The sequence below is a fragment of the Phocoena sinus genome, chromosome X (genome assembly GCF_008692025.1).
Source record: "Phocoena sinus isolate mPhoSin1 chromosome X, mPhoSin1.pri, whole genome shotgun sequence".
NCBI classification, from domain to species: domain Eukaryota; kingdom Metazoa; phylum Chordata; class Mammalia; order Artiodactyla; family Phocoenidae; genus Phocoena; species Phocoena sinus.
Window position 1 is genome coordinate 21,862,468 of NC_045784.1, and position 288,358 is coordinate 22,150,825.

Below are 288,358 nucleotides of genomic sequence, written 5' to 3' on the forward strand. Positions count from 1 at the left end.
TGTCATATGTACATCCTGAATTGCTCCTTGGAGTTTGTCCATCAATTGTAAGTTATGTTTTACCTGGTCTCATTACTGTGTTTCTGTATTTCTCAATTTTATTTTTTATCTTACTTTGTTGTACGGATTCTTGTATGTTACATCAAAATCTTTGTAGAGTGTGGTGCTGGTGGTAAGAATTTTAAAATCCTTAAATGAGGAAACAAATAATGAAAACAGTTGCAAAAATATCACAATAAACATCTAACACTTATTCAGATATTTATGTATTTAAATATGCAATTCTTCACAAGTTTCTGTCTCTAAAGACAGCAAATGAAAAGTCTAAACTGGAAGATGAATGGAAGGATGCTAGAGACAGGAAAACATGGCAGCAGCAAGAGGTGACCACTTATTTTTCATATCAGAGGGAGAAGAGAGACCCAAAAGGAGATAGAAAACTGCCTTGTGTTTTATAGCACCTCACCTAAGCTGATATTCAGAATGAAGACATCTCATGAAGACTAGATTAAATAGTTTTCATTAATGTTTTGCTTGGGAAGGCAGGGAAAAAGTACGTGTTTTGTTTGGGATTGAAATAGCCAGAAAGCTTTAATTACTTTTACTGTGCTATGAGTTCACTTCTCACCAAAATCATGGAAAATATGTTCTTTTGATTTGCTTGGCAGATGCATTTCTAATGCAATTGGAAGGGTATGATAACAGAAATGCCTTCAATGATCCACTGCTTTCAGGGTTCTACAAAGAATGTATTCTGACTTCACAGGCCCTGGAGGAAGGATTTTTCATACCAGCCTTCTTGATATTTGAGGTCTGATCTTCTCATCTGTTCTCTTGATGTGGCATGAGTGGGTTTTCTGCCCTTCAGCACAGCTCAGATATTTGATTGTGGCCCTTCTCTCTTCTTGGATTTGGTAGACGTTTATCAGGCTGGGACTGCGTTACCTTCCTGTTTGATGATTCTGCTCTCCCCGGTTTCCATAGCTCTGTGCTGTAATGTGCTAGATTAGAGACCCTCATCGTTGAGCGCAGATTATCATCGTCTGCATACCTAGAGACTCCATCAAGAGCTGAGTCTTTGGGTCACCTCTCAAAGTGACCCCTCTACCCTGAGGGCTTACTTGAGATGAGAGAGTCCTTTTGTTCCTAGAATGTCTTTGTTTTATTCTTGGTTCAAAGACACTGGCTTTAACACTTTATACAACTAAAGGTGACCTATGCTGTATTTCAGCCATAAGATTCCCTCAGCCTTGCTTAAGAGAAGGAGGGATACTCTCAGGATGGGAACTTCATCCTGGCCAAATCTTTATAAACATTAAAGTCCTTTTTAAAAAATTTAACTCTTAAACTCAATTTGCATTATTCTAATCTGAGTGCCTTATCTCTGGGCCCTTGACTGAAACAAAACCCAATAACAGTGGATTCGAATTTTCTTTGGATTTAACTTAATGAGTGTTTGGATTCTGAAATCTGTTTTAGATTCATTCTTCTGTATCTCAAACCTGAGTCCTTGGGTGATATTTCCTCTTTGCATTTATTAATCCTTAATGCGTGCCAGGAATAGTGAAATTATATTAATTTTGTTACAAGAAAAGAAATGATAAAACAACAAGCATTACCTTACATGTTCTGCCCAGGCAATGGTATCTTCTGGGTAACTAACTTCTGGTTTATGTATAATATTTAGCATATAGGTAATCTTTTACTTGAAAAATCAGAATATACGTTTCATAGCATAATTTAAATATTTCAAAATAAAGGTAAATCACGTTCATTGTTCTCGTATAATTTAGAAGGTACTTTAGGATATTTTTCATTAGCTAAGGATATTTTAAACATTATTTATCATGGTATTCTTGAAGTAGTTAAATGTTCTAGTTAAGAGATTGGGAGGAATATTATAATCTTTAAAAAATGAAATGTGTTCTGACAATGTTTTGGTTGAAATACCTTTCTGGGTTAGATATAGGAGAAACAGGGAGAAAAGAATGCACTCAGCTAGCATTTGGGGAGAAATCGTTTTCCTTTTCCTTTCTCTGTGGGCAAAAAACATGAGATAAAAATAATCAGAATAAGGTCCTTAGGTATCGAGAATTTATTAGAATCAGAACACTTACTACTTCAGAGCAAATGAGATCTATAGATCGTTAATTGCAGCTTGGTGTCTTTTATAAGAATGCCTCATGTAGTGAGCACATTGTCCCTTCACTAAATGGGTAGTGATTATCAGGGAGATTACTGTGATTTATAAGCTCATTTTCTTCATTTTACTTTACATGTGCCAGACACTGACTCATACAATAGGAAAACAAAACAAGGCTGATTTTTAGAAATGAAATGCTTTATTGATTATTGTTGTTCACACCAGAAAGTTATAATATATGAGATTGTTGAGTATATAGTAGATAAATTTTTAAAAATGACTTTACTGCAGGCTTTAGATGATAAACTCTAGTTTTGGTACAGTACATTCCTGCCAGAATCTAAAGAGGGTTACCCAGATGGAGTAATAAAACAGTATTCTTTATTGTTATGGAAGGAGAAATTATTTTCCTGGAAAAAGATTCTACTTTATCCTGAAATGTACCCTTTTCAGATAAGTGTGATTTCTACAGTAACATGAAGAATTTTATGTCTTCAACCTTTATGGAGAAAAAGAGTCAGATACTAAAGTGCGATGAATAATCAGGGAGTATGATCCACAAGCAACATGTTACTCCTTGTTTTTCAACGAATGGTTTTTGGTAGCTTCAGATATCAAAGGAGTGATTAGATCCTTAAGTTACTTTTACATGCAAAGTTAAGTGGAGAATCTACACAGTTATTCTGATTGTTGAGAGGCAGTAAAACATGATGATAAGAGCTTAGGCTCTGTAGCTAGGCTGCCTGGATTCTCATCATAGCTCTGTCAGTATGATCCTGGGCAATTCACTTAACCTCTCTGGGCATGTTTTCTTCAACTATAAAATAATGATGTTAATATTACCTAGCTCATAGGACTAAATGAGTTAATACACATAAATTGAGTGGTGGCAAACATAATACAAATGACGAATAAGTGCTAGCTGTTAGACAAAGAAATATGTATACAGATTCATGGGCTGATTTTTCTTGATCAAGAAGCAAATTACTCTGGCGACTTCAACATTTTAAAAACCGTTTTGAAGTAGTCTGTTAATTTATATGTAATGGTGTAGTAATGGGAAATGTGGTAGAGTGAGAAAGGAATCCACCATTTTTGAAGAACCCTTGTAGACTTTGAAATAAAACAAATAAGTGCTCATATTCCAGCTCTGTTCCTTGCTGGTTTCTGAACTTGAGAAGATTATTTAACCTTATAGAGCCTCAATTTCCCCACCTGTTAAAGGGGGGCGGTGCTACCTTGCAGTGTTGTGAGCATTTGCAATAACGAATATAGAGTTTTTAGCGTAATGCTGATAAATAATAGGAATCGGGCAATGATTTAGCGGCTCTCTTTCACCAGCTTGATAGTGGAATTCTGTCTCATCCAAATAGCTCTCTCAGGGTCAAAGTCAGGGAGGGGACCTGGGGGAAAGTCAAGCCACTACGTTTTACTTTTTCTTTTTTTTCTGCTTTGAAAGTGAAGAGCACTTGTGATATATGAGTTTCAGAAGGCATCCCATGGATAGACCCAGTGAACCGTCTCAGCAGGATTTTAGAGACGCTTCTCAGTCAAATCATCCAGTGAGTTGGGGCAGGCGCTGGGGTACAAATCCAAGTTCGCATGATACAGAGCTGTTGAGACAGGATGGAGCATGGTGTTCTGGAAGAACATCAGGAGAGAAGAAAATATCAGTCATGTGTCTCTCAAAAAGCAAGGGTCCCAAAGAGGTCAATGTTGGGCAAAGTCAGAAATGTGAGTACACAGATGTTGCTGACTTATTTCAGAGGCTTAGCTCAGGGGCCGGCATATAGATTTGGAAGAGCAGCAAGACCAATTCCCAGTTTCAGAGGTTCTGATAAATTGCTCAGTTATCAAAGAAAAATCAGCACAAAACATGTGAGTGGTAGGGATTAACATTTACCCAGCATCTACTTTGTGACATACACTGTGCTACATTTTCTGTATGGTAAGTACTGTTATTCTGCAGTTCTAAACTGGGGTTTGGAGAAACTAAGAAACTTGCCCAAAGTAAGAGCGCTGGCAAGTGGTAGAGCTGAGATCCACGCCAAGATCTGTCTTGTTTAGCCTCTGTAGATTCTCAGGGATTCTGGAACTAGAGAACAAGTCGTGGACTTAGCTGCTAGATCAGTGATACTGGGAGAAACCTTATCTTGTGAAAATGGAAGAAAACCCACAGATTATAATTAGGCACACTGTCAGACAGAGCCAGAGGTGTAGAATGACTTGATCCCGAGTCACGGTGATAAACTATAGCACCTTAAATTTCTGAAGACTAAGGCCAGGATTTGTCTCAAAGCCTGGGACTAGTTGAGCCTTTAGCGGAAAGGTGATCCCAGTGACAGGAGGAGGGCTACAGGCAAGTAACTTCACAATTCATTTGTCTCCCACCCCACCTTCCACAGTACTTTATTTTTTTAATTAATTTTCCTTGGAGTATAGTTGATTTACAATGTTGTGTTAGTTTCTGCCATACAGCAAAGTGAATCAGTTGTACATATATCCACTCTTTTCTAGATTCTTTTTCCATATAGGTCATTACAGAGTAATAAGTAGAGTTCCTTGTGCTATACAGTAGGTTCTTTTTAGTTATCTATTTTATATACAGTAGTCCTGCAGTACTTAAATGGTCCCCTGGAGTCTGCAAAGTGCGAAGCGTTAATGTAAAACTCTTAAGTGCTTTTGCTGTCTAATTTGTTATCATGGAGTGGCCAAGTCATATTTATGGCGAGCAACAAGGATCCCTAAGTTAAGGATATAGAGGTATGTTGGCAGTGTTTTATGTGGAAATTCTGTTCTCCGAATTTCATTAAAATAAATCATGGCCTGAATATCCTACGTCTAAAGGAAATAGAAAAATATTATCACCAAGTTGGAAACAGGATGAAAACAGAGATGTCTCTATTACTAAGTTATGCCAAAAAGTTTCATATTTAACTACTTATTTTTAGGACCACAGGACAGAAATTATATCTTAGATACTTAAATTACTGTATGAAGGTTGGATTTTTGAGGCTAGTTAAAGTCAGGATTTGATTCCATAAAACTGATTACTCTTTAAGGCAACCTCACAGGTGAAACATTTTATGTCACACTCAATTAGTTGAGTTCTAAATTTTTTATGTGTCAGAGGATTTGTTTACCATTAGGAGAAATGGGAAACAGTTTGGGACCATTTGCATATTCTGTTTAATCATGTAGTAAGTTAAGTTGCTTGTTTAGTTAACAGAAAGAATCCCTCTTATCTACTATGGGAAGGCTTGCTTTGGACCCAGTAATATTCTTACATCATCAGGTAAGTGTCTCATTGGATTGTCAAAATTTGTGAGTGAGGATATAGTTAAATTGAAATTTTAAATATTCCAGGGACATATTTATCTTTTTTCTAGGCTGTGAAACGGTGACACATTTTGGAATGGAAGGTTAGCTTGTTTGTCACTTTCTTCAAACTTTTGTTTCCAAAATCTTCTTGCGATGTTTGGTATTTGGTATGTATGTATGTATGTACGTATTTAAAATTCATTTATTTATTTATTTATTTTTGGCTGCATTGGATCTTTGTTTCTGAGCGGGCTTTTCTCTGGTTGCGGCGAGTGGGGACTACTCTTGGTTGCAGCATGCGGGCTTCTCATTGCAGTGGCTTCTCTTGTTGTGGAGCACAGGCTGTAGCTGTGTGGGCTTCAGTAGCTGTAGCACATGGGCTCAGTAGTTGCGGCTCGCGGGCTCTAGAGCGCAGGCTCAGTAGTTGTGGCACACGGGCTTAGTTGCTCTGTGGCATGTGAGATCTTCCTGGACCAGGGCTCAAACCCGTGTCCCCTGCATTGGCAGGTGGATTCTTAACCACTGTGCCACCAGAGAAGCCCATTTGGTAATATTTAAACCGTCTCATTGGGTTGGAGCAGTCATACAAACCCAGCTCCATATAAAAACATTAGAATATTTTTTTAAACGCTCAGGATCATACCACCTTAAATCAAACAAAAACAAGTGTACAATTGTTTCCATTTAAAATTTTTTCTTCCTTATTTTCAGGATCTTTCCATACACATATGTGATCTTTATATTTTAATTGGTTGATTTTAATTATACAATTGCATGAATACATTCTCATTGGAAAAATTCAAATACAGAAATATAAAGAGTAAAAAATGAAAGTCACCCTTCACTTTCTCCTCTCCCCTTAAACCTCATGATCCTTATTAGGTCATCCTTAACCATTACTAAAGGCTTAATATGCATCCACTTAATTCTTTCAATGTAGCTAAGTATACATATATACACATACAAACAGAAATACATTTTTAAACTATACCAATTGGGCAACACATTTTCTTCACTTAATATGTTTTATTTTTGAAATCATCCTTATAACTCTGCTCTTAATTGATGCCCCCTTTCCTGGACTCCTGTTACATCTTACTATGTATATATATGTATTTTTTTTACATCTTTATTAGAGTATAATTGCTTTACAATGGTGTGTTAGTTTCTGCTTTGTAACAAAGTGAATCAGTTATACATATACATATGTCCCCATATCTCTTCCCTCTTGCGTCTCACTCCCTCCCACCCTCCCTATCCCACCCCTCTAGGTGGTCACAAAGCACCGAGCTGATCTCCCTGTGCTATGCGGCTGCTTCCCACTAGCTATCTATTTTACGTTTGGTAGTGTATATATGTCCGTGCCACTCTCTCACTTTGTCCCAGCTTACCCTTCCCCCTCCCCGTATCCTCAAGTCCATTCTCTAGTAGGTCTGCGTCTTTATTCCTGTCTTGCTCCTAGGTTCTTCATGACCAAGAGAAAAACCAATACCGTATGCTAACACATATATATGGAATCTTAAAAAAAAAAAAAAAAAAGGTCACTTAATATGTTTTTGACATATCTTTCCTTTAAAATCAGTCTCATTTTTAAAACTGCTACATAGTATTTCAGAATAGACATGGAGCATAAGATAGTTAGCCACTCCTCTACTGATGGACATTTAGATTGTTCCTCATTTTCTACTCATAAATAATGTTGAAACGAGCATCCTTGAATATACATATTCTTTTCTAGAATAGATATTTAGAAGTGGAATTGTCAGGGTGAAAGATATCTTCAGTTTAGTTGAATTTAGATTGAAGCTGTCAGTTTCTCATTTAAAAAACTATAAAGTTTATGCTCCCAGTGGTATTGCAAGACAGTACCATTTCTACACATCCCTGTCAACATTGACTATAGTAAATCTTTTAATATTTTGCTAATCCGATAGGTCAAAAGGATAAAAATTATTTCCATTTTAATTGATCATAATAATATTATTTTAATCACAAATTTAATTTGCTAATCTTTACTTAGAAATATATATATATATATATATATATATATATATATATATATATATATATATAGGCTGCATTGGGTGTTAGTTGCAGCATGTGGGATCCGCGTTGCAGCACGTGGTATCCTCCGCTGTGGCGCATGAGCTCCTCCTTGTGGCGCGCGTGCTTCTCTTTAGTTGTGGTGCACAGGCTCAGTAGTTGCGGCGTGTGGGCTCTCTAGTTGTGGCGTGCGGGCTGCAGAGCTCGTGGGCTCTGTAGTTGTGGCACATGGGCTCCAGAGTGCGTGGGCTCTCTAGTTGTGGTGCGTGGGCTCTCTAGTTGTGGCCCACGTGCTCAGTAGTTGCAGTGCGTCGGCTTAGTTGCCCCGCAGCATGTGAGGTCTTAGTTCCCCGACCAGGGATTGAACCCCCATCCCCTGCATTGGAATGCATATTCTTAATCACTGGACCACCAGGGAAGTCCCTTACTTTTTTTTTTTTTTTAAATATTTATTTAATTTATTTTTGGCTGTGTTGGGTCTTAGTTGTGGCACTCAGGATCTTTTGTTGTAGCGCCTGGGCTTTTCTCTAGTTGTGGTGTGTGGGCTTCTCTCTAGTTGTGGCACACAGGCTCCAGAGCGCGTGGGCTCTGTAGTTGTGGCACATGGGCTCCAGAGCGTATGGACTCTGTAGTTGTGGCATGTGGGCTGTCTAGTTGTGGCACACGGGCTCAGTAGTTGCAGTGCACGGGCTTAGTTGCCCCGCGGCATGTGGGATCTTAGTTCCCTGACCAGGGATCGAACCCATGTCCCCTGCATTGGAAGGCAGATTCTTAACCACTGGCCCACCAGGAAGTCCCGAAGTCCCTTACTTAGAATCTACTTATTTATAGCAGAGTGTCATATGGTTTTCGTTTTTTTGTTTTGTTTTTCGGGTTTTTTTGGTCTGCTGTAGTAATGGTGTTAAATTAAGCTCATAGTATAATTTGAGAAGATTTTCTTACTTTCCTATGATCTGGAACTATTTATACACAATATAGGAACCTGTATTGAAACCTTCTCTTCCTGGTGACTTTTGTCCTGGTAGGTTTTTAAATTTCTTTCATGATCATCAGCTTCTTCGTGTATTTTACATCTTAAGTCTATTTTGGTAACTAACTTACATAGTTTAGAAAATCATTAAGGTCATCTGGCTTTCAAATTTATTAAGTGTGAAGTGATACATATTGTTTTCTTACAATTTTATTTAGTATTATCTCTGTCTCTAGTTATTCTCATTTCAGAATCCAAGTGTGTGTTTGTGTTCTCTTTTTCTTAGCTGTGTTTTTGTTACTTAATTAGCTTTTTCAAAAAACTGGGTTTTGGGCTTCCCTGGTGGCGCAGTGGTTGAGAGTCCGCCTGCCGATGCAGGGGACATGAGTTCATGCCCCGGTTCGGGAAGATCCCACATGCCGCAGAGCAGCTGGGCCCGTGAGCCATGGCCACTGAGCCTGCGCGTCTGGAGCCTGTGCTCCGCAACGGGAGAGGCCACAACAGTGAGAGGCCCGCGTACCGCAAAATAAATAAATAAATAAAAACAAAAAAAACAAACTGGGTTTGGTTTTTTCTTTTTGTGGTTATTTTCTACATTATTATTTTAGCTTTTATTTATTTTTAAAATTTGTTTTTTATTTTTGTCAAAGTCACATATGCAAATAGTTTAAAGAATCAAGCAGTTTTACAAGGCACGTTAAAAGAAACATGGAGTCCTCTTGCTCCTATTTCTTACTCTCAAGTGTTTTAGATGATTCATATGATATTATTTCCATATCTCTATATAGCATGCTTATATGGCTACTTCTTGATGTCTCAGTTTCAAGCATTATCAACTGACTTCCCATCATATATGATGGAGAATTAACTTTCTGTCCAGCTACTCCCCATCCTTATCATCCCCCCATTTTCTAACCATGCTCCCCAGGCTCCCAATTTGTTGTAGTTTTGCTTACATCAATATTGAGGATTTACATTATTATGAATAAGTCAGTGGTTTTCATATTGGCTGTCCATTTAAATCACTTGGGGAGCTTAAAAAATACTGATGCTTGGGGCTTCCCTGGTGACGCAGTGGATAAGAATCTGCCTGCCAATTCAGGGGACACAGGTTCGATCCCTGGTCCGGGAAGATCCCACATGCCGCAGAGCAACTAAGCCCGTGAGCCACAACTACTGAGTCTGCGCTCTAGAGCCTGCAAGCCACAACTACTGAAGCCCACATGCTTAGAGCCTGTGCTCCACAACAAGAGAAGCCACTGCAGTGAGAAGCCTGCGCACCACAACGAACAGCAGCCCCTGCTCACCACAACTAGAGAAAGCCCGTGTGCAGCAATGAAGACCCAGCGCAGCCAAAAACTAAATAAATGAAATGAAGATTAAAAAAAAATACTGATGCCTATTTCTGATTTAATTGATCCAGGTGTGGTTTGGGCATCTGAAGTTTTAAAAGCTCCTTAGATGATTCTAATGTTTGGCCAAGGTTGAGAACCAAGAAAAGGTTATTCACAGTTGATTACTCGGTTTAATTTTCCTTTCTGCAAAACCTTTTAATTTTCCTCAGAGGTATTATCTTCTTTTTACATTTGCTTCATTTTCTATGTTCTTATCCTTAATTCAACCCCACATTCCTCTCAATATGTTCATGTTCATCAAGTGTTCATTCAGTGTTATCTTCTGGAAGAAATCAGTCTGGGAGCCTTCAGAACAGTTCTTGCCTTACTTAGTTGCTCTCTAAGCTGTTCCAGGTAGTCATCTCAGTATCTTACTCCACCATCCTCCTGAGAGTTCCTTTCTCTTCTCTTGTTTTGGCTTCTGGTTTTCTGGATCCTATGTCTTCTTCTCCTCTTGGTTTACTACCTCATTATGATAGAGCACCTCTCTTACCTTCCATACAGAGAAGAGTTCATAGAAGGTGACTTTTTAGAAATTATCTTTGCAGTAATACTTTAGCTGCCTATATAAATTTTGGTTGGAGATCATTTTTCTTCAGAATTTTAAAAGAAAATGCCTCCTTTTAATTTCCAGTGATGCCACTGAGAAGTCTCATGTCATTCTGCTTTTTATGAGACCTATTTTTTTTCTCTCTCTGAAAGCTTTGAGGATCTTCTCTTTATTTAATGTTCTGAGATTTCCTGATGGTGTGACATGGAGAGGATCTATTTTTATCAATTGGTGGGTTCTTTCAATCTGGAAACTCAGGTCTTTCAGTTGTGGGACATATTTATGAATAATGTTTTTTGATGATTTCTTCCTCTCCATCTTCTCTCCTCTCTTTCTGGAACTTCTTTTATTGGGATGTTAGACCTCTTGGAAGTGTCCTGTGATTTCATTTTCTCTCTTCTTCTCCGTCTCTTTGTCCTTTTACTGTGACTTCTGGGAGATCCTGAATAATATTTTCCCTCCTCTTACAATTTTAAAAACAGCTATCATTTGATTTTCTTGTTAATTCTTGGAATATTCCTTTGTTTTAAAGCATCCTTCTCTTCTTTCCTAGAAGCAACATCTTCTCATTTCCTTACAGGGAAAATAACGATAGTTTTTCTTTAAGTTTTCTTTCCCTTTCTTTCTATTTCTTCCAACTTTTGCTTTGCTTTTTTATCTGTGTGTGTGTGTGTGTGATATTAGAGGTCTTCTAATAGTATTTAATTAATTAATTAATTCTTGGTTGTGTTGGGTCTTCGTTGCTGCGCAGGCTTTCTCTAGTTGCGGCGAGCAGGGGCTACTCTTTGTTGTGGTGTGTGGGCTTCTCACTGCAGTGGCTTCTCTTGTTGTGGAGCATGGGCTCTAGGTGCGCGGGCTTCAGTAGTTGTGGCACGCAGGCTTAGTTGCTCTGAGGCATGTGGGATCTTTCCCGGACCAGGGCTTGAACTCGTGTCCCCTGCATTGGCAGGCAGATTCTTAACCACTGTGCCACCAGGGAAGTCCCAGAGGCCTGCTAACGTCTAGGGATTTTTGAGTGTTCACTTGTGCATAACAGGTGACCACTAAATGCTCATCAGGGACTTCTTTGCAGATAGCTGAGACTTGTTGTCTGTAGCTTCTGGCTAGACCTTTCTGTAGACATACTCCATAATGTCATTTTTTAAGTATATTTCTTCTTGGCAGTCAGAGTTCCTAGAAAAGTACTCTTCCATTTCCCTGCTGGGTGGGGGTAGGGGGCGGTGGTGGTGTATAACACTGGCTGCCATATTTTGAGAGCCAAGTAGAGGAAGAAAGTTAGAAGTCTTAACATTCAGCATGCAAATCATACCACACTTCACATCATACCACGCTTTCAGTGTGGTACCCTTCTGTCAACTGTGCATGATATTCCACAGTCTACAGAACCTGTATTTTTTTGCCTCCAGAGAATAAACTACGGTCTTCTTCTGGGTAGTAGAGAGACCTTTCCTGACTGCATGGAGTGAGATGGGAGATCTTTTTTCCCTCACCAGATGGTGATTTTATCTTCTTGTCTTAGCCTCTTCATCACTGCACTTCAGAGGTAACTGGAACAACAAATTTTGATGCATTTTGGAGGATCTGTGGTATAAACCAAGTTCTTCCTTGGCTTTCATTGCTGGCATAGGATTCAGCTTTCTCAATTCTGGTACATAGGCAACCATTTGTTCATTTGCTTTGCAGGTACCAAAATTCTGTTTCTGTTTGTTCTTCTCCTGTTTGTGTCTTTGGAAATCTGTGACTATTTAAAAAAAAAAAAATTCCTTTACTGTCATTGAGTTTTTTTTTTAAGAAATAAGTAGGAGACATATGTGCTCTGTCATCTATAAAATGGTTTAATTCTATTATTTTCAGAGAATATATTTTGTATTATTTCAGTCCTTTGAAATTTGTTAAGATTTGTTTTATGGCCCAGAAGATAGCTTATCTTGGTAAACGGTCCATGTATATTTGAAAAAATTGTGTATTCTGCTGTTGTTTGGTGGAGTGTTCTATAAATGTCAATCAGATCAAGCTGGTTGACTGTGTTGTTCAGGTCAGCTACATCCTTATGATTTTCTTTTAATTTTCTTTCTTTTAAAAATATTTATTTATTTATTTGGTTGCATCAGGTCTTAGTTGTAGCACGCGGGATCTTCATTGTGGCATGCCTGGTCTTTCGTTGTGGTGTGTGGGCTCTTTGTTGTGGCACGTGGGCTCCTCTCTAGTTGTGGTGCATGGACTCAGTAGTTGCGGTATGCAGGCTCTCTAGTTGTGGTGCGCAGGCTCCAGAGCACACGGGCTCAGTAGTTGTGGCATGAGGAGGGCTCTCTAATTGTGGTGCATGAGCTCCAGTGTGCATGGGCTCAGTAGTTGTGGCATGCAGGCTTAGTTGCACCGCGGCATGTGGGAAATTAGTTCCCTGACCAGGGATCGAACCCATGTCCCCTGCATTGGAAGGCAGATTCTTAACCACTGGATCATGAGGGAACACCCTCTTTTGGTTTCCTATAAATGGAATTTTTGCTTTTGTTGTTATAATGATCTCATCTACTTTTTTTGCTGTTATTTTTTAGCATCTTGGAGTAATGTTATTTTCAAAGTTTTAGGTTTTCTAATAAATGCTTTTAGTGCAATAAATTTTCCTCTTGGTATCACTTGGCCTGCAGTGCAGTGTTTTGATATCTAGTCTTCTGATTATCAGTTATTTCTAGAGGATTTTAAAATATAGTTTTTCTATGTACCTTAACACAAGAAGATTATTTTTTCTATTAAACCTCTAGTAAAGTAGCATGCAGTAAAATTGCCTTTTTTGTTGTAAAGAATCTATAAATGTGCTGGAATTCATAGAAGGATACTCTTAAGTTGTTAAGAATTAAAAAGTTTTTCTTTCCACTGTTCTCAGAGAATTTGGTCCAAATGTTCTTCTTAAATTTTTTTGAAAATTTTCATATGGCTTACTTAACACAGTCATTTATAAATATTTTTATGGATATTTAAAAAGATGGTATGTAAGATGTCTAGTATATGCTACTAGTTCAGTTGTTAGTCATCTCACTCTTATGACTTAATTTATAAACTGAACTTCTGTAAAAAGTGGTTGGTGTGTTCCACTGCAATTCATGACTCATAATTTATCCTTTTTGTTTTTCGTTTGTTTGCTCTATAAGTAGTTATTTAAATATTATTAAAATCTTTTTCTTTTTTTAAGAATTTATATTATTTATTTATTTTTGTCTGCGTTGGGTCTTCATTGCTGCGTGCGGGCTTTCTCTAGTTGTGGTAAGCGGGGGCTGCTCTTCGTTGTGGTGTGCAGGCTTCTCATTGTGGTGGCTTCTCTTGTTGCCGAGCACAGGCTCTAGGCGCACGGGCTTCAGTAGTTGTGGCATGCGGGCTCAGTAGTTGTGGTGCACAGGCTTAGTTGCTCCGCAGCATGTGGGATCTTCCCGGACCAAGGCTCGAATCCGTGTCCCCTGCAATGGCAGGCAAATTCTTAACCACTGCACCACCAGGGAAGCCCTATTTAAATATTTTGAAGCTATCTTGTTACATGCACAAAAAGTTTTGATTATTGTATCTTCTTGTATTATATTATTCATCAATATAAAAAGAAATATAATTTCTTTTGTCCATTTTAATGTTCACCTTGAATTCTACTCCGCTTTTCTTTTAGCTAATTTTGGCTTGGGTATCATTTTAATCCCTATATATTTTTTAAATTATTTATTTATTTAATTGGTTGCACTCGGTCTTAGTTGCAGCAGGCGGGCTCCTTAGTTGTGGCTCGCTGGCTCCTTAGTTGCAGCTTGCTGGCTCTTTAGCTGTGACAGGTGGGCTCCTTAGTTGCAGCTTGCCAGCTCCTTAGTTTCGGCACGTGAGCTCTTTAGTTGCAGTAGGTGGACTCCTTAATTGTGGCGCGTGGGCTTCTTGGTTGCGGCTCTCCGGCTGCTTAGTTGCGGCATTGCAGGCTCCTTAGTTGTGGCATGCGAACTCTTAGTTGCAACATGCATGTGGGATCTAGTTCCCTGACCAGGGATCGAACCCGGGCCCCCTGCATTGGGAGCACAGAGTCTTAACCACTGCACTACCAGGGAAGTCCCAACCCCTATATTTAAAAGCATTATTTTTCATTTTAAGAATGTGTTTGAGGGGCTTCCCTGGTGGTGCAGTGGTTAAGAATCCGCCTGCCAATGCAGGGGACACAGCTTCGAGCCCTGGTCTGGGAAGATCCCACATGCTGCAAAGCAGCTAAGCCTGTGCACCACAACTACTGAGCCCGTGTGCCACAATTACTGAAGCCCGCGGGCCTAGAGCCCATGCTCTGCAACAGGAGAAGCCACCACAATGAGAAGCCCGCACACCACAAGAAAGAGTAGCCCCTGCTCGCCGCAACTAGAGAAAGCCCACGCACAGCAACAAAGACCCAACATAGCAAAAAATAAATAAATAAAATTTATTTTTAAAAAAGTGTCTTTGAGACAGTCTCTTCAGCAAGTGGTGCTGGAAAAGCTGGACAGCTGCATGTAAATCAATGAAGTTAGAATAAACTCTCACACCATACATAAAAATAAACTCAAAATGGCTTCAAGACTTAAATATAAGACATGATACCATAAAACTCCTAGAAGAGAACGTAGGCAAAATATTCTCTGACATAAATTGTACCAATGTTTTCTTAGGTCAGTCTCCCAAGGCAATAGAAATAAAAGCAAAAATAGACAAATTGGACCTAATCAAACTTTCAAACTTACAAGCTTCTGTACAGCAAAGGAAACCATAAATAAAATGAAAAGACCACCTACAGACTGAAAGAAAATATTTGCAAATGATGAGATCGACAAGGGCTTAATTTCCACAATATACAAACAGATCATACAATTCAACAGCAAAAAAACAACCCAATCAAAAAATGGGCAGAAGACCTAAATAGACATTTCTCCTAAGAAGACATACAGATGGCCAATAGGCACATGAAAAGATGCTCATCATCGCTGAATATTAGAGAAATGCAAATCAAAACTACAATGAGATACCACCTCACGCTAGTCAGAATGGCCATCATTTAAAAGTCTACAAATAATAAATGTTGGAGAGAATGTGGTGAAAAGGGAACCCTCTCGCACTGTTGGTGGGAATGTAAATTGGTGCGGCCATTATGGAAAACATTATGGAGGTTACTCAAAAAATTAAAAATAGAGTTGCCGTATGATCTAGCAATCCCACTCCTGGGTGTATACCCAGGCAAAACTATAATTCTAAAAGGTACATGCACCCCTGTGTACATAGCAGCGCTATGTACAATAGCCAAGACATGGAAACAACCTAAATGTCCATTGAGAGATGAATAGATGAAAAAGATGTGGTACATACACAGAGTGGAATACTATTCAGCCATAAAATAGAATGAAATAATGCCATTTGCAGCAACATGGATGGACCTAGATATTATCATACTAAGCAAAGTAAGTCAGAAAGAGACAAATACCTTATGATATCACTTATATGTGGAATCGAAAATATGACACAAATGAACATATCTATGAAACAGAAACAGACTCACAGATATAATGAACAGACTTGTGGTTGCCAAGGGGGAGGGGGGTTGCGAGAGGGAAGGATTGGGTGCTTGGGGTTAGTAGATGCACACTATTGTATATAAGATGGATAAACAACAAGGTCCAGGGAACTATATTCAATATCCTGTGATAAACCAGAATGGAAAAGAATAGGAAAAAGTATATATAGATGTATAACTGAGTCACTTTGCTGTACAGCAGAAATTAACACAACATTGTAAATCAATTGTACTTCAATGAAATTTGAAAAGAAAAGAATGTCCTTTATAAACAACATGTCTGGAATTTATTTTATTTGTGTGTTTGCCCTGAGACTCTCTGTCTTTAACATGGTTATTTAACCAATTTTACATTTATTGTTATTCCTGATATGTAGGATGCATTCTTGCCATCTGATTTATTTCATGTTTTCTCTTAACCACAATTTCTCTTTTCTTTTCCAGCCTTTTGTTTTACTTATTGAATTTCCTTTGTTTCAGTTTTTAGCTCAAGTAGTTTGATAACTGCGTATGCTACTTATGCTCTTCTGTTAGCTAGCTTTAAAATTTACCACACATTTAAACATATTTTTCTACCACTTCTAGAATCAATTAGTATTGCTCTTCTTACAATATTTTCTTAGCTATAATAAAATCGGAGAAACATTTTCATATCCATTTTTATTAATATTACATGTGCACGTTCATTTTTAAATCACCTTCTTAATTATTATTTTAATAGCTACTTAATATTATATTGAATTGTTATAATATGAAATATATATCATATCGGATTAAGGACACATCCTACTCTAGTATGACCTCATCTTAACTAATTACATCTGCAGTGACTATATGTATTTTTAAAAAATATATATATATATAACATTTAAATAAGCAAACAGATATCTGTTCCCCTACTGTGTGTGATTTTGGTTCTTTAAATGATTGATTATGATATCCATTGCTGTGGTTGAATATATTTGTGCCGGTAGAGTTTCTAATTCAGCTCATTAATTCTCTGGATTGAGTTTATGTGATGGCACAGTCTTCTCTTTATGAATATCAAAAGTTTTATCTCCATTGGATAACATTCTTTTTGGTATATAGTATAAAGGGATTGTAGAGACAACGTAGTGAGCTGGGTAAGGTGCTAAAGGAGAATGGTATAGATGATTGACTAGCCTACAGCAGAGGAGAGGGCCTCAGAGTGAGATCCAGGCAGCTAGATAGTGGAAAGTTCAGTTAGGATGTGCTTGGAAACATCAGGGGAATTAAATAGAAACAGATGTGAATAGGAAAGGTTAAAAGGTAAAATGATGTCTTTTCTCCATTTATTTGCAGAGGGCAGGTAATAACAGTCACAGGGGAGTAAAAACTCATGAATTCAGAAAAGAGGTTGCAACGACTGTCATCCCAGGTAGTAAATGAGTGTCTGGAGCCTGGATAAACTCAAAGATTGGGATGAATTCCTCACTATGTAAGTTGCAAGAGGACATTGTAACTGATTCTATGCATAAGATTATGGACTGGAATAAGTTAATAATAGTTCAGAAGGCTACTGCATAGTGCCTACATGCTTGCTTACTTTAAACGCTTATTTCAATTTATATAATTTTTAAAAGTTCAGTTATTGAAAGATGAGTTGTATAAAAGTATACTTTTGTACATTTCAGATAAACTACAACTTTGAAGAATGAACCTGTTATATGTTGACATGTGTCCCCGTCCCCCCCCCAAAAAAAGATATGTTGAATCCCTAACTCGCAGTACCTCAGAATGTGATCTTATTTGGAAATGGGGTCACTGCAGACGTAATTAGTTAAGATGAGGTCATACTAGAGTAGGATGGGTCCTTAATCTGATATGACTGGTATCCTTGTAAGAAGAGAAGAGACACAGGCACAGACACATGGGTAGAGATGCTATGTGACAGTGGAGGCAGATATTGAAGTGCTGCAGCTGAAAGTCAGGGATCGCCAAGGATTGACAGTGACTACCAGAAGCAAGGAAGAGGCAAGAAAGAGTTCTGTCCAGTCCCAGAGGAAGCCCGTCTCTGCTGACACCTTGATTTTGGACTTCTAGTCTCCAGAATGGTGCGGAAATAAGTTTCTGTTATACAGCAGCCAATAGGTAATCAACACAGAACCTATTAATTTTACCAGAGGGCTGTGACTGAAGCATCCTAGCTACAACAGGCCAGCCTATCCTAAGTGAAACAGGAAATAGTCTTTTCGGTGTGGAGATGCTAATGTGACTACCAAGTCAAAGGTATGATGAGTCCTGAAGGAATATCAAGCTGGAAAGAAACTGCTACCTCTGCACTAGCAGATTCTTATCTACCCACTTCCTTGCCCAGCTTACAAATGAGGGTGGTAAAGAAAGTTGGATCGAATAGAATTGAATATCCATTATGTGTGGCATATTCTAGGAACTCTGGAGCATAAAGATATAATGCTTATTATATAATGCTTATTATATTGAACCATATGAAATTGCTATTTTTGGGGTAAAAGATTAGTTAAATAGTGACAATTTCATATGGTTCAACCTAATAGGTTATACTGGAATTTAGAAGGTGATATTATACAGATTTCTAACGATAAACGGGACCACATAATAAACATCAAATGAGAATTATTGCATCTTAAAAGATGGGAAAGATTCAGGAAGACCCTGGAAAGTGATGGGTATTTGGGGGTGGGTAGTGAAGGGACCAGTTTCACCGGAGATGTAAGTCCACATGCAGGAGTCAGGAGGGAAAGTTCTAGAAAAGTATCTTGGGCGTATGTCAACGAAGATCTTCAATGCTAGACTAAGGAGTTCCAGTTTATTTTTATGAAATTAGTGAATAAGTTGTCAAAGATTGTCTGGAAAAGAAGATTGGAAGTGACAGCTTAGGAAATTAATTCAGCATATATTTATTTAACGAATATTTGTTGAGGCCAATTTGTTGTGCAGGCAGATTGGAGAGTTATAGGACTGAAGACCTGGAAACCAAGTAAGAGATTATTAATTGCTGACTTTGTTGTTACTACAGTGTAACTATGGTGTTATATGTACTTGAACTGGAGTGGTAGGGGTGGAAAGGAAAAATTAAGGTGGATTGGAGAACACCTGAGAGAGCTTGGTGATATATTGTGCAAGAAGGAGGTGGAGTCAAAGGAGATGACATCAGAGTTTTGCATTTGAGTGAATTTAAGAATGGCCTTGGGCTTCCCTGGTGGTGCAGTGGTTAAGAATCCGCCTGTCAATGGAGGGGACACAGATTCGAGCCCTGGTCGGGGAAGATCCCACATGCCGCGGAGCAACTAAGCCCGTGCACCACGACTACTGAGCCTGCACTCTAGAGCCCACGTGCCACAACTGCTGAAGCCCACGTGCCTAGAGCCTGTGCTCTGCAACAAGAGAAGCCACTGCAATGAGAATCCCGCGCACCGCAACAAAGAGTAGCCCCCACTCGCCACAACTAGAGAGAGCCCACGCGCAGCAACGAAGACTCAACACAGCCAAAAATAAAATAAATAAATTTATATATAAAAAAAAAGAATGGCCTTAATAACAAAAATGGAGGAAGCAAGAGAGGAGGCTGGTTCCGGGATTGAGGTGCTGGTTTTTTAAAAAACCTTAAATTTAAAGTAATAGTAAGATATCTTAGTAGAACTTTCCAGCATAGGACAGAGAATGAGGTTAACTCAGAGTTGCCAAGAGGGAGTTTATGGTTGAGGGTATGAACGTGGACCAGATCTCTGAGGGAGAAATCATATTAGAGAAAAGTAGAAGATTGGATCTTGCAGGATGACAGTGATTAAATTTAAATTATGCATATTATTCCCAATTTTATAGCTTTTAATTATAGCCCCTCTCTGACGTTGTCCTTCCAGACTGAAAAATCTTACTGATTTCTATCCTTGATCAAATAGTAGCTCTACTTCACAGCATTCTTGAAGTTCAGGGACTAATATAATCATTACATTTTTTTCTCTTATCACCAGATGATTTTGTAAAAGGGCAGACTGCTATTTGTGGTTTGATTTTTCAGCACCTTTATGTTTTGGAAATTAAGTCCCCTGAAGGAGGGAGTATGTCTTATTTAACTCTATCTCCAGCATTCAGCATTTAGAATTCACTACAAAGTAGGTAGTTAATACATGTTTCTCATACAAATGAATTTTGGAGATACTATTAAAAAACATGTCAATTTACTTAGAATGTTTCATAGAACAGTACAGTAAGTAGTTCATTCAAACTTCTAAAATACTCGGTTTACATCTTGTTGAACTATGGCTTTTATCAAGTGAAATCCAGAGGGTTAAAAGCACAAGTTTGGTTTAAAAAATGGATCTCTATTTTTAGAAACTAGCCGTTGTACAATATCAGCCTTCCTATCTATTAAACTCTAATAGCTAAAATCATGTGTCAAAATTCCACCTCAGTCTCTAAAATCCAGTGTATTAGGTTTGCTATGAAGTTGCCTTCAGCTTACATATTTTTTCTTTTTTTAAACAGAGTTAAAGAGATCATTTTTTCCCCTGGCACTTAAACTGTGAGAGAGACAAGGACAAATTGGGTCCTATTACAACCTTGCAGACTGCCCTGCTCCAGGTTGCAGCCGGAAGCGTCAGGTAGCCTGATTGAATTCATTTCTTCCATGTACCAGCTGGCGTCACATTCCAGATCTTGAAATTCCCAAGGTTCATTTATCTTCACAGTTTCTTACTTGACAGTGAAAAGAGGACTACCAAGCTGATTCTGCATTTAACGTCCCATAATGCCAATCTTGGTGCATTGTTTTATGAATTATATAGCTAAAAGAGCTTATACAGTATTTGACAAAAGGACCATTCTCCACTTGTTTGTGAAGCTAGTTAACCACAAGAGTTAGAGCAGTGCTGTTTCCTTTTCTAATTTAAATATGATATTTGGATCGAGTTACAGAGAATTGGAATGACAACTCAGGACAGAGGTATCAGCTGTTAATTAAAAATTAGTGGGAGAGTCCATTCTCTATGTCTGTGTCTTTATTCCTGTCCTGCCCCTAGGTTCTTCAGAACCTTTTTTTTCTTTTTCTTTTAGATTCCATATATATGTGTTAGCACACAGTATTTGTTTTTCTCTTTCTGACTTACTTCACTCTGTCCAACTAGAGAGGTGGGATAGGGAGGGTGGGAGGGAGACGCAAGAGGGAGGAGATATGGGGATATATGTATATGTATAGCTCATTCGCTTTGTTATACAGCAGAAACTAACACACCATTGTAAAGCAATTATACTCCAATAAAGACATTAAAAAGAAATTAGTGGGAGAAAGTGAAATTTGCCTTTTTTCATTATCACATGTAAGGAATAGTGGCAAAATGACATTATTAAATAAGCTTCCTTCAAGTATTTTCCTTATTGTAAATCCGTATTTTAGATTAAAGTCTATTTTTGGTGTTTGTAATTAAATTTGTGTCTATACTTGTAGCATTGTTAGTTTTCATCTCTGGATGAAATATATACTATTAAAAAAAGCACATCATGGCTGGTAGATCTGAACTGTTGTGATCGATCATCATCTTAATTATGTTTCATTCTGACTTAATGTCATTTGCCATTGTCTCTATTTCTGTGTGCTGACAACCCTTAGCTGAGAATGGAGAGACTGGCGTTAGGGCTACAGTTGCATCAGCAACTAGCTAATGTAGGGAAGGACATAGGAGGGCTTTGGCCAACGTGCTTTCTAAGGTGTCTTTCTGCACTCAGGTCTTATACCTTGTGGTGGAAGTATCTATATGGGCCCCTTACGGAGAATGAAGAGAGACAAGAAGAGAAGTGAAGCAAAGGGACAAAGGGAAGGAGGCAGAGCTCCCTTTCCAGGATTGCCCTGTCGTCCCACCCATTTTTATTCAAGCTGTGATGAATGAATGTTGGGTGAGTTCTGTAGACTTCAAAACTGTCATGATTTTATATTTCTAACATATTATCTCCTGTTAGTTCAAGAAAGCAGTTGTATCCATATATATGAAGGCAGCCCTTGAAGAATCTGTAGGAACAATCATGCAGATGTTTATCGTGACAGTCTTTGACGGTAGAAATTAAGTTTTCACATTCAAACTTTCCTTTGCTATTCATTGTGAGGTAGGACAATTGCTGTTAGGATGAAGAAGGAAGAACGTTTTTTTTCTCTGCCTTCTTCACATCACTGTACTTAAGGTATGTTCTCTTGGGGTGCCAAGCCCACCACAGATATTTAGGATGTACCAGATGATAATGTTTAATTCATCAGTATGGATCCCAAAGTGGTCACCAATTTTGGCAGCTAAAGGAGAAATCATTCCTTGGGTGGTAGAAGAGAATGGTAAGGTTTCCCAGAACGATAGTCATGGTCGAGGTTAGCAGTGGATGTTTAGTATGCTGGGGTGGCAGTACACTTGAAGCGAATAGAGGTCTGTGTAGCACAACATCATGGGTCCATTGCACTTTAATTCATGGCAGTCAGTAACTCTAGGAACTGAAATGTCTTATTAACTCACCTTGGACCCAAAGTATGGAACTTGAGAGGTGCAACGTATATGGTGAGCTCTCCATTTTAGCGGTTGAGTCCTGCAAGTGCTAAAATCTAGGAAATGCTCGGGCATCTCTCTAATGGTAGCTCAGCAAGTTTCTCTTTATAGCCCCAATATAGGTGGCGAGCCCTCATTTCAGTGGGCTCCTTCCTTCTCCTCACCTGTAATAACTTTGATATTCATTAATAACTACCCTATCACCTGGTTCTCCTCAACAGATTATGAACATCGCAACAAGTGAAAACTAACAAACCCAAGTTAGGGGAGAATACTGGGTGGTAAACTAGGTTTCCTCACTCACTAAGTGACTCACTTCTACGTACCAGCCTCATGGTGCATAAAGTCCAAATTTGTGCTTTGGGGCAATTGCGAATTATTACATGTCATAGGTATTTGGCATTACTTAGGGAGAGTTGAAACTGTTGATTTAAAATCTGAGAATGGGGCTTCCCTGGTGGCGCAGTGGTTGAGAGTCCACCTGCCGGTGCAGGGGACGCGGGTTCCTTCCCCGATCCGGGAAGATCCCACATGCCGCGGAGTGGCTGGGCCCGTGAGCCGTGGCCGCTGAGCCTGCGCTTCCGGAGCCTGTGCTCTGCAACGGGAGAGGCCACAACAGTGAGAGGCCCGCATACCGCGAAACAAAAACAAAAACAAAACCAATAAATAAATAAATAAAATCTGAGAATGGGGCTTCCCTGGTGGCGCAGTGGTTAAGAATCTGCCTGCCAGTGCAGGAGACACGGGTTTGAGCCCTGGTCCGGGAAGATCCCACATGCCGCGGAGCAACTAAGCCCTTGCGCCACACTCTCTGCAACTGGAGAAAGCCCGTGCGCGGCAATGAAGACCCAATGTAGCCAAAAATAATAAATAAATAAAATAAATAAGTTTATTAAAAAAAAAATCTGAGAATGCCAGTGGTTTACTAGGGTTTATACATCTTAGTTTGCGAAAAAGAGAAGAAAGGATATTTCTTTTTGTACTCATATCGTCACTGCAGATGCCAGGGTGTCATTTGGCTCATCCAGAAAACTAAAGATTTCTCACCTTCTGTTTGGGCAGTTTATTTATTTTTTTAACTTCACTGTATATGCCCTTGAGATCTGTACATGTTTATGGCCTTTAATCTCCCGGTTTACCAGTGGGTCTGATTTCAGAACAAGATGAATCTTAGTTTGGTCTCTTGGGCCTGCCACTTCTTAGCTGTTTGACTTTGGGCAAGGTACTAGACCTTTCTAAGCCTCCTCAGTTTTCTCATCTCACAATGCCTTTGTGACAAGGGTTATATAAAGATTTAATGAAATAAAGCAACATGCACCGTAGAGCATGGTGCAAATTAGGTGCTCAACAAATAGCAGTTTCCTTCTCCTTCCTCTTCATTTTATTAAGTAGGCTTATCATTCGCCAATATCGTAGATGTCTTGGAAAGGATTCTAAAGATTGCTAAATATGTTGCTAAATATGGATACCCTTCCCCAGAGTTCTGTTAAACAGGGCACAGTGTGTTTGTGTGTGTCCACAGTGAGGGTGTGAGTTTCTGTGCTTGTGATTGCATGTGTATGTGTGTACACTCGAAATTCCTATGAAATGATAAATCAGTATAGGTCCTAGCCCACTTAGAGTGATCCATGAGTTGCCTCTAAATCCATCGCCCCTGTTAACCCAGTTCTAGAAGGGTACTGAAGTGAAGAATTGGGATCGATATCTGATATTTGGATAATCCAGGCAAGAAATAATTTTATTTTCCTTCTAAGCCAAACTGTCAGGTAGCATCCTACTTATAAAGCATTCCTTCGCACCAGATATAAAGTGTAAAGCAGGAGCAAAGAAGGTATATTCCCTTTAAATTTACTGTAAATAGAAAGCTGTTATTGCAGCTCCACTGTTCCATCTATTGTAAAAATGGAGCCCAGAGAAGAAAACACATTTATGTCAATCATCAGGAAGCACGTTTTGAGGCGGAATTATCCAGATAATTGCCCTAATTTTTCATCCTGGCCTGTGATTATTTCCTTTTCTACTGCCTTACACAGTTTTGCCTTTTTCTTTGTCCTCATCATTTTGCACTTCCTGACATCCTATGTGTCAGCTGGCCACATTATTGACTTTTATTTTTGTGGAGGTCACTTCTGTAGGAGCATCTTTTCAGTTGCTGATTGCCCTTAGCGGAGAGGAATTTGAATAAAAATGTCTGACCGATGCTGTTGAGATGGGGGAAGGGTTCGCTGGTGGAGAGGTGAATCATAATGTGAAAGCTGTATAACTCAGTTCCCCAAACACCCACTCCAATTTTGGCTCTTTGACAATGCTGTCTCTTTGAGAAAGAAGAACAGTTTGATCTGAATTCTTATTAGGTTCTGAGCCACCAAATTAGAATCTAATAAGCTCATTTGGAAGGATTTTGAATTAGCTTAAAACAGACCCACGCTGAGCTCATAGAGGAGACCCTCCTACTCTTTCCAGGCAAACCTGTAGTTTGTAGACTTAATTTTCAAAGTCTCTCCTTTGTCTCTTTTCTCATCTTGTACTTGTGCTCTTTTCTCCTTTAGCATGGACCACCTCTAGCTATATCTTACACTTCTAGGGAGAACCGTAACATCTTATTTGTAAGATTCTTTAAGAAAATCATAAATTTGGAGAGAAAAAAGACACCTTGGCTTCTGGAATCTTCCCGTTTGGCATTCTCCAGTAGCACTGGTTATCTTTAAATGAGGACTATTTGGACATACATAAAAATACTCCCCCAATACTAAAATATATCATTACCTTGCTTGTAGGTGTACAGAAATGTAAAATCGTTTAGGAAAATACGAGTCTGGGTTGGGTAGGAGGGGAAGAAATAGTGTTGCAGTCAGCCCGTTGGACCTCTGAGGAAATCAAGGAAGTTAAAAAGGGAGAAGAATAGGCATGGTTATTGGGTGGAGAAGACAACTTGCTGAGGTGGGTTGGGGTCTACTCTAGGTAGCCCAGTCAGTATGCTTCTATGGATGTCATTTTGTACCTGTGCAAATTTACCTGTGGGATAGATTCCTAGGAATGCAGCTGCATGGTCAAAGCGTATGTGCGTTCTTAATTTCTCCATAGTTATTGCTGAGTTGCTCCCTATAAAGGTTGGATCAATTTACATTTCCATGAGCAATGTATTCCTAGAACTTAGACACCTTTTTTTTTCTCCTTTTCTTTTAGCATCCCCTGTTATGGACAAGAAATACGATGCCAGTCCAATTCTCATTTCTTGGTAACTTACTTGGTTTACCTCTCAGAAAGCTGTTACTGTTGTTCAGAAATTCTACCAGTACTTGTCTATGTTGATGTCCTTCAGTTATTACTGCAGGGCACTTGGTGGATTTCACAACCTGAAGAGTATCTTTGCTCAGGTCAGCGAACATTTTCTCTTATTTCTTGGATTATTCTCTCAACTCAACATTCTCTCTGTTCTCTCTCCCTGGAACCCCTGTTAATAGTGTAATGGAACCACTGAATCTACCCGCTAAGCCTTTTAGTTTTTCTCATACTCTTCAGCTTTAGTTTTCTGCATGGGCCTCTCACTGTTGTGGCCTCTCCCGTTGCGGAGCACAGGCTCCGGACGCGCAGGCTCAGCGGCCATGGCTCACGGGCCCAGCGGCTCCGCGGCATGTGGGATCCTCCCGGACCGGGGCACGAACCTGTGTCCCCTGCATTGGCAGGCGGACTCCCAACCACTCCGCCACCAGGGAAGCCCAAGAATCCCTCCTTATTTTCCTCCTTTTTTATTATGACCTCAGCCCATCCCATGAGCTTTTTAAAAGTGCCCGTGATATTTAAAATTTTCAAGTTCTCGGGGCTTCCCTGGTGGCACAGTGGTTGAGAGTCTGCCTGCCGATGCAGGGGACACGGGTTCATACCCCGGTCCGGGAGGATCCCACATGCCGTGGAGCGGCTGAGCCTGCGCGTCTGGAGCCTGTGCTCCGCAACGGGAGTGGTCCGCAACAGTCAGAGGCCTGCGTACAGCAAAAAAAAAAAAAAAAAAAAAAAAAATTCAAGTTCTTGGTTGCTTCTTGTTGGAAGAGGGCATGGGGAGGATGTGATCGCTGGTTGACTCAGGCTATCCGAAGCTCCTCCCCTCCTCCCCTCCCTCTCCTCCCCTGTCCTTGTAATATACATTCCACCCTCTGCTCTTGTAGCCTGAGCCATTTCAGGGACACATCCTTGAGAGAGTCAGGTGTGTTGAGACCATCTGGGCTGAATATGTGACTGAACCCTGTTAAGGCCTCTGTATAAACTTTTAAGATTCTGACGGGCCGGAGTGGAGACTGAGTCATCTTGCGGCGCCCAGACAAGCCTCCTGGGTAATTCCCTTGCTGCTTAAACCTGCCACCTACCACTCTGGAGTGGCTGTTTCTTTCTTATGTCTCTCCTTGCCCTCCCTGTACCAGGGCTGGTTTCAGATTTCACCCAGGGGACTCCTTTTTTAGAGAAGCCTGTTATTTCTAAATGGATATAAATCTCGCTGAAAAACTTACATTTTTTTCTTTTTTCTGTACTGACTGACACTGTTTCTTGTGAAGTTAATTTTTCTGGTTGTTGAGTTTGGTAGTTTTCCTTCATTTTGTTGATTTCCCTCTAATACATGAGGGTTCTTGGTGTTCTGTCCATATTTACACATGTTGCTCTAGATTGATCAGTATTGGTTAGTTCAAGCATAGTTCCTGCATCCTAGGAGAGAATCCCTGTTTCCTTGGCAATGAATAAATGTTTTGATGATAGGGCTTCTGAATCCAGCACTTAGTGGGGGAGGCAGAGCCTATATGGCTGCGTGCCCTTTCATTTAGGGTGTGTGGGTAGCTCGTTTCTTGGGTGCAGGGGCTTCCCTTCCCTCATAATGGCCTTACGTGACTCAAGGCACTGACCTCCTTCTCCCACCACGAGGGACATTCTGAGGGTACTTGTCAGAACTCCAGTATTACGTGTGGAGTTGTTGTGAATGCTTTTGAGTCTGTAGCAAATGCCACAGCCATGGTTCTGTGGTTAGGGGATCAGTCCAGCTCGTTTCTATTCCTTTAATCACCTGTTTACTTACTGTCTTTTCCTTTTCCTACCCCCCATGGCTCTGGTTTTGGGATTATTTCAGGCTTCTGAGAAAATTCACGTTTTCCTGCATCTTTCCCCCTTTTGTCTTGACAGGTTTACAAATTCTTCAGCATTGTTGAGACTTTCTGTCAATTTAACTTGCTTTATGTCTTTCAGGATTTCCTCACTGCTCTGGTCCTCTGATGATACCTTTCTCAGCTTTCTAGGACTAATATAGATTTATTTGCATTGTTCTCTTTCTCCTGTACTTTTAATAGGATTCCAAAACAGGTGGTTGTGTGTGTGTGTGTGTGTGTGTGTGTGTGTGTATTCTCTGTTACTAGTGAAATAATTTTGGTTTTCCATATTTTAAGAGAAATCTAACATTTTTCCTAGCTTTAATGAGGTATAATTGACAAATAAAAATTATATATATTTAAGGTTACAACATGATGTTTTGCTGTATGTATACACTGTGAAATGATCACCACAGTCAAGCTAATTAATATATCCACAACTCATAGTTACCGTTTTCTTGTGTGTGTTAAGAACACTTGAGATCTATTCTCTTAGCAAATTTCAAGTATGCAATACAATATTATTAACTATAGTCACTATACTGTACATTAGACCTCTAGAGTTTATTCATCCCGCATAACTGAAAGTTTGTACCCTTTGACCAACATCTCCCCATTTCCCAGCCCCCCACCCACCAGCCCCTGGCATCCACCATTCTACTTTCTGCTTTTATGAGTTCAACATTTTAGATCCCACATATGAGTGAGATCATGCAGTACTTGTCTTTCTGTCTGGCTTATTTCACTTAGCATAATGTCTTCTAGGTTCATCTGTGTTGTTGCAAATGGCATTATTTCCTTCTTTTTTAAGAATCAATAATATTCCATATATACACCACATTTTCTTTATCCATTCATCTGTCCATGGACACGAGTTGTTTCCATATCTTGGCTATTGTGAATGACGCTGCAGTGAACATGGGAGTGTAGCTGTCTCTTTGAGATAGAGATCAATCTAGTGTTTTAAAGGCCAGCCTGCCTCTCTTTGTAATTTATGAGGTAATATTTAAAATTCTTTTTTAGGTTACCCCTCAACATAAATTGAAGTCACTAATTGTGAAATTGATAATTATACAGAGAAGTGGCAGTGTCAGAATTTTACCAAGATTTCTTATTTTCACTTTTCATAATACAATTTTCATCACTTAGATTCTCATTTCACACTTGAAATGCCAAAAGTGGGGGAATATTGTCTACCGTAGTTTTTAAACATGATTTATGGAAAAAAACACCTACTTATTTGCTCTTCATTACTTTAACTTTCTTTAAGAACGTGTTATTTATCACCTACTTCAATTTAGACTGAGGAACAAAACAAGCTCGTGGACCCTCTGACTCATGTTGTTTTGTGTTAATATATTGGTCCCAGATTAGATTGCAGCTTTATGAAGAACCCCTATGCTCCTTTGAAGAATTGCCTCACTTTCTTTTTTTTTTTTTTTTTTTTTTTTTTTTTTGGTACGCGGGCCTCTCTCTGCTGTGGCCTCTCCCGTTGCGGAGCACAGGCTCCGGACGCGCAGGCCCAGCCGCTCCGCGGCATGTGGGATCTTCCCGGACCGGGGCGCGAACCCGAGTCCCCTGCATCGGCAGGCGGACTCTCAACCGCTGCGCCACCAGGGAAGCCCCCACTTTCTTTTTTTTAAAGCAGGCAAAGCCTTTTAAATCTATAAAAGATGCTAAAATTATGATTGATTCTTATGCTTTTAAAATCTCCAATCTTTTTTCTCATTTTGAACTGGAAAAACATATTGACTTTTCACGGGTAGAGATGTAGGAACATTCATATTTATTTAGCTGGAGAGAGAAGATTATGAATGAAATTTCAGAGCCATATTTTAGTCAACGGGTAATGGAATTTTAGAGCCGAAAGGCATCTCCAGATAGCTTTGTGGTGATGTGTGAAGAGCAGAGAACCGAAGTCAGAAAAGCTGAGGCCGTGTTCCTGCTTTCCACTTCCTCACTGTGTGACCCAACTCAACTGACATAAATTCTTTAAACATAAATTTCCTCATGTGTGAAAGCAAGATAATCCCTGCCCTGTTAATTGTATTGCTTTATTGTCAGGACCAAATAATACAGTATACAAAAAGTCTATTGGGAACTGTAAGCTCCTGTTCAAATGTATGATGATTTTTTTTTGAAGTAGAAAACAAACCCCTGTTCATGAAGGGATTTGCCTAAATTTACCAGCTGATTAGTGGTAGAACCAGGTCTCCTAAATCAGTCTGATAGTCTTTCCACTGGAGTATAACTTTTAAAACTTGCTCATCTGCTCATCTAGATACTCAGAGAACTTACCAAAACTCTAAAGTTATGCCACTCTCCATAAAGACATGAACTTCTGAATCTTACTAATGTCTTTTCCTGGATAAGAGGAAGCAGTTGGTTTATTTTGACGGATCTTGTTCTGTCTATAGTGGCAGGATAATCACCTAAAGCTGGTTCTGTTCTTTTTTTTTTTTTAAACTAGTTATGTTGTGATAAAAATCTCCAGTTTATACCTAGAGCAGTATTTCCCTGCCTTAAATCAGCTTCTTATCATAATTTTACAACATGCTTCTTCTATGGATCTTTTTAAAAATATATTAATTTGGGGGAATTCCCCAGTGGTCCAGGGGTTAAGACTCCCCACTTTCATTGCTGAGGGCAGGGGTTCGGTCTCTGGTCGGGAAACTAAGATCCCACAAGCTGCGTGGTGCAGCCAAAAAAAAAAAAAAAAAATCTGGAGCAAAGCACTGCAGACATGGCTTTTATTTTTTATTCTTATTTAATAAACTATATAGAATTCCCCACTCACATTGTACTTTGCCAAACGACTGTGAAATTCTTGATTGTTTTGTTTCCTTTTATAGCTGCTTTTACAAAGTAGCAAAAACAGCTGGAGGATGACTTTCCACCTCAGTCTAAGGTTAGCTGGAACAAAATGGTCCCAGTTCTCTTCCAGAGTTCTCAAGATAATTAGAGGGAAGCTGAGTGCCTCATGTTTAATAGAATCATTTAGGTTCATTAAAGAAACGGGTCCAGGATAAGGAACTGAATATACACATTCAAGATACAATTAATTGAAGCTTACAATATTGTTCACTTAAGCAGATGTGGGAAAACGAGCAGTAAGTCATTCCAATAGAAAAAAGTGAAGATTCATGTCCAGCTAAGGAGAAGAAATGGAGAAAAAAAATATGAAAAATTGACAGTCTTTTCATATTATATTTTTAGGACAAGAATGATGCAAATTAGGAAGTTTGGAAGCTGTTAAAACAATAAGATCTGCTTCCGAATTTGTAGAAAGAGCAACTTTTTTTTTTGGCTGAAACATGTATTTTCCCATGGATTTATTTTCATTATTAAGGTGAGACTTGGCATGCAGGTGGTTTGGATATCTCTCATTATCAGGAGGAAAGACTGAATTTTTAAAATAGACTTTAATTTTAGAATAGTTTTAGATATCAGAAAAATTGTTATGATAGTACAAAGGGTTCTCATATATTCCACATCAGTTTCCCCTTTTGTAACATCTTACGTTTGTGTGGTACATTGTTCACAATGGATGAACCAGTATTCATATATTAGTATTAAGTGAAGTCTATTCTTTATTCAGATTTCCTTAGGTTTTTTTTCTTTTATCTAATATCCTTTTCTGTACCACATTATGTGTTGTTGTCATGTCTCCTCTGCCACATTACATTTTGTTGTCAAGGAAAAACAGACTTTCCTTGTTTTTGATGACCTTGACAGTTTTGAGGAATATTGGTCGGGTGTTTTGTAGAATGTCCCTTAATTGGGATATGTTTGATGTTTTTCTTACAGATAGACTAAGGTTATGGATTCTTGGGAAGAAGAACACAGAGGTAAAGTACCATTTTCGTTTCTTCATTGTAAAGTTGCTCTTTCTACCCCTTTCCATACTGTGTTCTTTGGAAGGAAGTCACTATGTGCAGTCCACACTTACGGAGTAGGGAGGAAAGATTTAATTTTAACTATAATAAAAAATCATTATTGTTGGCAAACATTCTAATCTGAAAGTTATCAATATCATAAGTGCATTTGGCAGGCTCCTTTGACCGGTAAACCTAAGAGATGTGTATTTTGCAGCTAACATCCTTTTTTTTTTTTTTTTTTTTTTTTTTTGCGGTACGCGGGCCTCTCACTGCTGTGGCCCCTCCCGTTGCGGAGCACAGGCTCTGCACACGCGCAGGTTCAGTGGCCATGGCTCACGGGCCCAGCCGCTCCGCGGCACGTGGGATCCTCCCTGACCGGGGCACGAACCCGTGTCCCCTGCATCAGCAGGCGGACTGTCAACCACTGCGCCACCAGGGAAGCCCTGCAGCTAACATCTTGGTAGGCAAAATGAGTGGCCATATTTCTTAGAGGCAAAGCCTCCTTTAGGCAGTTTTCTTTGTCTTTGGGAGATGGCCAGAATTACAGGCTCTGCAAATTCAATTTACCACCGATACCCCTTCTCTGAGATATTTCAGGGCCTACCCACTCTTGAGTCACACCTGAGCAAACATCCAAATCACCTCGAGGGCTTGTTAAAACACTGATTTCAGGGCTCCACCCTCAAAGTTTCTGACTCAGTTAAATCTGGGGTGGGGCCATAGGATTTACATTTTTAAGAAGTTCTCAAGTGATGCTTATGCCGGCAGGCAGCATTTTGAGAACCACCACTATAGCACTCACCTGAGCCACATTACCTTAGCCCTGTGCTGAGCCGCTGCCTCAGAATTCCAGTTTATTGTTAGGCCTTTATCTCTCACTGAGGGCTGCTACAAGAAACAACTTTTGATATCTGTCTGCTTAAGACTTTTCTGTAAAGCTGATTTTATGGACCCTGCTATTAGACATAGTTTCCTCTACATAATGCCCCCTTTGAATTCCTCCACCCTGAAAACCCTGTCTTCACTAAGAAACTGACGTAGGATCTGTTCTGGGAGAAAGAGAGTGGTATGGTATGTTGCTTTGGGCTCTGGAAGGCTTATATCTCAATTAACACGACTGTATTGACTCCTCTTGTTCCTTTGTTTCTTTATTCCTTCCTATGATGGTGCCTGCTCCATTTTGTTAAATAATTTTTGTATTTGTACTATTATATAAACAACATATAATTCTTTTCGGAAATTAATAATATAATACTGACTGGCATATACTAAATGCTTACTCATTTAACCTTTGTATCCACCCTAAGATTTAAAAAAAAAATTTTTAATTGAAGTACAGTTGATTTACAATGTTGTGTTAGTTTCTGGTGTACAGCAAAGTGATTCATATATATATATATAGACACACACACACATATATATGTGTGTGTGTGTATGTATGTATTCTTTTTCATTCCACCCTAAGGTTTAGATTCATTATTTTCCCCATTTTACAGATGGGAAAATGAAGGGTCAGGTGACTTATCTTCCTAAAGGTCCCCCAGCTATGAAGTGGTAGACTGGGGGCTGAAACCCACATCTCTTACTCTCAGCTGGTGCTTCTGAGTTCTCCTAAACTTAGGAACAAGAGGCCGCCGTGGTTTAGAACAGAGAACGCATGTGGCCATTTGCTGCTTATATCCCTGGAACTTGGTGCTTCTTCCAGACTTGGCTTCCTCATTCCTACAATGGCGGATCCTAATGCTCTCCTCACGGAGCAGGGTTGAAGAAAATCATGGATATAAAGTACTTTTAGAATGCCATGTTCATGGTAAGTACTCAACAGATATGTTCTTTCGAAGCCAATTGCCTACATGAAATTATTATTTCATTTAATTGTGTAACTAATAGCACCTGAGTTAAGCATTCTGTTTGTAAAGGAATAAATTAAGAATGAATGAAGAAGATATTGCTAACTTTACTCATATTGGCACTGAAGTTTTTATCTGTACTTAAAATTCTTTTTTAAAGTTTTCTATTATATACAGATTTAAAAATAAAAAGTTTAAGAGGCCAATATGGCAACTTAGAAAAACCATGCAACTTAAATATAGGATTATTATTCTGTCTTTGAATAAAGTAATTCCAATGCTTGAGGAACCTAAATTGAGCCTGTTCCTAAGAAGCACAGGTCAGAGAACTGAGTATAGTACATCAGGCTGTGAAATTTTTGATTTGCTACCAATTTTTTTTTGCCGTACGCGGGCCTCTCACTGTTGTGGCCTCTCCCGTTGCGGAGCACAGGCTCCGGATGCGCAGGCTCAGCGGCCATGGCTCACGGGCCTAGCCGCTCTGCGGCATGGGGGATCTCCCCGGACCGGGGCACGAACCCGTGTCCCCTGTATCGGCAGGCGGACTCTCAACCACTGCGCCACCAGGGAAGCCCTGCTACCAATTTTTGTAGTCATATAGTCAAACCCTCAATTATCTGCTTTGTGGTTTCATGTAAAATTTTTCCCACGGAATTCTTTTTGTTTTTTTTTTTAAAGTTATTTTATTTATTTATTTTTGGCTGCATTGGGTATTCGCTGCTGCGCGCGGGCTTTCTCTAGTTGCAGCAAGTGGGGGGCTACTCTTTGTTGTGGTGTGCCGGCTTCTCATTGCTGTGGCTTCTCTTGTTGTGGAGCACAGGTTCTAGGCGTGCGGGCTTCAGTAGTTGTGGCATGCGGGCTCAGTAGTTGTGGCTCACGGACTCTAGAGCACAGGCTCAGTAGTTGCGGCGCACGGGCTTAGTTGCTCTGTGGCACGTGGGATCTTCCTGGACCAGGGCTCAAACTTGTGTCCCCTGCATTGGCAGGTGGATTCTTATCCACTGCGCCACCAGGGAAGTCCCCACATGGACTTCCTTGTCTTTACCTTTAATGTTTTGGTGTTTTTTTTTTTAAAACACAAACCGAATAGCAAATATATTAAATTTCATTACCTAGTAAGTCCATTCTTATTCATTATCTCGTCTGAGCTACACAACAACCCTTCCATTTCCTTCTGTTGATTTGTATTTTGCCCCTTCTTTATCTGGTTGTTACTTTGCTTATGTTCCAGCTTGACTTTTTTTCTTTGGAGCAGTGTTCTGTTTCTAAAATCACATTAGTTTTGAGATGTGAGGATTTTTGCTCTCACTGGTTTTTGACATCAGCCTGAGCATATGAATTGATTTTAGGAGAAACCAAGCAGAGGCTGGAGTGGAAAATGCAGGGCCCAATGCCTCTGAATCAGGTCTCTCCAGCATGGGATAAATTCTCCTTTACAAAATGTTTTGGAAGCTAATGTCTAGGAAATAAGATCTTACGATAATAAGGCAGTGATAATTTACTATTTATAATAATTCATAGGTGAAAAAATGCAGTCTGAAGTCAAATATAATTTATAAAAGGCCTCTATTCCCAGACTGTCTACACGTCCACTCTCTTCTGTTAGTATAAGCAATCCAGAATTGACTAATGACGTACAGTGTTCCTCTCTTTATAAATCGGACATTTGCGTTCATCATTCCTTACCATTCATTCTTGATTGGGAGAGCTGGCTCATTTCAATGCTAAAAATTCCCAGAGATGAAAATGCTGTCTCTTTTTTGCTTAGGCTCTTATCTGAAAACATTTTCTTGAAGTTTTGACAGCTGCAGACAAAGTAGCGAGCAGTACAGTAGGAAGAGCATAAGCTTTGGAGGCAGATAACGAGCTTTGAAACCCTGAGCAAGCTACTCACGCTTTCTGTGTCCACTTCCATGTATGTAAAAACACACACACATAATAGTACATACTTGTCAAGGCTGTGGTAAGGGTTGAATGAAATAACACATACACAGAGCCTGGGATGGTGTCAGGGATAATATGAGGTGCTCAAAAATGTTCATTTCCAAAAAAAAAAAAAAAGTTCATTTCCATTCCTTGGTTTTAATGTGCATTAAATGCCATTGGTTCTATGTGAATATGCCTCAAAGAAGGATGCCTTGCAGCCTTTTCTATCTGAAGGAAATGGGAGAAAACAAATAAGTGCTCTTATAAGAATCAAAACATCTCACCCCTTCCCGTCATTCATAAATGACAAATGTTGTTAAATGATAAACTGATAGGTACGTTTCCTTTCACAGAAATTATACTATCTAGGGGATTTCTAACAGCCTGAAGTCTAGTCGACACTCTATGACTAATATTTAAGATAAATAATAGACAACAAAATTAATAGCTGGCATTTTAAGTGCTGCAACTTGTCACCAAATACCATAGCTCCTTAAACCACTAGCTGCCACGTCGTGTAATTGGTAGAACAGTACTGTTCTATGCCCAGTATGGTTGAAACGTTCTATAACACTCAGACGATTCTCTGGCCTGTTTTCGGTGCTCCATTTAACGTTTTGCCAAATCTGAATTACTGGGGTTTGAACTATTCAAATGCTGCCTCATGCTAGCTTTCAGATTGATCCTAATTGCATTAATTGATAGTAATTTCCCCATCTAAAAATTGGGGGGAATAATTTAGTCTTGGTAAGACTTCTGAAGACACCAAGGTGCCACCACCTGAAGACTTAGTGCACTACAGTGACATAAAAAATGCACACTAGAACTCTGAATTTTAAAAAGAGGTTTACTTATAAACCATATCTTTTGTGACAACAGTTTTCTGAAGCTGTTGGGAAGTAATACTCCCATGAATAGATGGAAGATGTGAGAAATCAGGAAGAAAGCTTATGTTGAGTATGGAATTTTCCTAGATAGCCTATAGAGCCCACTCCCCTCTGTCATTTCTCCAGTGTTACCGCCTGCTAAATCAACACATTCTGGAAGGCTCCTATGGGTTAAACAGTCGGTCAGGCATTGTGTGTGTTTAGGGGAAAAGGATAGATAAGACAGGAAAGACAGTGTCCTTGCTCTTGTATGACTTTGCGTTTTAATTTGAGACAGCTTGTATCTCCCAAATAATAATTCACTGAGACTGTTAGCAAAGTGAAAGTGTAGTTATTCTCATAAGTGGTTGGAGAGTATGAGAGACGATACAAGCTGTTTATAGACCCATTTGGCAATATAGAGAAAATGTATTTTAAAAGTACATGACTTTTGACTGAGCGTTGCCGTTGCTAGGAATTTGTTGTGTGGATATATTTGCACACATAGGCAAAAATTTATGTGAAAGGTTGTTCTTTGTAGTATTATTTGTAATACAAGCAGAAGCAACCGGAATGTTCATTAATGCGGGACCGGTTAAACGAACCATGGTCCAGCTTGGAAACAGAATACTAGATTGGAAAGAATAAGGTAGCACTGTAGGTACTGACATGAAAGATGTCGGACAGAAGTTTTTAAGTGAAAAGAAAAGGTTGAAGAAAAGATGTATATTATGGATATATATATATATATATATATATATGTATGCATGCCATATACACTAATACAGAGAGAGAATTTATGGAAGGATAAGCTATAAAATTTTACTGCTATATTTTAGCAATATTATCTCAATAAAGTAGGATTATAGGGACAGAGAGGGGTGGGACCTTTTATCCTTATTTTAGTCCCTTTACTGTTAAGTCGTTTACATAAGTGTATGATTTTTGTGATTCTAAAAATACCAAAACAAGTGAATATGTTCTAAGAGAAAGTAATGAAATAATCAGAAGCAGATGGCATCAACGAAGAAATATTGTTCTTATTAATGATGATTTAATGGAAATATGCAGAGTGTTTACTATGCCAAAAGCCGAACATTGAACATATATTATCTCCTTTAATTTCTCATACCTGCATACTGATTTAAAAGTAGGGAACTAGGGCATTGCAAAGTTGAGTAACTTGCACCAGATGAAACAGCTCACACACAGCTAAGTGGCAGAACCTGGGTCCGACTCCAATGTCTATGCTGTTAGCTGCTAAGCTGTGCTTCTGTTCTACAGCTTTATCCATTCCTGTGATACCTGTTCAGGCAACTAAGGCTCCTGGAACATGATAACCATAATCACATTATGGGGCTGGGAAAGCAGAAGGAAGGGCTGTCTGACTTTCAGCGTTATTTTGGAGCAGAAAGGAAGGCTTAATTTCTGTAGGGTCTTCCCTCTGAAACCATCAGTTTTTAAATAAGGGGTGTGCAGGCCAGAACATTGATATTTTCAGCAATTTGTAGTAATTTCTCAGCTTTCCTAGGATTGGTCACTTTGCTACACATACATGCTTAGAACAGATCAAGAAGGCAGTGTGGGTGGAGGCTGAGCATCAGACTAATCCTGAATAGGTGTGTATTCACCCCCCGAGGCACTTGTAGCTTCACACAGATAAGACGAGTTAAGGTGGGAAAGCTGTTCTTTCGCTGCTGCTGCTTTTTTTTTTTAATTTTAGTTTATTTTTGTTGGCGTTGGATCTTCGTTACTGCACGTGGGCTTTCTCTAGTTGTGGTGAGCGGGGTCTACTCTTTGTTGTGCTGCCCAGGCTTCTCATTGTGGTGGCTTCTCTTGTGGAGCACGGGCTCTAGGCATGTGGGCTTCAGTAGTTGCAGCACACGGGCTCAGTAGTTGTGGCACACAGGCTTAGTTGCTCCGCAGCATGTGGGATCCTCCCGGACCAGGGCTCGAATCTGTGTCCCCTGCATTGGCAGGTGGATTCTTAACCACTGTGCCACCAGGGAAGGTTCTTTTGCTTCTAACTGACATTGTAACTGTAGTCTTGGATACTGCAGTGGGAAGATAGCGTCCCTCAGCTTCCAGCCACTTTTCATTGCAGAGTGCCCTCTGCTGAAGAGGCGGGGAGGCTGACGAATTTTGCACTTGAATAGCATAGTACGTTTTCCCTCGTTGTTTCTATTGTAGGGGAAGAAAAATAATTTTCCCTCTACCCTTCTGTGTTCTCGGCTGGGATATAAAGACTGGGATATAAAGACAGATTAACAGGTGAAAAACAAACAGAAGTTTAATAACATGTATACTTCCTCTATAGATGGGCGATACCCAGGGAAACTGAGTAACTCCCCAAAATGGCCTGAACCCCACCTTAAATAACATCTCCAGCCAAAGACAAAAGGAGATACTGGGGGAGAGGGGAGCCAATTATGGGAGGTTTTCAGGCAAAGCACAGTAAACAAGGGTAAGTTTGTAATGCAGATTTAAGTCCTTCCCTTCTCCTTTGATAAGAGTTTCCATTTATATATATATATATATATATATATACACACACACACACATACATACATACATACATACATACATACACACACAGGGAAATAATAGAACATGGTGAATGGAAGCAGACTTTGCTACCCCTATATATATATGTATGTATGTATGTATGTATGTGTGTGTATATATATATATATATATATATATATATATATATATATATATATATGAGAGTAATTAGACTCACTTACCTGTTACTAGCACAAACTTATATTTGACTTTAAAGTACACCATACAGGACACTCTGCAAACACAAAACCAAAACCAAACTAAACACAACAACTATGAATGAAATCACCTTGCTTCTTATATATTTTTATTCTAAAAACAGCATTTACACTTCTACTTGTCACGAATCAAAAGCCCATCGAAATGTCCACTTACTGCGATGTTCCATGGGGTTCACAGATGCTTCTAGTTTCTTTTTTACATGCTTTTCCAAATTCTTTGCAAACCGTTTGATCTGCCTTTTTTCTCACCCTGGCTCTGAGACCTATTTCACTTTACTGAAGAAGTTTTACAAGTAAACCTACTTTGCAGATTTATAAAATCCTTTATAGAGCGAATGATATGTTGCATGTCTGGTTTCTCACCCCAAACTACTACACATTTCCTTTAGTCTTTTGCATAACCTTTGTGAATTATGCATGCAGATACTGAATCTAAGCTGGTCTTAAAGTCAAGCCATGTTTTTAGCAAAATTTACCCAAATGCTTACAAACTTTACCATTAGTAGCAATTAAATAGAAATGGGACATTCTCCTTAGCCCTTCAACCTGGCTTAATGTGATAAAAATGAAACATCTGAAGTAGATATTTATTAACATGATTGCCTTTCTTTGGGCGAGCATCTTTTATAAAGCTGATTAATGCTATACACCACACCAAAATTTTCTAAAATGGATTAGAATACAGAATTATAAGACCGTGAATTGCAAGTTTTTCATATTTTATTTTTTACTTTATATTTTCATTAGTGTAGAACCTCATATAGTTAAAACACCACCAAGCACTCTCTATTTAAATCTCATGGCACGTCAGATATTCCAAGTAAAAGTTAGAACCCATTATCTGTTACCTCATTTGAAGATAGGGAATTTTAATTTTGGAATGTCCTGGAGCTTTGGGAAAGTGGGGTTGCATAACTATAGGTGCAGCTTTCTCAAGGTTTCTTTTCCTGGGGTGCTGGTTAATTGCATTAATTATCTTCAACTTCCATTATATTACCAGTGAATTAAAGGCTTGAAACATCATTTATGGCTGGTTTTCTTCTTTCTAAGGGCCTTTTTGAGTTTATTGAACATTTATAGCTATTATAATAAGGGCCAAACCCCATTATGTTCATGTTGCTTTTTGTTTCATTTTTTTTGATAGTTTCTTTTTTTTCCTTTTTTTTAAAAAATTTATTTTACTTTTGGCTGCATTGGGTCTTAGTTCCGTGGGACGTTCCTTGTGGAATGTGGGATCTTTCGTTGCATTGCACAGGCTTCTCTTTAGTTGTAGTGTGCAGGCTCTAGAGCCACTGGGCTCTGTAGTTGTGGCTCGAGTGCTCATTAGTTGCGATGCCACGGCCTTAGTTGCCTTGTGGCACGTGAGAATCTTAGTTCCCCGACCAGGGATCAAACCCACGTCCCCTGCATTGGAAGGCGGAATCTCAACCACTGGACCACCAGGGAAGTCCCCTCATTTTGTTTTGTTTTACTTATATTTAAGTCTTAGTGCTAATATTGGAAATGTGCTGCTTGGCATGATTTTAAAACAATTTATTCACGAAAATATTTTTGTTGTTTTCTCTTCTCAACTCATAAATATATTTGCTTTAGTTTACAAACTTACTAAAAGTGTATTGTTTGGGGGAACGTGTCAAAATATCTTCAGATATCTTCCATTATATTCTTTGTTGCTTAGTTGTCTTTGTTTCTGCTTTATTATTAAGAGGTTTTCTATTACTTTAAGAACTTGAGGGCTTCCCTGGTGGCGCAGTGGTTAAGAATCTGCCTGCCAATGCAAGGGACATGGGTTCAAGCCCTGGCCTGGGAAGATCCCACATGCCACGGAACTACTAAGCCCATGTGCCACAACTACTGAACTTGAGCTCTAGAGCCCGCAAGCCACAACTACTGAGTCCGTGTGCCACAACTACTGAAGCCTGCATGTCTAGAGCCTGTGCTCTGCAACAAGAGAAGCCACGACAATGAGAAGCCTGCGCACCGCAATGAAGAGTAACCCCCACTCACCACAACTAGAGAAAAGCCTGCTCACAGCAACGAAGACCCAACACAGCCAAAAATAAATAAATAAATTTATATTTAAAAAGGAATTTGAAGTCTGTCAAAACAGTGTATTAAATGATTCTGAATCATCATGATCCAGTGTTTTGTTTTCTTCTCGCAGAGATGGCCAGCCTGAAATGCATGGTTGTTGCACACTTGCGACCTGCCTGTAACCCCCTCCTTACATCCCGACTAGGAGAGATCTCAAGCCTCTCTTGGTCTAGGGTTAGGAAGTGAAGAAGTTGGTTGGTTAGTAAGGATGAGTAAGTTTTCTGGAAAGCTGGGTGCTTCTAATGTTTGTTTGGAAGTGTTGGGAAGGAAAAGTTTCCCTTTACCCTTTGAGGTTCTGGCTGGTGTAAGAATTAATTTGACATGAGACAGATTAACAGGAGAAAATCAAACAAAAGTTTAATAACATGTATACATGAGAAAAAAACAGGAGAACTGAGTAACTCCCCCAGATGGCTGAAGCCCTCACCTTAAATACCATCTTCAGCTAAAGGCAAAAGAGGATGTTGGGGTTAGCGGTTTGGGATTTCAAAGGGGAGGAAGACGCATGGACATGGAAAAGCAAATGTTTGGTAAACAAATGCTTGCTAGGCCCAGCAGAGACAGTGGACACAGAGTGGACTCTGATTTTTAGGTGCTGCCTTGTTCCCCCACCACATGTAGCAATATTCTTTGCAGATAGCTCTGGTGATAGCTCTATTCCAGGAACAGGACCTCTATCTAAATTCTTTCACGAAGTTAAGGGTGAGGTAGGAAGAAAAACTTCCTGAGTCTACTGTTTCTTAAAGATAATCCGCTTGAACTAATCTTCATGCCAGAGAGACACATTTTGGAGTGGCAAATTTTGCTCCCTTACAGTAGCGTGACATTTGATATCCCTGTATCTCTTCAGCTATGTATATACAGAACGTTAAATTCTTTTCGTCCCGGTTTTGTTAGTTTAGAACTTTACTGACAGAAAAAGAGCAAATGAAAAGTCTATTTATGCAACCTGTATTGATTTTTAATTCAAGTTGAAAGCATTTTAAACATATATAAAGCATAGCAGGGTTTCTTCACGTGAAGGTCTGTGCATCGCACCATTTTGGTTTTGGGAAAATATTTTGGGAGAAGTGTCATTTGGATTTTGGCAAATATAACTGGGTCAGCGACTGGGCCACCCAAGCTCTTTAGGTCTTCCCATTAGAAGACTGTTAGCCTACAATCAGCTTTTACTGCTAACATCCCATGGTGGCAAGCACCTTTCCCTTGAATTGTACTTACACAGCAGATGGTGTTGAATATATGCATCTATTTTTGTGATCAATGTCAAGTTGAAGTCTGAATTAGTACAGTAGAAAAGTGTGTAACGGCAGCATAGCTGTAAAGTGTTAAGAGTTGGGTGTTAGATTAATTCATTGCCATGTGTCTTTATTTTGCTAATCTACTTCTGTCGACACCACCCAAGCATTGTAAGTTCTTTTTCAAAATTCTGTGTGTGTGTGTGTGTGTGTGTGTGTATTCTAGCACAGAAAGTTCCAACAATAGCTACAATATCTTTCCCTTTCCCTAGGGATGAAAACAAAATGGTTCTTCTCATATTTCTATTGGCATATCTCATCTTTTCCTAGGTTTGATTTTACCCATAGTTTTCTGTAGCTAGTGAGAGGTTAAATCACTGTGTTGGAAAGGGTATAAGGATTTGATGCTGGAACCATAAAAAACAAATCTGATAACTTTTGTATTGCTGTTGTTCTCATTTGAGCTCTCAATATTCAACAACAAAATGTTAAGTGCGAAGTTTTTGTAAATATCAGTTCTTTGAAAGAAAAAATTTCTGAAGAAATTTAATCAATACATGAAATAGTGGTCCTCAAAACGCATTATGTGGGATCAGTTGATCGAATCTATATCATTAGCAAAAATGGTGGAATCTGCATATTCTGAAGGTAAGGAGTCATTTGCTTTGAAACGACATAAGGGAATGATTTCCAAAAGAGTTTATATATTTACTCTAATTCATGATGAAATGAGATTTTATTGCTTTTGGAAAAGGAGAATGATGAGTGGGCATTTACTTATTTAGATGTGAAGGGGAGCAGAATTTGCCACCCCAAAATATGTCCTTTGCCATAAAGATTATTTTAGGCTGATTATTTTTTAAGAAACTGCAGACACAGGAAAAGCTCTGAAAACCCAGTAGAAGTTACCCTTTTGTAAGAGACATTTACATTTATAAGGAAAATCTCCATTTATACTGGTTTCTCCCTCGCTATACCAGGAAAGAAGGATGACTCTAAACCTCTAGAAACTTATCACTGGACCTGGCAATGACTTAAATCTGCATAACAACCTCATCCTTGTTTACTGTGCTTTTCCGAGTGATAACTGGCTCCCCCTCCCTCAACAACTTCTTTTGTCTTTGGCTGGAGATGGTATTTAAGGGGTAGCTAGGGCCATTTCAGAGGACTACTCAGTTTTCTTGGGTATCTCCCATGTATACAGGAGGTATCCATGTAAGTAAACTTCTGTTTGTCTCCTATTAATCTGTCTTTTATTCTGGGGTCGGGGGTGTCTGCCAAAAAACCTAGACGGGTAGAGGAGAAAGTATTTCCCACTCCCAGAGTTGTTAAAACATATATAAAGTTATAATAATAAGACCAGAATGGGAAATAGCATTATTAAATGCATTTTATGTTTTTTAATCAATTATCAAGAGTTTGCTATTTATCATAGAGCTTATCAAAGAATTGTAAATACTGCAGTAACTAAAGCTAGTATTTTTATAGTAGGCAATAAGGTTATTTCATTACTTTTGCTAGGACCCTTGCTTGTATATTCTACTTCCACATTTTTGTGTTGATGTTTAATTCCTTTCTAGACTTTATAATCTTGAATGTTTAAATATTTTATTCTACGGGAATTCCCTGGCGATCCAGTGGTTAGGACTTGGCGCTTTCATTGCCAGGGCCCGGGTTGAATCCCTGGTTGTGATCTTGGGTGGCCTCGGCCTGCAGCAGCTTGAAGCACGGTTTTGGTCCTCGGCCAGTTATTGAGGTTGGGTTGCAGGGGTGAGATCACCGAATCCTAACCACTAGACCGGTGGTCAGTGACAAGGCCCTGGCCCTGCGGCTTTGCAGAAAAGATTCCCACAAAGATGGAAAGTAGCGAAACAAGTAAAATATTTATTAAGAGAAAAAAAGAGTACGTGTGGATAGACACACAGGCGGGCTCAGAGAGAGAATCACACCCTCGTGGCAGTTTAAATCACTTATATGGGGCATTTCTTCCGTGCTTCCTTTGCCCAATCATTTTGATTTGCCTGGTTTAAAGTCCATATTTGGTGTATCTCAGGATTTTCCCTTGTGTGTGCATGCCTTTCTTAGCCAAGATGGATTCTACTGAAGAGGCCTATGGGTAAGTGAGCATTAGTGGGCTTCACTCCCCTTTTGACCTCCAAGGAGCCTTTCTGGGCATGTGTAGTCGGGGAGGTCTCCTGACTTCAAGAATGCGCAAGGGAGGAACTCAGACCATTTGCCCCGGGGGCCCATCTGTCTCCTGCCTCAGTCGCATGGTGTGGCCAAAAAAAAAATTATTCTCAAGGCGACTGTGTGTGTGTGTGTGTGTGTGTGTGTGTGTGTGTGTGTGTGTGTGCGCGCGCGCGCTTTGGGGGATTTCCTATCAGGAATAGAACCAGAAATGAAGTCCTCTTTTACTTTGGCTTCAAGTATCCACAAATATCAAACCACCACCCCTGGGAAGATATTACGTTATATATGCTTTCCCTGAGTCCAAACCGTAGCTTTTGAGGTGTAAGCCCATTGCTGGTTGATGTGCTCTCAGTCCTTTTTGTTTGCCATACTGTGACATTCTAGGACCACCTGATTTTATCAGTTTAACATTATATATCTTGTTGTATAGATGGCTAGATCTAACTACAGATCCTGATTGACAGTATTTCAGTGTGACCAGATAACCCAGCTTTCTCGTTTTCTCCTTTGCAACTCTGACCCATCAGCGCTTGCTTCTTGGCACACGTGAATGTTGTTAGGAGCGGGTACTTCATGCCTGGAAGTTTCTTTGCATTCTTAGAATAAACGATGCCCTCTAAATACCAAGTTTTACATTATCGATTGCTTGCTGGAGTGTGCTTCGTCTGTCTCCTGCCTGCTGAGACTTCCTTTTCACTACTTTGTGTTGGCTTCTCTCCTCTCTCTGCCCATGCTGTGATAAAATCACTGTGGTTAAAGCTAAAGTCAAACCTTTTAAAAACCTAATTAAGTATTGTTTTTTTCCCTATCTATGATAAAATATCACTGAGCAGAAACCTAAAGAGCATCAGGGAAAAGAGAAACATAAATAACTCCCCCCAAACGTAAGGATGCCCATCAGAAGGAGAAAAGCAACTCCTTGAACCATGCTGCCATGCTGGGGTACTTTCATGAGACTTATGTAAAAAGTGATACTTTTGTAGCCACTGGTCAGAGATGTAATTGGAATAGCTGTTGCTCCTAGTACTGCTGTTATTGTTGGCATCTAAATGAGAATCACTTTTTATCTCTTTGCCATAAACAGATACCATAACAAAAGTGGATTTATTCATAAATTCCACAGATTGAGAAAGACCTCAAGGCTGAAAGCAGGTCAGCCTTAGCTTCATAGGCTATAAGTGCTGAGCGTTTCAGAAAAAAAGCTTTTCCAGAAGTTTAGACAATTTTGGTGAATTATGAAATCCTTGAACTATTATTGTTGGGTCTATAATTTTTCAGGAGGCTGGAAAATCGCCAAGAAAATGACTAAGACGACTTCTAATGCATTGCCGTATAATTGCTAAAGTTCAAGTGGTAAACAAATAAAGGATAGAAATGTCATTCTGGTTTCCAAATATACCATAATTTCTTTATGAGATTCCTCTTATCAGGGAACTTCCACCCCTAGGATTCTTTGACATCTAATTTGTTGAACTGTTTATAAAACATAGAAATGTGAAGATGCATTGAATGTTGTTTACAAGATATTCATGGACCAAACCAGGAAAAACTCCACCGTGAACTTCTAACTATTGAATATAGTCTGATTTTGGTACATTATCAGGGGGCTTGCTTTGATGTTTCTATTCCTAGGAAGAATTGAACATGAGACTACTCTTTGTGTGGTAGATTAGATTATTCAGCAAATAATCATCCTTTTCCTTTCCATCTTCATGGGAAGATTGCATACCACTCTATCCCACTGATACTGGGCTTGGCCATGTGACTTGCTGTGGCCAATGGGATGCAGGTGAATGCAATGTGAGTAGACGCTTGAAATGTACCAGTGCATTTGCCCTTGCCCTATTGTGTCTGTGCCTCTGCTGTGGAATATACATGCTCCAGCTAGCTCTCTGGTCCAAGGAAGATGCTACTCACGTGAAACAGACTTGAACCCGACATGCAGCTTAGAATTAAGCCTGAGTCCAGTCTATAACCCAATTAAAAAATTTTTTTTATTTACTTCTTTATCTTTGGCTGTGTTGGGTCTTTGTTGCTGCGTGCACGCTTTCTTTAGTTGTGGTGCACAGGCTTCTCATTGCGGTGGCTTCTCGTTGCAGAGCACAGGCTGTAGGGTGCACAGGCTTCAGTAGTTGTGACACACGGGCTCAGTAGTTGTGGCTCGCGGGCTGTAGAGCACAGGCTCAGTAGTTGTGGCGCACAGGCTTAGTTGCTCCGTGGCATGTGGGATCTTCTCAGACCAGTGATCGAACCCATGTCCCCTGAATTGGCAGGCGGATTCTTAACCACTGTGCCACCAGGGAAGTCCCCTGAGTCCAGTCTAGATCATCAGAATTCACAGCTGATCACACAAGTATATGAGCAAAAAATGAATGCCTGTTGTTATATCTCATGAGTTAGGAGTGATTTGTTATACAAGAAAAGCTAACGGAGACACTTGGCATTAGCAATTTTAACATTTACAATTTCAACCCTCCTCACACGTCCATGAAATAGAGAAACTTGAATTTTGCTACAGGATGAAATTGAGTTTTGAGCACTTATCTAGCAGGTGGGGCCAGTACTTCCTTTTCAGGGCAATTTTGTTTCCTCTTCATTGCATGCATATTTTATGGGGGGAAATAGTGTTCTAAGGTAGTATTTGAGAATTAAGCATTTGGTCTTAACTTCTATGAATATCTAAGGTTTACCATACATTTAACTTTAGGGTGGAGAATCTGCGATTTACATCACTTAGCTGTATACACTCCATTTGGCATAGCAGATTAGAAGGTCTCATGGCCTAATTTTTCTTCATTAATGTAAATGATGAAGTGCACATGTGTAAAACAGGGAGTCACGGTGGAGAGCTTCAAAGACCTGGTCATGCAGTAGAGGAACCTAAAGTTCCTGAAGTAGGTGGATCTGAAGTTTAGAAGAATGAGACTAGAGCATCTTTGAGCTTTTTATTTTAGTTAATTTCTCCTCAAAAGGTAAACACCTTTTCTTGTTTCCCTTTGAGAAGGCACAGAGGTAATATTGCAGACACTATCGATGCAGATACCCACAGCAGAAATCACTTATTAACACATCTTTTATTAGCTTTCCTCCTTTTGCTGTCTCTTTTCTACTCCCTCACAGTGATTTCTGGGATCACTTCCTAAACAAACTAATTGTACCCAAATCCTTGTCCTAGGGTCTGCTTTTGGGGGGACCCAAAATTCTAATTTGCCCCCTGATCTTTTTTTTTTCTGATTGATATAGGAATCCTATTGGATAGAGAAAAAAGTAGTCTTTGTTTTGTTATGGGAATTTATTATTTAAAAAATAAGCTGGGGACTTCCCTGGTGGCACAGTGGTTAAGAATCCGCCTGCCAATGCAGGGGACACGGGTTTGAGCCCTGGTCCGGGAAGATCCCACATGCTGCGGAGCAACTAAGTCCGTGCTCCACAACTACTGAGCCTGCGTCAAGAGCCCGTGAGCCACAGCTACTGAGCCCGCGCACCTAGAGCCCACGCTCTGCAGCAAGAGAGGCCACTGCAGTGTGAAGACCACGCACGGCAATGAAGAGTAGCCCCTGCTCGCCGCAACTATAGAGAAAGCCTGCACGCAGCAATGAAGACCCAATGCAGCCAAAAAAAAAAAAAACTGAATAGGAGAATCTCCTCCTAAATTTTAAGAAAGAATAGTCATATTATATTATAAAATACTACAGAAATAAGCAATTATTCAAGCAATGTTTATTGTTTACCACTTTGTTAAGTTTATATTCCCAGTACTCATTACATAATTAGGAAAAAGTTTTAGAATCAGTGAATGAAATGTTGAGGAGTGAAATTTTTTCCTCTACCCTTATTGGTTCTTTGGTCTAATAATCAAAGTGACCTTAGATTAACAGGAGAAAAACAAGTTTGATTACATATGTATGGGGGCCCCATAAGAACATGAGACCCAAGGGCCAGCTGGGCAGTTGAGGCTTATATGCCATTCTGAGCTAAGGAATGAGATGGGGGCCTGTGGCTTCAAAGGAGAAGAGGGTAATTCACAGGATGATAAGAAGCATAGATGTTTGGTAATTAGATGTTTGCCCTGCCACAAAGATAGGTCATTCAGATAAGAGTTATCTCTGTAATAGCTCTCTCTCTGAGCCAGGCCCTTATCTTAATTCTTTGAGGCAGTTGAGGGGGAGATAAAAAGCTTTTCCTGAGTCTTTTGGGTCTTGACTGTGTTCAGCTCAAAATAATCCATATGCCAAGGGGTACATTTTGGTGAGGCTTGTTCTAAACCCCTTCAGAAATAATGGATGGAACATAGTCCATTCATTTCAGGAGCTCGTAGTGTAAGTTATAGAGATAGACATGTAAACGTGCCACAACAATGTGATACGTACGTGCAGTAACAGAGAAATTGATTAGGTGCTGTAGGAGCACAGGGAAGGTGTAACTAACTCAGTCTTCCCGAAGAAGATGATGGGTAAACCGGGTCTGAGAGGAGTTAGCTTAACGGGCTAGTGGATGTGGAAAGAAGTTCCAGATGGGGCGAATGGAACGGTCACAGTCAGAGTTGTAAGACCACGGCGCATTTGGAGATAGCAACATTTTTGGTATGTTTGAAGTATAGGGTTTATATGGCTTGGACCATTTGGGGGAGTTACTCCATTTTCCTGGATATCTCCCATTTATACAGGAGGTATGTATGTTATAAAACTTCTGTTTGTTTTTCTCCTATTACTCTGTCATTTATTCCAGGGGGTCTCAGCCAAGAACCTGAAAGGGTAGAGGGAAAATTATTCTTCCTCCCCCAGAGTATATTTTATTTTCTTATTTTTTAACATCTTTATTGGAGTATAATTGCTTTACAATGGTGTGTTAGTTTCTGCTGTACAGTAAAGTGAATCAGCTATATGTATACATATATCCCCATATCCCCTCCCGTTTGCATCTCCCTCCCACCCTCCCTATCCCACCCCTCTAGGCGGTCACACAGCACCGAGCTCGAGCTCATCTCCCTGTGCTATGCGGCTGCTTCCCAGTAGCTATTTTACATTTGGTAGTGTATATCAGGGAAGGGGAAGGGTAAGCTGGGACAAAGTGAGAGAGTAGCATCGACATATATACACTCCCATAGTATATTTTAAGTGGAAAATTTCCCAGAGAAGTGAAGGTCTGGGGCGTGGTCTTAGGAGACAGTAGCTGAAGGAGAATGAGGTTGAAAAAATAGTGGATCTTTGTGGCTGTAAGTTACATGAGACATCCTAAAGGGTGATGAAGTTGCCAACACGAGAGTGGGTCTTAGGTTTGAAAGGAGGACGGACTGTAAGTTCTCATTGAATATGAGGGAGCTGCTCGAGATGCACATGTGACTCTAGGGAGGAGATGCAGAAGGAAGTAGAGCCAGGCGATACAATGTTGCAAACTGAAATGTTTCTACAGGAAGATGAGCAGAGCAGTGGTTTTCAACAGCAATAGGAAGCCAGAAGAATCTGCTGGATGTACACAGACTACTATAACATGGCTCCTGTCCTCAAATAGCTTTCAGCAAAGTGAGGAGGCAGATGCATAAAGAAATTTAATGTGATGAGGCAGCTGATTGCAGAAATATACACTGGATGCTGGAATGGTATAAAGAAAAAGTATTCCTTCAGTATAATGCTTTAAAGAGTTTCCCGAAGGAAATCTGTAGCAGGAATATGGTAAAATGACCTACTTCAACTTGAGAGGGTTTCAAGATAAATGGTGATATCTTGGGAGAACCAGATTTTAGCTGACTGATTAAAAAAACAGTAATGAAAAGAAAAAACTAATTTTGCGAGAGAGTAGGAGAATTTTTTATTTTTTGAAAATATAGCAATGGTGTGCTGGTAAATGTTTAAAAATTGGCTCATCATTTTGAAAAAGCCGTGATTTGTAGTGTTTGCTGATTTTCATAGTATAAATACTGTGATTTTGGCTGATTTCAGGCTACCAACATAACATTACTGAATATAGAGCTGGGAGGAGATGTGCCCAACTTGCCTAGCAGGCCCATATGAGCCAGCTTCAGTACACCATTGAATGAAAGCTCCAGAAATAAAAGTTTTGGAAGATTTTCAGGTGGAGAAAGAGTTGGTTGGGGGTGAGGAGATGGCGAGAGGTGAAACTAAGTAACGTTAGGTGACATAGAGGGTCTCCTTTTGTGGCAGCTATCAAGGATGTCAAGGACAAGAGGTTTGGTTGGATCAACTGTCCTCGAGGTACCAGGCAAGTGCAGCCTAAAACCTGCCTTTTCTCAGGATTGCTAATATAATGGTGAAATTTCATTTTGAGGTCTCTCGAGATTTTGCCTATTGTAAGTAGGAGATGATGTCTCAAAAGCATCAACAGTGATATGGAAGCTCTCAAGGAAATAAGAGCTGGATTTATTGACCATCAGCAGGCAACCTAGTATTACTGTACATGAATGTTGCAGGCCGTGGGGTCTGTTGAGGGCTGAAATTGAACCCAGAGCCATAGCCTTGCTCTAGGACAGCAGCATTCGCCCAACCAGGAACCTTTGCAATTCAAAAAAGGCATCATATATGGAAGCTGCAACCTGAGTACACTCCCCTTTCCAAGAATATTTGCTCTTTTAAGGAGACATCTGGAGACAAGGAGGACAAGAAATGATTTAATGCTGATAGAAATTCAGGCATTGAGGCAAGATGGCAAATAAGATGTTTCTAGTGGGAGTGTCTTTCCATAGCCTCTTAAATGATACGTGATATTTATTCAGGTGATTGACTCTGCTGATTGTCTCCCTGTGGCCCAGTAAAGGTGACCAACTGCAAACCCAAAGTGAGTCATCTTTTTTGTTTACTCACACAAGTAATTGTTAAGTTTTTCCAAATATGAGGGAAAAATAATCATAAAAATTTTCCCCAAATTTTTATAAGGTAGAAATCAGTATATGCAAGATCCATCCATTGCAGTGTGGAAACCCAGATCTCACAGATTTCTGTTTGTTGCCATTTTAGAATCGGATGGTTCTCTCTTATGACTCTGCCGGTATCTCTTCAATTGATCTTTGCTGAGGGAGTTTAATCAATGTTGCCTTGCTGGATGCTTGACCCTTAGGGTGTGCCAAATTAAATTTGGTGTTGTCTTGGATGGATTATTGAATGTTGTTTTCCTATTTGCTTTGAGCTTTTTGTTTCTATAGCAATAAAGTGAAACTCAGTTACCTTGCAGCATCTGGGCTCCAAGACTTTAAAAGTGTGTAATGATAATTATGGACTTTTAAAGTGTAGTTCAGTCTTTGAATAAAAGATTTGTCTCATTCACTAAATATGGTTTCAGGTTAAGTTCCAAGTAAGCTCTGTTTCTCCACACTAAACACTCAGAAATGCTCGTTGCTCTAAATAGCAGTTGTTGACTAGTGGTCTGCTCAGTGAGGCAGACCTGGCATGCACGGGGTCCAGGGGTCCAGGTGAATTAAAAAATATGATAGTCTTTAAGGTGGCACAGTTAAGCTGTCAATTCACTTTATTTCGGTATTTGAAGAGAACAAATTGCTTAGTTATTTAATAAGATTAATAGCTTGGGTTCTAAGAGCCAGGAAACACATTTTCTGCTTATGCCAATAGAAGAAATCTTAATGTTAAATATTTAATATCTAAAATTGGACATTATGGAACAGTGCCAGTGTAAACCAGAGGCTTGAAGCCTTGAAGATGAATTTAGCAGGATTTATTTATAATTTTTTTTTTAGTTATTTCTGAGATATACATTTTAAAGTAATAATTATTTATAATTTTGATTAGAAAAAGTCTGCATTTACAATGACAACTTACATTATTATGGAAATGTCCAAAGTAGGTGGCCACTTATATATTTACATAGTACTGCTTATGGTGGTTGTGGTTTTAAAAGCAGTGTGAATATAAAATTATAAAAATAATGCACTCAAAGTAGTTGCAGATAATGAATCACTGTAATCCATTTAATCAACAGTGCCAAGAAAATGATGATAAATTTCCTGGTGATGGGTTTTGAAAGGTGAGGTATCGGTGGATTGCAAGGGGGGTTGGAAGGCACAGTGAAAATGGCGGGCCTGAAACTTAGTTACTTGTGTATCTTTGGCTGGAAAATGTGTGTCTCTTATCAGAATCAGTTATACTTTTTGGTCAATTACAGAGCTTCAAGGGAAGTACACATGGAAGAATGAAATGCTTGCAAAGCAGCAGATTTACCAAATCAACCCTCTTGATCTATGGAATGGCTTCTAAGGCAGCCAGATTACTCCCAAATCCAGCTGGATGGTTTAGAGGCCCAGTCATGTTGGTTATGTGGACTAGAATTTATATGATTTTGTGCTATAAATGCTTTGTGGACAAATGAAAGACTTGTCCAGCTACTCATACATTCTCCTCAACTGCTCCTTTTTCCAGGTTTTGCAGAATTTTAAATGTAATATGCATTCTCTTTCCTTAAAAGTCTGATTTTTAAACGAGCCTCTTTTTATGTATCTCTTACTTGATGGCACTAGTCTTGGTTATGAAACAGCAGTATCTAAACCCAGGGAAAACACCTTCCTCGATGATCACCCCAAATCCAATCCCCACCCTAACAAAAACCTGGCCGACTCTAAGATGCTCTGAGGAAAAAAAAACCTGTTTAGTCTTAAAGGAATTGGAAAACCAAGCTATACTTGTACCTGGATTCCATAGGTAGCTCTCATTTGGTATATAGCTTGTGAATTGAAAATAAGTGCAGGAAGCTTTTTATTATGTGAATACTCTCACAGAACCTTCTTAATTCTAGAACTACACTACTATTAAGACAGGGTGATATGACCCCATGAAACATTGGCTGGGGGTAAAATACGGATTTTTATGTGTATAATAAAACTTGTGTAGGTTGATGGATGCTTTTCATTTCTAAGAAAGGCAGTTTCGTGTTGGATGGGGAAAAGGGAACTTAAAGGAGCAGTAAATAATTGAGTGGAATAAAACCCCGTCAGAAGAAACCAAAACCAAACGCCATCAGCTTAGGATAGCTCATCTGACTGTTGATCACTTTTTAACCTGTTGACAGGGAGGACATCTTCAACTCAAACCTCGTTCCCTGCTTAACTGAAAGGGGATAAATATACTAACTCCTAGGAAAATATGGCAAAGTAGGCATTTTAATTGCTGTTTTAGTTTCCTAGATATATGCAGTGTAGCCTTTTTTTTTTCTTTTCCTAACCACATCTGTCCTAACAGCATTACATTTTAAAGTATAATGTCCCCTTTCAATCACTGTGACTGCTAACTTTATCATCTGTGAAAGTTTCCCAGAGGTTGGTCTCTTCAGAAGCAGAGACTTTTCTTAACTGGTCTATCAAGATTCTCCCCCACCCCCCCCCACCCCATCAGGGGATTTGTCTAAAAACAGAGTTATTTTTACATTTTTTTTTTTCCTTAGACACTTTCTAAGCAGTGTGGATTTTGCCTTAGCACATTTCTTCCTTACCCTTGGGTGTTGTTAGAGTTTAGCCAGTAGAAATATGGAAGGCCCCGGAGGATTCCATGGCCTCAGGGTCATTGTAAGCCACTTTTGCTATTTACATTATAAAATGAGGTGATTAAAAGCCAGTTGAGAGAAAAATGCTTCCCTGATTGTGTTGCAGTTCGCCATTACCTTGCAGAAAAAGAGCACAGCTGGGGTGAGCTTTGATGCCTTCAGGCCTGATTTTTTGATAGATTAGAAGGAATCTGTCTGAAAGTTTTATTGATAAATTTACTTTTCTCCAGGTGTAAGTAGCACAATGGACAGCAGGTTTCTTCAGGTAGAGCAGCGGTGAAAAAAAAAGGACTCAAAGAGCATGTTGTAGAGAGAGTGGGGTAATCGTAAGTCAAAGGCAAGTATATTGATGTTACCATGGTACCCCTTTGGAAGTACTTAATGTCTGCAATGTTCAATAGTGGACAGTTAGATGAGTAAGATTTAAGAGCTACCGTTTCCCTCCCTCTAGGCTTGGGAACACCCTCTATAGCTACTATAGAGCGATAAAATGAGATTTTAAAGTATCCCACATGCATTATGTATGTAACTTCTATATTTTAACATGTAACGTTGAGGTTGGTTACTTCTTAGACCTACCTCATCCTCATTCTTCCCCAAGTTGTCATTCAATGTCACGATTCTTTCACTTTCATGCCCTTCATCAATAAATTAGAAATTCTTTTGAGCACAGGAACCAGGTTCTTTTCTGTTCCTACCACCTGACACATGCTTTGTACCTGTTAGGCATTCAACAGAGATTTTAAAAACGGCATATAAAGTGAGAATGCATTTACAATGTTGGGGAATTATACAGGGGATAACCTTTTATATTTAGCAATACCTGTATTATGTGAATGACTGAAAGTGTCACACTTGGTCATTAAATGTAGATCTTTGTTGTCTTCACAGTCCTGGCCGTTTGCTCTTCTCTTTCTATTTTTTTCTCCTGCACAGCTCATCATCTCCCACAACTTGAAGCAGTCATCTCTGTATTGATGACTCTAACCTAGAGTTTAAAGCTTGCCCTCTGGTCTGATTGTGAAACCGAGTGGGACCCTGGGGGGCCCTCCTGGGCACAAAAGCCTTTCAGTGTCCCTCATTTCTGGTTTGTAGGAAATAGACTGCAGCCTCTTAGACCTTCCCTGAGTTCCAAAGGGCAGATTCAAATAGTTGCTAGTCAGGGAAGGGAGGGAATGCAGAAACAATAGTGCAAAAGAAAAAAAAAAAAAAGGAAAGAAAGAAACAAACAATAGTGTAGCCTTGGGGCAGGATCCTGGTTCCTTCTCAAGTAATATACATAACAGTATATCTTTGAGGGCTTCCCTGGTGGCGCAGTGGTTAAGAATCTGCCTGCCAATGCAAGTGACATGGGTTCGAGCCCTGGTCCGGGAAGATCCCACATGCTGCGGAGCAGCTAAGCCCATGTGCCACAACTACTGAGCCTGAGCTCTAGAGCCCGCAAACCACAACTGCTGAGCCCATGTGCCACAACTGTTGAAGCCTGTGCGCCTAGAGCCCGTGCTCCGCAACAAGAGAAGCCACGACAATGAGAAGCCCGCGCACCGCAACAGATAGTAGCCCCGGCTCGCCGCAGCTAGAGAAAGCCTGCACACAGCACCAAAGACCCAACACAGCCAAAAATAATATAAACAAAAAAATAAATAAATTTATTTTAAAAAAATATATCTTTGAGTTCTTCTGCAGGAACTAAGGCCCCCAACCAGGTGGAGGATGGTAACTTCAGGCTGAACAGGAGATTCCTGGAGCACTGCCCTGTTACCTCACCACCAACCAATCAGAGGAAAGTCACACACCCTGCAGCCCTCACTCCAAATTTTGCCTATGAAAACTTCTCCCCCCCAAGCCATCCTGGAGGGATGAGCCACGTGTTCTTGCTTGACCCTGCAAAAAACCTTTCTCTGCTCCAAACTCTAGCGTTTTGGTTTGTTTGGCCTCCCTGTGCATCGGGCACACGAACTTTTGTTCGGTCAGTTTCTACTTATTTCTTGCTACCACCTCAAACTCAGTTGTGTCCAGAGCTCTTGCCAGAATAACCTTTCTCTTCCTAAATTCCCTGTTGGCCAATACTTTCCCCATTCATCAGTTTGGAAATGGTTTTATTTTTGTTCCTCATTACTGCCTCTCTGGCTTAATTTTGCTACATTTTGTACACTTGTTATCTCTTGGATTAATTTCTTTGGTATTCTTGTTGTCAACCACTCATTCTAGACATGACCTCAAACCATGCTTACTTTGCAGCATCCTGATTAGTCTTTTTGGCTCAACTCACTTTCCTCTCTAGATTAGGGGTTGACAGACCTTTTCTGCAAAGGTATCACAGACAGATTAGAAAGTTGCAAGTGTGTTCTACCCTTGCTTGAGGGAGGGAAACAGGAGTTGGGCCACTTCCTCCTGACTCTACTACACTGGGGAGGAGGGGGGACAGAGGCAAGTAAAAACATCACAAAATTTCAACTATGTTGATTAGGTATTTGGTTGGTTGCTGTAGATCTTTGACTCGTTCCTAGAACTCTTATAAAGTTATTTTAGCCAGTCTATAGTTATTTTAAAAATGTTTCCATGGAAGAATGAAGGCCAGGAGCTTCCTAGTCTGCCAACTCACTGATGTTACTCTCAGAATGTGTTTTGAAGCAGGGGAAAACAAATATGAATAAAGAAACAGTTTCATTTGGCAAGTTTGTACCATTTAGGCTCAAAGACTCAATGAGCTTGTTTTGTGAGATGTGCTAGTAATGTTTGTGGGCCTCTTTGCCTGGAATAGAAGCAAGGCCCAGAGACCCATTTGAGTATATCTGGCAGCTAGATGGAATGGGTCTGAAGGAGACCATTTACAAGAAGGAACGAGATGATCTTTGGGAGCTAACTCATTCAGGGCTCCAGATCATAAAAGCCACAAGGTGTTGGAAGTGGTATATATCCAGTGAGAAGTGGTGTGACCATGGTGACAGAGGAGGAGGCCAGGTACCTTCACATAGGCTCTATCACACATGGAGGCCTCAGCAGTCACCACTGAAGGGGGCAGGTTCAAGAGGTTAAAGAAATAGTGTCAAGTGTAAACTGATAGAACTTGTTCAGTAGTGCTCATGAAACACTCCTTGATGACCCCTAGAAGTAAATGGTTTTGTGGCATGTGTGGGGGATACCTATATGGGGCTAGAAATCTTAGAGGGGCGGTGAGATCCAAAGAAATTTGGTTCTCTAATGTTAATGGGATTCTCCAGACTGAGGTGAAGTCTGAGGATACTGTGTGATAATGAAATTAATTAAAAAATAAAGATCCTATGAAAATATTTTTTTCAAACCATTTTCTGTTGCATGGTGTGGGTATAATCCCAGAGTCAGTATATACGTTCTGTGACACATCGGATCATTTAGAGTTTCCTCAACAGCGTGGAGTTTCTGTGCGGCCTGTGCCTTGTTCCCATCTACCATTAGCCATTCTTGGACAGTAGTAATGCTTAACAATAGGAAGCATTTGGAGCTAGCATTCCATTTCATTTGCAGAGTGGAGATTACTGGGTCCTCTGAGTAGATGTTTATGAAGACTATTGATCTTAGTTCAGTGCTGCCAGGGAATTCAAGTAGGGGCTCACTTGAAATGGCTAAAGCCTATATCACTTGTAGGGGATCAAAATGTAAACTAATTATATTCTGAAAGATGGTTCTGAAAAATGGAAGGTGGTAGAAAACTGCTTTGTAGAAAATGAATGTTTTGAGTCTTGATGACAAATTTACAGTTTATAAAATCACCTATTTCTCGTAATATAGGCAAATATATTAAATTTAATTCCTACCAGGTGATAGAATCTTGACAAGTTTGCCAAGGAATACCCTGTAGATAAGATTTAAAAGAGGAAGGAAAAATATTTCTTCCTTTCACAACGCACACTTACTTTCTTGAATAGAGAAAAGATCAGGAAGATAGCTCTGAGTGCTAAAGAAATGCATTGTCTAATGTTTGTTCCCTTAAAAACAAACTTGTTTTTTGTCCATTAGAAGAAATTTATTTATGTATAGCTTTAAAAATAAAGTTGTATTCAAAATTCATCTTCTTTGTGCCCCTCACCATTCTACTTTCTTTTTCTAAGTTTTCTTTTTCCTATAATGGAAATTTATATTCTCCTTTTTTCATATAACTTAGACATGAACCTAGATGCCTGGGAGTGATTTTTTTTTTTTTTTAAAACATCTTTATTGGGGTATAATTGCTTTACAATGGTGTGTTAGTTTCTGCTTTATAACAAAGGGAATCAGTTATACATATGCATATGTTCCCATATGTCTTCCCTCTTGCGTCTCCCTCCCTCCTGGGAGTGATTTTTATCTCCTCTCTTTCCCTCTTTTGTCCCTATGTCAAAGTAGGGACTAAGTCCTGCCATTTATGCCTCCTACAATTTTCGTGATTCTCTTCTCCCCTCTGCAGCTTTATAGAGGCTCTCAGGATTTCAAACCCTTATAGTTAATCATGTGAACTCATTTCTTCTTAATTGAGCTTCCACATTGCACTTGCATCACCTCCACCATCCAATCCATCTCTACCATGGGAATCATCATTCTCAAAATGTAACTCTGTCCTATCCATTTCCTGTTTAAAAGTATCTGTTTGCTTTCCATTCACTGCTTTCAGTTCAAGCTGTTGCCCTGTGGCAGATTAAAGATGGCCACGTATTCTTTAATACTCTTCCCCTTGAGAAATGGAGTCTTTGCTAATTCCCACTGAATATGGATGGGCTCTGCGACTGTTTTGACTAAAAAAAAAATAACAGTCGAAGTAATGCTATTACAGTTTCCAGGCCCAGGAGTTAAGAGATTGGCTGTGGGTACTTCCTGTTTCTTGGACCACTCATTCTTGGGACATTCCCTCTTGTAGCCCAGCACCATCCCATGAGAAGTACAAACCTTGTGGAGAGGCCAAGTGTGGTGCTGCAGTTGACAACTCCATCTGAACTCTCAGCATCCATTGCCAACCGTGAGAGTGAGCTCTCGTGAGCCTCCAGCCCAACTGATTGAGCTTTCAGATAGACTGCACCCCCGCCCCCGCCAACATTTGACTACAAAAGTATAGACCTCAAAAAAGAACTACAGGCTAAGCTCGGTCAACCTAAAGAAATGGGAGAGATATTAATGGAGTGTTGTTTTAAATTGCTGACTTCTTTTTTTTTTTTTTTGGCTGTGTTGGGCCTTCGTTGATGCGTGTGGGCTTTCTCTAGTTGCGGCGAGTGGGGGCTACTCTTTGTTGCGGTGCACGGGCTTCTCATTGCGGTGGCTTCTCTTGTTGCGGAGCATGGGCTCTAGGCATGCAGGCTTCAGTAGTTGCAGCACTTGGGCTCAGTAGTTGTGGCTCACAGGCTCTAGAGCGCAGACTCAGTAGTTGTGGTGCGCGGGCTTCAGTAGTTGTGACGTGTGGGCTCAGTAGTTGTGGCTCGTGGGCTCTAGAGCACAGGCTCAGTAGTTGTGGTGCATAGGCTTAGTTGCTCCACGGCATGTGGGATCTTCCTGGACCAGAGCTCGAACCCGTGTCCCCTGCATTTGCAGGTAGATTCTTAACCACTGCGCCACCAGGGAAGCCCTACATTGCTGACTTTTGAAGTGGCTTATCTCATGCAGCAATAGATAACTGTAGGAGCTTGACTTAAAATGTGCTTTATGATGCTGTTTTGCTGTGCTCTTCTAAACTCACATCCCACAATCATCCTACAAGCATACTGTATTCCAGCAAGTCTATAAATACATGGTGAGCTCTTTTGCAACTCGATTGTTTGCATGTGCTGTGCCTTTCCCTGGAATACCTTTCTACTCCTTGCCCACCTAGAAAATTCTTATTCCCCTCATGCGTTACTTTGTGTCACCTTTTCTCTGGTGACACCTTCGCCTCCCTCTGGGTTGAATTGGTTTCTCCTTCCACTGAACTCCCACCATAGCCTAGATCACAAATTTTATTACACTCTACCATAATTATCTGTGTCATTTTTTCCCCCTTACTTCCTCCTGGAGGGTAGAGATCGTGTCTTATTAGGTCTCTATTCCTGGTGCTTAGCAGAGCTAGGGCATAGGGTGGACTGTGCACCAGTTTCTGTGATTCTGTGTGTTTGTGTGTGTGTGAAGAGGTAAGGTATATTTGTGGGCCTGGGGCAGGAAAAATAGATTGTCTTTGGTTTTTCCTTTTTTTTTTCATTTTCATGATTCAGTGATTCAGTGATTTTGATGTCTGATGCCAGAAATTCCTCAGGGTAATTGTAACCAGTAGGCACTCAAATTAAATTTCAGACAAGGTAAATATTAAACCAATATGATTGTAAATTAAGAAGGTTTTTTGGGATTAGGAATATCAAAATTCAGTTATTTGTATGTTAATATTAGATGTGCTATCAAATCAACTCAGTGATCTCTTGGTCTAATGATTAAATTTATGAAACCACCTCTAATATATTAAATATCTTCACTTTCAGAATGTACCTATCCTAGTTATGATAGGGTAGGTAATGGTACAGTAATAACCACCACCCATGGCTTAATTCTTACTTACATAAAGTCTGTTGCAGTTCTAGAGATTCTCCAGGGAAGCTTCCTTCCAAGCAGTAAGTGACTCAGAAATCCAGGTGGGTACCAACTGGTGATTTCACCTTCACGACACATGGCTCCACGTTTGCTGAAGACAGGCACAAGTGAAGAAGGGTGATGTGAGACTTTCTCATTGCCTCTGTGCGAAGGTGAGACATGTCTCTTCCACTCCCTTCCACTCAGTCCATTTGCCAGAATTAATCACAGTCTTGACTAATTGTGAGAGGGCCAGGTACACAGGGAGAAGAAAGGAGCCAGATTTGTTAAGAGCTAGTAATCTCTCCTCATCCTCGGAGCGTACTGAGAGGTTTACATTGTAATTGGTCTTTGATCTGTTAGTTTTGTAAGAACTTTGATCAGGTTGCAATTCTAGATAGACCAGAGTTCTTTTAAGATTTCCCAACCAAAATTCTGTGGTAGGTAGGAAATCAATTAAGAGCAATGGAAGAGATAGATTAAATTTCTGTACTGTGAAAGAGATGACTGACCAGTAAGAGTAGCTCAAAAATGGATGATATATGTATGTAGTTTCTTCTTTGCAGAGCCCTCAGCATGGATTATTTTCTATGACTGACTTTGTGATACACGAACTTGATATATTGCAGAGTATATCTTTTTCATCAAAATTTGATTTTGATATCAAACAATTACACATGTTCAATGTGTCTTCAACTTTTTCTCTATTCCCACGTTCAAGTATGCAGTATGGCTTTTTTTTCCCCCTTTTAGTATCTTTGTTATGGTATTATATAACTTATGGAATCTGAGCATAAGACAAAGTGTTATTCAAAGTTTAGACCCATACAATCTCAGTAGTTTGGGCTTGTGTCAGGTTTCCTAAATGCCATATTTGCGTTTTCTCTCTAGTAACTGCAGGAAAGAGGGTCAAGGAGAGGAAGCAGTAAGTATGGGAACATCTGGGTCCCGTTGTGTGGCTGCAATCAGTGCCATCATTAATCTTTGAGATCCTCATTGCCATTTAGCAATAAACAGCGAGTTCATCCAGAGTAACACAGCAGTCAAAGTTAAGTGGCAGAGTTAACTGGAACCCAGCAGCCTCCCATGTCCCCAGTCTGCCGCCATTCCTCTGTGTTCAGCACAGAAGTGCTCCATGAACCTGGTTGTCTTTCTGACTAAGAAGCAGGGAGATAGGAAGATGTGATGGAAAAGAAGATGATGGATTTCAGTTTTGGAGTTTTTTGTGTTTTCCTTTCAAGCTTCAGACTTCAGACACTGTGGCTTAAGGGACCAGGGATCACCTGATGCTGCTGTTCCCTCTTTCCGGTTTTGTGAAGTTGGAGGCACCATATTCAGCAGCCTCCTACGTGGGGGAGGAGAGGAGGGAGGAGAGGGAAGGGTAGGGGGAGAATGAAGGGGTGAAGCCTGATGGTCTCCCCAGTTTTCCCTTCATCCAATGCATATGTGATTTAACTCTCGGACTTCACCAGCTTGACTCATTTCTTATGGTGGCTGGTGTGCTTCTTGCCTGGGGTTTCTGTGAGGGCATGCTCCACACGGGGAAAGTAAAACTTGAGGTCTTTGCCCATCAGCTTGCCTTTACTTCCCACCCCGGCTTGTCTATTAGGAAAAGGGTCCATGCACATCCCATCTAGACCCCTTCCACATCTTATGAAGCTCTTAGGCTTAGGGGCGTTCATGATGTAGCCCTGCCAGCCCCCGGGAGAGTAGATTCAGGGAAGTGACTTTGGGAATTCCAGGTGTTCTGTATCCCAGGTCGGGGGAGGGAATGGGTTCCAAGTGGACCTGTCCCCTTGGACCTTCAGATTCCTCATACTGCACAGAGGATCATGGCCAGAGAAAGGCCAGAGCTGGTCCTTCTAAGGTGAGAACCCAGGGCAGGGATTCTGATTGGCTGCTCTAAGGGCAGTACTGATGACAGTATTATGTTTTGAAACCCCTCAAATGGAAAGAGCAGGTGTTAATTAAACTCGGCGAAAACAAAGGTGGTAGGGGAAAATGGTTGAACTTACTTCTGTTGATTTTATATAAGCTGCATTCCAAAGATAACTTAGGAAATTATCTACCCATTGGGCCACTCCTTTACCTCAAATAATGAAATTTGTTGATGTTCTGAAACTTCAAACTGCAAGGATTGACCTGTATTTTCTCACAATTTGGCGAAACTCCAGAATAATAGCCTTTACTCTGTTTTGCACATGGGGATTACGAATCAATCACCTAGAAGAACGACAGGCTTCGGTAGGTGGGAGTAGGTTATTGATTCTGTCCTCTGAGTAACTCTTCAAAAGGGTGACATGTTGCAGCCCTATAATTTTTTTCCCTCTTATTAAGACAAAAGCTGAATCAGGAGCGGAGGAATGTAAATGTCTGTCAGATCTTTAGCTTTCGCTGGGAGAGACCCTAAGTTGAAGGCATTTTAGAGACTTCTTCCTTAATGACTGTAATTAATGTTGCATGTGCTATGGCCCATGAGGGATACACAGAATGACCCTGAGTTGAGGTTGTTGGCTTTTCTGAGATGCTCCTTAAATGTGAAAACATTACAGTACATCAGTGATATAATGCTTTTTACTCCCCTTACACTGCTAATGAAACAATCGCCATCCCCCTTCACTCATTTCTGTCATTTAGCCATTCATTTTAATATGATGAAATAACATCTTTTCTTTTTGTCTGTGGTACGTACTTTTTTTTCTCATACTGCATTTCAAAACGACTCCTTTAGCATTGTGCATAAAATCATAGACTATTAGAGTTGGGAAGAACTTTGGATCTTACCTCACTTGACCCCCTGACTAGTACAGTTCTTATCAATAGTAGTGCTAAGAGATGGGTGCTTACCTTCCCTCCTTGCATACTGCCTTGGATGGACCTTCCTGACCCCAAAGGCAGTTGACTCAGGAAGAAGATCAGAATGTTTCTTTTTTCTGGGTTTTGTCTGAGAATTCAGAGCAGTGGGGGTGATGCATACCCACACATTCTGAAGAGAGGGGCACATCTATGCAGGACTTGCTAAGAGATGGTCAATCCAGTCTTTCCCACTTCCCACCTCCAGTAGGCTGGAGGATGCAGAATAGAGTAAGGGAGAGGAGAGAGCGGCACAGATACAGAACTACAGGGAATGTGCAGAGGGTTTCCGTTGAGTCTTCAGTTGACTACTGATCCAGTATACTTGTGAGGGAATTACTGGAAGCCATGGAAGGAGTCACTGGAAAAGATTAAAGAGAACAACCTTCAGCGCTCACACAGGGACAGGAATAGTTACTATTCCCACCATCTAGAGTGGAAAACCTCATAATTCACAGGACATTGGGTAGAGTACTCAGAAGTGGAGAAAAATTAAGCCTAGAGTAAAAGGTGCTCTGATCCCCAGGAATAAAGCTTAAAAGCAAGTGTGATTAGAAAACAGAGAATCATAGAAAGAGAGGAATAAATGAATCCAAACATAAGCAGAAGAAACAAATAAGGATTAGAGTAGAAATCAATGACAGAAAACAAAATGAAAGTAGAGAAAATCAATGGAACCAAAAGGTAATTTTTTTTTTTTTTTCAAAAGGTAATTTTTTGAGAAGATCAATAAAATTGACAAACCTCTAGCCAGACTCATGAGGAAAAAAGGAGAGAAAACACTAATCACAAGGAACCACTACAGATTCTACAGATATCAAAAGGATAAAGAATTTTATGAAAAATTATAGCAATAAATTGGATGACTTAAGAATCTACAAATATTCAAAGGCTCTACTCTCCCCATATACAATCACTAAGTCTTAAAGATTCTGGCCCCTAAATATTTCTAAAATATGTTGATGTCTCTCCATCTTCCTGCATGATATTCTAGCTTAGGGCACCATCTTATCTCGTTGTACGAAACTCTTAGCTGAACCCACTGACTCTCCCTGCCCCTGTCTATTTGCACCTCTATATAATAGCCAAGATGATTACTGAAATGTGGAAACCTGATGATATCACCCCTCTCACTCCTGTATAAATGGTTTTCCATTACCCTCAGGAGAAGTCTGAGCTTCTTAGCCCGATTCAGCTCTTCCAGTTGTTTCTTCCTCGCTCTCCACTTTCTATGCTTAACAAGCAGATGTGCTTTCTCTTGCCTCTGAGCACATGCCTTTCCCTTGTGCCTTTAACTCATTTTTTTCCCATATAAATTTGGCCAACTGTTACCCTCTTTCAGGTCTCAGCTTGATAAAAGTATATTCTTTCAGAAAGTTTTTTCGGATTTCTCATATTGGAAATGAATGTTCCTTATACACTGTCCAAGCTCTCTACATGCCTCCAGCCCAGCCCTCATCACACTGTGTAATCACTGCCCACTGCCTGTTTACTTTTCTGTTTACTTTTCTGTAACCTTCAATGGCCTGAAAGCTCTTCAAGATGGGAAATAATTATTTTGTTCCTTGTATTGACTCCTCCATATGACAGAGGCGCATGGTAGTCTGTTTGTAAATAATTGTTAGAGTGATTAATTAAATGTTACTCTATTCAAATCTCAAATTCAATGGCACTTCATTTTTGACACAGATTATTTTAAGCAGGGTACAAACAATAATTTCTTGATTCCAGCTTCTAATTGTCTGCTGATACATGCTCCATATTAAAAATATGATTTTCTCCCTTTAAAGTTACCCTGATTTTATATGTATTAATATTATCAAGCTATTATCCAAAAGTGAATACTGACACAGTAATTCAATTGTAGACTTTTGTGACTGTTCATAAACCATGAGATGGAAGTAGAGAGCTTTCAATTGGATTATAGCATTTTATTCAGTCTAAGAGTATATAATTGATTGAGCAGGATATTATACTTTATGAAATTGCTTTTGCTTTTAGCATTTTCCCAAGTTCTTTTCCTTTGGCTTTGTCCTTTTGACCAAAGCCCCTTCCAGAATCAGATACTAAGTAACACACGTTCCAGGAGAGAACCCTTTGCTATCACTTATACACTAATTCTTGGATCACCTGTCTTCTACTTTAAAAATCTGTGGTGAAATTTTAACCAAAAACAAACTTTCTCTGCTAATCAGAACCTTCTTGGCAGTTTATTTCTCTCATTTCTATCAATATTTTCCTTCTCCTTTCTTCTAATCACTTTTTTCCTGATTATTTTTTTCTAAGTCATTTTGTTTACTTCTGATTTTTTTTTTTTTTTTTTTTTTTTTTTTTTGCGTTACGCGGGCCTCTCACTGTTGCGGCCTCTACCGTTGCGGAGCACAGGCTCCAGACGCGCAGGCTCAGCGGCCATGGCCCACGGGCCCAGCCGCTCCGCGGCATGTGGGATCTTCCCGGACCGGGGCACGAACCCGTGTACCCTGCATCGGCAGGCAGACTCTCAACCACTGCGCCACCAGGGAAGCCCCTCTGAATTTTTTTAAAAATAAATTTATTTTATTTATTTAATTTTGGCTGCATTGGGTCTTTGTTGCTGTGCACGGGCTTGCTCTAGTTGCGGAGAGTGGGGGCTACTCTTTGTTGCCATGTGCGGGCTTCTCATTATGGTGGCTTCTCTTGTTGCAGAGCACAGACTCTAGGCACGCGGGCTTCAGGAGTTGTGGCTCGTGGGCTCTAGAGCACAGACTCAGTAGTTGTGGCGCACGGGCCTAGTTGCTCTGCAGCATGTGGGATCTTCCCAGACCAGGGCTCGAGCCCATGTCCCCTGCATTGGCAGGTGGATTCTTAACCACTGCGCCACCAGGGAAGCCTTACTTCTGAAATTTTAAAATATACTTAAAGTTGGAGGAGGGAAAGAAAAGCATGCAGAGGTGAAGCCCTGTTAACATTTGGGTGTTTTCATACCACCATACTGCCTATTGTTTGAGTCCCCATAGAGTAAGACTAGTAATCCTTTGCCATAGTTGCTTCAAAGATTTTTTCACTGATTTGCTTTTAATTTTTGCCTTTAAACTTTGGTTCTAGTATTTTAAATATAGAGACTTTTCCTTTTTGTGCAATCAAATCTATTGTTGTATTTATTTCCCTGCTTTTTGGCTTAGAAATGACTTTTTTACACAGAGTATATATATTTATTCATCTATTTTTTTGTTTATTTTTATTATTTTATTTATTTATTATTTTTGGCTGTGTTGGGTCTTCGTTTCGGTGTGAGGGCTTTCTCTAGTTGTGGCGAGCGGGGGCCACTCTTCATTGCAGTGCGCGGGCCTCTCCCTATCACAGCCTCTCTTGTTGTGGAGCACAGGCTCCAGATGTGCAGGCTCAGTAGTTGTGGCTCATGGGCCTAGTTGCTCCGTGGCATGTGGCATCTTCCCAGACCAGGGTTCGAACCCGTGTCCCCTGCATTGGCAGGCAGATTCTCAACCACTGTGCCACCAGGGAAGCCCCATCTATTTTTTAAGGTTTCAGTTTTTAGAGTTAACTGTAGTTCATATGTAATTTAGTTGTATGAGTATATTGATTATTTCCTAGTAGTCATTATTTTAAAATTATATTTAATTTTGTCCATCTTTTCCATTCACTTAACAATGTTTCTATAAACAAATATTAAAGTCTTTTATAGACTAGTATCTGTTCATAAGCTATTCTATGTTTATATGATTTATCCTGGTGCCAATACAATACTGTATTATTGTAACTTGTATGTCTAATGTTTAATATAGGTATTTCTGCATAACCTTTTCTTTCTCCCAAATTTTGTTAGCTATTTAAATTTCTTCTATAGTTGTTAATTTTGGACTAATTGTTATCAAGATTCAAATAATCATATTGGGATTCTGATATTGTTTTATTACTGTAAGTTAATTTGGAAAGAGTTGGCATATATGTGAAACATAATAATATTTGTATATATATTCACTGTTCGTATAAAAATATGCTGTCTCGGAGTTTTTTCATTATTCATTTATTCTATAGATCCCATATATTTGGGTGAAGATACTTCTAGATAAATTAGGTATTTTTTGTTGTTACTGTAGCAAAAATTAACTTTATTTTTCTGTTTTGTGTTTTAATTAACTACTGCCACTGGATTGAAAATATATTTGAAGACATACTTGGTTTATTTCAATATGTATATATGTAGTGCAAAACAAGTAATATAAGCAGTAGGCTTGATTCAGAGGAAGAAGTTAGTGTAGGCTGTCAGAGGTGACTAAAGTTATAAGGAAGAAGAAGGATTTTTAAAATGGAAAAAAAGATGAGGATGTGCCTGGCACTTCAGGGCAGAGTTGTGGAGATGAGCAAGGTGTATTCAGGCCTAGTGAGCAAGGCACCTAACTTTTGTTAGTGTTTGGAAATAAAGTTAGAAGTACTGAGATTATGGAAAGCCTTGTATGCTGGCTAAGGGCTATAATTCGGACAGCATTGTATTTACACGGGGATAGACAATCACATCAACAAAATGTATGTTCTTGAGGAGAAAGTGACAGGCCTAAAGTGCCACTTTTTTTTTTTTTTTTTTTTTTTTTTCCCCGCTATGCGGGCCTCTCACTGCTGTGGCCTCTCCCGCCGCGGAGCACAGGCTCCAGACGCGCAGGCTCAGCGGCCATGGCTCACGGGGCCCAGCCGCTCCATGGCATGTGGGATCTTCCCGGACCAGGGCACGAACTCGTGTCCCCTGCATCGGCAGGCGGACTCTCAACCACTGCGCCACCAGGGAAACCCAGTGCCACTTTTGAAAGGTGATCTCTAGGTGATGTTTAGGTTTGGTGTAGTATTAGTCTGCTCAGGCTACCGTAACAAAACATCACAGACTATGTGGCTTAAACAACAGAGATTTCTTTTTCTCACTCTTCTGTACGTCCAAGATGCTGGCTGATTTGCTTCCTCGTGAGGGCTCTCTTGCTGGCCTGCAGATGGTGATCTGTGTGCTTTGTTCTCATGTAACACTTTTGTGTGCACACTTGGCTGAGAGGGCATGCCTTGATCTCTCTTCCTCGTCTTATAAAGGACACCAATCCTAGGTCGCCACCCTTATGACCTCATAGAGCTTCAACATATGAATTTGGGGGGGACACAATCATTCAGTCCACGATATTTGGCTTGCAGAGGAGAGAGCCTGGAAGAATGCTGGCTAGATTGGCCACAGTGAGGAGATGGGGATGTGAGAGGAATTTTGAAGGGGGATATGGGAAAAAGGAACATGTCCTTCTTGGATGTTTTTTATTCATCCTATCATGGCACCTGTTTGCACTCATACCGTCCATGCCAGAGTATGAAGTTTTAGAGAATGGCCCTATGTCCTGTTTAAAGTGAATTTTATAGCTCACAGGAGAGTTCCTTCTACTTGTATGTACTTAATACTTGAAAATGACGAATGACTCTTGTGGCATCAGTAACTTAGAACAGTTTTGAAAAACCAAAGGAAGTTGTGAAAGAACAAGCAGCTATGAATCTGGCTTGACTGGGTTTTAATTTATTTGGGAAAAGATAATATTGATGTTTTAGTCATTATTTTGAATGTTATGAGTCACAGGGACAGTTTTTGATAAGGGTAGGAAAATTTTTTTATGAAATTGGGGCATCATTCTAAAGTCCTCTTATAATCCAGGGGTCAGAAAACTTTTTCGTAAAGGGACACATAATAAATATTTTAGCTTTGTAAATCATAAGGTTTCTGCCAGCAGCTACTCTACTCTGCTGTTGTAGTGTAAAAATAGCCATAGACAATAAGTAAATGATGAGGATGGCTGTGTTCCAGTAAAACTTTATTTACAAAAATAGGCTGCAGGCTGGATTTGGCTCATGGGCTGTAATTGCTGACTGCTGGTCTAATCTATTATGCAGAATATTTTATAAATGTAATCCTTTTGCGGGGAGCAGTACGTTGCAGTAGATGAATAACATATGTGGTTTCTATGCTCTGAAAGATGGAAGTCCTACAATTTTTAAAAGGCCTGAAAGAACTTAGCCAATGTATTTTCAGTAATTTAAGAACTTTCTTTTTTTTTTTTTTTTTTTGTGGTACGCGGGCCTCTCACTGTTGTGGCCTCTCCCGCCGCAGAGCACAGGCTCCGGACGTGCAGGCCCAGCGGCCATGGCCCACAGGCCCAGCCACTCCGCGGCACGTGGGATCCTCCCGGACTGGGGAGCGAACCCGTGTCCCCTGCATCGGCAGGCGGACTCCCAACCACTGCGCCACCAGGGAAGCCCAAGAACTTTCTTCTAATATACTGTTAGGCGTTTGGTACCTTGAAGGTGTAGATCGGGGTGATCTTTGAACTTAAAAAAAATGTCCAGCTATCATTTTAGTCACCCCTCTTTTTGACATTAGTTAGTTAAGGGTGACCAAGTGGACTGACTAAAATTCACTTTCTTTTTATTCATCTCAAATGATAGTGTCTCTCTGACACCTACTACAGTCTCTCAGTTGGAAAGAATGCCTCCATTCTTGGCATTATATCTTGTTTCATAGCTATTTATGATATTACAAGGAGCATTGTAGCGTCGAGGTTAAGAGCATGGATTGTAAAGCCAGACTCTATGAACTTGTGTGAACTATGTAAGTTAGTTAAACCTCTAGGGTTTCACTTTCCTCAACTATCAAATGGAGATAATAATAGCTCCCATCTCATAGGGTTTTTTATGAGGATGACATGAATTAATACACACAAGAAAAGTGTTTGGAACAGTGATTGACGTATAGAAACTGCTTAATAAATTATTATCATTAGAGTCTCCTAAGCTTTTTGAGAGTAAGGATAATGCTACATTTTGCTCTTCCTTAACTGTAAAGCAGTTTTCATGGAGCATACTAATATTCAATATGCGGTAGCTAATGTTGTTACTCCTATTATCATCACATGGTCTAAGCAGTCCTCAACTTTTTGTTAAATCGCATTGTTTCCATTCCTCTGTTCATCCTTTGGAAGAAGTGTCAGCATGCAGGAAAGTCCACAGGGTAAAGAGAACCAAGGTGAATAAAAAAATGTTGAAAGGAATCTTACAAATCGGCTAAATAACCCGTGAGCATTTGCCAAGAATAATTCATGAATCTGTGAGGACGTGGCAGTGTCAGCCTGAGCCATCTCAATGTCTTTATGAGTCAATGTATTTTTTGGTATTGCTGCTTTTAATTCCTCTCCCTCTAGTGTAGTGGGCAGGGTAATAGCTATTTATGCTATTATTATTTATGCTAACTTGAATCAAATTTTATGAGAACAGAAATTAATTAAATAGTCTCAGTATCCACCAACCCCCTTTCCCATCCAATAGAGCTGGTATCCCTGCTCCTGGCCTGTCCTCATTACTGTCCCTGGTACTTGTTAACTTTAGTTCTGGGCTGGGCTTCCACTGAATGCACCATGGTAATTTCTTCCTGAAACTACTGAGGATCTTTAGTTGTCCTTTTTCTCCTTCTTCTGTTCAGACTAATTTACTTTATTCCCAGTTTGTGCTCAGTTGTACTCTTTATCTTTGCGTTGGTTCCTCAAACTTCACCCAATATGGACATCTTTGTCAATCAAGGTTTAAAGATTATCCACAGTTTTTTATTTAGCCTCAAGTGTCAGCAATTTTATTTCTTTGTCCTTGGACCACTTCTGCATTAGAAAAACTTTCTCAGGTTATTCCTAAAAATTTTTAACAGCCCGACCAATTAGGAGAATCCAGAGTTTCTAAAAAGCTGGTTGGTCAAGAATCCTAGGAATTCTATAATAGACTTAACCTCAGTACTGATTTTTCTTAAAACATGTACATAACCCCTTGGGTTTATCATTCACTGGTTTTATAAAAAATAGATCTTCCTACTTTGAGCGCTAAACTTAGCAATGAGCTTTGAATAAACAGCGAGGTTCTGGGGCTCAGTTTATTTTCTTGTCAAGGTCTTTAATAGCTCTTCCTTTTTTGTGTGAGTACAGTTGACTGTTATGATAAAATCCATCTAATTAGCTATCAGTATTTGACAGTGTACTTTTCAGCAGTGCCATTCATTCAACTCAACAGAGCAGTCATTTCAGTCAAGGAAACCATACACACCAGCCATTCAAATGAGAGAATACTGCCAGAGCTGGATTTCATCTTAATGGGCTCGATAAAGAAAATAAAACTTCAGGGTTTCTATTAGCCAATATATCTCATTAATATTGTGACTGGGACTGTCAGTATCCATTCTCAAAGCCATCAATGTTTAGAACTCATCCTGAATAGATAAGACAAAAGGGAAAACAGGCTTTTATATGTATTATTTTTATCTAGCAACATGTAGATTTATCTTTTGTTGGCCTCAAACACATACCACACACAGCCTCACAAATGTTATTGACCTTTTTTTCTTTTACTTTTCAGATGGGCAATTATAGCTCTGTTATTTAATTTCTGGAAAATTCTGAGCACATTACTTCTCTGAGTCTTATTTTTTCCTTCTTTGCAAAAGTAGGAATAATAGCCTCAGGTTTATCAGTCAGCTCTCGTTGTGTAACAGAAAACCACAGTATTTCCAAGGTTTATGGCAGCACACATTTATTCTGGCTTACATGTCAACAGGTCAGCTGAGCTGAAGCTGATCTAGGCTGGGCTCCAGGCTCCATGTTGGTCCAGGTCTGCTCCACACACATGTCCTTCATTCTTCTGAGACCAGCTTCCTAGGACATGTTCTTCTCACAGTGATGGGAAAAGCCTAATTTTGCAAGCGTGTTTCAAGCCTTTGGTTTTGTCATGTCTGTTAATATCCCACCGACCAAAGCAAGTCACCAGCTCAGCATCAGCGGTGAGAGGAATTGCTCCTTCTGTGGTGTGGGAAGAGGTACGGAGTGAATTCTTGATGAACAGTAATCTAATCTACCACACTACCTCACATGATGATTGGGAAGAGGCTGTGAAATTATGTAGATAACAGCTCTTTGTTAATTGTAAGGCACTGTGTAACAATGACTTTTATAAATTCTCCGTCATTATAGATTCAAGCAAGTTTTCTTTTGATATTGACCTACTACCCATTCCATAACCTTCTACCAAGAAAAGCCATTTACAACCCTTGTTAACAACTGTTGACTTTGAATACTGAGGTATCATTGCACGTTATTGTAGTGGGAGGCTAAAAATCAGGAATATCTATTACAGTCTAGGATGTTTAAACTACTTCTTGGCTTACCATAAGACTTTAAATTCAAGGAGAAAGCAAGCCAAGGAAAGAGGATTACACTTGAACAGTCTTCATGATAAAATAGTAGTAATTAGTTTGAGCAAAATCCCATAATAGTTTTTTTTCCCCCGCATTTTGCAGGAAACCAAATGGCAGATAAAACAAATTACTTCACTCAGGGTAATTAGCAAGCGATTATAAGTTTCTGCCTATGTTCTCCCAAGAGTACAAAGATCATGCCCTGTTTTTTCGAAGAACTTTATGTTCCTTAATATCTAATCCATCAACACTCAACTGCAGAATCTGACAGCAACCTCGTCACAAACACTAAACTACCCAGAGTACGTGGGAGACAATAGCGATGCTAATTTAATGGTGAGAGGGAGAAGGGAAGAAGCACAGTCTTTTTCCTTTATTTTCTTTGAAGCTTGTTTGCCACCTTTGTTAGCCCCAGTCCACATTTCTCTTTATGTAGGTACCACACAATTCCCAAGAATTAAGTTCAACATGTTTACGTACCAGGGTCTAGGCTTGTAAATGAAAATATTATTGTGTCTTTAAGTCCAGAGTATTTCATTTGAGAACAATAACATCACTGAGAGAGAGAATTATCCTCTTGATAGAGGTCATAGAAAATTCAAATTAATTCCTAATCAAAGATGACTCAGGAAAACAGATAGTTCACATAATGTTTTGATTGAAGGACACTGAGACCTTCAGGATAAGCGTGCTGCCAACTGACAAAAATAAGGCCCTCTCTCTGTACTGAACGTGGGGAAAGATAACAGCAATGCAGGGTTCTGTTTGGACACAGAGGCTATGTGACTAAATAGGTCAAACATGGCAAACCTCTAAGACAGTAATATTTATTGATTGATATATAGTATTCAAAAATCTTCTCTAATTCACATCTTTACTGCAAAGGAAAATATACACGTAGAGTTCTATATTTTGATGGGATTAAATGTTCTCTCTTTAATGTATAAAATTCAGTTAAGAGAATAGATTGTGTCTTGACTGTATTTTACAATTCTTGGTTATGGAACTTCTTTTTTCAGTAGAGTGATATTTTTTTAATTCGGTCAAAACCCTCCTAAGTGTTCATCATGTTTTCATTTTTACAGACAGTTGTATTTGAGAAATATCTTGTAACTTATTTTTGGATATTTGCAGACACAAAGTTTGTTTCCATCCCATCCTGATTCTCAAATGCTCTTTATTATAGGCACACTGATTTGTTAAATTTAAAAATAAATTTATTTATTTATTTATTTTTAAAACAAATTTATTTATTTATTTTTGGCTGAGTTGGTTCTATGTTGCTGCACCCGGGCTTTCTTTAGTTGCGTCGAGCGGGGGCTACTCTTCATTGCGGTGCATGGGCTTCTCATTACGGTGGCTTCTCCTGTTGTGGAGCACGGGCTCTAGGTGCACTGGCTTCAGTAGTTGCAGCACGGGGGCTCAGTAGTTGTGGCATGCAGGCTTAGTTGCTCTACGGCATGTGGGATCTTCCTGGACCAGGGCTCAAACCTGTGTCGCCTTCGTTGGCAGGTGGATTCTTAACCACTGTGCCACCAGGGAAGCCCTGTTATTTTATTTAATAAGAATCAGAAGGGTTGGACTCCCAACATGTGGGAACCATTTGAGAAAGAAGAAACGCCTGATAGAATTGTCGAGCACTGAATATGCTTGACCTGACATTTCATGAAGTGAGTATATCCCTGCCAGGAAGACACAGTTTTTTGTTTTTTTTCATTTTTTATTATTTATTTATTTAGGCTGTGTTGGGTCTTCATTGCTGCGTGTGGGCTTTCTCTAGTTGCAGCGAGCGGGGGCTGCTCTTCTTTGAGGTATGCAGGCTTCTCATTGTGGTGGCTTCTCTTGTTGCGGAGCACGGGCTCTAGGTGCGCGGGCTTCAGTAGTTGTGGCACGCGGGCTCAGTAGTTGTGGCTCGCGGGCTCTAGAGCACAGGCTCAGTAGCTGTGGCGCACGGGCTTAGTTGCTCCGCGACATGTGGGATCTTCCCGGCCAGGACTCGAACCCGTGTCCCCTGCATTGGCAGGCGGATTCTTAACCACTGCGCCACCAGGGAAGCCCTAGACACAGTTTTGTTCAGGGGTTAAGACCTGAGTTCATCATCACCACCTGGCCATTGGACTTCCCGTGCCTCTCTTCCTTCTGCTTTTCATTCATTTGCCTTTATCTTCTGGACTTTGTTATTTTCTCATGTCTCTTTTCCGCATAGTTGGCTCCTTCTTAGCAGAATGTATTTTCCTTCTCATTGTTTTTATTTTGAAGTAGCTTTATTTATCATCTTCAATTCCTTTCCTCAGTTTTGTCAAATCACTTTTCATCTCCTGCTGCTTTATTATTTGAGATATTTTTTTCCCACAGTCCATATTCCTTTACTTTCTTTGAGATTATAAAGATGCTTATTTGAACTTTTCTTCGATTTCTTGGGGATAATGCATCTGAAGTACATCTTTCCTTCCTTTTGCTTGCTATGCTAATTTCCCCCTGTTTTTATAGTATCTATGTTATGGGTCCTGTTGGACTCTTTCTACTTCTTTCTTATCTCTGGGTGAGGTATGATTGCCAAATTTAGCAAATAAAAAATACAAAACATCCAATTAAAGTTGCATTTGAAATAGACAACGAATATATTTTTATTATTACAAGTATATGCCATGCACTCTTTGGGGCATACTTAAACTAGAATATTATTTTAGTATAGTTCTAAAGGGAACTTTTTCACTGTATCTGCTTGTCCTCTCAGAGAGCTCAGAAACCATGTAAGAGATCAACATGGACCAAAGTGGAGCCTCTGAGCTCACAAGTCTTTTAGTTTACTATTTAGTATTTATTCATCTTTGTTTATAAGAGTTTGCTGCAGAACCAATTGGTGTTCTTCCTTTTCTTCTCGTCTCGCTTCTGATTTGGACTTTGGGGCAGAGAATAATAGAGTGGAGTTGTGTGTTCCCTTCATCAACCCACCTCCCATGACTTTTTGTGACTCGGAACTGAACCCCCAGTTCCCTCGGGTCCCCAGTACCCTCGTAGCCTACACATATCCACAGTCTTCATTGGTCCAAGTATAGGAGTCTCAATTCAGCCTCTCAGGATCCTGTACCTTTGAGGATTTTTGCACACTGCTCAAGAACAGGAGAAGGGAGTTTTGGCTTTCAGCATCCTTCTTCATTTAAGTCCACAGTTCACTGAACTTTGGCAGATGTTGTTTACGAACTTTGGGTTGGGGTTTTTTGCTATTTCCTGGGTTCATGTAGATGGATATATTTCCATTCTGTGTGGAGGTTTTCAGAAGGAGGTGTAGAGTAAGCTTGCTTTTACTGTGCCATCTTCTAGCCGAAGTTTTGGGGATGGCTTCTTAAGTGGATTTTGCTCTCTCCAGTGATTGTCATCATCATCAAATCTTTATTGGGCATTTATCACATGACAGTCACTAAATTAAGTAGTTTATGTGGGTTTATACAAAACCACCCTATTATTATGCCCATCAGTATACAGATAAGGAAACAAAAGCTTGGTGAGTTTTGCTGACTTCTTCAAAATTGTACAGCTATTAAATGATACAGACACGGGTTTTGAATCTGATTCCAGAATCCACTCATACCTACTACATGACTCTACCTCCAGCATCAGATCAGGGCTTTTACTAAAGAGGAAAACTTTTTAGTTTCCAAAATAATCAATGTTCTGGCAGTCAGTTGGTTAAAATATAACAAGAGTGGAGATAAGGGCACTATAATCAGATAATGTGGTTATAGACTTGGTCAAGTGGTTGATGGAAACATGTTCTGGACAAGGCACTGGGGAGCCAGGAGAAGCACTGCACTTGACCGCCTTATATGTGTGTCCTGTCATTCACTCAAAGGCACAGGTCTTCGGAGGTCCCTAAAAAAATCTCTCTGCGTACATTTGCTGTGTTCTCTTTGATCAAAAGCATTTTTACAAGCAGTAGGGTGTCAGAAGCTCCAGCCTTGTGGGGATCCAGCTGAGGAATCCTGAAGGGACTTGGAAGTTCATTCTACAAATTCAGTATTTATGTAGCAACCTTGTGGAATTGACTCAAATATTGTATGAACTATGTCTTATTACTCTGAAATCCTCATGAATATTGGCGAGCTCTGCATACCATGTAAGGACATGCTGGAATCAAGACAAGTTAGGAAAAAATCAGATTGTCTGTGACCTACTTAGTCTGTACTTCACTGGGGAAAGGTTGAAAACTCTGTCCTGTGCCAATTTTGCACCCATCCTTTCTGCAAACCCTTTCAAAAGAGATTAGGTTCTTATTATTTTATTACTGCAGTAAAATGTACAGCCAGAATTCTGGAATGAAAGAGCTGCTGCTCCAAAAGCCATAATAGAAGAAGCCATAACTTAAGTGTAGGCTTGAAGAATTGCCATAGAGGCATTATTTTATAGAGAAAATACCTTCTAATTTCCCATAGTGGAATATGCACGGGCAGATATGTGTAGGCTTGAAGTGTAGGCTTGAAGTGTAGGCTTGAAGAATTGCCATAGAGGCATTCTTTTATAGAGAAAATACCTTCTAATTTCCCATAGTGGAATATGCACGGGCAGATATGAAACGCCATGGATGCTGCCTTCTTTCAAGAGTGACCCACGTGATATTTTTGTAGAAAAGCCATTCTGTGAATAATTTTTGTAACATAAAGCAGGACATCATTAATTGTGGTTAAAATGTTTCTTTGATCATTTAACTAAGTAGTTAACCAGTTAATACTAGGTAAATACAATGCTTCTGCAATAAGTGCTGTTTTTGAGCTTTGCTTTTGGACATCAAAACCATGTAAAATCCTATCCCTATGCTTCTCTTTTGCTTCTCTTCTGTGTCCTTGACTCATTCATTTCAGGGTAGACTCTCCCATCCCTAAGATCTGTTGTGATAGTAGAGGCGCATCCATTTTAGGGGTCATTTTTCCCCACAGGTTATAAACTGTATTTTTATAATTATAGTTACTCCAGTGCACAGATGCAGGCACTGGAGTTACTTCAGGGAAAGAAGGTCACAGTCAGGGTCGCCCTTCTGAATTTTCATAGTAGATCGGGGGAATTTTCGTGATGTGATGCACTGACATCTTCCAACAGACATTGCTTTCGCAAGCGAGAGAAGCTTGACTCACACATTTTAATATGCCTGAGTTGCCTTCAAAAGCTTCTATGAAGTAAATGATAGAAGATATTTTACAAAGTGTAGGAGACATTCTTTTAGTTGATGTGAAAGGATCTGTGAAACAATGCACAAAAGCCAATGTTATATTTTAACATAGTATTTCACATAGTAGTATTGGTACTGAAGCAGATTGGGGGAACCCATAGATTCGTGACATTTAAATCCTTTAGTATACTGTTAAATCATTTTATGGGATGAACACCAAAATTATGCATTTATGTTGCTAAGAATTTGAGGGAGATATTTTTACCTTGCCTTTCCCACCATCTCCATCCTCCTGAGCAGTATCTCTCACTTGAATGGCCTTTTATTCAGCTTATCTAGTGCTTTCATGGACATTATGTACTTTGTTCCTCACAGCAATTTTAGCAACATGGGAAGGGCAGGTGTGGCTATGGAATCTCAGAGAAGTTGGGTAATATAGAAAGTAAGGGTCAGAAACCAGAAACTCAGAGCTTCTGGATTACACACCAGAATAGACTAAAAGCTGAGGGTAGGTTGGCTCCGAGAATCTCAGCACCGAATGATGCTCTTGTTATGACGATCACCATGGGCAAGTAGCACATGGGTCTTTAGCTCATGCCACTACTTCCCTCTCTGAAGTGTGGTGTAACTGGGGCTTCTGTATTATGTAAAAGACATAAACTGTCCATTCAAACTGCAGAGATGTCTGATGTGATGAGAATTCAGAAAAAACTTTGATCAGAGGCTTTAAAAAACAAAACAAAACAATATAAGCCCCAGGACAAATTATTTTGCATCTCTTATTTGTTCTTTTGCGTAATATGGTAGCTGACAGCTGAACTCACTTGTCAGTGTCCGTGTCAGTGTTAGGAACTGCAGCTGGTCTCTTCATCCTCACTGGGGCGCCTTGATCCCTGTGGGTGGAATTCACCCGTACGTTGCCTGGTCCAGATTGGATAGTTTATGCCAGTATTTTAACCATAAATTTACCTCACCACTGGAGGTTTTGGAAACCATATGAACCAGTTAACTACCCAGTTAACTGTCCTCTCACATTCAATTATATAAGTATATATACGTATATACACACATATATATGTAATACTTGTACTTTTGCCAAAATCACTCTCCCACCAGAGATTCTTTATCCCTTCTGAGATATAATCCCTACTGAGATATAATTGACATATAATATTGTGCAAGTTGTAGGTTACAACATGATGATTTGATACATGTATATGTTGTGAAATCATTACCACAATAAAGTTACTTAACACATTCTCTGCCTTACATAATTAGCAATTTTTTTGTGGGGAGAGTATTTAAGATCTACTCTCTTTCTTCTGTCCATATATTCTCCTATCTCGCCACTCCACCTGAAGTTCCATCTTTTGTTGCAAATCTCCTGAGGTCCAGCTTTAGTCTTTCATTTCTCTTAATCCCAGTAACATTTTATGGAGACTTCATAGTTTAATATTTGATTTTGTCATTTTCTGGAGTCATTTGATTATCATTCTCTTAACAGATGATGCTTTTTCTTTCCTACCACATGGGAGACTCCTCAAAGACAGGCATTTGAACTTTGAAGGTCTCATGAGGAAGCCAATGGAAGCTCAAGTTGGGTCATTTTAGAAGAGTTTAATAAAGGATGATTTACAGGTGTGTGAAGAAGGTAGAAGGAAACCGTGAGGCAGTATCCTTAGTGTTAGTAACAGCATTCTCTCCTCTAGGCCCCAAATGGTGAGTGGAGTAGTCGCCAAAACCCAGAGGCAGAGGGAGCAGTGTGGAGAGGGCCACCCGCCAAGAGCTGTGCTGTGCACAGACAGCCTGCAGGAAATAAATACTCATCTCACTATCCTCTCAGCATTTCACCTCTTGCTGATACTTCTTATTGGCCAAACCGATCCAGAAGCCAGAGGACAAGTGAACCCATCGATGTGATTCATGCATATCACCTTTCCACGGTACAGAGAAAGATGAAAAATGGTGGAGAGTGCATCTGGAGGGATGATAACCAGCGATCGTGAGTGATGACCAGCACAAGCACCATACCATTCAGTACACTTGTTTGCATCCTCTCAGGTTCCTAACACATTGTCGAGCTGACTGGCAACTTGTAGAACCAAAATGGCGGGGCCATAAACACCAAATGTTGCAGTGTTGCTGTAGTCACTCACCAAAGAGAATCTTCATGGATTTTTCCACGCAGATCCTACTGAATAGTACTTTGATTATTCATCAAAATTTTTGGTTACAGCTAACCAAATATAGAACCATCATTAGAAACATCATCATTCAAGAATGCAAGGAGCAGAAACTTTTGAGGATGTAGCAGTGGGTTGATAAGTGGCTGGCACGTGGCGAGATCTGACTAGGATGATTCACTATTTCATCTAAAACCAGTTTTATAGCTTCTTGCATTTCAATTATTTCTTTGGAAAGGCATCCTATGGCTTGGAAATTTTGCTTGTCTCTAGAAAAATGTTGTCGTTTTATTTTCATATTCTGTGTCATTTAAATTTCAATTAGTGCTGCTAAACCCTCACAGAAAGATTCCTTCCAGCACTCTAGCTCTTTGCCTACTTGTGACAAAATGCATATCAGGGCAGATCTCAGGCACCTAAGGTAGCAAAACCAAGAAAACATTTTTAGTGAAGGTTCAGATGGAATTGATTTGAATTAGTCTGTTGACATGTATAATGGTAAAGAAAACAATTTTCTCTTGGTGAAAAACTTTGGGGTGGAAAGATATTACAACACTGTGGGTCATTGTCAGAAAGACGTCTGAACAAATGCCGTCGAACATCTAAGTCACTGAAGTGTCAGCTGCTTTGAGAGAATATAAAGAAAAGCTGATGAATTTCATCCTGGAGTTAAGTAAAAAAAAAAAAAAAAAGCTCTGCTAGAGATAAGGAAGGAAGACAAGAAGTTGCATGGTCCTGAGATACGTATACCCTTTGAACTCAGGAGTCTGGTGCTTATTTAAAAATCCCAAGGTTGGGCTTCCCTGGTGGCGCAGTGGTTGAGAGTCTGCCTGCCGATGCAGGGGACACGGGTTCGTGCCCCGGTCTGGGAGGATCCCACATGCCGCGGAGCGGCTGGGCCCGTGAGCCATGGCCGCTGGGCCTGCGCGTCCGGAGCCTGTCCTCCGCAACGGGAGGGGCCACAGCAGTGAGAGGCCCGCGTAACGCATAAAAAAAAAAAAAAAAAAAATCCCAAGGTTACTGAAGCTAAAGATGGTATTAAATTCAAGGTTGAGTAATGCACTGTAAATGTTACTTGCTTGCTCATAGACACATAAATGTTATTTATACTCTTGATCATTTTAGTTTAATGTATGAACTTGATCTTTCTTGGCAGGGAGTTGTCAAACATGAGTGAATTATACCAATATCGTAGAAGGACAAATGAGAGAAATGATAATTGACAAGGTAGACTAATTTAAATAGTTATTGATTTCATTTCAACAAATAATGATTATTTTGATATTACCCGCAGTCATTTGGTGCATGGCTGAGAAGACAGAGGAGGGGCCCAGTTTTTCTTAACAGCCTGCATTGCCGCCACTTCTTTTATCAAGCAAGTTCTATCCTCTGTCAACTCCGTGTAACTGGTTTCGCGTCTCTTTCTTCTAAGAACTTAGGGGTCCCGTAGGAAGTAGACGTGTAAATGAGAACTGATTTTAAGTTTCAAATGTTTATCCCATTTCTGAGTAAGGGAGTGCTCGCTTCTCAACTTTCAGTCTCTTCAAAATCCGTATCTGTAGCAAATATTTATCAAGTGTTTGCTGTGCACCACTTTATGAGTACTGGGAATGGAGGGGTGAACATTACAAAGAAGTTCCTTACCCCCAGAGAGCATGCACTCGAATGAGATATTTTCATTGTAATGAAAGAAAATGTGTACTGATATTTAAGTGTAATGAAGAAAACAGAGTAAGGTAATGTGAGAGAGAGAGTGAGTTTGAGCTGTTTAAATTGAGTGGTCTTGGAGTCCCTTTCTGAAGGGGAATATTTAAGCTGAGACCTGAATGAAAAGTAAGAGGCAGGTATGAATAGTTGAGAGGACAGAACGTTCTAGCTGAATTGAAAAGCAAGGGCAAAAGCCTTGAGGTGGGAGCACAGTTTATTATGTTCAAGGTAAGCAAAGAATGGTTGAATGCCTTTAGAGAAAAGCCCAAAATGGTATTTAATTTGACATTTAAAAAGTTGTATTGGTCTAAACTCATGCTTTTAAATGGTCCCAGTGTGCTTGGAAATCCAGAGTTCACTAATAACAATTCTGATCTGATTAGGACTTTTGAAATGTTCCACATATTTCAAATGATTAGGGAGAAAACTTACTGTTCACAAAATAGATAAGAATTTTAGTAACAAATCAAGTGACTTCTGTATATTGAACACCTAGTAAGTGCTGTGTGTGTTGTATACAGGCTCCATGAGAAAAATATAAAGTATTGATAACGTACGACAGAACTTTTTTCTTTATAATAAAAACATAAGTAATTTATTAAAATTTGAAGGCAAAAACATAATTTTAAAAGATTTAGACCTGTGTTAGGCGTGATAGAGTATGGATGCTTTCTTGAAGTTCAGAATCAGATCCAAGGGTATCACTTTCAGAATGTTCTAGTAGCTTGAGTTTACTTTTCGTTGTCTTTGATGAAACAGTCACTATTCTACTCTCTTTCTTAACGGAAATGTGTTTTTTCGAAGACTCACTTTTAATTGGTTTATTAACCGAAGAATTATTTGGCCGAGTTCCTTTGCTTTTCTGCTTTACAGACGAGTAAGAGCAGGAATGCTGGTCCTTCCCAGGTTGTTTCTTAGCAGAGTATTTTTTGGTATATTCACCTGCTTTGGTCATTTTCTCTGGAGGCGCTGCCTCCCACGCCGGCCATTGGCGCCAGCCTCATCAAGATAGAACTTTTTTTTTTTTTTTTTTTTGTGGTACGCGGGCCTCTCACTGCCGCGGCCTCTCCCGTTGCGGAGCACAGGCTCCCGACGCGCAGGCCCAGCGGCCATGGCCCACGGGCCCAGCCGCTCCGCGGCATGCGGGATCCTCCCAGACCGGGGCACGAAACCGCGTCCTCTGCATCGGCAGGCGGACTCCCAACCACTGCGCCACCAGGGAACCCCAAGATAGAACTTTTATCTTCAAGATGAGCAGAGTTGAGATACTGGGAAGAGGTACCATAAAAAGATAAGTAATGGCACAATGTCACACCAAGTCCAAATGAATCATGAAGTGATAATGAGGAAAGCAAGGTTACTTACAAAGCACAGTGCTCAGAGTGGCTTCTTGAAGGAAATGAGATTGGAATTGGTAGGAAGAATTAAGTGATCAGAGGCTGGTGGGGTTTATGGTAATGAGCAGGAGTGACAGGGAGCAGTGACATATCAAATACTTGGTATGGCCTTTCTTCCTTCTTCTTCATACCATGAAGCTGAGTAAAGTTTTCATAACTTGATTTTGTTTTTGGCACGATCCAAATACTTACCTACATCATTAAGAAATAGTGTGAGACTTTCTCCTTACAAGAATGATCTCTTTCTATGTTACTGACCAGAAGGCTTCCTATCCTACTAGATAGCACCTCTGTGAAGAAAACTCTAGTCCCCAAGGTATTACTTTTTAATTTTCATGATGCTTCACTTTTGCAAACAGATGAAACAAATATAGCTTCATTCAGTATTGAGAAATAAGAAGGATGTGATGTAACAATTCCCGTTGTTGATATCTACTCCATTTCTTCTACGATGAAGTAGATGACTTGGGATCGCTGGGCCCCATGTATCGTAGTTACACTTTACAGTGTCTCCTAAATGGTGTTCCTTGAAGGTGAATCAAGGTTGTTGGTGTATCCAAAGTTGCTAGACCCCTCTCTATGGGGCCTGCCTGGTCCTCAAAAAGGACTGAAAGCAAATAAAGTAATACAGCTCAGTGAGCTGTTAAATCAATGGTGTAAATGGACTCCTCTTGGCACCTCACTGACTTTCACTGGTCGTTGAGTCAGGTCCACACTGTTTGTTGAGGGTCAGTTCACTAACTTTTCCTTCCTTTTATCATCTGCTTGGTATTTCTCTCTGCTGGGGCCAAGGTACTACAGACTGTCTGAGATGTTACTTTGTGCGAGTGTGCATGCGTACCCATACACATGTCTATTTTCTTGAGGTCTTAGAATGGTTCTTAAACCTAGCTAATCATTACAATTACTTGGGGTCTTTTACAAAATACAGATGCTTGGGACTCACCCCAAATCATTTAGATAAAAATTTCTATGCCGGGGCCCTGATACCAGTATTTTTTTTTTTTTTTTTTTTGCGGTACGCGGGCCTCTCACCGCTGTGGCCTCTCCCGCTGCGGAGCACAGACTCTGGACATGCATGCTCAGCGGCCATGGTCCACAGGCCCAGCCTCCCCGTGGCATGTGGGATCCTCCCGGACCAGGGCACGAACCCGTGTCCCCTGCATCGGCAGGTGGACTCTCAACCGCTGCGCCACCAGGGAAGCCCCCAGTATATATTTTTAAAGTTCCTTCAGGGCCTCTAAAGTTCAGTGAGTCTTGAGATCCACCAACCTCATTTGTATGCGTGCATTTTTGTCAGATGCTTTAAATGAAGTTATTAACCAAAATGTATTTCCAGAGTTCGGGTCATTGAGTTTCAAATCAAGTGAAATACATTTCTGGGTGATAGAACAGTAAGGACATGAAGAGAACTAGGGTGATGTACACAGGTGTAGCTCCTGTCTCTGATGCAGCACAGATACTGACCAAAGAAAGCTAGTGCTCAGGTCACAGCTGCAGAGACACATTTAAGAACAGTCAGTGACTTCACAATGCCATTACACAAGGTGTGAGGTAGTCACTGGCATTCAACTTCCTGTTCCTTGATCGAGAGGAAGACTTTAGCTGGCCAACAAGTCACATCAGACTGTACTAGCCTGCTACACATGGGTACTGGGAGGTCCTGATGAGGCAGTATAGTCCTCACTTCTTTATGGAATAAAGTAAGAATAAGAAAGAAAGAAAGGGGCTTCCCTGGTGGCGCTAGTGGTTGAGAACCTGCCTGCCAATGCAGGGAACACGGGTTCGAGCCCTGGTCTGGGAAGATCCCACATGCCGCGGAGCAACTGGGCCCGTGAGCCACAACTACTGAGCCTGCGCGTCTGGAGCCTGTGCTCCGCAACAAGAGAGGCCGAGACAGTGAAAGGCCCGCGCACCGCGATGAAGAGTGGACCCCGCTCACCGCAACTAGAGAAAGCCCTCGCACAGAAACGACGACCCAACACTGCCAAAAATAAATAAATAAATTTATAAAAAAAAAAAAAAAAAAAAAGAAAGAAAGAAAGAAAGAACTCATAAGTGCAAGTCCCTTCTATCTGTAAAGAGCCATGTCAGTGGTAAAGATCCATCTTCCTTCTCAGGGCAGTGCAATCACTCTGTAGGGTGTGCAGTTTTTCAGGCCATTGTAAGTGGTAAAACAGTGGCAGAGATTATAGAATTTGGACTCATATCAGATTTTTTTTTTGTTTTGTTTTTGTTTTTTTTTGCGGTACGCGGGCCTCTCACTGTTGTGGCCTCTCCCGTTGTGGAGCACAGGCTCCGGACGCGCAGGCTCAGCGGCCATGGCTCACGGGCCCAGCCGCTCCGCGGCATGTGGGATCTTCCCGGACCGGGCCACGATCCCGTGTCCCCTGCATCGGCAGGCGGACTCTCAACCACTGCGCCACCAGGGAAGCCCTGGACTCATATCAGATTTAACTGTGGCTCCACCTCTTACTAGCTGATGCCCTTGGGCAAGTTCTTTGACTTGTTTAAACCTCTTTTTCTCTTAAATGTAGGCAATTACAAGACTGGTGTGAGAATTACAGATGATTTGCTCATAGATCATTTGGTGAGCATCTGTTACTTAACTACCATGGATCTGGTACTGTTCTGGGAACTGGGGATAAAGCAAAGAATAAAGCAGACAAACTCTCCAGCTTTCATGGAACTTACAGGGGTATAGCACACCAAGAACAAGAAACAGGCAAAGACGTACTATGCCAGGTGGTCGATAAGGGCTTTGGAGAAGAAGGAAGCAAGGCAGAGAGGGTAGGAATTCTAGGGGAATGCAGAGTTCATGGAGAATGTTGAGACTTTATATCAGGAGAGTCTCATTGATAATTGAGAAGAGTCCTGAAGGAGTTAGGATAGCTGAGCCAGGTGGATATGTATTGAAAGTTCACTACAGGCAGAAGACATAGCAAGTGCAAAGGCACTGAGGTGGCATTGTATGTGGAATTCTTGAGAAATACAAAGAGGCCAGTAGGGCTGGAGCAGAGTGAGAGGGAGGGAGATTGGTAGGAGATGAAGTCAGAGTTAGTAATGAGGCCCAGTCACAGAGACAACGCTTCTCAAGCTCTGGTATGCATAGGAATCCCCTGGGGATGTTGTTGAAGTGTGGTTTCAGATTCAGTAGGTCTGGAGTGGGGTCTGGGGTTCTGCATTTTGAACCTCTTTTGGGTCTGCAGACCACACTCTGAGTAGAAGCGGTGCAGGGCCATGTAAACTTATAAATAAGGATGTTCGCTTTGGCCCTGAGTGAGATGGGGAGCCACGGGGAGGTTTGGAGCAGACTGATGCCTCTGGCTGCTGTGATAACGAGGCGTGGTTAAAAGCCCTGGCTGAGTTTGTACATTGTCTGGGTTTCGGTCCTAGTGCCACCACTCACTCACTGCCTGTCTTTGACAAGTTGCTTAAACTCCCTTCTCTCTCAACTTTTTGTTTCAAAAAATGCTAAACCTAGAGGAAAGGTGAAAGAAAAGTACAATTAGCACCCTTATATCTTTCAGCTAGATTGGTCAACTGTTAATATTTTGCTACATTTGCTTTATCTCATACTCTAAGTACATATTATCTCTATTATTTTTAACCATTTAAGAGTCAGTTTTTGACATAATGACCCTTCAACCCTAACTATTTCATTATGTACCTTCTAAGAGTAAGAAAAATCTCCTATATAAATAGAATCAGCTATCAAATTCAGAACATTTGATATTGGTATAATTATCTAATATAAGATCTCAATTTAAATATAACCAATTTCCTCCCCAAATATCCTTAATAATAATTTTCTTCTTGTGTATAATCCAATCTAGAATATTATGTTGGATGTTATGTTGCTTTAGTTTTCATGTGTCATTAGTCTTCTGACTGAAAACTGAGCCGCTAGACCTCAGCCTTATAGAAAAAATTAAATATAATTTATTTGGTTCTACTAATTAACCCGTTTAATTTGGTTCCCATGTTCTTTTCAGGTTTTGAGTGCTTCCTTTTTTTTTTAAATTTTATTTATTTATTTATACAGCAGGTTCTTATTACTTATCTATTTTATACAATTAGTGTATATATGTCAATCCCAATCTCCCAATTTATCCCACCACCACCACCCCTGCTTCCCCCTTTTGTGTCCATACATTTGTTCTTACATCTGTGTCTCTATTTCTGCCTTGCACACCAGTTCATTTGTACCGTTTTTCTAGATTCCACATATATGCGTTAATATTGCAATGTTTGTTTTTCTCTTTCTGACTTACTTCACTCTCTATGACAGTCTCTAGGTCCATCCAAGTCTCTACAAATGACCCAATTTCGTTCCTTTTTATGGCTGAGTAATACTCCGTTGTATATGTCTACCATATCTTCTTTATCCATTCATCTGTCGATGGGCATTTAGGTTGCTTCCATGACCTGGCTATTGTAAGTAGTGCTGCAATGAACATTGGGGTGCATGTGTCTTTTTGAATTATGGTTTTCTCTGGGTATAGGCCCAGTAGTGGGATTGCTGTCTCATATGGTAATTCTATTTGTAGTTTTTTAAGGAACCTCCATACTGTTCTCCATAGTGGCTGTATGAATCTACATTCCCACCAACAGTGCAAGAGGGTTCCCTTTTCTCCACACCCTCTCCAGCATTAGTTGTTTGTAGATTTTCTGATGATGCCCATTCTGATAGATGTGAGGCGATGCCTCATTGTAGTTTTGATTTACATTTCTCTAATAATTAGTGATGTTGAGCATCTTTTCATGTGCCTCTTGGCCATCTGTATGTCTTCTTTGGAGAAATGTCTATTTAGGTCTTCTGCCATTTTTTGATTGGGTTTTTTTTTTTTTTTAATATTGAGCTACATGAGCTGTTTATATATTTTGGAGATTAATCCTTTGTCCGTTGATTTGTTTGCAAATATTTTCTCCCATTCTCAGGGTTGTCTTTTTGTCTTGTTTATGGTTTCCTTTGCTATGCAAAAGCTTTTAAGTTTCATTAGGTCTCATTTGTTTAGTTTTGTTTTTATTTCCATTACTCTGGGAGGTAGGTTGAAAAAGATCTTGCTGTAATTTACGTCAAAGAGAGTTCTTCCTATGTTTTCCTCTAAGAGTTTTACAGTGTCCGGTCTTACATTTAGGACTTTAATCCATTTTGGGTTTATTTTTGTATGTGGTGTTAGGGAGTGTTCTAATTTCATTCTTTTTCATGTAGCTGTCCAGTTTTCCCAGCACCACTTATTGAAGAGACTGTTTTTTCTCCATTGTATATCCTTGCCTCCTTTGTCATAGATTAGTTGACCGTTGGTGCGTGGGTTTATCTCTGGGCTTTCTGTCCTCTTCCATTGATCTATGTTTCTGTTTTTGTGCCAGTACCATATTGTCTTGATTACTGTAGCTTTGTAGTATAGTCTGAAGTCAGGGAGTCTGATTCCTCCAGCTCCGTTTTTTTCCCTCAAGATTGCTTTTGCGGGCTTCCCCGGTGGCGCAGTGGTTGGGAGTCTGCCTGCCGATGCAGGGGACACGGGTTCGTGCCCCGGTCTGGGAAGATCCCACATGCTGCAGAGCGGCTGGGCCCGTGAGCCATGGCCGCTGAGCCTGTGCATCCGGAGTCTGTGCTCTGCAATGGGAGAGGCCACAACAGTGAGAGGCCCGTGTACCCCAAAAAAAAAAAAAAAAAAAAAAAAAAAAAGATTGCTTTTGCTATTTGGGGTATTTTGTGTCTCCATACAGATTTTAAGATTTCTTTGTTCTAGTTCTGTAAAAAAATTGCCACTGGTAATTTGATAGGGATTGCATTGAATCTGTAGATTGCTTTGGGTAGTATAGTCATTTTCACAAGCTTGATTCTTCCAATCCGAGAACATGGTATGTCTCTCCATTTGTTTGTGTCATCTTTGATTTCTTTCATCAGTGTCATAGTTTTCTGAGTACAGGTCTTTTACCTCCTTAGGTAGGTTTATTCCTAGATATTTAATTCTTTTTGTTGCAGTGGTGAATGGGATTGTTTCCTTAGTTTCTCTTTCTGATCTTTCATTGTTAGTGTATAGGAATGCAAGAGATTTCTGTGCATTAATTTTGTATCCTGCAACTTTACCAAATTCATTGACTAGCTCTAGTAGTTTTCTGGTGGCATCTTTAGGATTTTCTATGTATAGTACCATATCAACTACAAACAGTGACAGTGTTACTTCTTCTTTTCCAATTTGTATTCCTTTTATTTCTTCTCTGATTGCCGTGGCTAGGACTTCCAAAACTATCTTGAATAATAGTGGTGAGAGTGGACATCCTTGTCTTGTTCCTGATCTTAGAGAAAATGCTTTCAGTTTTTCACCATTGAGAATGATGTTTGCTGTGCTTTTGTCATATATGGCCTTTATTATGTTCAGGTAGATCCCTCTATGCCCACATCCTGGAGAGTATTTATCATAAATGGGTGTTGAATTTTGTCAAAAGCTTTTTCTGCATCTATTGAGATAATCATATGGTTTTAATTCTTCAATTTGTTAGATATTTATATATTGAAGAATCCTTGCATCCCTGGGATAAATCCCACTTGATCATGGTGTATGATCCTTTTAATGTGCTGTTGGATTCTGTTTGCTAGTATTTTGTCTAGGATTTTTGCATCTATATTCATCAGAGATATTGGTCTCTAATTTTGTTTTTTTGTAGTATCTTTGTCTGGCTTTGGTATCAGGGTGATGGTGGCCTCATAGAATGAGTTTGGGAATGTTCCTTCCTCTGCAGTTTTTTTCGAAGAGTTTGAGAAGGATAGATGTTAGTTCTACTCTAAATGTTTGATAGAATTACCTGTGAAGCCATCTGGTCCTGGACTTTTGTTTCTTGGAAGATTTTTCATCACAGTTTCAGTTTCATTCCTTGTGATTAGACTGTTCATATTTCCTATTTCTTCCTGGTTCAGTCTTGGAAGGTTATACCTTTCTAAGAATTTATCCATTTCTTCCAGGCTGTCCATTTTATTGACATAGAGTTGCTTGTAAGTAGTCTCTTATGATGCTTTGTATTTCTGTAGTGTCTGTTGTCACTTCTTCTTTCTCATTTCTAATTTTATTGATTTGAGTCCTCTCCCTCTTTTTCTTGATGAGTCTGGCTAATGGTTTATCAATTTTGTTTATCTTCTCAAAGAACCAGCTTTTAGTTTTATTGATCTTTCCTATTGTTTTCTTTGTTTTTAGTTCATTTATTCCTGCTCTGATCTTTATGGTTTCTTCTGCTAACTTTGGGTTTTGTTTGTTCTTTTTTCTCTAGTTCCTTTAGGTGTAAGGTTAGATTGTTATTGAGATTTTTCTTATTTCTTGAGGTAGGATTATATTGCTATAAACTTCCTTCTTAGAACTGCTTTTGCTGCATCCCATAGGTGTTTTGGATCGTCATGTTTTCATTGTCATTTGTCTCTAGGAATTTTTTGATTTCCTCTTTGATTTCTTCAGTGATCTCTTGGTTATTTAGTAATGTATTGTTTAGCCTCCATTTGTTTGTGCTTTTTATGGTTTTTTTCCCCTGTAATTTATTTCTAATCTCATAGCGTTGTGGTCAGAAAAGATGCTTGATATGATTTCAGTTTTCTTAAATTTACCAAGGCTTGATTTGTGACCCAAAATGTGATCTGTCCTGGAGAACGTTCTGTGTGCACTTGCGAAAAAAATGTAATCTGCTGTTTTCGGTTGGAATGTCCTATACATATCAATTAAATCTCTGGTCTATTGTGTCATTTAAAGCTTGTATTTCCTTATTAATTTTCTGTCTGGATGACCTGTCCATTGGTGTAAGTGAGGTGATAAAGTCCCCCACTATTATTTTGTTACTTTTGATTTCCTGTTTTATAGCTGTTAGCATTTGCCTTATGTATTGAGGTGCTCCTGTGTTGGGTGCATATATATTTATAATTGTTATAGCTTCTTGGATTGATCCCTTGATCATTATGTAGTGTCCTTCCTTGTCTCTTGTAACATTCTTTATTTTAAAGTCTATTTTATCTAATACGAGTATTGCTACTCCAGCTTTCTTTTGATTTCCATTTGCATGGAATATCTTTTTCTTTCCCCTCACTTTCAGTCTGTACGTGTCCCTAGGTCTGCAGTGGGTCTCTTGTAGACAGCATATATATGGGTCTTGTTTTTCTATCCATTCAGCAAGCCTGTGTCTTTTGGTTGTAGCATTTAATCCATTCACATTTAAGATGATTATAAATATGTATGTTCCTATTACCATTTTATTAATTGTTATGGGTTTGTTTTTGTAGGTCCTTTTCTTCTCTTGTGTTTCCCACTTAGAGAAGTTCCTTTAGCATTTGTTGTAGAGCTGGTTTGGTGGTGCTGAATTCTCTTAGCTTTTGCTTGTCTGTAAAGCTTTTGATTTCTCCATTGAATCTGAATGGGATCCTTGCTGGGTAGAGTAATGTTGATTGTAGTTTCTTCCCTTTCATCACTTTAAATATATCGTGCCACTCCCTTCTGGCTTGTAGAGTTTCTGCTGAGAAATCAGCTGTTAACCTTATGAGAGTTCCCTTGTATATTATTTGTCATTTTTCCCTTGTTGCTTTCAGTAGTTTTTCTTTGTCTTTAATTTTTGTCCATTTGATTACTACGTGTCTTGGCGTGTTTCTCCTTGGGTTTATCCTGCCTGGGACTTTCTCTGCTTCCTGGACTTGGGTGGGTATTTCGTTTACCGTGTTAGGGAAGTTTTCGGCTATAGTCTCTTCAAATATTTTCTTGGGTCCTTTCTCCCTCTCTTCTCCTTCTGGGACCCCTATAATGCGAATGTTGTTGTGTTTAATGTTGTCCCAAAGGTCTCTTAGACTGTCTTCATTTCTTTTCATTCTCATTCTCTTTTCTTTATTCTGTTCCATGGCAGTGAATTCCACCATTCTGTCTTCCAGGTCACTTATCCGTTCTTCTGCAGCAGTTATTCTGCTATTGATTCCTTGTAGTTTATTTTTCATTTTGGTTATTGTATTCTTCATCTCTGTTTGTTTGTTCTTTAATTCTTCTAGGTCTTTGTTAAACATTTCTTTTGTCTTCTCGATCTTTGCCTCCATTCTTTTTCCGAGGTCCGGAACCATCTTCATATCATTATTCTGAATTCTTTTTCTGGAAGGTTGTCTATCTCCACTTCATTTAGTTGTTTTTGTGGCATTTTATCTTGTTCCTTGATGTGGTACACCGTCCCCTGCCTTTTCATTTTGTCTGTCTTTCTGTGAATGTGGTTTTCGTTCCATAGGCTGCAGGATTGTAGTTCTTCTTGTTTCTGTTGTCTTGCTTCCTTACTTTCTTGCCTCACAAAATATTCCAGGTACACGTTGTACTTTACCTTCCCCAAGTCCGGATCAACCGTTTCTTCCAAGAACACTGGTTCCTTTTAGTGGGGACCTAAACTGGTTTAACTACCAGTTAAAAAATTTTTTTTAATTTATGAGATGGCAATATAACATAAATTGTAGAGTTATTTTGAGGATTAAATGAGAAAATCTGTGTAAAAGAGTGTACATAATTCTTGGCTCATAGTATGTGCTCAATAAATTAATTTTTCCAGCTATTTCCAGTGAAGTGTAAATAATGGAATTATGGATGAGAATGACAGTTGATGAATTTACAAAATGTCAATTATAACGTTCTCTGAGAGAAAGCAATTGGTCAGTTGATTCAAAGATTAGATTACATTATCCTCCTTTCTGAGCTTTTCATTGTTTATTTCCATTCTCACTCAAGTTTCTCTCTTCAGAACTCATCCTTAGGATTTAGTTGAATTTAGTCTTGGGTTGTTGATGTTTCTTAATCTTCTCTTAAGTTAAATTTTAAGCAACTTAATATGGAAACCATATCTTATGTGTGTGTATGTTTTTTTGAGGTTTTATAATGTTATGTGACAGCTAGCAGTTAGTTCTCATCTACATTTTGTCTGTAGATTTTTGAGAGTAGTGACAGATACATATCTAACCAACATATAGAGTTTATTTGGTGAATCTTCATCCTCATTAAGTCTCCTGGACAAATTGCACATGGATACAGTGTGGGACATTGCTTATTCCTTTGGCCCAGATAGCTTTGCTAAGCCTGGTGTCATTGTGTACATCTGAAGTTCCCACCTCCTTCATGGAAAATTTCTGGATCCTTTTGAGTGCCCAAGGGGCAAGCTTCTTGAAGCCCACTCCCAGGATGCACTTGTGAACGTTGATAGTGTTTTCTGTGGTAGCTACCTCGTTGATGGCAGGATGGTCCTTCTGCTTCTCGCCCCTCTTCTTTGCAAGAGCTGTCTGCTGGGCCCAGGTTGGAAGTGCTTAGGTGTTTTTCATATTTCCTGCATGTCCTACAACAGTGGTGAGCACATATGCATATATTAGATACCAGTAAAAACCTAAGTAATGTATTTGTAGAAGTCACATAAGAAACATTTCCTAGCGAAAAAGGAATGTTATAATTGCTAAGATCTTAATCTAAGATTCTAATGAAAGGTAGACTTTAAGCATACAACACCTTCTTAAAGAATTTGGCATAAACTACACGGCCTAGACCTTTTTCAAATAAATACAAGTTGGAAAGCAGAAGGAGTTGTATGTTTCTGAGCTGCCTAGTGTTGTAATATTAACAGTTTCTGGTGTCGTGGCAGGCTGTCTCCTCTTTAATCAAAGGAAAGTGTACAGACTGACAATTCTTCCAACTATTCAAATGTCTCTTAAAAATAATGGTGGTAAGTAACAGGCATTTTGCATGTGCTGGTTATTTTGACCTGATGGGTCTGCAAATTTCTTACTAGCATAGAAAAGAAAAACTGCTGCTTATTTTTAAGTACAAATCTTGTGTGCAGCAAATGAAGTCACATTTTTTATTTATTCATTTATTTTTTTGTGCTGTTAGAAAACCACTTTGCAGTGAGTGTGAAAGAGAATACTTATTAGGCTAATAACAGCAGAATCATAGAAGTGAGGCCTGTAGACAAATCTCCCTCTAGAGAATAAAGTGTGGTTACAGAAGGTTAAGAATCTGTAAAGATCAATGGAGGCCAAGAGCTTAAAATAGAGATAAGCTGCCTGGAGAAAAAAAGTGAAAAGAAAAAGAAAACTTCAAGAAAACACTGAGTGTTTAGGATAGCTATTTTGTCTTTGTTCCCTGTTGAAAATTCCTAAAATTTCGTTTAGAGACAGTTATACATTCCTCCAAATACATCATTTTTATTTTTCACAATGTCTAAACTCCTGTGGGTGTCTTTTTCACTTCAGCAGGTGCAATCACACATACACATGGGCCTTTGACTTCTGTAGTGAAACACACTGTCAAGTCAAAAGTACAGCTAATTCAGTAAAATGTGTTAATATAAGTAGTAAAAAACGACACAGGTTGTAATGGGTAAAGCTGATTCTTAAGTATAATAAGATTCCTGTATCCAAATGCACAAGTTCTAACTGAACTTTGAAACATCCTCATATAATTTGGGAGATAATGCATTATGCTTTCTTTGACTGAAAGGCAGATACTTTGATGAGAGTTTTGTTACTTCCTCTCAGTTTTCAGTGGCTTATCAAGCACTACATTTGCTCTTTTTTAAAAATTTTATTTAAATACCTTTATGTTTATTTATTTACTTATTTTTGGCCACACGACTTGTGGGATCCTAGTTCCCCGACCAGGGATTGAACTCGGGCCCTCAGCACTGAAAGCCTGGAGTCCTAACCACTGGACCGCCAGGGAATTCCCGCTACATTTGCTCTTTATGAAGGCATCTATTCAATATGAAACAGGAAGGCCATGGCATAAGACCAGGCAGTTTTTTTTTTTTTGGTGGTACGTGGGCCTCTCACTGTTGTGGCCTCTCCCGTTGCGGAGCACAGGCTCCAGACGCGCAGACTCGGCGGCCATGGCTCACGGGGCCCAGCCACTCCGCGGCACGTGGGATCCTCCCAGACCGGGGCACGAACCCGTATCCCCTGCATCGGCAGGCAGACTCCCAACCACTGCGCCACCAGGGAAGCCCGACCAGGCAGTTTTATTTGCCTATGGACATCTCCATGTTTTGTCTTATCCTTCCTGTCCCCCAAATCCCAAAGGAATCCCAGAATTCATGTTCTGTGTTGTAGAAAAATACATGAAAATTACAAAAAGGCTATCCTTTCTGTCTTTCTAGGTCTCTAATGTTCGTAATATTATTGGCCCCAACCTGTAAGTCACAGCCCATTTTGAAAGTTGGTAAGGAATAGTAAAACATGGTATTTTTGCCTTAATTTACCCTTTTGCCCCATTTACCTATCATAATTTCAGAGTTCCCTTCATATCCTTACCATATCCATGGTTAAACAATTCCAGTCTCTGACTTTTGATCTTTGGGAACTTGGATGGAGATTCGGACTTGCATGGCACACTGTGCTAGTCGGTTCAGGCTGCCATATCAAAGTATCACAGTCTGGGTGGCTTAAACAACAGAAATGGGTTTTCCCACAGTTCTGGAGGCTAGAAGTTGCAGATCAAGATACTGGTAGGGTTCATTTCCGCTGAGGCCTCTCTCCTTGGTCTGTAGATGGCTGTCTGTCTTCTCACTGAGTCATCACTTGGTGTTCCTCAGTGCTTGTCTGTGTCCTAATTTCTTCTTATAAGTACACCAATCATATTAGCCATATCATTTTACCTTAATCACCTCTTTCAAGGCTCTGCCTCCGAATCCTGTCACATTCTGAGGTCCTAACTGGAGGTTAAGACTTCAGCATATGAATTTCGGGAGGACACAGATCAGTCCATAACACACACCATTCACCAACCTGGTGCAAGAATCTTTAGTCCACTTTATCTGTAGGGAGAAATCTCTGTTTCAAGTCATTTTTTTTCTGAATCACATTGATGTAAATATTTGTGGTTCAACATATGGTTGGCAAGCCAGAAGTGCCTCAGGGATTTAAAGAAGTGTTTTAGATACTCCAACACATTTGGTAGGTAATCCAATCCTATTGGACAGACAGCCTGAATTTCAAAACTACACCCACGTTAAATAAAGGCCAGATATGTTTTTTTTTTTACATCTTTATTGGAGTATAATTGCTTTACAATGGTGTGTTAGTTTCTGCTTTATAACAAAGTGAATCAGTTATACATATACATATGTTCCCATATCTCCTCCCTCTTGCGTCTCCCTCCCTCCCACCCTCCCTATCCCACCCATCCAGGTGGTCACAAAGCACCGAGCTGATCTCCCTGTGCTATGCAGCTGCTTCCCACTAGCTATCTACCTTACGTTCGGTAGTGTATATATGTCCATGCCACTCTCTCACTTTGTCACAGCTTACCCTTCCCCCTCCCCATATCCTCAAGTCCATTCTCTAGTAGGTCTGTGTCTTTATTCCCGTCTTACCCCTAGGTTCTTCATGACATTTTTTTTTCTTAGATTCCATATATATGTGTTAGCATACGGTATTTATCTTTCTCTTTCTGACTTGCTTCACTCTGTATGACAGATTCTAGGTCCATGCACCTCACTACAAATAACTCAATTTCGTTTCTTTTTATGACTGAGTAATATTCCATTGTATATATGTGCCACATCTTCTTTATCCATTCATCTGATGATGGACACTTAGGTTGTTTCCATCTCTGGGCTATTGTAAATAGAGCTGCAATGAGCATTGTGGTACATGACTCTTTGAATTATGGTTTTCTCAGGGTATATGCCCAGTAGTGGGATTGCTGGGTCATATGGTAGTTCTATTTGTAGTTTTTTAAGGAACATCCATACTGTTCTCCATAGTGGCTGTACCAATTCACATTCCCACCAGCAGTGCAAGAGTGTACCCTTTTCTCCACACCTTCTCCAGCATTTATTGTTTCTAGATTTTTTGATGATGGCCACTCTGACTGGTGTGAGATGATATCTCACTGTAGTTTTGATTTGCATTTCTCTAATGATTAATGATGTTGAGCATTCTTTCATGTGTTTGTTGGCAGTCTGTATATCTTCTTTGGAGAAATGTCTATTTAGGTCTTCTGCCCATTTTTGGATTGGGTTGTTTGATTTTTTGTTATTGAGCTGCATGAGCTGCTTGTAAATCTTGGAGATTAGTCCTTTGTCAGTTGCTTCATTTGCAGATATGTTCTCCCATTCTGAGGGTTGTCTTTTGGTCTTGTTTATGGTTTCCTTTGCTGTGCAAAAGCTTTGAAGTTTCATTAGGTCCCATTTGTTTATTTTTGTTTTTATTTCCATTTCTCTAGGAGGTGGGTCAAAAAGGATCTTGCTGTGATCTATGTCGTAGAGTGTTCCACCTATGTTTTCCTCTAAGAGTTTGATAGTTTCTGACCTTACACTTAGGTCTTTAATCCACTTTGAGCTTATTTTTGTGTATGGTGTTAGGCAGTGATCTAATCTCATACTTTTACATGTACCTGTCCAGTTTTCCCAGCACGACTTATTGAAGAGGCTCTCCTTTCTCCACTGTACATTCCTGCCTCCTTTATCAAAGATAAGGTGACCATATGTGCGTGGGTTTATCTCTGGGCTTTCGATCCTGTTCCATTGATCTATATTTCTGTTTTTGTGCCAGTACCATACTCTCTTGATTACTGTAGCTTTGTAGTATAGTCTGAAGTCAGGGAGCCTGATTCCTCCAGCTCCATTTTCCGTTCCCAAGATTGCTTTGGCTATTCGGGGTCTTTTTGATCCATACAGATAGTGAAATTTTTGTTCTAGTTCTGTGAAAAATGCCAGTGGTAGTTTGATAGGGATTGCATTGAATCTGTAGATTGCTTTGGGTAGTAGAGTCATTTTCACAATGTTGATTCTTCCAATCCAAGAACATGGTATATCTCTCCATCTATTTGTATCATCTTTAATTTCTTTCATCAGTGTCTTATAATTTTCTGCATACAGGTCTTTTGTCTCTTTACATAGGTTTATTCTTAGATATTTTATTCTTTTTGTTGCATTGGTAAATGGGAGTGTTTTCTTGATTTCATTTTCATATTTTTCATCATTAGTGTATAGGAATGTCAGAGATTTCTGTGCATTAATTTTTTATCCTGCTACTTTACCAAATATATTGATTAGCTTTAGTAGTTTTCTGGTAGCATCTTTAGGATTCTCTACGTATAGTATCATGTCATCTGCAAACAGTGACAGCTTTACTTCTTGTTTTCCGATTTGGATTCCTTTTATTTCCTTTTCTTCTCCGATTGCTGTGGCTAAACCTTCGAAAACTATGTTGAATAAGAGTGGTGAGAGTGAGCAACCTTGTCTTGTTCATGATCTTAGTGGAAATGCTTTCAGTTTTTCACCACTGAGGATGATGTTGGCTGTGGGTTTGTCATATATGGCCTTTATTATGTTTAGGAAAGTTCCCTCTGTGCCAACTTTCTGCAGGGTTTTTATCATGTATGGGTGTTGAATATTGTCGAAAGCTTTCTCTGCATCTATTGAGATGACCATATGGTTTTTCTCCTTCAGTTTGTTAATATGGTGTATCACGTTGATTGATTTGCACATATTGAAGAATCCTTGCATTCCTGGAATAAACCCCACTTGATCATGTTGTATGATCCTTTTAATGTGCTGTTGGATTCTGCTTGCTAGTATTGTGTTGAGAATTTTTGTACCTATGTTCATCAGTGATGTTGGCCTATAGTTTTGATTGTTTGTGACATCCTTGTGTGGTTTTGTTATCAGGGTGATGGTGGCCTCCTAGAATGAGTTTGGGAGTGTTCCTCCCTCTGCTATATTTTGGAAGAGTTTGAGAAGGATAGGTGTTAGCTCTTCTCTAAATGTTTGACAGAATTCACCTGTGAAGCCATCTGGTCCTGGGCTTTTGTTTGTGGGAAGGTTTTTAATCCCAGTTTCAATTTCAGTGCTTGTGATTGGTCTGTTCATATTTTCTATTTCTTCCTGATTCATTCTTGGCAGGTTGTGCATTTCCAAGAATTTGTCCATTTCTTCCAGGTTGTCCATTTTATTGGCATAGAGTTGCTTGTAGTAATCTCTCATGATCGTTTGTATTTCTGCAGTGTCAGTTGTTACTTCTCCTTTTTCATTTCTAATTCTATTGATTTGAGTCTTCTCCCTTTTTTTCTTAATGAGTCTGGCTAATGGTTTATCAATTTTGTTTATCTTCTCAAAGAACCAGCTTTTAGTTTTATTAATCTTTGCTATCATTTCCTTCATTTCTTTTTCATTTCTTTCTGATCTGATCTTTATGATTTCTTTCGTTCTGCTAACTTTGGGGTTTTTTTGTTCTTCTTTCTCTAATTGCTTTAGGTGCAAGGTTAGGTTGTTTATTCGAGATGTTTGCTGTTTCTTAAGGTATGATCGTATTGCTATAAACTTCCCTCTTAGAACTGCTTTTGCTGCATCCCATAGGTTTTGGGTCGTCGTGTCTCCATTGCCATTTCTTTCTAGGTATTTTTTAATTTCCTCTTTGATTTCTTCAGTGATCACTTCGTTATTAAGTAGTGTATTGTTTAGCCTCCATGTGTTTGTATTTTTTACAGATCTTTTCCTGAAATTGATATCTAGTCTCATAGTGTTGTGGTTGCAATAGATACTTGATACAATTTCAATTTTCTTAAATTTACCAAGGCGTGATTTGTGACCCAAGATATGATGATCTATCCTGGGGAGTGTTCCATGAGCACTTGAGAAAAATGTGTATTCTGTTGTTTTTGGATGGAATGTCCTATAAATATCAATTAAGTCCATCTTGTTCAATGTATCATTTAAAGTTTGTGTTTCTTTATTTATTTTCATTTTGGATGATCTGCCCTTTGGTGAAAGTGGGGTGTTAAAATCCCCTACTATGAATGTATTAGTGTCGATTTCCCCTTTTATGGCTGTTAGTATTTGCCTTATGTATTGAGGTGCTCCTATGTTGGGTGCATAAATATTTACAATTGTTATATCTTCTTCTTGGATCGATCACTTGATCATTATGTAGTGTCCTTCTTTGTCTCTTCTAATAGTCTTTATTTTGAAGTCTATTTTGTCTGATATGAGAATTGCTACTCAAGCTTTCTTTTGGTTTCCATTTGCATGGAATATCTTTTTCCATCCCCTTACTTTCAGTCTGTACGTGTCTCTAGGTCTGAAGTGGGTCTCTTGTAGACAGCATATATATGGGTCTTGTTTTTGTATCCATTCAGCCAGTCTGTGTCTTTTGGTGGGAGCATTTAATCCATTAACATTTTTTTGTTTTGTTTTTTTTGCAGTACGTGGGCCCCTCACTGCCACTGCCCCTCCCACCGCGGAGCACAGGCCCCGGACGCGCAGGCTCAGCGGCCATGGCTCACGGGCCCAGCCGCTCCATGGCATGCGGGATCCTCCCAGACTGGGGCATGAACCTGCGTCCCACGCATCGGCAGGCGGACCCTCAACCACTGCACCACCAGGGAAGCCCTAATCCATTTACATTTAAGGTAATTATTGATATGTATGTTCCTATTCCCATTTTCTTAATTGTTTTGGGTTTGTCATTGTAGGTCTTTTCCTTCTCTTGTGTTTCTTGCCTAGAGAAGATCCTTTAGCATTTGTTGTAAAGCTGGTTTGGTGGTTCTGAACTCTCTGAGCTTTTGCTTGTCTGTAAAGGTTTTAATTTCTTCATCAAATCTGAATGAGATCCTTGCTGGGTAGAGTAATCTTGGTTGTAGGTTCTTCTCCTTCATAACTTTAAAAATATCCTGGGGCTTCCCCGGTGGTGCAGTGGTTGAGAGTCCGCCTGCCGATGCAGGGGACACAGGTTCATGCCCCGGTCCGGGAAGATCCCACATGCCGCAGAGCGGCTGGGCCCGTGAGCCATGGCCGCTGAGCCTGCGCGTCCGGAGCCTGCGCGTCTGGAGCCTGTGCTCCACAACGGGAGAGGCCACAACAGTGAGAGGCCCGTGTACCGCAAAAAAAAAAAAAAAAAAAAAAAAAAAAAAAAATATCCTGCCAGTCCCTTCTGGCTTGCAGAGTTTCTGCTGAAAGATCAGCTGTTAACCTTATGGGGATTCCCTTGTGTGTTATTTGTTGTTTTTCCCTTGCTGCTTTTAATATGTTTTCTTTGTATTTAATTTTTGACAGTTTGATTAGTATGTGTCTTGGCGTGTTTCTCCTTGGATTTATTCTGTATGGGACTCTCTGTGCTTCCTGGACTTGATTAACTATTTCCTTTCCCATATTAGGGAAGTTTTCAACTATAATCTCTTCACATATTTTCTCAGTCCCTTTCTTTTTCTCTTCTTCTTCTGGGACCCCTATAATTCGAATGTTGGTGCATTTAATGTTACCCCAGAGGTCTCTGAGACTGTCCTCAGTTCTTTTCATTCTTTTTTCTTTATTCTGCTCTGCAGTAGTTATTTCCACTATTTTATCTTCCAGGTCACTTATCCATTCTTCTGCCTCAGCTATTCTGCTATTGATCCCATCTAGAGTATTTTTAATTTCATTTATTGTGTTGTTCATCGTTGCATGTTTCACCTTTAGTTCCTCTAGTTCCTTTTTAAATGTTTCTTGCATTTTCTCTATTTCCAAGATTTTGGATCATCTTTACTGTCATTCTGAATTCTTTTTCAGGTCGATTGCCTATTTCCTCTTCATTTGTTAGGTCTGGTGGGTTTTTATCTTGCTCCTTCATCTGCCGTGTGTTTTTCTGTCTTCTCATTCTGCTTATCTTACTGTGTTTGGGGTCTCCTTTTTGCAGGCTGCAGGTTCGTAGTTCCCATTGTTTTTGATGGCTGTTCCCAATGGCTAGGGTTGGTTCAGTGGGTTGTTCAGTGGGTTCCTGGTGGAGGGGACGAGTGACTGTGTTCTGGTGGATGAGGCTGGATCTTGTCTTTCTGGTGGGCAGGTCCACGTCTGGTGGTGTGTTTTGGGGTGTCTGTGGCCTTATTATGATTTTCGGCAGCCTCTGTGCTAATGGGCGGGGTTGTGTTCCTGTCCTGCTAGTTGTTTGGCATGGGGTGTCCAGCACTATAGCTTGCTGGTCGTTGAGTGAAGCTGGGTGCTGGTGTTGAGATGGAGATCTCTGGGAGATTTTTGCCATTTGATATTATGTGGAGCTGGGAGGTCTCTTGTGGACCAGTGTCCTAAAGTTGGCTCTCCCACCTCAGAGGCACAGCCCTGCCTCCTGGCTGCAGCAGCAAGAGCCTTTCATCCGCACAGCTCTGAAGAAAAGGGAGAAAAAGTAGAAAGAATGAAAGAAAGAAGATAAAATAAAATAAAGTTATTATAATAAAAAATAATTAAGAAAAAAAATTTTTTTAATGTTAAAAAAAACAGAAAAAAACAAACAACCAAAGAAAAAATGGACGGATAGAACCCTAGGACAAATGGTGAAAGCAAAGGTATACAGACAAAATCTCACACAGAATCAAACACATACACACTCACAAAAAGAGGAAAAGGGGAAAAAATAATAAATCTTGCTCTCAAAGTCCACCTCCTCAATTTGGGATGATTCGTTGTCTATTCAGGTATTCCACAGATGCAGGGTACATCAAGTTGATTGTGGAGCTTTAATCCACTGTTTCTGAGGCTGCTGGGAGAGATTTCCCTTTCTCTTTATTGTTGGCACAGCTCCCGGGGCTCAGCTTTGGATTTGGCCCCGTCTCTGCGTGTAGGTCACCAGAGGGCATCTGTTCTTTGCTCAGAGAGGACGGGGTTAAAGGAGCAGCTGACTCGGGGGCTCTGGCTCACTCAGGCCGGGGGGGAGGGAGGGGTGCGGATGCGGGGCGAGCCTGCGGCGGCAGAGGCTGGCGGGCCGTTGCACCAGCCTGAGGCGTGCGTGCGTTCTCCCGGGGAAGTTGTCCCTGGATCCCAGGACCCTGGCAGTGGCGGGCTGCACAGGCTCCCCAGAAGGGAGGTGTGGATAGTGACTTGTGCTCGCACACAGGCTTCTTGGTGGCGGCAGCAGTAGCCTTAGCGTCTCATGCCCGTCTCTGGGGTCCGTGCTGTTAGCCGCGGCTTGCACCCATCTCTGGAGCTCCTTTACGCAGCGCTCTTAATCCCCTCTCCTCGCGCACCAGGAAACAGAGGGAAGAAAAGGTCTCTTGCCCCTTCTGCAAGTCCAGACGTTTCCCCGGACTCCCTCCCAGCCAGCTGTGGTGCAGTAACCCTCTGCAGGCTGTGTTCATGCCACCAACCCCAATCCTTTCCCTGCTCTCTGACCTGAAGCCCGAGCCTCAGCTCCCAGCTCCCCCCGCCCTGGCGGGTGAACAGACAAGCCTCTCAGGTTGGTGAGTGCCGGTCGGCACCGATCCTCTGTGGGGGAATCTCTGTGCTTTGCCCTCCACACCCCTGTTGCTGTGCTCTCCTCCGGGGCATCGAAGCTTCCCCCTCCGCCACCCGCAGTCTCCGCTCGCGAAGGGGCTTCCTAGTGTGTGGAAAGCTTTCCTCCTCCACAGCTCCCTCCCACTGGTGCAGGTCCCGTCCCTATTCTTTTGTCTGTGTTTTTTCTTTTTTTTCTTTTGCCCTACCCAGCTACATGGGGAGTTTCTTGCCTTTTGGGTGGTCTGAGGTCTTCTGCCAGCATTCAGTAGCTGTTCTGTAGGAGTTGTTCCACGTGTAGATGTATTTGTGGTGTTTCTGTGGGGAGGAAGGTGATCCTCGCCTCTTACTCTTCTGCCATCTTCCCCCTCTCCCCAGATATGTTTTTTTTTTTTCCCCACTCTCCACCCTCCACCCTGTACCAACTGAAATGGAATTATTTGCGGAAAAAAATTATGAGTAGAAGAATCAAGGAGAAACTCCAGATTCTCTTCCTAAAACTCTTCCAGGCTTTCATCTAAAGCATTTTATATATGTGCGTGTGTGTGTGTGTGTGTGTGTGTCTCTGTGTTTGTACATATGTGTGTGTATATATATTTATATATATATATTTTTTATTTTCCAAAGATCTATTATCACGGTGAGAGTGGCATAACACATTTATCATATAACATCTCTTCTAAGTGCATTGCTACAAATATCTGAGATGTCACATTCCCTCCCCCTCCCTCCCTCCCTTTTCTCTCCTTCTCGCTCTCCCTATCCCCCCAACCTCCATTACCTTGACTCTATAATTCCCTAATTCACACCTATAAGGGGGCAGGGTCAGCCTCCAGTAAACTGATTGCTAATGCAATTCATCTACCAGTCATCCCTCTGTTATCACTCTGAGTCATCTGATGAAGACAGTGAAGTTAATGAGGACGCGAAAATGAAGAGAAGCAGGGAAGGATGATGATAAGGAAAAAAAGCACAGGACTGAGAAACGTGGGAAAAGAGGGCAGGCTGTGACCTCTGTCAGGGGCACTTGGAACCCAGAAGCAAGGGGAGAAGTGAAAGCTTCTCCCTGTGACCCTCAGTGTATTAGGATGCAGCCAATCACATCACCCAACTGGATTTTCTGACAAAAATCTCCGTTGAAGCAAAAATGTATTTTCAAGATAATATGTATATAGGAATGATTATATGGTTTTGGTATGTTATTTCCTTGCTATAAAGAATATTTATTTATAGAAATACCACAAGCCTCACACAGTTTCCACGGGTATGAGGGGTCATTTACAAACAAAATATTAGAATCTACCAATGTAGAAAACATCAAGGTTGTAATGAGGAAGATGCTTTTTATTTTTTATTTATTTATTTTTAAAGCAGAATGAATAGTGCCAGCATGCTGTCACTTGGGAGAACTGTGTAGTTGTTTGCAGGTCATGGTGCTTAGTAACTTGGTCCAGTGCTATTAAGAAGGAATTATAGAAAGCATGTTTGTTTTTCTGCTTGATGGCCAGCAGTAATTTTAATAGATTCCTGAATTCTGTCTCCAGGCAAACCGGGAACATATGGAAATCATATTCAGTTGTTAATAATTTTGTTGCTGATGGGAGTGGTAAAGAGGATTTATTTTAATCATTTTTGGACTTATTAAAGGGACGTAGCTGGGAGCTGAGAGGATTAAGCACTTCAGGTGAGTTCACTGGCAGGCCCACATGAAAGTGGGATTTTTGTCTGTCAGGAAAAAACGTACCCACTGCGAGTGTCCCAATGGCATAGGTGTTCAAGGCGCCTGGGACCCCTGCAAGGTCAGAAGTCAAAGCCTGGTGACTGATCAGTACTCTAAAACACCTCTCATCGTTCTGAATGTTTTCTCAGCAGCGTAAAGCACACTGTAGCAGTGAAGGTCCTGGGTGTGGCTCTGGCCGTTATTAATTCCATGGTCTTGGACAAATTACCTCACTTTTCTCTGCCTCAATGTCTTTATCTGCAGGAATGGCAATAACAATAGCAATTACGTACCTACAATAGCACTTTGAAGGTCAGATAAGGTGATTATGTCTTACAGCACCAAGCATGCTGCCAAGTGAATACTCAATAAGTTATAACTATTCTCATTAATGTTTTTATTGTTATGCTTAAAATCTGTATCTGCTTCATTATACACGTTAGAAAGAGATACCCAAACTTAAGGAGTATTGAGAAGAGAATGGGCCTAGGCCTTCAGTTTTGATGGTATATATTGCAAAGTAATAGGTCTGCAATTTGGAAAATAGAAATTTACAACATTTTCTGCATAGAAAAATGTGTGATGTTCTAATGCTCTCCAGTTGCTTGAACTATTTAGGTATCAACTCAAGATACATTGTCATACTTTGTTTTATTTTGCTTGTACCTTTGCTTGTACTCAAAAATATTGTCCCTATCCAAATAAAAGTTTGTGGTATTTTCCTTGGTTATTTTTAAAATGTAAGGTTTGTATGATCAGATTGAGCCTTTTTTACTTTTATCCAGCCTGTTTCCTGAAATTAAATATCTGTAACCTTTCCATCGAATATGCAGGGTTCATGGGGTGTAATTATAAAGCAACTTTATTTTTGTCTCCCGGTATCTCTTTAACGTTTTTCTGTGGGGCTGATTCTTTCGTTAGCCTTTGATAAAATTTAAGGGAAGTCCTGTGATTTTTTTTTTTTTTATTATTTTATGTATTTATTTTTGGCTGCGTTGGGTCTTCATTGCTGCGTGCGGGCTTTCTCTAGTTGTGGTGAGCGGAGGCTACTCTTTGTTGTGGTGTGCGGGCTTCTCGTTGCGGAGCACAGGCTCTAGGCACACGGGCTTCAGCAGTTGCGGCTCATGGGCTATAGAGCACAGGCTCAGTAGTTGTGGCACGCGGGCTCAGTAGTTGTGGCTCGTGGACTCTAGAGCGCAGGCTCAGTAGCGGTGGCGCACGGGCTTAGTTGCTCCATGTCATGTGGGATCTTCCCGGACCAGGGCTCGAACCCGTGTCCCCTGCATTGGCAGGCGGATTCTTAACCACTGCGCCACCAGGGAAGCCCAAGTCCCGTGATTTTGGTGTCCACTTTTAGGTAATAAAACAACCTATCGTCGGTGATTGTCCTGTCAAAATATTACATTCCATTGGAAGGTAAAGCTTCTCTTTTCTTCTGCTTTGCTTGCTGCAGGCTGGTTGCCAGTGGGTGGGTGGGTGGGGACTCTGGTTAGTTGGTTCTTTCTTTTTCTCTTGCGTGTTAATCCCTCTTCCTCCAAAGAAATTTCAGACCCCGCTCTAGGTTTAGAGCTAGAAGAGGCAGAGGGTAAAGAGGACAAGAATATTCGTGCTTGCCTGCCATTGTTTGGTGATCTAGCATCCACACTCTGTAGATCTGGCAGGTGTTTGAGGCTGAGTCTTTTAGGGGCACCTTTCGGGGTCCATCAGAGACCCTGGGGCCCTTTGCCTCTCTTCCTCGCATCGCTGGGGGTCTCTCACTCTCACTTTTAGTTCGTTTGAGAGGGCAAATGCATCTCTGATTGCCCTTGGCTGGCTGGCTGGCTGGTTACTAACTCCTTCCTTAACATCTAGTCATCTGCTGGCACTTTGGACAAGACAGGAGATGCAGCTACACTAACCTGCTCATGTGTAGACTACATGTTTCTCCCACGTTATTCTAGGAATGCACATGACCCCCAATGAAGTGACCTTTCTTTTATTGCTGTTTTAAAGCAGTGCACTAGCCAGGTGATGGACCCTGACATTACTTACGGAGGAGTCTGACTCTTTTCCGGTTGTTTCTGCACCTGTGAGACAAATAGGTGAAACTTTTCAGGTGGTGTCAATATACTTCTTTGCCCAGGTTTGGGAAAAGCCGTCACAGCAAATCCATTTATTTTTCCAAAATTCCTCTATCTAACTACTTTTAATCTTCTCAGATCCTCAATTTGGGTGTGGGGTTAAGAGTAGAATAACAGGTTATTTTATTTTGACTCTTTTTTTTTTTTTTTTTTTTTAATGCGTTACGCGGGCCTCTCACTGTTGTGGCCTCTCCCGTTGCGGAGGACAGGCTCCGGACGCGCAGGCTCAGCGGCCATGGCTCACGGGCCCAGCCGCTCCGCGGCATGTGGGATCCTCCCAGACCGGGGCACGAACCCGTGTCCCCTGCATCGGCAGGCGGACTCTCAACCACTGCGCCACCAGGGAAGCCCTATTTTGACTCTTAACTCAGGGGTAACATTCTATTATTCTGGAAGAATGCCACTATTATGTGAGTGTATCACATGACAAGGTGCTTTATTTTAAACTCTTTTATAACTGTGTACCAAGTCCCATTTTTTCCTTATTTTCTTTATATTATCTCATAGCGGTATATAAAAAATTGTGCTAAAAAGCACATGACAGAAGTTTACTTTTTTTTTTTTTTTTTTTGCGGTACGCGGGCCTCTCACTGTTGTGGCCTCTCCCGCCGTGGAGCACAGGCTCCGGACACACAGGCCCAGCGGCCATGGCTCACGGGCCCAGCCGCTCCGCGGCATGTGGGATCTTCCAGGACCGGGGCACAAACCCGTGTCCCCTGCATCGGCAGGCGGACTCTCAACCACTGCGCCACCAGGGAAGCCCAGAAGTTTACTGTTTTAACCATTTTTAAATATACAGTTCAGTAGTTAATTCACATTATTGTGCGTCTTGGACCACATTTTAAACATCTCATTGTATGTTGAAAACAATCCAGCCTTTTCTGTGATTGTTTCTTTAAAAAAGCATTTTGATTATAATATTGGTTGTTAGACATTAACTCAAGCTTCTTCCTGTAAAGGGAACTGGTATCAGGACAGACACGGCCAATAAGGAGACAGAATCTCATGAAAATTCAGTTCAGTAGCTGTAACAGTGCCAAGCCTCATGGAGATTGTTGTTGGAAGGAGAGGTAGGAGCAGAAACAACTCTTGAAAGAGCTTCATGAGCCTCCTCCATTCCATAGCTACCCTATTAATAAAACTTGAGTATTCCTAGTCTGCCAGCTTCTTTTGGAACTGATGCTATCTGCTTACTGTTTTCCTCTTCTTTGTGTATCATTTCTTCACCCATCATAAGTTTGCTTTTCTCATAGTTTCCGGTTCATAATAATTTCTGTTTACTGCCTTATGGCTCTGACAAACTGTTCATAACTCCAGCTCATCTTCACACAGTGAAATTCCTCATTCTCTTGGTATTGGTATTTCCTAATTTAAATTTTCAAGAGAGGAAACTGGATTGTCTTTGTTTATCTTTTCATACCATGTGGGCACTGCCAGCCAAAGGATTGGTTATACTTGGGTCAAAGTGTGGCTACAAATGGCTGCCCTTTGAGCAGAGGCTGGGGGGGGAGGTCGTTCCTGAGAAGGCACCTGGGTATAGGAGGCAACATGATTAATTGTATGTACTTAATAAAAATATTTTGTGTGCATGCTTAAACAAGAGTAAGTATTTCTTTATTCATTTTTTCAGCGTTTGGCAGAAAGCAGGAACTCTTATAGGAGAAAGATGGTAATAAAGGCTCTGAGAACAAAGAATTGAAAAAGGGCTTCTGAGTTTCTGATTGTAGTGGATTTTTTTGAGGGAAGGACTGTTTTCCTGGTTTGGGTTCCCCCAGAAGCGGACCCTGAGATAAGAATGCTATTGCAAATAGTTCATTTGGAAGACGATAACATGAAACACTGGTAAGGGAAGAGAAGAAATGACAGAGGGCAAGGAGGGCAACCAAAAAAAGTGCAGTGTGTTAAGTGGTTAGCACCGTGGCTTATTCCACTGGTTAATTCTGGGAAATGTACAGTGCATCTCAAAGTTATCTCAAATGGGTGCCCAGGAAGCTGGATATTTATCCATCAACTCCCTGTGGATCATTGGTTGAGGGCTCCTCCTGGGCCACTAATTCTGTGGCACATCTGGCCTGCCCTCTGTGTCGTTTATAGCTCCGTGTCCAGTAAAAAGCCCTCAAGTCAGGAGGCACAGGGGTTTGCCGTCAGCAACCTTTAATGTGTGAGGGCGAGAGCAGAGAGGCTGTGGGCTTACCCCCAAACCCCCTCCCCATTTTCTCCTTTCTTGAATGAAACCTGATTTTATCCAGGTATTCGTCCCTTAGGGAAGGTTGCCTTACCTAAAGCTCAAGGGTAAATTTAGATTAATCTTTTTTTTTTGCCTTTTAAGTTAGTTTTATTTCAATAAATTCTTTAATACATTTGTGTTGTACCATTCAACATTAATCTTCCAAGATCGATCACATTTGTTTTTCAGGAGGAATCAGTCTTAATCAAATAGAAAAACACACTGAGGCGCCCCTGTGTTCGTTGCTCATGACTCCTCCTCCCAATTTGTGAGCGGGCTCAAGCGGTCTTAGGCATTCAGGAGAGAAGCATTCTTATTTAAGCTTTTGGTGGTTCATTTTGCATATATATTTTTTTGATTGAAGTATAGTTGACTTACAATGGTGTGCCAATCTCTGCTGTACGGCAAAGTGACTCAGTTATACATGTATAGACATTCTTTTTTTAAAGTTTGGATTAATCTTAGCTATTTATGGAGATCCCATTCCTTGTATCTGCTATTTGGCGTAGGTATGGACACGCGGTGCAAGGTGGTATGAAATGAGAGATGAGGTCTGCTAGAGGGGCTCTGGGAAAGGTTTCTTCCTTATAAAGAGACTCATAGGAAAAGGCAGCATTGTATTATACACTGGACCTCGGGACTTCCCTGGTGGTCCAGTGGTTAAGACTTCGCCTTGGGCTTCCCTGGTGGCGCAGTGGTTGAGAATCTGCCTGCCAATGCAGGGGACACGGGTTCGAGCCCTGGTCTGGGAGGATCCCACATGCCGCGGAGCAACTGGGCCCGTGAGCCACAATTACTGAGCCTGCGCACCTGGAGCCTGTGCTCTGCAACAAGAGGGGCCGTGATAGTGAGAGGCCCATGCACCGTGATGAAGAGTGGCCCCCGCGTGCCGCAACTAGAGAAAGACCTCGCACACAAACGAAGACCCAACACAGCCATAAATAATAAATAAATAAAACAAAAAAAACCCTTGATATTTAAAAAAAAAAAAAAAAAAAAAAAACAAGACTTCGCCTTCCAATGCAGGGGGTGCAGGTTCAATTCCTGGTCGGGGAGCTAAGATCCCACATGCCTCCTGGCCAAAGAACCAAAACATAAACCAGAAACAATATTATAACAAATTCAATGAAGACTTTAAAAAAAATGGTCTGTACTGGACCTGTCACGTATTCATGAGTCACTTGGAAATGTTAGACGCATCTTGGGACCAAGAGCCCTGAATTAACCAACCCTAAAGATACCCTGCCTTGAAATTTCTCAGTTTGAGAGATGACAACTTTTCCTGATTATCTAAATCATTTTGAGTAAGGGTTATTTTTACCTGCAGTCAAAGACATCCTAATTGGTACAAGGATAAAGTGTAAGTACCAGATGACAAAGCTCATTTTTGAAGTTTACAGAAAGGTTCATAAAGAGATTATAGCATCATGTCAATATGTTATAACAATTCTAGCTCCCTTTGTTCAACCTTTACACCCCTTTTATAGTACTGATAACGTTCAGGGGGTTTTGCTGATGATGGATCATGAGTTCTAGGACAGCAGTGTATTCAGTCTCAACCTTTGATTGCATACGTATTCATTATACTGTGATTAAATGGGAAAAGTGCATAAAACACTTTTTCTACGTACCGAGGTACAATGGTTGGCTTGAAGAAAATCACGGGTGCAATTGGTTGAGCTGCCAGCTGAACCAACAACTTTTTTTCCCTGTAGACTGTTCTTACTTGAAAGAAAGACTGACAGAAAAAGTGATGGCTACCCAGACTTGGGTATTTGACCATTTCTCACAAATGAATGAACTGAACATGTTACTTCAAGGAAAATGACTGATAATATTTGTTGCCAATGATAAAATTTGAGCTTCCGAGTATGATTTTGATTTTCGGAAAACTTTTATCCACTAAGGTGATAGTTTCCCAACACTTAAAGACTCTTCAGATGAGTTTAGTGGTGATATTAACAAATGTAATTTTTAAATATTGTATAATAAAATGTGTCAACATTTGGAAAATCTGCATAACTCAGTGACACAGTGTTTTTCAAATGAGTGATACATGATATTATAGAATCCTGTGTGGGTAAAATATCCATTCAGGGCTTCCTTGGTGGCGCAGTGGTTGAGAGTCCGCCTGCCTGTACAGGGGACGCAGGTTCGTGCCCCGGTCTGGGAAGATCCCACATGCCGCGGAGCGGCTGGGCCCGTGAGCCATGGCCGCTGAGCCTGCGCGTCTGGAGCCTGTGCTCCGCAACAGGAGAGGCCACAGCAGTGAGAGGCCCGCGTACCGCAAAAAAAAAAAAAAAAAAAAAAAAAAAAAATCCATTCAAAGTGCAAGATAGACTAATGGATTTTAATGTAACTAAAAATAAATTTAGTAGTACGGTTTTTGGTTTCACATTGCAACTAACTGCTAAGAAACTACCATTTGTTGAGTTTTGATATAGTGTTAAAGAATAATATCCACGGTTATATGAAAAGATTCTCAAAATAATCCTCTTTTTTCTAACCACATATCTGGCTGAGGCCGTATTTTCTTCATATATTTCAACTGAAATAGCATGTCACAACAGATTGAAGGCAGGAGCAGATATAAGAATCCAGCTGTCTTCTGTTAAACCAGGCAGTAAAGAGATTTGCAAAAATGTAAAACAATGCTGCTCTTCTCACTACTTTTTTTCCTCATAAAAAATATGTAATATTTGTTAACATGTAATGAATGGACTTATTTTTAACTGAATTAATATTTTTTAAATGTCCTTTAATTTTGAATACAGCAAATATTAGTAAATGTAACCCACATAAACCAAAGCTCTTTGGAGGTCCTCAATTACGTTTAAGAGTTTACAGGGTCCTGTAACAAAAAAAGTTTGAAACTATCTTTAGAGGGCATAGTGGAAAGGGTTCAGAGCATTGAGTATAAACCAAGAGAGCTGGGTTGTTAACGGCCAGAAACAGAAGTAGAGGGTATATGGGATTAGTTAATGATCTTGAAATAAAGAATGATAGAGGGGTTAGGAAGGAGGAGGGGGAAATTTCTAGAAGCATGGAAGTTCTGCCCTCCCTCTTGACCCCTGTAGATGGAGGGATGGAGGTCAGTGGAAGGGAAGAATAGATCTGGGGCGATGTATTAATGCATCCTACGTTGTCATGGTTCTTGATGTTTATTAAACCAACAATAAACAGAAGTAAAACGTTTAACTTTAAAAGGGATTTCTTCATAAATGAGCACATTTAATGTTTTTAAATTTGGGGGATGCAGACTTGATGGATGGAATTTTTGCTCTTCAGGAGGTACATGACCTTTCCTAGGAAACCAGGGAACATATCGTCATGTGTGAATGAATGAATCTCAGATTGTTGGAGAGAACCCTTCCCAGTGTGCTAAATATTAGTGAATGTTCCAGGTGTGTTTCAGCTATCCAGACTGCACGTAAAAATTGAGTGATGGGGACTCTTAGAATGAATAACAGCATTTACTGAAACTGGAAATCTTGAGACTTCTGGATCCAGAATCCACAATGTCCAGCCTCAGCCTTGATGTTGCACCAGTTTTACTGTAGAATACATCATCCTTGCTCCTTAGCTGACAAGTCTTGCCTTTTTGACATTTAAGCTACAAAATGTAGGCTACTCCTTGGAAGAAATCTTGTAATTATTTGCCAGTAGAAAAAGAATGATGAGTTAAAGTAAATATATGCTGTCAAGCTGTCAATAATTATTTAATACCACTGTGTACAAGGAATGATCCATGTCAAAGTGCTCTAAATGAATTAGACAGACAAAGAAAGTACATTTGCAAAGTTTCTGGGGTAGTCACATAAATACATACTTACAATATATAATATAATATAAACTTGAGATAGGGAGGTGGGCAAAACCACTACCAAAACCAAAGCCAAAACAAAAACAAAAGATATGTCTGCATCAAATTTGAACAATAATTTTTATTTTAAAACCAGTTGGGAAATGGAAGAAAGGATATTCCCTTACTGGGAAGGGACGGAGGTTGCCAGAGACTCTCGCATTTATGGATGCCAGACCCTCTGTATCTTTCAAGAACTTTGGAAATACTTTTTGCCTCACGTTTCATAGATGAAGAAACCAAGACTCAAGAAAGTTGAGGAAATTTTTCCCTAATATTTAGAAGGTTGCACAATGGAGGTTCAAGCCCCAGCTATTTTTGTCTTTGAAGGCCATTCTTTTTATGATTCCTTAGAAATTCCCAAGTCAGAGCCTATAGAGAACATACCCATTAACTGTAGGGAGAAGACCACGTTGCTGGAACTATTGTTTCTATTTTATATCATCTAGTTTATAAGAAAAAAAGTTCTACTCTCTGTTTTTACTGTTCTTTGAAAAAGCTGGGGAGTAAGCAAGGAAGTATTTGTTAAGAAAACAAAGAAACACAGCTTTGGAGGATGTTAGGGGAAGACCCTCTAAATCAGCAATATGGCGGCTATCTGTGCCCTTGTCCATTGAGACAACACTTTTATCAAGATATCCTATTGGGTAAGAAGACCTCATTTTTGCTGCCTCAAAATAGATGCAATGATATAAAGTCTCTGTGCTTTGCATTTCTAACTGTTAAGCAAGCAGACACCACCAGTCTCAAAACAGACATCCGCAGGATACATAGCACTATAGTGTGGGCTTCAGAGAAAAGATTCCTTTTCAAGGACTTTGAGCTCTATGGAAGGAGACACATTCACATAAACCTAACTTTTCATGGTTAGTTTAATAGTTGCCATGATTATTACTCTTTAAAGTATTCTGAGGGTAGGTACCAATTCTTAACTACTTACCTAATTTGCTGTTATTTCAGCAGCCTTGTCCAGTGTTCTCAAAATGGCCCACTCCACTTTGAACTTATTTACTATTCTGTTCTTTTTTGTCCTTGTAAAGTTCTCACAGTGCCCTTAAGCAGGTTTTGCCCTGGGCGCTGCTTACCATAAGTTAGATCACTTCTTTATGTCTTAGTTCTCTTTTCTGAAAGCTAGAAATAAAAATAGGATCTATCACTGTCAGAAGGAAATAAGGCAATAGTTGTAAAGCCTTTAGTCCAATGCCTGACTCATTAAATGCCAGCTATTATTCTTGTTATTATTAATAATCATGTTATAAAACAATCCCAGTTTTAAGCTATCTAAAGTTTTATTTTCCTCAAGTGTTTATTCTTTTTTAAAGAAAAATTTACACCATACTTCCAAAAAGAACTTGAAAAGGTTTACCAGTAAAGGCATATTAAAAGTAAGGCTTAATAATGGGAATAAAAATAAAAAGCCTGGCAAAGTCAGCTGCCTCAGAAACATAATCAAGGCCACAGCTGACTCTCCCCATAGGTATTGGAATCACTCTTTCATCAGGAGAGCGCTGGGAATGACTGTTGGGGGATCTTGACAATGCTCCCAAACACTCCCTTTTGCTCTGCTCCATCCTTTCCTCTGTTCTAATTTCCACACTGCTGTCTTCTCCCTTGGCTCTTATCACTCCCATTCAGTCTAAACCTTCCCACTTGGCCCTCCGAACACCATTTCATGGCATCCTCAATCTCCTTCAAGAGGAAGAACGTTTCTTCTTGTTAGGAAAGGCATTCTCCCACGTGGGGTCTTTTGGCCCCAACTCGGCCGCATAAGAATGGGCATTGTAGGGGGTGGCACTTTCCTTACCAGGAGATAAAGCATCCTCACAGTTTGTGATGGGCTTATCACCTTGTGGGGGCGTATCTTCCTCTCTTTCAGACTCAGGTGTGCTCCTTTGTTGGTTTTAAGCGTCTGCATCGTGTGGTCCCTGGCCATCCCCACTACTGTATCTTTCTTCTTCGGCACAAGAAGGGTGCTTGCAAATCAGGAGGGATGTGCCGGCCGTGGGAGACTGACACCCACTACTGAAGCTGACCTTGCTGTCTCTTCTCTATGTGAATAAGACATGGTTGCATCCAGTGCTGGACTGGACTGTTTGCCTTGACAACTCCAATATCAAGATGCAGTGGGCAGAAGTATTGGGATCTCTACTCCCCATAATAGGCAACTGATGGCACTTGCTTGACACATCTATCTTGCCCTCCAGAGCTACTGCTTTTCCTGCAACTCTCCCTGGTGGATGCATCTTCTCAAACTACCTACTCACTCAGCGTTGGGTGTTGAGATTGGCTTCCTAAGTGGAGATTCTGATCTTCATTGCTGGGCTTTTGCATTCTTCTGTGCCTTTTCCTCTGGAGCTCATGTCATCTAGGTCCTCACCTGATGCTTTTCTTGTTGTTGTCCTTGGACTCATTGTCCATGGCATCATCCCTTGACAGTTTCACACCTGGCTCACACATTATTTTCTACCTTGTCATCATTGTATGAACAAGGAAGAGCTACACAAGTAGATCTCTTCCTATCTTGACCTGTACTTCACTGAACTTCATTTCCATCCCATTCAGCTACCTACTCTCATGAAAATAACCTGTCCCCACTTAACAATTGTTTCTCCTCTGAAATCTTAAAAATTTGCATATCTCAACTTTTCACTACACCCTATATAGTTCTTCCAGTTCTCTGCTTTCATTTTCCCGCCTCCCCTTTTCTTTGCTCTCATTGAGACCTTTGATTCCAAAACTCCTTCTAGTCCTCTTGTGATTGAGCTCCTTATCCATAAACCATCACTTCCTCCACTCTTGCCGGTGTTCTTGATCATCTTGCACCATTGCTCCATGGTATTCACCAAGGTGAAACAAACTCGTTAAGCAAAAGCCCAACAATCTTCTCTGTATGTCATTGGAACTTTAAATCTGGGCCTCCGTGTACCCGAAGAGGTACTTTCATTCCCTCAGCTTGGTGCTGCTACAGATTCATGATTTCCGTCCTTAGGCTGTCCGCATTCACTCTTTCCCATTCATTTCAGCATCTGTGTACATCTCCACTCTGCTCAAACTTACTGCTCCACCATCTCTTCACTCACTTTGCATACAATTCTGCCTACTGCTGTGCATCTCACAAGAGAAAATACAAACCAACTTCTTCAGCTTCTGCAACCACACCTAGTTGGATGAAAACTTTTGGCCTGAGTGGAAGGTACACCTTCTTGTGGCTAAAACTATGCTTTTCACCCATACTCCGGATGCCAGTAACTCCTGACTTCTTAGGCATTACATTTTCTAATATTTCTCTGCTCTCCTATGCTCCATGTTATAAACTCAACAAAACCCCCAAACCCTTTCTTGACAATTCGTTCCCTTTCAGTCACTGTATTCTTTCCTTCCTTTCATAGCCAGACTTCATGATGGTGTTGTTTACATTTAATCGCTTCACTTCCTTATATCCCATTAACTCTTCAGCCCACTGAGACATTTAAAGTTATTCCTAGAGTTGGTTCTGAGCTTCCATGCAATGAAGACAAGACAGTAGAAACAGGGACACTGTTTTCAATGACTGTTACAAGGAAATTTTTGTTCTACAGGAGAGAAAAAAGGTCCTGTACCTACATTTAAAAGGAAGTGATTGAAACATTAAAATGAGACAGTGATCAATGTTATAGGTATTACTTTATGGAATATGAAGAAATATTCTGCATTTATATCCACTGTTTCAACTAGCAGCTGGAGAACATTGGGTATAAGATTCAGCGCTCCGGTGAGAGCCCTCAAAACAGCCAGTGTGTGCTTTTTTTTTTTTTTTTTTTTTTTCAGTGTGTGCTTTTGAGAGCAAAGCTGTGCATAGCTACCGTTATCAGATCTGCAGGTGGGAAATTTTAATTTTGAAAACTGAAAAGTTTACTAAGTATGTAAAATCTCCCCCAACCTTGGTTGAAGAATCAGAGTACCAGTAGAAGGGAAACAAACTTCCTCAACAAAACAAGAAGTTTTGAATTTGTAAAAGTTCACAAAAACATGGAAAGGATAATGGAGAAAAATCAAGGACAGGGATTATCAGTTGCCTGCAGCTTAAATCCTGGTAACAGTTATTCATTTGTGTGTGTGTGTGTGTGTGTGTGTGTGAATAAAAATAAGAGTTTAATGAGGATCTTCAATATTTATTTTTTCAAAAATAATGAATAGTACACGATTCATTATTTAAAAGCTTGCACGTTGAAATTTGTAGGTGGAAGTGGCCAAATGTTTAGGAGGGAAGGTTGAATAGGGCTAGCCATGACCTTGCTCAGGAATATTTTTTGGGTAAATGTACAGAAAAATGGAGACAGGCACCAGGATGCCAGTTGATTAAGATCCCATGAGAAATAACTGTCAGAGCCCTGAAATATGCAATGTCTGCATCCGCACCTGTGGTCAGTTCAGTGAATGATCCCAAGTTTCCTTTGCTGAGTAGGAAATAAAGCCAAAGATGATGTCATGGAAAGTCTCTCAACTGAAATAGAGGAACGAATCTTCCTACTTGAGGAGTCGCTTTACTCCTGGGGTCAGGATATTGGCAAACACTCGCTTTGACAGAGCTGTGTACACATTGTTGATATTTCATATCTATCCATTACCTTTATTTATGCTTCATTATGATGTCCTGTAAATAGCCACTTTCTCTTGTGTGTCTTCAGCACTGGTACTATAGTCTGCATTGTAGTTTTGGCACGCTGACATATTCCTGGTTTGCCTGGGGCAGTGATTCTCAGTGCTGGCTGCACATTAGAATCACCTGGGGAGCTTTTAAATATATCAACTTAATCAATTAAATCAAAAGCCCTGGGATTGGGGCTCAGGCATTGGCAAGTTTCAAAAACTCCCCAGGTGATTCTAATGTGTAGCCAGGGTTGGAAACACTGGGCTAGTGCATTGGAGAAGGCTGCTTATTTAACCTTTTTAATCTGTTTTTTCCCCCCCAGGGTTGACTAAACCTCTCTGTAGCACCTTTCTGTGTTTATCTTCAGAAGGCAGTCTATTTCTGCATTTCCAAGTTCTTGGGATGTCTCTTTGTAGCCTCAAAGAAGTCAATAATAGACAAATGCTATACTTTAAAATGATTTAATTTTGCCAAGTTAGGGCTTTACATAATTCTTAACTTAAAAAAAAATACTGATGAAAAAGAAAAATACTGATGCCTGTGCCCTAGCCCTAGCAATTATGATATATTAGTATGCCTTATAGCCTGGATTTCAGGACTCTCGAAGGCTTTCCCAGAGATTCTGATATGCAGCAAAGATTGAGAACCACAATTTGGCCTTGCTTACCAAACACATGCCTGTTTGGTCAGTTTCAATAGTTTTACATCATATTAAAGTTTTTAAGCGTTCTGAGCCCATGTGCTGCAAGTACTGAAGCCTGTACATCTAGAGCTCATGCTCCACAACAAGGGAAGCCACTGCAATAAGAAGCCCGCAACTAGAGAAAGCCCGCATGCAGCAATGAAGACCGAACGCAACCAAAAATAAATAAGTTCATTTAAAAAAAAAAAGAATTAAAGGACTAAACTGTGAAAATTGAATAGGGGATGGAACTCTACAGTTCATTATTTTGAGTTACTTATTTTTCATACCTCTGTTACTGCATTTTTGCTTCCTTTGGTCTGATTTCTTTTATTGTGTTGAACGCAGGTTTCTAGAGGGCAAGCCCAACCTTTTCGACTTGTTTTGTTGACCATTTAACACACACATGTATATATATGTATCTTTTCATGTTTCAATTCAACTATTAATTATCTTTCCAAATTTCAGTTAGACTTACATAAAGAGCTGCTGATTAAATTCTCACTAAGGCCGACTCTCAGAAGCCACTGGCCACTGCACGGGTACAGGTCATAGGGGAGGAAAAATGTTTCCTCTACCCTTCTAGGTTCTTTGGCTGGTTTAATAATTCAGTTGACATAAGACAGATTAATGGGAGAAAAACAAATTTAATTACGGACATCTTTGGGAGCCTCAAAGATGAGACCCAAGAGTAAGTCAGGCAGTTGAGGCTTATATGCCATCCTGAGCTAAGGAATGGGATAGGGACCTGGGGCTTCAAAGAGGAAGAGGGTAATTCACAGGAAGATAAGAAGAGTGGATGTCGGTAATTAGATGTTTGCTGTGCCATAGAAATAGGTCATTCAGATAAAAAGTTCTCTCTGGTAGTACCTCTCTCTGAGCCCTCTATCTGCATTTGTTAGGTAGCTGAGGGGAGGTAAAAAGCTCTTCCTGAATTCTTTTGGGCCTCGATCGTCTTCAGCTCAAAATAATTCACATGGCACCTTGGCACACTGGGGGAGACTCTTTCTGAACTCCTTCAAGGTGAACCCAGGTTTGATTTAGGCCTCCTTTTTACCTCTCTCTAAAGTGCCATTATACCATTGCTGAGCAGGCTTTCCTGAGACTGTGCTTCTTACTTTACAAAGAGTCTCTTTTGAAAGGAAAACTCGTGTGTTTAACTAGTGACAGTAAAGTAGAGGAGAGGATATTGATTTTTTGGAACCAACATACAATTAGTTTTTATTACAGTTCCACAAAATTGCCAATATCCTTCTTAAAGAAAGTGTTTTGGGGGGACCTTGAAGATGGCGGAAGAGTAAGACGCGGAGATCGCCTTCCTCCCCACGGATACACCAGAAATACATCCACACGTGGAACAACTCCTACAGAACTCCTACTGAAGGCTGGCAGAAGACCTCAGACCTCCCAAAAGGCAAGAAACTCCCCACGTAACTGGGTAGGGCAAAAGAAAAAACAGAGACAAAAGAATAAGGACGGCACCTGCACCAGTGGGAGGGAGCTGTGAAGGAGGAAAAGTTTCCACACACTAGGAAGCCCCTCCGCGGGCGGAGACTGCGGGAGGCAGAGGGGGGAGTTTCGGGACCGCGGAGTAGTGCATAGCGACGGGTGCGGAGGGCAAAGCGGGGAGATTCCTGCACAGACGATCGGTGCCGACCAGCACTCACCAACCCGAGAGGCTTGCTGCTCACCCACCGGGGCGGGCGGGGCTGCGAGCTGAGGCTCGGGTTTTGGTTTTGGACGGAGCTCAGGGAGAAGACTGGGGTTGGCGGCTTGAACATAGCCTGAAGGGGTTGGTGCGCCACGACTGGCCGGGAGGGAGTTCGGGGAAAAGCCTGCACCGGCCGAAGAGGCAAGAGACTTTTTCTTCCCTCTGTGTTTCCTGGTGCGCGAGGAGAGGGGTCTAAGAGCGCTGCTTAAAGGAACTCCAGAGACGGGCGCGAGCCGCGGCTAAAAGCGCGAACCCCAGAGACTGGCGCGAGCCGCGGCTGAGGGCGCAAGCCCCCGAGACGGGCGCGAGCCGCGGCGGGAAGCGCGAGCCCCAGAGACGGGCGCGAGCCGCGGCTGAAAGCGCGAACCCCAGAGACGGGCGCGAGCCGCGGCTGAAAGCGCAAACCCCAGAGACGGGCGCGAGCCGCGGCTAAAACCGCGGACCCCAGAGACGGGCGGGAGACGCTAAGGCTGCTGCTGCCGCCACCAAGGGGCCTGTGTGCGAGCACAGGTCACTCTCCACACCCCTCTTCCGCGGAGCCTGTGCAGCCCGCCACTGCCAGGTTCCCGGGATCCAGGGACAACTTCCCCGGGAGTACGCACGGCGGGTCTCAGGCTGGTGCAACATCACGCCGGCCTCTGCCGCAACGTCACGCTGCCTCTGCAGCCGCAGGCCCGCCCCGCACGTAGTGCCCCTCCTACCCCCATCCCCCAACCCCCGGCCTGAGTGAGCCGGAGGCCCCGAATCAGCGGCTCCTTTAACCCCGTCCTGTCTGAGCGAAAAAACAGACGCCCTCCAGCGACCTACACGCAGAGACAGGGCCAAATCCAAAGCTGAGCTCCTGTGAGCTGTGAGAACAAAGAAGAGAAAGGGAAATCTCTCCCAGCAGCCACAGAAGCAGCGGATTAAAGCTCCACAATCAACTTGATATACCCTGCATCTGTGGAATACCTGAATAGACAAGGAATGATCCCAAATTGAAGAGGTGGAATTTAGGAGCGAGATCTATGATTTTTTTCCCTTTTCCTCTTTTTGTGAATGTGTACGTGTATGCTTCTGTGTGAGATCCTGTCTGTATACTCTTGCTTCCACCATTTGTCCTAGGGCTCTATCCGTCCATGACTTTTTTTTAAAAATTCTTTTTCTTAATAATTAAGTTTAATTGTAATAACTTTATTATACTTTACCTTCGTTCTTTCTTTCCTTCCTTCCTTCCCTCCTTTAGACAATGAATCACCCCAAATTGAGGAGGTGGTCTCAGGGAGCAGGATTTATGATTTTTCCCCCTTTACCTCTTTTTGTGAAGGTGTATGTGTATGCTTCTGTGTAAGATTTTCTCTGTATAGCTTTGCTTCCAACATTTGTCCTAAGGTTCTATCCGTCCCTTTTTTTTTTTTTTTTTTCTAAATATTTTTTAATTCAATAACTATATTATACTTTATTTTATTTTTACTGTATCATCTTTCTTTCTGTCTTTTTTCCTTCTTTCCCTCCTTCCTTCCTTCCTCCCTCCCTCCCTCCCTCCCTCCTTTCTTTCCTTCTTTGCTTCTTTCTTCCTTCCTTCCTTTCCTCCTTTTCTTCTTTCTTTACTCATACTTCTACTAATTCTCCCTACTTTTTCTCCCTTTTATTCTGAGCTGTGTGGATGAAAGGCTCTTGGTGCTCCAGCCAGGAGTCAGGGCTCTGCCTCTGAGGTAGGAGAGCCAACTTCAGGACACTGGTCAACAAGAGACCTCCCAGCTCCACATAATATTAAACGGTGGAAATATCCCAGAGACCTCCATCTTAACACCAGCACCCAGCTTCACTCAACGACCAGCAAGCCACAGTGCTGGACAACCTATGCCAAACAACTAGCAAAACAGGAACACAACCCCACCCATTAGCAGAGAGGCTGCCTAAAATCATAATAAGGCCACAGACACCCCAAAACACACCACCAGACGTGAACCTGCCCACTAGAGAGACAAGATCCAGCCTCATCCAGCACAACACAGGCACTAGTCCCCTCCACCAGGAAGCCTACACAACCCACTGAAACAACCTTAGCCACTGGAGACAGACATCAAAAACAACGGGAACTACGAAAGTGCAGCCTGCAAAAAGGAGACCCCAAACACAGTAAGATAAGCAAAATGAGAAGACAGAAAAACACACAGCAGATGAAGGAGCAAGATAAAAACCCACCAGACCTAACAAATGAAGAGGAAATAGGCAATCTACCTGAAAAAGAATTCAGAATAATGATAGTAAGGATGATCCGAAATCTTGGAAGTAGAATGGACAAAATGCAAGAAACAGTTAACAAGGACCTACAAGAACTAAAGATGAAACAAGCAACGATGAACAATGCAATAAATGAAATTAAAATCACTCTAGATAGGATCAATAGCAGAATAACTGAGGCAGAAGAACGGATAAGTGACCTGGAAGATAAAGTAGTGGAAATAACTACTGCAGAGCAGAATAAAGAAAAAAGAATGAAAAGAACTGAGGACAGTCTCAGAGACCTCTGGGACAACATGAAACGCACCAACATTCGAATTATAGGGGTTCCAGAAGAAGAAGAAAGAAAGAAAGGGACTGAGAAAATATTTGAAGAGATTATAGTTGAAAACTTCCCTAATATGGGAAAGGAAATAGTTAATCAAGTCCAGGAAGCACAGAGGGTCCCATACAGGATAAATACAAGGAGAAACACGCCAAGACACATATTAATCAAACTGTCAAAAATTAAATACAAAGAAAGCATATTAAAAGCAGCAAGGGAAAAACAACAAATAACACACAAGGGAATCCCCATAAGGTTAACAGCTGATCTCTCAGCAGAAACCCTACAAGCCAGAAGGGAGTGGCAGGACATACTGAAAGTGATGAAGGAGAATAGCCTGCAACCAAGACTACTCTACCCAGCAAGGATCTCATTCACATTTGATGGAGAAATTAAAACCTTTACAGACAAGCAAAAGCTGAGAGAGTTCAGCACCACCAAACCAGCTTTACAACAAATGCTAAAGGAACTTCTCTAGACACGAAACACAAGAGAAGGAAATGACCTATAGTAGCGAACCCAAAACAATATGTAAAATGGAAATAGGAACATACATATCGATAATTACCTTAAATGTAAATGGACTAAATGCTCCCACCAAAAGACACAGATTGGCTGAATGGATACAAAAACAAGACCCTTATATATGCTGTCTACAAGAGACCCACTTCAGAACTAGAGACACATACAGACTGAAAGTAAGGGGATGGAAAAAGATATTCCATGCAAATGGAAACCAAAAGAAAGCTGGAGTAGCAATTCTCATATCAGACAAAATAGACTTTAAAATAAGGACTATTAAAAGGGACAAAGAAGGACACTACATAATGATCAAGGGATCGATCCAAGAAGAAGATATAACAATTGTAAATATTTATGCACCCAACATAGGAGCACCTCAATACATAAGGCAAATACTAACAACCATAAAAGGGGAGATCAACAGTAACACATTCATAGTAGGGGACTTTAACACCCCACTTTCACCCATGGACAGATCATCCAAAATGAAAATAAATAAGGAAACACAAGCTTTAAATGATACATTAAACAAGATGGACTTAATTGATATTTATAGGACACTCCATCCAAAAACAACAGAATACACATTTTTCTCAAGTGCTCATGGAACATTCTCCAGGATAGATCATATCTTGGGTCACAAATCAAGCCTTGGTAAATTTAAGAAAACTGAAATTGTATCAAGTATCTTTTCCGACCACAACGCCATGAGACTAGATATCAATTACAGGAAAAGATCTTTAAAAAATACAAACACATGGAGGCTAAACAATACACTACTTAATAATGAAGTGATCACTGAAGAAATCAAAGAGGAAATCAAAAAATACCTAGAAACAAATGACAATGGAGACACAACGACCCAAAACCTATGGGATGCAGCAAAAGCAGTTCTAAGGGGGAAGTTTATAGCAATACAAGCCCACCTTAAGAAGCAGGAAACATCTCGAATAAACAACCTAACCTTGCACCTCAAGCAATTAGAGAAAGAAGAACAAAAAAACCCCAAAGCTAGCAGAAGGAAAGAAATCATAAAAATCAGATCAGAAATAAATGAAAAAGAAATGAAGGAAACAATAGCAAAGATCAATAAAACTAAAAGCTGGTTCTTTGAGAAGATAAACAAAATAGATAAACCACTAGCCAGACTCATCAAGAAAAAAAGGGAGAAGACTCAAATCAATAGAATTAGAAATGAAAAAGGAGAAGTAACAACTGACACTGCAGAAATAAAAAAAATCATGAGAGATTACTACAAGCAACTCTATGCCAATAAAATGGACAATCTGGAAGAAATGGACAAATTCTTAGAAATGCACAACCTGCCAAGACTGAATCAGGAAGAAATAGAAAATATGAACAGACCAATCACAAGCACTGAAATTGAAACTGTGATTAAAAACCTTCCAACAAACAAAAGCCCAGGACCAGATGGCTTCACAGGTGAATTCTATCAAACGTTTAGAGAAGAGCTAACACCTATCCTTCTCAAACTCTTCCAAAATATAGCAGAGGGAGGAACACTCCCAAATTCCTTCTACGAAGCCACCATCACCTTGATACCAAAACCAGACAAGGATGTCACAAAGAAAGAAAACTACAGGCCAATATCACTGATGAACATAGATGCAAAAATCCTCAACAAAATACTAGCAAACAGAATCCAACAGCACATTAAAAGGATCGTACACCATGATCAAGTGGGGTTTATTCCAGGAATGCAAGGATTCTTCAGTATACGCAAATCTATCAATGTGATAAACCATATTAACAAATTGAAGGAGAAAAACCATATGATCATCTCAATAGATGCAGAGAAAGCTTTCGACAAAATTCAACACCCATTTATGATAAAAACCCTCCAGAAAGTAGGCATAGAGGGAACTTTCCTAAACATAATAAAAGCCATATATGACAAGCCCACAGCAAACATCATCCTCAATGGTGAAAAACTGAAAGCATTTCCACTAAGATCAGGAACAAGACAAGGTTGCCCACTCTCACCACTCTTATTCAACATAGTTTTGGAAGTTTTAGCCACAGCAATCAGAGAAGAAAAGGAAATAAAAGGAATCCAAATCGGAAAAGAAGAAGTAAAGTTGTCACTGTTTGCAGATGACATGATACTATACATAGAGAATCCTAAAGATGCTACCAGAAAACTACTAGAGCTAATCAATGAATTTGGTAAAGTAGCAGGATACAAAATTAATGCACAGAAATCTCTGGCATTCCTATATACTAATGATGAAAAATCTGAAAGTGAAATCAAGAAAACACTCCCATTTACCATTGCAACAAAAAGAATAAAATATCTAGGAATAAACCTACCTAAGGATACGAAAGACCTGTATGCAGAAAATTATAAGACACTGATGAAAGAAATTAAAGATGATACAAATAGATGGAGAGATATACCATGTTCTTGGATGGGAAGAATCAACATTGTGAAAATGACTCTACTACCCAAAGCAATCTACAGATTCAATGCAATCCCTATCAAACTACCACTGGCATTTTTCACAGAACTAGAACAAAAAATTTCGCAATTTGTATGGAAACACAAAAGACCCCGAATAGCCAAAGCAATCTTGAGAACGAAAAAAGGAGCTGGAGGAATAAGGCTCCCTGACTTCAGACTATATTACAAAGCAACAGTAATCAAGACAGTATGGTACTGGCACAAAAACAGAAAGATAGATCAGTGGAACAGGATAGAAAGCCCAGAGATAAACCCACGCACATATGGACACCTTATCTTTGATAAAGGAGGCAGGAATGTACAGTGGAGAAAGGACAGCCTCTTCAATAAATGGTGCTGGGAAAACTGGACAGGTACATGTAAAAGTATGAGATTAGATCACTCCCTAACACCATACACAAAAATAAGCTCAAAATGGATTAAAGACCTAAATGTAAGGCCAGAAACTATCAAACTCTTAGAAGAAAACATAGGAAGAACACTCTATGACATAAATCACAGCAAGATCCTTTCTGACCCACCTCCTAGAGTAATGGAAATAAAAACAAAAATAAACAAATGGGACCTAATGAAACTTCAAAGCTTTTGCACAGCAAAGGAAACCATAACCAAGACCAAAAGACAACCCTCAGAATGGGAGAAAACATTTGCAAATGAAGCAACTGACAAAGGATTAATCTCCAAAATTTACAAGCAGCTCATGCAGCTCAATAACAAAAAAACAAACAACCCCATCCAAAAATGGGCAGAAGACCTAAATAGACATTTCTCCAAAGAAGATATACAGAATGCCAACAAACACATGAAAGAATGCTCAACATCATTAATCATTAGAGAAATGCAAATCAAAACTACAATGAGATATCATCTCACACCAGTCAGAATGGCCATCATCAAAAAATCTAGAAACAATAAATGCTGGAGAGGGTGTGGAGAAAAGGGGACACTCTTGCACTGCTGGTGGGAATGTGAATTGGTTCAGCCACTGTGGAGAACAGTATGGAGGTTCCTTAAAAAACTACAAATAGAATTACCATATGACCCAGCAATCCCACTACTTGGCATATACCCTGAGAAAACCAAAATTCAAAAAGAGTCATGTACCAAAATGTTCATTGCAGCTCTATTTACAATAGCCAGGACATGGAAACAACCTAAGCGCCCATCATCGGATGAATGGATAAAGAAGATGTGGCACATATACACAATGGAATATTACTCAGCCTTAAAAAGAAATGAAATTGAGCTATTTGTAATGAGATGGATAGACCTAGAGTCTGTCATACAGAGTGAAGTAAGTCAGAAAGAAAAAGACAAATACCGTATGCTAACACATATATATGGAATTTAAGGGAAAAAAATGTCATGAAGAACCTAGGGGTAAGATAGGAATAAAGACGCAGACCTACTGGAGAACGGACTTGAGGGTATGGGGAGGGGGAGGGGTGAGTTTTGACAGGGCGAGAGAGAGTCATGGACATATACACACTAACAAACGTAGTAAGGTAGATAGCTGGGGGGAAGCAGCCGCAAGGCACAGGGATATTAGCTCGGTGCTTTGTGACAGCCTGGAAGGGTGGGATGGGGAGAGTGGGAGGGAGGGAGACGCAAGAGGGAAGACATGGGAACATGTGTGTATGTATAGCTGATTCACTTTGTTATAAAGCAGAAACTAACACACCATTGTAAAGCAATTATACCCCAATAAAGATGTTTAAAAAAAAAAAAAAAAAAAAAAAAAAAGAAAGTGTTTTAATAAAATTGACATCCTTGGCAGAGAAACGGTGCCAGTTTTTCACTTGCGAACAGTTGCCACTGGGGGTCACCATTACAATAGCTAAGCTTTGCCGGCAGGTCCGGAGCTGTGACTGACTTGCCTAAAATGAGGGGGAGGATGGGGGAAGGACTAATATTTTTCAAGCAGCTTCTTTTCCTCAGTATCTCAGGGAGGCGTTGTTCAGATACAAAGATAAATATTTGTGTTGTGTGGTAGGATACTCACCTGTGGTAAGAAGGGATTCAATAAATTGTCTTGTCTGTCTAATAGATAAGACAGTTCTTCGTGGTTATAGCTCATCTCTGAGGTCTGTGCCATTCCTCAGAGAGGGTGATCAATATGTACTTTTCTGCCCTTCTTATTTTTCCAAAATTTAACTAGGATTTTTCTGCAGCATGTTTTAAATCACTCAGCCTTGTTTTCTTTATTTTATGAGTACCAACCCTTACTGTCTTATGTTATTAGTGAATATGTTGTTTCTGCCTAGAAATCCCTTCAGCTGTTTGCTTCTTACATATTAAGTCGCTACCACTGTCGTTACATAAGGACAATCTAATAAATAACCAAACCAAAGCCAGAGTCCCCTAGAGTGGGAGTTAACATAGGACCAACCAGACTTCTAGACCATAGGAGGATATGTACAGTATGAGCAAAGTGCAGTGTAGATGCTCCCGGTAGCAGCCCAGGCAGGACGGGGGCAGGTGACAGCCAGTGGCACTCCTGGTGTGTCTTAACTGTAAGGTGGACTCTATTCGTGTTAAACTTCTAAGTAAACCTCCCCTTTCCATATAACCCTCCTGACCTTCATTTATTTAAAAAAAAGAAAAAAAGGCGGTGGGGACTTAAAAGCCCTTTTTTTTAAAAAAAGCACTTAAAAATATATTTATTTATTTATTTATGCATGCATGCTGAGCCGGGTCTTAGTTTCATCATGCGGGATCTTCTTTGCGGCATGCGGGATCTTTTAGTTGTGGCATGCAGACTTCTTAGTTGAGGCATGCGTGAGGGATCTAGTTCCCCAACCAGGGATCAAACCCAGGTCCCCTGCATTCGGAGCACGGAGTCTTACCCACTGGACCACCTGGGAAGTCCCCCTGACCTTCATTGTTTACTTGATATATTTAATCAACATTTATCAAACATTCCCATTGTGGGAGTCATGGTGAAAACAACGCATAAGACAGAATTACTGCCACCAAGGCCAGTTTCTTGGGTTGTGAGCTGTGCACACAGGGCCCTCAACTCAGAAGTACCTCCTTACCCCCCTTCACTGTCTTGAAATTTCTAATCCTTTGGAAACAAGGGGCCCTGCATTTTCATTTCGCTTTGGCCTGGCAAATTATATAGCTGGTCCAGACTGCCTTGAAGGGATTTACACTGTGGGGGGGAGACAAAGGAATAAAGTCTAATCAGTAATAGAATGGTAAGATTTAAGAAGTGGTCTGTTAGCTATATGAACAAAATATTAAGGAAAGAGTATTAGTCTGTCTGCAGGGAAGAGGAGCGAATTTAGGAAGCCTTTATTCGTGATTCACATGTTAGCAAGTACTTACTATGTGCAAGGCACTGCTAAATGGTTCAGAGGATTCAAAAATGAATTGTCCGTGAGTCCTGCCATCCATCACAAGTTAACTCAGTGTATGAAAAACATACATAGGGCAGGATGAGTTTGATGTGATTGGGCGAGACATGGGACTGGGATGGGATATTTTTGTGAATCATCCATCTTTCCTACCTTCATGTTTTCTTTTTCTAATCTATCCCATGCAGGTCTGCTAAACTAATCTTTCCAGCACACTATTTTGATAACTCCCTTATTCAAAAATACTCATAGAATCCTCACCGCCTCTTCAGAAAAAGTCTAGACCCCCTTTGCCTGGCATTCAATACCCTGAAATACTGCTTCAGCCTTCGTTGTAAACCTAATGCTTTATTATTCTCTTAAGTGATTCCTTTCACCCTGACCAAATGGGGCCATCTGAAACCCTAATGCATTAGTTACATTTTGCTATATAACAAATTACCCCAAATTTAGCAGCTCAAAACAAACAAATAAAAATTTGTTGTCTCACAGTTTTCTGTGGGTTAGGAACCTGGAAAGAGCTTAGCTGGATGGTTCTGTACTTGATTTGGCAAAAGTAAAGAAAAGGAGAGAGAAGCTGACAGTGTAAAGGGAAGCTGATTGCAGAATCTCAGACACAAATGGGGTAGCATCTCTGGAGAAAGGAGCAAAGATGCTACCAAATTCTCAGACCTTTTGGTTGAGTTGAATCACCCTTCTTAGTAACCTCTCCCCACCCACCCCTGCCCACAATGCTGGGTGAAGGCATGAGGGTCAGTGAATGAGCTATGGAGAAATGAGGGCTTGGAGTTATTTTTCCCACTTACTGTTGGAATATTTGGATTTTAGTAGTTATTGCTAGCTTAATACTGTTCTGGGTTTTATTCACTCTTGTATATAGGGTTAAGTATATCATTTGGTCAACTAATATAGAATAATAAGAACTACTACCTGAATAGGATAGCAACAGAACTCAAGGAGAAATGGATATCCGCTGAGAATCATGGACTCTGAAACCAACAAAGAGCTTTCACATTGGTTCCCAAAGCCCCTCTCTTGGATGAGTGACTGTCATCTTACAGAGGAAAGCAAAGAATATGTTTGCACTTGTTCAGAGGACAGTTTGAATCTATTCGTTAGGGCTCCTATTTGCGCTTGCATGCCTAGGAACAACACTGTTTTGTCCCTGGCAGTAAGCAAAGGTTGAAATGTATTAGGTATATACTTCTGCCATTGTGAAAGATCTGATCAGATCCAGGAACCATAGGCCCCGTCACTGGGGACTTCATATGGCCAGGACCCATTAATCAACTACCCATTAATTCAACTTTGAACCCATCTAATATATCACTAAGCCTGAATTCTTCCATCTGAGCCATGAGGATATTATGATACTCGTCAAGAAAACCCAGAGGTAGAGTGAGAAGAAAAGTACAAAGGGGAGAGGCAGAGAAATGCTGTCTTCTCACACAAAGGGGCCTCTGGGATTGTGGGCTCTCTGTCCTTGACCTTGGGTCTCTGTCTCCCTTTGTTTATCTTGAATGGTTGTACTGGGAGACGCTTGTTACCATGGGACTAGAAGTGAAGGTACATTTTCTAAGGAGGAGGTGGCTTTCAAATAATGACCTGAAACTACCGCACAGTGTTCTGGGACAGATCTCCTGTGGCCCCGCCCTCGTCAGAACTCTGCAAATGAACTTAGGTGTGGATTAGGATGATGCACTTGCAAGGTTGGAAGGAATCCGAAAGGACATCTTATATAACCTGTGTCTGAATTCCCTTTAAAAAGCAGCCTCTGTCACAGAGATAAGTCTACCCTTGTACCAGATGCTTAGTGACGGGGAAGTTTTACTGCACGGAAGTCCTGCCATATATTGAACTGAACTCTCTCTTCCTGTAGCTTCTTTTAACGGGTCCTTTGGGGTCGTAATGAAACAACTGAATCTCTCACAAAACAGTTCTTTAAAATTTTCATACAGCATGATTCCTAAACACAAGTCACCCAGTGTGCCTGTGCTCTCGTGATGAAGCAGCGTAAAGATCTGAAGCTTTTAACTTTCAAACCTAACCCTGCTTAATAAGATGCGACTCTACTATCTATAACTTATATCCCCCTCCTTCTATTTATACCCCCTACAGACTGGTTTCAACCCATCAGCTAGAGTTAACTATTTTTTAAATTAATTAATTACATTTGTTTTAGAGTTAACTCTAATTTTGAAAAATTTTTTCTTGAGGTGTAGTTGACATATATAAGGGGGTCAAAAGGCACAGATTTCCAGTTATTCGAGTTAACTTTAAAAAACTGAAGTCAGATCGTGTCATTCCTCTGCTAAAAACCTGTCAGTGGCTCCGCATTTTACACAGAATGCAATACCAAGTCCTCATGATGGCCCATGAGTCCTACGTGATCTGTCCCCTATTACCGATCTGACCTTTTCTCCTCCTGTCCCCTTGCCAGCCCCCTGCTCCATCCATAATGACCACCTTGCTGTCTCTGGAACACGCCTCCACCTGACGGTCATTACTTGAGCTGTCTCTCTGCCTGTACTGTTCTTCTCCCAGGTGTTTCCTTGGTTTAACTCTCTCACTTTCCCTTAATCTCACCCTTTCGATGACGCCCACCCTTTCTATCCTATTTCATATCGTAAACTGCACCACTGCCCTGTTTCCTGTGCTTCAGTCCCCTCTGCCCCCACCCGCCATAGACTCATCCCTTTTAACTCTTTACTGTTTAATTTCTTATTCGTTATGTCTATTGTTTATTCCCCCCACCCCCAAGAACGTGAGCTCAGTGAGAGGGCAGGAATCCTCACCTGTTTCGTTCACTAATGTAGCCCAAGTAAGTACCTAGATTTGTGCCTGGCGGGCACATGATCAGTAAGCTTTGAATGAACTGAACTTAGAATTTTGTGATTCTTCTCAGCCCTTTCTTAACGGATACTGAAATCTTTATTCTGTAGGATTTTAGGAACTGATCCTCGTTTCCTTCTTGAAAATCCTAAGTGCGTCTTCAGGGGCATTTTTCCTTTTCTTCATGTTTCCCAGGAGTAACTATAACTGGGGGTGGGAGTGTTATATGTTTATATCTACACATTATTTATGGTAGAAAGCGTTATGTTCCAGAGTCTTGGTTGTACCATGAACTTGGGAAATGCCAGACTCCACAAGGGTTTGAATCCTAGTCTCATTATTTACTGACTCTGACACTAAGCAAATTACTTATTTGAGCTTGAGTTTCTTCATCTATGAGACGAATTAAAATCTGCCTCAAAGGTTTTTATAAAATTTAAATGATGGTATATATAAATCTCCCAACATGGTTTCCAGACCAGTATTTTAAAATCTAATGTACATGCAAAATCACCCGAGAGTCATGTTAAAATGCAGATCCTGATACAGCAGGTCTGAGATGGGGCCCAAAATTCCGTTTCTAAAAAGCTTCCAGGTGGTATTGATGCTACCGGTCCACGGACCACATTTAGAGTGGCGAGATCCTAGAATGAAGGAGATGCCTAGTAGATGTTTGTCCTCATTCTCATCCTTCTTTGCCATTGCCCCTATACTGCATTCAGCTATTTATGGCCTAGAGGCACATGTCCATTTACAGTGGTTCTCACTTCTTTACTCATTTGGCCTTCAAGTCCCTTTAAATGAAGTTTGTTCTACTCTTTCCAATTTGATGATCACTTTTACTGATGGAAAAGCTGGAAGTAACATAGGAATTGAGAAATTTTCCTTTCTCATTCTCATTTGAAGTGTGTCCTAAGGACTTAGCTTTTCTTTTCCTTGACATTTTTCTCCTGCCTTCGTCATTGCAGACTTGATTTTTCGGCCCTGATATTCATGAGTCCATTCTATTCCTGGCAATTCTCAATGACTGCATGCTTCTCTCTCAGTTCTAAGTGTATGAACTTTTAAAATCTGAATTAATCAGGGAATACCCTTTGCACAGTTAAATAACATATCCCCTATTAACCCAGATATCAGAAAGGAACATTTTAAGACAAATCACTAATGGGCATAGAATTCTGACTTATTTTAAGGGTTTATTAATCACAAAGTTTATCCCTTTTCTCATACACAAACACCTCATTCATTCATTCATTCATATTCTCTCTCTCTCTCTCTCTGAGAAACTTGTTCTAATAGAAAGAAAAGTGAGAGGGGTTGTAGTCTCTGTGGAACATCCCAGGAAGTCCTCTTCCCTAGGGTAGTTTATATAGCACCAAAGATGCTGCCCAAATTCCCTTCACCTGTGGAGATGTTCGGAGCTGCACTAGCATATCTGTTAGGTTTGTAGTTCTGAAGATCCGGAATTTGTGTCCACTATTATAATCAATTCAATTGTATTCTATTTCACAGACACTTATAGAGCTCCTACCTGTGCCAGTCACGGTGTAGGTAGCATTACAAAGATGTACATGAACCCCCCACTCGGGGGCCTCACAGTCTACTGGAGGGATACACATGTAAAAGAAACCAGTACACTGGAGTATAAGATGTGCACAAGGTCCAGAGGTTGCAGGCAGGGAGCAGGTATGGTGTAGGCTTTAGTGGGGAGGGGAGATGCTCAGGGAAGTCTTCACAAAGGAGGCCTCATTCTTTATTTGTAGAGAGTAAGGGTGAAACCTTGTTTCCATGAGATGGCATTGTAGCCAAGGAGACCGGGAAAACTAGAATTCTGCCTTCACTCATAATTGGATAAGTCCCTCCTCCCTGAGGTTCCTAAGGAAACTATGCTCAAGAGAACAAAAAAGAAGAATATCCAAAGATCATCTTTTTATTCATTGGCTGTATGTTTGCCACCCCAAAGCTGGCTTCCAGAAGCAGTGCAAGAGCATGTGCCTGTCATTTACCCGTTAAATCTCAGCTCTCCTGGCCGTCTAAATGGGTGGGACCTCTTGATTGAACAGGTGCTCCCGTGGGAGGAGGAGAAAGCCTCAATTCTCCCAACGGCTGCATTGTGGGAGGGGTTTCCTACGGGAGAGTGGCGGAGGGGAACGCGAGACAGGAAGGAACCTGGGATCAGAGCGTCTCAGCCGCTTTGACAGAAGTAGAAAAGAAGACCGCATTTAGATAAGTGAGGGGCTTCCCTAGTGGCGCAGCGGTTGAGAGTCCGCCTGCCAATGCAAGGGACACGCGTTCGTGCCGCGGTCCGGGAAGAGCCCACATGCCGCGGAGCTGCTGGGCCCGTGAGCCGTGGCCGCTGAGCCTGCGCGTCCGGAGCCTGTGCTCCGCAACGGGAGAGGCCACAACGGTGAGAGGCCTGCGTATCGCAAAAAAAAAAAAAAGAGTCCCTCCCTGTACAGCATGACTTTGCCACTCACTGCATCCAGAAGTGGAGTTTATTTCTCCAGCTCTTCCATCTGGCCTGACGCAACTCGCTTTGACCAATGCAATGTGGCAGAAGGGCGTTGTGCGCGCTCTGGAGCCAAGGCCTCGGCAGACTTTGTGGTTTCTTCTCCTTCCCTCTTGGAGCCCAGAAATGGTCACGTGAAGGAGTCAGGTGAACCTCCTTGTGGACGATAGGCCACGTCGAGGAGAGAGAGGCCCAGCTGCAGCCAGCAGGACCTGCCAGACAGGTGAGTGAAGCCATAATGGACCATCCTGTCCTTCCGAGCCAGAGCATCCTGAGTGGCATTTAGGCCACCATGTTTTGCGGTGGTTTGTTTTGCAGCAGTAGATAACAAACGTCTGATAATAGTGGGCTAATTAGTGGGCTGGAATCTGACCAATCAGATTTGAAACTCCTTTTCTTGGAAAGTCTGTAGGAAAAGGATTGGACGAAGGGGATTAAGAAGGGGATAAATCCTCCTCTATGTGCTTCCTAGGAGGCTTGTCATCCAAGCAACTTTGTAAAAGAGTACCTTTCAGCACGTAGGGCTTTATATATATATATATATATATATATATATAAATTTATTTATTCATTTTTATTTTTTGGTCTCCATTGCTGTGCCCGGGCTTTCTCTAGTTGCGGCGAGCAGGGGCTACTCTTCATTGTGGTTCACGGGTTTCTCATTGCAGTGGCTTCTCTTGTTGCGGAGCACGGGCTCTAGGCGCTCAGGCTTCAGTAGTTGTGGCACGCGGGCTCAGTAGTTGTGGTGCACAGGCTTAGTTGCTCCGAGGCATGTGGCATCTTCCCCGACCAGGGCTTGAACCTGTGTCCCCTGCAATGGCAGGCGGATTCTTCACCACTGCACCACCAGGGAAGTCCCAGTATGCAGGGCTTTTGAAATTCTTCTTTGGTAGGTTGGATTCTTTGATTGTTGGAAATAACTCAAAGCATTTAAGAGCCCTCTCCTCACCTCAGACTTGGCAGTATTAAAGGTCAAAGAACTCTGCAAAATGTTGCTTAAGGGGATCTTTTCTTGTCTCTTCTCTGTTTAAGTCCTGTTTTTTTGTTGCTTTTGACCTCTTTCGGGAACTCGATATTCCAGGTGTTCCCTGATTTCCAACCTGCTCTTTTCAGCAATTTAAACACCTTTCTCGTTAGCCTCTCATTCCCCACCTGGGGCTTAGACATGATTGCACTTAGTTGCACAGTGGGTCACTTCCCTTCTCAGCTCTGGGTTTCAGGAGGAACCACAGCCTATGCTGTCACCTCCCCTCACCAGGTAAGGGAGGTCGGGCACAGACTGTTCTCCACACCCACAACCATGACTCACAATTATCTTCTTTCCTCAGGAGTCTCTTGGATTGTTATTAAAATTATACAGTTATTTTAGATTGCTGGGATAGCATACAATCTTGGTTATATCCTATGTGATGTCGAAAGCTTAAAACGAGTAAATAAAGCTTTTAAAATTTGTTCATTTTGAGGCAGAATATGTTAAAATCTGGGGCAAGCCTCATTGCTATTTCACGGTCTTTGAAACTGTTCAGGTGTCACCTCCAGGCAGAACCCTTCCTGATCACCTACGTTTCCTGCCAATAGGTCTCCAATCTCTTAAGCAGATTAATTTTTTCCTAGATGTTTTTCTAACTTCGTGACCATATATGTAAAATACTTATTTTTTATTGGTTTATAACATTATATAACTTTCACATGTACAGTAATATATTTCAACTTCTGTATACACTACAACATGCTCACCACCAAAAGTTTAGTTTCCATCCATCACTATGCAGTTGACCCCCTTTATGCATTTTGCCCTCCCCCCCACCCACTCTGGTACCCACTGCTCTGTTCTCTGTATCTATGTGTTTGTTTTTGTTTGGTTTGACTTGTTCATTTATTTGGGGTATTTTGTTTGTTTTTTGTATTCCACATATGAGTGAAATCATAGGGTATTTGTCTTTCTCCATCTGACTTATTTCACTTAGCATAATACCCTCAAGCCCCCTCTATGTTATCACAAATGGCAAAATTTCATCTTTTTATGGCTGAGTAGTATTCCATTATAAATATGTATATATATGTGTGTGTGTGTGTATGTGGGTATATATATATATATATGTATATATGCCACATTGCCTTTATCCACGGATCATAGGGGTGCACATATCTTTTCAAGTTAGTGTTTTTGTATTCTCTGGATCAATACCCAGAAGTGGAATAGCCAGATCATATGGCAGTTCTATTCTTAATTTTTTGAAGAATCTCCATACTGTCTCTCATAGTGGCTGTACTGACTTAACATTCCTACCAACAGTATATCAGGTTTCCCTTTTTTCCACATTCTCACCAACACTTATCTCTTGCCTTTTGGATAATAGCCATTCTGACAGGTATGAGATGATATCTCATTGTGGTTTTGATTTGCATTTCCCTAATAATTAGTAATGCTGAGCATCTTTTCATGTGCCTCTTGGCCATCTGTATGTCTCCTTTGGAAAAATATCTATTCAGCTCCTCTGCCCTTTTTTTTTTTTTTTTTTTCTGGTACGCAGGCCTCTCACTGCTGTGGCCTCTCCCGTTGCGGAGCACGGGCTCTGGACACGCAGGCTCAGCGGCCATGGCTCACAGGCCCAGCCGCTCTGTGGCATGTGGGATCTTCCCAGACCAGGGCACGAACCTGTGTCCCCTGCATCCTGGCAGGCGGACTCTCAACCACTGCGCCACCAGGGAGGCCCCCTCTGCCCATTTTTTAATTGGGTTTACTTTTTTGTGGTTGAGTTGTATTCTTTATATATTTTGGATATTAACCCCTTATTGGATATATGATTTGCAAATATCTTCTCCCATTTGGTATATGGTCTTTCATTTTGATGGTAGTTTCCTTTGCTGTGCAGAAGCTTTTTACTTTGATGTAGTCTCATTTGTTTATTTTTGCTTTTGTTTCCTTGCCTGAAGAGACATATCCAGAAAGATATTGCTAAGACCAGTGTCAAAGAGCATACTGCCTATGTTTTATTGTAGAAGTTTTATGGTCTTAGGTCTTATATTGAAGTCTGTAATCCATTTTCAGTTGATTTTTGCGTATGGTGTGAGATAGTGGTCTAGTTTCATTCTTTTGCATGTGGCTGTCCAGTTTTCCCAACACCATTTAATGAAGAGACTGTCCTTTATCCATTGTATGTTCTTAGCTCCTTTGTCTTAAAACTGTCCGCATATGTGTGGATTTATTTCTGAGCTCTCAATTCTGTTCCATTGATCTGTGTGTCTGTTTTTCTGCCAGTACCATGCTGTTGTGATTACTATAGCTTTGTAATATAGTTTGAAATCAGCAAGTGTGATACCTCCAGCTTTGTTCTTTTTTTTCTCAGGATTGCTTTGATTATTCAGCTTCTTTGGTTCCATATTAAATTCTTTTTTTAAATCATATAAATGATTTTTTATTCTATCTCTCTGAAAAATGTGATTGGAATTTTGATAGGGATTGCACTGAAATTGTAGATTGCTTTACGTAATATGGATATTTTAACAATGTCAGTTCTTCCAATCCATGAACACAGAATATCTTTCCATTTCTTTGTGTCTTCTTCGATTTCTTCCAGCCGTGTTTTATAGTTTTCAGTGTATAGGTTTTTCACCTCCTTGGTTACATTTATTCGTAGGTATTTTATTCTTTTTGTTGCAATTGTAAATGGTATTGTTTTCTTAATTTCTTTTTCTGCTAGTTCATTCTTAGTATACAGAAACACAACAGATTTTTGTATATTTATTTTGTACCTGAAAATTTAGTGTATTTATTATTTCTTCTAATAGTTTTTTTGGTGGTGTCTTTAGGTTTTTCCATATATAAAATCATGCTACCTGCAAATAGTGACATTTTTACTTCTTCCTTTCCAATTTGGATGCTTTTTATTTCTTTTTCTTGCCTAATTGCTCTGGCTAGGACTTCCAGCACTTTGTTGGTAAGAGTGGTGAGAGAAGACATCCTTGTCTTGTTCTTGGTCTTAGAGGGATAGTTTTCAGTTTTTCACCATTGAGTATAGTATTCACTGTGGGTTTGTCATATGTGGCCTTATTGGGTTGAGGTATGTTCCTTCTATACTCATTTTATTGAGAGGTTTTTTTTTTTCTATCATACTTTGGTGTTGAATCTCATCATAAGCTTTTTCTGCATATATTGAGATGATCATACGATTTTTATCTTTCATTTTGCTACTGTGGTATATCACACTGATTAATGTGCAGATGTTGAACCATCCTTGCATCTCTGGAATAAATGCCACTTGGTCATGGCATATGATCCTTTTAATGTGTTGTTGTATTCAGTTTGCTAATATTTTATTAAGGATTTTTGCATCTATATTCATCAGAGATGTTGACCTGTAATTTTCTTTTTTTGTCTTGTTCTGTAATTTTTTTTTTTGTGGTATGTGGGCCTCTCACTGCTGTGGCCTCTCCTGTTGCGGAGCACAGGCTCTGGACGTGCAGGCTCAGCGGCCATGGCTCACGGGCCCAGCCGCTCTGCGGCATGTGGGATCTTCCCGGACCGGGGCATGAACCCGTGTCCCCTGCATTGCCAGGCAGACTCCCAACCACTGCGCCACCAGGGAAGCCCCTGTAATTTTATTTTTTTAACTGGTTTTGGTATCAGGGTAATGTTGGCCTTGTAAAATAAGTTAGGAATTGTTTCCTCCTTTTCAGTTTCTTGGAAGAGTTTGAGAAAGATAGGCATTAATCTTTGAATGTTTGGTAGAATTCACCTGTGAAACCATCTGGTCCTCGGCTTTTGATTTTTGGGAGATTTTTGATTACTGTTTCAGTCTCGTTGCTAATGATGGGTCTATTCAGATTTTCTATTTCTTCATGTTTCAGTCTTGGAAAATTGTATGATTCTAAGAATTTACCCATTCCTTTTATCCAATTTGTTGTGTATATCTGTTCATAGTATTCTCTTATAACCTTTTGTATTTCTGTGGTATCCATTGTTATTTCTCCTCTTTAGGTTCTGATTTTATTTATCAAACCCTTCTCTCTTTTTTTTCTTAGTCTAGCTAAAGGTTTGTCAAGAACCAGCTCTTAGTTTCATTGATCTTTTCTATTGTCTTTTTAATCTCTATTTTGTTTATTTCTGCTCTGATCTTTATTATTTCCTTCCTTCTCCTGACTTTGGGCTTTGTTTGTTCTTCTTCTTCTAGTTCCTTTAGGTGTAAGTTTAGATTATTTGAGATTTTTCTTGTTTCTTGAGGTAGGCCTGTATTGCTGTAAACCTCCCTCTTAATATGGCTTCTGCTGCATCCCATAGAATTTGGTATGTCATATTTTCATTTTCATTTGTCCTCAGGTTTTTTTTGATTTCTCCTTTAATTTCTTTGGTGACCCCATAGTTGTTCAGTAGTATGTTGTTTAGTCTCCACATATTTATGATTTTTCCAGATTTCTTTTTGTAGTTGACTTCTAGTTTTATACCATTGTGTTCAGAAAAGATGATTGTTATGATTTCAATCTTCTTGAATTTGTTGAGACTCGTTTTGTGCACCAACACATGGTCTATACTTGAGCATGTTCCATGTACACTTGAGAAGAATGTGTATTCTGCTGCAGTTGGATGGAGTGTTCTGTATAAATCTAGCAAGTCAGTCTAGTCTAATGTTTCATTTAAGGCTGCTGTTTCCTTGTTGACTTTCTGGATGATCTATCCATTGATATAAGTAAGGTGTTAAAGTCCCCTATTATTATGTTGCTTTCATATTTTCCATTTAGATCTGTTAATAATTGCTTTGGAATCAATCATTCTATTGTTTGTTTGTCATTATCACCTGTCAATTAAAGACACAGATCGTATGATTTTACATGTTTAAAAAAATTGCTTTATATATTTTGGTACTCCTTTGTTAGCTGCATATATATTAATAACTGTTATGTCTTCTTAATGAATTTTTCCCTTTATCATTATATAGTGTCTGTCTTTATCGCTTGTTACCTTTTTTGGCTTGAAGTCTACTTTGTCTGGTATGAGTACGGCTACACCCACTTTCTTTTGGCTGCCATTTGCTTAGAGTATTATCCCTTCACTTTGAGCCTATGTTTGTCTTTAGAGCTGAGATGAGTCTCCTGGAGGCAGACTCCAGTTGGATCTTGTGTTTTAATTCATCCAGCCTCTCTGTGTCTCTTGATGGGTGAATTCAATCCATTTACATTTGGGTGATTGTTGATAAATGAGGACTTAGTACTGCCATTTTATCTTTTTTTTTTTTTTGTCTCAAATTTCCCCTTTTTATGTTGTGACTTTGTTACCAATTTGAAGTAGCTATAGTTAATTTTTATTGTTTTTTTCCCTTTAACATTTATGCTGTAATTAAGTGTTTAACAATCTATTTTGATACAGACTTGGAATTTTCTGACTATTTATCAGTTTACTCAAAGTTTTGTGTACTTTTGCCTTTTTGTTTCACGTAGAAGAGCTCCTTTCCACGTTTCTTGTGAGAAAGGTCTAGTGTTGATAAACTCTCTTAGCTTTTGCTTGTCTAGGAAAGCCTTTATTTCTCCTTCATATCTTTTTTTTTCCTCCTTCGTATCTTAATGATAACTTTGCTGCATAGAATAGTCTTGGCTGAACATTTTTTAATCTTTCAATATTTTGAAAGTGTCATTACACTCTTTCCCGGCCTGTAGAGTTTCTGCTGCGAAATCTGCTGATAGTCTAATGGGGCTTTCCTTGTAGGTTACCATCCTTTCTTTCCCTGGCTGCCTTTAAAATTCTTTTTTTGTTGTTGTTTTTTGACAGTTTTAATATAATGTGTCTTGGAGCAGGTCTTTTTGTGTTGAGGTAGTTAGGTGTCCTTTTAGCTTTATGAACTTGTATATCCAGTTCTTTTCCCAGGTTGGGGAAGTTCTCAGCTATTATTCCCTTAAATAAACTCTCTGCTTCCTTCTCCCTCTCTTCTCCTTCTGGGATACCCATTATCTTAATGCTTCCCTTCCTAATAGAGTCAGATAGTCCTCATAGAATTTCTTCTTCTTCTCCTCCTCCTTCACTTCTTCCCTCACCTTTGCTGCTGCCTCGTTCTCCTCCTCCTCCTTCTTTAGACCTTAATTCTCTCTCCTCTTCTCTCTGTATCATTTCTAGGTTTCTGTCTTCAAGCTCACTAATTCTGTCTTCAATATGGTCTGCTTCATTTCCAGTGCTTTTAATGCATTCTTCATCTCATTTATTGAGTTCTTCAGCTCCAAAATTTTTGTTTGGTCCTTTTTTAGAGTTTCAGTCTCTTTGGTAAAGTATTCCTCCTGTTCATTAATTTTATTCCTGAGCTCATTGAACTGCCTTTCTGAGTTTTGTTGTAGCTCCTTCATGACAACTATTTTTAATTCTCTATCAGTTAGAATGCAATTTTCCCTGACTTTAAGTTTGGTTTCTGGAGAATTATCTTTTTCTTTCTGTGATACTGTGTTACCATGGTTCTTCATGGTGCTTGATGAATTGTTTCTGTACTGGTACATTTGAAGTAGTGAATACCCTTCTTCTTTAGATAAAGCTTGACTATCATGATTCAACAGGTTAATAATTAGAGGCCTTTCTTTTGTTTTCAAGTCTGCAGCATTATAGCACGAGTTTCGAATTCTCTTACCTGGGCTGTCTCTGGTTATATTTGAGAGTCAGTACTTTCTGCCCTCCACCACCTCTGTCCAGTGGTGTTACCCCGTGTCCTCATTGTCACTGCTTGTGCCTCTGGGGTCCACGGTACCTTGCTGCTGCTAGTGTTGCTGGTGTTGCCACCTGGGACACTGAGACTGTGGGCTCCACCATGTCTGGGGTGTTCTCGGTTGTAGGCTGTGCCACAGTGAAGGTTAGGAGGAGGTTAGGGAGAGAGCCGGGGTCACGGTGTCTCTGCTATGACCAGGATTGTTGGGTTTTCAGGCACTGCTGCTGAGTGGGGGGAGGGAGGTGGAGTCTCCGGTGCCCTTGCAGATGGACAGAGAAGGTCACAGGCCTTGCTGCTGCTGTCTGGTTCCCTGTGGCTGTGAGTGCTTCTGTGCCTGGGAGGCCAGTGCCATGTGTGCTACCTACCCTGATGCTACCGTGTTCTCTGGGACTACGAGCTTAGCTGCCATGGCTGAGGGACCAGGATCGCAGGTACTTTCTCCACTGTACCCCAGTTCTGCCTGCTCTATGTGCTCCATTTCACCTACCTTTAGATGTATAGATGTGTGGAGTTCTCTAGTGTCCTGGTGTGTTGGGCAGGGGCACCTTTACTGAGTTACAGATATTTTACTAGTTGTAGGTTGACGAGGAGAGACAAAGGGAGTGTGTCAAATCACCATGATGCTGACTTCACTCTCCTATTACATTTTTATTTGTCTACCACAAGGGTAGGATCCTTGTCCGTCTTGTTCTCTGCTGTATCTAGGATCTAGAAAAGGATCTAGAAAAGCATAGAGCATAATAGATGCTCAATAAACATTTATATAAATAAATGAATATTTACAGAATCACCCATGTTTACATCATCTGTTTTTTCTTTTTAATTAATTTATTTTTGGCTGCGTTGGGTCTTTGTTGCTGTGCGCGGGCTTTCTCTAGTTGTGGTGAGCGGGGGCTACTCTCCGTTGTAGTGCGCGGGCTTCTCATCGCGGTGGCTTCTCTTCTTGTGGGGCATGGGCTCTAGGCATGTGGGCTCAGTAGTTGTGGCTTGTGGGCTCTAGAGCGCAGGCTCAGTAGTTGTGGAGCACAGGCTTCGTTGCTCCGTGGCATGCATCATCTATTATTTTGATAAAAAATCGTTCTCTGACTTCATTCATGTCACAGATAATACTGTTCAGCAGCACGTAGTGAAGGAAAGAGCTCTATGGCATACCACTAGAGACAACCTTCCCCACTGAATGAGAGCAGATACTCAATACTTACAGGCTTTAATTATTTAAGTAACTATAAATTGCCCTAATAAGAGACTCCTCCGGGCCATGGTTGAGTACTTTATCCACAGGAGCGTCATAGTAGGGTGACCAACTTGCCTTGGTTTGCCTGGGACTTTCCTGGTTTTAAAAAAGAAAGCCCTGTGTCTGAGAACCCCCTCAGTCCTGAGCACACCAGGGCAGTTGATATCACCCTAACGTGGGATACTTTTCTGAACACTAGGGACATGATGTCCATGTCAATCCACGGAGTTATTACTTTGGTTTCCTATCAAAAACTCTGAAATTTGCTTGCCATGCTTTGTTAATGAAGTCATGTTGATACTTCATGATCTAATTGTTTATAATCCATCTTTACTAATCACTTCTAGTACTTTTTCAGGGATTAATATCAAGCTAGCTGTCCCGTCCTCCCCAAAGCCATGATACTCATTTTTGAATATTGGGATATTTGAACTTCAAGTACTCTAGCATATCTCTTTTTTTCCCAGAATTTTCAAGTACGAAAGACAGTGGCGCCAAGGTTTTGCACCCGCTTTGTCCTTAAGATGTCTGAAGGCAATGCAGGCCTGGAGGCATTTCTTGTCAAAGAATCCCAAGGTACTAGGAAGGTCTGAGGGCTCATCTTTTGGTATTTGTGGGTCTGTTCCTTAGCAAGATGCCAGGTGATGGTAAGACCAGGGAAGTATACATTCTATTAGTTAGCCTCTCAGTTTGACTCCTTAATGAGTTGGCTGCGAATTAGCTTTCATAAAGAACCTTCTGGAATTTTTTTGTTTTAAATCTCATAATACCCTATATATTTTTTATTTACAGGCTGATTCATGCTGGCCTAAATTTATAGATTATTAAAATCTAAGAAAGGGGGTTGTGTGCTTTGCTTTACTATGGGTAGAGTACTTAGAACTCAAAATGTTTCCTAAATGTTATTCTTTCTGGGTTCCATCATGTCCAAATGACCTCATACTTTCTACACTGCCCCTTAAATATTGATGTTCCCTTAGTCTCTGTTTCCTGTGCATTTATTATCTCATAGGATAGCTTCTTTTTCACCCATGGGTTCAACTACTTCCCATAAAGCAATGTCTCCCAAATCCAGTTCATACCTCTAGTCCTTATTTTTTTTCCTGAGCTTCTTACTTACATAGCCAACTGTCTTTGCTAAAAATTGCACCCAGTAACTCTCCACACCACCTGTGCCCTGCCTTGTTCCTCCTGTATTTCTTATCTAATATTATGTTAGGAATGTAATCAAGATACCTGGCCCCAGTTCCAGGTCACAAGAATGTGGCTACCAGGGGAACACCCTAAAATAAGCCCTATGCTAGAACCTGGCAGGCCACGTGGGGATCAAGGACAAACAAACCTAAGCAAGAAAAACCGTTTGGATTTCAAATGCAAAGAGGTAAGAAAGGGTTTTGGAGGAATGAAGAAGAAAATTGTTATAAGCCAGGAAGATGGAGGTCTAGGCAAGTCAAAGGACAGTTGGGGAAGGATTTGACCAAGACTTAATTCTAGCTCTAGCGTTCGTCTCTTGTGTAGTGTACTGGGTGTTGAGGTTCGTTTACTCAGTAGACAGACGATCACTGTCCTGGGAAAAATGGTGTATGGACCAACCTGGCTTCTGTATTCCATATCATTACCCAGTTTACCAGTTGCAGATGAACTAATTCATGCTACAGAAACACATGTAATGGAACAGTTGGTTGTTTATCTATTTTCTCATTAATCTTTATCCAGCCCAATGAAGCTTAGTCCATTTGGGCAGCTATAATGGAATACCATAGGCTGGGTGGCTTATATACAACAGAAATTTATTTCTCACAGTTCTGGATGCTGGATGTCCAAGATAAAAGTGCTAGCAGATTTGGAGTCTGGTAGGGACCCACTTCATGGTTCATAGATGACCTTCTTTTTACCATGTCCTCACGTGGCAGAAGAGGTAAGGGATTTCTCTGAGGTCTCTTTTTAAAAAACAATTTTTTTTTTAATTTATTTTATTTTTGGCTTTGTTGGGTCTTCGTTGCTGTACGTGGGCTTCCTCTAGTTGTGGTGAGCAGGGACTGCTCTTTGTTGTGGTGCGCGGGCTTCTCATTGCAGTGGTTTTTCTTGTTACAGAGCACGGGCTCTAGGTGTACGGGCTTCAGTAGTTGTGACATATGGGCTCAGTAGTTGTGGCTCGCGGGCTCTAGAGCACAGGCTCAGTAGTTGTGGTGCACGGGCTTAGTTGCTCCGCAGCATGTGGGATCTTCCCGGACCAGGGCTCGAACCCGTGTCCCCTGCATTAGCAGGCAGATTCTTAACCACCGCGCCACAAGGGAAGCCCCCTGGGGTCTCTTTTATAAGGGCACTAATCCTTATAATCTCCTCCCAAAGGCCCCATCTTCAAATACCCTCACAATGGGGATTAGATTTCAACATATGAATTTGAGGCAGATACATTCAGCCCATAGCAAGGTATCATTCCTGTTTTTCCGATGAGAAAACTGAAGACTAAAGAAGTTAAGTGTTCTTGTTCAAAGCCACATAATTAATGGACTTATTGATAGGATTATGTGGGAAGAATTAACCCTGAAACCTAAATGGTTTAACACAGCAAAGGTTTATTGTGCTTATTGTGTATTATCACTCATGTTACATATCTGATGTGGGTTAGTCTGGGCTCTACTTCATACAGTTACTAAGAGGACCAAGATGGGATTTCCCTGGTGGCGCAGTGGTTAAGAGTCCGCTTGTGAATGCAGGGGCCACGGGTTCAATCCCTGGTCTGGGAAGATCCCACGTGCCGCGGAGCAGCTAAGCCTGTGCGCCACAACTACTGAGCCTATGCTCTAGAGCCTGTGAGCCACAACTACCGAGCTGGCATGCCACAAGCACTGAAGCCCGTGTGCCTAGAGCCCGTGCTCTGCAACAAGAGAAGCCACCGCAATGAGAACCCCGCTCACCGCATCGAAGAGTAGCCCCTGCTCGCCGCAACTAGAGAAAGTGCATGCATAGCAACAAAGACCCAATGCAGGCATAAATAAATAAATAAATACATTTATTAAAAAAAAAAAAGAACCAAGATGATGGAGGCTCTGCCATCTTGTATCTCCATCACCTGGAACAGGTTTCCATGAAAGCAAAGGTGGAAGTAATGGACAAGTGCACTGTTCTTAACTGCTTCCCGTTGGTCAGAACTAGTCAACACCAACCTAACTGGAACGGAGGCTGGAAATATGAGGTTTCAGATAGACTATTTGGTGAGCACTGTCTTTATCACACTAGTGAGTGTGGGGTCAGAGGTGGAAACACAGTTCTGTGTAATCTCAAATCCTATATCACATTCACACCTAACCCTCTGCCACAAGTTTCCTGAAGGGCAGGGTCTCTGGAATCAAGGTCAGATGTCAGGGCGGGCCTTGGATACTGAATTTCACTCATCAGGACTGCTTGTTGAGGAAGACCACCAAGAGAGTCTAACAAGACCAAGTTGAATAGATGAAATGGGAGCAGTCATGCCTAGAACAAGCCTAGTACCATGGAATAGGAGGCAAGACAGGAGAGGAAAGAAGTGGGAAGGTTTAGAGGCAGGGAAAATGTAATTAATAGAGATGTCAAAGTATAAAGGCCAGAGTAAACAGGATTTGGAGACATCGTGATAGCAACAATCAATATAGAGCAAGCAAAGATGGATGAGGTAGTGGGTAGATAAAAAGAAGTTTAAGAACCAACCAGGGACATATCCCACTTACGCTGACAGCAGGCTGTAGAATCCTCTCAGTATGCCAATTGTCAAAACCCATGCTAGGCAGGAAATGTCCTTAAAGTATCAAGATATTCTGTAAAAATCCATCACTGGCTCCAAATTCTTTCACCAGCTGAACTAGGCCCAAATCTTTGCTGCATGCCAACCTTGTTACTGCCATAAAGTATTCACAGCTCTTCAAGTATGCTATAGTTTTTCACACCTTCACACCCTTTACCAGTGAGATCCCTTTCCTAGAATGCTTTTTTTGCCGCTTCTCCTTCTGGCTAAAATTTTCCCATTATTGTTGAAGCAGAGAAAGTGGTCCGAACAGACAAAAGATGCCTTTTGTTCCCATGGCAATCTGAGCCTATTTCTGTCACTGCATTTATCACATGGTTTTTTAACTATTAGTTTTCTTGTGGGTTAGAGCTTTGTATACTGTCACTTAGCATAGAGCTTGGCCCATAGAAGGTGCTCTGTAAATATTTGTTGAATGAACAGAGCTGTCGATTAATGTGTCTAGGTGCCATTACATGGAGTTCCAGATCAGGTCTGTGCATCAATTTAAGAGTGAATGTGAGGGGCTTCCCTGGTGGCCCATTGGTTAAGCGTCTGTGCTTCTAATGCAGGGGGCATGGGTTTAATCCCTGGTCAGGGAACTAAGAACCTGCATGCTGCACAGTGCAGCCAGAAAAAATTAAAAAAAAAAAAAGAGTGAATGTGAATACTAAAATCAACCTATAGAAGATCAAAAATTATTATTTATTTATCTGATATTATTTATCTGTCATAAGGCAAGACCATGTAAGGATCAGGGTTTTAATTTGTTTTCTCCAGGAAATAACAGCATTTTGGTTAAATATTTATTGTTTCTTCCAATTATTTTTCATGCATCAGCCTACTTAGTGAGAGTTGACGTGTTTTCCTTTTTTTCTCTTTTCTCTTTGAAAGACAGTAGAATACAATAGTAAAGAAAGGTTTACCCATTAAGGTCCAGTGAAAAGACCACCAGTTGTTTTGTGTGTGTGTGTGTGTGTGTGTGTGTGTGTGTGTGTGTTTGTTTTGTTTTGTTTTTTTGTGGTACGCGGGCCTCTCACTGTTGTGGCCTCTCCCGTTGCGGAGCACAGGCAGCGGACGCGCAGGCTCAGTGGCCATGGCTCACGGGCCCAGCCGCTCCGCGGCATGTGGGATCTTCCCGGACTGGGGCACGAACCCATGTCCCCTGCATCGGCAGGCAGACTCTCAACCACTGCGCCACCAGGGAAGTCCTATGATATTTCTTTTTTTTTTTTTAATTAAGGGTACTTTAATTAATTAATTTATTTATTTTTGGCTGTGTTGGGTCTTCGTTTCTGTGCAAGGGCTTTCTCTAGTTGTGGCATGTGGGGGCCACTCTTCATCGCGGTGCGTGGGCCTCTCACTGTCGTGGCCTCTCTTGTTGCGGAGCACAGGCTCCAGACGCGCAGGCTCAGTAGCTGTGGCTTACGGGCCTAGTTGCTCCGCGGCATGTGGGATCTTCCCAGACCAGGGTTCGAACCCATGTCGCCTGCATTAGCAGGCAGATTCTCAACCACTGCGCCACCAGGGAAGTCCTGTGATATTTCTTAATTGTAGATTTGGGAGTCAGGATGTCTGTGGTTTATGGTGGTCCATGGTTTAGGGGTCTCTGAGCTTATTTTACCCTAGAGGAACAGCCCATCTGACTCTGGTTGATGAGTGTTCAGTTAGCACAGGGTTGAGGTCAGAGGGGACAAGAAACGGATTAAAGTTTTGGATGGAGAGGTTAATCATAAACTTGGTAGGGGAACTCGGTTTGAGGGGGGACTCAGTTTCTTTAGCATAAGCGACTCTATTTTGTCCCTGTTGTTTTGTTTTGTTTTTTGTTTTTTTTAACACAGGACACTAAATCCTAACGTGGACAATGAATGCTCACTGTGAGGCATGTTTTCTAGCCACACTTCACAGTTTTAGAGGATTTAAGTAACTTGCCTCAGGTAATCCAATAATTCACTAGCAGGGTTGGAACTAGAATTAGGTCTTTTGACTCAGAGATGAGCACTCTTTTTTTTTTTTTTTAATCTTTATTGGAGTATAATTGCTTTACAATGGTATGTTAGTTTCTGCTGTACAACAAAGTGAACCAGCTATAGGTATACATATATCCCCATATCCCCTCCTTCTTGAGCCTCCCTCCCACCCTCCCTATCCCACCCCTCTAGGTAGTCAAAAAGCACCGAGCTGATCTCCCTGTGCTATGCGGCTGCTTCCCACTAGCTATCTGTTTTACATTTGGTAGTGTATATATGTCAGTGCTACACTCTCACTTCATCCCAGCTTACCCTTCCCCCACCCTCTTGTCTTCAAGTCTGTTCTCTACGTCTGCATCTTTACTCCTGCCCTGCCACTAGGTTCATCAGTACCGTTATTTTAGATTCCACATATGTGTGTTAGCATACGGTATTTGTTTTTCTTTCTGACTCACTTCACTCTGTATGACAGACTCTAGGTCCATGCACCTCATTACAAATAACTCAGTTCCGTTCCTTTCTATGACTAATATTCCATTGTATACATGTGCCACATCTTTATCCATTCATCTGTTGATGGACACTTAGGTTGCTTCCATGTCCTGGCTATTGTAAATAGTGCTGCAGTGAACATTGTGGTACATGACTCTTTTGGAATTATGGTTTTTCAGGGTATATGCCCAGTAGTGGGATTGCTGGGTCATATGGTAGCTCTATTTTTAGTTTTGTAAGGAACCTCCATACTGTTCTCCATAGTGGCTGTATCAATTTACATTCCCACCAACAGTGTAGGAGGGTTCCCTTTTCTCCACACCCTCCACAGCATTTATTGTTTGTAGATTTTTTGATCATGGCCATTCTGACCGGTGTGAGGTGGTACCTCATTGTGTGTTTTTTTTTAATATAAATGTATTTATTTATTTTTGGTTGCATTGGGTCTTCATTGCTGCACATGGGCTTTCTCTAGTTGTGGCGAACGGGGGCTACTCTTCATTGTGGTGCGCAGGCTTCTCATTGCGGTGGCTTCTCTTGTTGTGGAGCATGGGCTCTAGGTGGACAGGCTCAGTAGTTGTGGCTTGTGGGCTCTGGAGCGCAGGCTTAGTTGTTGTGGCGCATGGGCTTAGTTGCTCTGCGGCATGTGGGATCTTCCCAGACCAGGGATTGAACCCATGTCCGCTGCATTGGCAGGTGGATTCTTAACCACTGTGCCACCAGGGAAGTCCCCTCATTGTGGTTTTGATTTACATTTCTCTAATGATTAGTGATGTTGTGCATCTTTTCATGTGTTTGTTGGCAATCTGTATATCTTCTTTGGAGAAATGTCTATTTAGGTCTTCCACCCATTTTTGGATTGGGTTGTTTGTTTTTTTGATGTTGAGCTGCATGAGCTGCTTGTATATTTTGGAGATTAATCCTTTGTCAGTTGCTTCGCTTGCAAATATTTTCTCCCATTCTGAGGGTTGTCTTTTCATCTTGTTTATGGCTTCCTTTGCTGTGCAAAAGCTTTTAAGTTTCATTAGGTCCCATTTGTTTATTCAACATAGTTTTGGAAGCTTTAGCCACGGCAATCAGAGAAGAAAAAGAAATAAAAGGAATCCAAATTGGAAAAGAAGAAGTAAAACTGTCACTGTTTGCAGATGACATGATACTATACATAGAAAATCCTAAAGATGCCACCAGCAAACTACTAGAGCTAATCAACGAATTTGGTAAAGTAGTAGGATACAAAATTAATGCACAGAAATCTCTTGCATTCCTATACAGTAACAACAAAAAATCAGAAAGAGAAGTTAAGGAAACACTCCCATTTACCATTGCAACAAAAAGAATAAAATACCTAGGAATAAACTTACCTAAGGAGGCAAAAGACCTGTATGCAGAAAACTATGACACTGATGAAAGAAATCAAAGATGGTGAGAGAGTGGCGTGGACTTATATATACTACCAAATGGAAAATAGATAGCTAGTGGGAAGCAGCCGCATAACATAGGGAGATCAGCTCAGTGCTTTGTGACCACCTAGAGGGGTGGGATAGGGAGGGTGGGAGGGAGATGCAAGAGGGAGGAGGTATGGGGATATACGTATATGTATAGCTGATTCACTTTGTTATAAAGCAGAAACTAACACACCATTGTAAAGCAATTATACTCCAATGAAGATGTTAAAAAAATTGTTTCAGCAAATTAAAAAAAAAAGATGATACAAACAGATGGAAAGATATACCATGTTCTTGGATTGGAAGAAACAACATTGTGAAAATGACTATACTACCCAAAGCAATCTAGAGATTCAATGTGATCTCTATCAAACTACCAATGGCATTTTTCACAGAACTAGAACAAAAAATTTCACAATTTGTATCGAACACAAAAGATCCCAATAGCCAAAGCAATCTTGAGAAAGAAAATCGGATCTGGAGGAATCAGGCTCTCTGACTTCAGACTATACTACGAAGCTACAGTCATTAAGACAGTATGGTACTGGCACAAAAACAAATACAGATCAGTGGAACAGGATAGAAAGCCCAGAGATAAACCCACACACATTTGGTCACCTTATCTTTGACAAAGGAGGCAAGAATATACAGTGGAGAAAAGACAGCCTCTTCAGTAAGTGGAACTGGGAAAACTGGACAGCTACATGTAAAAGAATGAAATTAGAACACTCCCTGACACCATACACAAAAATAAACTTAAAATGGATTAGAGATCTAATTGTAAGGCCAGACCCTATAAAATTCTTAGAGGAAAGCATAGGCAGAACACTCTTTGACATAAATCACAGCAAGATCTTTTTTGACCCACCTCCTAGAGTAATGGAAATAAGAGCACTGTTTTTATTATAAAATTCTGTACCTTCCTATCCATCCCATTCTGTTTCTCACGGCATTAACTTGTCCTTCCGGGTTCATTCCTGCTGCGATTGTATGAGCTTTTCCACCTTGGCTGCTTAGACCCTGTGGCTGCTCTTCTCCTTTTTCCCTTCTATCTGCCCAGCTTTCCCTCACTCTCTGGCAAACTAAGGGCTCCTTTTGTGCTTGGTGAAGATCTCCATCATTGCATATATCTTATTTTCTTCTTGTTTATCTGTGTGTATGTCTCTCCACCAGGATATAAGTACTGTTAAGGGCCGAACTGAGCTTGCCCTACTTGTATACACAGGCAAGTCCAATGTGAATGACACAGTAAGATTGTAATGTATATCTGAATGGTTAAATAGTTTGAGATTTTTTTTTTTTTCACCACGCCGTGAGGCTTGCGGGATCTTAGCTCCCTGACCAGGGATTGAACCCGGGCCCTCGGCAGTGAAAGTACTGAGGTCTAACCACTGGATCACCAGGAAATTCCCGAGACTCTTCATTTAGTCATTTCCCAAATATCTATTGAAGAACTCTCCTGAAGTATACTGTGAGAAGATAATTGAAAATAAGAGACTCTGGCCTCAAGAAATTCACTGTCCTAACGGAAGAGATAAGTCATAGGTCATAAATAACTGTAATACCAGGTAGAAATTCAGACCTAGAGTAAAAAATAACGCTTTCTAGAGTGAAAACCTTCCCTATGCTCAGTGTCAGCAAAGGACTATAGCAAATGCAACTCAGGTCTGCCCCACTAAAATGGACTTCTGTTAAAGTGAATGAGACAGTATGGAAATGTCATTCAGTCTCCAGTACCAGTACTTAAATGTGCCTCCAATCACCAGGTTCTTGTTTTCCATTGCTAATGTTAGCGGATTTACCTTTGTAAGTAGACATTTGTACTAACCTAACAAATTCACTTTAGGAAAATAATATGATGTATCTTGCTGGGTTAATAGCACCTTATTGGATTGTGGTAAGAATTAAATGAAATATGACTTAACATATTTTAGATAATAAGTATCCAAAATGTTCTTCGCACTAGGGGTATTAAAATAAGCTTGGAGAACTCCACATCCAAAAAAGAGTGTCAGTAAAAACGTAGATTTGACAACTTGAATTGTTATTCTGTGTTAAAGAACATCTGTGATCAACTTCAAGCATGTACAGAATGGCCCCGGCCCCACTGGATTTGACCTCTCCATCCCAGACCTGTTTGAAACCAGACTTCCTTGTATCAGTGATGTGATATCTGAGAGTAACAACTCAAGCAATCTATCACAGTACACCTTGTAAGACAACCAGAGGACTAAATCCAGAATATTGCCTTATTTGGAATATGTTGTCCTGAAGAGGAGCAGAATTTGCCACCCCAATTATGCCTCTTTGGCCTAAGAATTATTTTGAGCCGATTATTTTTAAGAAACAGCAGGGGACCTCCCTGGTGGTTCAGTGGTTAAGACTCTGCACTTCCAAAGCAGGGAGCACGGGTTTGACCCCTGATTGGAGATCCAAGATCCCATATGCCATGTGGCATGGCCAAAAAATAAAAAGAAACAGCAGACGCAGGAGAAGCTCTGACAACCAAGCAGAAGCTGACCTTTTGTAAGACACGTTTAAGTTTAAAAAGGAACTCTCCACTTGTAAGGGTGTCTCCCTCGTGTACCAGGAAGAGAAGGATGACTACGTTTCTAGAAACTCTTACCAATGGCAAAGATGTGGACTTAAATCTGCATAATAACCTTACCCTTGTTTACTGTGCTTTGCCTGGTAACCTCCCATAAGTGGCTCCCCCTCCTCCAACATCTTCTTTTGTCTTTATCTGGAGATGGTATTGAAGGCGGTGGCTTGGACCATTTCAGAGAGTTACAGTTTTTCTGGGTCTCTCCCATGTATACAGGAGGTATCCATGCTATTAAACTTCTGCTTGTTTTTCCTCTTGCTAATCTGTCTTATTACGGGGGGCATCTCAGCCAAGAACCTAGAAGGGTAGAGGAAAAATTATTTTTCCTCCCCTGCAGTCCCTTTTCCCTAAATATTTAACTCTTTCAATTCTCAGAGAGTCCTGCCGAATGCATCCCTGAGGGACCTGGCTCCCCCTTGCAAGGCAAGCAAATAAATTCAGCTTTGTTTCTTACCATTGAACACCTGTGTTCTAGCTTCTTCTAACTGTGGAAGAGCTACAGGTCTGTGTTAGCTTCAAAGAAATTAACTTACTGGGGAAATCCATCATAGAATATAAAATACTCCCAGCCTAATAAAGTACTCGAAAGGATGATGATATTAAATCTTTATAGACTATAAAATCACAGTATTTGCTCTTAAAAGGATAGAACAGCCTTCAAATATTTTAGAAATGAGAAGAAAGGTGCCATTTATAAATGTGAAAATCATACCAACAATTTCTTTGCATTTTTAAAGCTATATTCTTCTTCTGTATGTTGTTTAGATTTTGTTGGCTTGCTTGCTTGTGCCTTTCTCTGCGTTGTCAATTTATTTACATATGTTGGAGCACCCTTAACGAAAGTTTGGGTAAACGCTACTATGGACTACTGTTTCTTCTTTTCTTATATCTAACTTTTTCTGGGTAAAATCATGTTGAAAAGAACATCAAGGGGGTTTGAAACAGAAAATAAGTCATAAAATATGCAACTTGAGGTGATTAGGGTAGCAGTACATATGGACAAAAGGAGACACATTCCCATTCATTTTGCTCTCTGTTATTCTGATTAGGTGGCAAGAGTTTTGTTGAAGAACTCATGGTAGGCATGTACAGCTTCCTTCAGAGCTGCATAATTGGCCATCTTCTTTCCAAGGGCCAAAATACATTAATGATATGATTGTAGGAAAGTAATGGAATTTTCATCCTATCTGCCTACCTGCCATCTATCAAATGAATCACTTTCATTGTCTTTCTCCTCTTCTTTACTTTTTCCTCCATCCCTTCCTTCTGCCCTCTCTCTCCTGTACGTCATCCTGTGTCACCCTTTAGCCTATGTCTTCCTTCCCAGCCCTCTCTCTTTAAAATCGCATATGGTGATATTGACTCAGAAAGCCCAACAACTTTCCACATATGGCTGGTGCCCTGTAAGTCTAGAGAGAATTGGATTAGCTGTTTTTCAGTTTGTCAAGAGGCGATGGGGCAAATTTGACCAAATGCTTAGAAGTTAGACTATGAAAAACGAAGAGGTGTCCCACGTTTGCTTTTAGTAGAGAAGATGACTACGCTGTGCTGGAGGCTGATGACTGTCTTTCCCCTGTAGGTATAGGCAGATACTCTGTCGTGTGGGTGATACAGACAGATATAATATGCGTGTAACTCTAAAGGAGATGGACTCTGTGGTGTACTGTTGTCTTTAAAAATTGCGGTGGTAATTCCCGTTTCGTACTGGCTTTCTCTCAAGGAAGTTTTGTGAACCTCAGCACTTTCAATGCCAAAATGTTAAAGGCTTCCTGGAAGACTGAGAGAAAAGGTTCTCAAACCTCCACCTTGCTTTCTGTCCTTGAGGGTGTTATGTGACATGCTGACGAAGAAAAGAAAGAGCCAGCAAAATTCTGCATAGGAAAATAATGACAAGTAGTGCCTGGCTTTTGTGGTTACAACCCAAACCATTCAGGCGTATCACAAACTTTCAGAAAGCCAGTAGTTGAAAAAATGTATTGATTGTTACCAAGACCCTTAGAGAATGGCCCAGAATTTTCCATTTGATCAAAGGTGACATTCTAAGAGCAACGAACTTTTCCAGACAGGAAATAGTCACCAGAGATGTTAAAATTATGTAAAAAATTTTGGTGCTTTTATTTGGAAAGGACTGGAAGCGTAATTGAAGTTAGCGTGTGTGCTAATGGCAACCACAGCACGATTCTCCCACTCCCCAAATTTCTTTAGTTACTACGAAACTTGATTTACTACAGGCAATCTAAGAGAAAGGCAGATTTGCAACTTCTAAAATGACATTTCATCTATTAATAAAGAGTTCTTGATTATGAGCATATTATAATGAAAAAAAAACTTTAAGAGTTTTGAGTTCAAAACTCCTTGGGCCAGTCATTATTAATATGTCCCTGGGAAATGCTGGTGGGAATGTAAATTGATACAGCCACTATGGAGAACAGTATGGAGGTTCCTTAAAAAACTACAAATAAAACTACCATATGAACCAGCAATCCCACTACTGGGCATATACCCTGAGAAAAGCATAATTCAAAAAGAGTCATGTACCACAATGTTCATTGCAGCTCTATTTACAATAGCCCAGAGATGGAAACAACCTAAGTGTCCATCATCGGATGAATGGATAAAGAAGATGTGGCACATATATGCAATGGAATATTACTCAGCCATAAAACAGAACGAAATTGAGTCATTTGTAATGAGGTGGATAGACCTAGAGTCTGCCATACAGAGTGAAGTAAGTCAGAAAGAGAGAGACAAATACCGTATGCTAACACATATATATGGAATTTAAGAAACAAAAATTGTCATGAAGAACCTAGGGGTAAAACAGGAATAAAGACACAGACCTACTGGAGAATGGACTTGAGGATATGGGGAGGGGGAAGGGTAAACTGTGACAAAGCGAGAGAGAGGCATGGTCATATATACACTACCAAACATAACGTAGACAGCTAGTGGGAAGCAGCCGCATAGCACAGGGAGATCAGCTCTGTGCTTTGTGACCACCTAGAGGGGTTGGATAGGGAGGGTGGGAGGGAGGGAGACGCAAGAGGGAAGAGATATGGGAACATATGTATAACTGATTCCCTTTGTTATACAGCAGAAACTAGCACACCATTGTAAAGCAATTATACTCCAATAAAGATGTAAAAAAAAAAGTAAACCTCTTTAAACCTCTTTTCTTCTCTGTGAAATGGAGATAACATCTGCCGGTATCTAGTGGGTGCTGAATAAAAGTTGTATTGTATTCCTTTACTTTCACTGAGTATTTGATGATTATTTGTTTGTTTGTTGTGTACAGCAAGCCCTAAAGGCATCTCACTTTTGAGAAAACATCTGCTATTATTAGTTTCTCTGGAATGTTCTGATGAGGTTCTGAATGGGAAGCAAAAGGACAGACTGGATAACTTCTCAGGGCTTCGTGGGACTAGAGTGACTTAGTCACTGCAAGCAACTTGAACATCGTTTTCTTCATAATGCCTCTGCAGAGCAATGCCACGCCTCTCCTCTCCACATAGCATTTCTGTTTTGGCCACTGCCTCATGGTCTGTCTTTGCTTTAACTGACCTGCCTCCTGGTTAATGTGTTCAGTGCATTTGCTGCTGTGCACTCCCGGGAGCTTGTTGATGCGCCACTTTGGATTACAGTAAGCTTCAGTGATATCTACAGTGCACATGTGGTAGGAACTTTCACTCTAATAACTGTTAGCAGTATCCCTGCACAGTCTGATCCCCAAGCAACTGACTTTCAGAAGCGCACAAGGGTTATTTACTCATGTTAAAGAGTGTCTGAGTTCTGGGTTTATGTATGACGTCATGGCAATTCTGATAGATGTATTCATTTAGCTCCCCTGGGTTGTAGGTTCTACATATATAAAATGGAAGTATTTGCCCTCTCCCAGTTTTGAATTCTAATGAGGACTGACCAAATATACTACAGATGAAAATCACCATTTATAAAATCAAGCTAGGGCTTTAAACTCTAATCTGAGGCTTTGTTAATCAGTTTCTATATCTTCACTTGGGCATCAAAACATCACAAAACTGTGACCTACACTGCCGCATGTTTTGAAACTACAAAATTTGCACTGTATCTTCATGACTTCTTACAACCCATCTATTTTGACAAAAATTAAATTTGAATGACAGGAAAAGGTTTTGGCCATATGAAGATTGTTGAAGGTAACATTCTTTGGGACTGGAGACCCATCTTTAATGAAATCATTTCATTAAATAAGGAGGGAGCCTTTCATCAGGCATCTGGAAACTGTGGGTTTGATTTTAGATTTATTTATAATTCCAGCAATTCTCATTAGAATGTGATACTGAAAGTATGTCCATGTTCTTTTGTGAAAGTCTTCTTTCTAAGGGGCAAAGTGTACATTAAAGATGTAATTCTAGGAAAGTCATTTGACCTGTCGTTTGTCCAAACAGGACTCACGTGGAGAAGGATGGAATCTGAAATGTTGAGTAGAAGTAAGAGCTAGTTCCTGCTGTGGAGAGTGGGAAATACTGCCTTCATTTAGGAGAGGGCTTTGGAAAGGATATAAGGGGACTAAAACTTACTGAGTTCTGCTCTGTTCAAGGCTCTGAATGTCCTTATTTACATATTTCACATTATTTAATTAGTTCAACGACCAGCAAATTCTGTCCCTGTAAGCAAGCTACACATGAAGCCCAATCACAGGGTTCTTTGGTGAACATGGAATCAGAAAAAAGAAGTTGATTGCATAATATGAATGTTTAATGTTTGTGACAACTTCTTGTTAACTATATGCCTGCACACACAGATCAGAGAGGTTCTGTCCTTGGGTGTGGTTCACCACACTTCTGGGCGGATATTGGCTAGGTCCATTTGCCTTGCAAGCTTTCTCTTTTCTGTGTTTCTGTGGCTGACCACCCCCATTCTGATAGACGTTGGTCTGGGAGAGATCGTTTCTTTAAGATGACTGTATTAGATTTTTTGTTTTTTTTGTTTTTTTGTTTGTGGTACGCGGGCCTCTCACTGTCGTGGCCTCTCCCGTTGCGGAGCACAGGCTCTGGACGCGCAGGCCCAGCGGCCATGGCTCACGGGCCCAGCCGCTCCGCGGCATGCGGGATCTTCCCGGACCGGGGCACGAACCCGTGTCCCCTGCACTGGCAGGCGGACTCTCAACCACTGTGCCACCAGGGAAACCCCAGACTGTATTAGTTTTTACTGCATAAAAACCAGCTGGGAAATCTCAGTGGTTACAGCATCAAACATTTATTTTCAAGCTCCTAGGTCTGTAGGTCAGCAATGATTTGTCTGATTAGGCTGAACTTGGCTGGGCCAGGATGGACACCAGACTTCTGTTCAGATTCAGGTCTTCTGGGACCAAGGCTGGAGGGGCCATGGCTGCCTGGAGTATGCTCTTCTAATGGCAGGTCATAGGAGCGCAAGAAGGCAAGCAGAAACGTGTGATGTTTCTTAAGGCCTCAGCTTGGAACTGTCACTTCCCCTACACTCTAGCAACTAAAGTCACGAGGCTGAGCCCAGCATCGATGGGGTGGGGAAGATACACTTCTCAAAGGGGGAGGTGAAATGAAAAGAGCATGGATGTAAAGTCTCGAAGAAAAGAGAGGGAGGAGTATAGAATTGGGAACAACGATCCCAGCCACCATAATAACTATGAAGATATGTACTCTAATCCGTTATGTGTTGATTTCATAGTTTAGTTCTCAGAGGACAAATTCCTTTAGATTCTTGGGGGTAGCAAAGGAGCATGGCATCTTATTTTTGCCTTCTGTTCTCACCTGCAAGGACAGGGCAAGATTGAATCTTCTGGCTTTGCCTTTAAGCATTTGCTCTGTAAGCCAAACTGACTCTTATGCCTGCCACCAGTTGTATTAATGATGTAACGAATTGTGCGAGAGGTCAAAAACCCGGGGGGATGTCTCCCCTCGCCTGATGTCAAGGTAGATGACAAATTCTATTAAATCAGAACCTTTTCCTTTCCTGATAAATCAGCCTCATCTATCTTTGCTAAAGTTAATTTATGAGCTATCCCAAGGCATTGGTGGTATTTGGGCATCTGTGTGTCTGCTATGTTGGTTGCTCCTGGAAATTAAATTGCTCACCTATTTCACCAAATATAAAGATGACTATTCTCATTCTGAAAAAATTATGAAATATTTCATACGTACAGGAGAGTATATACAATATATGTACAGATCCAGACATTCTGAAGCTGTAGCGTATTCTAAGTTATGAATATAGCACAACTGATTGATCTCTTCTTTTATTGATGAGCATCTGAGTTTTTCCAGTTTGGGACTATCATCAACAATGTTTCTATGAACATTTTTGTATACATCTCCTGGGGACATTTGTGTTTCTTCTGTGAGTTTCTCTAGGCTACAAAACTAGGAGTGGACTTTCTGAGTCAAAGGATATGAGCAGTGACTCAGTTATCTGTTTGTGTGTAACAAGCCGCCATAAATATAGTGACTTAGAACAACCACCATTTTACTTGCTCATAAATCCAGCAATTTAGGTTGTATTCAGCTAGGCAGTTCTCTTACTGGTCTGTCCTGGGCTCATTCATGTGGCTGCAGTCACCTGGCAGCTCAACTAGAGTGAGATGGTTCAAGATGGCCTCATTCATAAGTCTGACAATCAGTGCTGGCTGTCGACCAGACCCCTTTCTGCACGTAGTCTGTACTCTTCAAGGGCTACCTTGGTTTCTTCACTTAGCAGTCTCATGGCAGCAAGGTGGCCAGAGTGGAAGCTGCCAGGCTTCTTGAGGGCTAGATTCAATATTGCCACCTCACGACATCTACCTCATTCTACTAGCTAAAAGTATGCCATAAAGCCATCTTGGAATAAAGAGTGCGGAGAAATAGATTCTACCTATTGATGGCAGGAGCAGAAAAGTCACATTACCAAAGGGGCATGCCTACAGGAATAGAATTTGTGGCCATGTTTTGTACAAGACACATTTCTAAGTTTTTTAGGTAATGATGGACCACTTTTCAGTGTGGTCATACTTTAAAATTAATGTAACCATTGGTAGCGAAAGAGAGTTTCCACTGCTCCATTTCCTTCGCAACTCTTGGCAATGTTAGATTTCTAAATTTTGTTGGTCTGCTGAGTATTTAATAGCATCTCGTGGTTTTGATTTACATTTCCTAAATAGTAGTGAAGTTGAGCAGCTTTTCTTATATTTATTTGCCATTTAGATTTCCCATTTTATAAGGTGCCTGTGTCTTAGTATCATTTTACATTTTTTGTTTATTTTGTTTTAGTGACTCATAGAAGTTTTCTTTCCCTGTATATTCTGGATATCAGTCCTTCGTTGGTTAAGAAACTTGTGAGTGCTCTTTCTGCTCCTTTTATGGTGTCTTTTGATAAACAGAAGTTCTTAATTTTGTTTATTTTTATTGAAGTACAGCTGCTGTACAATATTATGTAAGTTACAGGTGTGCAACATAATGATTCACAATTTTTAAAGGTTACACTCCATTTATAAGAATTATAAAATATTGTCTATACTCCCTGTGTTGTACAATATATCCTCTTATTTTATATCTGATAGTCTGTACCTCTTATTCCTTACCACTCCTATATTGCCCCCCACCCTTCCCTCTCCCCACTGGTAACCACTGGTTTGTTCTCTATATCTGCGAGTCTGCTTCTTTTTTGTTACATTCACTAGTTTGTTGTATTCTTTTTAAACATCTCCAAAATTTTTAAAAATTATTTATTTATTTATATTTGGCTTTTTTGGGTCTTCGTTGCTGGGCACTGGCTTTCTCTAGTTGCGGCGAGCAGGAGCTACTCTTCATTGCAGTGCGCGGGCTTCTTACTGTGGTGGCTTCTCTTGTTGTGGAGCACAGGCTCTAGGCACGTGGGCTTCAGTAGTTGTGGCTTGCGGGCTTTAGAGCACAGGCTTAATAGTTGTGGATCACGGGCTACAGAGCGCAGGCTCAGTAGTTGTGGCGCATGGGCTTAGTTGCTCCATGGCGTATAGGATCTTCCTGGACCAAGGCTCGAACCCGTGTCCCCTGCATTGGCAGGCGGATTCTTAACCACTGCACCACCAGGGAAGCCCCAAGTTGTATTTTTAAGATTCCATATATAAGTGATATCACACAGTATTTGTCTTTCTCTGTCTGGCTTGTTTCACTTAGTGTAATGCCCTCCAAATCCATCCATGTTGCTGAAAATGGCAAAATTTCATTCTTTTTTATGGCTAATGTTCCTTTGTGTATATATACCACATCTTCCTTTTTTTCCATTCATTTGTGAATGGACACTTAAGTTGTTTCTGTATCTTGGCTATTGTAAATAATGGTGCTATCAACACTGGGGTGCATGTATCTTTTTGAATTAGTGTTTTGAATTTTTCAGATCTATACCCTGGAGTGGAATTGCTGGGTCATGTGGTAGTTCAGTTTTTAGATTTTTTGAGAAATCTCCATACTGTTTTCCACAGTGGCTGCACCAGTTTACATTCCCACCAACAGTGTACAAGGGTTTCCTTTTATCCACATCCTCGCCAACGTTTATTATTTGTGTTCTTTTTGATGATAGCCATTGTGACAGGTATGAAGTGATATCTCATTGTGGTTTTGATTTGCGTTTCCCTGATAATTAGCAATGTTGAATATCTTTTCATGTGCCTGTTGGCCATCTGCATTTCCTCTTTGGAAAAGTGCATATTTAGGTCTTCTGTCCATTTTTTCATTGTTGTTTTTTTGTTTTTGTTTTTGATGTTGAGTTGTATGACCTGTTTATATATTGTGGATATTAACCCCTTAATGATCATGTCGTTTGCAAATCTTTTCTCCCATTCAGTAGGTTGTCTTTTCATTTTGTCAGTGGTTTCCTTTACTGTGCAAAAGCTTTTAAGTTCAATTAGGTCCCATTTGTTTATTTTTGCTTTTTTCCCTTTACTTTAGGAGATGGATCCAAAAAAATATTGCTGCGATTTATGTCAAAGAGTCTTCTGCCTGTGTTTTCCTCTAGGAGTTTTTTTTTGTTTTTTTTTTAAACATCTTTATTGGGGTATAATTGCTTTATAATGGTGTGTTAGTTTCTGCTTTATAACAAAGTGAATCAGTTATACATATACATATGTTCCCATATGTCTTCCCTCTTGCGTCTCCCTCCCTCCCACTCTCCCTATCCCGCCCCTCCAGGCTGTCACAAAGCACCGAGCTAATATCCTGTGCCTTGCGGCTGCTTCCCCCTAGCTATCTACCTTACTACGTTTGTTAGTGTGTATATGTCCATGACTCTCTCTCGCCCTGTCAAAGCTCACCCTTCCCCCTCCCCATATCCTCAAGTCCGTTCTCCAGTAGGTCTGCGTCTTTATTCCTGTCTTACCCCTAGGTTCTTCTTGACATTTTTTTTTCCTTAAATTCCATATATATGTGTTAGCATACGGTATTTTTCTTTTTCCTTCTGACTTACTTCACTCTGAATGACAGACTCTAGGTCTATCCATCTCATTACAAATAGCTCAATTTCATTTCTTTTTAAGGCTGAGTAATATTCCATTGTATATAAGTGCCACATCTTCTTTGTCCATTCATCCAATGATGGGCGCTTAGGTTGTTTTCATCTCCGGGCTATTTGTAAATAGAGCTGCAATGAACATTTTGGTACATGACTCTTTTTGAATTTTGGTTTTCTCAGGGTATATGCCCAGTAGTGGGATTGCTGGGTCATATGGTAATTCTATTTGTAGTTTTTTAAGGAACCTCCATACTGTTCTCCATAGTGGCTGAACCAATTCGCATTCCCACCAGCAGTGCAAGAGGGTTCCCTTTTCTCCACACCCTTTCCAGCATTTATTGTTTCTAGATTTTTTGATGATGGCCATTCTGACTGGTGTGAGATGATATCTCATTGTAGTTTTGATTTGCATTTCTCTAATGATTAATGATGTTGAGCATTCTTTCATGTGTTTGTTGGCATTCTGTATATCTTTGGAGAAATGTCTATTTAGGTCTTCTGCCCATTTTTGGATTGGGTTGTTTGTTTTTTTGTTACTGAGCTGCATGAGCTGCTTGTAAATTTTGGAGATTAATCCTTTGTCAGTTGCTTCATCTGCAAATATTTTCTCCCATTCTGAGTGTTGTCTTTTGGTCTTGATTATGGTTTCCTTTGCTGTGCAAAAGCTTTGAAGTTTCATTAGGTCCCATTTGTTTATTTTTGTTTTTATTTCCATTACTCTAGGAGGTGGGTCAGAAAAGATCTTGCTGTGATTTATGTCATAGAGTGTTCTGCCTATGTTTTCCTCTAAGAGTTTGATAGTTTCTGGCCTTACATTTAGGTCTTTAATCCATTTTGAGCTTATTTTTGTGTATGGTGTTAGGGAGTGATCTAATCTCATACTTTTACATGTACCTGTCCAGTTTTCCCAGCACCATTTATTGAAGAGGCTGTCCTTTCTCCACTGTACATTCTTGCCACCTTTATCAAAGATAAGGTGCCCATATGTGAGTGGGTTTATCTCTGGGCTTTCTATCCTGTTCCATTGATCTGTCTTTCTGTTTTTGTGCCAGTACCATACTGTCTTGATTACTGTAGCTTTGTAGTATAGTCTGAAGTCAGGGACTCTGATTCCTCCAGCTCCTTTTTTCGTTCTCAAGATTGCTTTGGCTATTCGGGGTCTTTTGTGTTTCCATACAAATTGCGCAATTTTTTGTTCTAGTTCTGTGAAATATGCCAGTGGTAGTTTGATAGGGATTGCATTGAATCTGTAGATTGCTTTGGGTAGTAGAGTCATTTTCACAATGTTGATTCTTCCCATCCAAGAACATGGTATATCTCTCCATCTATTTGTATCATCTTTAATTTCTTTCATCAGTGTCTTATAATTTTCTGCATACAGATCTTTTGTCTCCTTAGTTAGGTTTATTCCTAGATATTTTATTCTTTTTGTTGTAGTGGTAAATGGGAGTGTTTTCTTGATTTCACTTTCAGATTTTTCATCATTAGTGTATAGGAATGCCAGAGATTTCTGTGCATTAATTTTGTATCCTGCTACTTTACCAAATTCATTGATTAGCTCTAGTAGTTTTCTGGTAGCATCTTTAGGATTCTCTATGTATAGTATCATGTCATCTGCAAACAGTGACAGCTTTACTTCTTCTTTTCCGATTTGGATTCCTTTTATTTCTTTTTCTTCTCTGATTGCTGTGGCTAAAACTTCCAAAACTATGTTGAATAAGAGTGGTGAGAATGGGCAACCTTGTCTTGTTCCTGATCTTAGTGGAAATGCTTTCAGTTTTTCACCATTGAGGATGATGTTTGCTGTGGGCTTGTCATATATGGCCTTTATTATGTTGAGGAAAGTTCCCTCTATGCCTACTTTCTGGAGGGTTTTTATCATAAATGGGTGTCCTCTAGGAGTTTTATAGTATTCAGTATTACATTTAGAAAAAGAATATATTACATTTAGGTCTTTAATCCATTTTGAGTTTATTTTTGTATATGGTGTTAGAGAATATTCTAATTTCATTCTTTTACATGTAGCTGTCCAGTTTTCCCAGCACTATTTATTGGAGAGACTGTCTTTTTCCATTGCATATTCTTGCCTTCTTTGTCATAGACTAATCGACCATAAGTGTGTGGGTTTATTTGTGGGCTCTCAGTCCTCTTCCATTGATCTGTGGGTCTTTCTGGGGCCAGTACCATACTGTTTTGATTACTGTAGCTTTGTAGTATAGTCTGAAGTCAGGGAGTGTGATTCGTCCAGCTCAGTTTTTGTTTCTCAAGATTGTTTTGGCTGTTTGGGGTCTTTTGTGTTTCCATATGAATTAAGATTATTTGTCCTAGTTCTGTGAAAAAAGCCATTGGTATTTTGATAAGGATTGCATTGAACCTGTAGATTGCCTTGGATAGTATGATACCAAAACAAGACAAAGATATCACAAAACAAAATTACAGGCCAATATTACCGATGAACATAGATTCAAAAATCCTCAACAAAATACTAGCAAACCAAATCCAACAATACATTAAAAGGATCATACACCGTGATCACGTGGGTTTTATCCCAGGGATGCAGGGGTTTTTCAGTATCTGCAAATTGATCAATGTGATACACCACATTAACAAACTGAAGAATAAAAACCATATGATCCTCTCATTAGATGCAGGAAAAGCTTTTGATAAAATTCAACATCTGTGTATGATAAAAACTCTCCAGAAAGTGGGCATAGAGGGAACATACCTCAAAATGATAAAGGCCATATATGACAAACCCACAGCTAACATCATACTCAATGGTGAAGAGCTGAAAACATTTCCTCTAAGATCAGGAACTAGGAAAGGATGCCCACTCTCATCACTTTTATTCAACATAGCTTTCAAAGTCCTAGCCATAGCAATCAGAGAAGGAAAAGAAATAAAGGGAATCCAAATTGGAAAGGAAGAAGTAAAACTTTCACTGTTTGCAGATGACATGATACTATACATAGTAAATCCTAAAGATGCCACCAGAAAACTACTAGAGTTTATCAGTGAATTCGATAAAGTTGCAGGATACAAAATTAATATACAGAAATCTTTTGCATTTCTCTACACTAACCGCAAACTATCAGAAGGAGAAACTAAAGATCCCGTTTACCATCACATCAAAAAGAATAGAATACCTAGGAATAAACCTACCTAAGGACACCAAAGACCTGTACTTGGAATACGGTAAGGCAGTGATGAAAGAGGAAGAAGCTGAGTGGATTCCTTCTTTTCTCTTTCTCATCATGGAGTAGAGTGAAAATTGTTTTCCCTCTGGAGAAATCTGGAGACTAGGGAATAATTTTCCCCCACTTCCCCCCACCTAAATTTCTCTTCATCACTAAAGGGATGAGTCAAACTGAGAAACTTTACCTAAGCCCATTTTACTCATATGAATGAGTTCCTTTTAAAACTCCTGAACCAGGCAAGACAGTAATGAATTACACTGATATTCTAGAGTACGTTGTAAAGTGAACTGATCTAGGTAAGAGTCAAGAGCCTTTCATTCTGGGTTCTGCTGCCATTGATGATGTCCAGGAAGAAGTCACCTTCATTTTCAGGGCTCCAGATTCATCACCTGCAAAATAAGGGAGTTTAACTAAATGATCTTTAAGGTCCCTTCCATCTCTAACAATCATTCCTTCCTTATAGTAGTGTTCAGTTGGGTCTGTTAAGAGGCAACATATTCAGAAGTCTTGTCTACAGTGGCCAATATGTAAAGCCTTACCTAGCGTGGGTGGTCCATGTAGCATGACTGACACACTGCTATGATCTTAAATTGATTTTTAATAGCAGCAACTTATACGGAATGCAATCATATTTTTTCTTACATGTACAAACAAAAACTTACAGAACAGTCCTCACAAAATGAAAAAAATGGGCCTTTTTGTATTATCATAATATCTTTTTTTAGATTCTAATAAAGTATCAACTTGATCTTATTGCTGTAAAATAAACAATGATTTTTTTTAAGTATGGAAATGTACATTATTGCTGATTCATTTTGCTGTATAGTAGAAACTAACACAACAACTATAAAGCAACTATACTCCGATAAAAATTAATTTTAAAAAAGTATGAAAATGACTATAAGACACTGCCTGCCTTATCTGTTTTCATGTGTTGGGAAGATGATTCACGAGATCTGGTTTGTGAGTAAGGCTTTTCTGGTGGATTTTCTGAGACCTTTGAGACTATCAAGTCTTTCCTCTAAGAGAGTGGCAAGACAATAGAACTTGATTAGTGGATACAGATTGCTTCCCTTCATCTAATAATTAGGGCAAGTGAGATTGTTATGCCCATTAAAAGCTCACTCGGCCTTTACCATTTACTCTGTGGAGTATTTGAAATGGAAACAAAGTCCTCATTTAGTATTTATTATTTTTAAGCTCTGGCATTATATCATTTTGATGCCAATTTGTGTATAGTAGCTATAAGACACAAGGTTTAGAATAGAGACTCAATTCCAATTTTCTTAGTCATTAGGTACTTCTGGCCTCCTTGAAATTCAAATTTACGTCAACAGAAGTAACATGAACTTCTTGTATTGTAATAATTTCTATAGCAACAGTCGTTTGGGGGAAGAGTTATGTTCTTTTTAAATCACCTTTTTTCATGAAAATTTTACTCTAGAGTCTTAAAATGGAAAATCAGTAGGATCCCTTCAGGCTTATCACTTTAGATGTTATGCAGAAGGACCTATTAACTAGACAAGGAAACGCTATGATGTACTATTAAGAGAATGGCTTTTGGTCTCAGACTAATTCTGTCACTAGCTAGTTCTCTAACTTTGGCTAATTAATTCAATCTCTAATTCGGTGATATAAAAGTTCATTAAGCATCAGAACCCCTTGGGGGACTTGTTAAAATACAGGCTGCTGGGCCCCACCCCCAGAGTTTCTCATTCAGTAGGTCTAGGGTGGGGCCCCCAAATCTGAATTTCCTACAAGCTCCGGGTTGATGCTGATGCTGCTGGTCCCAGGACCATTCTCTGAGAGTCACTACCCTAAGTTAGTTTCAACGGAGTATAATAATACCTCCTGGAATGGTTGTGTGTATTAATAAGTTGCTCTTTACGAAGCAAATCCCAAGGTGTCTGACAAATAGGAAAATTTTAATTAATATTTGTTTCCTTTCTTCTCTGTCTCCCCTCTTCTTCCAATAAATATTAACAAAATGCTCCATGAGATATGATGAATGAATAGGACAAGAACCCTATCTTCATGTATCTTTTAATTAAATAAGAAAAAACGTGAACACATATGTGACAATTAAGAAAAACAAAGAGATCCTTAAACAAATACTAAATTACTTGCTATGGCCTGAATGTGTCCCCCCAAATGCATGTGTTGAAACCTTACCCCTAAGGTGATGCTATTAGGAGGTGGGGCCTCTGGAGGGCTCTGCCTCGTGAATGGGATTAATGCCCTTATAGAAGAGGCCCCAGAGAGCTCCCTTGCCTCCTCCTGCCATGTAGAGACACAACCAGAAGTCTGAGACCAGGAAGACGGCCCTCACTTGACCATGCTGGTCCCTGATATCAGATTTCCAGTCTCCAGAACTTTGAGAAATAAGTTTCTATTGCTTATAAGCTATCCAGTCTGTGGGATTTTGTTACTCACAGGATGGTAACAGCTTATAAAGAAGCCCGAAAGCGAGGTGGAGGGATTTAGACTGGAAGTGGTTAACATTAGGATGGGAAAATATTTTAGGCTTTTGGGGAGAAAAGCCAAAAAGAAGTGTGCAGGCAGTCAGGTGTGAAAGATGTGATCGCATTGCCTCCTGTGAAGAGGCTATCCCAGTAGTGGACATACCAGCCTGGCTTGCACTGGGAGCAGTCGGAGTGAAGACCAAACCAGCCTTATAGAAAGGGTATTTCATGTCTCTTTCTCGTGTTACATGGCTGTTTGCATCTGCCACCCTACTGGAGGGTGGGCCTGTTCCTTTGGATTCCACAGTACCTCCTATTGTGCCTTTCACAGACAGGTGGGTGTGCAGTAAATGTGGGATGAATTAAAGGAGATTTGAAAAGTCTTGGTGGTGACTGGCTATGGGGGAGAAAGGAGAAATTGTATTCAAAGGTATCTCTATGACAAGGAGGATGATGGCTCTGAGAAGCAGGGTTTAATGTTAAGTATAAACAGGGAAGTTTGGAAAGGCAGGCATTTGGGGGTGTAATGACTTTACTTCGAGATGTGGCATTGATAGAATGTCTGGGCATCCAAATGGAAATATTCAGAGATTGCAACCCATGCAAAGTATCAGGATGGAGGATGTGAATGTCTTTGGAATTTAGAATCATAGCTTGGGAAGGACTTGCAGTTTTATTCCAATCTCTTACCTAATATAGGAACTGCCTCTATACCTTTACTAGTCAAAGTGTGGTTTCCAGACCAGCAGCATTGACGTCACGTGGGAGCCTGTTAGAAATGAAGAATCTCAGGTCCCATCTCAGACCCACTTAATTAGAATCTGCACTTGAACAAGAGCCCCAGGGGATCTGTGTGGACATCAAAGATTAAGGAGTACTGCCTATACACCATTCCTGATTTGCACACACTGTTTTCTTACTTCTATAGTGAAGGAGAGCTTATTAGCTCAGAAGGTAAACCTTTCTTTTTGGACACTTGTAATTGGAATTGTTTAGACCTAGACATGCTCTGGTTCTCAGCTGTGGCCATACACTGGAAATACCTGGGAAGCTTGAAAAACTACTCATGCCTGCATACACACCCACTAGAGCAACTAAAATCAAAAAGACTAACAACATCAAATGTTGGCAAAGATGTGGAGCAACAGGAACTCTCATAGATTGCCGATGAGACACTAAAAATGCTACCACCCACTTTGACAGTTTCTTATAAAGCTAAACAAATATACATTTACCATATGCCCCAGCAATTCAACTCTCAGGTATTTACTCAAGAAAAATGAAAGTACATAGATGTCCATGAAGAAAGACTTGTCTAAGAATGTTCACAGCCCCCTCATTCATAACTCCAAAGTGGAAACAACTCAGATGTCCATCAGCAAAATAAGGACTTATAGAAATCAGGATGTATTCACAGAAGGGATTACCACTCAACAGTTAAAGGGAGCAAACTGCTGATATATGCTACATCATAGGTGGGCCTCCTTGAAAACATTATGTTAAGTGAGGGAAGCCAGACACAAAAGTTGTGTACTCTATGGGTCTGTTCATAGGAACTTCTAGGATAGGGAAAACTAATCCGTGGTGGTAAAAATCAAAACAGTGGTTACCGTTGGGAGGCAGTGGGGTGAGGACTGATTGTACAGGAACTTGAGGGAACTTTCTGGGGCAGCAGAAATGTTTTATATTGTGTAACAACAGTAAAACAGTTGTTACTGTTGGGAGGCGGTGGGGTACACAGGTGTATTCATCTGCCAAGTGATATCAAAGATCTGTACATTTCGTGGTGTGTAATTTATAATGTAATGGAAAAAAATGAAAAGGAAAAATTTCCAATGCATGTGTCCCACCAGAGAGTGATTTAATTGGTCTGGGGTGCAGCATGGGCGTCAGAATTTTAAAATCTCACCACGTGATTCTAATTGGCAGCCAGGTTCAAAGCACTGGTCTGAGGACTGTGGAGTGGAACGTGCCTGGTCCTAGGGATCGGGCAAGAAAGCCAAGGGGGTAAGGGAGATGGCAGAGGAGTAGAAGGATGACGGGGAGCAGGAAAACCCCAAAAGGACAACCTCTAGAAAACCAAGGAAGGAGGATTCAAGGGAAGATTCAACAGAGGAAAAAGTACTCTAGAAGTCAATCAGAATGGAAATGAAGCAAAAAGTCCATTCTCAGAAGGTGATTTCAATTAAAAAAAAAAAATGTGGGAGAGAGAAAGCAGATTGCAGCATAAATGAGGAAATTTGTAGTAAGAAAAAGAAAATATCAGGCACACCATAAACTGGAGTGCCCTTAAATATTGGGGCCTGTAAGTACTCAATCTGACTTACTTTTATCCTCACGCTAGTGATGAAAGATTCCTATGGAATTCTGATGACGTGGCAACGTTCACTTGTCTGGCCCTGCTCCTAGAGGGGCAGTGTTTTGCCTAGGGTGAGCCTCAGCATAGAGCCTGCCTCTTTGGGTGGTCGCAGGGGAAGTTTTGAATGTCTCACTCATTTTGCTGCCATCATCCAAGCACTAAATGTCTTTGTTGTAAGGCAATTTCTGACTGTAAGCTGATCCCACAGCAAGGACCCTTGGAAGAGAGTTATTATAAGGTTTTGGAAGGTTTTATAACTAACTGTCCTATCATTTCTAAATAACATTGTAAATATTGGCTTCTGTCAACCTTTAACTGCACACTCCTGCATCATGTGTCAGAGTTAAGTGTTAGTTTCCCCATAGTCTTTTGGGAAACGACACAAAAATCTTGTCCTGGTTCTGTTCTTTAGTGAAAAACTCTCACATCAAGACAGGAGCTGGTGAATTGCATGGAGGAAGAGTATGTGTGGCAGGGAGAGCATGGAGCCTAATGCTTTGTGCTGTACTCGCCTCTTAACTAACGCAGCGTCCCTTGAATTAGATGCAGGTGAAAGAACCTGGAAACATCAAGAGGGATTTTCTACGGGGTCCTCTGACCCAGTCTCAAGGGAAATCTCTCTGGATGCTTCTGGAGAGAAATCCTCTGGGCTCGTACTTCAGTTCTCTCTGTGCACTGAGAGATCGATTTGGGTCCTCTAACAGGAAGAAGGATGAAGCATTTCTCATATAATGAATTAGTGTTTCAAACTCAACGTTCAGTGTCAGAGAAATAGATATCTGCTCATCAGTGCCCTCTCCTGAAGGCATCACGGCCAAGACCACGGACACATTTGGGCAGCCTGTGCCTATCGAATATCCTTACCTGAGTCACATCACTCTTGCTGGGACAGTTAACATGGCAGGCGGTTCAGAGTAATGGGCTCTGTCTGAGGTCCCTGAAGTTGATCTCCAGCATGCTTGTTGTATTAGCAGGCTGGTGTGTCCAGAGACGGCAGAATGGAGCAACAGTAAGCAGACCTTAAAGAAATTTGCCCGCTTGACAGTGACAAATTAAGGTATTGCCACCTCTGGCAGAATGATGGGCCTTGAAGCAATATTAGCTTGAAAGCTTCAGCTTTCAGAAGTTTGTAAAGTGCAGCTCTGCTCTCTGTCAGGAGTGGGATTGCCACACAGGGAGGAGACATTTTGGTTAATAAGACCCCAGATTTCCTTCTGTCTTTCTGTCCCTCTGCACCATGCTGTCCAGCCCACACCACCTGCCTTTCCCTGCCCCTATAGCCGTGAGAGGATGTTGGGAAATGTGCTTTAAAGCCTACTGCTTATTTACAGCACAACCGTAGCCTTTCTGTAATTAATAATAATATGCTCAAAAGGCAGAAATGTTCAGGGGAGGAGTCCTTAATATCAAAGATTAGATGTTTTGTATATGATAAGTAAGTAAGAAAGGAAAAGCTACTGGCTCACAGCTGTAACTATAAAAGTTTAGATTTTGCTTTATTCATTTTTTTAAAGGTGGAAAGGGAATTCCAGGTTATTTGGTGCCCAATGAAGTCTAATATTGGTATGAGGGTCAATTAATGGTTCCTGCTAGTTGGTATTCTCAGTTCATTTCTATGATTCTATTCCTTAAAGGCAAGAAATGTGTGCAGTCCTGATTTTCTGGAACCAGAGGTATGGCAGAGATAGATACTAGGAGAACAGGAAAAGAAAGAACAGAAATTAGTTGACCTTGGGAGAGTGTTGAATGCAAGTTTGCGTGCTGGACACACAGTGAGGCCAAACAAACGGAAGTTTGGGGTTTGGACCAGAGAAAGGTTTATTGCAGGGCCGAGCAAGGAGAATGGGTGGCTTGTACTCAGAAGACCCGAACTCCCCAATGGTTTTCAGGGGGAAGTTTTTATAGGCAAAATTTGGGCTGCAGGGTGTGAGTTTCTTCTGATTGGTTGGTGGTGAGGTAACAGGGCGGTGCTCCAGGGATCTTGTGCTCAGCCTGAAGTTACCATCCTCCACCTGGGTGGGGGCCTTAGTTCCTCTAGAAGAACTCAGAGATATACTGTTAGGTATATTCCTTGAGGAGGAACCAGGACCCTGCCCCAGGGCTGCACTATTGTTTTTTGACTGCTCCTCCTTTGTTCTGCATCCCCTCCCTTCCCTCATTAACAAGTTTGAATCTGTCCTTTGGAACTCGGGGAAGGTCTGGGAGGCTGAATGAAACCCATTTCCTACAAACAAGTAAGGGGGGAGGGGACACAGAAAGATTTGTACCCATGAGGGCCCCACAGGGTCCTGCTGGGTTTCAATAGTCATGTATCTCTTGTTTTGTTACTTTCTTTATTCCTTAAAATATTCTTAATCTTCACTTCTGATTCACAGGGCAATAAGTGTTTCATAATAGGAAGAAGTCCTTGGGATTCTACAATAAGAGACTATAAGTCATGCAAAGGGCATTTATCTTCGGATGCATGATTGGATTGAAATTAATATTTGTTCATGGTCTAAAAGGTATCATTCTAACAGTATAAGACTTTTCATTAGTCTTCATTTAATAACATTCATTTCTGTCATGTTTTCTTGTTTTTGTTGTTGGTTTTTGAATCAGTGTCTTCCTCTGGCTGGCCAGATAGCCCATCTATCTGAAGCCCAATATATGGACTGTTTCCCCGTGGAGCTTTTCTTAATCACTCTAGAAATTACCTTTTCTTCTTTCCAATTGCTATCTGATCTAGAATACCCCCAGCTTCCCCCCTGCCCCACCCCATCCATTCTACTCCTTGAATACTCAATCTCCCTGAATGATACAACTGGATTATATGCTTTTTGGTGAAAGCCATCAACTCTCTCTCTCTTTTGTAGTCTCCATTTCTAATACAGAGCTCACACAGGTGCGTCTGACCTGATCTGATTCTAGATATCTACCTGGATTCTTCTAATCCCATGGTGTAAACAGAAGTAGTAAAATAAAGGTTTTGTCCAGAAAGAATAGTTTCATTGATAAACAAAGGAAGAACCTCCGAATGTACTAGGCCTAAAAAATGGTTGAATTAATTTCTGAGACTGATGGTGTCCAGAATAATAAACCGATTTTGCCTCAAAGTGGAGTCCTTTTATTAGATTTTGCTTCTTCCACCTTATGAAAATGTTCACCAACTAATATATATTAAGTGCCATCAGCTTGATGGAATTGTGTTATGAATTTGATGGTAATTGTGGAGATATGGAAATATGGGCATAGTTGGTCTTTTTCCACTCCCTTTAGCTTATAAATCATCTTAATACTATTATCATGATCACACATCTTTATGGAAGATAAAGATATATTATTTTACAATATAAAGCGAAGAACCTTGTTAACTTAAAAAGATTTAATAAGGACAAAATGAAGACTGGTCTGTGGGGCATATTAATAACATAAGGGTACATGTGACTATGGATAGGCTCTTGAGCTTTGCCTAAGGACACTTGTTTTACTTCCCCTCATTAGCAATACTTATGTATTTCTGGCATTTCAGATGCTGAAATTGCTTTTGTGATGCTTTTCTTTATATGCACTGATGTTATTGCTGAAGAGTTTTCCCTTTAGCCCTTCAGTGTCATCTCTTCTACCTTTTTTAGTGTGCTCAAAGCGAAGACACTTCCTCAAGGTAGTTTTGAACATTGTACCACTGAGTTGTTGCTGTCACCCCAGAACTTAGTGCTTAAAATAAAAATCAATTATTATTTCGAATCTGTGGTTCAGATTGGAAGTCGGCTGATCTGAGCTGGGGTCAGCTGAGTGGTTCAGCTGGTGTCTGGAGAATCTAGACTGAGCTTGGCTGTGGGGGGCTCTGATCCACATGTGTCCAGTCCTCTTCCTGGGACCAGTGGTATAGCTGGCCATGTTCTTGAAGGGGTTCAGGGCAGGCTGCCCCAGGATGTGCCACATTGGCATGTGGATTATTTCAAGCTGAAGATAATTGGTGCCCAGCAGACTCAGGAAGAGCTTTTTACTTCCACCTTAGCTGCTGGAAAGAATTTAGATAGGGGACTTGTACCAGGAAGAGAGCTATTACCGGAGATAACTTTTTACATCTGGAAGACTTATCTGCATGGCGTGGCAAACATTTGTTTACCAAACATTTGCTTTTCTCATCTTCCTGTGAATTGTCTTCCTCCCCTCTGAAACCCCACACCCCTACCCCCTTCTCCTTAGCTCAGGATGGTATAGAAGCCTCAATTCCTTGACTGCCAGGGAGTCTCATGTCTTTCTGGGGCTCCCATACATACAAAATTTGTTTTTCTCCTGTTAATCTGTTATATTTCAATTTAATTATTAGACCAGCCAAAGACCCTAGACGGAAAGAAGGGAAGGTTTTTCCTCCCCAACATCCTTCTCTTGGCAATGCAGAAATTTGAGAGCAGACCTACTTCCCAGGCAATTTTACAAGTGTCTGCTTGTGTCACATCTGCAAACATCCTAACGTCAAAACAGTCAGATGGCTGAACCTAGCAATAAATGGCAGGGAAATATTCTCCACTTCCTAAAGGGAGGAACTGCCAAGTCACATGGCAGGCAAAGAGTGTGGACACAGGGAGGGCTGAAGAATTAGCATGGTTGATTAAACCTACTAGAGTCGCTTTCTGTTTTGACTTTACCCAAATATATTCTTCATTTGTTTTTCTTGAGATAAATTCAAAATCTTGTTCCTTGAGTGGTTTTTACGGAAATAATCTTCCTTAAGGTAGGGGTTAATTTATCCAACCTTTATGCCCTGCGAGTTGGCCTTCCACAAAAAGGGATGGTCTGCAAACATCTATGGAAAATAGTTATGACCCAGGTCAGTTGCGAAGCTGGCTTAGATTCCTGCCATCCCTTATCCCCACCCGTATAAGAAGAGTGACAGTTGCTTCCACAGCTGTGATGGTTGATATAGTGAATCCTGTTGCTGTTTGCTGTCATTTAACTGCAATCAGAGACTTAGATCCCAACACCCTGACCCAGCTAGTAAAGATCCTGGGGCTTCTTCCAATCGTTAATGTTGAGCTGACAGGATAGAGTTGGAGGCAAGGTTTTGGTAAGTCATATTGCTATTAAATCCTGGCCTCTGATTACTCTTAGCCAGGGGCTGGTGCTTCTGTAACCAGGCTCAGAATCTGACATCCAGCCCTGTTAGTTCTCTGTGGGCTGCCCTAGGATGAATGGGCAACGGGCCACCTGTACATCTGCTAATGATCCTTTCTCTAGGTTGTTCCCGAAGGACACTGCTTCAACTTCTCTGGTGTAGGTGGTGCTTGGCCATTTGCCCTTGTTTGCCCATCACTCTTAGTCTCCATTTTACTTTGTGATAAGGCAAAACTTGTGTCACTTTCTCTCTGTACTCTATTCTTGATGAATCCATTGGTCCCTGTGATATTGTGATTTATAAGAAGGAATATATATTTGATCTTCATCTCTGTTCCTGGCTCAAGGCTCCTAAATCCCTTGTGATTTCCTAAGCCATAAGAGCATTGGGAGAGTCTTTTGTTATAACATTTGGTCTTTTGTCCTCAAATAGCTCCAATTCCTGAAATAGTCTCAGAATGATAAAGGGGAAAAGGGTATCTTGTTATTTATAACGAGCCCCTTTCAGCCACACCTGAATTTATGTTAATGAGCTAACTTTGGGAAAGGGCGGGAGGCTGGTTGCGTGTGTGGTAGAGGGTTGGAACTTTCACCCCCACCCTCTGATCTCCTGGGAGGGGAGAGAGGCTGGAAGTTGAATCAATTATCAGTGACCAGTGATTTAATCAATCATGCCTATGTAATGAAGCCTCAGTAAAACCCAAAAGGGTGGGGTTCGGAGAGCTTCTAGGTTGGTGAACAAGAATGCACCCCTCTGCTGGGCGGGTGGTGCACCCCAGCGTCCATGGGGACAAAAAGAAGCTCCTGTTCTCCGGACCTTTCCAAACCTCACCCTATATATCTCTTCATCTGGCTGTTCGAATCCTTTGTAATAAACCAGTAAGCTAATACATAGACTATTTTTCTGAATTCTGACAGCCGCCGTAGCAGATTAACCTAACCCAAAGAGGGAGTCAGGGCTACCTCTGATTTATAGCCAGTTGGTCGGAAGTACAGGTGTAACAGGAAAGAGCCAGTTTTGACTCCATGTTGGATCTGTTTCTTTGACTTTAGCCTTTGCTTTTCATTGCTTTTGTTATTATAATCATACATAATGGCCTGCCTCAGGGAACCCTACCACCTGTGAATGGCTGCAAGAAAGAAGAAATGAACACATCCCCTTCACGAGGCTGGCCATTCCAGGAGATGTTTTGCAAGACTGTTGGCCCTTTTCACTTTACTTCCTCCCCGCCTCTCCCTCTCTATTCTGCCTTTTTACTTTACTTCCCTCTCTGATTCTATAAAAGAAACTGGCATCCGGACCCCAATAAGATGTTTTTATGGGGACCCTAGTCCGCCATCTTCTTGGTCTGCCGGCTTTGCAAATAAAGTCGTCTTCCTTGCCTCAGCACCTCGTCTCCAGTTTACTGGCCTGTGGTGCGGTGAGCAGAGCGAGCTTGGACTCGGTAACACAGATAACAATCAGGGCTTGAAATTGGCATCTGAAGCGGTGGTAGGTGGTCTTCTAGGACTGAACACTTAACCTGTGGTGTTTGTTGCTCTCTCCAGGTAGAATGTCAGAATTGAGTTAAATTGTTGGACAGCCAGCTGGTGTGGAAGAATTGCTTGATATGTGGAAAAACCCACGTGTGTCAGAAGTGAAGTAGTGTTATGCTAGAAGATTGAGAGTAGGGGAGACACACAGGAGTGTGTTTTCCCCTCACAGTCCCTAATCCGAACCCTAAAGTTTTCAGTTTTACCACCTAGAGTGCCACCTTCCTTCCATGATAACTGGAGTCTGGAGTCACTTCCATCAAACCTTTCCCCCCACTTCTCTCATTCTCAAAGACCTTTGAAATTTCAGGTTAAATACACAACCTATTAGTAGTGAGTTTCTAGGTGAGTCACACAACCAAAGAAATGACCTTTTGTGTTCTGCAATAAGTGACGCTTAACCTGTATCTAACGTCAACAGTTCTTACCTTGTATCCCCTCTATCGTGACGGTTAAACATTCATGCGTAATGTATTAAGTACATGTCAATATTAATATTCCTCATGTTACGAATGTAACCCTCTGGAGGAGATGGGTAGAGTTCCTGATACTCGGTTCTATCTTTGCCTAGTTAGATTGTCTGTCTGACTTATTTTTATTTTAATAGAAATGACTTGGAGTAGAACTAGAAAGTGAACACTGAGAAATTGCTCTTGAGAAACAAAGATTTTTTTCCCCAGAAACCATAAAATCTTATTAATTCTGACAAGACTGCCCTGGAACTGAAGCAGCCTTTTCCTGGCCACTTCACACTGGCACGCTCTACCTTTGCTGAATTCGTGCTCTCTGTGTTTTAGTCCTTGAGCACAAACTACTTCACTCTGCTCTATTGCTTTTGCATTTAAGTGTCTGGCTTTCTCAAGCAGGTTCCAAAATTGCTGAAGATGGGAACTCTTATATTGACATTCTCTTTGTCCCCTTCTTGTCATTGTCTAAGTGCTACCACACAGCAGGTCTTTTTAAAGACTTCGTTATGAGTGAAATGAATTAATGAGGAGAGGAGGTATAATGAAAAGAAGTACATGATATGAAGGAGTCCTCCCACCCTCATTCTGTTTCTTCCTTTAGATTTGAGAGTTTTCTTTTATCCCATCATCCCCTTTGAAATTTCACATGATCCATCTCTGTCTTTTCAAACACCCCTCTTAGAAATCTTTTATCACCTGCTCTAACTTTTCCACCCCATGCAGGCCATCACCCTGAAGGAAGCTGTGGCAAAGTTGATTTTGTATATGTAGTCCTTTCTTGGTAGCCAATTTCCTTAAAAGAAAAGAAATCAGTTTCACTAATCAGGACTGGCTTTAGTCTTGCTAAGAGGGGCCCCTAAACTGGGCCTGTAATCTAGAGGGCTCTACTCTGGTCCTCTTCCAGCTGTGCCCTGTCTATGGGAAGAGGAGTCTGTGGGCCCAGGGGAGCACGCCTACTCAGGACCTACACTCCGTGTTGCGTGCCTGTTTAAAGGGCCCCATGCTTACACTTGCACTGAGGGCCTGCATGGTCATTTTCCCCAAGTCTGTCCTCTTGAGGGCAGATGATGAAACCAGCATGAACACACAGACCCAGAGAGCAGCCAAAGGGTGGCTATGGGGACTTGGGGAAGACCTGGGATGCAGACTAGGGTGTCCACACACGCGTGTGCAAATTTGCCACAGGGAGTGGGGAGAGGTCGGGGGGGGGGGGAGAAGAGAAGGGGGCAGGCCACAGGCTTTCCATGGGGCCATGTTCTTGCTAAAGGGCACCTACAATTCTACATCAAATCTGGGTTTCCAGGTTGTTACAGAGACATGTGATAAGTGAACCTCCATGGATACTCTTGGCCCTGTCCTGCTAGTGTTAGGGAGGAATCTGTGAGCAATAATCCAAAAATTTTGGCGTTTTTTTCCCCTTTCTTTTATCTGCCTATGATTTTCTTCTTAAATGGTGGTCACAAACACTGCTCCTCGAAAGTAATGAGATGACATTGTCAGCCAGGCTTTTCTTCAACGAGCTGTCAGTGCCCCAGGAGTCTGTAAAGTCCATGTTTAGACAAATCATCTTTTGACTTCGCTCCAGGATCAGTTATGAGAATAATGAACACTTGCATGGCTTCCAGTGGTAATCTGATCATTTATGAACCATGACTGGGAAAAACAAATAATTTCTTCAGTGAAGCTCTTTTAGAATTTTAGGTGGTTGGAGTTAACTGGCATTTTGTATACATGTTAAAGAGTGAGATTTTAGCGATGTGTGAAAGGAACTTTACCCGTGATTCTTAAAAAGATGTAAGGAATGATAGCTCAGACAAACATAAGGAGAAAGCAAAATACAAAGCAGGAGGTGCCATTTAGTAAAAATGACTTAGAGATAAGTCATTGCACTCACCTTGAATGGAAAGCGCTATGAAAAATCTCCCAGTTCTAACATTAGGTCCAGCTATACATAAGCAATTACGTTGCTGACCTTCCTGTTTGGTAGTTGTTACAAAGTTAGTCTCACTCAGTTGAATTTTTATTATTATTTTGTCCCTGTCCTCGACTTTTAGAGAGAGGAATTTTTTCCCCTTCCTTCCATCTCATCAATTTTTCCCCTAGCACATTTTGTTCTAGGGAAATGTTTTATGGCATTATCACTGGGTTCTTTCACTCTCAGGTAGAAAGCATTGTAGTCGATTCATCTTCTTTGTCTTGTCAAGCACTTCACTCATCTTGATATTTGCAGAAGGCTTCAAAGGTGTGTCTTCTATTAGTAATATTAAATTGCAATTGCTCTCGTAATTTTCAATAGAGTTTGAATAGGTTGCAGAAAATTACTAGACTATCTGATTTTGGCATTTGTTAGCTAAATGATGCGTTGTCAACAACCTTGGCTTTTTGTTCTGTTACGTTCAGTGAAGAAAGGAAAGCACTCTGAAAATAATATCATTTTATTTCTTTAGAACAAACATGAATAGACAGTATAGGTGGTGTCGGCTTAGATTTCTATACAGCTCTGAGCTTTCCATGATAAGCCTGTATACCAAGTGGTTCAGGCTTTTCTTGACCCCTCCCTACAACTCAGCATGGCCACCTCATAAAATAGCATTTAAATTAGAACAGCAACCTAGAAAAATCTGTGTTACACATATAAAATATTCATAGCAGTACTGTTTGTTTGAACAGAAAACTGGAAATAACCTAAATGGAATAACCATCAGTAGAAAAAATAGATTATGATAGAGTCATTGTTGTACAATACCGGACAACGAGAATGGACTAACTTTGACCTACGTGTACTAACGTGGACAAATCTCAAAAGCACGTGGAGAAAAAAAGCAATTGGCAAAGGGGGGCTCACAGTACACGTGGCTGGCATTGCTTCTGTTCCCCAACATCTCATTCCCCTCTCCTGTGGGGAGCATGGCAGGATTCCATCTCTCGTAACCTTGAAGTTAGGTGTGGCCACATGACATGCTTTGGCTAATAAAACGTGAGCAGCAGGGATGTCCGTCACTTTGTGGGAGCGTTAAAGTGTTGCTTGTTGGCGCAGAACTCAACTACACCTGGGAAGGTATAGTTGGTGACTGTGGAGGCACGTGTTATGTGGAGGTGTGATGGAGGTCACTTCGTGGGGGACAGCTGCCCTGAGGAGTTGCCTGGACCTGCAGCTGACTTGGAGTAAGTGAGAAAAAAGAGATGGCTCTACTAGGTGTTGGGGAAGCTAGAAGGTTTATCCACCCTATTCCTCACTGGTTGAAGATGTTAAATCCCTGGTGCTGCCAGGCTGCCCAAGCTCCATCACTGGATAAGCCCTCAGGCATAGAAGTGGAGGAACTTGGGTGGTTCAAGTGAGAAGCTGTCACTTAATATGAATCCTTTGCTATGGATCAGGCAGTCAGATATGCACGTGTGCTAGTCATTGGTGCTACACATACATTTTGTTTTATTTTGTTAACACTTTCAGGGGGAGTAATTATTGTGTTTTGGAAACGTCAAGGAAAGAATGGCAGGTGACATAGAGGAACAAAACTGTGTAGGTGAAAGAGAAAGAAAACCGCAGAAAGAAACAGGACTATAGACAATGGTGATGGAAAGAGAGAGTAGAGAGCGGGAGGGTGTTGGTTCCTATTTCCAAGGTGTAGTTTTTTCAGCTACCAATTAGGAGATGAGTTGTTTCTTCTTGGACACTTTCCCTGCATTTGTGTGTTGATGTCTCCAGGAGAATTATAACAAGTTACGTATAGCCTCTAGCATCAGAAGAGTTTTCATAAACTCAATAGTAAAGCCAAACAGATGAGCATTCCTTTCTATTAAGTTAAACTTTATCCCAAACCATTGGAGCCAGATATCTTTTAGACTTCATAATTTTTTTAGAGTTTAGAAAAGTAATATGGTTCAGATATTTTATATTACCTAACACTCCAGGAGAGTTTGGGATCACACCACCTAAATCAAATGCATTTATACAGTAAAATGTAGAAATGTTTGCACCATGTGGGATAAGTAGAGACTGTAATTAGCCTCTTATCCGTTTACATGTGGTTTTGCTGGCAGATGAATGCAGGTGAGGTAAAGTTTGTCCGGCAATAGAGTTATGAGGAAAAAATTTGTTTTCAGGGCCTGATGGATTTTGCAATTGGGGATAAAGAAATATAGACCTATATTTAACTATTCTTTAAAGTTGCTATAAGGCATAAATGAACTGAGGACTACAGTATGGTGGCCAGCCTCTGAGATGGCCCTTAATGGATTCTTATCTCCACACTGAATTAGGTTGATCTGTGTGTATCCAAGAGAATATTGTAGAAATGGCCAAGTGTGACTTCTAAAGCTAGGTCATAGACAACATGTTAACTTCTGCCTTGCCCTTTCTCCTGGATCACTAGCTCTGGGGAAGCCAGCCCTCATATAATGAGGATACTTAAGCCATCAGGGGCGTGAATGAGGAACTTTGGAAGTACATCTTCCAGCCCTAGTCAAGTCTCCTGATGACAGCAGCCTTGGCCAACATCCTAATTGAAAGACCTTGAGCTAGAACCACCTAGCTAAGCTGCACCCAGATTTCTGACCCACAGAAACTGGTTAAGATAATAAAGTTTATTGTTTTAAACTCCTAAGTTTTTTACATAACAATAGATAAATAGTATAGATTTTGATATCTGGAAGTAGGGTGCTCCCATAACAAAAACTTAAACATGGGAATGGCTTTGGAACTAGGCAATGGGTGGAAACTGGCAGGACGCTGAGGGAGCGTTAGTGAAATCCAGGCACGTGAGTACAGTATAGGCACACCTCAAAGATACCGCAGGTTCGGTCCCGACCACCTGCAATAAAGCGAATATGGCAATAAAGTGAGTCACGCGAAATTTTGGTTTCCCAGTGCATATAAAAGTTATGTTTACACTAAACTGTAGTCTTTAAAGTGTGCAATAGCATTATGTCTAAAAAATATACATACCTTAATTTAAAAATACTTTATTGCTAAAAAATGCCAAGCATCATCTGGGCCTTCGTAATCTTTTTGCTGGTGGAGGGTGCTGCCTCGATGTTGATGGCTGATGACTGACCAAGGAAGTGGTTGCGGAAGGCTGGAGCGGCTGTGGCAATTTCTTTCTTTTTTTTTTTTTTTAATAAATTTATTTATTTATTTTTGGCTGTGTTGGGTGTTCGTTTCTGCGCATGGGCTTTTCTCTAGTTGCGCCAAACGGGGGCTACTCTTCGTTGCGGTGCGCGGGTTTCTCATTGCGGCGGCCTCTCTTGTTGCGGAGCACGGGCTCTAGGTGCGCAGGCTTCAGTAGTTGTGGCTCGTGGGCTCTAGAGCGCAGGCTCAGGAGTTGTGCACGGGCTTAGTTGCTCCGCTGCATGTGAGATCTTCCCGGACCAGGGCTCAAACCCGTGTCCCCTGCATTGGCAGGCAGATTCTTTTTTTTTTTTTTTTTTTTTTTTTTTATGCGTTACGCGGGCCTCTCCCGTTGCGGAGGACAGGCTCCGGACGCGCAGGCTCAGCGGCCATGGCTCACGGGCCCAGCCGCTCCGCGGCATGTGGGATCTTCCCAGACCGGGGCACGAACCCGTGTCCCCTGCATCGGCAGGCGGACTCTCAACCACTGCGCCACCAGGGAAGCCCGGCAGGCAGATTCTTAACCACTGCGCCACCAGGGAAGCCCTGAAACATTTTTTAAAGTGCAGAATTGCTATATTTCAACTTTTGTTTAAAATGGCAGAGTGAACATGTCTTTATTTTTTTGTCCCCCTGACATCCCTAAAAATGAGAGTAAAGAGCTAAAAGTAAGATGAAACCACAAGGACAAAGAGAATAGCCTAGAAGATGAATACAACAAAATGTTGGCAGCTGGAAAGCAGGATGCTTCGTAACTGACTTAGTTGGTCTGAGAGCTGAGTGGAATCCTTACTTGACAGAGGGGGAGGTTGAGAAACAGATTTACACCTGGGGACTCCAAAAGGTCTCCTGGAATGGTGCCATCTCTGAAAGTGAAGGGTGCAGGAGAGGTTGAAAATTGGAGGTTTGGATGCAGTTGTGTTTGAGAAGCAATTAGATTCCCACATTCCCTCTTCTAACCTGATATAATTTTGAGGATTTATTTTCAGGGGAGGTAAAACAGAGGGCCTGGGGGTGGGGGGTGTTGCTAAACTGTCTAGTGCACCATTACCAGAAGGGAAACTTAGAGTTTATTCTCAACAGAGCAACCAGACTGATCCTGAGAAAATGACTTCTCATATACCTGGGAGTAACAGTCCAAGTTCTTAGATCTACAGGGCTCTACACGATCTACCCAACTCGCCTGCTCCAGAATTTCCTCTCTAACCTTATCTGCCCCTCACTCATTCCACTCCATTCACACTGGAGTCCTTGCTCTTCCTCAGACATGGGGACCATTTCTTCCTTGTGGCATTGACTCTGTCTCTTTTCTCTCCTTGGAATGCCCCTCCGCCAGAGACGTGTAAGCCTTGTTCCCTCACTTTCTGAAGATACTTAACCAAATTTTACCTTTTCAGGGAGACCATTCCTGACCAACAGACCTAAAATTTCAACCTTTCCCAATCCTTATTTTCCTTTCTTCTTGCTTTATTATTTTTTATTATTTATTAAACTATAGTTGATTTACATTCTTGTGTTAGTTTCAGGTGTATAACTTCAGATTCTTAACCATTATAGGTTGTTACAACGACATATGGAATATACTTCCCTGTGCTATACAGTAGGTCCTTTTTGTTTATTTTATATATAGTAGTGTGTATATGTTAATCCCAAACTCCTAATTTATCCCTCCCCCTCCCCTTTCCCCTTTGGTAACCATAAATTTGTTTTCTATGTCTGTGAGTTTGTTTCTGTTCTGTAAATAAGTTGATTTGTATTATTTTTTTAGATTCCACATATAAGTGATACACAGTATCTGTCTTTCTCTGCCTGACTTCCTTCACTTAGTGTGATAATTTCTAGGCCCATCCATGTTGCTGCAAATGGCAATATTTCATTTTTTATGGCTGAGTAATATTCCATTTTATTTACACACACACACACACACACACACACACACACACACACACACACACACTCATACCACATCTTCTTTACCCATTCATCTATTGATGGACTATGTTGAATAATAGTGGTGAGAGTGGACAACCTTGTCTTGTTCCTGATCTTAGTGGAAATGGTTTCAGTTTTTCACCATTGAGGACGATGTTGCCTGTGGGTTTGTCATATATGGCCTTTATTATGTTGAGGTAGGTTCCCTGCAAGCCTACTTTCTGGAGAGTTTTTATCACAAATGAGCGTTGAATTTTGTTGAAATCTTTTTCTGCATCTATTGAGATTTTCAGATGTTTTTTATCCTTCAGTTTGTTAATATGGTGTATCACATTGATTGATTTACGTAAATTGAAGAATCCTTGCATTCCTGGGATAAACCCCACTTGACCATGGTGTATGATCCTTTTAATGTGCTGTTGGATTCTGTTTGCTAGTATTTTGTTGGGGATTTTTGCACCTATGTTCATCAGTGATATTGGCTTGTAGTTTTTTTGTGATATTTGTGTCTGGTTTTGATATCAGGGTGATGGTGGCCTCGTAGAACAAGTTTGGGAGTGTTCCTCCCTCTGCTGTATTTTGGAAGAGTTTGAGAAGGATAGGTGGTAGCTCTTCTCTAAATGTTTGATAGAATTCACCTGTGAAGCCATCTGGTCCTGGACTTCTGTTTGTTGGAAGATTTTTAATCACAGTTTCAATTTCAGTGCTTGTGATTGGTCTGTTCATATTTTCTATTTCTTCCTGGTTCAGTCTTGCAAGGTTGTGCATTTCTAAGAATTTGTCTATTTCTTCCAGGTTGTCCATTTTATTGGCATAGAGTTGCTTGTAGTAATCTCTCATGATCGTTTGTATTTCTGCAGTGTCAGTTGTTCTCCTTTTTCATTTCTAATTCTGTTGATTTGAGGCTTCTCCCTTTTTTCCTTGATGAGTCTGGCTAATGGTTTATAAATTTTGTTTATCTTCTCAAAGAACCAGCTTTTAGTTTTATTGATCTTTGCTATCGTTTCCTTCATTTCTTTTTCATTTATTTCTGATCTAATCTTTATGATTTCTTTCCTTCTGCTAACTTTGTGGTTTTTTTTTTTTTGTTGTTCTTCTTCTTTCTCTAATTGCTTTAGGTGTAAGATTAGGTTATTTATTTGAGATTTTTCTTGTTTCTTGAGGTTGGATTGTATTGCTATAAACTTCCCTCTTAGAACTGCTTTTGCTGCATCCCACAGGTTTTGGGTCATCGTGTTTTCATTGTCATTTGTTTCTAGGTATTTTTTGATTTCCTCTTTGATTTCTCCAGTGTTCTATTGGGTATTTAGTAGCATATTATTTATCCTCCATGTGTTTGTATTTTTTACACCTTTTTTTCCTGTAATTGGTATCTAGTCTCATAGCGTTGTGGTTAGAAAAGATACTTGATACGATTTCAATTTTCTTAAGTTTACCAAGGCTTGATTTGTGACCCAAGATATGATCTATCCTGGAGAATGTTCCATGAGCACTTGCCCTACCCCGGTCTCTGGGGATTTTCTTGCCTTTTGGGAAGTCTGAGGTCTTCTGCCAGTGTTCAGTAGGTTTTCTATAGGAGTTGTTCCACATGTAGATGGATTTGTAATGTATTTGTGGGGAGGAAGGTGATCTCCACGTCTTACTGCTCCGCCATCTTGAAGCAGGTTCCTGTGTCATGTCTTACATTTAGGTATTTAAGCCATTTTGAGTTTATTTTTGTATACGGTGTGTGGGAGTGTTCTAACTTCATTGATTTACATGTATCTGTCCAGCTTTCCCAACACCACTTGCTGAGGAGACTGTCTTTTCTCCATTGTATATTCTTGCCTCCTTGGTTGAAGATTAATTGACTGTAGGTGTGTGGATTTACTTCCAGGCTCTCTGTTCTGTTTCACTGATCTATATGTCTGGTTTTGTGCCATTTTCTTGCTTTATTCTTCAATTTAGCATCCTTTTTAATCTCCCTGTGCCTTAATTTCCTCACATGTAAAAGAGGGAAGAAAACAAAAGCTACTTTACTTATCTTGTTTATTGTTTGTCTAATATCCTGTACATCTTACTTATTCTGTTTGTCTAAGATAATAGAATATAAAAACAACAGATTGTCAGCTCCACAGGCAGGAATTTTTGCATCTGCTTTCTTCAACTACTGTATCTCTAGCAATTAGAATAGTGTCTGACACGTTGTAATTAAACAATAATTGTTGACATATAAATAGAAGGATTCCAAGATTAAAGTTGAGGAAATCTTTGGGAAAGGAGGCCAAAAAGATTAAGTGATGGAATTTGGGAGATGAAGAGATAAGAAAATTTCATGTCCAGTCTAGGATGTCCATTATCCAAGTAATAAAAGTTCAGAAAGAGAAAATGGAGAATAGCAGAGAAAATATTCGTTAGATAAGTAACTCAAAAATATGTCTCAGGGCATAAGTTCCTAATTTGAAAGAGCTCACGTAGTACTTAGGTCAATGGTTGAAATTAGATTCACATGGAAGAACGTTTCAGAACACGAGAGACAAAAGAGAATTCTAAAAGTAAAGAAAGAGATAAAAGCAAATTACTTACAAAGAATCAGTAACCATAATTTCCTCAGTTTTCAGCAGCAGTACTGGAAGGTAGAAGTCATACCTTCAAACTTTAGAGGTGTAAAAAAAATTAATAAACAGAAACATCAATTAAATAGAGATTGGAGACCAGAAGGGGGAGCTCTCAGGCCCTGCAAGTGTAGTAGAGCCCAGTGGAAAGAAGAAAGACTCCTTTCCTGGCAAGGACTCAGCCAATGAAAAGTCCTGGACTCTTTGTTTACTAGCGCCCTCCCAACTCCGTTTTCCTCTCCATAGAAGCATCCTCCTGCCTTTGCTATGTAGGGACTTGGGTGTGGCTCGCCTTAGTTGCAGACTCCAAATTGCTATTCTCTGCTGATGCCGAATAAACCCATCTTTGATGGAGAGATATCTGGCAATACCTGTTCCTTTTAGGTGTACAGAGGGAAACGGAGTGTAAGCCTAAAATACACCAAGCAGTCAATTAAATGTGAGTTCATTATAAAAGTATGTTCAGACAGCCTGGGCCTCGTATTTCCTTCTCATGCAGACTTTCTCAGAAAGTTGGGAGACAGGACTTCACAGTATAAGGGAATAGACATAGAATGTGGACTATATGTGAGATCCAACATGAGAGAGCTGAAGAGAACCCCAGGGACACAGACATGCAGTATGCCTAGAGAGAATCCAGTCCAGATTGGGGCGCTTAGAAGCTTCTAGAGCTATGTCTCCAAATAAAAGAAACTGATAGGTAGCTAAAGTGATTGACCATATTGAGAGGAATTTTACACAGCTAAGGGAGAGTTTTGGGGGTAAATTGATAATTAGTATGTAGAAAACTAAGAAAAGGAGCAATCCATTTAACTCCATGGAGAAACAAAGTTGTGCAAGAAAGGAAAAGTAACCGTAATGCAGTCTATAATTCAGCTATGAAAATCACTTACAAGTCATGCAAATACTGATTATTGTTACAACCAAAATTATGCTGTAGAAGTGTTAAGTGTGATTTACATCTTGGAGGAGGTAGGGTGCAAATCCTCAGTTTGCATAGGGGGATATCAGTAAATAACTTGTAAAATGAAGAAAGTATCTAGAAGTAGCAAAATAAGCATGTTATTTAGGCTTATGGAGTTAATTTTTTTTTTTTACAAAACCCAGCTACAGTTGTCGAAAGTGCTTGTTTCTATGGCCTGTGAAATGTAGTGGGAGGAGAGGACTATTGCTTCTTTGTAATGTGACTTAGAGAACTGTATGAGCCTTTGAACTATAAGAAGAGCAACTTCAGTAAATATAAAGACAATGTAAACAACTTCAATATACATTAAGAAAAATAGATCTACTCTTAAATGTCTCATTTAGTTTGGAAATAAAGGATATTTCTTTAATAATTTGACATGTCACAAGACCCCTTTGGACTCCAAACAAGCCTGTGCATTCCCATGACATCGTCACCTCTAGGAGAGGTGCACTTGAAAGGCTTAGCAGAGACCCCACTTCCCCCACTTTTCTTTTATTTTTTTAATTAATTAATGAATTAATTATTATTTTTGGCTAAGTTGGGTTTTCGTTGCTGCGTGCGGGCTTTCTCTAGTTGTGGCGAGCGGGGGCTACTCTTCGTTGCAGTGAGCGGGCTTCCCATTGCAGTGGCTTCTCTTGTTGTGGAGCACAGGCTCTAGGCACGTAGGCTTCAGTAGTTTTGGCACTCGGGCTCAGTAGTTGTGGCTCACGGGCTCTAGAGCGCAGGCTCAGTAGTTGTGGCACATGGGCTTAGTTGCTCCGTGGCATGTGTGATCTTCCTGGACCAGGGCTCGAACCCGTGTCCCCTGCATTGGCAGGAGGATTCTTAACTACTGCACCACCAGGGAAGCCCCTCCCCCACTTTTCTGAAGTGTTCTCTAGGGGTAACGCAGATAAAGCCAGCTATTCTAAAACTCTTGCATCTTGGTTCTGTTCCTATTTCACATGATTTAAGGGCAAGCTTAGACAGCTTGCTGTCCTTCTCTAGTCTTCTTTTTCTCCTTTAAAAAGATCACCTAGGGCTTCCCTGGTGGCGCAGTGGTTGGGAGTCCGCCTGCCGATGCAGGGGACACGGGTTCGTGCCCCGGTCTGGGAAGATCCCACATGCCGCGGAGCGGCTGGGCCCGTGAGCCATGGCCGCTGAGCCTGCGCGTCCGGAGCCTGTCCTCCGCAACGGGAGAGGCCACAACAGTGAGAGGCCCGCGTAACTCATAAAAAAAAAAAAAAAAAAAAAAAAAAAAAGATCACCTACTTTAAAACACTGATACGTCTAAAAGTAAACACTAAAGAAGAAATCGGGTCGCGTAGTGGGTGGTAAATATTTTGAAAGGTTGGGAAAGAATGCAGAAATTTAAGTGGCTGGGTTTGCTGAAACCATCTTCCCATCGTGAATTATATTTTACATGAAGCAGTGTATGAGTTCTGTCTTTCAAGTAGCTGCAAGTGTACTCACTATAGAAATAGCTAGCTTCTAATGATCATGACAATTTTTAGGCTTTGGATTGAAAGCATAATACAGATATCACCAGTGCTATTGACTGCAGAAAAGTGTCATGGTTAGTACTAAATTGTGCCTTGATTATTTTTTCTTTAAATTTATATGAATTTTCCATTTCTTTGTCTAGCTGAATTTAAAATGAAGCTAACACAAACTGTTTTAAAATTTGCTATTGAACTCATGCTGGTCTGAGTTATTTTTCAAGAGCCTCAGGAGTTTACGGAAGGCATTCTGATTGAGACATAATTGAAATTTTACGGAAACATTTTAAATGCATTTCTGACTACATTTATTCTGAATTACTCACCGTTAATTTTCCCCAAGGCAATTTCACTGTGACATGACACACACATTCTTTGTGGCCTATACATTCTTTTGTAATAGGCAGTTTGGGGTTGATGTTGCTTTCACATATTTAACTTTACCTCGGTCTCTTAATCTAGCTGCAATGATGAATCTGTAATTAAAATAACCTTTCAGTTTGTTAACCTTTCAGGTTAACATGATATCCTGAATTTAATATTTACACTCCATCTACTTGATGGAGTTTACAGATTTGAGCACCATGAAAGGTAGGACACGGAAGGTTAAAACAGAATCTGACTGAAGAAATCAGGAGAAGTAAATAATGTCAGGCACAAGAAATGAGCAGATTATAATGCATGGGAGAAAGTCTATTTCTAACGTTTCTCAAAGCGAAGGCTCCAGAGGAAACAATGTATTTGATAATATCTTTTTTTGACAGCCCAATGCCCACACATAATTCATGCGGATGAAATATTTCCCTAAGCAGAATTGGCTCTCCTGGCAGTTGGAACAAAAAGGAGCATGCAGAAACTTATTGTGTATAAATGACATTAATTCAACCTAGAACCAATATTTTGAATTATGTTTCTAGGACTAAGGCAGAAATTCTGTTTCACAGGATGATTTTCAATTTTCCTCCCAATAAAAGGTAGAAGGGGAGACATCCAATAAAAGTACTTTGAGGTGGGGGAATGGAAGGAAGGGGATTTAATTGAATGTGATGCGAGTATGATCACCGGGAGAGAGGTGATGAAGCTGTGGTTAGTAACAAGTGACTAACCATGAAGGCAGGTCTGGGTATTGGTTTTTGTACCGAGCTACAGAGTGATATAAGCCTGAGTCTCGGGCAGAATATGAGGTCTGAAAATTCTGTGTGTGTGTGTGTGTGCGTGCGCGTGTGTGTGCGCGCGCATACACATCTAGTAACAGAGGATAGAGAAGGCACAGGAGAACGGACCCATGAATATCATTGTTTAATTAGTCAAAGTTTCCAGGTCAAGGGCTCCTGGAATTTTGATGTTCAGGGCCAGGACTTTCAGGCACCGAGATGGGTTATTAAGCTTGCTTTTCACACCTTGATCCTGGCTTTCTTCCATTAAACAGAGACTTCTTTTGAGCATTTTAATGTCTGAAATCCAGATGAGATGAAGAGCTAGGAAAGCTGAGAGAGCAGACAGGAACAAATTTTTCTAGGAAGTGGGAACAAGGGTAGGAGTGCGGCCAACAGTGAGAACATCTTGATTTTGAATCAGTGGGGTCCTCAACTAGGCGCTCTTAGGTGCCCCCTGTCCTCCACATAGTGGGATTGGTTCCAGAGTCAGGCATGGGGGAGCTGACACAGGGTGGCCTTTGAGAGACTCAGTAATGAAGGTTAGATGTGGGGGTCAAGGTGAGGAAACATAACGTTCACTGTAATAGTCATCAACAGATATTACCCCCTGGGCCTTGTCTTTATGGCACTAACAGTTGGAATTTTTCCATGTTTTTTTTCCATATGCATATATAAACACTGTGTGTTTATATATCTGTGTGCATTTTGGCCGCATTACCCAAAAATTTGCTTTTTAGGGGAGAGGATCTACAGTACCTCTCATACCTCAGACAGTTATTCTTTCTCTTTCCTGTGCTTTCCTGACAATTGTGGAGATCTCTGATGGTTAATTTTATGTGTCAGCTTGATTCGGCTAACGGATGCCCAGATAGCCAGTAAAACATTATCTCTGCGTGTGTCCATGAGGGTGTTTCCAGAATATACTAGGATTTGGATTGGTAGAATGAGCAAAGAAGATTCCCTCACCAGTGCAAGTGGGCGTCATCCCATCCATTGAGGACCTAAATAGAACGAAAAGGTGGAGGAAGGGCGAATTTGACCTCTCTCCTCAAGCTGGGATATCATCTTCTCCTGCCCTTGGGTATCAGCCCTCCTGGTTGTCAGGCCTTCAAGTTTGGACTGGAAATATGCCTCCAGCTTTCCTGGGCCTCCAGCTTTCAGCCAGCAGATAGCTGTCTCAGCTCAGTGCTCTATAATCGCTTGAGACAATTCCTCATAGTAAATCTCCTTTGATATATCTCTGTGTATCCTCTTGGTCCTGTTTCTCTGAAGAACCCTAATACAAAGTCTTTTAAAAATATTTCGGTTTTCTTTTTTGGTGGGAAAGAATTGTGTGTGCATATGTGAGAAATATCACAACATAAAATGTAAAATTAACTAAATGAGCATTTCTGGGAACACAGTATTAATTTATTCCCCGAATAATATTCTGTCTTTATTATATGCTGGAGATAAATTAGTGACCAAGACAGGCAAGGTTTTTGCCCTCATGGAGGTTACATTCTTAGGAAATCTTTGGGTATAATAAGGGTCAAGGCTAGAGATGGAGATGAGAGGATGTTTATGTATACAGCAACATTATACACACTAAGGGCCAGCTTACAGAGCTTGAATAATTACAACAAGGAGGAAAAGGTGATTTCAGGTAGGAGAGCTGTGTGAACAAACACAGAATGTAATGAGGAATGGGCTTATTTGTCTGGGTCTTGTATATAGGAATAGTGGGAGACAACATTTAAGAAGTAGATAGAACATGGAAGTGACATGATAAAATTGGTGTTAGCACAGTTGATAGGGAAGTCAAATCAGGAAGTAGGAAGCTGAAAAAGACCAGGGCAGACTAAAGGTGATGCCAGTGGGAATGAAGAGTTAGTGAAACATATAAGATGTTTGAAAGGGAGATTCAGTAGGCTTCAGACTAGTGAACATGAGGCCAGAAGGAAAGAGAGGAATCAAAGAGTACTCCAGCGTGTCAGACCTCAATTGTAAGATAATGAGGTGACATTGGTACAAATGGAGAAATCCAGATGGGAGATAGTTTGGGAGGGTCGTTGATGAGGTATAATTTAGATAATGCAGTCACGGCATTTGGAAATAGAAGAGTTTAACTTTATTTCAGCTTCATTACCCCGCCCGCCCCCGCCCCAGTTTTCCTTATCAGCATTTTCATATATACAGAGAAGTTGAAAGACTAGTACAATTAGCACCTATATATCCCATACATCTAGATTCTAGATCCAACAATCTCCATTTTGCCTTATTAGTGTTATATCTATCTATCTATCTACCTACCTACCTACCTATCTACCTATGTTTTTGACTGAACCATTTGATAATAGCTTGAAGGTCCAATAAAACTTCATTCCTAAATACTTTTGCATGCATCCCCTAAGAACATAAATTTCAGTTTTGAAGGAGATTAAAACCTAGGGTGTTTCACTTAGTGGTAGAAGCTGTATCAGAGCATCAGGTTATCTGATGGTCAAATCCACTATTTTTTCCTACCACATAGCTTCTGTGTTTAAATAAGGTGTTCATTGCTTGGAGTGTTTAGGCATATAAACTGGATTTGGGCAAGTAAGAAACAATATAAGAGTATAAAAGAGATCTAGTAAGATTTTATGGATAGAAGACTTTGAGAGCTCAAAAAGGAGAGGATGAATGCAAAGAACAATGGAGCAGAGATTTTATTTTCAGGGGAGAAATTTAATGGTTATATCCAGGGGTCCTTGGTGATATCTGACCATATGGGTCATATGGCCTAGGGAATTGGGAAGGTAGGCCAAGACCACATCCTGAGGTAGGCGTTTTTCTTTTTCTTTCTTTTTTTAAAAAATTTAATTATTTGGCTGCGCCAGGTCTTATTTGCGGCATGCGGGATCTTTGTTGCCGCTTGTGGGATCTTCGTTGCCGCTTGCGGGATCTTCGTTGTGGCATGTGAGCTATTTTAGTTGCGGCATGCGGGATCTAGTTCCCTGACCAGGGATCGAACCCGGGCCCCCTGCATTGGGAGCATGGAGTCTTAACCACTGGACTACCAGGGAAGTCCCTGAGGTAAGCTTTATGGACCATCTCCTTTGTTTTTTGTAATAATCATAACTCCCACTGAAGAAAGCAGTATTTTAGATTGATATGGAGGTGTACCTAGTGGTGACATTATTTTACTACTGTATGTATATGTGTGTGTGTGTGTGTGTGTGTGTGTGTGTTTGTGTATATATATATATATATATACACAAACACACACACATATATATATATATATATATATAAAATTCTTTTTCAGATTATTTTCCATTGTGGGTTATTACGAGATATTGAATATAGTTTCCTGTGCTATACAGTAGGTCCTTGTCGTTTATCTGTTTTATATATAGTAGTGTGTATATGTTAATCCCAAATTCTAATTTATTCCTCCCTCCCCTTTCTCCATTGGCAATCATAAGTTTGTATTCTATGCCTGTGAGTCTAATTCTGTTCTGTAAATAAGTTCATTTGTATCATTTTTTTAGATTCCACATATAAATGATACCATATGATATTTGTCTTTCTCTGACTTATTTCTCTTAGTATGATAATCTCTACATCCATCCATGTTGTTGCACATGGCAATATTTCACTCTTTTTTATGGCTGAGTAATATTCCATTGTATGTATATGTGTGTGTGTATATATATATATATATATATATATATATATATATATATATAAAACATCTTCTTTATCCACTCATCTATCAATGGACAGTTGTGTTGCTTCCATGTTTTGACTATTATAAACAGTGCTGCAGTGAACATTGGGGTGCATGTGTCTTTTCAAGTTAGAGTTTTTGTCTTTTCCGGATATATACCCAGGAGTGGGATTGCAAGATCACATGATAACTCTATTTTTAGTTTTATAAGAAACCTCCATAATGTTCTCCATAGTGGCTGCACAAGTTTACATTCCCACCAACAGTGTAGAGAGGGGGTTCCCTTTTCTCCACACCCTCTCCAGAATTTATTATTTGTGACTTTTTGATGATGTCCATTCTGATTAGTGTGAGGTGATACCTCATTGTAGTTTTGATTTGCCTTTTTCTACTAATTAGTGATGTTGAGCATGTTTTCATGTACTTGTTGGCCATCTGTATGTCATCTTTGGAGAAATATCTATTTAGGTCTTCTGCCAATTTTTTGATTGGGTTGTTTGTTTTTTTGATATTGAGCTATATAAGCTTTTTGTATATTTTGGAAATTAATCCCTTGCTAGGATTAATCATTTGCAAATGTTTTCTCCCCATCCATAGGTTGTCTTTTCCTTTTGTTTATGGTTTCCTCTGCTCTGTAAAAGCTTGTAAGTGTGATTAGGTCCCATCTGTTTATTTTTGGTTTTATTTCCATTATTCTAGGAGACAGATCCAAAAAAATATTGCTGCGATTTATGTCAAAGAGTGTTCTGCCTATGTTTTCGTCTAGGAATTTTATAGTATCTGGTTTTACATTTAAGTCTTTAATCCATTTTGAGTTTATTTTTGTATATGGTATTAAAGAATGTTCTAATTTCATTCTTTTACATGTAGTTGTCCAGTTTTCTCAGCACCACTTATTGAAGAGACTGTCTTTTCTCCATTGTATATTCTTGCCTCCTTTGTCATAGATTAATTGACTGTACGTGCATGGGTTTATTACTGGGCTCTCTATTCTGTTCCATTGATCTATGTGTCTGTTTTTGTGCCAGTATCATACTCTTTTGATTACTGTAGCTTTTCAGTGTAGTCTGAAGTCAGGGAGCATGATTCCTCCAGCTCTGTTGTTCTTTCTTAAGATCGTTTTAGTTATTTGGGGTCTTTTGTGTTTCCATACAAATTAAAAAATTTTTTGTTCTAGTTCTGTGGAAAATGACGTTGGTAATTTGATAGGGATTGCACTGAATCTGTAGATTGCCTTGGGTAGTATAATAGTGACCCTGTGACCTCTCAGTGGGTTGCAGCTGTGTTGTTAAAGTCCTGGTGAACTTGAGAGAGCTATTGGGAGAATAAATCTTGTTATGAGGAATAATTGAAGCTCTTGGTTATTCTCTTAATGTTGTGACCCAGGAGAACTTGACTTTTGGGGAATGGGCTTCCAGAGACTGATGTATGATTTATATGCTTAAAATAGTGAAAAAGATCCATAAAGTATTTACAATTGCACGAAAAGCTGCTTTAGTTCAGACATTTTTAGTGCATTTACCTTTGTAATTGGTTTCACATCTTTTACTTGGTGTTCATTCAATACAGGCTAAGTGTTGGAAGACTAAAATTTGAATCATATAGAGAGTGCCCTCCAAAAGCTTACGGTCTAAGATTTGAGTGCTCCCCAAATTCATGTCCACTCAGAGCGTCAGAATATGACCCCATTTGGAAAGAGGGTTGTTTTTTTTTTTTTCCTGGCTGTGTCGTGTGGCTTGTGGGTTCTCAGTTCCCTGACCAGGGATTGAACCTGGGCCGCCACAGTGAAAGCCTGGAATCCTAACCATTAGGCAACCAGGGAGCTCCTGAAAATAGGGTCTTTATAGATGTAATTAGTTAGATTAAGTCTTACTGGATTAGGATGGGACCTCATCCAATGTGACTGATGTCCTTATAAGAAGAGAAGAAGACACACAGATTCACAGAGATATAGAGAGGATAATGCCATGTGAAGACAGAAGCAGAGATTGAAGTCATGTGTCTACAAGCCAAGGAACACCAAGGATTGCTGGTAACTACCAGAAACTAGGAAGATGCATGGCACACTTTCTCAGAGTCTCCAGAAGGAACCAACCCTGCCCACACCTTTATTTCAGACTTCTACCCTCCAGAGCTGTGAGAATAAATTTCTCTTGCTTTAAAAGACTCAGTTTGTGGTTACTTTTAATGGCAATCTTAGGAAACCAATACAGATTCTAAATCAAAAGATTCTTAACATTCAGGCCTTTTTTTGCTGTTATTGTTAATTTTTGATTAAAGTAGTCTGCAGTGGAATCTGAGATACCACACTAAAGAAGTATCTGTGGTCTAAAGCCAAATGAAATACTATTCCTGAGTAGGTATTGACTCTGAAAATTACGCAGAGATCAATTTCCCATTTGATTTGGTTATCAGGAAGAATTATTGAACAAAAATGTAACATACGTTTCTTTTAAATGAAAAAGTGCTGCTAATTGAAAAAAGAAGCAAAGTATTTTTAAACAGGGACAGAAATTTTTTCCCAAGAATCATTTTTATTCATTATTTAAACTTTTTTTGTATAGCATATTGGATGTTTTTTGGTGGGAATTTTCTACCATCTTTTAAGACAAAAGTCAGGGGTTATACATTCTTATGAAGACAATATAAATACCATATTTGGAGTACTGTAAAATGGAGTTTTATAAAAATAGACTTGTGAGTCATGTACCACAATGTTCATTGCAGCTCTATGTACATGGAAGCAACTTAAGTGTCCATTGACAGACGAATGGATAAAGAAGATGTGGCACATATATACAACGGAATATTACTCAGCCATAAAAAGAAATGAAATTGAGTTATTTATAGTGGGGTGGATGGACCTAGAGTCTGTCATACAGAGTGAAGTAAGTCAGAAAGAGAAAGGCAAATACCGTATGCTAACACGTATATATGGAATCTAAAAAAAAAAACCACAATGGTTCTGAAGAACCTAGGGGCAGGACAGGAATAAAGACGCAGATGTAGAGAATGGACTTGAGGACACGGGGAGGGGGAAGGGTAAGGTGGCACGAAGTGAGAGAGTGGCATGTACTTATATATACTACCAAATGTAAAATAGATAGCTAGTGGGGAGCAGCCACATAGCACAGGGAGCTCAGCTTGGTGCTTTGTGACCACCTAGAGGGGTGGGATAGGGAGGGTGAGAGGGAGATTCAAGAGGGAGGAGATATGGGGATATATGTATATGTATAACTGATTCCCTTTGTTATAAAGCAGAAACTAACACACCATTGTAAAGCAATTATACTCCAATAAAGATGTTAAAAAAATAGCAGCTAAAAAGAAAATATACTTGTGGAAATGATCACTTGAGAATTAGGGGAAAAAACCTAATATTTAAAAATAAATACTAGTCTCTTGGTCTATTTATTAAGCTCACTTTTACTCATCTATATAATGAGGGCCATGTCATTGTGACATGAGCTTCTTGGTCACTATAAAATCAAAGCAGCATTGATACATTTGACTGAGTTGTTAATGATATATTACAGGCACTTAAGTTTTCACTTCACCTCATATCCGCCTTTAATTTTACATTTTTTCACCTCTTGTTCAGAGGGTTTTAGGGCTTACACTTCCCTGTGTGATTCTGACTCTGGAATGATATTCCCAGCACCATCACAACTCACCTTTGATAAGCCTCTCCTCTCTGGTACCTCGTGTCTGCTCAACATTGCAGCAATCTCAGGAAGGCTTTTGGCTCAAGTCTCTAGACTCTAGGTTCATGATTTAATCAAAGATGCAGCTGAGTGCTGGCCTTAGTTCAGAAATCCTGACTGAGCCTTCAAATCTATGCTGTCTGTACATTTTGTGCCTTTGTTCAAGAGGACTGACATTGTTTGGTTTTGTGCCAACCCTGATGTAGAACTGGGTCCGTTCACTGGCTTCCACAACAAAGCCAGTCACACCAAGCATATCATAAAGATTTGCGGCTCATGAAGTAAGGTCACGTACAGCATAAGCATTTACTTTGAAAAGCAACCATCGCTACCCTTGCGTCTTAACTCAGAATTTTCCAGCCCCTACTGACAGCCGAGGCTTCTTTCTTTCTACGCTTCTTGTGTACGGTCTTTCTGGGTCCTTTACTTTTCTCCTGAGATTTACCCCTTGCCCCTTATCCTCCTCCTCTTTCCCTTTGAGTCTTCATATGCCTTTTTCGTCTTTATTACAGAGAGCAGTTCAATCCAAGCTTTTATTTCTAAACGTGGCCATGGCCAAGCAGCAAGCAAAGAACCTTCCAGATAAAAGACCTACTGCTTTTTAAAATTATTTATGAAAAATATTTTTTGCCTTTTAAGTTATAATCCATAGGCTCTGATCACTTTCAAAAGCAACTCCAACTGCAACAAACTCATTGAAAGAAATCACAGTGTATTAAGTTCTGTGTAAAGTGTCTGTTCTACTTTGGCAGTATGCAGTGTGGCTTTTACAATCTAGAGTGTCGGGCTTCCCTGGTGACACAATGGTTAAGAATCTGCCTGCCAATGCAGGGAACACAGGTTCGATCCCTGGTCCGGGAAGATCCCACATGCCGCAGAGCAACTAAGCCCGTGGGCCACAACTACTGAGCCTGCATGCCTAGAACCCATGCCACCACAACGAGAAGCCCTGCAACGAAGAGGAGCCCCTGCTCACTGCAACTAGTCCTGTCACATGAATTTGAACTATGATTTGAACCATCATCTATACTGCCAATCCACTAAAGGAGAATAAATTTAGTAGGATGTGACCCAAGTATATTCAAAATTAATTCATCTTTCTGACTTATCCTGCTAATTACTCTGAAATTGGTCTTCGATAATATAGATTAAAAAATCTAGATCACTGACTTCTCTTTCAACAGTATAACACATTCTGGCTTTTGTAAGAATTTGGCTTCTGAATAACAAATAGTCCTATGGTCCTTCATGCAACAAGGCGGTATTTCTCATTAAGATGGTCACTGACGGTCACCATCTGCAGATACGGCAGATATATGTGCTTTAAAAGCGTAGATTAATGTTAGTTATTGCCTTTTCCCTGGGGTACCCATTCCACTTAAATGCTTGCTTTGTGAATTGAGATGATGCTTGTTGGTTTTATAGGCTGACCAGACCACGCTTTACCAATATAAAGTATCTGTTATTTCTGTACACTCGGCTAATTTCTCTAGTTGCTGTAACCATGTGGCTTCACTCCAGAGTTTCCTACATTATGCTCTAGAAATGTCTCTTTTGCCTGCTATGGATGATATGAACTCAGCCAGATAACTGTAAAGGGGTTATTAGGGAGTTGTAAGGGATTACGATAATAATTCACTTTCTCATGGGCTTGCTGAGCTGAATGGGCTTCACATTGCTAGAGTTTTAATAAGAAGGTCGGATTATGATCGAAGATTTAAGGCAGGGAATCTTCTTGTGCCATTTTGTGCTGCTAGACTGCAGTATTATCTCTGTAATTGAGTGATTTTGCCAACAGTGGCCATTCCAGATACTCAGTCCTTGAAGACAATTGGGCAAAAGTGCAGTTTGGCCAATTTTCATTTTTTGTGGTCGTGCCAGTTTGCTCTGATGTCCTGCCAGGCATCCCAAAGGCTCTAAACTACCCACTTCCCCAATCTGAGGTTTAACCTCCTATCCATATGCTAGTTGATGGAGAATATTCGTCCGAGTGACCATGTAACCATTGTAAGTTGCCTGTAAAGTTTATTTTGCATGAGTTAAAACATCATTTTTTGCTTTATTCGGTTCAAGTGAGCATATACCTCTTGTACTGATGAAAAAAATTAATTAACAATTTTTTAGCGCCCAGGGCCCCTGACCCTGTTCTATACACTGGAGGATTATGGGGTGCTATTGTGTTACTTTCACTTAATAATTAGAAACGGTATTCGGGAAAACAACATTCTAACTGTGCGGGTGAAAAATGAATACAAGGGAAATAACCTGAGATGAACACGCAGATGATCCAATCAGCCTATAAAACCAATGAGGTGGAACTGCCCCAACTGTGACAATGAATCAGATGGACAACACACAGTTTCCTGAGGTACACACTCCCCCTCTGACATATTAACAAGCATAGACACACCTGCTCCAGTCTCCTCGGTACTATCTAAGCCACGATTCCCAGATGCCTCCAAAGACAGGCATACCATTCAGATATTCTTTGTTTGCCACCCTGGCTCACCGTAAAGGAAAGGGCACAGGCTTCAGAAGAGGAAAATTGGGGTTTGTATCTCAGTTCTACGGCTAGCTAGCTGCGGTACTTTTGTTACGAGACCTCTCTGGACCTCAGTTTCCTTACCTGTAAAATATGGAGAATAATGCCAATGTCCATGAAATAAAGAACACTGTGCCTAGCACACAATGGCCATACACAATTTTTAATTCCTTCTTCGTTCTTTCCTCTTTTTCCTTTTCCATAAAATCTAAATTTTCACCGTAAGACATTGAGATAAGAGCTCGTGCTCTTATCTCTCATCTGGCTTGGCCCACTCTTTGGCTTCAGTTGCCAAGGTGTGTTCACCCGTGCCTCATGCCCTCAGGAGGTCTTCGGTGGACTGGCACTCTCCTTCGTTAACCTGCTCCCTATGTGCCATGCCCTCCACATCGCAGTTGCTCCTTTAGATGTGCTCCTTGTTGTAGCCCCTTTGTCCTACTTGTACATTCTCATGAACCCAGAACATGCTTCAGGCACACTTAATAAGAATGGTAACAAATCTCATATGTTAGGGCCACTTTTCATTTCTCAGATGACTGGGTAAAAGGAAAAGAGAGTATAAAGTCTACTTCTAAGGTATGCGGTATGCTTGTGGCAGCAGTGGCTGGATTGCAGAGCCAGGCGAGGCCTGTTTACAGAATGAAAGACTTGGAACCAATGGAGGAGAAACTTAAGTGGGATCAGTATTTGCATATTTCACTAATCAAAGGTTAGAGGGAGCATCTGGCATTGAAAACACCGTAGGAGCTATGATTGGTATGTGGGGGGACAGGTGTGTGGGACAATACCGCATAATAAAGCGAAGTTCAAATCATGGCCTTCCTCATCCCTTGCTGTGTAAATTGGGGGAATTTATACCCTTCGATCTCCACATTTAAAGAAATGTGTTGAAAAGAGAGCATAATAATGATTTTAGTTTGGGGGATGTTAAATGAATTAATGGTCATAGAATGACTAGCACAGTGCCTGGAACTTAGTAAGTGTTCAGTAAAAGTGAGGTGTTGCTGTTATCCAAGGCATTCAAGGACCATAAGCAGAATCATGGAGAAATGCTGGGCAAACCAGAGTTCTGTACTCCTCATTGGATTCAGCTGACTTGGCCATCTTTCTTTGTTTTCAATATGGACTGAAATCTGTTAGCTTCATTTGTTGATTGTAAGTGCTAGTTTAAGACGATTAAATAATTTCCAAGCAAATAATTTTCAATGGTTTGATGGTGTTACATCACACAGGAGGAGTATGCCACATTCAGCTAATGTTCTCAACATTGAAACAGTTTATAACTATTAAAAATGTTAGGGCTTCCCTGGTGGCACAGTGGTTAAGAATCCGCCTGCCAATGCAGGGGACACGGGTTTGAGCCCTGGTCCGGGAAGATCCCACGTGCCGCGGAACAACTAAGCCTGTGCGTCACAACTACTGAGCCTGCGCTCTAGAGCCCGTGAGCCACAACTACTGAGCCCACGTGCCACAACTACTGAAGCCCGTGCGCCTAGAGCCCGTGCTCCTCAACAAGAGAAGCCACCGCAGTGAGAAGCTCGCGCACTGCAACGAAGAGTAAGCCCCCCCTCGCCGCAACTAGAGAAAGCCCGTGCACAGCAACGACGACCCAACACACCCAAGAATAAAAACAAATTAATTAATTTTAAAAAATATTATATTTAAAGCATTAAAATTAGAGGAATAAGCTGAAAGCATATTCCTTCCATTTGCTAAGGAGATGACTTTTGAAGAAAGTAATTAGCTAACCTGTGCCTAACTATATCTTCTTGGTTTTATGACTCAGGACCTTGTAAAATGAAGTAGGTGACACCTTCTAGCTGATTGCTTCAAAGATTTACGGGGCAATAACATTCTGTTTAGGTGTGTGAATTTCGTGTTGCTTGTTTTTAGATTTCTAAGTTTCCTTGTGTCTATGTCACAGTTAGCTGGCGTCCTTGCAGCCCAGACTAACCAGTGCTTTGTGAAAAAGAGAAAAGGGCTATTTATAAGCTTGCTAATAACTGCTTATGACATTAGGACTGGTTTGAATACAACTGTGCAAAACTGTCTTAACTCTGCTCAGGAAATTCACTGTAGTTAACGTCTCAAAGCTTGTCATTTTCTTGATATTGTGAGGTATTTCTGTGGATTTTAGGGGAACACAGGTCAGCAAGAGGGGCTGTCCAAGTCCCTGGGGACCATGGGCACGTCCTCAGAGTGGTGGGAATTAAGATATTACAAAGATGAATCCTTACCGTGAGAGGCTGGAACCCCTTAGCCTTGAGTTTGTGTATATTAAAGCAAACTTAGCACCAAACTTGTCCAGTCCTAAAGAAAATCCTCATGTTTTTTCAGACAGCCTGAGAACTTGGCCCAATTTTTAATTTTCTTTCTCTCCCCTCCCTCCCTCCCTCCCTCCCTCCCTCCCTCCCTCCCTCCCTCCCTCCCTCCCTCCCTCTCTCCCTCTCTCCCTCTCTCCCTCTCTCCCTCTCTCCCTCTCTCCCTCTCTTCCTTCCTTCCTTTCCTTTTAAAGTAGAGGTTTTCTGTAAAAACTTAGGTAAGAATCATCCTGTTCTGGCTTTTATTTCATGAAGTATAAAAACTTTTCATTAAGATCATTTAGAAAACAGTCATTAAATCAGCTGTGACCCTCTTGTACTTTTAATTAATTAATTTTATTTTACTATTTTTGCCTGCGTTTGGGTCTTCGTTGCTGTGTGTGGGCTTTCTCTAGTTGCATCGAGCAGGGGCTGCTCTTCATTGCGGTGCGTGGGCTTCTCATTGCGGTGGCCTCTCCTGTTGCGGAGCATGGGCTCTAGGCACGTGGGCTTCAGTAGTTGTGGCACATGGGCTCAGTAGTTGTGGCTCACGGGCTTTAGAGCACAGGCTCAGCAGTTGTGGTGCACAGGCTTAGTTGCTCCGCGGCATGTGGGATCTTCCTGGACCAGGGGTCATACCCGTGTCCCCTGTGTTGGCAGGTGGATTCTTAGCCACGGCACCACCAGGGAAGTCCCCCCTCTTGTACTTTTACTTGTAAGTGTCTGTGGTTTGGTTTCCTAGTATCCATGGAATCCTGATGGAAACTTTTGACGGCTGAATGTCCTTTTAAGCTGTGGTCTGGCTGCTACCCAAATTCTTTCTCATTCTCTTATCTCAAGAATCCTTTTTTCTTCTTTTTTTGGTGGGGAAAAAAGGGAGCCTTCAAAGGATATTCAGAGTGAGAATTTAAGAATCATGTCTCGATATATATAATATAGGGGAGACGGAGAAGATGGCGGAAGAGTAAGACACGGAGATCACCTTTCTCCCCACAGATACATCAGAAATACATCTACACGTGGAACAACTGCTACAGAATTCCTACTGAACGCTGGCAGAAGACCTCTGACCTCCCAAAAGGCAAGAAACCCCCCACGTACCGGGGTAGGGCAAAAGAAAAAAGAATAAACAGAGACAAAAGGATAGGGACGGGACCTGCCCCAGTGGGAGGGAGCCGTGAAGGAGGAAAGGTTTCCACACACTAGGAAGCCCCTTCGCGGGCGGAGACTGCGGGTGGCGGAGGGGGAAGCTTCGGAGCCATGGAGGAGAGCACAGCAACAGGGATGTGGGGGGCAAAGCGGAGAGATTCCCGCACAGAGGATCGGTGCCGACCGGCACTCACCAGCCCGAGAGGCTTGTCTGCTCACCTGCCAGGGCGGGCGGGGTTGGGAGCTGAGGCTCGGGCTTCGGTCTGAGCGCAGGGAGAGGACTGGGGTTGGCGGCGTGAACGTAGCCTGCAGGGGGTTAGTGAACCACGGCTAGCCGGGAGGGAGTCCGCGGAAAAGTCTGGACCTGCCGAAGAGGTAAGAGACTTTTTCTTCCCTCTTTGTTTCCTGGTGCGCGAGGAGAGGGGATTAAGAGAGCTGCTTAAAGGAGCTCCAGAGACGGGCATGAGATGATAAGGCTGCTGCTGCCGCCGCCAAGAAACCTGTGTGCGAGCACAGGTCACTCTCCACACCTCCCCTCCCGGGAGCCTGTGCAGCCCGCCACTGCCAGGATCCCGGGATCCAGGGACAACTTCCCCTGGAGAACACATAGGCAGTACACTGTATGACATAAATCACAGCAAGATCCTTTTTGACCCACCTCCTAGAGAAATGGAAATAAAATCAAAAATAAACAAATGGGACCTAATGAAACTTCAAAGCTTTTGCACAGCAAAGGAAACCATAAACAAGACCAAAAGACAACCCTCAGAATGGGAGAAAATATTTGCAAATGAAGCAACTGACAAAGGATTAATCTCCAAAAGTTACAAACAGCTCATGCAGCTCAATAACAAAAAAACAAACAACCCAATCCAAAAATGGGCAGAAGACCTAAATAGACATTTCTCCAAAGAAGATATACAGATTGCCAACAAACACATGAAAGAATGCTCAACATCATTAATCATTAGAGAAATGCAAATCAAAACTAAAATCAGGTATCACCTCACACTAGTCAGAATGGCCATCATCAAAAAGTCTAGAAACAATAAATGCTGGAGAGAGTGTGGAGAAAAGGGAACCCTCTTGCACTGCTGGTGGGAATGTAAATTGATACAGCCACTATGGAGAACAGTATGGAGGTTCCTTTAAAAACTCCAAATAGAACTACCATACGACCCAGCAATCCCACTACTGGGCATATACCCTGAGAAAACCATAATTCAAAAAGAGTCGTGCGGGCTTCCCTGGTGGCGCAGTGGTTGAGAGTCCGCCTGCCGATGCAGGGGACACGGGTTCGTGCCCCGGTCCGGGGGGATCCCACATGCCGCGGAGCGGCTGGGCCCGTGAGCCATGGCCGCTGAGCCTGTGCATCCGGAGCCTGTGCTCTGCAGCGGGAGAGGCCACAACAGTGAGAGGCCCGTGTACTGTAAAAAAAAAAAAAAAAAAAAAAAAAGAGTCATGTACCAAAATGTTCATTGCAGCTCTATTTACAATAGCCCGGAGATGGAAACAACCTAAGTGCCCATCTTCGGATGAATGGATAAAGAAGATGTGGCACATATATACAACGGAATATTACTCAGCCATAAAAAGAAATGAAATTGAGTTATTTGTAGTGAGGTGGATGGACCTAGAGTCTGTCATACAGAATGAAGTAAGTCAGAAAAAGAAAGACAAATACCATATGCTAACACATATGTATGGAATCTAAGGGAAAAAAATGTCATGAAGAACCTAGGGGTAAGACAGGAATAAAGACACAGACCTACTAGAGAATGGACTTGAGGACATGGGGAGGGGGAAGGGTAAGCTGTGACAAAGCGAGAGAGTGGCATGGACATATATACACTACCAAATGTAAAATAGATAGCTAGTGGGAAGCAGCCGCATAGCACAGGGAGATCAACTCGGTGCTTTGTGACCACCTAGAGGGGTTGGATAGGGAGGGTGGGAGGGAGGGAGACGCAAGAGGGAAGAGATATGGGAACATATGTATATGTATAACTGATTCCCTTTGTTATAAAGCAGAAACTAACACACCATTGTAAAGCAATTATACTCCAATAAGGATGTAAAAAGAAATATATATATATATATATATATATATATATAAAACATAAAAAAAAGAGTCATGTCTCATAGGAGATACAGTGAAACTACTTTTGCTGTATTGAAACCCTCTGTTCCCTCATAGGCAGGAAGATGGGGGGCATTTTCAAAAATAAGGTGATCTCCCCAAATGGCTTTACCAACGTCTGTTGGTAAACTTCTGTAATAGAAAAGTAAGCCTTGACCACCGGAAGCAGGAAGATTTTTAGTGGTGCCAGAGAAGATGAGCAAAGTTCATGGCAAGCTTTTGGGCACTGGACCTAATAAGGAGAGAGGCTGCATCTGGGTTAAATAGCTACTCATTCTGTCGCCAGCAGAGTTGTCTTCTGTAGTTAAATGTGTGAACACTTGCTCTAAATCTTGGTGTCCCAAGGTGGTTCCAGGAGCAAAGTCTTCTATAATTAATTGCACGTGTATTGCCATTCACTTGGGAGTCAGGTGATTACTTGCCTGAGCCTTACTCTAAGACATTACAATATCAATAGCACTACTGGTTTTAATTAAAACTTCAAAGTGTATGCCTGTTGAAATATTCATTATTGCACCGTTGATTGTGAGAATTCAAAGTCGTCTGTTTTTCATATAATAATACTAAGGCCAAATAACAGGAGACAGACTTTGCAGAATATTCTTCTTTCTTCCTAGGACAGTGAAATGTTTCCTCGTCTGCGTGCGTGTGTGTGTGTGTGTGTGTGTGTGTGTGTGTGTGTGCGTGCACGCGGACTTAGTATTTCTGGTAAGTTATTCCGATTGGACCTTTCCTTTGAACTCTTAAAAATGTGTGTCCACTGTCAAAGCTGGTAGACAAAATAAAGTGAGACAAATGGGAGAAAAGACGTAAAAAGGCAGAAGAATAATCCTTTCATTGCCAGTTAATTGTATTCTAATCTTGGTTTAGTCCAACTGTTCTGTACTCTGTGTAAAACATACTGATCTTTAGTATAAATCTCCACCTGAATTTGCTTAATTAAGATATTTAGAGGAAATAGAAGAGGAACTAACACTGCAGAAGGGCAGGGAAAAGCTGTGTGGAACGGGGAAGCTGTTGATGGCACTGTTTTGGATGTGGAGACATTTGAAGGCTGTCGGTGGTTTATGGGCCAAATGTGTCAAATACGAACTACAAGAGACAGTAGGGATGATCCAGGCTAGCCCCTTCATTTTACAGATTACATTCCTCATCATCCTCTCTGGTAAGTATTGTTTGATACACTGGAAGTGAAGAAATCTTCGATAAGGTAGACTATCTCATTCAGTTTGGCACTATTTTTTGAATCCAAGCTTTTCAGGTTTTCCACACAAAATATAGAGAAGGGTGTGTGTGTGGGTGTGTGTGTGGGTGTGTGTGTGTGGTGTGTCTACAGTCTTTGTGGCCCTACTTTGCTCTCTGACATGGAAAATAAGGTTCTGAAACTTGGTGAGAAGCTAGTCATTAAATTATTGCTACTGTTTTTGAAGAATGTTGATTGTGCTGTGGTGTTCTTCCCCCAAAGCTTTTAATGTAGGGTTTTATTTTCATGGTCTTGAAGTTTTTGGTGGCTCCATTAGGAACATTTCTAGTGAGACTGAATCGTACTCAGACTATCACTTCCTCGCTGGGGAAAGGACAATGAAATTATTGGAATAAAAACAAGATGCTTCCGAAAAACAAAAATATGTGGTTTAATTTGAATGGATGTTCACGGCTTAAGGAGCAGCAGATGGAACAGGTAGGCTGCAGTGTCGCTACAGATTTCTTTACGGGAGAGAAAATCTGGTCTTGATTACTTCAAATCTCGGCAGTCTCTGGAGAGTGGTTTCAATTAAAACTTTCCCCATAGCTTCAGAGACAAATCTTTTTCTTCTTTATTAAAGTTGGTTTGGGGAGGAAACTTTTGAAACCAGAAGGAGCCATATCATTAAGAGTTTAGATTCAGTATGTGGAAAGCAAGATTAAGAAAATCCAGATTTTCTTTGTAGGTTTCAAGTGAAAGCAATACTTTAATTATAGCAGTATTTTCAGGTAAGATAAGCAAATACCCAGACCAGTGGAACCTAGTTAGAACATCATAATAGGAGCTCTGACCCCATTTGTAATTTGTTTAATGACTCAGGGTGAATATCATTCATCTTTTGACTTCAATCTCTTAACTAAATTAGTGACCTTCTCCCTCTCTTCTCTTTTCTTCTGTGTCCTGTGCCAAAATTTCTTTTCACAAAATGACTTGTTTTTGGTATGGCACTAGACATTGAGAAATCCCTTGATCCTCTGCTTTGCCCTTAACTTGAACCAAATTTAATTCCCAGTGTTGAAAAATTGCTATTCATCCAGCAGTTTCGCAGTAGATATTCTTGACACTGTCTTTAGGCAGATTAGAATTTTCACTTCTTTTTGGAAGACTTCAAAGGAGGTGGTGATTTGCTCTTTCTTTTAAACTTATCTCAACATTCAACAAACCTTCAATTTTTGAGTTTAATATTTATTTACATTTTAAGGTAAGATTTGTATACAAAGAGATGTGCAGGTATTAAGTGTATAATTTGGTGAGTTTTGACAAATGCATGCAACTGTGTAATTCATACTCCTAATCAAGTTGTAGAAATTTCCATCCCCTCAGAAATGTTGTTCATGGATCTTTTCAGTTAATCTTCCTTCCACAAAGCAACAACTTTTCCAATTTTTTTTCACCATCAATTATTTCTGTTTAGAATTTCATATAAAAGGATTTATACAGTATGATCTTTTGAGTCCATCTTCTTTTGCTCAGTGTAATATCTGTGGCACTCATCCATGTTGCTGCCTGAATCAAAGGTTTGTTTCTTCTATTTCTGAGTAGTATGCTACTGTATAGATAGATCATAATTTGTTTATCCATCCTCCTATTGATATTTGAGTCGTTTTCCAATTTGGGCCTATTACATATAAAGCTACTATGAACATTCTTATACAAGCTTTAATTTTAGTTTGTTTCTTTTCTTTTTTCTTTCTTTCTGTTTTTTGTTTTTTTGCTTTTGGTGCATTTTGGAAGGCAGTCCCTAAGGTAGCCGCCAAAGATCCCCACTTTCTGGGATTCATACCGTTGAGTGTCACCTGCACTCATTGACTCACTTCTTTTTTTTTTTAATAGATTTATTTAATTTATTTATTTTTGGCTGCGTTGGGTCTTTGTTGCTGCATGCGGGCTTTCTCTAGTTTTGGCTAGCAGGGGCTACTCGTTGTTGTGGTGCGTGGGCTTCTCATTGTGATGGCTTCTCTTGTTGTGGCTCGTGGGCTCTAGAGAGCAGGCTCAGTAGTTGTGGCGCATGGGCTTAACTGCTCCAGCTCAGTAGTTGTGGCGCGTGGGCTTAGTTGCTCTGCAGCATGTGGGATCTTCCCGGACCAGGGCTCGAACCCGTGTCTCCTGCATTGGCAGGAGGATTCTTAACCACTGCACCACCAGGGAAGCCCTACTCCTAGTGAATAGAATACAGCAGAAGTGATGAGATGCTATCTCTCACTCTCCCTTGACCTGCCAACTGTGGGGGGAGCCAGCTTTCATGTCATGAGATGACCCTAGGGAGAGGCCCACATGAGTAAACTTGGGAGATGAACTGCTCAGGCCTTGGCAACAGCCACATGAATGAGCTCAGAAGCTAATTATTGCTGAGTTGCACCTTGAAATGACTGCACCCCTGGCTGACACCTTGATTGCAACATCGAATGACACTCTAGCTTGAACCACCCAGCTAAGCTGCTCCTAAATTCCTGACACCAAGAAAATATGAGATAATAAATGTTTTTTGTTTCCAGCCATTGTTTTTGGGTGGTTTCTTACACAGCAGTAGATAGCTAGTACAGTCCACTCAGTGCCCCTGGTGTGGTTTTATTTTTTATTTTTTTCAGTTTTATTGAGGTATAATTGACATACAGCTCCGTATAAGTTTAAGGAGTACCACACGATGACTTGCCTTACATATACTGTGCAATGATTACCACAACAAGTTTAGTTAACTTTCATCTCATATAGTTATCAAAAAAAATTTTTCCTCGTGATGAGAACTTTTAGGATTTACTATCTTAGCCACTTTCAAATATATCATATAGCAGTGTTATCTGTCATCATGTCGTACGTTACCCAATACTTATTCATCTTCTAACTGGAAATTTGTGCCTTTTGACCATCTTCCTCCAGTTCTCCCTCCCCTCCTTCTTCTGCCTCCGGTAACCACAAATCTAATCTCTTTCTATTGTATGAGTTTGGGTTGTTTTTTAGATTCCACGGTGTGGTTTTAAATCAGTCCTTCTATATTGATTCCTCGGTGGAGGATGGTTTCCTAGGAGCTTTGTGTTTCTCAGATCCACAGCTGGTAACAGAAGTTAGGGTCATCTTTTACAGAGAAAACTTTATGTAGTTTCTTCATGCATTTTTGGAAAGTGGCTAAAGAACTTGTTTGTTGTTTTTCTCAAAAGGGAGTTTTATTTAATCTTTATTGTGATGTAGCACAAACTCATCATTAAAATATTCAATTAATAAGGAAGAAATAAAGAAAAGAGTGAAAATCATCCCTAAAATCACCACGTGAACACAGTAAGTGCTAAAATTACACTGTTCGTTTCCCTAGATTTTTTTTCCCATAAAAAAAATATATGCACGTTCACACACACATTTTCACAAGTGTGATCAGACTAGCCATGCTCTTTTAAAATCTCCTTTTTTCCCCTTCACAGTAAAATCTGATGTTATTTCGATGCCAATAAAGACAGACCTACATGATCATTTTAATGGTTTCATGGTGTATCAGCATTTATCCTATTCTCTGCCTTTGATCACTTACATTCTTTCCCCCACCGCCCCACCATTTTCTTTCTTTTTTCTTTTTTAACAGTTATAAAAACCTGTTGATAATCATCCTTGGTCATTCTTCTTTCTGTACTTGTCCCATATTTCCTTAGCCTAAAATTTATCAAGCATATATTTCCAGAAGGGTATGCACATTTAAGGGTCTTGGATAAATATTAAAAATTGCCATTCAGAAGGATGGCACTCAGTATTCGAATAGAGCATCCCTCCCGCTTCCCGTCCCCCGTAAGCTTGAAGACACTGACCATTATCAGACTTGTTAATATTTGGCAATGTGATGAACAAACATACTCTTGTTTTAACCTGCATTTACTTCATTGAAAGTGATATTGAACATACACTTTTTATATTTTTCCTGGCCATGTATTTTGTGAATTGTTTATATCATTCATTAATTTTTGTGCTATGGGAGTATAGTTTTCTTCGCTGATTTGTAACTTTCCCCTTTCTCCCTCTCTCTCTACATAGATGGATAGATATACACACATACATACACACACACATATTTCTATCATATTGTAGTTTGACCTTTAATTTTAATAATAATGGGTTTGGTTGTAAAGAAATTTTACATATTAAATTAGTAAATTTATCATTTCTTAAACAGTTTATACTTTGGCATGATACTTAGTCTTTTCCACTGCAATATTATAAAAACACTCACTTCATTATTCCTGTTTTAAAGAACTATTTGTGATTTCATTTTTTATATTATCATTTTGCATCTGTATTTTACTTTTTACATTTTAAAAACTTATCATGGTTATATTTTTATATTTAAAATGTTTAATTGATCTGGAATTTATTTATTTTAATTTATTTAGACTGTGCCGGGTCTTAGTTGCAGCATCCATGCAAGATCTAGTTCCCCGACCAGGGATTGAACCCAGGCCCCCTGCATTGTTTGTGCAGTCTTACCCACTGGACCACCAGGGAAGTCCCTGGAATTTATTTTTATATAAGGTGGGATATAGGGATCCAATGTAATTTCTCCCCAAACTAGTGACCAATTATCCCAACATAATTAATTGAATAATCCTTTTTTGGTTACCAATAATTTTAAGCATGCCATTATGACTTCCCAATTAATATGCATTGTAAATATGCATCTCCCCTCACATATCTCCCTCAGTACTAATTAGACTTTTACATGTCAATTAATAAATTTGTATTTTGAATTGTAAAAGTGTGTTTTCCCTGCATTTGTATCTTTTCCATGTCCTCCAAATGGGAGAGAACATCCAAAACCTACCTACGCTTTTTGTACGTGACTGAAGTTGTATCTCAAGCCATATTTATACATTGACTATTACTTCCTTATATGTAATAAAAGGATGGGGTATAGAAAAGGAGAGGATTTTCAAAAGTGCATGCTAATTAATTTCGCATTAAAGTTGGAATTGAAAACGTTTAAATTACTTTTTTCTTTAAATTCCCCTTTGAAGACATTTCAGTGAATTGAAATTTTATGTGTAGGATACAAGTACACTTCAACTTTCAAATATTTGGCTTTTTAACCACCTACATTTTATATGTTAGCTATTGGCCGCCTCACCATATTTCAGTAATTAAATTCATACTTTTATACGTGAATTGAAAACATTTCAAGTTATTGAAGAATGAGTTGGCTTACTCGCAGCAGTCTGCATCACACCATCTTTGTTATTTTAATCAATTATTTCAATATTATTCTTCATTGCATTTTTGCTACTAGTATTTTAAAATGAGAAGAAAATTTGGAAAAACAAAAATGTTATTAATGTTGGCAAGATGCTTTGGTCTCATAGACTTAGTCATTTGAGACAGCAGCAGTATTGTGCTGAAAATGGTGATTCTTTCACCTCAACAGCATGGATTTATGCCAGTAGACGATCTGAAGAAAAAGAATACAACTAAAGAAGATAAACAATATGTGCGAAGACTGTGTCCAAGACACAAAGTGTAATTAGCACTTTTATAATTTTTTTTTTTCGTTTTCTGAGAACAGAACCTTTTAAAACCAGGTTGTTAAATCCGATTGACATGTTTCAGTTCTCATTTTACTTGACCTCATAACATTAACCATTTCTTGAAACCATCTCTTCTCTCGACTTCTGTTCTTCACATCTCCTCAGTCACTTCTCTTTCTCCTTGCATTTCGTCCTCTTCTTTCCCGCTTTTACATGTTGGAGTTATTTAATGCTTGAATTTCAGTCATTTACATCTCTCACTCTATGCTGTCCCTTGATGATCTATTCTAAGCTTGTGGCTTCAAGTTTATTCTCAATACACATGACTTACAAATCTAAACTGTAGCCCTGAAACCCCTTGGGAAACAGAAACCTTTGTGTCTGCCTGACTACTTAACATTTGCCTGTTGATGACCCAAAGACACTGTAGGTACCTGATGTCCAACCAAACTCGAATTCCAATCTTTCTTCCAAATCTGTTTTTCTTTTCTGGCACCTTACTTCAGTTTTGCAAGCCAGAAATCCAGAGTTATACTTCATGTCTCACTCTCTCTCAACTCCACAGCCAATCCTTCAGCAAGTCTTACTGATTTTACTTTCCCAGTGTCTTCTGAGTCTATCCACTTTTCTTCCTCCCAGACAGCAAACGTGATCTGTCATCTCTCAATCTCTCTGCCCAAAACTCTTCAATAATTTCTTTAGCTCTTTTAGGATAAAGGCAAGGGTTTTTGTTGTTTGTCTGTTTGTTTTTAACTTTGCCTCCAGCCCTACGTGGCATGGTTTCTACATACCTCCCTAGTCTCCTTTTTCTTTATTTAAAAAAATTTTATTGAGTTATAATTTACATACTGTACAATTCACCTGCTTTACTTGTACAATTCGGTGATTTTTGGTATTTTTACAGAGTTGTGTAACTATCACCACAGACATCACAGGCATAGAGGTTTTTTTTTCTTTTTTTCTTTTTTTTTTTGGCTGCACTGTGAGGCATGTGGGATCTTAGTTCCCCACTCAGGGATCAAACCCATACCCGCTGCACTGGTAGTGCGGAGTCTTTTTTTTTTTTTTTTTTTCAAATTTATTTTTTTATTTATTTTTGGCTGTGTTGGGTCTTCGTTGCTGCACACAGGCTTTTTCTAGTTGTGGTGAGCGGGGGCTACTCTTTGTTGTGGTGTGTGGGCTTCTCATTGCGGTGGCTTCTTTTGTGGAACACAGGCTCTAAGGCGTGCGGGCTTCAGTAGTTGTGGCTCGTGGGCTCTAGAGCACAGGCTCGGTAGTTGTGGCACACGGACTTGGTTGCTCCATGGCATGTGGGATCTTCCCGGACTAGGGCTCGAACCCGTGTCCCCTGCATTGGTAGGCAGATTCTTAACCACTGCGCCACCAGGGAAGTCCGGTAGCGTGGAGTCTTAACCACTGGATCGCCAGGGAATTCCCACGTAGTCTCCTTTTTCACCTGTTTCTCCCATGATCTCAGCGATCTAGTCTCACAGCACTTTTTTCTGTCAAAGGATTTTGCATAAGATGTTCTATCTGGCTGGGACATTCTTCTCATTCTTCTTTCCAGAGTTAACTCCTTCCCATCTCAGCTTTGTCATTCTCTCAGGGAAGTGCTCCCTGGGGAAGTCTTTTGTCTCTTTTCCAAGATCTCTCTCCTTGGCCTTGCACCCATTGTTTCTCAGAATTCCTAGGTCTTGCTTCTTGTCAGATATCACCACCTTCTTTTCATGTATGGAGAATTTGAGGTCAGCTACCTAATATCTCCAAGCTTGCACACCTCCAGCCATTTTTAATACAGTTGTCAGGCATGCCAAAGGCTGAGATGCTGGGGATGAAATGTCATTAGTTCTTAGCAAATTAAAGATCCTAGAGCTACACAATACACCTTTCTTAAAAAATAAGGTGTCATCAGAGAGAGATGTGTTGATCATGAATAGTTATACGTGTGTGAGACACTTCTTTGTAAAAGGTGGGTGAGATAGGTGCATGTTTAAATCCTTATGGTAAAGATCTTGTTAAGAGGAAGAGATGAGCATAGAGAGGAGGATAGTCTCTGGGGGTTAATTTTACTGAAAATGAGGGAGGGAGTGATGTATCGTATGTAGGTGGCATGGCTGGCCGTCTCTTTTGAAGCAGGAGGCAAGGAGGTACAGTTGTGGTAGATCGCTCCGTTCAGCTTGGTTGATAACCTCAGCATTTTATGTGAACGATCAGGCATCGCCATCTTTTAAAACTGGACGAGAGGTAGGGATCAGAGGTTTGAAGAGGATGGAGAGGTTTGAAAAGCCTTTGCTGCGGGTGGGAGTTGAGCAGAGAAACGTGAGAGGATGTTTGGTCATCGTGGAGGTTCCAACTCAGGTTACCATTGTGAATTTATTATGGTACAGTGTGCCACATCTGGTGACCTCGTCCAGCAGCACCCAGCTGACCTGGTGCAGGCTTAGAGAAAGCAAATGTTTGGTTTCGTCCAGATTGGGGGTTTACTTAGCTGGATATGATGAAAGACAGATGGGCAATTGACTTTCACCTGTGTTTTATTATTTTTTTTAAATGCTAATTGTGGATTCTATTGTCCACTCAAGGAAGAAGATGAAAAAAAGCAGAAGGGCTAACAATTGGAGAAAGGTGAAAGGTCGATGGCTTTGTGTTAAATGAGGAAGAAGTATAATGAATAAAAAAGTATTTCATTTCCCATCAACGTTTGGAACTGTTTCCCACTGTTTATCTGAAACTTTAAAAATTGTTTGTTGTGAATCTCTTATCAACATACTGTAATTTAGTTTCCCATGTCTGGAGAATGTTACAGGAAGTGATAAGCTAATTCAATAATGTTTCATCCAATTCTAGATGTGAAATTTGACCAACCTCTAAAAAGAGTCTTCTTGAAAACCTTTCCTCATTGATTGGGTTCCTCTTACCTTTTCTTGTATTAGCAAAAATAAAGGAAAATAAATCAGTCAAGGGTTCAACAGCAAACAAATGGCACACTCAAAGGAAAATAATTTGAATTGAGGGTTTATTTAGAAAGGAGTTATTTTTAAAAGTGTGTCTGGATGTAGTGGAACCTCAAAGGAAATTGCAATGACCTGAAGCTAGTTAACAGCTGAGCTTTTACCATCCCTAAGTATAAAAGGATGAGGGGAGGTTGGGTTCTATCTACAAGGATAGACAGTCCTGTAGAGCTGGCAACCTTTGGAACTGAAATGACCTTTAGTCAGTGGGTATGACTAGGCCACACAGACCTTGGGGATATAGAATATAAATACCCCGACCTCACTGTTCTCTTTCCCTCCAATCTTCTCAGGGTTTCCAATTGGCTGAACTCAACTGGAAAGGAATCCCGTTGATGAGGTACATACAAATTAGCTCTTTGAGGCTCAGGGCAAGGTGGAGAAGGGTAGAACATGGCTCTCAAGGGCCAAATAAAAGACATCTGGCACGTGGATGGGGGAATAATATTTTTATTCCTTTTCTAAAGTCAAATCATATTTTAATCTTTTGTTACTCTTAAAGTGAGGGCCTAACTATGCGATCTTCCATACTCTAGTCTGTTCAATCATGTATTCAAAGCTTGCCGTCTACGTGGTGGATACTGTGTTAAGGATTGGGTATAGAAAGATGCATAAGACATGGTTCCCACCTTTGAGATGCACTGTGTAGTGGTAAAGATAGATATAGGGACTGTATGGATATTACGATTTTATTATGCTTATTATTACTTACTATGTTTACTATTGTTTGATATCTAAAGTCTGAAGAATGGAGAATGTAAGTTTTTGCCTGTGCATGTGTGTATATGTTTAATGTGTATGTGTGTGTGAAAGGTGCTTGAGGGGAAGGAATGGGATTTCAGTCAGTCACGCTTATTACCACCTGACTAATTTAATTGAAACATCACTTTGATTACGTCATTCTCTTTTCTTGAGAACCTGTAATGACTTCCTTTTAGAGGAATTCCCAGAAGCTTCTTTCTGCTTTTCAGAGGCCTCCATCCTTTGGTCCTACCCGACCTCTCCAGTTGCATTGTCCAGCCGCCCCCATTTGAGATCAGCAGGTTTTTCTGTCCCTCTTAGTGTTTTGCAATAATTTCTGTGATTTGTGTCCTGCCAACCGCTCTCTCCCCCAACTTAAGTACCTTTTAAAACACTTAGTTGAGAGTGTCCTGTGAAGGTACCAGGGAAAGTATGCCATTGCTCTTGGAAAAATAACTCAAAGGAGATGCTTTACCAATTGAGGACATTCACTGTGTATGAAAGAGCAACCATCATATTTGTTTGAATAACTTGTTCATGCTGTTTTATTGATGTCGATCTGCTGTGGAGGTTAGATCAGAATAGATAATAAATTATGACCTTTTGCCATAGCCTGTGTAAATGAAGCTGGCCTCCAACTTCAGATGTAATGTATTACCAGTGTGGAGTACCTCAACCCAAATTAAGATCAGCCCACACTTCCTTTTGCTAGTGTTGTTGGGCTCTCTATGAAGTCCTTTCAAGTTTCCTCTCTGTTAATTTCTGTTAATTTCTGTTAATTCCTCTCTGTTAATTTTGAATCTATATGTGTGGAGTCTACCACATAAGGCTCCATTAAAAGCATTCATGTAACTACTTCCTCTTCCCAGGCCTGGTTTGCTCCCTCCTGACCTCCTTTTGGAGACTTCAGCCTCATGTTTAAGTCCCTCGTCTCCTACATGTATTTTCTTTTAGGTCTTCCAATTCGCTATTTCTCTAGTATTCTTTTCAACCAAATTAGAAAGAGCTAAAATTCCAAAGGAGAGGACTATTTAAATAAACTATGCAATATCTGTAGGATTTAATAATGTATATTAGAATATTTAATCAGTGTTTATGATATGCTAAGAGAGAATCAGATGATAAACTGTGTACAATATTGTCTCAATTTTATAAAAATATTACAAATACATGTGTTTTCATAAAAACATAAGAATGTTTACCAAATAGAATTAGTGGGTTTTAAGTGTTTTTTAGCAGACATTAATGCCTTTTTGCAAATATTTCTGGCTCTCTGGGTAGATGGTAGGATTGCACTCAGACATTCCCTTTGACTGTAAGTGTGACCATATGACTTGCTTTGGCCTATGAAATGGGAGTGGGATATATGCGTCACTTTCAGGTGGTACTTTATGAGACATCTCGAGATATATGTTTCCCTCCAGCTGCTACTATAGCCGTAGAAGCACTCGTCCAAATGATGGTTCCATTCGCCAAGTTTCTGAGTGACCAATAAGTGAGGTGTAACCTTTGTTATGCTAACCTACAGAGACTTGGGAGGTTTTTTGTTACTGCAGCATAATCTACATCCTGAGTGGTTTCCAGATGGCACAAATAAGCAAGAAAGAGGAAAGGAAAAAACCCCTGTGACACCACACTGTAGATGTGTGGTGCATTTTCAGGGCAGTTGTGTTTTTGCATAAGCTATGCCAATTTGCCTGCTTTTTTTTTTTAATACTGAAAGTAATCCTGATAACTGTAAGTGATCATAAAAATGAACTGAGTCTTGTGAAGAACCATATTCCTTTTTTTCTGCCACAGTAGTCCCTTATCAGCGTTGGTGCATTGTCAGGAATACTGCTACTCAGGGTTGACTCTAAGCAGATGAAGGAGTAAGTGGTCTGGGGCACCCTGAGCCTCTCCTTTCTGTTACCTTCATCTACCCCTTCCTTCTACTAAAATAGCTATCGTGTCCTCGTTAGCAGTGGATAAGTGCATTTAATGCTCTGCCAACTTAAGAACACTTCATACCTGTCTTCATTACGTTCTTAATTATTTCTATTTTCCTTAGGACAATATTCAATTCCTAAAGTATTTCATGATAAAATGAAAGGTTAAAAAAGATACTTGTGTAGTTCTCTTCTTGTGTGCACGTACAGTGCGTTAATAGAGGAAATGATAAAATTTGTGAGGCTTTGAATCAATCATCTGTGCATATTAACTTAGCTCCACTGAACAGTGGACTCTAGAAGATCAGTAGGAATTTCTTTTGAGACATATAGGAGGCAAAGAATTTACAGAAGCTATTCTATATTATAAACGATTATTGTGAAAGAACAGTGAGAGGATTTTAGTATTTATTGCATCAACATTTTCTTTTGTTTTGCTTTCCTCTAACTCTCACCAACCTATTTCTATTCACACATTATGATACATAAGCTTATCTACTCAATGTCAGTTGTAAAAGTGTGGCATGGCATTTTACAAAAATTGCAAAACACATATTATGCAAATTCTCCTTAGCATCTTGAACATTAAAAGAATGAAGAATAGTGTCTTCATAAATTCATTTTCAACTGTCAGAGCCAAGACTCATATGACCTCGCATCTCACAATTAGGATTGCAAAAGAACTAGCTTCGATAGTCAGCCAACTCCATAAGAGAAAGGAAAGAGCAATTTTAAAAGTCAAAAACCATGCCGTTAGACTGAGGCAGGAGATGAGGAGATGGCTCTTCTTTTGCAAGCGAAACTCATCATTACAGAATGACACCTTTCAGGACTGAAATTTTCAATCCTAGAAAAAATAATAAAGTGAAGTTGCCAAACAAAGATGGGGCTTTCATGCAAATGTCTTTGGTAATTAAGGGGAGGGTGCTAAATGTGCAATATTCCTTCTAAGCAGAATTGTTTCTAAATTCAGGGGTATGTTCACACTGCAGTCTATGAGGCAACAGCTGTTCTTAAGAGGACGCTGTCAGTGTTGATAAGTTACTTTTAAAACTAAATCTGTTTGCTGAGCTCATGTTGTTTGGGAAACTATAAAGAACGAAATCTTTAATGCATTTTTTTTCCTTTGAAAAAAGGGAAAAATCCTATCAATTGCAAGCAAAAGCAGTTTTAAGAAAAGCCCACAACCTAGAGACATCCTAGGGTAAGCTCATTTATATGAGGGAGGGAGGAAATCACAAAGCAGATTGGAATTCTGAGTCCTTAATCTGTGGGTAACAACATAAACTCTGAAAATGCACTGCTTGCGTTCTTTTAGCTCTTTGTTGTCGTGACTTAGTGCAGGACTGAGAATTATTTTGAATAGCTGCCCTTTTGTTTGTTTTTCAGGACACACTATTTATTGTGAGTCTGTTTGTCGAGAGTGATATTCTGGCCAAAACACTCTTGGACGTCATCCTTTTCTTTATTTCATATGGTACTTTGGGCATTATTTAGCTACCAGAGTAGAACAAAGTATGTAGTGTCTAGTGTCTGATGGGACTATACAATTCTGGCTTTAGGAAAAACATGTGAGAAATTATTTTCTCGTTTTAGTGTGGTAACGCTTCTTCATCCTACTCAATTCCATAATTGTTTAATCTTATTCAAGGGCCCAAACCACCCCACAAGAGAGACCCAGTCAATCACATTCTGTATTCTTGTAATTTTTGTCTTTTTTACAAACTAACCAGTTCCTTGTCTCATCAGCATGAGGGCCTTTGACAGGTATAGAATCAGAGTGCTGGAGAGTATATTTTGTAAGGTTTCCTAGTCTAACTTCTATTAAATACAAATTTCTGTCTCGTATATTTGACTGATGATCTAGTCTCTGCTCAAACCTTACATTTGGGGGCAGTTTTAATTGTTAGACAATTTTCTCTTCTATTAAACAAGAATAGTTTTACCTGTAAATTTTTACCTACTAGTTACAGTTTTGCCCTCTGCACTAACAGAATAACCCGCTTGGTTGCATAATTAAGGACTGTGAACCCAAACCTTAACGCAGTGAGCGTATCAAGAGCTCAACTCGAGGTGAAAGCAGCTGCCAAGATGGTGAATCAGAAACATAAAAAGAGGGACTTCGCTGGCGATCCACTGGTTAAGCCTCTGCGCTTCCACTGCAGGGGGCGCAGGTTCGATCCCTGGTCGGGGAACTAAGATCCCACATGCCGTGGCCAAAAACAAAAACAAAAATAAAAAACCCTGATGACCGAGGAACCTTCAGAGCAGCTCTGAATGCAGACCTTCAGTCCTCTTCCATATTCTAAGAGAGAAATACAATTTATATTTGGAAGAAAAAAAACCCCTCGAATTTGGCATTGGAGAGTTAGAGCTTTTTTCCAGAAGAAATGATTGAGGATGTTCAGCTTGGAGATAGTAAGGATCGAGGGAGACACGATCAGCTTTGTATAATGTATGTCACACGTTGGAATGACTGTTGGGTGGAAGAGTAATTAAGCTTTTTGAATATGGCTCCAAAAGGCAGAATTGGAATCAGTGGCTGGAAACCAGTGGTAGGCAGAGTCTAGATTAACCAAATGATGAATATGGCCTGTTCCTCATTAGGAGAGCGTTTAAGATTGAATAGTTGGATGTGATGACCTCTAAGGAGCTATGGAACTATTATAAACCTAACAGGAATGTAAAAGAAATAATAATATATTTAGAAGATATATAATATTGTGTAGTTATGAAATACAAGGAGTATCAAGGTGGGAGTGTAATGCAGAACTGTTAGATGAGGCTGAAAGGAGAGAGGAATTAAAGTAATTTCGTGAATTTAGGATAGATGATCTGGCTCATGAAAGGTAATAGAACAGTAATTTTTTAAAAAATCAATTTTGTCACGATATAATTTACATAAAATAAAATAGACCAATTTTATTTACATGTTGATGAGTTTTGACAGGCTTAGGCACTTAGGTAACTATCACCACAAAGTATAGGAGATTTCTACAGCTGTCCCCAAAAGTTCCTTTGTGCTCCTTCCCCTTCAAATTCCACTTCAGGCCCTGTCTGGCTTCTTGTAGCCAGCATAATGTTTTTTGAGATTTGCACATATTGCTGTGTATATCAGTAGTTCATTCCTTTTTTGTTGTTGTTGTCTGTGCAGCTTGTGGAATCTTCCCCGACCAGGGATTGAACCCAGGCCCCTGCAGTGAAAGCACCAAATCCTAACCACTGGATGGCCAGGGAATTCCCTCAATAGTTTATTCCTTTTTATTGCTGAGTAGTATTCCATTGTATGGATAGACTGCAATTTGTTTATCCATTCATCATTTGATGGACATTTACGTTGTTTCCAGTTTTTGGCTATTGTGAGTACTATGAGCATGCATGTCCAAGTCTTATTGTGGACATATGTTTTCATTTCTCTTGGGTAAATACCTAGAAGTTGAATTTCTGAGTCATAGAGAAAGTTATATTTAACTTCATAAGAAAACACCAAACTAAGTTCCAAAGTAGTGGTGCCATTTTATATACCCAGAGGTAGTGTATGAGAGTTCCAGTTCTCTCACGTCCTTGCCATCACTTGGTATGGTCAGTCTTCTTAATTTCAACCATTCTGATGGGTGTGAAGTAGTATATTACTGTGGTTTCAGTTTGCATTTCTCCACTGAATAATGGTGTGCACCTTTTCTTATTGCCATTTGTATATCTTCTTTCATGAAGTTGGACCCGCCTTTTCTAAGGTAGCTGTCAGAAGGCAAGATATAACAGTGATAGGGTACTTTTGGTATCCAGAGCAGGGTTAGCAAACTTTTTCTGTAAAGGGCTAGATAGTAAATATTTCCAGCTTCGAGGTCCATATATTCTCTTGCAGCTACTCAGCTCTGCCATTGTAGCATGAAAGCAGCCACAGACCATACACCCCTGTGTTCTGATAAAACTTTATTACAAAAAAAACAGGTGATGGGTCAGATTTGGCTGAACCCTGATCTAGAGAAATGGTATAAGTCCACTTTTTGTGGGAAATAGTTCCTCTGCTTATAACATCATTTTCAGAAGTTAGACACAGCCTTGAGGGGAAATGCTACTCTGCACTTAATTCTGCTAAACAAATGAGAATTGGTAATGGTGAGAGCTAAGGAAAAGAGGGCTGGCCATCCTGAGGATGGCCTTCATGTATCTTGAGTAGCTTTAAAAAAATGCAACGTTTATGAGAAGCAGGAAGAATTAGCATCATCACCAGTAAGTGATGTTCAGCACCAGTAAGTCCTTCTGAGTCTGTCTGCGAACCAGTCCAGAGGGGTATGGGTAACTTTGCCTTTCATCACTCTGGTGCCAATTCGTACTGCAAGGAGTACTGAAAGGAGGTTTTTGCTCCAGTGTTCAGGTCATATACATTAGAACTTTGTCTCAGAAGTCGTAAGTTGTTTTCACCCTCTTGGTGATTCATTTACAGCACCTCTTATAAACTGTGAACCTTGCTAATGGTGAGTTTGGGTCTGAAATGTTCATCTGAAGAAGAATCTATTCAAGTCTAAATCAGGGTTGGGTAGAAGAGGAGACATTTTTATGTAGATAGAAGATCTATTTGATTTCTCTCATCCTTCAAGAGAGAGACCATGTTTTTCCTAGTTGACTCCTAATAGCTTCTCTCTTATCCATTCACTAGGTTCAACTGTTTTTTAGCAAATACAAAGTTAAGGTAGAAAAGCCAATAATGTAAAGGAGATGGATGGTCATATAAACAGATTTTATGATAAGCTTAAATGACCCCCTAGAAAATGGAAGCCAACCAATTTTATCTACTCAGACATCTTTAGTGTCTGAAAATCCTGAAATTTTTCCATTGGCCACATGCCTGCCTATTTGGCCATCTTTCCTCCTGCCTGCTGTGCTCATCATTTTCCTTCTGTAAGGTTTAGAGAATGCAGTTATTTGCTGGCAGAAAATGCTTTCAGATATTCCTCTTTCCCTCTGCTTGAAACTACAATTCCATGATAACTCTTCTCAATTTAGAATTTTTTGTCAAATACTTACTGTATGACCAGCTCTGTAGCAAATTCTGTGGGGTATACAAAGATAATTAAACACTTGATTGCTATTTTCCCAGTGTTTAAAATCTAACCAGAAGTGAAAAAGAGGAAAGTTTTATCTATTAATTTTATTGTACACATTGATTAATTTCCTTTAGGCTGGTAATTTTCTTGGCCTAAGAAGATGTTGAAAGTTCGAACGTTTTGTTAGGATTTTGTGTCCAACTCATTTATCTATTATGATTAATTTTCTTTTTTCAATCATCAGAGAAGGCTAGAGATCATGGTCGTCTTCAAGGTGGGGACATGTCTTTCATAGCTTTATTCATGAAAAGCATGGTGCATGGTATATCTCAAGATAAGGTTCTTGAATTAATTTGAATTGGCAGAGGTGTCACTGAAAAACATAGACTTGTTTTGGGTGAAATATTGGGTTTAGCATCACCCAATAAGTGAATCAACCAACCAGTGTAACTGATTCACAACGTAAAAGAGGGAAAACATATTTAGAATACGTTTTTTTTTTCATGTGTAATAAATCTAGTGGTAAAGCACTTTAGGAATTGTTACTTATCAAAATATTTTGAATGATTTAGGGAGTTAGGAGTAGCCAAAGTGCTAAATATAAAGATAATGAATACAGATACCGATAAAATATGTAGAGACTTACAATCTAGTCCGAAAATGATTTATTCAGGTGGAGAAAGAGGGTGAGACAAAATGAAATCGTTCCTCACCTGTACCAGCCTGTGAGGAATAGAGCCATTTGCTGGTTTTAGGTGCCAGACCCAGAAGTAGCGTCTGCTTGGCATGAACACTGTGGACAGATTAGAACATCTCAGTGAACGTTCTGAGTAAGACTTCTTGAAATTTATTGCACCTGACCTTCAGAACTCTGACATTTTTCTTCTATTCTTACCACAATGACTCTGAACATTTCAGTTTGTAAAGTAGATTTTGTGCACATTGTCTGTGGAGTCTAGGTTAAAAAATAAATCAGAGATCACTTCAGGCTTTATAGGTGTGTATATTTACTCCTTGAGAGCATTAATAACTCAGAGAATGGACGCATCCCTTGTCCACTCCCATCTCATCTGACTCTGTCAGCCCCTCACTGCCTACCTTAACTGATGCTATGAGGATGGGGGAGAAGCTATGTCCTCCCCCCTCCTTACTCATCCCCATCCTACTTATACTATACATCTTTGTAATCCTGAGTTAGAGAAGAGGGTATAAATTTTGCTCTACAAATTTATTGATTCGTTTTCTCTTTCAAGTTGTTGGTCTGAAATTGGCATTTCAGTATAGTCTATTTTGCCTTTGGGTGTAGAACTTAGAGAATGTTTTTCATTATGTTTTTCTCTTCCGACTCTGCGTGGGAGGTCCATACACGTGGGGAGAGAAATGCACAGGATAACCTTAACAATTCCATAGGCCTGAGATTTCCAGGCCTTTACGGCAGAAAGTCCTTGAAATTGTCATTGAGCTTTGGGTAACCTTTCAGGACAAGATCCTGCTACCACTGAAACATAATGGGTTTTGTCTTTATTTGTTCTACTTTATTAAAATGAATATAGGTAATCTCTTATAATGGGTTATCTTTTTTTACCAAAGAATATACTTGACAGGGGTGGAAAGGGTAGCAAAAAATAGCCTTATTGGTCCTCTGATGAATATATGCAAAAGTAAATCTTTATTATGTAGCTCCCTTGAAGAAGCATGGCTTAGCTATTACACCATTATATCTAACCTTCCAATTCAACTACATTATTATATACCTATGCACTGAAAAATAATTTTGAGATGTATAGTCAAAAAACATTTCAAAAGTAGAAATGCATTTAGACTTAATAGATATTTAAGTGACTTGGACTGTGGAAGACTGTTTTGGGGAGTTACAACACAAAGTATTTATTCGTCTATTAATAATGCAGGTATTAATAAAATATGACTCAGTAGATTGTAATATCTGAAAGTACATTAAAGATATTTTTCAGGGTAAAATACGAGATTATTAGTTTCAGGGCTTTGCGTGTGTTTAAATGAAGCAGTGGGGCATCCCTGGTGGCGCAGTGGTTGAGAGTCCGCCTGCTGATGCAGGAGACACGGGTTCGTGCCCCGGTCCGGGAGGATCCCACATGCCGTGGAGCGGCTGGGCCCGTGAGCCACGGCCACTGAGCCTGCGCGTCCGGAGCCTGTGCTCCGCAACGGGAGAGGCCACAACAGTGAGAGGCCCGCATACCGCAAAAAAAAAAAAAAAAAAAAAAAAAGAAGCAGTGGAATTGTTCTCAGACTTTACTTAAAACACTGAAATGCTCAGAGTGAGTGGAGAGCATAATTTGATTTATGTATTAGAAATCTTATCCCATTGTATGGGTATAATAGGCAGGATGAATGGAAGCCGAAACAATCTGGAAAGCAGAAGTGGGTGGCAGGTAGGGGCCAAGAGGCCAGGCAGCATGGAACTCTGACATCTAAGGAAGCTGGGGTGGATGGATTTATGTGTAGAGTTAGAGAAGGTTGAAACGCAACAGGAGGTTGTAGCTCTCGAAGGACCCGAAAATAGCTCCAGACTAGCAGTCCTCGTTCCCACCTTATTGTGCATGAGTCCCCTGGGGATCCAGTTAAAATGCAGATTTGACTCACCAGGTGTGTGGGGGGGGAGGGGGGGACGCACTTCTAACTGGCTCCCAGGTAATGCTGATGTTGCTGATCCTGGGACCAACTTTGAGCAACAAAGGACCAGGGGGCATTTTCCAGCCACTTGGGGAAGAGATCTATAGACACTGAAAGGACCAGCTAAAATTTGCATTCTTAAGCCATAGAATATGGCTGAGGAGAAACCATTCTCCCATCTCAGGCACCCCTATGACTGCTGAAAGAACACGGAAGCAATGACAGAAGTGCCAACAACTCCTGCAGTGGCAGCACTGGGCTCTCTCACAGGCTCATGAATAATAGTAATAGTAAAAAAAAAAATAATAATGATAGCAGCTAATGTTTATATGGGGCTTGCTGAAACCAAGCATGATGATAAGTGCTTTCCATGCAGGTTTCATCTTCATCCTCACACCTACCCTGTGAAAGAGGTACCATTATTATCTATAGTTTACGGATGAGGAAATTGAAATTTAGGGGATAAGTGATGTGTCAAGATCACATACAACTACTCAGGATTCAAACCAGGATTTTGACTACAGAATTCATGCTTTCAAACATTTTCTAAGTGCTTGCTATGTGCCAGAAACATTTAATTAAATCCAACATTTGAGAGGGGGAAAAGGGTGTCATTGGAGATAACAGAAAATAAGGTTCAGAGAGGGGAAATGATTTACCCAGGTTAGAATTATTTGTGTTAGAGTAGGAATTCAAAGTTGGGCTGTGTGACTCCAAAGCAGAACAAGGTTGGAGTAATAACAGAGAGAAAGCTCCAATAGCCACAAAGGAGTGTTTAGGAGTAATTTGAGAACCGTCAAGAAGGAGAGGATCTTGGGAACTTGTAGTCCAAGTAGCATTATCTTGGGAGGCTCAGGAACCAAAGACATTTTGGCTGTCATCTAAGCCCTTGCGTTTCCCTCTCAGCGCTGGCATCACCTTGGAAAACAAGGTTTGCAGTATTATCTAGAAAAGAATTACATATTTGAACAACTATATAGAATTTAATAATTCCACTTGTCCCTTACTTTACCTCTTGCAAATTAATGTTAACCAGTATTCTAGGCAATAGAGCCGGTCAGCCAAGGAAGGTTGGATGAATGTAGGTGTATGTCTACATAGGTATACAACTGGAGCTTATTCAAAGTTCATTTGCTATTTCAAAGTTGCAGCCAAAATTGTTTGCATTTAAATCAATGTAAGCAGTGGGCAAACTACTGCATGAGTAAATTTGTTTCTAAAAAAGCTTTATTCATCTATCTGTCTATCTATCTATCTATCTATCATCTATCTAATCTCCTCACAAAGAATGATGCTGAGGATAAAGGATTATACTCTACCAAAATATATGCATCTAAATTAGCTTGTCCCTCTAAATCATGGAGTAGTATAGTATGAATAACTACCGAATTTCTAGATTTGGATTCACATGGCTTTTCATTTTGAAAGAATTTTAGGTTTACAAAAAAGTTGCAAATGTAGTACAGAGTTCCCATATACCCTTCACTCAGTTTCCCATAAGGTTCATATCTTAGCACTATACTACAATTATCAAAACCGGAAGGTTACTATTTCTACACTGCTATTAACTAATCCACAGATCTAATTTAAATTTTTCTCATGGTCCCACTAATAACTTTTCATTGTTCAAAAAAACCTTTTGAACTTATTCTCAAAGATTGTTCTTAATGATGACTTAAGGAATAAGGAGAGGAGCAGAGACACAGGGAAGAAGGCGTGGGTGCAAATGGAGAATGTGTACACACGTGCTTTGCTGGCGTGGGTTGACTTGTATTCCCTGAAAGATGTTGAAGTGCCAATCCCCAGTACCTGTGAATGTGGCCTTATTTGGAAGTAGGGTCTTCGCAGATGATCAAATTAAGATGAGGTCATTAGGGCGGGCCCTTATCCCATATGACTATATTCTTATGAAAAGGAAATTTGGACTCAGAAGCAGACACACACACACAGTGGAGAATGCCATGTGAAAATGAGAGTTATGCTGCCATAAGCCAAGGTACTACCAGGAGCTAGGAGAGGAGCCTGGAACAGACCTGTCCCTGTGGCCTTCAGGGAGAGCATGGCTTTGCTGTCACCTTGATCTCAGACTTCTAGCCTCCAAAACTGGGAGACAATGAAAATCTGTGGTTTAAGCCACTCAGTTTGTGGTACTTCGTTATTGGCAGCCTTAGCAAACTAATACATTTGCTATGCTTGAGAAACCAGCTGAGGCTTGGGTACTTCTTTCATGCACGTACTGTTTTTCCTGTGGCAGTTAAGACACCTGGAGAAGTAACCAGCCAAGCAGAAGCAAGGGACTGAGGGAATGTATGAGCAGACACCGTTAGGGACTGCTATCACACGCAGAAAAGCACAAGGGAGAGTCCCAAGGGAGAATCACAGAGCTGAGGACGGTAAGTGGTGAATCAGGTAGGGATCATGTGCAGGTTGGGTAGAAACCACTGTCAGCTTGGTGGTGGCAGTGTGGGTTCTGGACCATCCTTCCTCATGAGACTTACAGTTTTTATGATATACCTTCCTTGTATTCCTTATGCTATCCTAGAATCCAGAGTAATCATGGGCGTCTCAGCACCCTTAAGGACATTTCAAAGGCTCTATTACAGATTCGTGGTCATATTAATAAAAAAAAATTATAAGATGTTTGGCACAAATGAAGCGTAACTTCAATAGTGGTGTAGATTCTCAACATGACTGTAGAATCAGACAGCAGAGTTCCGTTTTTATTAATTTTGGGGGGTGACTGTTGAAGACTTAGAAAGTTCTTTCCAAATTTGAGTTTTTATGATTTTTATCATATGTCTATTTTAAAAATCACTTGTATTTCTGTAGAGTCACACATTGTGTTACTCTGTTACCAGATATTTTATACTGCTTTATCAGGTGGGTTACGTATTGGTAAGTATAAATAGGAATGGACCAGAGCATTCAACAAAGCACAAAGAACCCCGTGTATCGAAAACTCAGTAATGGGTGAGAGGAAGCTATAATTGTTATTGTGAACTCATCAATTAATCCAAGGATCAGGAATTCCTCTTTTATGAGCATTACTTATTTTCACAAAATTAGGCTGATAAAAAGAAGAAATCTTTTTTTGGGGGGAGGGGAACTGTGTGTGTGTGTGTGTGTGCATGCACGTGTGCAGACATGTGCATCCACAGAACTTAAGAGCCCAGTACTTTTCTGTGGAAATAATCTGTGATTTTACTAGAGCTGGTCCTGGCCTTAAATACTCGTGTCATCTTTGTGCCACACTTGATACTGGAAGACTTCCCAAGGCCGGAGTACTTCTCTAAAAAGTGAGACTGGTGTATACATGTGCTTCTGCCTCTTCTGGGGCGGGGGAGTCATCTGGGAATAGCCCTCAGCCAATGTTAGTCACTGAGTCTTTTGGCATCATCATGGGTGTGTTGAAGAGTGATTCTGCAACTTGTAGGCAACTTTTAATCAGGCTTATGCTCAGGGGGAGATGGCTGTAGAAATGCAGGCACCTTGGGGGTTCGGTTGGCTCCAGCAGGTCTTATGATAATGGGACTGGTTGTCTGGGACAGCCTGGTTCTTTCTGGAGCCTAACAAGTTCAAACGGAACTGAACCAGTTCGGGGAATGAAGCAAGTAACAGCTGTTTGACTTCCTGCATTCAGCTAGCTGTGAAGCTTCCAATTTACCTGGCAGTGTGTGTTGAATAAATAGGAAAATTTTATCCAGAATTTTTACCTCGGAGTTAAAATTCCGGGAGGAATAGTTAGCTTTCCAGGAGTCCTCTTCAAATTGTAATAAACCACCTGCCTTCAGCAGGCAGAATCCACAGAAGGGGAGAATATTGGCCAACACAGCTGCTCACATTTACTTTAATTGCTCACTTTTGCCTCCTCTCAGAACTCCGTATACAGACTAAGTGGTCATCTTCTTACTTAATTGTTAAGGTGTTAGTCTTGGGTCTCTTGAGTTATATTTATTTTTCTTGAAGAAATGTGGATATAATAAACTTATTTGTGGATGACCAGAAAGAACGATATCAAAGCTTTACTTAGAATCTATTTGATACAAGAAATAATTTTGGGAATCTTGTGATTGAGTGTCCAGATTGATAACTGGTTTTAAGAAAACACAAATTTTATATAGGATTACAGGGGTTTAATATGCAAAGAGAGATGGAAGGAAATTAGGCAAACTAGAAGGAAATTTTTAGGTATCTGACATCTTCAAGCAGAATATCATAATTGCCTGGCATCTGCATAATATATATCTTTTATATTATTTTATACTATTTCTTCTGTTTTTCCTGCTATTGATTTTATTTATTTACTTATTTTAAATTTTAAAAAATTTATTTTATTTATTTATTTTTGGCTGCGTCAAGTCTCCGTTGCTGCGTGCGGGCTTTCTCTAGTTGCAGTGAATGGGGGCTACTCTTTGTTGCGGTGCATGGGCTTCTCATTGTGGTATCTTCTCTTGTTGCACAGCATAGGCTCCAGGCGCACGGGCTTCAGTAGTTGTGGTGTGCAGGCTTAGTAGTTGTGGCTCGCGGGCTCTAGAGCACAGGCTCAGTAGTTGTGCCGCATGGGCCCAGCCGCTCTGCGGCATGTGGGATCTTCCCGGACCGGGGTTTGAACCCGCGTCCCCCACACTGGCAGGCGGATTCTTAACCACTGCACCACCAGGGAAGTCCCACCCTGCTATTGATTTTAGAATGCTATTGCTCTCTTCTCACTTCTGCTTCGTCCATAAATGTAGGTAACCTGGGTGTGATACTGTGATTTGTAGTCAGAAATATATATTGGTCTCTACCCCTGGCTCCTGACACAGGGCTCCTGAAACCCTTGTAAATTCCTGGGTGATAGGAATATCTTTTGTTCTAATAAGCAACTCGGGCTGGGCTCCTTGTTGGGGACTGCTCACTGGAAAGACCAAGACGTGATTAGAAGCTTGGAATTTTCAGCCTGTTTTCCCATTCTCTTGAAAAGGAAATAAGGCTGAGAATGGAGTTAATGATGGATCATGCCTGCCTCCATAAAATCCCCAAAGTATGGGGGTTCAGAGAGCTTCCGGGTTGGTGACCATATGGGGGTGCCAGGAGAGCGGCATGCCAGGAGAGGACATGGGAGCTCTGCGCCCCTCCCCACTTACCTTGCCCTGTGCATCTCTTCCGTCTGGATATTCATCTGTATCCTTTATCATGTCCTTTGACATAAGTAGTAAACCTAAGTGAACTGTTTTCCTGCATTCTGAGAGCTGCTCTAGCAAATCAGGCAAACCTGAGGAGTGGGTCTTGTAGGACTGAATCCTTTACCTGTGGGACATGATGCTACGTCTGGATCGTGTCAGAATTGTTGAATTGTAGTACACCCAGCTGGCGTCACAGAGAATTGGTTACTGTGGGTAAAAACCCAAACATATTTGGTGACCAAAAAATGTTAGAAGTATACTTTGTGTGAGTAGTAAAGGAAACTCATAGTAAAGAAAAAGTAGGGAAGACCTGGGTTTTCCCTTTATACCAGTGGAAACCGGAGTGTTTCCTTATACTGGGGTGAGCAAATGTGAAATGCCAAGGTGCAAAACTGCACTCGATCATACCACACAATGGTAGATCACACAGATGGTCACTCCCTCCCCCACTTTCCTCTCAGCCCTAGAAGACAGGCAATACAATAATTTCTCCTGCTGTTCTTTGTGGTAGATACATCTGTGGTTTTTCCTAAACCGGGGCAAACTGCATTCCTTTGAGGCAACTGAGATAGCACATGGTTGTCCCTTACGTCGAATGAGATTTGTCCTTGTAGTTTATGGTGCAGTGGACATGATATTTCCAAGTGATGTTTTTATGTGTCCAAAATTGTGACTATTTTTTCTCTAATTCAATTCACCCTATTTCTATTTGAAGCCCCTGATCTTTCCAGTGGCACAAAACTGAAATGCAGTGAGCTCTGGGCAAGCGGTTATTTAAGGTTCGAATGCACTTCATTAAGAAATTTCCTTCTTTCTTCTCAAGATGGCAGCCAAGTTCCAGGTTGATGTAGCACCACTACCTGGTGGCACCAGGCTGCCAAGCTGTGGTCACGTGACCTGCGCTGGTATCTACTGAGGTCGACCGGGCTACATGTCTTCAGCTGTGGTCACTCTTCCTCATTGGCATCAGGCGAGGTGTCTGTGTGCCCACTGGTGCTCTGGGTCTCATCAGTACCACATGAGAAGATATTTGGCTTTTCCCCAGGACGTGCAGTGGTGGCAGGGAGCAATTGCAAGTCTGCAAGACTGATTCAGGCCTACTGCACTTTGTGCGGTGGTGACTCAGGCCTGATGGACCAGATTCCTTCCCTGCTCTCAAAACCTTGTCTCTCGGTTTTATGATACTCACTACACCTCACGGGGATTGGTTCTATAATGATAATCACTCTTGCAGGGTAATGGTAGCCTCATGTCTTACAGCCTCAAATCACGGTGGTATGGGCGTCGTGTAGGTTAAAAAGAAGTACAGGATGGGGTGAGTTTGTGTGGTGGAGTTTATAGGCATATCAGTTAATGCTGAAAAAGTTCATCCTGCTATAGGAGGTTTACCAAGTGGACTCGAGGAGGTCTCAGCTGCTGTGGGGGAAGGGTCCTGTTACCAGGAACCAAAATAAATAGAATGGAATAAATGTGTGGATATAGCAGATGTCATGTAGAGGTGCTTGAATTGGGACACTGGATAGGGAAGGTTCGGGTTTATATGGGCAGGAGAGGAGGGACTGAGCATTCTGCACAGGGATTGAAAACAGAGTAAATAGAAGATTGCAAAGCAAAACTGAGAGTGTGTGTTATTTCTAGGCATCACACATTTATTTTTTTGCTAGAGTAAATGGAATTTTTGCCCATTATATTTTCCAGCTGGTTACTGCTGGTATGCAGAGAAACTAAGTTTTTAATATGTACATAATATAAATGATAGCTTACTCAAGTCTCTTGTGTTTTAATCGTTTTTTTTCCTCAAGCACGCTAAGTTTCTTCTCTACCTGAGCCTTTGCATGGCCTGATCCCTCTACCTGAAACATCTTTCTCGCAAGTCTTCGGATATCTAATTCCTTCTTATAAATGACGGTGCCGTATAATGATCGAGACTGTACACTCTGAAATCAGACTCTGTGGATTCAAAGACCATCTCCACCACTAAATAGCAGGGTTGTGTAGCCTCTCTATGCTTCAGTTTTGCCGTCTATGAAATGGAGACAATGCACTTACCTCCTAGAGCTGTGAGAATTAAATGAGTCAGTCTGTAGTATGTGACACATAATAACTAGTAGTCATTACGGTCATTCATGAGTTAGTTATTTGTTCACTCTTTGTCTTATTTACTGTGTAATTTAAGTAGTCAAAGAGTATTTATATCTCTATGAGTTATTCTTTCTTTCTTTTTTTTTTTTTTTTTTTTTTTTTTGCAGTGTGGAAGTTAACTAAAAACTCACTATTGCCAATGCCCACCACATTGATTATATAGATGTTGGTGTCCACAGTACATAATTTCATTATTTTGAGAGTGAAAAAACATACTAAAGCAAGTTAATGATATTATCACAAAGCGCTACAGCAGCATGGCTCTGGTTATACTGAACACGGGTTCTACAGTTTTCTTTGGGATCGAATGTCAACATTAATATGCTGTTACCTTAAGCTTTATTTTTATTCTCAGAGGCAACGTTCCTTAACAAAAGACACATTGTATAGGTTATTGTAAGCTTCATTACACTGGACCCTGGCTGCTCTTTATAATTTGGATCAATATGACTCATTTGGATTCAGTCAATATGATCAAACTGCTATTAATCTCAATGGAATAAATTTATACTCAGACCTTAATGACTTATTAGACTGAAAGCTTTATGAAGCAATTCAAGGCGCTATCTCGTTAGCTACATTAGTTCATTTGACTTGGAGGTTCTGGCCTTGGGTGAGTAGAAGCTTGAAGCAGAGTTTAAGCAAAGTTTTAGAATTAAATTGAATTCAAAGGTGTTCTAGCGGGACTTCCCTGGTGGCGCAGTGGTTAAGAATCCGCCTGCCATTGCAGGGGACACGGGTTCGAGCCCTGGTCCTGGAAGATCCCATATGCCGTGGAGCAACTAAGCCCGTGCGCCACAACTACTGAGTCTGTGCTCTAGAGCCCGTGAGCCACAACTGCTGAGCCCACGTGCCACAACTACTGAAGTGCGCGCGCCTAGAGCCTGTGCTCCGCCACAAGAGAAGCCACCGCAATGAGAAGCCCAAGCACCGCAACGGAAGAGTAACCCCCGCTCGCCGCAACTAGAGAAAACTCCACGTGCAGCAATGAAGACCCAACGCAGCCAAACATAAAAAAAAAAAAGAAAAAAAAAAGTTCTAGCAGAGCTTTTGACATCAAGCATTGCAAGCCACAGAACGGATAAGGATTTAGAGGCCAGCATTTCAAAATGGTAAGTCTTCTGAAGTGGTTCAGAATGAGCCTCCCCAAGATGTCCCACCTTGGCATGTGCATTATTTTGAACTAAAGGCAGTGGAGACCCTGGGGGCTCAAGAGAAACCACTGCTCCTCCCTTAGCTACCTGGAAGAATTTAAATTGGGGGTCTTTCCCAGAATGAGAATTACTACCAGAGATCAGTTTTATCTGAGTTATCCATCTATATAGCGGGGTAAATATCTAATTACCAAACATCTACTCTTGTTCTTCTTGTCCTGTGAACTGCCCTCCTCCCCTTTGAAGCCCCAGACACCTTTCTCATTCCTTAGCTCAGGATGGCATATATACCTCACTTTACCTTTCTGTACTGGAACCTCTCGTGTATGCGGGGTTCCTATACGTACAACATTTATCACTTTGTTTTTCTCCTGTTAATCTGTCTCATGTCGATTTGATTATTAGACCAGCAGAAGGACCTTTGAAGGGTAGAGGAAAATTCTTTCTCCCCAATACTTTGAACACATACATTTTTGAAACCTGACAGACTAAAGGCATTTGTGTACAATTACATTTTTGTGCCTTTTTGTGTCCTCCCAATACTTATTTTGTGTGTGTGTGTGCAATATGCGGGCCTCTCCCGTTGCGGAGCACAGGCTCTGGATGCGCAGGCTCAGCGGCCATGGCTCACGGGCCCAGCCGCTCCGCGGCATGTGAGATCTTCCCAGACCGGGGCATGAACCCGTGTCCCCTGCATCGGCAGGCAGACTCTCAACCACTGTGCCGCCAGGGAAGCCCTACTCCCAATACTTTTTAATCATAATATTTAATTTAATTCGTCCTGAATCCACGTCCTTTATGCATTGTTTATGATTGTGAATATACATTCTGCTTAGCAGGGCTTTGTGATTTGAATAGTTGCGTGCATTCAGTATTAATAAAGAGCTGGTCTTTATTAGGATTCTCCACCTTTGCATCCTAGAACACTGCTTTGTGTACAGTATTTGTCAAGATACTAAATAAAAAAATATTGCAAGAAAATTTAGAGGCTTCACTGTAATTTTTTTTATTGTTTTATATGATCTGAAATAAAATACAGACTTATTTCACTATTTTTGATTGGGGGTAGGTGCTTGGGGGAAGGATGTGACAGTTAACAGGTAGTGTTACTTTCAAAGTGTTTTTGGATTTAGGAAAGAAAGCTCATTATACCAGGATCAAATTAGAAACGTAGGGACTTCCCGGGCGGTCCAGTGGTTAAGACTGCGTGCTTCCAATGCAGGGGGTGCGGATTCGATCCCTGGTTGGGAAACTAAGATCCTACATGCCACACGGCACAGCCAAAAATTTAAAGAAGTATAAAATAAAATTAGAAATGTAAATAAAGCCCCACCATGTGAGCCTTAGAATAATTTCATAATGTTCTGCCTTCCGCTACCAGTGGTTCTCGACCAGGGGTGATTTTCCTTACCCGAGGGACACTTGACAATGTCTGGAGACATTTTTGGTTGGCACAACTGCTTGGGGGTAGGGGGGTGGGGTGTTACTCGCATCTGATGGGTAATGGCCAGAGATGCTGCTAAAAACCTCCTCCAATGCACAGGACAGCACCCACAACACAGTTACCTGCTCCAAATTTCACCAGTGCCAGGTGAGAAACCCTGCTTTGGAGGAAGCACCACCTTTTTCTTCAGTTCTGGTCCTTCAGAAGCAGCATACAAGATTCATTTTCCCAGCTACCTCACATTATGCACGCCTGTTTTTAAATTCCAATTTGTCTGTGTCAGAGGCACAGCAGTCAGTCTGCTTCTCTGTATGAGGGAAATTGTTTTCTGCTAACTGATAACCTCATCTTAGCAGTTTCTTTTCCAGCACATCAAAGCTCACAGTCAGACTTGCAGCAGCTAGTACACTTTTGAGTGGTTTTATGACACATAAAGACCCTCTTTGGCATTCATACTGTGCCGCTCTGTTGTTTACAAGCTAGCGGTAAATTATTTATGGATATTGCTGGAGATAGGACTGACTCGGTCTCTCCTTTTTAACCCCAAAGCTGTTTTTTATCTGGTGGCAAGATTTATGTGAAAGCTATCTTGGGGGGTTATGTTCTCTTTGCATTTATGTGACAGATTTTACAGTACCAATCCCATTGACTTTTTATTACTTTAAACTTGTTCTGGAAATTATTATTAACTACGTCATGAACTCAACAGATAGTATTTTTTTCCCTTAGAATTCCCACTTTAATGTAATTTCAGGAAGGCTCAGAAAAACTGAGGAAAATCTCCTTTTGGATCCAACGCAAAGCAAAAGATCTTTAGGTTGCTTTGGAGCATGGATCTCTTAAAGGATTTAGTTTGTCTGAGAGTAGGTTTTTGTTTTATATTCAGTTGATCACCAGAGTAATAATTGTAGGGTGGGCAGTTACTTCTGCCAGAATCAATGTTCTTCAGTTTTTGGGTTTTTTTAAATACACAGAATATTATTTTTTAATGAGTTTCCACTGACATTTTCAACCACTGCCTCTGATTTTGTTCTTCATCACCCTTCCCCTCAAGTGGTAACATCTTGTTCTTAAATTTGCCAGGCATTTAGGAGATTGACTAATTTCTAAAATATAATGATACAGAAAGTATATGTAGAAGGCAATGCTAATCAAAATGTGCAACTTAACCCAGAAACTTGTAGCTCTCTCTAGTAGGTCTTTGCTTTTTATTGTGGCTGATAAATTATCAATTGAAAATTAAAAGAATGACTTACTAATGAATTAACAAGGGATAAACTATTGGATGTCAACAAGAATGTCCTTCTTATTGGATTTCATTGATAGACTGAACGTTCATGCCAGTAGTTTAGGCTCTAAGGATACTCAGAAACCGGGTTAGAAATAAAGGACAAAAGTTGAAGTCTACTTGGAATCAAGTCATCAGTCCTTGGGTATTTCCTCTGCCTTTCTAGGTTCTTCTGGCTGGTTTAAGAATTAAATTGACATGACACGGATTAATAGAAGACAGTCAAACAAAAGTTTAGTAACATGTACACATGCAAGAGACCCAGGAAAACTGAGTAACTCCCGGAAATGGTTGAAGCCCTCACCTTAAATACCATCCTCAGCTAAAGACAAAAGAGGATGTTGAGGGTGGGGAATGTCAGTTATGGGAGGTTCCCAGGAAAAGCATGGTAAACAAGGGTATGGTTGTAATGCAGATTTAAGTCTTGGCCTTCTCCAAAGATAACAGTTTCTAGAGATTTGGCCATCCTCCACTTCCTGGTACAGAGAGGAAGACACCTTTACAAATGGAGATTTTCCTTAACAAATGTAAATTTCTCTTACAAAAGTGTAACTCTTACTTGGTTTTCAGAATTTTCCCTTGTCTTCTGTTTCTTGGAAAGTAAGCAGCTTAAAATACAGTAATTAATATGCCAAAGAGACATATTTTAGGGTGGCAAATCTGCTCTACTACAGTATGCTAAAGATATTGGCAACAAGGAATAAAAGAATTAAAGAAAAGGTAAACATAGTAATATTATATTTAAATGATTTCTTTGTTTTGTACAGGCATCATATTAGAGCCTGGAGATTTCCTAGTTTAGAGGTTTAGTTAAAAATACAATATGATTCTCTGGATTTCTGCTATAGAGAGGTTTAGGGGGTCATCTGGCCTATTGGATCCCCCAAGAATCTTGGTCTTTGCATGCAACTAGATTTTATAGGATGAACTCTTTCCTTGATGAGGAAGTAAAATTTGTAGGTAAGGACTTAAAAAAAAATTACAGTCTCATGAAAATTGCATTTCTAAAGTATAAATCAGCCAATATATAAGGCTGGTTTATATGTGATTATAGGACTGTAGATCTGGGTCCTTCAATAAAAAAGAAAACAAAGCAAAGCAGATAAAATGGGGGGAAAAAGCCTACCAATACAACAATAACAAAAACTCAAGTTTAATATTTTTAATATATTGAACAACATTGGGATGACCATACATCCTGGTTTATGACTGTTGATTATTTTTAGTGCTCCTTTTCACTATCAAAAATGTTCCTGTTTCCCGGCTGGCACAGTGGTTAAGAATCCGCCTGCCAATGCAGGGGACACGGGTTCGAGCCCTGGTCTGGGAAGATCCCACATGCCACGGAGCGACTAAGCCCATGTGCCACAACTACCGAGCCTGTGCTCTAAAGCCCACGAGCCACAACTACTGAGCCCACGAGCCATAACTACTGAGCCCATGTGCCACAACTATTGAAGCCCACATGCTTAGAGCCTGTGCTCCTCAACAAGAGAAGCCACCGCAATGAGAAGCCTGTGCACCGCAAGGAAGAGCAGCCCCTGCTCGCTGCAACTAGAGAGAGCCCGCGTGCAGCAACGAAGATGCAATGCAGCCAAAAATAAATAAATGAAAATTTATTAAAAAAAAAAAAATGTTCCTGTTTGGATGAGAAAGTATGTGGTTACCCAAAGAAACATGGATGAGCTCTATGTTTGAGATTACTAAGTAGATTTCCTGCTCTTAAGGTAATTCAGTTCACCACAGCAGTCCTTTTATCTGCCTCTCACAAAGATAAACCATCCTTGATTTTTTTTTTTTTTAATCCTTGATGTTTTAAATGACATTTAAGACCATATTTTACAATCTTGTTGTATATAAATGATTTTAATTATTTGAATGGGTTCTATTAAATATAAGGTTGTAATTTAGTTTTTGATAGATCATTACTTCTTTTGTCTTTGCAAGGATTTTTACAGTTTTACTATGCTGTAAAAATAGTAACTAACGAATTGTTGCTCAATTGATTTTGAGACATTGGTCTTTTAAAGAGCTTGTGTAGGAAAATTATATCTAAGATTCCTGACAGTACCTGTTACTGAGTCCACAGTTGTATTTGAATCAGTGGTTTTTCATTTATTTTGAATCTTGAAGGGGAGCAGAATTTTCCGCCCCAAAATATGTTTCCTTGGCATAAGGATTATTTTAAGCTAGTTATTTTTAAGAAACAGCAGACATAAGAAAAGCTCTGAAAACTGAGAAGTTACCCTTTTGTAAGAGACATTTGCATGTATAAGGGAAATCTCCTTGTGTAAGGACATCTCCCTCACTGTACCAGGAAGACAAGGATGACTCTAAATCTCTAGGAACTCTTATTAATGGAGAAGGCAGAGACTTAAATCTGCATCACAACCTTACCCTTGTTTACTGTGCTTTGCCTGAAAACCTCCCATAACTGGCCTTCCCCACCCCCAGCATCTTTTGTCTTTAGCTGGAGATGGTATTTAAGGTGGTGGCTTGGGCCACTTTGAGGAGTTACTCAGTTTTCCTGGATATCTCCCATGTGTACGGGAGGTATACATGTCATTAAACTTGTGTATGTTTTTCTCCAGTTAATCTGTCTTTTACTACAGGGGGCATTTCAGCCAAGAACCTAGAGGGGTAGAAGGAAAATGATTTTCCTCCTCCCCTGCAATCTCATTTATCAAACCCCTTGAGAATCTGATAAAAGCTAAGAATATTTTCCCAGAAAATGAAATAATATACACATAATATTTTCCAAAAGTTTTGTTGGGTTCAAGGACCCCCTGATGCCCTTCAAAGCATTTTAGTTTAGGAAACCCAATCCTAGACTATGAGAAATTGGAGGATAGGAATTATGTTTTTTCCTTCCCTTTCTTTTTTTTTTCATTCTTCTCTGAATCTCCAGTACTAGCAAATTGTTATACTCTATAAGTGTTCATTGAATGATGGTGTGAAAGAATTTTAATCTAAAATGGAAGCAGGGAATATGAAATGGAGAATCTCACACATTTGCCCTCAAAAGAAAGAAACTTAAGAACTGAGAGATTGACTTTGTTACTGAATGGAAGTTTGTGTGCCCGATGCACAGTGAGGCCAAAGAAACCGAAGTGTCAGTGTTTGGAGCAGAGAAAGGTTTATTGCGGTGTCAAGCAAGGAGAACAAGTGGCTAGTGCTCAAAAAACCCAAACTTCCTGATGGTTTGGGGGGAGAAGTTTTCATAGGCAAAATTTGGGGTGAGGGCTGCCAAGACCATGTGACTTTCTTCTGATTGGTTGGTGGTGTGGTAACAGGGCAGTGCTCCAGGAATCCTGTGCTCAGCCTGAAGTTACCATCCTCCACCTGGGTGGGGGCCTTAGTTCCTGCAGAAGGATTCAATGATTCTGTTATGTATATTTCTTCAGGAGGAACCAGGACCCTGCCCCAAGGCTACACTATTGTTTCTTGACTGCTCTTCTGTTTCTGCATTCCCTCCGTTCCCTAATTAGAAACTGTTTGAATCTGCCCTTTGGAACTCAGGGAAGGTCTGGGAGGCTGAGTGAAGTCCATTTCCTACAAACAAGAAATGGGAGACATGGAAAGTATTTGTACCCGGGAGGGCCCCACAGGGTCCTGTTCAGTTTCAGCTTCCATCAGATGCCTGATTTATAGAAGACTGAGACTCATCTCCTATACAGTGAACATCTGCCAAGAATCTCTCCCCATCCTCAAGCCAGTGAACTTACTGCTTACACACTGGCTTGACTGCCCCCTCTTTGTGCTCCTTGCCTATAAACACAATTCACCACAAACCCTCAATGGATTCGGCTGTAGCTTGCTACAGCATGCATTTCCTGAAATGCAATTTCTCTGCTATTCCTGAATAAATTCCAATTCTGGTAATTTGAGTTTGACTCACGTTTACCTCTTTATTAAGGTTGACAGTAGAATGAAAGGATGCTTTTTGGGATCTGAGTTAGATACTTCATAGGTTTCCACTTTTCTTTCATCTTTCTTCCTGCGTTTTCTCCTTTTTTTCCCCCCCATTTTCATTTGTTGGGAAATATTTCCCATTCTGTAAACTTTGCAGCAGATCATATAGCAGAAGTGCTAGCTCCAGCATTTACAAGCTCTGTGTCCTGGGGTCATTTACTTAAGTCTCTTTGAGCCTCACTTTCCTCATGTGTAATACAATATGTACTTCATGGAGTGACTGGAGTCCCTTTAGCTCTATAGAATGATTACTTATAAACCTTCTCAACTACCCGCCCACAGAAAGTGAATTTTCTCAACAAACCATTTTTGTGCTGATGAAAGTGAGTTATTCTTATTTGTTATTATTATGTAGAGATACATAGACTTGGCAAAGAGCTGCTCATTTATCTCAAATCCACTCGTGTGTCCTGATAGGCAGGCCTGGTGCACTTTAAGAAAAGTTATACTATCTCTGATCCTATTCGAAACCAATGTATTTTTCCAATTGACCATGTTATATTGTCCAAAATTCTCATAGTTCCCAATAATTCCCACTTCCTTTTTTGGGGTAGAAGTTAACTTTTTGAGCCAGTTACTAAACAGAGGCCCAGGGAATAGACAAAAGACAGGTTTTAACAATGATGAGGGGGTCAGATGGGGTCCAGAGCATGTGTGGTATACCTTGGGGCAAATAACACAGTGAGCATAGGGAAAACACTGGGCAGAGGATAGCAGGAAGCTATAGAATTTGAGAGGCATACAGTTGTTGGATTATCTATAGAAAGAGATCAAAGACAAATCTTCCCCAAATCAGCATGGTACTTCCTGGCCTATTAGCCTCTTTTCCCATCTTTAAAGGTTATGAGTCTCATATTGGGTATATTAGTTGAATAAGACCCTTGCAGGTAGCAGACAGAGAAATAAACTACGTTACTAATGTGATTTCGCTTTAACTGAGACATCCTAATAGTAATTTCTGAGTTGAACGCAAAAGTCTGTACAGTGCACTCGGAACAATGAGGATAGTGGATCAAAGAGAGCCGACATCATTTTTCACCTTTGAGCCTTAGTTTTCTCATTTCTCAAATGCAAATAACCTACTTTGAAGTGATTTCTGCATTACATGACACAGTTTCAGAAAGTGGCTTGTTCAGGGACTGGCACATAATAAGCACTAGATAATTACCTGAAGTGTGAGATATATTGCCTTTAAAAAAATTAAAGTTTTACTATAATTCAAAAAGATACGTGCACCCCTATGTTCATAGCAGCACTATTTACAATAGCCAAGACATGGAAACCACCTAAATGTCCATTGACAGATGACTGGATAAAGAAGATGTGGTACATATATGCAATGGAGTACTACTCAGCCATAAAAATGCACGAAATAATGCCATTTGAAGCAACATGGATGGACCTAGAGATTATGATACTAAGTGAAGTACGTCAGAAGGAGAAAGACAAATATCACATGAGATCACCTATATGTGGAATCTAAAATATGACACAAATGAACGTACCTATGAAACGGAAACAGACTCACAGACATAGAGAACAGACTTGTGGTTGCCGAGGAGGGTTGGGGGAACGGATGGATTGGGAGTTTGGGATTAGCAGATGCAAATTGTTACACATAGTATGGAAAACAACAAGGTCCTACTGTATAGCACAGGGAAGTATATTCAATATCCTGTGATAAACCATAATGGAAAAGAATATGAAAAAGGATGTATATATGTGTATAACTGAGTCACTTTGCTGTATAGCAGAAATTAACACATTATAGATCAACTGTACTTCAATAAAATTAATTTTTTTTAAATTATGAAGTTTAAATTTTGACTAGGAGGCTTGGTTTTCTATGAATTCAGTTATTTCTATTTCTTTTTAACTTGTCTGTTTTATAGTAGTTCTCAACCTTGGCACGTATCGTTCACGTTTTGGGCTCTTCAGAATGGTAGCTATCCATGGCCATTCTTCATCTGTACTGTTAAAAGTTTCCCTGATGATTCTAATTATGTTCTTGTAAATTAATCTAGGTTTCTTGCATATTTTAATCTGTACTCCCTCTCTTTGGTTTCCTAATCTCCAAATAGCCAAATGGAAATGAGAGTGAAACTAACAATTCAAGGTAACTTCACTACCACCTCTATCTGCTGTTACAGTGTGACGTGCATTCTTATCTCCTGTTTCATTTGTTGGTGCTCTTCCAACTTCAGACTCCACAGGTAGTGATGAGATCACTTCATCATGCTTTTCTGCTTTTACTGACGACCTTGAGCTATGAGAGACGTTCATATGCGGATGTGATTAAGTTTCTGCGGAATATGTAGATATCTTGAATTTAATAGAAAGATTTCATATATGCTTGCTCATGCAAATTCTTTCTCTGATAAACTAAACATCAAGAGGACACTCTTCAAAGGAGATTCAAGGGATGATCTTTTTTGCTTTTAGAAGGCTGTGGTTGAGCTTAGGTTATTTGAAGATGAGGTTCCTGTGCTCAAAATGTTGCTTTTTCCTTTATTTTTTTAATTTTAATTTTTTTTTTTACCTTTTGACCTCTTTATTTTATTTTTTTTTTTGACCTCTTTATTTTTAAGGTGGCTAAAATATCATAAACAGGTAGACTCAGTTAAAAAAAACCACCATTAGTCTTCAATATAAAAACTAGAAAAATATTGTTTTATGTATGGAATGACTCTGACTTAGTGAAACCAGTTGAAAAAAGCATTAAGCGTAGGTCAAAAGATTTTAAATGAATCTTTTGGAAACTTAAGATGTTTTTATTATTTTCCTTTGCCCTACTTGGGCAAGATTATACTTAATTTATTGTTTTTTTGTCTTGTTTATTATTATTAGTGTGGTAAATATACAAGTAAATAAGTTTATTATAATCATTTTAAAAGTGTAACTTTTAAACCTTTTTATTGTAGAATTTTTCAAACTTACACAAAAGTAGAGAGAATAATATGATAAAATCCAATGTAAATCCAGGGTATTTTAAATTTCAGATATTGTGTCATTTCACCCTTGAATTCCTCAGCATTTATAGTTACTGCCATTTCTCCCTTGAATACCCTCAGTATTACATTTCTGTTATAGTTATTGGTTGCTGTATAACAAACTACCCCAATACTGAATGATTCCATCTGGGTTCAGCACTGTGGCTTGTCTCTGCTCTATGTCACGTCATTTGGGCTTACTCCTTCCTTTTCAGTTGGGTATCAGCTAAATTTGGGCTTTGGAATCCAAATGGCCTCACTTATATGTCTGGTATTTGGTAATGGCTGTCCGCTAGAGCACCTTGACTTTTGTTCACATGGCCTGTCACCTTCCAGTAAGCTAAACCTGGCTTTTTCATTGCAAAGTTGTCTCAGGATTCCAAGAGAGAGAAAACAGATGTCATAAGTTCTAGCCTTGGAATTCGCACACTACCATTTCCTGTTGGATTCTACTGGTCACAGAAATTCCCAGGGCCAGCCTAGAGTCAAGGGGAGGGAAATAGATTCTACCTCTAGATGGGAGGAGGGGCAAAGTCACGTTGCACAGAGGCATGTGAGGAATGAGAATAGTTGTTGCCATTTTAAAAATAGAGTTTATTCTTTAGAGCAGTTTTAAGTTCACAGCAGTGTTGAGCAACAAGTACAGAGTTCCCATATACTCCCTGCCCCTACACATGCACAACCTCCCCCATTATCAACATGTCCCACCGAAGTGGTACATTGTTGACATTGATGAACCTACGTTCACACATCATTATTATCTGGAGTCCATAGTTTCCATTAGGGTTCACCTGGGTGCTCTACATTCTATGGGTTTGGACAAATGTATAATAACATGTATCTGCCATTATAGTATCATACAGAGAAGTTTCACTGCCCTAAAAATCCTCTGCACTCTCCCTATTCATTCCCTCCCTCCAACCTCTGGCAACCCCTGAGTTTTTACCGTCTCCATCGTTTTGCCTTTCCTGGAATGTCATATACTTGAAATCCTATAGTATATAGCCTTTACAGATTGGCTTCTTCACAGAGTAATATGCATTTGGGGTTTCTCCATATCTTTTCATGGCTTGATAGCTCATTTCTTTTTTAGTGCTGAATAATCTCCATTGTCTGGATGTATCACAGTTGATCCATTCACCAACTGAAGGACATCTTGGTTGCTTCTGAGTTTTAGCAGTTATGAACAAAGCTGCTCTGAATATCCACGTACAAGTTTTTGTGTGGACATAAGTTTTCAACTCCTTTCAGTAAATACCAAGGAGCACAATTGATGGCTTATAGGATAAGACTATGCTTAGTTTTGTAAAAATCTGCCAAGCTGGTTCTAATGTGGCTATACCATTTGGTATTCCCACTATAAAAGATGAGTTTCTCTTGCTGCACATCTAACTGATCTTTTTGTTTTAAATATCACCATTCTAGTAAAAGAGTTAACGAAGTTAACAATATTTTCTTTTTAAAATTAATTTATTTTAATTTTTTTTATAGTACGTCCTTGTTGGTTATCTATTTTAAATATAGCAGTGTGTACATGTCAATCCCAAACTCCCAATCTATCCCTCTCCACCCCCCACCCTTCCCCCCTGGTAACTGTAAGTTCATTCTCTACCTCTGTGAGTCTGTTTCTCTTTTGTAAATAAGTTCATTTGTATCATTTTTTTTTAGATTCTGCATACAAGTCATGTCGTATAATATTTCTCTTTCTCTGTCTGACTTAACTTCACTTAATATGATAACCTCCAGGTCCATCCATGTTGCTACAAATGGCATTATTTCATTCTTTTTAATGGCTGAGTAATAAATATTCCATTATATATATGTACCACATCTTCTTTATCCATTCGTCTGTTGATGGACATTTAGGTTGCTTCCATGTCTTGACTGTTGTAAACAACACTGCAGTGAACATTGGGGTGCGTGTATCCTTTTGAACCATGTTTTTCTCCAGATATATGCCCAGGAGGATTACCTCTACTTTTAGTTTTTTAAGGAGCCTCCATACTGTTCTCCGTAGTGGCTGTATCAATTTACATTCCCACCAGCAGTGCAAGAGGGTTCCCTTTTCTCCACACCCTCTCCGGCATTTATTGTTTGTAGATTTTTTTGATGATGATGGCCATTCTGACAGGTGTGAGGTGATATCTCCTCGTAGTTTTGGTTTGCATAAAATTTATTTTTAAATGTTCTTATTTTTAATTTACATAGAGTAGTTTTGTGTTTTTGTGCATATACACTTCTCTGAGTTTTAGCAAATGCACAGGGTTTTCTAACACCCACCACCATTAGAATAGAGGACAGTTTCCTCACCACCAAAAATTCTCTTGTGCTGCCCACTTGTAATCAAATCCTCCTGGTACTCCTAACCAATAGAAACTACTGATTTGTTATCAGTCTTGGTAATTTTGCCTTTTCTGGAATGTCATTTAAGTGGGATTATACTGAATGTAATCTTTTGAATCTGTTCTGTTTTTCACTTAGCATAGCACATTTGAGATTCATCCATGTTGTGTGTATCGATAGCTTGTTGTTTTTTGTTTTTTCTGAGTAAGATTCCATTGTAAGGATGTATGGATGTAACCAGAGGTTTTTTTTTTTTTCCCATTCATAAGTTGAATGACATTCGGGTTTTTCTAGTGTCAGGGGATTATAAATAATGATGCAAAAATACTTATATACAGGTTTTTGTGTGAATATACATTTTAATTTCTCTAGGGTAGATATCTAGGGGTTTAGTCATATGGTAGGTATATGTTTAAAGTTTAAAAATTGGCAGGCTGTTTTCCAGTGTGGCTGTACCATTGTTCATTTACACAGTGTATGAGAGATCTAGGTGTTCCTCGTTCTCACCAGCACTTTGTATTGTCGGGCTTCGTTTTTTTATTTTAGCCATTGTAATAGGTGTATAGTGGTTTGTTATTGTGATTTAACTTTGTGTTTTCCTAATGACTTAATGGTCTTGAGCAACTTTTCTCATGCTTATTTGCATTCCATATACCTTCTTTGATGAAAATATGTGGAAGACATATAACTGGCAGACTTTTAGACCATTTTTTGTATTGCGTTGTTTTCTTATTGTTAAGTTTTGAGAATCCTTTATATATTCTACCTACAGATCCCTTGTTGAATAAGTGATATGCTAATATATTCTGCCAGTCTATAGCCTATCTTTTTATTCCTTTAATAATGTCTTTTTAAGAGCAAAAGTTTTTAATTTTGATAAAGTCATCTTTATCTTTTTTACCTGTTATGGATCAGAACTCTTTGCTTAACCCAGGATCATGAAGATTCTCTCCTAAAAGTTTTATACTTTAAAATTTTACATTTCTGCCTATGATCCATTTTGAGTTAATTTTGTGCAAAGTTTGGGATACAGGTTGAAGTTCTCTTCCTTTCTCTTTCACGTGTGTGTGTGTGTGTGTGTGTGTGTGTGTGTGTGTATCCAACTGTCCAGCAACATTTCTTTAAAAGATTATGATTTTTCCTTTGACTTTGAAACTTATCAATTGACTGTATATGTGTGGGTCTATTTCTGTGTTCTCTAATTTGTTCAATTGATCTATATGTTTCTCTTGATTATGATAACTTTACGGTAAGTCTTAAAATCAGGTAGTGTGCATCTTCCAACTTTGTTCTTTTTTTTAAATTTTTATTTATTTATGTATTTTTGGCTGTGTTGGGTCTTCATTGCTGTGTGAGGGTTTTCTCTAATTGCAGTGAGCAGGGGCTACTCTTCGTTATTGTGTGCGAGCTTCTCAATGCGGTGGCTTCTCTTGTTGTGGAGCACGGGCTCTAGGCGTGCGGGCTTCAGTAGTTGTGACATTGAAGTGAGTGCTTAGTTGCTCCTCGGCATGTGGGATCTTCCTGGACCAGGGCTCAAACCCATGTCCCCTGCATTGGCGGGTGGATTCTTAACCCCTGTGCCACCAGGGAAGCCCCCAACTTTGTTCTTTTAATAGTAATTTCTTAATATTATTTAATATCCATTCCATTTTCAATTTTTTTCTAATTGCCTCAAAATTATCTTTGTCCGGTTGTTCTGTTTGAATCAGGATCCACTTTCACAGAATGAAATTGGTTGCGTCTCTTAAGTCCCTTAAGAAACATTTTCATGCTACAAAATTATTACACGTTTCATGTGATAAGAAAACATGGCAGGGACTTCCCTGGTGGTGCAGTGGTTAGGAATCTGCCTGACAGCACAGGGGACACTGGTTCGATCCCTGGTCTGGGAAGATCCCACATGCTGTGGAGCAGCTAAGCCCATGCGCCACAACTACTGAGCCTGTGCTCTAGAGCTTGCGAGCTACCACTACTGAGCCCATGAGCCACAACTACTGAAGCCCGTGTGCCTACAGCCTGTGCTCCGCAACAAGAGAAGCCACCGCAGTGAGAAGCCCGTGCACCACCAACAAAGAGTAGCTCCCTTTTGCTGCACGCAGCAACAAAGACCCAAAGCAGCCAAAATATAAATAAATTAATTTAAAAAAAGAATGAAAGAAACCGTGGCATTTATCCAGTAGCATGTCCCACATACTGGTTTTGGCTCATTTTTTTTTCCCTTATTATGTCATTCAAATTGTTCTATTATTCCTCATACATCTTTTGAACAGGTAATTAGATTTTCATTTCATTTGAGTTTAAATTTTGGGTAGGTGACTTCACAGGGTACTTTCTAAGCTGTACGTCAAGGACCTAATGTCTGGTGTCCTATTTTAAGTGCTGCTATGCTTGATCAGTAGGTTCAGGTGTTATCAGCTTTAGCCAACCATTATAAAGTTCCCTGTCAGCCTCTTACGTAATGGATATAGTGGCCATTCATGCTATTTCACTAGATTTATTGTTTTATTAATGGTTGCACCATGGTGATATTCTGATTTTAGAATTTATTTTGCATTTATTAGATGGAAGGTTTATATACAGAAGGATTTTACTCATCAATTCTTGGGTTATCCTAAAATATACTTAGCATTGGAGAGGCAAGACAAATGCTTCTTTTCTTGATTTATCAAGTTTCAGAGAGATGAGTTAGTGCCCTGGAAACTTCTAATTGTGACAAATGATTTTTTAAAAATATATATATATATTTTTTTTTTTTTTTTTATTTTTTAAACATCTTTATTGGGGTATAATTGCTTTACAATGGTGTGTTAGTTTCTGCTTTATAACAAAGTGAATCAGTTATACATATACATATGTTCCCATATGTCTTCCCTCTTGCGTCTCCCTCCCTCCCACTCTCCCCATCCCACCCCTCCAGGCTGTCACAAAGCCCCGAGCTAATATCCCTGTGCCTTGCGGCTGCTTCCCCCCAGCTATCTACCTTACTACGTTTGTTAGTGTGTATATGTCCATGACTCTCTCTCGCCCTGTCAAAACTCACCCTTCCCCCTCCCCATATCCTCAAGTCCGTTCTCCAGTAGGTCTGCGTCTTTATTCCTGTCTTACCCCTAGGTTCTTCATGACATTTTTTTCCCCTTAAATTCCATATATATGTGTTAGCATACGGTATTTGTCGTTTTCTTTCTGACTTACTTCACTCTGTATGACAGACTCTAGGTCTATCCATCTCATTACAAATAGCTCAATTTCATTTCTTTTTAAGGCTGAGTAATATTCCATTGTGTATATGTGCCACATCTTCTTTATCCATTCATCCGATGATGGGTGCTTAGGTTGTTTCCATCTCCGGGCTATTGTAAATAGAGCTGCAATGAACATTTTGGTACATGACTCTTTTTGAATTTTGGTTTTCTCAGGGTATATGCCCAGTAGTGGGATTGCTGGGTCATATGGTAATCCTATTTGTAGCTTTTTAAGGAACCTCCATACTGTTCTCCATCGTGGCTGAACCATTTCACATTCCCACCAGCAGTGCAAGAGTGTCCCCTTTTCTCCACACCCTCTCCAGCATTTATTGTTTATAGATTTTTTGATGATGGGCATAAAAAAATATTTTTAAATAAATTTATTTATTTTTGGCAGGGTTGGGTCTTTGTTGCAGTGAGGGGGGGCTTTTTTTGTTTGTTTTGGTACGTGGGCTTCTCATTGCGGTGGTTCTCTTGTTTCGGAGCTCAGCCTCTAGGTACGCGGGCTTCAGTAGTTGTGGCATGTGGGCTCAGTAGCTGTGGCTCGCGGGCTCTAGAGCCCAGGGTCAGTAGTTGTGGTACACGGGCTTTGTTGCTCTGCGGCATGTGGGATCTTCCTGGGCCAGGGCTCAAACCCATGTCCCCTGCATTGGCAGGTGGATTCTTACCCACTGCACCACCAGGGAAGTCTGACAAATGATTATTTTTAGTATCGTTATGAACTTACGGATTTGTATACACTTGACATATTTAAATCCATTGAAGTCATTATTCTTTTTGATGTTCAGATTATCTCATGTTAGTCGACTGGAAGCTTCTTCATCTTGACATTAACCCATTAGTTTTTTTGTTTGTTTTAATTTTTTTTTTTTTTTTTGGCCACGCTGTGGCCTGTGGGATCTTAGTTCCCCCACTAGGGATCGAACCCGTGCCTTCTGCAGTGGAAGCACGGAGTTTTAACCGCTGGCCCTTCAGGGAACTCCCTTAACCCGTTAGTTTTTAACAGCTTTCTTGCTTTCTGGCACAGTAATGTCCTAAGCTAATCTTGTACATTTCCTGTTCCACTCTTTAATTCAGCCATTTCTCTAAGAAATCCTTGGAACCTTTAATCGAAGATACAACTTAGAGACTATATTTTGGGAACTGTGGTAAAATAGATAAATTCTGAGTGTTGGCTGTCTGGTGGTTTTTAGGCTTTTTATTGTAAAGTACCATAAAAATCCTTAAAGAATGTAGTCATAATGTCCTCATTATCTGTTGTTAAGACTGAATTGAAAGGACTGTCCCCGGGGTAGGAATTTACCAACCCCAAGTCCTAAAATGGCTGCCCTGAATTCCTGTAACCATTTATTAGTCTATCTGTGGCTGGAAAGGGTTGGAGCATTCTGAGGGGACAAATTCAGTGAGAGATTTCTTCGAGGCCATAATTCACTGCAATGTAAATACAAATGTCGCTGCCAATAGGGCTGCACGTGTCCTTACCTTATAAGGAATGGCCACTTCTAACTGTATATCAAGGTTTAGTTTATATTGGGTCACAAACTTTCCCTTCAACAGTGCCATACTTACTGTCATATTTGCTCAGTGGAAATTGGGAGAAAAAGACATGCTCCAGGATTAAATCTGCCGTGAGTATACAAATTTTTATTAAGCTAGACAACAGTATGAATGCAAAGACTTTAAAGTGACAATTTTTGTATGGAACTAGCTATACATTTTGATTTCATTACCTTGAATACAGTTATGCAGTGCTTTGAAAAATGTGTTTATTCTCCTGTTTGCATTTGGAAATGACCTTTCACTCAGTACTGATGCCAGCTGCAGTGCAGAAAGCGCTGTATAACTTAGCGGTCCTGTGACAGTATTCAGGCAGGTGCTGTATGTTGCTCTTTTCCAAGAAATGAGAAAGGTTAAAGATTGCTGCATTCTGTGATTTAAAATTCAAATGGGGAGCTTACTCCTGTTCTATGAACCACATCATTATCTGTAATTGGTATGTGCTTTGCCTACCTGATTTTTTCTTGGTTTTTTTTATCACTTGTGCAGAATACTAGAATAAAGAAAAAGTATATATGAGAAGTTTCCCCAGTATTAGACTCCCTTCATCTATATCTATATCAGTATCTATGTCTACATCTGTACCTATATCTACATCTGTATCTATGTCTAGCTAGCTAGATGACTAAGAATTTGGTGAGGTTTTCATTACATTTCTTTTTTCATTGTTTGCTAGTGCTTATCACTTATCAACCAGCATCCCAGAATACTAATAATTTCTTCTAAACTATTTATGGAAGCCATTCATAGAAAGAAACTATACGGGCATCTGAATGCTGACATATATAGGTACTTGATGTCAAACCAAACCTGTAATGTAAAAAATATTTGCCAGAATAAAGACATATATAGTACACCCTCCATCCAGTCCTCCATTGTGAACCTCGATCACTGGCCTATGCCCCCTGTGATTTAACCAGGTTTTTATATTGATGGTGACATTAACCCAGTAGTTTTGTAGGAAGAACAGAGCATATCTGTTTATTATCCAGCATGGTGTCAGAGGCCTTTATAAATATTTTGGCTCTGTGTATATTTTAACTGAAATAAAATAAAGTGCAGTTAAGGCTTTAAAAACAGCTCCATTGACTCAGCCCTCACACCACATGACAATGCATTGTGTAGCACTGGGGTGCACCATTCCCCTTGTCTTTGCATTTTATTTATGAATTTTACATGAAATCATTACCATTTCTGTATTCAGTATTTCTGCAGTGGCGGAAGCAGGGATCTAAACAGGCTGTTACATCTCAAAGACACATTCATTAGGCCTGAATTATGAGTTCAGCACATCCTGAAAATAGGAACTGCTCAGAACCTCCTCACAGCTGTCGTTTTGCTTCTCTCCTACAACTGCCATCACCCTGTACAAAATGACGACTCTATTCCACACCCACCAGATGTTTTTGCCCCCATTTTATGGTGTCAGCCTTGAATACAGAAATCTTGGGTTTTATCAAAACCAGAATAGGCTGCTTTTAAGGAAGATGAGGAAAGAAAACACAGGGTTGTTGACATTAATATAAAGGTGCTAGAAAAGTCTGTCTACTGGTTCAGTCACTCTTCAGAAGGTAGAAAAAGATAAGTATTTTATATTGTGAAAAGATTAAGAGGTCTGACTAACATTTTTGAAAAATGGTGGCTTATACCCATAAAATATTATGTTTTGGTCCTAAGTGGAAGGTAATAAATATTACCACCAATGTTCTTTGGAACCAGTCATTAAAATAATCTTTATTAATTTTTATTAATAGTAATATATTCATTGTAGCGTCATGATACAGTTTTATGAGATTCTTATTCAAATACAAATACCTCTTGAAAGATATCAATTATCTACTTTATATTGTACAAACTTAATGTCTTTTGCATGGGAAATATTTATGCTGAAGGCAAAAAAAAGGGAATAAAGGAGTTCAGCGTTTCATAAAAATAAGTAAAGAATGGGCTTCCCTGGTGGCGCAGTGGTTGAGAGTCCGCCTGCTGATGCAGGGGACACAGGTTCGTGCCCCGGTCCGGGAAGATCCCACATGCCACTGAGCGGCTGGGCCCGTGAGCGGCTGGGCCCGTGAGCCGCTGGGCCCGTGAGCCATGGCCACTGAGCCTGTGCATCTGGAGCCTGTGCTCCACAACGGGAGAGGCCACAACAGTGAGAGGCCCGCGTATCGCAAAAAAGAACCCCTTCCCCCCAAAAAAAGTAAAGAAGTAAAAGTAAAAAGGAACTTAGAATTAATATCTAGCCCTTATGTCTCCTTGTTCATCCATGTTCATTCATGTTAATATAATTAACAGTTAGTGTTTATTATTTGTGAGACACTCTGGTAGTCGGAGATAATTACATCACAATGTGATGAGTGCTGGAATATAGGAATGAAAATGAGCATTTATCATGTCTGATGTGTTCCAAGCACTTTTTAAAAAAATTTTTTTTATTGGAGTATAGCTGATTTACAATGTTGTGTTAGTTTCAGGTGTACAGCAAAGTGAATCAGTTATACATATATCCAGTTTTTTGTTTGTTTTAGATTTTTTCCCATATAAGCCATTACAGAGTATCAAGTAGAGTTCCCTGTGCTATACAACTTGTTCTTATTAGTTATCTATTTTATATATAGTAGTGCCAAGCACTTTTTATGTATCCTATTGTATTTAATTTGTGGAAAAATTTATCTGAAGGAGAAATTTATATACTTTTGTTATAAAGGAAGATATTAGATTAATTGCCCTTTTCAATGTTGTGGAGCAAAAATGGGGCAGACCACATTCTCTTCAGATCTGTCTACTCTATGAGATGATGCTCCTTCTGTAACAGGGAAGAACAAAATCTGACTCCATGTTGGATCTGTTCCTTTTACTTTTACCTTTGCTCTCTGTTGCTTTTTGTTACTATAATCACTAAAAGGATGCTGTCTATAACTTTAAGCAAACATAATGACCTCCCTCAGGGAACCCTGCCCCTCTGCCTAAATGTTAAGCTAAAGTGCCTTTGTTCAGCTCACAGGGAGACACCCTGACCCTGCCCACCTGTGAATGGCTGCAAGAAAGAAGAAATTAACACATCCCCTTCCCAAGGCTGGCCAAACCAGGAGATGTTTTGCAAGACTTATGGCCATTTTACTTTATTTCCTCACCTCCTCCCCCTCTCTGTTCTAAAAAAGAAACTAGCATCCAGACCCCATATGATGGTATTCTAGGACATTACTCCGCCATCTTCTCAGAGGCCCGGCTTTCCGAATAAAGTCACTATTCCTTGCCTCAACACTTCGTCTCCCGATTTATTGGTGTGTCGTGTGACGAGCAGAGTGAGCCTGGACTCGGTAACACTTCAGTTGAGCAATGTCATGAAGAATAAATAAGAGTTTGCCAATAAGTACACATAGAAGGAAGGACGTTCCAGGTCAAGACTCATGTAAAAGAAAAGCCATTGTTCTTCCTGGTAATTGCCAGGAGTTTGGGGAGGTTGAAGTGTAGGCTGCGTGAAGAGTAGTAATAGGGAGATGGAGCCTGATGCACTAGCTCACAACTTAGAAAGTGTTTCAATAAATATCAATTTTATTGATGGATAAATCACAGGAATCTAATTTTCAAGGTACAGTTGCATGAGTTTTGACAAATGTATACTCCTGTGTAACTATCAATGATCCAACCAATGATCAAAAATATAGAACATTTCTATTACCTGAGAAAGTTCGCTTGTACCTCTTTGTAGTCAGTACCTCTACCCTCTCCCCAGGCCCAGGCAGCCAGTGCTTTGCTTTCTATTACTATATATTAGTTTTGCCTTTTCTAGAATTTCATACAAACATATCATGTGGTATGTATGCTTTTATATCTGACTTACGTTGCTCAGCATAATGACCTTCAATCATGTTGTTGTATCAGTAGTTCGTTGCTTTTTATTAGTGAGTAGGGTTCTACTGTGTGGATGTACAACTGGTTATGTATTCAGTTGTTGAGAGATACCAGGGTTCTTTCCAGTTTTTGACCCTGATAAATAAAGCGTCTATTAATATTTGCATACCGATATTTGGATGGGCATACATTTACATTTCTCTTGGGTAAATCCCTGATTATGTTTGTGTGGTATCTTGTTTTCCATCCTTTTACTTTTAGTCAATCTATATATTTTAAGTGGGTTTCTTAAGGAAAGCACATAGTTGGTTCTTGCATTTTTTATCCAGTCTGACAATCTGTGCCTTTTAATTGGAAATTCAGGTCATTTTTATTTAATTTAATTACATATTCATCTAAGTTTAAATCTGCCATCTTGCTATTCATTTCTATTTCTCCCATCTGCAATTTGCCCTTTTCTACCAACTTTCCCCATTTTCTTTTAGATAAATTGAGCATGTTTTGGTTTTCCATGTTATTTCCACTCTGTTTCTTAGCTATAACTCCTTGGTTTATTTTCTCAGAGGTTGCTCTAGGGCATATGGTATACATTTTAATTTATCAATTTATAGTTTACCTTCATATAATATACCATTTCACAAATAATGTAAAACCATTACAATAGTATACTTTGATTCACCCTACTGTCCTTTGCGCTATCGCTGTCATACTTTTTATTCTATATATGTTTAAAACTTCACAATAAATACATTATTTCATTGTTTCTCAAATCTTTTTTCATTTTAAAAGTAGAGGAAAAAAACCCTTTTATACTTACCCATATATTTACCATTTCTAATAGTCTTCACTCCTTTGTGTAGCTCCAAGTTTGTATTAGTCAGAGTTCTCCAGAGACACAGAACCACAAGGATACATAAATATGAGAGGAGATTTATTATAGGAATTGGCTCATGCACTTATGGAGGCTGACAAGTCCCATGATCTGTCATCTGCTAGCTAGAGGCCCAGGAAAGCCTATGGTGTAATTCAGTCCGAGTCCAAAAGACTGAGAACCAGGACTGCCAATGTCCCATGGCAGAAGATGGATGTCTCAGCTCTAGCAAAGAGAGGGAATTGACTCTTCTTCTGCCTTTTTATTCCTTCTAGGCCCTCAACAGATGGTATGCTGCCCATGTGCACTGGTGAAGGTGATTGTCTTTACTTAGTACTGATTCAATGCTAATCTCTTCTTCTTCTGGAAACACCCTCACAGACATACCCAGAAATATTTTACCAGCTATCTGGGCATCTGGTAAGCCTAGTCAAGTTGACACACAAAAATTAACCATCACAAAATTAATCTGTTATTTCACTTCTGCCTTTAAAACTTAGATAACATTTTCCTATAGTACAGGTCTGTTGGTGATCATTTCTCTCAGGTTTTGTGTGTCTGATGACAAATATTTATTTCACTTTAATTTTTGAAGGGTATTTTCATAATACCTAGAATTCAACACTGACAGTTTTTCGTTCCACATTTTAAAAATGTTTAACTTTCTTCTGCCTTGCATAATTTCGGATGAGAAGTCTATGATATTTTGTATCTTTGTTCCTCTAGCTGCTTTTTTGACTTTTTCAATGTTTTTCTGTCAACTTATAAAATGGTGTGATTTTCTTTGTGTTGTTCTTTGGGCTTGTTAAGTTTCTTGGACTAGTGGGTTTATAGTTTTCATCAACTGAAAAATTGTTGGCCATCATTAATTCAGATATTATTTTTGACTCACCAGTCCCCCATTCTTCCTATGGCTATAATTACATATATGCTAGACACTGCTTGAAATTGTCCTACAGAGCAATGAGACTATGTTTATTTTTAGTCTTTTTCATTTTATGCTTCATTTTGAATAGTTTCTTTTTTTTTTTTAAGATCTTTTTTAAATTAAATTTATTTTTAGTTTCGGCTGCGTTGGGTCTTCATTGCTGTGTGCGGGCTTCCTGCAGTTGTGGCGAGTGGGGGCTACTCTTTGTTGCGGTGTGCAGGCATCTCATTGCGGTGGCTTCTCTTGTTGCAGAGCACGGGCTCTAGGCGTGCAGGCTTCAGTAGTTGTGGCATGCAGGCTCAGTAGTTGTGGCGCATTGGCTTAGTTGCTCCACAGCATGAGGGATCCTCCCGGACCAGGGCTCGAACTGTGTCCCCTACATTGGCAGGCAGATTCTTAATCACTGCGCCACCAGGGAAGCACCCATTTTGATAGTTTCTGATGCCAGTTATTCAAGTTTATTGATCTTTTATTCTTTATTATATCTTTGATTCTGCAGCATCTAATTTGCTGCTAATCTTCTCCAGTTAAATTTTCATTTCAGATACTGCATTATATATCTTCTGAATTTCCATCTTGCTCATTATTTTATCTTCTATTTCTCTCTTCATTATGTTCGTATTTTCTTTAAAATTCTTGAGCATGTTTATAATACCTGTTTTTTTTTTGTTTTTTACTTAGGTAGATGTTGGTACCATTAATGAGTAGGACAGGCTCCTACTCTTTTTTTTTTTTTTTATGCTGGGGGTAGGAGTTTATTAATTAATTTATTTATTTTTGCTGTGTTGGGTCTTCGTTTCTGTGAGAGGGCTTCCTCTAGTTGTGGCAAGTGGGGGTCACTCTTCATCGCGGTGTGCGGGCCTCTCACTAGTGCGGCCTCTCTTGTTGCGGAGCATAGGCTCGAGACGTGCAGGCTCAGTAGTTGTGGCTCACGGGCCTAGTTGCTCCGTGGCATGTGGGATCCTCCCAGACCAGGGCTCAAACCCGTGTCCCCTGCATTAGCAGGCAGATTCTCAACCACTGCACCACCAGGGAAGCCCTATAATACCTGTTTTAAAGTCACTATTAATTGTATCATCTCTGTTATTTCTAGGTCTGCTTATTTTGACTTATTTTTCTCATTGTTATATGTAACATTTTTCTGCTTCTTTATATATGTATTAATTGTTTTCTAAGTTCCAGACATTTAAAATTTTATGTTAAGTGTTAGATTTGTTCTGGCAGACAGTTGAGGTATTTGCCTATCAGCTTGATCCTTTAAAGGCTTGTTTTTTTTGTTTTTTTTGTTGTTTTTTTTTTTTAAAGGCTTGTTTTTAAGCTTTTCTTCAGACAGGTCTTTAAAGTGGCCTCTCTTCTAGAATTTGTTTAGCCCTACTAAACAAATTCTTTGGTAGCAATTATTCTTTGCCTGACCTCACGGAGTTTTCGTCTTGCATGTATTCAGATTGATACTCACATAAAAAGTCAAGAGGACAAACACAAAGATTTCTGGAGGATGTTATCTGTGTAGCACTTTCTGGTTTGTTACTTTGTTCCCCAAATTCTAGCTACCTCAGCCTCTCCAAATTTCATTTTTGACTCCTCTACTCAGTGAGATTACCAAACATTGTTTGGTTCCCCCTCCCTTTGTCAGTTCATAAATTTCCTCTGGGCAGAGAGCTGAGTTAGTCATAGAGCTCATCTTCTTTATTTCCCTTCTCACACAGATCTCATTCTTGTGCTGTCTGTTGTTTAATATCATAAAGCAGTGATTTCTTATATTTTTTCCCAGTTTTATCATTGTTGATGGTGAGAGAGTAATTGTTCCAGCAGCTATTTCTTTGTAGGCAGCAGCAGAAATCCATGTAGTGAGTTTTTACATGGAATGATCATTGTACACATTGATCCCAGACAACAAAGCCCTATATGATAAGAAATCAGTGTAATTAAATCATAAAAATTGCCTACATTTCTGATTTTTTGAGCCATGGGATAGTAAATTAGACCAACCTGCTAACTGAGGGCAAATAAAAATAATAAAAATAAATTACAAAGAAAACCTCTTAAATACATTGGAGAGCAAACAAGCTAGTGAAGAACCACCAGGCCCAAATGAGTAAAAGTTGAGAACGCAGAAAGTTAAACATGACCTTCAAATACGCTTTTGTTTTTGAGAACATTGAGACTATCTGCCCGTCTGGAAGAAACAGCTGTGAAATTGAGAGCAGGTTTGATGGTCTTGCAGAATGATCAGAATATATGTCAACGGTCAATAGAAAACGAGCAAATACTTAACAGGTACTTCAGAAAAAGGAAATTGAAATAGCCATTAAACATATGAAAATCTGCTAAACTTCACTGCTGATTAGAGATAGACAAGTTAAAACCACAAAGAGATACTAGTATATACCCACTAAAATGGCAAAAATTAAAATGTATAATGATATTAAGTGTTGGCAAGGATCATGAGCAATGGGGACATGCATAGTTTACTGGTGGGAGTATAATTTTCATATAACCACTTTGGAAAATTTTACATTTGAAGATATGCATTGTATATGATCTAGTCAATTCATATGTATATACTTATGCACCTGTGCTTCACGATTCATGTACAGAAATGTTCATAGTCGTGCTATTTGTAATAGTAAAATACAATATCCTCGAAAGCAACACCTTTCTGTCAACAGGAAAATGAATATCAAATATATGGTATAGTCATACAGAAGAATGTTATGTAACCGTAGAAATGTATAGCTACATGCAATATCTTGCATGAATCTTAAAAACATGTTAAAAAGAAACCAAAACGATTATATGCAGTTGGATTCCGTTTATTATATATAAAGGTACAAAATAGACAAAACTAAACCTTATTGCTTAGGGTTACTTATATAGGTAGTAAAACTTTAAATAAAGGCAAGACTATGACCACAGCTAAAGAACAGTGACTATGTTTAGGGGAAGAGGCAGCAGTGTTTTGAAGGAAAGGGGGCACATGGTATTTTCCAGAATCCTGAAAATGTTTTATTTCTTGATCTGGGTGGAGGTTACACAGATGTTTAGCTTCTAATTATTCATAAAATTATACATTATATATTATGCAGTTTTCTGTACACGTTTTCATCCTAAGAAAAGTTTTTAAAAAATGGTATTGGTGTCAGTTTAGGCCAGTTCTATCCAATGGAAAAATATTGTGAGCCATGAATGTGAGCCACCTAGGTAATTTAATTTTTTAGTAGTCATTTAAGAAGGTAATAAGAGGTGAATTTAATTTTAATAATATACTGCATTTAACCCAGCATATCTAAAATATCATTATTTCAACAATCAACATTAAAAAATACTAAATTTTATTACATTCTTTTTATCATTAAATTGAAAGCCACCTCCTAGAGTAATGAAAATAAAAACAAAAATAAACAAATGGGCCCTATTCAAACTCAAAAGCTTTTGCACAGCAAAGGAAACCATAAACAAGACCAAAAGACAACCCTCAGAATGGGAGAAAATATTTGCAAATGAAACAATGGACAAAGGATTAATCTCCAAAATATACAAACAGCTCATGGAGCTCAATATCACAAAACAAAGAACCAATTAAAAAATGGGCAGAAAGGGCTTCCCTGGTGGCGCAGTGGTTGAGAGTCCGCCTGCCGATGCAGGGGGCACGGGTTCGTGCCCCGGTCCAGGAAGATCCTGCATGCCGCGGAGCGGCTGGGCCCGTGAGCCATGGCAGCTGAGCCTGCGCGTCCGGAGCCTGTGCTCCGCAACGCGAGAGGCCACAAGAGTGAGAGGCCCGCGTATCGCAAAAAAAAAAAAAAAAAAAAAAAATGGTTAGAAGACCTAAAGAGACATTTCACCAGAGAAGACTTACAGATGGCCAAGAGGCACATGAAAAGATGCTCATCATCACCAATCATTAGAGAAATGCAAATCAAAACTACAAGGGCTTCCCTGGTGGCGCAGTGGTTGAGAGTCCGCCTGCCGATGCAGGGGACGCGGGTTCGTGCCCCGGTCCGGGAGGGTACCGCATGCCGCGGAGCGGCTGGGCCCGTGAGCCATGGCCGCTGAGCCTGCGCGTCCGGAGCCTGTGCTCCGCAATGGGAGAGGCCACGGCGGTGAGAGGCCCGCGTACCACAAAAAAAAAAAAAAAACTACAATGAGGTGTCACCTCACACCAGTCAGAATGGCCATCATCAAAAAATCTACAAACAATAAATGCTGGAGAGGGTGTGGAGAAAAGGGAACCCTCTTGCACTGTTGGTGGGAATGTAAATTGATACAGCCACTATGGAGAACAGTATGGAGTTTCCTTAAAAACCTAAAAATAGAAATACCATATGACCCAGCAATGCCACTACTGGGCATATACCCTGAGAAAACCATAATTCAAAAAGATACATGTACCACAATGTTCATTGCATTACTATTTACAACAGCCAGGACATGGAAGCAACCTAAATGTCCATCAACAGATGAATGGGTAAAGATGTGGCACCTATATACAGTGGAATATTACTCAGGCATATAAAGGAATGAAACTGAGTTATTTGTAATGAGGTGCATGGACCTAGAGTCTGTCATACAGAGTGAAGTAAGTCAGAAAGAGAAAGACAAATACCGTATGCTAACATATATATATGGAATCTAAAAAAAAAAAAAAAAAAAAAAAAGGTCCTGATGAACCTAGTTGCAGGGCAGGAATAAAGAGGTAGGCATAGAGAATGGACTAGATGACATGGGGTGGGAGGGCGAAGCTGGGGCGAAGTGAGAGTAGCATCGACATATATATACTACCAAATGTAAAATAGTTGGCTGGTGGGAAGCAGCTGCATAGCACAGGGAGATCGGCGACCTAGAGGGGTGGGATAGGGACGATGGGAGGGAGGCTCAAGAGGGAGGGGATATGGGACACGTGTATGCATATGGCTGATTTGCTTTGTTGTGCAACAGAAACTAACACGGTATTGTGAAGCAATTATACTCCAATAAAGATCTGTTAAAAAAAAAGAGTAGTTAGGTGAAGTTGTATTTTTCTGGTTTAGATTTTCTTTAAAATTGTTTTTCAAATCTGCTCTGTCATTTTTTCATATCAACTGTGTTTTCAAATGTCTGTTAAAATTTATCATTCTGTTTGATCTTTGCTAATCTGGATGGACAAAAGTTTCTTATTATTTCCCTGTTTATTTGCAGATATGTTTGAAACTTTTTTCATATGTTTTATGCCTATTTATAATTATTTTATGAATTGCTTGTTTACTTTTTTGATCCATTCTTCTATTGAAGTGTTTATTTTTGCAATCAATTCACGGGAGTTATCTATATAAAACCTTTGCATTTTAGAAAGATGGCAGAGGTAAGGGTTCCTGAGACACCAGATAGGAAATTTACACCTTAATGATACAGGCAAGTTTCTCCTAGGATGTCTTTGTTTCCCCTTTTAATACTTACAAGCCTCTTAAGACAAATAGGGAAGGTTTGGGGAGTGGTAAAAGGATTGGTGGGCTTTGGATTATTTTGGGAGCCACACTTCTGGTCCTGTAAAGACTACATCTGTGAAACAAGGTCAGTTTTGTTTTTTTTTTTTTCAAAGAAAGACTTGGGTGGCTACCTCAATGATATTGAAGGACTAACATACCCATTTACCTGTGTTGGAAAGTTTTATTTTTCCTCATTTAGCTTAGGGGAGAAGGCCTCTTCCAAAATTCCTATCAGGCTCTGAATATCAGCTATGGGTAGTTTAGTCAGACCAGTGGCCTCCTATTTTGGTAATCTATTTACAAACACTTTTGAGGATCTTCCCTAGGTTTAAGAAATCTGTAAGGGCGGTTCCCTTGCCCCTCAAGGAACACAGTGGCCCCTAACTTAGTTAATAACTCTCTTCCCATTAAAGAGATGGGACAGTCGGGCACAGACAGAAAGGAAGAATGTAGAAACACTGGCCATTGATGTTGCACAAAAGGGGTTCCAGGAATGTGTGCCCCTGCCCCTTCCCTGACACCCCCATTACATAGTCTTTATTGTTGTGTTAGACCCAAACGGTCTACGAAGGATTCCAACTCGCCCAAGAACCGCCAAGAGTCGAGAGCCGTTGCAACACGCAAGAGGTTTATTAGGAGCCGATGCACCGGGGTTCCCTGAACCTCACGCAGGAGGCCGATGGGGAACCCCTAAAAGCGGAATCACATACTTTTTATAGGTTTATTTACTCATAGGGCGGGTATATTCTCACAATGATTGGGTAAATGTGGTGACTTTTGAATTCATTGGCTTAGGAACTTTCGTCCCACCTTCTGGCCGTTATAGTTGTCTGTTCATTGTGGCGGTTAGGGCGTATACCTGTTACGGGCAACTGGAAAATTACCCGCTGTCTGGCAAGTCCCCGTCAACTGAAAAACTCCAAGAATTGGTTTCGATAGGGAGAAGGAGTGGCGCACGATAGGGAGAAGAATTGGTTTCGATAGGGAGAAGGAGTGGCGCACGATAGGGAGAAGAATTGGTTTACGGGAACAAGTGAGGGGGTGGAAAGTCCCTAAAGGCCCCACAGTTGCTAAGGTTTTCAGTCCTTTGGGTTGAGACCAAAAAGGTTGCACCAGTAATCTATAAGCTAAATTCTATCAAGAGGCCTGCCACATCAATGACCACCCAAGGCTTGACATTAGTTATGTAGATGGTACCCCTAGGCAGAGCCACTTTCAGCCTTGGGCTCCCTCAGTCTTCTGATTGAGAAACCATCAATGGCCGAGGGGCTCCCGTCGCTCTCTGGCATCTGGGGCATTCCTTCTTCCAATGCCCTGGCTGTCTGCAAAGAGCACATCGATTGCAATCTTCCCTCCAGTACCCCTTTTGTCCGCACTGGGTACACTGGTCCTGTCTGGGTACCCATGGGCCTAGTGGTCCGCCAGGGCCAGATTGGCCTGGAAAAGCTGGCCTCCTAGTTAGTGGTCTTTGAGCAGACAAAGCCACTGCAATCATTTGGGCCTTTTGTGTATTTCTGAGTGCGTTCAGCCTTTTCGACCATATCCCTATCATTGAAAACCGAATAAGCCAATTGGAGCAAATCGTTCATTGGGGTCTGAGGATCAGCAGTTGCTTTCTGAATTTTGCACCTGATGTCTGGGTCAGACTGGGCCATGAAATGCATATCCAAAAGGGCCTGTACCTTGGGGGAGGAGGGGTCCATGTTCGCTCGGGATCCATGGCCCTGTAGGGTGAGGTCCCCTAGTTGGCATTCTAGAGATTGTAACAACAAACGGTTTTGTACTTCTCCAGCAACTTCCATGACTGGGATAGACTGAGATGTTTTCTCTGCCACCGTGGTGTTTGCCACAGAATATGGCAATATCTAATATCTATTATATATTAGATAATATTATCTATCTAATATATCATCTATTTATCTAATATCTATTAGAAAGTCAGTCAACTTGTTCCCCACCGTCATTGTTACCTGGGGCTCCTGTGGGGAAATTAGAATTGGATGCCTCAAGTCCAAGGCAGTCCCCTGGACTCTTACAGGATATTGGCGCAAGGGAAATTGCCCTGCTGTGGAAGTGTTAGACCCAAACGGTCTACGAAGGATTCCAACTCGCCCAAGAACCGCCAAGAGTCGAGAGCCGTTGCAACACGCAAGAGGTTTATTAAGAGCCGATGCACCGGGGTTCCCTGAACCTCACGCAGGAGGCCGATGGGGAACCCCTAAAAGCGGAATCACATACTTTTTATAGGTTTATTTACTCATAGGGCGGGTATATTCTCACAATGATTGGGTAAATGTGGTGACTTTTGAATTCATTGGCTTAGGAACTTTTGTCCCACCTTCTGGCCGTTATAGTTGTTTGTTCATTGTGGCGGTTAGGGTGTATACCTGTTACGGGCAACTGGAAAATTACCCGCTGTCTGGCAAGTCCCCGTCAACTGAAAAACTCCAAGAATTGGTTTCGATAGGGAGAAGGAGTGGCGCACGATAGGGAGAAGAATTGGTTTACGGGAACAAGTGAGGGGGTGGAAAGTCCCTAAAGGCCCCACAGAAGTGGCTCCCGGTCCAAATTGTGTGCTCTGTTGGTTCTTAGATGGTGATACTAAACCAGGTTCCTGAGTTCCAGGGGTTAACATAGAAACTACTCTTTGATCCCCATGGGTAGGGGAAACAGGAGGCGGTGAATATGTTGGCGGCATGGGGGGGGCAGTTGGAACAACTGCAGGTGCAGCCTGTTCAGCTGTTGGGGGAGCTGGATAGGCTGGAGGAGGGGGGTTTAAGTTTTGAAATAATACGTCCCCACTCTCATTTTCTCCCTCTTCTCCTTATAGAATAGTTACCCATAGGTTTTCTTTCTGACTGCTGCACCATAAGGTGGCAGCCCTCTGACCCTTTTCCTCCTGATGCAATAGCATAAATGCTTCTACATATGGAATCTCATGTCTTTTCCCCAGTCTTTTGCAAAACACTTCTAACTGCGAGATCATAAAATAATTGAGTGACCCATTCAGGGGCCATCGTTTTTCTGATCCTAACATATATTGTTTCCACACCGTATTACAATAGTATATCATGTCTTTCTTAGTCATAGGCTCATAGCTATGTTTTGCCCGTTTGTCTAATATATGCCACAAAGCTCTCCTTCAGGATAGATGGAGTATTTCCCATTTCTATAAGCTTGAGAACGTCAAAACACAAAAGACGCAAACAAATTCCAACACAAAAAGCACAAACAAATTCCAACGTCGATGCACACAAAACCAAAAGCAAAACCAACAAACCGGTTCCCAAGGTCAGGGTAGAGTCCAACAACGATTCCCCTCTCCAACAGGGTACCCCAACCAAACAAATTGGCTTGTCCTGTGAAGGAAAAGCCCAAACTGAGGGGGGAATATGTTCCCGGCGTGCACGCCAGAGCAAGTTACCTTTCAAAATCAAGTCGGTCGACTCGTAGACCGACTTGATTCGTAGTCGAAGCAGTTCCTTGCTTCAACTGCCAAGCGCTGGGGTAGCTGGTGCCCCTTCGGGGCATTTTGAAGGGAAAATCCTTAGGACATATGGTTCCGGCAGCTGCTAGGGCTTTGCCCCGGTGTTCCCTGACGGGACCGGCTAGCCACAAGCTGCAGGGCTCCTGGCTGGCTAAGCCAAATTTGTTACTGAGTCCAAGCTCGCTCTGCTGGCTGCACAACAGATCAATAAGTAGGAGACGAGGTGCTGAGGCAAGGAAGACGACTTTATTTGCAAAGCCGGCAGACCGAGAAGATGGCGGACTAGGGTCCCCATAAAACTATCTCATCAGGGTCTGGATGCCAGTTTCTTTTATAGAATGAGAGAGGGAAGTAAAGTAAAAAGGCAGAATGGAGAGGGAGAGGCGGGGAGGAAGCAAAGTAAAAAGGGCCAACAGTCTTGCAAAACATCTCCTGGAATGACCAGCCTCGGGAGGGGATGTGTTAACTACTTCTTTCTTGCAGCTATTCACAGGTGGGTAGGGTTCCCAGAGGCAGGCCATTATGTATGATTATAGTAACAAAAGCAATGAAAAGCAAAGGCTAAAGTCAGAGAAACAGATCCAACATGGAGTCAAAATTGGCTCTTCCCTGTTACACTATGTGTCTCTAATCTCGCAGCATGTTAGACCCAAGCGGTCTACGAGGGATTCCAACTCGCCCAAGAACCGCCAAGAGTCGAGAGCCGTTGCAACACGCAAGAGGTTTATTAGGAGCCGATGCACCGGGGTCCCCTGAACCTCACGCAGGAGGCCGATGGGGAACCCCTAAAAGCGGAATCACATACTTTTTATAGGTTTATTTATTCATAGGGCGGGTATATTCTCACAATGATTGGGTAAATGTGGTGACTTTTGAATTCATTGGCTTAGGAACTTTTGTCCCACCTTCTGGCCGTTATAGTTGTCTGTTCATTGTGGCGGTTAGGGCGTATACCTGTTACGGGCAACTGGAAAATTACCCGCTGTCTGGCAAGTCCCCGTCAACTGAAAAACTCCAAGAATTGGTTTCGATAGGGAGAAGGAGTGGCGCACGATAGGGAGAAGAATTGGTTTCGATAGGGAGAAGGAGTGGCGCACGATAGGGAGAAGAATTGGTTTACGGGAACAAGTGAGGGGGTGGAAAGTCCCTAACGGCCCCACATTCCCCCCTTTTTTTTTTGTTTGTAACTAATTCCAATCATGGAGTTTCAGTTTCTTTTTGCGAGTTTTGGTATTGTTGCCTTAGCATTAAAACTTGTACCGTACTAATGCGTTCTCTAATAAAGGCTATCAGGCGATTCAGAATGCATGGTCCAAAAGTTAAAAGCAACAATAAAATAATGAGGGGCCCTAACAAGGTGGAAACTAAAGTAGTAAGCCAGGGAGATTTATCAAACCATGATTGAAACCATCCTTTTTGATTTTCCCTTTCCTGTTGTCTTTTGTCCAGGCGCTCCCTAAGTTTGTCCATTGTTTTGGTAATAGCCCCAGAATGATCAATATAAAAACAGCATTCTTCTTTTAGTGCAGCACATAGTCCGCCCTCCTTAAGGAACAGCAGATCTAATCCCCTCCTGTTTTGCATTACCACCTCTGAAAGCGAGGTGAGGGATTCTTTTAACTGAGTTATGGAACTTTCTAATGCCCGGAGGTCAACATCTACAGCTTGCCTTAAGGCATCATAATAGTGGGGTTGTTGGATGAGGGCTGTTGTACCCGTTCCTACCCCGGCTGCCATTCCTAGTCCTAGGAGTACAGCCAGGGTGAGTGTTATGGGTTCCCTCTTAAACCTTCCTCTGCCCTCATATTCATCTAGAAAGGATGAATCTGAATGATAAATGAGTCTGGGGACCAGCTGAACTAACACACAAAAATCGGTTGAAGCTTTAAGGACCTCTAAAGAAATGCAGGGGGTCAATCCTGTGTTACATGCCCACCATCCATCCGGAGGAGGGAGGAGATACCCTGAGCCCTGTGGGAGGCTTAAATTGGCACAAAGATGTCGGTGGGACGAGGGGGGCGTTCCTACACATGTACCGTTTCCTAATACTGAGGCCAGGGTCAATTTACTATTTCCTTCTTGTTTCCATCGACATTGATCTGGAGTGTTAACATTATTATAATTAGAATTATATCCTATAGCATCATAATAAGGGGGAGGAGCAGCATAGCAAAGCCAACATGATTTGGTAGCCTCCGGGTTTGTGGCATTTAAAACCTCAAAAGCCGCCTGGACCAATGAGAGCATTCGGTCCCGGGGGGTCTTGGGCTTGATTGTTATTCCTTTTGGCTCAGAAGTTTGGTTTCTTATCTCTGGTAACGCTGTGGGAGGGACCAAAGGTAGCAAAGAGTGCCCTATCTCAGGGTTGGGGCTTATAGGAACTGGAGTAGGGGTTTCAATTTTTAGTTTGATGGTCATTAGTAATCCATCATTATATCCTTCTTTATAAAACCTGATTCCCCATGAATGGCCATTTATCCAGTTTTTATCCTTTTTTTCCTGGTTTACTAAAAGAGATCTTAAGGGGATGGCACCATTTAGTACATTCAGGCCTATAAGTTAAGGGGTTGGTTGGGTGTGTATAATTGGCTGTCACCTTAATAAAGTCCCAGCCAGAGGTGGGCTTCCAATAGGTGTCTCCTGTGGTTTCACACCCCCAGCTTTTACAATAAAAATGTTCCTTTCCCCCACATTGATAATTTAGGGACCTATGGCGATGAAATCCCGGGCATACATAAAAGGTAGGGTTGCTAAGTTTCTGTCGCGTACCCGAGTTTTGGCAGCCGTATTGGCCGGCCCGACCGGGTATGGATGGGGCATTTTGACGATCATGGGAGTGTGCGGTGTCCCAATTGGGAGCTCCTATGGCTAATTTACAAACATCGGGGAAAAGGTCTGGCCACCAGGTCCAAGGAGCAGCAGTATGGCTAACAGACCATATTACATCTCCAGTTTGGGAAATTACCTGCCAGGTTAAATGCTGGGGCAGGTGAGGACTAAAATTACTCACAGTCAGTAGGGGTAACAGAGTTAAAGTTATAAATCTGATGATCGCAGAAGCTTGAGCTTGAGCGGGTTGCTGGTCTTTTGGGCTCGCCATTCCGATGTTGCAGATGCTGGTGCGGCCTTCACGTGTGAAGCGTGGATCCACGCAGCGATGCCGTCTACCTTTATAGCCGTGGGGGTGGTGAGCAGGACGATGTATGGTCCTTTCCACCGAGGCTCTAGAGTCTGGGTTCGGTGCCGACGGACGTACACGGAATCTCCGACTTGGAAGGGATGAGCCTCTGCTGGTGTTCCTGGTCGGTAAGCCTCTGCCAGCTGGGACCACACCTCCTTTTGGACCAACTGGAGTCCCAACAGCCTAGCACATAAGTCAGTGTTATTCTGGCAGTCAGGACTTAATTTCTCCCTTAGCGTAAAAAGAGGAGGTGGGGCCCCGTATAGTATTTCAAATGGAGTAAGATAATAGCGGGAGGGGGTATTTCTAGCCCGGAACAGGGCTAAGGGAAGGAGCACCGTCCAATCTGTACCGCCAGTCTCTATGGACAATTTAGTTAGGGTCTCTTTTAGAGTTCTATTCATTCTCTCTACCTGTCCTGAACTCTGGGGTCTATAGGCACAATGTAATTTCCAATCAGTCCCCAGGTATTTGGCCACACCCTGACTTACCTGGGCGACGAAGGCGGGACCATTATCTGATCCTATTACCTTTGGTGCCCCGAACCGGGGGAAAATTTCTTCTAAGATCTTTTTGGCCACCACAGTAGCTGTCTCCTTCTTCGTCGGGAAAGCTTCTACCCATCCTGAGAAGGTATCTATAAAAACTAGAAGATACCTGTTACCGTACCTTCCAGGGCATATTTCAGTGAAGTCGACCTCCCAATAGGCTCCTGGGCGGTCTCCTCTGAGCCTTTTTCCGACCTCAAGTTTTCCTTTATGGGAGTTTACCTGTTGGCATGGAATGCACTCTCGTGCAATCTGCTCAGCTATTTTGGTTAATCCAGAGGTATCATAACCTGTCTTATGTAATAGGGATACCATCTTCTTGGTTCCCAAGTGTGTCCATCTGTGAATCTGTTGTAGCATGGATTTTGCTTGTTGAGGAGATAATGTTCCTTTAGTTATGGCTGGGGTAATTGTTCCCCTATCATTTGGTTTCCCAGGACTCTCATCTGATAGTTCTAGTATGATTTCCCGTAGAGCCACTTCTCGTGCCACCCTATCTGCCATGTTGTTGCCTCTTGTCACCGGGGTATTGTCCTTCTGGTGTCCGGGGCAATGAATGATGCTGACTTTAGTGGGGAGCATGAGGGCAGCTAGCAGTGCCACTATTTCTTCTTTGTTTTTAATTTCTTTGCCCGCCGAGGTGAGCAACCCTCTTTGTTGGTAAATGGCCCCATGGACATGGGCGGTAGCAAATGCGTACCTACTGTCCGTATAGATGTTTACCTTTTTGTTTTCTGCTAGTTCCAATGCTCTAGTCATGGCGATTAGTTCAGCCCGTTGGGCCGATGTCCCTTGTGGTAATGCGGCTGCCCAGATGACCTCTTTCCCGTCTACCACGGCAGCTCCCGCCCGACGCTTACCTTCCTCTAGGAAACTGCTTCCGTCAGTAAACCAGGTAACGTCGGCGTTGGGGAGGGGCTGATCCATCAAGTCTGGTCTGCTACGGTGTGCTGCAGCCAGTACTTCCTGACAATCATGGATGACGGTAGTGCTTTCCAGGTCAGGGTCGGGTAGCAAGGTGGCCGGGTTGAGTCCTGTGGCTGAGGTAAACTTAATACGATCTGAGTTTAACAGCAGGGCTTGGTAATGAGTCATCCTGGCATTTGTTAGCCATCTGTCGGGTGGCTGGCGAATTACATTTTCTAATGCATGGGGGGCTGTTATCGTTAGGTTCTGCCCCAAAGTCAGTTTGTCAGCATCTTTGACCAAAGCGGCCACCGCGGCGATTATTTTTAAACAGGCGGGCCATCCTGCTGCCACAGGATCCAATTTCTTTGATAGGTACGCAACCGGGCGATTCCAGGGGCCCAGTTTCTGAGTTAGTACTCCCTTTGCGATGCCTTTATTCTCGGCCACGTACAGATGAAAAGGCTTAGTAACATCTGGTAGCCCCAGAGCCGGGGCTGATAGTAGGGCTCGTTTAATTCGGTCCAAAGCCCGTTGTTCTTTATCACCCCAAGCAAAAGGGATGCCATTTTTGGTCAGGGGATATAAAGGGGCTGCTAATTCAGCAAACCCCGGAATCCATAGCCTACAAAATCCGGCCGTCCCCAAAAATTCCCTAACTTGTTTGGGACTCTTGGGGGCCGGTATCCGGGCAACAGTGTCTTTCCTGCTTTCCGAAAGCCATCTCTGTCCTCCTTTTAACAAGTACCCCAGGTAACTAACCTGTCGTTGACATATTTGTGCTTTCTTTGCTGAAGCCCGATATCCCAATGTTCCCAGTTCTGTTAACAGCCTCTCGGTTCCCTTGATGCAGTCTTCTTGGGTTTCAGCAGCTAAAAGAATATCATCGACATATTGAAGTAGAGTTACCTGGGGATTGGATTCTCTATAAGATGCCAAATCCTGGTGGAGAGCCTCATCAAAAATGGTGGGGGAGTTCTTGAATCCTTGTGGCAGGCGAGTCCATGTCAGCTGGCCTGACATCCCAGAGGCTGGATCCTTCCACTCGAAGGCAAAGTAAGGCTGACTGAGAGAAGAAAGTCTCAGGCAGAAGAAAGCATCTTTAAGATCCAAAACAGTGTACCAAGTGTGCTGAGGTGGAAGAGTACTTAAGAGATTGTAGGGGTTGGGTACCGTGGGGTGGAGGTCCATCACCCGCTTATTTACCTCTCGTAGGTCTTGTACCGGTCGGTAATTATTAGTTCCTGGCTTTTTAACTGGCAAAAGAGGGGTATTCCATGCAGATTGGCACCTTACCAGGATCCCTAATTCCAGTAACCTTTGTATTTGAGGACGGATGCCATCTCGGGCTTCTTTACTCATGGGGTATTGGCGGACCGTTACTGGGGTGGCGGTTGTTTTAAGTTCTACCACCACAGGGGGCCGATATTTTGCCATTCCCATACCGGCAGTTTCTGCCCAAGCCTGTGGAAACCTAGTCATCCAATCCTGCATGTCAGCTTGTGGAGGCGAGGGTGTTTCATATATCCTGTGTTCATCTTCCAGTTTCATGGTCAAGATTTGGAGTAATCTCCCTTGGTTGTCAGTTATGGTGGGCCCTTCTGGTTGAAAGTGGATTTGGGCCCCCACCTTAGAGAGTAAGTCTCTACCTAGCAGAGGGTATGGGCACTCAGGTATGACCAAGAATGAGTGGGTTACTCGTCCCACCCCAAGATCTACTGTCCTTCGGGTGGTCCATGAGTACTGCTTATTTCCAGTGGCCCCCTGGACCCATGACCTTTTAGTTGAAAGGGGGCCCTTTGAATGAAGGAGGACTGAGTGCTGGGCTCCGGTGTCCACCAAGAACTGGACGGGTTCCCCCTCCACTTTAAGAGTTACCCTGGGCTCGGGGAGAGGGTCCGAGCCCTGACTTCCCTAATCTTCCTCTTCCAATGTTAAGATTTTATCTCTGGTTGGCCTTCCCCCGTTCCTTTTTTTAGGGCATTCTCTTGCCCAATGACCTTTTTCTTTACAGTAGGCACATTGGTCCTTGTCTAATGGCCGCCTTCTATCCGTTGTTCGCCCTTCCTGTCTATTTCTGTCTCTACTGTTTCCTCCTCTGACTACAGTGGCCAGTATCTTACTCAAATGTCTTTCTTGCCTCTTATCTCGTCTTACCTCACGAGCCTCTTGTTCCTTCTGCTTTCTTTCTTCCCTTTCTTCCTCTGTCTCCCTCTTATTATATACCTTATCTGCCTCTTTTACTAAGTCCTGAAGGGAGAAACCTTGTAGGCCATCCAGCCTTTGTAACTTCTTTCTAATATCAGGGGCCGCCTGGTCAATAAAGGCCATTGCTATGGTGGCCTTATGTTCCTCAGAGGTTGGATCATAAGGAGTGAATCGTCTAAAAGCCTCCATTAAGCGTTCTAGGAACACGGTTGGCGATTCCTGGGGCCCCTGAGTTACCTCTCTTACCTTAGCCAAATTCGTGGGGCGCCTGGCCGCTCCATGGAGACCCGCCACCAGAGCCTGGCGATACATTTTCAGGTGCTCCTTACCTTCCAGGGTATTAAAGTCCCAATTCGGCCTGACGAGTGGAAAACCGGCATCAATCTCATTAGGCAACTGGGTAGGTTGTCCATTGGCGCCTAACACATTCTTTCTAGCCTCCAGGAGAACCCGTTGCCTCTCCTCAGTTGTGAGGAGAGTCTGGAGGAGCTGTTGACAATCATCCCAGGTGGGTTGGTGGGAGAAGACAAGAGACTCTATTAGAGCAGTAAGAGCCTGTGGGTTTTCAGAGAAAGTAGGGTTATGCATCTTCCAATTATAAAGATCTGCGGAGGAAAAGGGCCAGTATTGAAGGGGCCTATTCCCGTGGTTATCGGGGGGGCCATATTCTCTAAGGGGTAAAGCAGTAGGATCCGGGGAAACAGCCCTCCGGCTTCTGGTGCCCGCCGAGGGACCCCCCCTTTCCGCCATAACAGGTGGCCCTACTGGTGCGGAGGGTTGTGAAGCTGGGGGTCCTAGGGGCGACATGGGATTTAGGGCCGGAGGATAAGGAGGTGGGGAATCTAGAAGAAGCAAATCAGACTGCAGGTCAGGATATATCGCCTTTGGCGGGTCCGGGGCAGCAGATGACTTTTCCGTGTCTGGGGTTTTCTTCAGGGCCAATATCTCCGATTGTGCTGGAGCGCATGCAGACGTGCCTGTTGAGGAAACAAAGGGCCGGACCCACGGAGGCGGGGAGAGAACTAGATCTTCCCAGACCAAGATATATGGTATCTGGTCTGGGTGTCCGTGGGGTCCTGTGTTAAAGACCCTAGACTTGACTAGCCCAACCTTATCTAACAAAAAAGATCCTTCGGGTGGCCACCCTGTCTGAAATGTAGGCCACTCAGAGGTACACAGCGTTTGCCATTTTCCTTTCCTTACTTCTACCGAAAGGTTGTGGGCCCTAGCCCTAACTTCGGTCCAGTGGCTTAGGGTAAGAGAAAGAGGAGTCGTCATAGTTTGTCCCATTGTCGTCCGTCAAAAGAAAGATAATAGTACAGAAAAACAATAAAATTTCAAAAGACACACATTGATATTGCCGCCGCGAACTTAAACCCGAAACCAACTCAAATTCAGATGGCAGCTTATATAACCTGCCAGAACCAGCCGCCGCGAACTTAAACCCGAAACCAACTCAAATTCAGATGGCAGCTTATATAACCTGCCAGAACCAGATGAAGGGGAGACAAAATTTGTTTCTCCTTCCAGATGGACCACCAGGGCGTCCCCCGGGGCCCGTGGACACCAGCTTTCGGCACGTCTGCCTAGCCAGGAGTCCAATACAGATTCCACAGCAAGCCGGTTCACACGGCTTTTTCCTAATGGCGGCTAGCAACAAACAAACGACAAACAAACAGACAATTGGGCTCGAGCCTACCTGATACCTCCGACTCCCGATGTTCTTGTGACCCGGGGGCGAGTGGGGATCCCGGACGAGCCCCCAAATGTTAGACCCAAGCGGTCTACGAGGGATTCCAACTCGCCCAAGAACCGCCAAGAGTCGAGAGCCGTTGCAACACGCAAGAGGTTTATTAGGAGCCGATGCACCGGGGTCCCCTGAACCTCACGCAGGAGGCCGATGGGGAACCCCTAAAAGCGGAATCACATACTTTTTATAGGTTTATTTATTCATAGGGCGGGTATATTCTCACAATGATTGGGTAAATGTGGTGACTTTTGAATTCATTGGCTTAGGAACTTTTGTCCCACCTTCTGGCCGTTATAGTTGTCTGTTCATTGTGGCGGTTAGGGCGTATACCTGTTACGGGCAACTGGAAAATTACCCGCTGTCTGGCAAGTCCCCGTCAACTGAAAAACTCCAAGAATTGGTTTCGATAGGGAGAAGGAGTGGCGCACGATAGGGAGAAGAATTGGTTTCGATAGGGAGAAGGAGTGGCGCACGATAGGGAGAAGAATTGGTTTACGGGAACAAGTGAGGGGGTGGAAAGTCCCTAACGGCCCCACAAGCAGACTAGCCCAGGCTTGTTCACATGGCAGTAGTTTCCAACAAAAGGAAGAGTCTCGATTCACAAACATTTTTCAAATCTCCCAAGGACCAAAGCAAGTCATATGAAGCAGCTCAGAGACTGTGCGAGAGGGGAAGGCTGAAAGGTACAGATAGAGGGAGAGGTCAACACACTGTCGACAGTTATTGCAATAATCTACCACTAAAATTGTGCTTTTGTTTGGAGAATATTTTCTTTCTGGAATTTTTTTGCAGGTCCTCAAATGAACATCTCATCTATCTCATCTTCTCTCTCAATCACTCTTGTTCTTGCTGGTACACACACACACACACACACACACACACACACACACACACACACTTTCTGTCATCTAACAGAAATCCAATATCCTTGATGGAGAACATGTAGACCAGTAGCATGCTTCAGAATGAAGACAGTAAAATGTTCATTTCTCGCCCCATCTGAGCTCTCTGATATGCCAGTAGGTATTGGAGACTATACAACCAGATTGCTCTCAAAAATAAAATCCTTAAATTAGCCTTTTAAAGGGAACAAAAACTGCCTGTGGACTAGCCGTCAACAGAGAATTGCTGACCACAGCAGCTGGAGCAGCGAGGCACTGCCGGGCAGGAGCCGCAGCCCAAAGGCCCTCCACCCTCGCTTCCGTAGCTGTTCAACAGGGGGCCCAGGCAGCTTTCAAGTTTGAGTTTCTATTTGTGCTTTGCTTCCGTGTTAACTTCCAATTTAGGCTTTTTAAATGGAAACTCAATCTCAAAATCAGTTTGGATGCCAGAAAAGCAGTTTTTGAAGAGGCAAGGAAACGAAGACATTATATGTATATAAAAAATGGATGAGGAGCTGTAATAAGAATTTCAAGAGGGACTCTTATTCTAGGGTGCTTTTTTTTGTTTGTTTGTTTCCCTACGACGGTCTCTTCTTTATCACTAAATAACTCAGAAACTTTGGTTAAAAAGTTTTAGAGGTTACTCCAGAAATGTATATTTAGAAAAACATAAAAACTATATGATCAGCTCATTTGTCTGAATATGAAGTATCGACTGGATCTCTGGCTTAACATGTTTAAAATACATGTTTAGATTCAGTCCTTCGTTTTGTGCCCTCTCGGGCCACTTTCTTATTCAGGCTAGTGTTCACCAGGACATTAATCCAGTAATTAAAATGAGAGGTACTAGGCCAGTCTAAACAGGATTTTCCTTCTGAAGACACTCAAAATAATAATGAAAAAAAACTCTGTCAAACAAATCATACCTACAGATATTAATTCCTAGCTTAAGCACTTTTTATCCTTACAACAATTAAGTGAATTTGATAAGTTCCCCCTATTTTATAGAAGAAGGAACTAAATCTCAAAGAAAGTAAGCATTCATTCTTGGCTGGTAGAGTGGTGAGGCTAACTCTAAACCTCATACTCTTTCTATTGCTTACTCCTAGTTTCCCTTAAAAATCAACAGAAATATCCTCTCTCTTATATGTAGAAAATGGTAAGCAGTTGTTTGTTAAATTGAACTAAATTAAATGTCTGCCTTTTCCATATCTATCACCTTGGCCGAGGTAATATACTACTTAAATTACTTTCTACTAAAATGACTTCTTCAAGAATTTGTCATTTTAAACTTTTTCTTATTTTTTTTTTCTTTGAACACATAGTTCATCTTAAACAGCAGAAGAGGTGTCTTTTTAACTTGAAACTCATCATGGACAGATATTTTTGTAAAATACAATAAAAATTAATCACTAGAAAAATAACAAAGATATAAAATACAATCCAGGTTTTAAAAAAGATTGTTCGATTCAATAGACATCAAATTACATTGCCAAATTACTAAGGAAAGTTTGCAAGTGCACTTACTTTCAGTTTGTATCCCTGTCTCCTTGAGAACTGGTAATATATAGTTGCTGAACCCACATCAATCCACTAGTCCTTGAAGCCACTTTAACTAGTACTTTCCTATACAATTATTGCCCTCACAGAAAACACCTTGTTTAGTGCTCACCTTGGCAACACATATTCTAAAATTGGAACGATATGGGAAAAATAAAGCATTTCATATATTTATGAAATGATAAGAAGTAGTCTCCAGTATCTATTGTGAAGTCAAAACAAAGTGCAAAAGAAGTGTGGATAGTATGCTACACTTTGCTTAACAAAAAAGGGAAGTAATAAAATACATAAGTATCTGCTCATTTTTCTAAAAATTTACCCAGGAAAGATAAACTGGATATCAATAATTAATTACCTAAAGCTGGTTGGTAGAAGTAGCGTTATTAGGACATATGTCAAAAATTGGAGGCAGATTCTATACTATATAATAATGCTATAGAGATGTTAAATTTCCTGAGTTTTTTTTAATTAAAAAAAATTTTTTTAACATCTTTATTAGAGTATAATTGCTTTACAATGGTGTGTTAGTTTCTGCTGTATAACAAAGTGAATCAGTTATACATATATCCCCATATCTCCTCCCTCTTGCATCTCCCTCCCACTCTCCCTATGCCACCCCTAACTTCCTGAGTTTTATAATTGTACTGTGGTTGTGTATTAGTATGTTCTTGCCCTTAGGAAACACACACTGAAACATTCATGTGTACAGGGCCCTGATGTCTACAACTTATACTCAAATGCTTCAGGGAAATAATGTTAGCAATTAATGTATCTGGTTGAGGGCTGTGAAGATGTTTTTGGTTTCATTCTTGTATCTCTTCTGTAAGTTTGAAATTCTTTCCAAATAGACAAGGGATACTTTGTTAACTTAAAAGATAGATATTCAAAACTGAAAAAAGGAAGAGAAAAATCAGCAGGTAGCTTTTTCATCAAATTCACCAACTTCCCACACTTACTACTGCATTATACTTTTTATTTTAAAATACAGTTGATTTACAGCGTTTCAGGTATACAGCAAAGTGATTCAATTTTATATATATTCTTTTTCAGATTCTTTCTTTTCCATTATAGGTTAGTACAAGATACTGAATATAGTTCCCTGGGCTATACAGTAGGTCCTTGTTTGCACTGATATACTTTGAACCTTGAGACCTTGGGAGGAATAATACAATAAATTTTTAGCCTGCATTTACCCTGACAGAATTGTGTGCAGTATTTAAAAATCATGCACTAGGGCTTCCCTGGTGGCGCAGTGGTTGGGGGTCCGCCTGCTGATGCAGGGGACACGGGTTCGTGCCCCGGTCCGGGAAGATCCCACATGCCGCGGAGCGGCTGGGCCCGTGAGCCATGGCCGCTGAGCCTGCGCGTCTGGAGCCTGTGCTACGCAACGGGAGAGGCCACCGCAGTGAGAGGCCCGCGTACTGCAAAAAAAAAAAAAAAAAAAAAAGGAAAATCATGCACTAGACGTTGCATCTGATTAATCTCCTGCCAGAGGCTTAATCTGTGAAATTCAGCTGCCATGGAAATAATTTGACAAAGTGGCTTCAACTGTTAATAGTAAGGCTATTTGAATATGTGGCAGACAGGGCTTCCTAAATATTACCCCTCACGCCTACAGTTTCTAAGAGTGGGTTTCAGATACTTGAATTCTTTAATATCCTCTGTTTGAATAAAATAAAACCATGGAAGTTATTAGATACTTTCAGCCAACACGTTTGTCAACAATCAGCTAAAAATGAGACATTTTGAGAATGGAAAATTGAAGATGTTTCTAACAGTGGGGAGTGGCGCCGAGGACTACCTCATATCTTAATGAGGTTCTGTATGGTCAGGCCACTCAAGATGGCTGTTCTCTTGCTCTCTGTACACGCCCTGCCCGACCAGTGCCTGCTTCATCTACACCCTACGCCAAGTGACTGGCCTTCCTAGTACTCGCCCCGGGCCCCAGCTGTTGACTGTTCTCATCAAAGGGGTGGTGAGGGGCGTGCTCCTCTACTCGTTTCCCTGGTAACTAATGAGCCCACCTGACATCAATTCCCCTATAAGTAGTAATCTCCCCTTTCCCCTTCCAGGAGTGAAGACTGCTGCCTCGTCTTGCCTGCCATCCGTCCCGTCTGGTGGGGTGTCGCTCCAGGACTTTGCTTCAGACAGGTCAGCTCCCCCATCCGTTAAGCCATTGATGTCTCTGTTGCTGACTCTGGTCTTGAGGCTGGGCAGGTGCAGGCCTTGTAGGCCTGCGGGGTGCAGTCCAACAGGTTCTTAGGGCCTACATGAGGCTCAAGAGCAGGGTGACAGCAGCAGGAACGTGTGCTGGGAGAGGTGCCTGTTGCGTCCTTGACATGATTAAAAAGATGAGCTTAAAATTAAAAGCAAACAAAAATGCACAAGCAAAACCTAGCTCTGTGAAAACAGCCAGGTCAAAATATTTGTTGTGCCGAGTAGGGGAAAGGAATCAGGCCCAGAAGGGAAGAAAGGGCGTGTGTTTAAGGTGTTGGGAGAAAGAGAGTGTGTGAAAATCGTGAAGCTACTTGTATTCTAAAGGCTCTGAGACCAGAAGAAGCGGCTGCAGGGGGCCCACCTGTGCAGTCAGAAAGGGTCGGTTAAATGGTTCTTTGCCTCCCATTAGCAGTCAGGTGACAGCTCTCAGTCACCTTGTTGTCTGGGATTAGGGGTCTTCACATGATGTACAGGGTGACTCCACCTGGTTCCAATGACTGTGGCTTTTTTGTATCTGGTTTTATCCATTTACCAGGGCTTGTTTCTTGTCTCCGAAGAAGTTCCCCGCCCACGTTCCAATCACAGAAGGTTTCTCCCTTTAACGAATTGGTTAATGCCGTCAACATCTTAAACAGTCTCAGCTCTGCCCATTCAGTATAATTTAAACAACGGAAGCCTAAAGTTTTAATTAAGTAGCCTATATTGTTTACCTATTAAAAATTCTCTGGAATTCTCCCGATATATACTTTCTATTAGTAGCTTGAGATAGGATACTGGTTTGGGGATAATGAACCAGTCTCTTTTCTATCTTTGTCATCCTTAATCCTGAGTCATCCTACAGCATCAAGGACAGGAGACACTCTGCAAGGACCCCCAGTTGTGACGTTTTCCCTGTTGGATAGAGTATACTGTGGATTCTCTTTTCTGAAACCCATGGTTTACTCAGAGAGGTTATGGAAAGCCAGTGCAGCTGGCTCAGTCCCTAGGTGTTTCTACTTCATGCCATCCTCTCTGCACCATCGAGTGAGTGGAGTCCAGGCCATAACTGAGGTTCTCCTAATGGTTTACAGCCTCCCACATACCCCATCCTCTATCTAGACAACCTCTCCTCCTGATGTTTCTAAAGCCCGTCTTTCTCTTCATTCCCTTGAGTTTAGCTTGAGTTGGAGGAGAGGCTGAGGTGGGTGTACTTCCTTGTTGCCCACCTTTTTCTTCTGCTTCACAACACATTAAGGCCTGAGAGGCGGTTTATTAGTTTGCTGAGTCTGCCATAACACAATACCACAGAATGAGTGGCTTAAATAACAGAAATTTATCTTGTCATGATTTGGAGGCTGGAAGTCCAAGATCAAGGTGTTGGCGGGGTTGATTTTTTTTCTGAGGCCTCTCTCCTGGGTCTGCAGCTGGCTGCCCTCTCTCTGTGTCCTCACATGATCTTTCCTCTGTGTGTCTGGTGTCTCTGTGTGTCCCAATTTCCTTTTCTTATAAGAACACCTGTCAGATTGGATTAGGGCCCACCCTAATGGTCTCATTTTACCTTAATTACATCTTTAAATGCCCTATTCCCAAATACCAATACATTCACATTCAGAGGTACTGGGGGTTAAGGCTTCAACATACGAATCGTGGGGTGGGGGGCAGACGACACAGTACAGCCTATAACAGGTGGGTTTTGGGTTTGTGTGGAACTCTGTATTAGCTGTTGAACTCAGAACTTCAGGACCTGGATTACCTGAGATGAAAATACATTCATTTAATGTCTATCATTATTATCTCCATGACAGCTTAGGGCCTCCTAAGGGATCGCTAATGGTACCAGGTCTCAGAAAGCTCCAACAGAGGAGAGGGAACCAGCGACAGACATTTCCAAAGAGAAATTAGATGATTTTTTACAGATCAGGGCTACAGAGAAGAAGAAACTGTAGTTTCATGCTGCGGGGCTCTGTATTCTATCGGCCCCACCTGTAAACTGAAGCTTAAGCCCAGGTCTTTCTCTGTCTCAACAGGAAATTGAGATTCATTCTCCTTAAAGTCAGTTGACTGGTAAAACAAAAGAAATGATCATGTCCCTTAGCACAAAGAAACCAAGATCACTGAAGTGAATAATCCAAAATTGAGCAGTCTAATATAGTAGCCACTAATACATGTGGTTATTTAAATTTAAACTTTAATAAATTAAAATTCAGTAAATGTCAAAATTCAGTTTATCAATTGCACTAGCACGTTTCATATCTTCAGACCACATGTGGCTACTGGCTACCATATTGGGCAGCACAGATAAAAAACATTCTATGATTGTGGAGAATTCCGTTGGATAGCACTAATAAAGACTTTATTCATGCATGGTGAGATTAATGCCTACATTTATTGGAGCTCTGATTATGTGTGTTCAGTTTGAGCCCTGAACCCTCTTCACTGATGATCAGATTTCCCAACAAAGAATTTGCAACAACCATGTAGCAATTCCTCACTCCCATGGGTACCAAAATTCTTGGGGGATTCACAATACTTGAAGAGCCATCTCTGCCCGTAAAGAAGTCTGGGCATCAAATAATGTCCTTCTATCTACAGTGCAAAGTAGTCTTTCAGGCATAAAATCTGTGGCCGCATTATTGTTTCTGAAGAAGAGAAAACTGTTATTAATTTGGTTAAGGCCCCATGTGTGTCTACTTGACACTAGGGGGGAGGGTTAATAGCACACATTATTCCTCTTCACTTAAATAGTTTCATACTCAGAGTTTCTTCATAGCTACCAGGTGACTGAGTTTGATTGCCAGTCATCCTCTAGCTTTCGAGTCTTGTGCTATCAATTCTTCCAGCTCAGCCATCTCATCATCAGCTCCATCCAGAGAAGGCTCATCCTTGCCAATTCGGGGTCCTCCAGGAAAAACAAACTAAGTGGAACTCGATGCTCTAGGGCCTTAGAAAGTCATAAAAGTCAGTGCTTGTATATTTCTTATCTATAGAAACTACATAGTCCTATCATAAACTTCAGGCTTTCTTGATTGGCTCAGCCAGCCCACCTCTCTGCCTGCCTTCTCTCCTCCTAGAAATATTTGTTATAACTTACTGCAGAGATGACGCATTATTAATTTATTAGGTCTTTGTGTGAATGTCATCAGCCATGATCTTTTCCAAGTATGTTAGTAGTTTAATCATTGTCTCTCATTGATGAATAAAAGTGCTGTAGCTCATGTATAAGGACTTTCAAGCCAAAGAAAATATGGTGGTGCATTTTTCTCCTGTGTTTTCTTCTAGAAGTTTTATAGTATTAGTTGATCCATTTAGATCCTTGATTTCTTCTTAACAGTAAAGGGATTCCTTTCTTAATATGATCTCTTTGGTGCATCCAAAAAAGACATCCTTTATAATATGAAGGAATTTCCCTCATATTCCCTGTTTGCCTAAGGGACACCTTTGGATCCTCATCTTCCTTGATGTCTCAGCTGCTTGAATAATTTCCTTTCAACCCCCTGGGTTCTTATTCTCTTTCATCTATTCCTCCTCTTTTTCTGACTTCTACCTATTTTCTGAGATCTGCGTCTTGTCTTTCTCAGTGCTCTGATTTATTCTCTTCTCGTGGTCTTGAGATAAACGTGGCTGCTTTAGGGGAATAAATAATCATGAATAACATGGTTTGTTATGTACTAAAATCAGGCTCCTGCTATTTGAATACTGAGGTGTGTGGCAGAGAATAAATTTGCAGGCCAGTAAAACACCTAGCCAGCCCACGTCGAGCCCTGCTGACAAATGCAGCAGGAGAAGAGCCACAAGACTGCCTTCTCGTAGTCGACTTGGGCCTGACTGAGTGGCGTAGCTCTTCACAGAATCCTGTCCCCATAAGGGGAGCCTCGCAAGGCTTCAAGCTATGCATGCCCATTTTTGTATTCTAATTTCGTTAAGCAAAAAACTCATCTTACCTCCTTTGGAAAGAAATGAGGGAGAGAAATTGGGGATGATTCCAAGTTACTTTCCCAGCGTTGTTCTCTCCGGGGGAATGGAGCAGAAGTGAAAATATGGAAATACGAGGAGAGGGCACTAGGCCTCCTGTTATAACCATTTCTCTGTTTATTACTTACAAGTATATATCTGCAGCACAGACCTGTCCTCGAATTTTCCAATTTTAACTGTTGCTGTGACTTTTCCACTGAGATGTATGGCTGGCAGCTCAGGGTTAGCGTGTCCAGCTTGTTAGCATGTGTCCTTCTACTTGTTAAACTCTTCATAGTACGAGTCACCTCCACCTACCTGATTGCTCTGGCAGGAAATCTGGGAGTCTTCTTTTATTTCTCTCTTAACGTCCTATGGGCTCCATGTCCAAAATAAGCTTTTGTCTCATCCGTTCATCTCTGTCCCTTCTGCCACCAGCCTTTTAAAATAAATTTATTTATTTATTTTTGGCTGCGTTGGGTCTTTGTTGCTGTGCACAGGCTTTCTCTAGTTGCAGTGAGTGGGGGCTACTCTTCGTTGCGGTGCATGGGCTTCTCATTGCGGTGGCTTCTCTTGTTGCAGAGCGCAGGCTCTAGGCACGCAGGCTTCAGTAGTTGTGGTGTGTGGGCTCAGTAGTTGTGGCTCGCGGGCTCTAGAGCGCAGGCTCAGTAGTTGTGGCACACGGGCTTAGTTGCTCCGTGGCATGTGGAATCTTCCCGAACCCATGTCCCTGCATTGGCAGGCAGATTCTTAACCACTGTGCCACCAGGGAAGTCCCTGCCACCAGCCTTTGCAAAGCAATTATCACATGTCATCTGGACTATTACAGTAGTTTTGTATTTCCTTCCCTGCCTCTATCCTTACTTTCCGCCAGTCGGTGACCCATGCAATAGCCACAGAGAACTTTTAATCATGTAAATCAGATTTGAATGAGCCTCTGCTTTAAAAGCTTCCATAGCTTCTGATTTTCCTTAGGATAAAACACACACTTCCCCTGATTACTCCATATCTCAGGAGCTTCTTTGTTTTCTTTTTTACCTTCCACACAGTCATTATTTTCTTTCAAGAAGTGTCTTAATTAGATGTCCTCCACTCCTCTACTATAATGTCAGCTCTGTGAAGGCAGAAGGTGTCTTTCACCTGGTTCATCACTGTGTCCCCAAAACTGGGGGCCTTATGTGAGTGAATGCTGGGCTGTGGGGAATGCTTTGGATACATGATTTCATTTGACGCTCACAGCATCCTGAGGAGGTTGCCAATATCTCCAGCTTAGATGTGAGGGAAAAAATACCCTGAGACTTAGCATGGCTCAATAACTTGCCCAAGATCACACAGCTCTTAAGTTATAAATATACACATGTGGTATATGAACCCATCCACTTTTGTTGGCCCCAAATTCTGCGTACCCCACCACTTGCTATTCTGTTAGGTATGTGCACGTGTAAACTGGGAAAAAAAGTAAAACATCTGCCCAACCCTTTTCTTTCCAAATGAAGTTACCCAACAAACAACTAGGCTTAGGAAACAAGACAAAGCAAAGCCAAAAACAGAAAAGAATAACTTTCCTTTCTATGGGGAATATTTTAACAGGTCGAATAATTAAATTTGAGGGGACTGTCCTTGCCTCTGAGAGTAGAACATTTGCTGTTGAAGAGAAACAGCAGAAGCACAGTTGAATACAATGCAATATTACCACAGTCTGCAGAAATGAGCTCACCCTCAGATATTTAGAATCGAATCCATTCCTTGATTTATAATTTTAAAATTAGGAAACGATTTGAGGGGCACTTAGTGTGTGTCAAGCAGTATGACTTTGTGTTATAAGAGTTACAAAGACACCGGCTCTGCTCTCAAGGAGTTTAAAATCCAATGAGAAATGTGATGTTGTCAAAAAAGCTACAGTGAAGGTTGGACACAGGAGCCAAGTGAAGGAGCTCCCGATGGCCAAAACGAGAACAATTTGAACAACAAAAAGTAACGTAGTATTGGATTATAACTAAAAGCATTAAATACCCGTGAGTCCATATTGATATTAAGATAATTATCAAATAAATATATGTGAATGAGAGCTGACAAACATGCAGGAAAATTCCAAATAATTGATGTTTGAAAATTGATAATTGAAATCAATTATCAATTGATAATTGAAAATTCCAAATAATTGCTGAAGGCCCACTCAAGGAGTCAGGGCCTTACTTTTTGCCCGCCCCCCCCCCCCCCAAATGTGGGCTACGCTGAGTAATTTCCTCCAAAGAGTGTAGTGTGGAATGGGGGGGGAAGAAAAAAGAGTAACGTTAGAGTGGAGAAACATGACGAACGCTACCTCAGCCATGTGGTCAAGGTTAACATTAACGGTGATGTCATTTTGACAGCATGTATCCTTGGTAAGATGTGATGAAGTGGAGCTTTACCTCTGTGGCCATCCTTTTCAAAATCCATAACTCCAGACTAATCATGAGAATTATATTAGACAAATCCCAATTGAAAAATACCCTTAAAGCTAACCAGTATTCCTCAAAATGCTCGACCAATACTCCTCAAAACTGTCAGGATCGTCAAAAATAAGGGAACTCTGAGAAAATGTCACAGCTAAGAGAAGCCTAAGGAAACATGAGGACTAAGTGTAGTGTGGCATCCTGGATAGGATCCTGGAACAGAAAAAGGCATTAGTTAAAAACGACTAAATAAACTATGAACTCTAGTTAATTATTGTGTGCTAATACTTGTTCATTCATTTTAACAAATGTACCGTAAAAATATATGGTGTTGCTCCTAGTGGAAACTGGGTGTAGGGTATATTGGAACTCTCTGTACTGTCTTTGTGATTTTTCTGTAAATCTAAAACTGTTCTAAAAAATAAAGATTTTTCTTTAATTAAAAAAAAAAAAAAATCCAGGGACTTCCCTCGTGGCACAGTGGTTAAGAATCCGCCTGCCAGTGCAGGGGACACAGGTTCAAGCCCTGGTCCGGGAAGATCCCACATGCCATGGAGCAGCTAAGCCCGTGTGCCACAACTACTGAGCCTGCGCTCTAGAACCCGCGAGCCACAACTACTAAGCCCACACATTACAACTACTGAAACCTGTGCACTGCCACGAAGAGTGGCCCCCGCTCGCCACAACTAGAGAAGGCCCGCGCGCAGCAACGAAGACCCAACACTGCCAAAAATAAATAAATAATAAATAAATTTTTAAAAAATCCAATGAGAAAGACAACCGGGCAAAGAACTAAATGAGATACAAGTCAGAATAAAATAAGAACTAAAGCAGAGGAATAAGCCAAGCATCTTTTTGACGCACGGTTTGTATTTTGAGTACTGAATGCACTCATGCATAAGATACCTGATAAGCTTGACGATTTTCGTTCAGTTGTTTTGTTTTACTAAGTCAATTGCTTCACACCTTACATTTTTATTTGCCACATGTCTCTCTGTATATGAGACTGAGAATGTGTAGCGTGCCGTTGAAGACAGAGTTGTGATGGCACCGACCAGCATCCCAGTGTCTGCGGTGTCTACAAGCTCTGTCTCCTGGGGCAAGTTCATTAACTCTGTAAGCCTTTCCTTCCTTATTGGTGAAAGAAGGTAATAATAGCATCTAACTCCCAGGGTTTGGGGGAAGGTTAAAGGAGACAGTGTCTATAGAATTCTCAGGGTTTTTGGCACCTAGTAAGCTCTGAATGGCAATGGCTATTATTATCATGATGGTAATGCACATTGAAGGTGGTATCGAATTCCTTTCTTTTTAAATTTATTTGGCTGCGTCAGGTCTTAGTTGCGGCTCGCAGTCGTTGCGTTATGCAGGATCTTTTGTTGCGGCTTGGGGACTCTTCGTTGCAACACGTGGGCTTCTCTCTAGCTGTGGTGTGCAGGCTCCAGAGCGCGCAGGCTTAGTTGCCCCGCAGCATGTGGGATCTTAGTTCCCCAACCAGGGATTGAACCCCTGTTCCCTGCATTGGAAGGCAGATTCTTAACCCGTGGACAACCAGGGAGGTCCGCTATTGGATTCTTTATAAAATACGGAAACATGCGTGGTGTGTTTTTTTTTTTTTTTTTTTTAAAGCACCTGACCCCTCCCCCCAAAATCACATACCGTTAAGCTCTAGTTCTTGCTCTACTGCTTTCTACTCAAATGCCTTTAGTGATGT

General features: G+C 40.7%; 1 pseudogene; it reads right to left on the reverse strand.

Annotated features, from left to right (window-relative positions):
* Positions 1-92,938: 92,938 nt before the first annotated feature.
* Positions 92,939-95,343, reverse strand: LOC116747014 (annotated as a pseudogene).
* Positions 95,344-288,358: the final 193,015 nt, after the last annotated feature.